Here is a 285,784-nt window from a genome sequence, read left to right on the forward strand (position 1 = left end):
TAAGGTTTTATTTATTTAGTCATTAGAGACAGAGAAAGAGGCAGAGACACAGGCAGAGGGAGAAGCAGGCTCCAGCAGGGAGCCTGACGCAGGACTCGATCCCAGGTCTCCAGGATCACACCCTGTGCCCAAGGTGGTGCTAAACCGCTGAGCCACCCGGGCGTCCCTTCCCTATTATTTCTGATTATAAGTGTTTTCGAAGCCTACTTACGAAGAGAGTCTAAGCTGCTAATCACATGTGGCTGCTTCACATGGGCTCCAGGCACATGGACTGTCGTGGGACGCCCCTTCCCAGGCCCAAGCACGGTGGGCCTTGCCCGTTCCCAAGATCCCGAGCCACCTCCCGCAGGCCGTGGGCAGGGCCCGAGAGGAGAGCGGCCTCACAGAGCAGGTGTCTCGGGGCAGCCCTGCTGCCGTCCGGGGTGGCTGCCCTGTGCACTGTCGGGGTTCAGCAGCACCCACCGAGCCCCCGCAGGGTCCCCTCCCTCTAGTGCAACAACTGAGACCTGCTCCAGACAGGACAGGAGGTCCCCCGCGGGGTCAGCCGAGAGCCTCTGTGCATGAGGCCACAGGACCCAGCCCAAGCTGCACGAATGTCTTTTCAAAACAGACACGCTCTGTTCTGACACTTCTGTTCAAGCTCTGGCGCGGGGGCCTGGTGGCAGCGACGGGGACAGCCCTTCCTCGGGGGGCAGGGGTCGCCTTCCACAGCAAGGAAGACAAGGTGCCGGAAAGCTGCTTTCTTGAGAGCCCCTCACTGTTCTTGGAGACGGATTGAAGGTCCGTTCCCTTTGCAAGAAGTCTAGGGGTGGTGGAAGGGGAGGAGGGCGGGGGTGGGGGTGACTGGGTGACGGGCACGGAGGGGGGCACTTGACAGGATGAGCACTGGGGGTTATTCTGTATGTTGGCAAATTGAACACCAATAAAAAATAAATTTATTATTAAAAAAAAGAAGAAGAAGAAGAAGTCACTCGGAAGGGCGGCCCACATGCCAGGAATTGTCGCAGGTGAGGCCTTCTCTCGGTGGCCCTTTCCGGGTGTCTCCAGGACAGCCGGGCCTAGGCCTTCCCGGAGCTGGGACCCCGGGGCGAGCCAAGGCCTGGGCCCCCGCGTGGCCTCGTTGAGGGGTGACCCACAGGGTGCTCGCCGCTCAGCTGCGCTTCGGGGCCGCCTCCTCTCCCAAGGGCCGGTGAAGTCGCATTGACGGCCTCCGTGCTCTTCCAGCTGAACGTAGTGTTAATGACAGCTGTGACCCGACCCGAAGCGCTGTGAGAACAGCTGCCAGACAAACTCCGCGTCTGCCCCAAAGTGACTTCTCCCCAGAAGGCCAGAGGCTGTTTGTGTTGCCACGAACGTGTAGCTCTGCTGTGGTCCACCTGGGCCTCGGGCTCTTTTACATTCGGCTCCTATCTGTAGGTATTGCTTCAAAGCTGAGGAACTCGACCTTCCCTCGGGGAAAGAAAAGAATCTGCCATATGGGCATGAAGGGGGTGAGGACCGTTTAGGGCAGATTCAGTGTCGGGATTTCGCTCCACTCAACGGGCCCTCCTCTGGCTCTACATCCCACTCATCCCCCTTTCCCCAGGAAGCAGTTCCATGCTTAGTAATAAGGAAGACAAAGCAATACGTGTGTGAGATATTTTTTTCAAGAAGCTCCTTTCTTTAAGTCAGTCGGAGAAGGACAAACATTATATGGTCTCATTCATTTGGGGAATATAAAAAATAGTGAAAGAGAATAAAGGGGAAAGAAGAAAAAATGAGTGGGAAATATCAGAAAGGGAGACAGAGCATGAGAGACTCCTAACTCTGGGAAACGAACTAGGGGTGGTGGAAGGGGAGGAGGGCGGGGGGTGGGGGTGACTGGGTGACGGGCACTGAGGGGGGCACTTGACGGGATGAGCACTGGGTGTTATGCTATATGTTGGCAAATTGAACACCAATAAAAAATAAATTTATATAAAAAAACTAAAATGCACATATTTAAAAAAAAAGAAGCTCCTTTCTTAAAAAAAAAAAAAACTACTGAGCTTATTCCATTAAATTCATTTGAAGATGCCTCTGATGCTTTTTCTCATACACCTTTTTTTTTCTCATTAAACTCATATCATGTTTACCTTTTATTTCCCACGTTTTTCCTAGATCATGGTCGGGTGTCGGGAAGCTGACATCGCTGGCAATTCTCCTATTTTACGGGCAGGGCAACTATTAAAAAGCCTGGGTCGACGGCATAGTTCTAACAGATCTCAGCTCTCCAGACGTCTTCTCCCAGGGTACTTATCACTTGATTTGCACAACTTCTCTGTCACCCTCGGTGCTGCTGTGACATCGTTATGAACCATAGCAGGTGGCTTCTGAGTGGCTCTATTTTCAAAGTGAAGAGCACACATCTGAGGCAAGGATTCAAACATTATTGTTGAGAAGCCAACAAAAGTGTATCCCTGTTAATCTTTAGCTAAAAGAAAGATATAATGCACAATAGATAAAGACCCAAAATACAAAGTACTTTGTCTGCTATCCAATAAGCTGAGTGAACACATGACCATTCAGTTAAAAGATGTGATTACAAAGGGGGAAGGTGGTAAAACCTAAATGTGATTTTTTTTTCCCCATGAAAGCCTTATAAAATCTATTTCAGGAAAATCGGTCTTCGGTGGAAGATTATTGGGAAGCCCAGAACAAAAAAGTAGGTCGAAACTGTCCTAATTTATAGGCTGCTGGATGGGCTCTGGCTTCTGCGAGGGAGGTTGTTGGCCCGTTAGGAACTGCAGAGCTGTAACGCGTCCGCACAATCCGCGGAGAGCTGAGAAGTGGGAAATTAAGCAGAGGCTCGAAGCAGCTGGGATCCGGTCGGGGCCAGCACAGCGCTGTCCGAGGCTCGGGGAGCAGGCGAAGAGAAGACGAAGACCTCAGCAGCTCCTCCCTTCAGCCCCACTGCAGGTACGATGATTGCAGCCCGGAAGAAAGGTGCTCACAGCATCACCTTGTCTATCCAGTGAGTGGAAGAACAGATGCTCTTATATTTTTATTGTTATCATTGTTCTCCCCAGAGGATGGCAACTCGCCACAGAGCCGTAACAGAGACAGGAGGGCTTTAAACACCAGGTCCCGGCCACCAAAATGGGGAAGTCGCTGAGCCACCACGTCCGTCGTCTGTCTCCACATAAGGTCACTGGGAAATCGCGACGTTGGTGCAGAATACAGAGGCCCTTCCCTCCCGAGCCCTTGTTCTCAGGGCCCTGAGTCAGGGATGCGAGGAGGCGCTGGGTGAGAGCCGGACAAACACGCCTGTCCGAAGGCCAGAGAAGCTCGAGGGAAAGAACACACGCGTCTTTGGAGCCTTGTGGGAGTGACTCAGAGAATATAAACCAGAAGACCCCGCAGGACGATTTAGGAAACACAGACGAGACCCCTGCTAAGAAACAAAATGGAATACCAACAAAAGAGGTAAAAATAAAAATAATTGAAAAATAATTACCGGGTGTCAGGCTATACGTTGGCAAATTGAACTCCAATAAAAAATAAAATAAAATAAAATAAAATAAAATAAAATAAAATAAAATAAAAATAAAATAAAATAAAATAAAAATAAAAATGAAATAAAATAAAAATAAAAATAAATTAAATTAAATAAATAAATAAATAAATAAATAAATAAATAAATAGAAAATGGTAGGGTGTGTGGTAGGTGTATGTCACTTCCTGCTTGTCTTACCGACTGGACTAAGGGGTCCTGTGCTTTCCAGGGTCCAGCGTCTCCTGGCCAGGCCCCCCTCCCCAAAGGAGCATACTGTTGAGCGTAAACCCCGTGGAAGGTGGAGAGAGGAACCGCAGAGGAAGAGCAAGGGTCTGCATTTGAGTGGCACTTGTTTCCTGATTTGAAAAAGGGGTCCCACTTTTCCATGATGAACTGAGCCCTAAAACTTGTGTAGCCGGCCTTGCCCAGCGCCCCGGCAGGCTGCAGATCCAGCCCCTAGATGGGGAGCTGAGGTCAAGGAGTTCCGGGAGACGAGCTGTTCATCCAGAAAGCCGGAAAGGACGCCCTGGGCTTCGTGGCTCTCCCGGAGCCTGAGTCTTGAATTGTGCCAAGGAAGACCGGACTCCTACAAAGACATGGACGTGACCAAACTGCCAAGACCCCGGTAAAATCCCGGTAGTGTTTTCAGAGGCTCCCCCTGCCCCCAAAGGATACTTGCTTCAGAGTCCTAAGTCTCTCAAGCCCATACAGTCTCTTTGCCACTTAAACAGCTTTGAGTTGGGCTCCTGCAACTCTGGAAGGAAAGAGCCCAGAGCCATATGCGGTGCTGAGGCTGGCGGCCGAGGGGAAGGGGACTCCCCTCCTGCCCCCTCATGGTGCTTCAGTTCCCATCACCCCCCAGAATGGTGCCCGTGACATCAGGCCAGCCTGACACCTGCAGTCCCATCCCACATGGATGGAAGACCAAAGTCCCCAGACAGTGGTGAGAACAGGCCTGTCAGGGGGCCAAGTCTGATGAGAAGGTAAAGCTGAACAGCTGATTAACTGGGCATTAAAAGGCAAAAGGAGTTTCTGGACTGTCCTTCTTGTAATAGTATTCTAGGAAGGGGAAATCCGCTCCTAAGGAAGGGCTCACTCTGAATCTCATCAATAACTCACAACTTGTGGCAATAGTTTCAAGGCAATTGTGGGAGGAATAGAAAATGGTAAGTCTAATAAATAAATAAATAAATAAATAAATAAATAAATAAATAATAAAAAATTAAAAATTAAAAAAAAAGAAAATAGTAAGTCCAGAGGATGAAAATTACGACTGTTTTGCCTGCAGGAGGTAGACAGAGGGCTTTACAGTCTGGGTTACAGTTTGCCTTGGGATCTAGACCGTATATGGGCATCATTGCTGAAAATAAATCCAAAGGGAAAATCTATTCTTATTTGACCCCAGGGCACCTTTTCACTTGATAGCAAAGGCAGCCGCTGCAGAGAGTCTGTGGTGTGTCACTAATGCCACGATCCTTCGTTAAAGCCAACACATGCCGCGCCCGGTCCTGTGCGAAGCGCCCTTGCACACTTGATCCACATACTCTCTGCGTCTCGGCGGGATGAATTATATTACTCTTCCTATTTCACGGAAATTGAGGCTCAGAGAAGTTAGAGGTCTCGCACAATATCTCAGGGAAAACTATCAAGTCCGGGACTCATCCAGGTACGTGTGGCTCAACAGTCCCCATGGCGTGAACACAATTTCTCACAAGCCTGAGAGGTCTGGGATGCTCACAGCTTCTAGAGGAAAACTTTATATCTTAACTTTTTGAATTTTATTTATTTATGCATGAGAAACACACAGAGAGAGGCAGAGACACAGGCAGAGGGAGAAGCAGGCTCCGTGCAGGGAGCCCGACGCGGGACTCGATCCCGGGTCTCCAGGATCAGGCCCTGGGCTGAAGGCAGATGCTCAACCAATGAGCTACCCAAGTGTCCCAATATCTTAATTTTTTAAGATTTTTTTCAAAGTAATTTCTACACCCACTATGGGGCTTGAACTCACAACCTCAAGATCAAGAGTCACATGCTGCACCAACCCAACCAGCCAGGTGCCCTTAGAGAAAAACTATTTTTTTTAAGATTTTATTTATTTATTCATGAGAGAGAGAGACAGAAGCAGAGACCCAGACAGAGGGAGAAGCAGGCTCCATGCAGGGAGCCTGACACGGGACTCGATTCCAGGACTGGGGGTCACGCCCTGGGCCCAAGGTGGCGCTAAACCGCTGAGTCCCCGGGGCCCCTGGAGACAACCTTTAACTGAAGGCGGGGACAGTAGTAGGTGCTGCAGACCAGCCCTACCTGGACGCCGCTAGCACCTTTATTTATTTTTATTTTTTTTAGTTTTTAATTCCAGTGCAGTTAACATACAGTGTTCTACTACTTTTAGGAATACAGTGCAGGGATTCAGCAACTCCACAAATTACTGCCGGGTTTTTAATCCCTGTGCCTTTCCCCTCAATTTATAAATGGAGAAAATAGAACTCTGCGCTTGATCACAGGCCGGCACGAGGGGGGAAAGTTAAACTTTATCATTTTATTGCAAGAAATTTGTTCTGGAAAAATAGTTTCCATGAGAATCCAAACCACATACCGGATATAAAATTTGGCCGTGTGTGTGTGAGTGTGAGCGTGAGCGCGCACCAAGGTGTCGTACGCCTGCCACGACACCCGAAGGGAAACCCTGCACATCTGCAAACGCCCGAGAGCAAATCCCTGACCACGATGGGCTGCGGCCCCGTCCAGGGTCCACGACGTGCACAGGCCTCACGCCACTGACCACAGCGCTTTCCCCGGGCTTCTTCCACTCACGCAGGATTTCCAGGAAGCACCTGTGGCATTTCCACTTGGGTCCCACCTGGAGCCCTGCAGGACAAAGCCCGGGAGGCCGTGGGGTGCAGGGGCCCAGCCCGGCTACCTTGGCGGCCCTTCCTGGGGCGGCCCGCGCGGGCCCATGTGGGCGCTAGAGGGCCTCGTTGCCCCTCGGATGCTTCCCCCGACGCTGGCTTGAGCGCATCCCGGCTTTGTCCTCCCCTGAAGACGTCCTTTGCTGCACGGGGTGTGATGCCCTGGGCGACGCGCAACCTCAGCGGCCCGGTCGGGGTAAGGACCGTCCCAGGGCTCCTCTGTGCCGAGGACGCTAGCACGAGGCCACCCAAGTCCCAGCACAGCCTCGGGTGCAGCGCGCTGGTGCCGGCCACGTGCTGCAGCAGCTCCCAGACCGGGTTGTCCCGTGTAACTGAGGTGTTAGCACCTGTTGAAACTGCCCCCCTGTCCCTCCCACCGGCCTCCCATAACCGCCCTGTGGTGACCCTCATGGACTGGAATCAGGCGGTATTTGTCCTTCTGCGATGGGCTCCCTGCACGTAGTGTGACGTCCCCCAGGCATGCCACGCTGTCCCCACCGGCAAGATCTCCTCTTGCTTCTGTAGGGCCGGGTACGTAGCGTCCCACTGTGCGCGCACCCCATCTTCTCCGTCCGCCCGTGGACGGCATCAGGTTGTTCCCACGTCTTGGCCACTGGGAACAAAGCTGCAAGACCAACGCCATGGACACGGGGGTGCAGCCGTTACCCCGAGATGCTGACTTTGACTCCTAGGGGCATATGCCCAGAAGTGGGATCGCTGGGTCATAGAGTACGCTATTTTTAATTTTTTGAGGAAGTTCTGTACCGTTTTCCTTTCTATTTAAGGACATTTGATTTAAGGACATCGTTAGGCTGCTCTCTGACCACCTGTATCAATGTCTTCCTCTTTACCGTGTCATCTGCAACATTAGGAGCTAAAGGGGAAATGGGGCGCAGAAGGATAGTTTAAGCGAGTTCTTTATTGAAATACTATATATATGCAGAAAAGCACATAAGTCATAACTACGTGATCTGATGGTTTTTATTTATTTATTTATTATTATTTTTTTTTAAGATTTTATTTATTCATGAGAGACATAGAGAGAGAGAGGCAGAGACACAGGCAGAGGGAGAAGCAGGCTCCATGCAGGGAAGCAGGCTCCATGCAGGGAACCCGACATGGGACTCGATCCCGGGTCCCCAGGATCACACCCCGGTCTGCAGGAGGCACCAAACCGCTGCGCCACTGGGGCCGCCCGATCTGATGGTTTTTAAATCATAAGCACGTGATCTGACGGTTTTTCACAAAGTGAACCCAGAGAGCCCTGAATTCACGAGAAAGAACAGGGCGTGCCTACCCGAAGTCCCTCTTGTCCTCCCTTCAGGTCACCACCCACCAATGTCAACCACCGTTTCGACTTCTCACTTTTGTCCCCGTTCTGTATGGATAGAAAAGTCTAACAAACACTTTTCACGTCTGGCTTCCCTTGGCCAACGGGACGTGTGCAGGCTCACCCCCACCACTGCAGGGGTTGCCCGCTATCCGTTCTCGCGGCCATGCACTACCCCATTGTACGATGCACCCGAATCTGTTTACCCTTTCCACCTGCAATGGACAAGTGAGTTGTTTCCAGTCTAAAATATTATAAGCAGGGGCGTCTGGGGGGCTCAGCGGTGGAGTGTCTGCCTTGGGCCCAGGGCGTGACCCTGGGGTCCCAGGATCGAGTCCCACGTCGGGCTCCCTGCAGGTAGCCTGCTTCTCCCTCTGCCTGTGTCTCTGCCTCTCTCTGTGTGTCTCTCGTGAATAAATACGTAAAATCTTCAAAATATATTTATCAATAATATTCATAAAAAATATTTGACTGTATGGAAGATACGGCTATATGATAGATCCTGGGAGGTTGAGATACCGGCATGCTTGTCTGCAAGAGCAAAGGTCTTAGAACATAGTGCATAAGATTCATGAATTTAAAGATCATTAATATGCTTCCTCTCTCAAATGCATTTATGCATTAATCAGCAGCCCGGGCCCACTCTGGAAACTCCAGACTCTCAGCCCCCATGACCCACCCAACTGGTCCATATTGCTCTCTACCAAGTGTCTCAGACTAACCTAACCAAAGCCACTCTTTTCTGTCCACATCCACAGACTCTCAACAGCCCACAGCTAATTAGATGAGCTAATTAAAGTGGCCACAGTTCTGATGCCAGCACCTACCATCTCTCTACTCCACTATGCAATAGTCTTTGACCTCGGCCACTGGCCCTGATTCTGCCCTTGCCCCTTCGCCTTCCTTTCTTACAGTAGGAATCGGAGCAGAGTCACGGGCCATACAGCGTAACGGGGTGGGTGGTCCGGTGTTGCATACTAAGAAATGTATATTTTGTCCCCCTCACAGCTCCTGGCACAGAGTTCCTAAAAGCCTCGTAATTTCCTAAGCTATGAGGGTGTTATATTAATGTGGTGACTTTGGGGAACCTAAGGATGGGGCCTGGTCGCCAGAGAACCCACCCGTGAGACCAGAGGGTTGGAGATTCCAGCCTCACCCTCAACCTGCTGGGAGGGAAGGGGACCCCGAGACTGAGGTCGGTTGCCAAAGGCCAGTGATTTGATCGATCATGCCTGTGCCAGGAAGCCTCCATGGAGACCCACAAGGACAGGGTTCTGAGAGCTTCCGGAGAGCACGTGGAGATGTGCCCGGAGAGGGCGTGGGAGCTCCTGCAACATCCTCACCCCGTGTCCTCTTGCTCTGGCTGTTCATCTGCATCCTCTACAGCATCCTCCTCATAGACTGTCAGTGTCAGTAAATGATTCTGTGAGTCGTGTGGGCCACTCTGGAAGGTCAGCCAAACCCGACGAGGAGGTTGTGGGGCCCTCTGATCCACAGCCCGTCCGCCTCCAGCACAGGTGCTGAGCTGGACTCATGGTTGGCTCCTGAGGGCGTGGGACCAGAGGGAGGCATCCTGCCGGGACCGAGCCCTTAACCTGTGGCCCGGACACCATGTCCAGGCCAGAATCCGGTAGCGGCTCGGTGCATGGAACAAACACACACTGGAGGTTCACGCTGCTGAGAGCCACCCGGGGCCTCCCATTCCCACTCCAAGTCAAAGCCAACATCTTCCCAAATGTCATCTAGACCCCAACACAATGTCCTCTGCACCTCGTATTTGTCCTTGCTTCTGACCACTCTCCCCTGTGGCCACTCAGTGTCCTCACTCTGCCCAGCGGCCTCCTTGCTGTTCCTCTAACAGTCTGACTTGGATGTATCGTTCCAACGCCTTAAAATAGTCTTTCCTCCAAATATTGGCATGACTTTCCCTTTCAATTCCATCAACCCTTTATTAAAATGTCTTTTTGAAAGGTTTTCCTTTGTCACTGTGTTAAAAACTGCATCTGTACTCCTCCTCTATATTTTACGGGGTTTTGTTTGTTTTTACCTATCTTGTTGGGGTTTTCCATGAACTTTTTTTTTTTTTTTTTTTTTTAGTAGAAAGTACCCTCCACACATGTCAGTAATTTTGTCTACTTTGCTCACTTCATACTAAGCTAAGAAGTTTATCCTTGGGACCCCTGGGTGGCTCAGTGGTTTAACACCTGTCTTTGGCCCAGGGCATGATCCTGGAGTCCCGGGATCGAGTCCCACATCGGGCTCCTTGCATGGAGCCTGCTTCTCCCTCCTCCTGTGTCTCTGCCTCTCTCCCTCTCTCTCTCTCTCTCTATCACATATAAATAAATAAATCTTTAAAAAAAAAAAAAAAGAAAGTTTATCCTTGCACTAAACTAGGGGTTAGGGACATAGCTGCCACATAATATTCATATGTATACATAGGAAGACTCCCTTTCGGAAAAATATTCCTATTTTCCAACCGCTGTAAGAAGTAATATATTATATTTTGTTTATTCCATCATAAACTCAACATGTCCCAAACCAGACTCATTATCTTATCTGTCTTCTGGGCTTTGGGTTTGGGTTTGGCTGGTGGTGGGGTACCGGCAGACCCCCGCACGGGAACCTGGGAGCCATTCCACCACCATCACGCTCACCTGCTTCATTTTAAATGTGTGTTTGCATTATTTCCCATCGTCTCTGACTCTAGCTCAGTCTGAGCCGGAGCCTGATCTGTCTCTTGCACACTCAACGCCTGGCACCATATCTGCCATGTGGTAGGAGTTTCATAAATCTTCGCTAAATAAATGTCACTGAGTACATCCTAGGCTCTTCCCTTCCCCTCATCTCTACTTTCCGAGAGTCTTCAAGCCCCTGGTTCTAGTCCTAGATGTTTCTCTAACGCGCAGCCCTTCCCTCTCCATCCAGCAATCTTGTCCAGAACTTGCTCATTCTTCACATTAATTCTTGCACTAACCCACCAACTGGATGCCGCCCGCGTACCTACTCTGCTCCTGTCTGTCCTCCTGCACATCTGTCCACGCATCTGCTGGTGACCCTATAAGGCTGCCCCGTAGCCTACAGCACGGTCTGACTTCCTTTGCGAGCTCTGAAGCCCACGTCTCCCCCAGCAGCCCCCATGTCTGCGAGGAGGCCAGAGCCCTCAGGGTCCCCGCCTCAGCAGGCCGTCCCCTGCTCCGTGCCCCTACCTGCGGGCTGGCGCTAACCTGCAGCATCCCGCCCACCTGTCCGTGCCTACCTGGCTAACTCCTGCTCATTTGCCGCTGTGCCAGGGTGGCCCCGTCCATGGGGCTGGAACTCTGTCCATCTTCCCTCCGCTCCTGTCCCCTGACGCCTGTGACCGTATTCAAGACGGAGCCTTCACAGAAGTGATTCCCTCAAAGTGAAATCATCAGGGGGTGTCCTAACCCAGCGCGATGCCCGCTGTCACCGCGGGAAGGGATTTTGGGGCCCAGACGCACACAAAGTGAAGAGCACACGAAGGAAGAGGACGAAGATGCCCTACGTGCCAAGGACAGAGGCCCCATCCTGGTCCCCAGCCAGCCTCCAGGACTAAGTCACCCCGTCTGTGGGGCCTTGTGGGGAGCCCTAGCAAACCGACATGCACACGCCTGTCCCTTCCACACGCCTTCTGCAATAGGGGAAACCTGCTGTGCATACTGTGTCACAATCCGCTTTTTCATGCAATCATAAGTGAACATCTTCCATGTCAGGCGTTACCCGAATATTCTACAGGCTTTTCTTTAAAGGAGCCACGCCTTGTTTTTTGGGGAAACATTTTAAAACACACTTGACTGCCATTTGGAAAAGTGTCATTGGGAAAAGTGTTCCTTTGGGGGCTTCATGCACATCAACCCACTTCCCCAATTTCACTCTTTGAGTTAAGAAGGAAGAGAGAGAGAGAGAGAAAAGAGAGAGAATCAGACCCTTTTTGGAGAATTAATGATTTCCCATCTTCATGGGAAGCACAAGCATGTAAATTCTTCAGATGCCGCAGGCCGTAAGGGTTCTATTTTAAAATAGAAATTTTCTTTCTTTCTGGAAAGAAAAGGAATGATCCAGGGAGTAGCTTGGAATTCACTTGCAAATAAAAATTGTATAAGCTGAGATACACGCGGTTTATTACGTGAATGACGCATCCGAGCGCGTTTGTTGTTTTACGTTTGGATTTGTTTTCTAAATGAGAATGAAAACATCTTATAGACAATTTTTGTCCCGTGTAGGGCTTCATTTATGAAAGACGTTACTATATTGAAGTGGGTAGGAACTCGAGCTTTGGCGGCCGCTGGACCTCCGTGCAAATCTCGGCTCCTTTAACTGACAAACCGTGATGCCTGGACCACCCACAGCTCTGCCTCTCTAAGTCGTTCTCCACGTTGGATCATCCATGACACATCCAGGCTGTGATACTGCTCTAAGGTGTCGTGGGGAAGAAGAAATGAAATATGAATTACTTAGTGTGGTGCCTGACACATAGTAGATATGAGCTAAGACGCATGCTTTTTTTTTAAGGATACAATTACATGACCCTACGGATAAGCAAGTGGTACACAGTATGCAATAATACATATCACGCACGTAATTACTACATGATTATAACCCCTATAATTACAACAAATATTTATCAGGCATCATTCGTCTATGCATAAATAAACCCTTTTTTATTACGTTTTTTTTTTTAAGATTTTTATTTATTTATTTATCCATGAGAGACCCAGAGAGAGGCAGAGACACAGGCGGAGGGAGAAGCAGGCTCCATGCAGGGAGCTGGATGCGGGACTCGATCCCAGGACCCCAGGGTCACGCCCTGAGCTGAAAGCAGACACTCAACTGCTGAGCCCCCAGGTGTCCCAGGTTTTTTATTTTAAGTCCAGTGTAGTTACCATATAGCGTTATGTTATGGAGACTCAACAGTTCTGTCCATTAGTCAGGGCTCCTCGTGGTGAGCGTGCTCTGTAACCCCCATCAACCGTCCCACCCGTCCTGCCCCCCACCTGCCTTCTGGTAGCCCTCAGGTTGTTTTCTATACTTAAGAGTCTGTTGCGTGGTTTCTCTCTCTCTCTCTCTGTGCATTTCTTTTTTTCCTTTGTTCATTTGTTTTCTCTTTTAAATTCTAAATATGAGTGAAATCATATGGTATTTTTCACTGGCTGATTTATCTTGCTCAGCATCATCCTCACTAGCTCCGTTCACGTTGTTGTGAATGACAAGATTTCATGGCTCAATAATGTTCCACGGTATACACGTATCACTTCTTTGTCCACACAACTTTTTTATAAGGAAATATTATATCCTGAATATAAGATTTGTATTTAAAGCATGATGACTGGGATGCCCGGGGGCTCAGCGGGTGAGCGTCTGCCTTCGGATCACGGTGTGACCCCGGGGTCCTGGGGTCCTGGGATCGAGTCCCCCATTGGGCTCCCTGCATGGAGCCTGCTTCTCCCTCTGCCTGGGTCTCTGCCTCTGTGTGTGTGTCTCTCATGAAGAAAGAAAGGAAGAAAGAAAGAAAGAAAGAAAGAAAGAAAGAAAGAAAGAAAGAAAGAAAGAAAGAAAGAAAGGAAGAAAATCTCTAAAAAAATAAAATAAAGCATGATGACTTAGGTAGTATTTTGTCCTACTCTTCACCGGGTGACTGGAGGAAAGACCATGGCCTAAAAAAACTAAGTTTGTAAAAAGTAAGCTATAGTTTGAGCACAGAGATTAACTTATTCCTTATTGTCACCACAAAAACATGGGAATGACTATTTTAAAACTTTTCATTTGTACACAAAAGATACCTTTTTATTAAAAAAAAAAAAAGGATACCTTTTTATGAACAAGTAGTTTAGTTCTTCAGATTCATGTACCCCGTCTGTAAATGTTACAGAGTTCTGGAAAGTAAATATAGACAGAGGGGTAGAGAGTTACAAAGGTTGACGTTTCTTGGACCTGAGGCCGCGGGAACTGAATCACCATAAAAAACTGAGCAGAAGTCGGCCATCCATGGAGATGAGGGGATCTATTCTCCGTGTGCAATGGGCATTTCCTCACAGTTACACAAAGTCACTTATTTCTGTATAATTTGGGAGAGAAACAGTTTTAAGCAAAGATACTCTCCCCTCATAAAAGTTTAGTGTTTGAAGAATCAGAATGGTTTTAATGCACCATTTTAATGTAAACCAGCCACATTTTCTAGCTCATTTGAACTTCCCTTAGGGAGAAAAAGAAAAAAAAAAATCACATATCACATTTTCTTTTTTTTTTTTTTTTTAATTTTTTTTATTTATGATAGGCACACAGTGAGAGAGAGAGAGGCAGAGAGACAGGCAGAGGGAGAAGCAGGCTCCATGCACCGGGAGCCCGACGTGGGATTCGATCCCGGGTCTCCAGTATCGCGCCCTGGGCCAAAGGCAGGCGCCAACCCGCTGTGCCACCCGGGGATCCCATATCACATTTTCTTAGCTCAAGAGATCAAATCATCTTTGTTGCTTATTTATTTATTTATTTAGTTAGTTAGTTAGTTAGTTGATTTTTTAAATTTAACTTTGATCTCCTTTCTCAAGTTCACTCGATGGCCTTTCAGGACTCTGCCCCTTTCGTCTGCCTCTCACCAAACCATCTTTGATTATTCGGTCACGTGCCCGCATCTCTGCCAGAATCCCCCAACCCACCTGCTGATGTGCCCGGTGGGCCCTGAGACTTCTAAGACGTACCTTCCACGGATCGCCAAAGGCCAGGGCCTCGAGCCAAGGCAGCTTTTCCCCTAGAATCATACTGAACGAGACCATTGAACCAGAATTGACCAGCTAAATGGTTTCCTATGTTCTCTCCTCCTAGAAGGTGATTTAGGGAACAATATGGCAAAGTGGTATTTTCTTTTTTTTTTTTCTTTGAACAATAGAAAAGTTTATGCTTTCAAATTAAAAAACTAAACATGTATTGCAAACATTAGATAATGCCAAAATTACAGAAAACAAAACATTCAGATTAACCCTATGGCATTCACATTACACCAGAATTTTGCCTGCAACAAGTGAATTTTATCCCAAAAAGTAGTTAAGTCCATGCTCGCTGAGAACATCAGTCCTACATCCCATGAATGAGGATGAACTACACAGTGCATGGCCAGCAAACATATACATTAACCATTCTTAACTGCCCTTTTCCAAAGCTATGAGGGGTAGGACGGATGAAAGGTGGACACGTGCACAATAGGCACAATTCTCCAATTATAAAAACTCATCCACGTGACTTTTACTATGTCTTGGGCAAGAGCTAAGATTCTATCTGTGAGAACCCACCTGTGAAAATAACAAAAATCAACAGGAAATGATTTAATATAAAATATACAAATTTCTCAGTATGAGGACTTCCACAGGACAGGGAGAAGGGGACAAGAACTAAAATTTTTCCTTTTCTTAAAAAGGAACACGCCCCTTATGTTGTCTTTGCTACTCAACACTCACAAAAACAAATCTGTAGAAAACTATGAACACCAGAAAAGGACCAGAGAGGATGTTACGATACAAACTTTGTGGTATTTTCTTTTAATGGTAAGGAAAGAAAAGTCCTTGAAGGAGACAGGCTTGGATTGTTGAGAGATTACTTCGGGCCTCGCTCCATCCCTCGCTCCCTGCCTACCCACATCACTGCAGCAAGCAGCTACAAGAGTCCGACAGGGCCAAAACACACGGACTAGGTGGAACCACGGTGCTTCCTGACACGGACACTCAGCCTTCAGATGACGCAAGGCGGCGGTACCAGTTAGTCATGCACAAGCAGGAGCGGCCCATGACTAGCTTTATTTGCTTGGATTCCAAGGGTCACCACCCACACTGGACCAAGCCTATGATAGCAGTGATAACTCTTGTTGCTTTACTCATCGGTGTAGCAACCGCCAGGTCCAGCAGGAGCAAGGATGAAGTAAACAGCCGTCGTGGTCCTCACTAACTCACCCCCGACAAACAGGAGGGCGCCCCCAAAACAACATGGAAACCCGGTGCCAAGTGTGCCGCATAGAAGGGGGCTCCTAACTCAGATGATGGAGGAGGAGGTTTTAGCAAAGTCCTCCTGGAAAAGACGATGCCGGAACCGAATCTTCCACTCGAAATCGGGGAGATCAAAATATTTTTACACGCTTAGAAAAACCCTGTGTCTCAAGCAGATCACCTCCCAAGCCAACCTCCACAAACACCCTCAACTCCCACTGGAAAATGGGCCCCAGAGCTGTGATTTCTTTATGGAATTAAGTTTTGTCCAGTTTCTTTTCCTTCTTCTTCTCATGGGAATGAAACCATAAATCCTGTTCACAAAATAGGTATTTCTCGACTTTTAAAACTTTGGTTCGGAAAACATCCATTTCCTGCTCCGTTAAATAAGGTTCTGGCAGATGCTGGTTCTCACCCTTCTGCCAAAGCCATTATACACGTGGGCTGTGGTGTTTGGAGAGACTTTAAATAGGAGTGTTGAATCCCAACGGGTGTGTCCTGATGTGATAATTGCTTTTGGGACAGGTTATTGTGCACGGTTTCCAGTTCAGGGCGTTCAGCTTAAAATACATTTTGTCTATCGTGCAAATCACTTGGAAAAAAACCCTTGGTGAACTGCCTATAAAATTCCTAGCACAGGCTAAGTCATATCCTCAAGCATTTCGTTTTTCCATTGGACCCAACTTTAGAGACTTTAATTAAAGGCAAATTTATTACTTTCATTCTAAGGGTGGAGATTGGGTGACATTAGCCTAAAATGAGTCATGCACAGTCGCAGGAAGGGTCAGATGCAGAATCTTTTTGGTAGATGTTAGCTTGGGTGTCGAGTCCTTAAAAGTTACTGCTGCTTACATTTCCTCCCTGTAAGATCTTTTTCCACGTTTGTGATACAAGGCGACAGATCTGCAGAAGTGAATGCAGAAAAGAAAACACAATTAAGATGGGTGTCGGGCTCTTCCAGCCATCGGGTTTAGTCAAACAGTCCATTTTACATCCAAATGCATCTTTGATTTTTTTATCCTTCTGAGCACAGAGCTAAGCTGTCCTTCAAGATGGTGTATTGAGGCCCATAAGCCCAGCCGACCCCTGGTCTCTCTAAGTACATTCTAGGATTGTACTGATACTAATGAGCTGCTTTTGTGCAAATATGCTGCTCTATTAATGTATTTTCAATTTATCGTCTCTATGAGTCAATGTGTCAAGAAATACACTGTCAACCTGAGCAAGAGTCCGATGGGAACACCTTCGTTGAGCGTTGAGAATGCTCTTCTTGGCAAATGTTCATTGATGAAGACGGTTAATTAAAAATAAGCTCGTCGGCCAATATCTTTGTAGGAGGGTTGCCCAACGATCAAACAGAATCCCTGATAACTCCAGTCCTTGCCAAGGCCCAGCAGCAGAGAAGCTCCCCAAGGCAAGGAAACAGTCTCCCTAGGTGCCTACAAGTGTGGTCCCTCCTCTTAGCAGCTGCTTCATCCACCCGCCGCGTGGGCGCCTGCGCCTACACTACATCCAGCTGCAGCTTTCTGGCCTCTGAAGGGGGCCAGCTGCGGGGGTCGGGCGCTAGCAAGTCCACATTGCAGCCTGCTTTCCTCCTTTGGTTATCAGGCACCCTCCCGAGGGCCGGGCCCTGCGCTACCCCCCAGGAGTAGAGAAGCGAACGCAATGGACACAATCTCACGGAGCTCACAGTCTCGTGGGGAGAGACATTTCACAAATTGTGGGAACGTACAGAGGGCTGTGAGAGCACGCGGGGAAGGAATCCAAACCAGACGGCAAAATTAGGAAAGGGGGCACCTACCAATCTAAGAACCGCTTTCCAAACGTGGCTACACATTGAAATCACCTGGAGAGCTTTGAAAAAGTACCTTTCCCTGGGTTTCAACCCCAGAGATTCTGATTGGACCGGTGTAGGGTGAAGACTGGGAATCAAGATTCCTTTAAAGCTCCCTGGGTAATTCTAACGCACATCAGGGAACACAGGTCTGAGGATAGGTGAGGGCGGGTCCAGGGAAGATTGTCCTGGCAGAGGACAGCACGTGCAGAGGCTGAGGTCTGGGGAGCTTGGTGCCCGCTGGCAGCAAAGCGTGCGGGGTGTAAGGGGGAGGCTGAGGATGACTATGATGAAGTAAGCTGCCTCCGGAGCACATGAGGCCCTGGGAAGTCGCAGATTCTGCGCTTTTTAGTAAGAGCAACGGGAGAGCAGCATCCGGCTTCAGACGAGGAGGGGCCTTTGCAGACCTGCGTCAGCGAGAGCCACATCTCTGACGGCCGGGCCAACTGTGGGGTGACATCAGGGTGTTGACGCGAGGCTCTGCATATATTGAAGTTGCACGGAGCCGCAGAAAGAGCGAGATGCTAGAGCAGGAACGGGGACGGTCGTGCTCCCCCCGCCGACCCTGGCCTTCGGTGAGTCACAGAGACCACCTCCCTCCGACTGCAGTGACATCTGTCTCCTATCGCCCCGATCTAACTTCTGCTTCGCATGTCCCACTCTCCCTCCTCCGCAGACTGTACCCCACAAGCAGGCGGGAGGGCAAGGGAGGTGCCTCCCTGCTTTCCCAAGGTGGGAGCCTGCGGAGTCCTGAGGGCTGGTGATGAACGCTGAGCACCTTCGGCAGGGGCAGAGCAGGGAGGGAGAGGCCTCACCCCAAGTCTCTGTGACCCGCAGCCCCATCCACGTGGCCCCTATAGGAGCCTGCCCTGGCCTCCGGGTGCGAGCAAGCTTGCCCACAGCAGCAGCACCACGTGTGGGGAATGAGCCGTTCCTTCCTGCCCCAACAAGGGGCAAATCACGATGAAATACGCTCCTTTCCCTCCCACCCAGATTCCCTCTACGACCAAGCCTTCTGCGCGGTTCTTTTCCAGCCGCAAAGTGAGTGTCTTAATACCCCGGGAGGGAGGTGGACAACTCCAAACAGCGTAGGAGTTTGGCTTTCAAAGCAATTAAAATGGAAATCCACAATGTCTTTGGTAAAAATTAAGCTGGAGATCACTGTACTCTGGCGCAGGTGCACCTGACGGCTCCAGGGTAACAAGCTCTGAAAATTCAGTGTTGGTGAGACAGGGAGGCGTTTCGTCCTCTAAACCAGGAGCGGAATCCAGGCCAGTTACTCGGCTCCCCATGGCTGTTTTCTCCCCGCCGTAACACAGGGATAACAAGAATAAAATCTACCCCATAGAGTTTGAAGTTTGATTAAGTTTGAATAAGATGATTATATAAAAAGCATTTAGGGGATTCCTGGGTGGCGCAGCGGTTTGGCGCCTGCATTTGGCCCAGGGCGTGATCTTGGAGACCCGGGATCGAATCCCACGTGGGGCTCCCGGTGCATGGAGCCTGCTTCTTCCTCTGCCTGTGTCTCTGCCTCTCTCTCTCTCTCTCTCTCTCTCTCTCTCTGTGACTATCATAAATAAATAAAATCTTAAAAAAAAAATAAAAAGCATTTAGTACAGGAGCACCTGGGTCGGCCAGTCAGTTGGGCGCCCAACTCTTGATTCTGGCTCAGGTCCTGATCTCGGGGTTGGGAGATGGAGCCCAGGGTCGAGTTCCACACTCAGCTCTGAGTCTGCTTGAGACTCTCCCTCCGTCTTCCCGCGTCCCTCCCCCTTCATGCTCTCCCTCCTCTCTCCTCAAAAAAAAAAAAAAAAAAAGTACAAAACTTATTATGCAATTAGTGCTCAATAAATGCTACTGATTATTATTGCTATTAGACAATAGACCTGCACACTTCTCCATCATTTTGCCCCGCTCGTGCAGTGCCTTTCACTTTCAAAGTGGAGAGTGGCAACGAATCTAGAGAAAAGACTCTAAATAGAGGTCATTACTTGGCCTTAATTTGCTTGATGGAGCTGGGAGGTGGGGAACCGATGGGGGTGGGAACCAGCCCTGCCCGGCACCGCTAGATGGTGCTCACATACAACAACCCGCCCTCAATGCTTTCCATATAAATTTCACAATAAAAAATGTGTCTGAGGGCTGGCAGGCGCCAGGGCATTGCTTTCTAAATGTTGCCTATTATTCTCCTTCTGACACAAGGGCTCAACAGTGCTGCTTACCAGGCACCACCCTGAGAAAAAGGCCGGGATTGTATTCCAGCGGCTTTATTTTAGATACAAGATAACTTAAATAGTTGTCTTTTGATATCATAATGAGGGACACACAGTCAACAGAAGACGCCCACATTTTCTTGCTAAATGTGAAGGGGAACGAGTTGTTGCTATAAAAGAGTGACTCCACAGGAGCAGAGATCAGGGAAAGTCGCAGGGTTGTCACCTCCGATAGGGAGAATCACATGCCCGCCCTCCCGGGAGTAAATGTCCCCACAGAATAGAACTTAACAATGACCGCGGTGGATTTTCCCTGCCTGGTTTCAAAAGTAAATTCTCCCCTTTTCTCGAGTTTTTGTACCAGAGATACCCACCTTCACCCACAGACGGAGGCCACGAAGGCAAGTTCAGGCTTGTCGCCATGAAAGGGTCATTCAAGGACCCCGGGTGGTTGCCACATAGCCTCGGTGACGAAAGCCTGCCGTCCTGGCTCCCTGGGAACCACAGGTGGGAGGCGTTTGGGGCAATCCGGGTCCCAGCCAACAGAGGACTCAGCTTTCCCCAGGCGCACGCCCACCTTCCTTTCCCAAGCGAAAAATTGTCTCTTCACCACCATCATCAACAGGTTTCAAGGTGTTCGCAAGTCCCTCACTCGCACTTCTTCCAAACGATGAGGCGAGGAGCCGTTTGCCGAAAGGAAAATACCGAGTTATTTTCTGTTCTCACAGCCAAAGGTGACTCCAAAGGAGCCTTCCTTTAATTTCCTGTTTTAATTTCCATTTGGGCGAATGAACGTCCCTTGGAAACCGCATCATTGGGGACTCCAGGTACAAAGGAGAAAGGCTGGGAGGAAGGCTGGCCTGTGCAACCCGGCGTGCACCCGACCCGTCTCGGGGCTTGGACCCTCTCACAGACCATTGCGCATGTGATTCCTCGTGTCGGTCTCCACGCCCATGCAGTTGGAAGACACGCAGGCAGTTGGGATCACTCCCTATCAATGCATAGGATCCAACTTGCCCGCCATCGAGAGTTGTTAGTGGTACAGCTGGGCTCAAACCCAAGTCTTCTGCAACATGGCTTTGGTTTGCACTGTTGTGCATCAGGTACCGATTCTCAATAGCTCCCGCCCGGTTGGTATTTATCAGCTGCCTCCAGCTCCTCATGGGTACATGCGGTCTCTGTCCGACTACATTTTAAGTTTAAAGATAATGACTATGTCTAACAAACCCGATGTTCCCACAAAGCTTTAAATATGAAATAAATAATGATGGGTTAGGTCTTTATTCTGTGAAGAATAAGAGTAAATAAAGATAATAAATAAAGAGTAAAATAATAAATAATAAAATAAATAAAATAAATATTAAATAATTTATTAAATAATTAAAGAGTAAATAAAGGTATTCTACTTCTATACCCTAAAATCTAAATAAAATTGAATGCTTAGATTACCCTTTGGTAAAAAAAAAAAAAAAAAAAAAAGATTACCCTTTGGTAGAGGGAAAAACACATCCGGATTGAAAAATAGACAATTTTTTCAAATTCATTTTAAATGGAAAAAGTATGACAATTCAGGGCAGACTCATTTCCTAGTCTATATCCATTGTGGGCTTAGGTTATAATTTTGATGACAGCAAAGAGACTGGGGTGTTCATCTGTTTTCCTTTGCTAAATGACATGATTCGGGTACAAGTAAAATTGTGTTTCTGTGGGTTCGCCTCCATATTTACTCTCTGCCTGACTCCCATTTTCCAGTGTTTCATAGTCTAGAGAGGAAGTGTGGTCTAGTGGTCAGAAAAACAGTTTAGGAGACTAGAGTCGTGGTTTCTATTCCGGTCTTGCTTCCTGACTCATCAAAAGTTCTCAGGAGAGTCACTGAAGCATTATGAGCCTCAGTTTATCCACTTTTTTCCAACATTGTAGAGATGTTGCTCAGAAATAATCAGATCATCTAACAATGTGAAATAAGAAATTTGGCTCTAAAAATAAATAATACTGTCTAAATACAAAGTTTCATTAAACTGGTAATAATGGACAGAAGAAATGACAGAAGAAAAATAGGATTCTTTTTAAAAAAAAAAAAAGATTTTTTTTAGTTATTCATGAGAGAGACAGAGAGAGAAGTCCCCCAATGTGGGACTCGATCCCAGGACCCTGGGATCACGCCCTGAGCCAAAGAGATGCTCAACCACTGAGCCACCCAGGCGCCCCTGAAAAATAGGATTCTATATTTTATTTTATCAACTGAAAGGAGGCATCAAAGACTCCTCTGGTAAGTGTTGGTTTAGGTGGCTATGGGTCACCAGCAGAGCTAGTATCTGGAAAACAGTTTATGATGGGAAGTAAATCAAAGAACCAAGCATCTAGGGGAGAAGACTGTCAGGAACCACAGGGTTTTGCCCCTGGTCTCCAGAAGGAAAAAGTAACTGAACAGAAGCGCTCAGTTATCATTTGGGGATCACGCTCTTAGGCAAAGCAATAAACCTTCTGGGAGTTTCCATCTGGTCAGGCTACAAATTCAAGAGCTACCTGAGATCCTGGTTTCTCTCCATGTTATCCAACTTCAAGAAGAAAGGATAACAGTAGATGTTATAGCTTGTTAGGTTAAAAAGGGGAGAAGGGCAAACTCTGAAAAAAATTAAAGCCACTCAACTATTTACACACAGAGAATCGTTTTTATTCCTTTACATGGTCTATTGGCTGGTTGATTGGCCCTGGCATTCTTAGCTACTAAGCCACCCAAGAAAACAGAACAAGGTTGTCCTCAGAACCTCACTGTTGGCTCAGTGATTGGTGTCATTGAATTAGAGATTGTTGTCACCTTCATAAAATAGAGCCTGATAAATCAATACTTTACTATAATTCTAACACTACAATTAATAATAATAATAGGGGTTTTTTAAAAGATTTTATTTATTTATTCATGAAAGACACAGAGAGAGAGGCAGAGACACAGGCAGAGGGAGAAGCAGGCTCCTCAAAAGGAGCCCAATGCCAGCCAGTTCCTCCCAGAGGAATAATAGTTATTATTATTATTATTATTATTATTATTATTATTATTAGAATCACAATTATTCATTAAGCATATAATAATTGCCAGGCACAATGCTCAGTATATTCTATACATGACCTCGTTTAACTCTTCCCAAATCCAATAAGGTGAGAATTGGTATTCTCATTGTACAAATGAAGAAACTTAGAAATAATTTGCCTAAGCCCACAGAGTAAGGAATGAAACCCAAAGCATCTGACTCCAAGGTCATGAGCTTGCCCACTTAGGTGGCTGCCTTCCTCTGACAGGTCAAAAAGGAGCTTGTTCTGAGTGGTGTTAGGGGAGAAGCAAAGGGCTTGACACTCAATACATCTTATTTTCCCAGAAGTAGAGAATCAGAGAGGACTGTTTCTAAGGCCTGTAGGGATTTGTTAAGTTTCGTTTTCTTTTGGGGGACACCATTTGGCCAAGCGTTTCTCCCTGCTTGAAAAGCAAAGGGGTAGAGCCAACTCCTGTTTGCATGTTTGCTGGTTAAACACAACAAAGTCTTCCTGGGCGGCGGGTGGAGGGGGATAAAGAAAATAACAATCCAGGATATCAAGATTCTCAGGATACAGATTGGAAGAGAAACAGAAAACATTCAGAACCAGTGCACCTGTCCCTCAGGTGTAGCCCATCGTCCCACAGACCATGAAGCAGGACCTGCTGAGGATTAGCCACAACAACACATCCCTGCGGGAAAGAATCAGAAGAAATAGCACATTGATCTAAGTAAAGATCCAAAACGTAATAATCCAATCAGTGTGGATGGCACAGCCCAGCCTTGTGTGGACTTGACACAAGCAGGAGCATGTGACTGGAAAAAATCCCTAATTAGGAGAGCTGGTCAGAAAATTAAAGGGCCAGGAAGGTATGAATATTTTTATCTTTATTTCCAATTTAGGATACAAACTTTGAGAGAGGATAGAGAACGTGAGAAGGGAACTTTGATTGAATGTTCATATAGTTTAGAATCCCAGCTAGCACACGTTTGAAACTAAAAGGGGAAGACATTAATTATTAATACCCCAGGAACATCAGATAAACTCGGACTGTCACAGGCAAACTGGGACAAATGGTCACTCTAAACTTTGGGGAAATTTGTCGGTGCAAGAATAAAATTTTAGTAGAGAAATTTCGGTAATGGCAAAATACGTGTGTGTGTGTGTATGTGTGTGTGTGTGTGTGTACATATGTATAATATGTAAAGACGAGAACAAAGAAGGTAGTGTAATGAGGATATGCTGAAGAAATAGGTTACTCCTGGCATGGATCATAAAACTGGCACATTGACAAGTTATGGAAGTGAGAAGAGACTTCAATTACCTAGAAAGGTTGGAAACTTGCATCTGAAAATCAGGTCATCTGATAAATGTCTGGATTTAACTTGCCGAGCTTACAATTCCGCTTCTCAGTAAAGGAAGTGACAAAGCACCTGCTACTTCGGATGCGACTCTTCTTAATACTGAGAGACTTCTCAGGATATGAGATCTAGCACTTGTTCATATTTGGGTCCTGCTACCAATTGCAACCGTTTCCGAGGAAAGAGAGGTAGGATCCCCTCAGACTGAGATGGTTCAAGAGGGAGAAAAGCCCATAGACATGAAAATCATACAAGAGTCACAAGCGATCTCTGCACAATGAAGGACGCTCTACCAGAAAGGCCTGTCAAAAAAGAGCCAGAGATGCCAAAACCGAGGGAAGGTGTAAACAAGTGTAAAAGTCAAAGGAGACTTGATTTGGAGCAAGATAGGAGACATTCGTGGGCACATCCACCCCTTCGAACCCCTGTCACACTGGATGAGCACAGTAGATGAAATAATTAAAAAAAATAATAATCTACTTTATTCCTTTAATTTCCATATTCTTCAAGCCATGGCAGGTTATTCATTTATTTCTACCGAAGAATTCTCACTCTGAAATCTCTCTCTCATGCCTGCACATGCACAGAACATACTTTCAAGGAGAATTAAATTTGTAGTTCGTCGGTAGGGGTAAATTAGAGAAGAGATAAAAAGCAGCTGAAAATAGCAGTGGTATTTTATAGAATTCGAAGTAAGCAGAAATAGGGTTTCACGTATGGAAATTCTACCCATAAAAGCAAATGGAAGGGAAATAATATACAAGAGATAAAGCGAGTATGGAATATTTAATTAGAAAATTTCCAGAAGGTGTGTTCTCCCGATTTAGAGATTGCCATGTGGTCATCCACATTCTAGGTCCTGGGGGTCCAGTGTCTTCCTGCTGCCTCCCGGCACCGTGCACGTAGTCGAACTCGGTAAGCATGTGCCCGACAGACGAAGTCAGGAATAATATTAGATCAACATCTGTTAATACGGCACATCCACATGTGTAGTACAGCCCTCGAGGAACACACCGCTTTACAGCAACCGAGGAAATTGGGAATAAGAACATACACTTCTCATTAAGTCAACGATATTTCTTCAAAAATCAACTTACCTATCCATAAAATGGGGATCCAAATGTATTCTGTAAATATAAAATAATAAAGTAAAACATAAAATAGGCAAAGCATACAAATTTCTGGTAAATTGGTTATCTTACGCGGAACAAAACCCAGGTCCTAATGGTGGCCCTGAGAGGTGGGATCGGGTCTCCCTCGTGTCTCCGTCCACACCTCCTTCTACTCTTCCTCACTCTCTCCACTCTAGCCACAGCAATAAGAGGGTCTTTATCCTTGCTGTTGTCTGTTCTACCTGGAATGCTGCCCCGCCCCCCACCATTATCTGCATAACTATTACCTCCTTTCTTCAAGTCTTGGCCCAAATTCACCTTCTCAGTGATACCTCCTCTGGAAACCCCATTCATCGTTGCAACACCCTCCTAATCGTTGCATTCTCCACCTTGGTCTGGGGTCCCCCACGCAGAGCCTGAACAAAGGCTTACATGCAGGGCTATATTTGAAAATGTGATCCCAGGACGCAGAAAAGGAGGACCAGGGGAGTGAAAAAGGCAAGGGGGATGGGACCATTAAGGATTTGCAATCTTTTAAAAAACTATTTCCATTCATTCATTCATTTTAAGTAGGCTCCACACCCAGCGTGGAGCCCAACGTGGAGCTTGAACTCATGACCGTGAGACCGAGACCTGAGCTGACAACAAGAGTCAGGTACTTAACCAACTGAGCCACCAGGGCGCCCCCAGGATGTGCAACCTAGCTGACCGTCTCCATGAGACGACTGATCCTTCCAGACATCTTCTGAGGATATTTAGGAATATTTATAGCGTATCAGAACTATACTCATAAGGAACAAAAACAAGAAGCATTTATTGCCCCCCCTCCCCCAGCCTTGTGCCCACAGAGTGCTCCGGGCTCAGCAACACAGAAGCACCCATGCTGCTCTGTGCAAAAGCTGGCCAGAGTGCGCTAGGCCTGGTCTCGGTGGCCGCGGGTGGAGTCCTGGGGAGAGCTGTGAGCACTTGAAGGCGTGGGGAAAGGAGCCCCATCACCCCCCCCTACTCTAGTCCTCCACTGCTCCTCCAGGGTCTGAAATTGGTTTACATCTTCTTTGTCTCTCTCTTTGCTACTGTGTGAGCTCCACGAGGTCGGGAATGACCACGGGTTTAGTTCGCTGCTGTGCCCCCAGCCCCCAGGGTGCTGTCTAGCACAGACTGAGCTCTCAGTGTATGGTTGACGAATGAGCGTGTGCGTAAAGGAGCCCAAGGATTCATTTTTGAAACACTGTGGAGAACTCCATCTTGGTAAGATTTTACGAACAGAAACTCACGGATGTTTGTTATCACGCATTATTGATATTGATACGACGTGATAGTTTTTGTCCTATCACCCTCAAAATGTATCCGGAAATAATTCTTCATTTTCACATGTCACAACCAAACACTGGCCATAATTGCTTGCAAAAAAGACAGTAGATAAAATAATCACCATCTTTCAAGAGAGGGGCACGTGATTTTTTCATGTTGGCTCAGGTCCTGATCTCAGGGTGAGGAGACCCCCAGGTCAGCTCTGTTCTCGGTGTGGAGCCTGCTTAAGAGTCTCTCTCCTGCTCACTCACTCACTCACTTTCTCTATCTCTCTCCCTCTGTCAAAAAAAGAATTTTTCAAGAGAAAAGAGAAATATTTTTAGCATTTTCACTTCTCTACTTTTCTATCCAACTTCATCCAAACCATATGCCATTTGGAGATGGCCAAAGTCGGCCACAAAACCTATTTCCCTTGCCCAACACTTCATTGTTTCCAGCAAATACAGCACTCAGTCTTAATTGGCTTCACTTACATTTAAAATATATGTGTTTAATATGTATTTATATATAAGCATTTTTATTTTTATAGACACAGACACAAATTTCATGTCTTATTTTCTCTTTTACTTTACAAATGAGTATCTCTTGCTTCCCTTTCTTATTCCTACACCAGCTCTTATGTCGGAACCCCTTCCTCCATGTGCAACATATTTCAAAGATGACCTGAAATATGCTCAGTTAAATAACCCCATGGGCATTCAGTAATTCAGACACTGACCTCTTTGTGTTATTGCAAATAAAGATACTACTGTCTCTGAGAAAATCCAAATTTGCTAGAGACAAATCATTCTAACTCAAAAAAAATTCTTTAAGTGGCATAACCTACTGGTGTTTTGAATGACTGTAGACTGATAACTATTTAAAAGACTTCTGCGTGGCTGCGTGGCCACCCTGATCACTTCTTTACACTCACATTAACACAACGCCCTGCTTTGTGTGATTGAATTTTCTAGACCCCACTAAGCATTCCAGTAGGTTTTCACTATGTTTGTCTTAAGGTGAAACAGGCAATCCTCATTGTTCACAGATCCCATGTTCAAAATTCATCTACTAGATAAAAATTATTTGTAACCCCAAAATCAATAAATGTCAAGAGCCTCTTACAGTCATTCAGAGACATGTACAAAGCAGACAAAAATTTCAGTGACTTAACACTCATGTTCCCAGCTAAGGTCTAAGGAGGCGACACTGTCTTCTCATTTCAGTTCTAAGATTACAAACAAGTGTCCTTTCCGAGGTTTATTGGGTGCCACATTTTTCACATATTTGTTCTTATTGTTGGTGATTTCATTGTTCAAATGGCCCGAGCACAGTGTTAATGTGCCATCTGGGGTTCCTCAGCACCAGAAGGGTGTGATGGGCCTAATGGAGAGGATACTGTGCTAGACAAGCTTCATTCAGGCGTGAGCTAAAGTCACATGAGCCCAAGCGTAACGAATCAACAATATATATTAAATACGCTGTCTTGAAACAGAAACGCATAAAACAAGCTATGTATTGATCTTTCAACCAAGTGTTGTGACCAGAGGCTTACAGGCACCTAACCCTGTATTTCCTCTAGGAACAATGGTTCAATATTCACTAACTTGGTGTTTGATGACATTATGGAATGTAACTTCACAAATGATGAGGATCAACTGTGCAAGATGTTCCACAAGCACCAAATGGGGATGTCCTTGCTACCGTGAATGTATCCGTCCTGTGTCCCGTCCCCACAGCCCTCACCTCGACCTGGGAAAGGCCGCCCAGACAATGCTGGCAACCCTGAGGTCTGTTATCAGATTGTGGATAAGCAGGTGAGCAAGAGGAACAGGTACATTCGGGCCCCTGGAACTGCTCTCAACCAGTGATGTCTGGGAACATCTGACAGGCAACCCTCCGTTGGGGTAACTCAGAGGCATGTTCTATGCTGCTTCTCAGAGTTCTCTGGAGGAACCAGGCTCGGTGCCTGGAGGTCGCTGAGTCGATGCTGCAATGTTTGGTGGTGCCATGCCCTCCCTTCTCACTTACCTGCAACCATCGTCCAGATAAACCACATGCACTCAAGTTTTTGTCTCATGGTCTGCTCCAGAGGAACCCAAACCAAGATGTGCACTGATCCCAAAGCCGTCACGAGCATCTCAATTGAGGTGACATAACAGCAAAGTCACCACCACTACAATGATACAATACCAAGGAGGGTATTCACATGACTGACAAACATACACAATGCCCATGACACAAAGGGGTCCTTACCACAGGGTTCCGAAACCCCATTCTCAGGACTGTTCAGAAGCCAGTCCCTTCGTGATCGCCTGCAGCTGCGGGAGAATCTATGCCAAGAGGGACCCCGACAGCACCCTGCCACGTGACGTGTGCTCAGAGTTGGTTGTTCAGTGAGTGAACGTACAGTAGACTTTTAACATCATCTTATAAGTAATGCAAACCCTGTGGGGTTTTGAGAATGTAACAGCGCTACAAATCCTGTCGCAGAGAAATTAATCTGACATTGGCACAGAGGATGGGGAGGAGGAGAAATAAACTCAAGTGTTCAGTTAAATCAGAGGATGAGGCATATATATATATATATATATATATATATATATATATATATATATATAGAGAGAGAGAGAGAGAGAGAGAGAGAGGGAGGGAGGGAGATATTTTAATCTAAGTATATTTAAAAATAAGAGATCAAGCCCCAAATGGAAAGCAAGAGGAGAGGGGAAGAAAGGAGAGAGAGAGAGCAAGAGGGAGAGCCTGAGTCCCGCCAAGAGCCCAGCAGACGTCCACCCCCACCAACAACGTGTCACCCTCAGACCCCCACGCGGAAGGAACCTACAGAACAAAGGCTCAGCGAGAGCCGCAAGGTCGAGGCGCGGGGACTGCGGAGGGCGCCCAGAGCAGCCGACAGCATCCTGTGCGAGGGGCAAACCGCGGCAGGAAGCAGCCTCGTCTCTATGCTTTCCTAAGATATTTATACACTCCTCTGTGGCCAGCAGACATAGCGGCTGTAACTTGGATGAAATTTTAATTATACGGGATTTTCATGATTTAAGTAGCTGTGGGTGAAGAGGGGAGGCCAATGAGAGGGGAGCAAAGTCAACCAAGTACAGCTGCCGGTCCCCCCCAGCCCGTCGACAGAGCCAGCGTTCCGGAGGAGGGGCCCGGGGCCCACTTTCGAAGGCGGGAGAGAGCCACAGAATCCAGCCACTGGCTCTGGGCACCGGCTCCGTCGCTACTCCGTCTCGCCACAACATGTCAACGAGTTTACGGGTCTGGAGTTGATCATCTTGCCATAAACAGGACTTGAGGATAACTGGCATCTCCACACTCGCTGTCCTTTTCCTTCCAACGTCTCTTCCTTGTCTCCACTTCGCTTATATTCTTCTGGACCAGCCCGTCCCCATTCCTGCCCACCGTCATGAGACCCCTCGGCTCTGCCCAGAACATGCTCCTCATTACCCTGAAAACAGTGAGAAGAAGGCGGCTACGCTCGTTAGCCTCAACGTGTAGCCACAGAAAAGGGACCTCGGTGGGATTTGTACCCGACATTTCCGTTACGGGCACACAACTGGCCCGGCTTGGAACGAGGTCGGCGCTTGCTCCAGTGGGTCTTACCAATAAGCCTATTTCTTGTTACTATTATCGCATGACCCTGCCGGGCAGACCTACACCACCAGACAGCTCTGGAATTTAGGGGCTGCGTCAGCCACACCATAATAGAGTGTGTCTTGCACTCATCCAGCCACTTACTGAGAACTAACGACTGCACTCGATCCCTTGACGGTCACAGTGATGAACGTGAGGTTTGAACCCCGAGTTGTGAATACTTTGGCGAGAAGCAAGATGCGTGCTCAGACTGCACTAGAAGGCAGCAGGGCACCCCGACAGATGGGGGGCCCTCCCAGCCAGGAGCAGGGCAGCGGGGGCGTGAGGGGGCGCGGCCCGAGTCACCGTGGGGGGACGATGACTGCTGGGCTGCGTGGGCTGAGGCCGGGAGCTGGAAGAGCTGCTTCCAAGGTTTCAAGCCCAGTGACTAGGACTCCCATTTATGGAGAAAGGAAGTCGCCCACTCTCTCCCTGGTTCCTGGCAGCGCACCTTCCTCTCTGCCGCCCACTGCCAAGGGTGCTCCTCCAGAGCCCTTCCTGGCCCCCCTTCAAGGCTTCTGGACAGAGAGCTCCTGCTCCCTAACGGGGTGACATCAGCAGGGTCGTGCACCCTCCTTCTCGCTGGTCTCTCTGTTCTTGGACTTCCGGGCTTCATGCACTTTTAGGACAGACTCCTCAATTTTTCGCCAGCCCACTGAGTGTGATTGTTTTTTCTAAGCTCATATTCTTTTCTCTTTTTATAGTGGTCACCCACGACAGGACCTCAGTTCAAATCAGGTCAAGTAAAGAAGGGGACTTACTGGTTCCTGAAACTGAAAAGCTTGAAGGTGTGAATGGCTCTAAGCACAACTGGATCCAAGGATCTCCACTGCGTGCCCCCCCCACCCCCCACCTCTCTCACACACACACACACACACAATCGTTCTGCTGCTCTTCCTGCTGGCTTCTCTCCTAGGCACACTCCATGGTAGGACGGCCTCCAGCACCTCTGTAGCCTCCAAGTTCAGCGGCTTTGGTGGAAGGCCTAGCTCCCAAGGGGTTGCAGCACAAGGGCTGGCATTTAGTTCACTAGATCCAGCTTGGTCAGGGACCACTCTAACCCAGTCACTACGACCCGAGGGATGGACGTTCTGATTGGCCAGGCCCCAGGTGGCAGGAGGCCGGGGTGAGGCTCCCCTAGTCTCATGAACTAAGAGCTGGAAAGGGGGTCCTGAAAAAGAAGTGCTAATGGGAATCACATAATCGTGGTTACAGACAAGGGCAGTGGGTGCGGGTTACAGACAAGGGCAGAGGGTGCTGGCTGGGGAAAAAGACCCCTTTTTGGGGGGTTGCCAGGCTGCGTTTGCATCTATTCACACCCTAAGTGTGCAGGGATACCTTTACTTTAGATTCCTGGACCCCCTCCTAGATACTTTCTCCTAAACACCTCACTTCTGTTTCAAACTCCATACATTCAGAGGTGAATGTTTCTCCTCCTGTGCTTCCTTTTTTTTAAATAAATTTATTTTTTATTGGTGTTCAATTTGCCAACATACAGAATAACACCCAGGGCTCATCCCATCAAGTGCCCCCCTCAGTGCCCGTCACCCAGTCACCCCCACCCCCCGCACACCCCCCCTTCCCAGTTCATTTCCCAGAGTTAGGAGTCTCTCGTGTTCTGTCTCCCTTTCTGATATTTCCCACTCATTTTCTCTCCTTTCCCCTTTATTCCCTTTCACTATTTTTTATATTCCCCAAATGAATGAGACCATATGATGTTTGTCCTTCTCCGATTGACTTATTTCACTCAGCATAATCCCCTCCGGTTCCATCCTGTGCTTCCTATTTACCTATGGTGCCACCATATTCTAAGGCACCGGCAATCTTGGCCTTAGAGTCATTTTTCATTCTTCCCTCTGCTACACTGGACTCCCTTCCCCAGAACACACATACCCACATATACAGACACGCACATACACGCACAAACACACACATATGCACATCCAAATCCTCTGGTTCCTTCTATGCTTCATCTTTCACGTCAGCCATCTCACTCCACGTGGTAGGTTGTAAAAGCAGCCACATCTTTCACTCCTCTCCATCCACACCCGCTCTAATGGGATTCTGCACCTCTCCTCTCAACAGCTAGAGTTTATTTCCCCACTCAGTGAATCTGAGTTGGACTTACACCTTCTTTGGCCAATCTGGCTGGTGTTTGTGACTTTGCTTGTGCCTTGGTCCTCCGTTTTCACCATAAGACCACGCTCAAGTGTGCCCATGGAGCAAAGACAAACCACGCCCGATAAGCCCAGCCTGGGCCAGCAAGGCACTAGATGACCTCAGATGCTCGAGAGCCAAAAGCAAAAAAATTGCCAGGCTGAGCACCGTCCAGCTTGATGACCCACGGAATCATGAGCTAAATAAATGGTTGTTATTTTTAAGGCACTAAATTCTGAGTTTCTGTGTTACACAGCAAACACCCATTCACCTTCCTTCCTAATGACACTAACTTAATTCATACTTTCCATCTCCATCTTACCTAGTTGGTGAGTTGTTTGAGGTGGTCTTGGAATAATTAGTAATAATTATAGAAATCGTTAAATGTTAGAAAATACTTAGTGCTTATTCTGTGCTAGACATTAACCTGAACACTTATGTGTAACAACTCATTAAAAGTTTCACAGCGGTCAACTCCATCACTGTCCAGATACAGGGATACCAGAGTACCTGTGGGGGAGAATCACTAGGAAAGATTACTCGTCCTGGAAACAAGAGCCAAACGATTAGGGATGTTTGTCATCCAGGAGCCATTGTGGGCTTCTACAGCCAGTTTCTTCCACTATATACCATCTCTGTGAGCGTGAAATCCCGTCAACGAATGAGATCTTCTTTCTAGATAACCACACTAAACTCTCCATCCTCTTAAGGATACATGAGTTCCATATAAATCAGCGGGAATTGCTCATGCATCTCTGAGGACCAAGCTGATATCTATTGATTAAAGAACCTACTCAAATAAAAATATTACAGTACTCGTGGTACTATGCTAATTAGTATTAGTACTAATTCAGCACTGTGTCGTCTTGCAATGGTTATCAAAGCTACTGTGTCTGACAAATTTAATCAAGAAAATTATCCACTATTTAGAGAGAGTAGTACTAAATAACAAAATAACAAAGATTACCCCGGCCTCCCATCAGTTAATCTGTCATTGTCTCCAAAGTAACCCAATCTCTAAAATGAGTCCTATGATGGTTCTTCCATGGGAAGTTCTCCACTGTAAAGAAATCCCCACAGTAGTGGTAGAAGGGATAGGGAAGTGGGAGAAACATTTTAGCAAAAATATGGAATTTTTTAAAAGTAAATTAAGAATTATATTTGAGGGCTACTTGAGAATCTTACACATCTTCACACTAGGCTTTTTTGGGTTAGTTCAATATTTCTAGTAGCTATTTTGTTTGTTACTGTTTATTCCATTTGTTCCAAGTATAGAGGAGAAGGAAGGGCTGCTTCCCTGTGTTAACAGGTGGGGTTGAAAGGAAAAATTTTATAGTCACTCATGAAAATGAGTCCAGTTAAGAATTTTAGTTTTGTGGAAATAACACCTCAAGATAGAGGTCAACCCTAACAAGATCATAAAATAGGAAGAAGAAGCAAAATGAGTCTGGCCCTGACTCCCTGAACAAAAGAGCTCACTGTGCTGTGGCTTTATTAGTACATTGGTGGGCATTCTGTGCCCTGGAAAACATCATTTCAACTTTGTTCTTGGAGCCTGAGTCACTTTAGTCTTCGTTGCTGCTGAAATACACACAAGCATTCCATAAACATATGGGAGCCCCGAGAAAAGAGAAATGAGGAAAAGACAACCTGATTTGGGGGGGTATAGGATGAAACGTGAAATGGTCTAATATAACAAAACCATCAAATATATGCCACTCAACCTGCCATGTATTTAATTATTAAGTATCCTATTAAGATGCTCTTATATAGGTTGCAAATAAATTGTCAGTTCATTTCCTACTATGACTAAGTGCAAAATGCAAGAGGTGAAAAACTTTCATAATAGATAAAGCATTAAAAATGACAAAAAGAAAACCCTCCTACATCAGGTAAGAAAAAAAAGATGATGGCAATGTTATGTTCCAGTCACTTCCCAGAAAAACTGAAAAAATGTTGTAAACAGACAACTTCTATTTTGTTTTACTCTAGAATACCTTCAAAGAACATTCCAGGGGGAAAAATGTAATCCTGCTTGCCACTCGTTATATACATCATAATGCTGAGTAGTCTTATTTTCTCGAAATGCAACCCTAAGGTGATTTTTAACCCTCTCTCAGTCTTTCTTAAAGACAAACCTGAATTGAATTTCACTTTTTAATTGGGGCACCTGGTGGCTCAGTGTTTGAGCGTCTGTCATCAGCTTAGGGTGTGACCCCGGGGTCCTGGGATCGAGTCCCACATCGGGCTCCCTGCGGGGAGCCTGCTTCTCCCTCTGCCTGTGTCTCTGCCTCTCTCTGTGTCTCTCATGAATAAATAAATAAAATCTTTAAAAAAAGAAACCTCTTTAGTCTTCCAGCACAGCAAATGTACACAGAGGAATCTGATGAGGCATATTGAACACTCGCCCCCACTTGCACTCTTGTGATTTCCCCTTTGGAACAGTACCACTCTATAATCACTTATTAACCAAAATAATAGCTGATGAATAGGCTAGTCTTGTACAGCTGTTGAGACGAAGTCATAATTTCAAAATTCTAATGCTCCCTACATTCTCAATTTTATTTATGGGTCAGGAATTTTTTTAAGGTTTATTTATTTAAGAGATCGAGAGAGAGAGAGAGAGAGAGAGAGAGAGAGAGAATATGGTGGGGAGTAGCAGAAGGGAGAGGGAGAGAAAAGATCATAGGAGATTCCAGGCTGAGCACAGAGCCCAGTGCGGGGCTTGATTTTATGACCCTTAGATCATGACCTGAGCTGAAATCAAGGATTGGTCGTTTAACCAACTGAGCCACCCATGCATCTCCTTGGGTCAGGAAATTCTATGCACGTTGAGTTTCCCAAGTTTGGTGACCATCTTTATGGCCATGACTTTGAACTCTTTATCAGGTAAATTAATTATCTCCATTTCATTAAGGTCTTTTGATGAGGTTTTGTCTTGCTCTTTCATTTGGAGCATTTGCCTCTGTGTTCTCATTTTGTTTGACTCTGTGTTTTCACGCGTTATGTAAAACAGCTACCTCTCCCAGCCTTGAAGGAGTAGTCTTATGTAGGAGATGAAATGTATCATTGAACCCCCTGCCCTAGCTTTTGTGGTCTCTCAAACCTTTGTGATTGTCTAAGTAACCTGATCTATTCTTTAAAAAAAAAAAAATGTTATTTATTTATTCATTAGAGACACAGAGGGAGGCAGAGACACAGGCAGAGGGAGAAGCAGGCTCCCTGTGGGGAATCTGATGCAGGACTCGATCCCAGGACCCCAGGGCCACAACCAGAGCTGAAGGCAGATGTTCAACCGCTGAGCCACACAGTTGTCCCTACCTGATCTATCCCTGATAGGTCCTAATCATCAGCTATGTGCCAGCGACTCTCAGTGTTCCAGAGGAAGTGACCTCAGTCAGCACTGGATTTCAGGCTGCCTGGAAGCCAGATCCTCACACAGAAGCAGATTTTAATGTATATAAATACATAGAGTCCCGTAGACCCATAATTATAGACCCTGCTGACCTCCAGACCAGGAGACATAGAGGCATCCCCTGAATGACGGTTGCAAGAGTCCAGGCTTCAGATGAGTATGTAGGTTCCTCTCTGGCAGGTACCAGTGAGCTGTGCTGAGGCCAAGGGAGGACACAAGGATGGTGTCTCCCTGCACAAGTTCCCTGAAAACACCTCTGTAGCCTCTGAGTGTGTGGCTTTCCTGAAGCCTATCCCTCAGGTTGAGGCTTCAGGATAAGAAAATCAACCTTTCTTACAGGCAGACTGGGGACGTGTTTCAGGCTGCTCTCTGTGAAGGGCCTTGGGTATAGCAGCCTCCCCAGAACTCTCTTTTCTATTGCTATGGTCCTGTGGGGTCCAAGAACACAAGCCCTCTGGCCGCCAGAGCAAGGTGATCAAGAGGCTTCCCCTGTGTGTCCTGTGCTCCCCTGCCAGCTTTAGCGAGATTGTGGAACAGTGTTGAGAGAGGGGAACATCTTCGACATTGGCGAGGCCAGGGAAGAGCTGTGGGATCAGAGGATGGAGGCCATGTCTATGAGCACCTGCCTGCTGTAGCCAGGAGGACAGAGAATGCTCTCACAGCACCTCGGTCCCCAAAGACAGTCCCAGCTGGCCCCTGCCTCTCTGGCAGATGCTCTAAGATTAGCAAATGAGTCTCCTTCAGATATGATCCAGTCACCTCTCAAATTGCTGCCTTTGTACCAGGTCCTGGGACCAGTGAGTCTATGTACGATCCCCTCAAAAGGAGGAGATCAGATCCACACAGGCCCCCAAGCATAAGACTCTTGATTCCCAAAGCCAGATGTTTTAAGGGCTTTGTCTTAGGGCTTCAACTCTAAGTAGCAGGTATTATATCCCTATTTTATAGATTAAAAAACCAAGATTCTGAAAGGTTGAAGTATCTACACAGCTGGTGAGGGGACCCCATCTTAGGTCTATCTGATTCCAAAACTTATGGTCTTAACCACTGTCTTATTCTAGAAAACTGAAAATGAGAACTAAACTTGAGCCAAAAGCTCATGCTATCACCTGAGTCAAGGATTTGCTAGCCAATAAGCAGCTAAACCCCCAACATTCTGCAGATTAATACACTTAGGCATTATTTTTGCTCATGAAAATTCTGAAGTGGATGTTTCTAATCAACAAGAACTCTCCTTTGAGTGGTAATTCTGGGGACCTGTGCCCCTTCTCTCTTGTGGTTCCACTGTCTTCTCCCTGCAAAGTTGCTCTTGAAAGAGTTTGGAGATTTTACGGCTCCAGCCTGGGGGCACTCACCTCACTCTCATTCTATTGGCTAGAACCCGGTCACCTGACTGTACCTCGCTGCTAAGGATGACCCTGTGCTTAGCAAGAAAATCACTCTTTTGGCAGAGAGCTGCAAAATCACAGTGTTGAGAGGTTTTAAAGAAATAATGAGTACTTCGCTTAGGTCATTCAAATCAATCGATTTTTACTTATTTCTCCTCGTACTTAAGTATGAAATTCTTGAAAACATTAGCATATATCTAAAGAGGAAATCACTAGGAATCATTTCCCATGTCGGTTTAAGTGAGGCGATGACTATTGAATAGTGAATCCCACAGACAAAGAGGAGAGTTATAGGCTGAGTTGGCCATTGGCAAAATCAAAAGTGAATAAAGATTTTGGATTTTCCATTAGATGAATCAACCTGTAATTAAGAATTAGTAAGGAGTAAAAACACAATCCACATGCAAATGATATTAAATGCACTCCACATTTTAATTTTGATGAGTTAAACTTTTATCCTAACAACCTTCACTGCCATTACCAAGGCCTTCCATGTCTGTCCACAGGCACATTATTTCTCCTACAATTCACCCGTACCCACAACAGCCCCTCTTGCTATTCCTCAAACACCAGTCATGCTCTCAGTTCAGGGTCTTTGCTCTGGGAAACAGGAAGAACTTTTCTCAGTGTAATTCATGGACAAAGGTAGCTGCACCTATAATGGTCATGTAGTTGAAAAGTGCTATTCATGCAGTGGAGCTGATTTATAAATCTGATCTGCAAAAAGGAGAAATCCAAAATACTGTCCAAGACCAAGCGGTAGACTTGGAGAGTCGTAGGCCGTTACATGGCCCTAAAACTGAAGCTCCACAGATGGATGAAAGGAGTTTGTGCTTAGAGAAAACAGAACTATTCTCTAATAATCCTCCCAATATGGAAAGAATATTTTAAGGGAACTACCAAAGCTGAGACTCACTTATTTTTATCTTCATCCCATCTCACCCTAACAAGGACATAAAGCAAAACCACTAACTTAGGATAGATTTTGGTGAAGTCTGAAAAGCTTTGGAGGATTATTCATGAGTAAAAATAGAAAAATAATGAGAAAGCCTCAGCTCTGTTAACACACCATGCTTGGTGACATGAGCTGAAATCAGTCGGCATCATCCTAAAAATGCAAAATTTTCTGGAAGCCACATTTCCATTTCAGATGATCTCTCAGAAAACTCCCTACTGCTCACCTCCTGAAGAAGGTTACTTTGGACCAAGTATTTGTGTCCATTCAAAATTTGTATGTTGACACTTAACTACCAGTGAGTGCAAAGTACTTGGAGGCAATCATGTCATAAGGATGGGTCATCATGAATGGGATTCGTGCACTCATAACAAGAGACATGAGAGAGGTGGTCTCTCTTTCCATCACGTGAGGACACGACTGGCCGTCTCAGAAACAGAGCCCTCTCAGGAATCAGATGGGCTGGCACCTTGATCTTGGACTTTCTAGCTTTCAGAACTGCGAGAAATAAATGTGGTTTAAGCCACTCAGTCTATGGTATTTTGTATAACTGCCTGCACATACTAAGACAGAGGCTAAAGCCACTGTCACAATGCTGAGAGGAGAGTCCCAGTTCCTCAAATGGGTATTTCCTTAGCACTGAAGAAATTGCACCTCTCACCTTATCTATATTCACAAACTAGGCTCTTTGGGGTGAAGACAAAGGTGTAGCAGAAATAAGGTCAAAGTATTCTTCAAAATCTCAGTACTGGAGCACCTGGGTGGCTCAGGTGGTAAAGCATCTGACTTTTAATTTAAACTTGGAATGTGATCTCAGGGTTCTAGGACTGACCCTGTATGGGGCTCCGCACTTAGCGTGGAGTCTGCTTAAGATTCTCTCTCTCCCTCTGCCTCTTCCTCTCCGCCTGTTCATCCTCTCTCTCTTTCAAATTAAATAATCTTTAAAAAAAAAAAACTCAGTACCCCCATTTAAGAGAAGAGCAATCCAGGCAGCCTGGGTGGCTCAGCGGTTTAGCATTGCCTTCAGCCCAGGGCCTGATCCTGGAGACCGGGGATTGAGTCCCACGTCAGGCTCCCTGCATGGAGCCTGCTTCTCCCTCTGCCTGTGTCTCTGCCTCTCTTTCTCTCCTCTCTGCATTTCTCATGAAAATAAATAAATAAAAAAAATTAAAAATAAAAAACAAATTAAATCTTTAAAAAGAAAGAGAGAGAAGAGCAATCCAAACTGAGAAACAAAATTATAAAGCTTTTCCCCAATTGCTTACACCCATTACTCAAGTATAAATTCACTTGTTACATATTTCCTCCTTTTAATGTCTTGGCAGGATAGAAATATGTAATTAATTTCAAAGACCCAATGAGCCATGTAATATGGGAAAGATTACAGGTAATACCAAGATTTTTTTTTCAGCAACTATTTCAAACATAGGTGGAAAATTATGTCAATTTTGTTGACTTCATACACAAAGACACAAAAGTATAGCTGACCTTTGAACCACATGGTTTTGAACAGTGTGGGTTCACTTATACACAGATTATTTTTTTATAAATACTGTGCCACTTTACAGATTATTTTTTATAAATACTGTACTATAAATACTGTACTACTGTATTTTCTCTTCTTTATAATTTTCTTATAACAATTTCTTTTCTCTAGCTTACTTTATTGTAAGACTACAGTATTAAACACATACAACATGTCCGAAATGTGTTAATCAACTATTTGCTATCAGTAGGCTATTAGTAGTTAAATTTGGGGGAATTCAAAAGTTATACACAGATTTTCAACTTTTAAGGAAGTTGGTATCCCTTACCTCCATGCTGCTCAAGGACCATCCATAATCCCAATTCTAGTCACCTCTTGTTATTTATTTATCTTTTCCACCAGGATTAACTACAACAGCATAAAGGAAACAAAATGAAGGCAACTCAAGTTTTAAATAATACGGAGCATGGTTCAGTAAGTCATAGTAAAAAAGAATGATCATAATAGCCAACAACTTTGGAGAATTTATTTTGTGCCAGGCTTTGTGCTATGCAACTAGATGTATTATCCTGGTCAGTCTTCACAGGAATCCCCATTTCACACATGATAAATTTTCATATACGACAAACCTCTTAACAAAGAGGTAAAATAATTTATCTGAGATCACAGAACTAATGCACAGAAGTATGGACTTAAACTCAGGACTCAGCACCCTTGTATTTAAGCACTACAATATGCTGCCCCGAGGTCAGGTAAGATCCCCTCTCAAAGGGTATTTATTCCTCTAGGAGAGGTAGATGTGTAAACCAAAGTAACCACAGAACCTTGTACTAAGTACAGTTACAGAGCTACAGTATCTGGGAAAGCTTCACAAATAAAGAGATTTGTGCTCTAAATCTTACAGATCACATTATAGACAAGAAAGGAAAGAATAAATGGGGGTAAGAGAAGAAAAAGTGTGTGCAAGGGCCCTGAGTAAGATTTGGAAGCATGAGATGGCTTGGCAGGTACGAGGAGTGACAAGTGGCACTTACTGGACCTCTCCACGGGGGCATGACGGATGGCAAGATTGAAGACTGAGACCTAATGTCAAGAGCCCTGCCTACTGGTTGACAGGCTTGGGTAACCCACAGAAGGACCTGGAAGAAACGTCCATTTTAGAAAGAAGCATTTCAGAGCACTGGGAGAACAGCTCAGAAGAAGCAAAGTGGAGACGCAGAATCAAGGAGGAAGTTAGGGCACAGCCCAGGCAAGAGATGACAAAGTCTCAAATAAAGACAGAGAAATGGACAGGAGATGTTAAGGTCAGAAGATATTTAGTAAGTAAAATCAGTCAGACATGATGAATGATCATGTGCATGAGGAAGTGTCTAGATCGACTTCCAAGTTTTGGCCTCAGATGGCTGAATCAACGGTTGTACCACCTGTCTCAATAGTGAGGATTCAAGAAGGCATATGAAGGCAATTTGTCGAGTTCAAATGCATGTAGGACATTGAGGAATAGGTGCTAAGGAGGGTCTGACACCTGGGGAAGTGGTCAGGTGTTTTAGCACTTGCTCTATGCTTTTGTGGAACATACTCGCCAAAGTACAACCACACCTGATCTAAGGAAATGAAGCTGAAGTACAGCTAAAAACCCTGACTGTCAAGTATAAAACAAACCTAAGAAGACTCTAGAAGGTGGAGAGGAGAAGGGAAAACTGACTAATGGCCTTAGGACTTGAGGACACCCTGGTGTTGAGTTCCTTGGGTTTTCCTTCTGCTTCACATCCCACACAGGAGAAGCCAGACACTCAAAAGCCACAGACATCAAAAGAAAAAAAAATATATTGGAAGGACTGTGAAATAGACAAGCTAGCAAGATAGAAAAAGTTTAGACAAATCATTCTACCTCAGCCAAACACCACAGAAAAAATACGGCCCCGCACTCCTCCATCAGCAAAGGCCAACAAAGAGCCCAGATTTCCACTCTCACCCATTGCTGAGATGACAAACTTACAAAGATGGAGAACAGATTAGTGGTTTCAGGGGTTAGGAGAGGTGTGGGGAAGAGAGGTGATTACAAAACTGTAGCATGAGGGATCCCCCGGGGGGCTCAGCAGGTTAGCACCTGCCTTCGGCCCAGGGCGTGACCCCAGGGTCCCGGGATCGAGTTCCCATCGGGCTCCCTGCAGGGAGCCTGCTCCCCCCTCTGCCTGTGTCTCTCATGAATAAACAAATAAAATCTTTTAAAAGAAAAGTGCCACCAGATTATATTTGGTTTTAGTAATTCTTCTTTCACTGGTGCTTCACTATAGGGATGTCTGAGTTTATCAAAACTTAACAGCACTTCAACAAAACAATAAACTACACCTACAGATTCTATCCAGAAGGAGCTAGAGTTCTCATTTTCCACAATGGGCGGCTCAGTCAGTTGCACATCTGATTCTTGACTTCAGCGTGGGTCATGATCTCAGGGCCTAGGATCAAGCCCCACATCCAGCTCCATGCTCAGTGTGGAGCCTGTTTGTATTTCTTCCTCTGCTTCTCCCCACACCTCTCTCAAATAAATAAATGAATAAAATCTTATGTTGGCAAATTGAACACCAATAAAAAATAAATTTATTAAAAAAATCTTTACAAATAAATTAATTAAATTGTATCTTCCTTAAAAAAAAGAATATTTCTTCCTTTGAGTCCTGAAAAAATAAATAAATAAATAAAAATAATAAATAAATAAATAAATAAATAAATAAATAAATAAATAAAAGTCCTTTCCTAACACTTAATCCAAAATAAGGGAGGATCCCTTTAGCCTCTTCTCTCTCAGCTGTGGTACATTATGGGAAAAAAAATACAGGAGAGCAACAGTCAAGTCAAGCAGGACTGCACAGAAGTTTGCATACATTATGCTAAAGAAAAAATACAGATAATCGCAAATGAGCAGCAATGTTCTATATGCTCCAGACGTGTGATGCTCGTTGTATTAAATGATGGAACATCAAGTGCCAGACCAGAACTTATGACACAGCACAATGTCACATGTTTGAGCGAAGCATATGTTACCATCATTTTAAGACTAGAGGCAGGGATCCCTGGGTGGCGCAGTGGTTTGGCGCTTGCCTTTGGCCCAGGGCGCGATCCTGGAGACCCGGGATCGAATCCCACATCAGGCTCCCGGTGCATGGAGCCTGCTTCTCCCTCTGCCTATGTCTCTGCCTCTCTCTCTCTCTCTCTGTGACTATCATAAATAAATAAAAATTTAAAAAAAAGACTAGAGGCATCAGAAAGTCACTATCTAGGTCTTTTCTTCTTTGATTCCATGAGTCACCCCTATGTCCAGCCTGGAAGGAGTCAACAGTTAGGGGCCACCTCAGTAGTGCTGGCAAACAGTAGTGAACTAAAGCATTAGCGATGGAAAATGAAGGGGGGATATAAGAGATGTTGATGGTGACTTAGACATTGAGATGAAGGGGAAAATAAGAATAGTGCACAGGGTTCTAGCTTGGTGGACTGGGTGTCATTGAAGGAGATAAGAAAAACAAGAGGCAGAGACAGGAGTAAATAGAATAAGTCCGTTTGGGGTCACATTTAGCTTCAAGAGTCTGGATATACAGATGTGGAGCTAGAAGAGAGGCCTGTGGCAGAGGAGTCAACCTGGGGTTCCTGGCGTACTACCAGTAAGCCGTAAACGTGGGTGTGGCCCCCAGGAAGGATGCCCAGTGGGCAGAGAGGAAGGCAAAGACCAAAGGCAGCGCCCTGAGGAAGGCCGGAGCATGCGGCGGCCAGGAGAGGTGCCTGGAAAGGCAACTCAGACAGAGCAAGTGGGGAGGCGGGAGGAAGTGGGGGGAGAGTGGGGTCATGGAAGCCCAGCGAGGAGACAGGGACGTGGCTGGGTGCCCCGTGGATCCGGCGCATGGATGGGGGGGACGCTGCAGCAGGCCGCACGGGCTCGGTGGCACAGGAGGAAGGGCAGCCGCGAAGGTAGAGCGAGCGCTCTGTGAGTCGGAGCATCAAAGCAGGTGCCCGGCCGTTGGCGTCACCCGGACACTGTGTGTCAGCAGTCACGGTCCCTGAGCCTGCCCCACGCCTGCTGAGTCAGGACCTCGGGGCTGGAGGCCCAGGGATCTCCCCTTTGACAAGCAGCTGGGTGGTTCTGGGGCCACCAAAGCTTGGGGTGCGCAGATCTGGAGGCAGGAGGGAATCGCTGGGGGAGGCAGAAGGCGATGGCCGGGGGAGGTGGCACCAAGCCCTGGAAGAAGCAGGAAGCAGATGGTGATGCCCTGAGGTCCGGCTGGAGAAGCAGCGAAGACGCACCCGGGCCCGAACCCCGACCGTCAGGCAGGGCAGGGATGACACGATGCTTCTGCTACGCCGGGCCTGCTTCTGAGGCGTCGGCCTTCGCCTCCTCCAGGAACCCCTTTCATTTACTAACACCTTCAGGCTTTAGGGTTTTCGTTTCATGTGAAAGTTAGGGAGGCCCAACGCCGACTGACAGGCCACGTCGGCCAGGTCCTGGGCTACTGGCAACCCGCGAGCCGGGCTCCCGCGTGGACGGGTGTCCCATGAGGTGTCCGTTTCCACACCGGGTCTCCCCGTGCTTGGGCCACCTGAGCTCAGGGCACGGCCCAGGGGGTCAGGAGGAGCAGGTCCCTCCCAGGCCAGAAGCGACGGGAAGGGGATGTCTGGGGCGTTTTCCAGACGACGTAAGAAGATGCCTGCCCAGTGGCTTCAGCAAAAAACAATCTTTTACCTTCTGGGGTGATTCAAAATGTCAAATACAGAAAAAATTAAAAGGGGGGAAAAAGAGGTTTGTCTGGTAGGAAAAAAAAGGTGGAGGAGGCCGCTGGGTATGACAGCCTCCGCTGGTTATGTTTACTTGGTTTTTCCTCTGGTCAAGCTGGTCTGCAAGGACCTGACGCAGGCAAGAGACGGTGGCAAAACAAGTCGGGGAAGACGACAGGGAGAGTCAAAGATTCTTGACTTTCATTAACCCCAAGTTTTACTTTCTTTTCTTTAAAAACATGGTGCTAAATCTTTGTGATCATAACCCTGGGTCGACAGCCTTTAATGAGGAAGTCCAGACACTGGGAAACCAAAAATAAATAGAACTATGGACCAAATCACATTCTCCTTTGAAAGTTGCTGATGAAAACCCAAGGGAACACCATTAACATCCCAGGAAACGTAGGCAATTAATTTCCTTTCTAGGGGCTTTTAGAGCGTCTACCAGAACTGAGTGGAGAGCAAACATAGGCCACGTCAAGACCTTCGCCGGGTCTCCAGTTAGTCTCCCCAGAGTCCTGTCTGGTAGGACCTTCTGTTTACTACCAGCTTGGATGGGGCATGAGAGGTGAGGAAGAGCCCCTGTTCCCAGCACAAATCCACGCCTGTCCCCTGCCAGCTCACACGGACTTTCTCCTTTCCCATCCCACTTCAGGGAAAGAGAAGTCACATGTGGGAACCGCAAGGTGACCACCATCGTTGTGGTGGTTCTTAATGCTACCAAACAGCCTTACATATCTACAGTCGTCAAGACATTTATTCTACTGTAAAAAAAGTTGAAATAGACATTTATTAAAATAAGTGGTCTATAAAAAAAATTTTTTTAATAACACGAAGAAATACAGATGCTAATAAGCATCCGTCCCGACTGCTGAGGCCAAGAAGCAACACAGACTATAAAATAACCCTGAGAGCTAACCTCTGAGAGCAAGGCAGTGCAACTGCTCCAGCAGGACACAGCTGTGTAGGCTCAGACCAAGACTAAGACCGAAGAAGATGCCCCCTCACCTGCCTCGGTCCTCAGCGGATGGTGAAGGTCACTGCGAGGAGGACAAGCAGAGCCAAAGTCAGGGCCCTGGGGCTCGTCAGTGAAGCAAAACCCCTTGTAGGAATCTGCTGGCATTCCCGCCAGCCCCCAAATGAAATTCTAATCACGTGCACCCACACTAAACCAACTAAGAGCTCCTCAAATGGTGATCACTAAAGTCAGTCATCAAGTTGGAAGGGAAAGAGCAAAGGAGCCAAGAATACACAACGAGGAAAGGACAGTTTCTTCAATAAATGGAAAATTGGACAGCCACGAGCAAAAGTTAGAGACTGGTCCATTATCTTATTCCATACACAAAAATTAACTCAAAATAGATTAAATACTTGAACATGAAACCTAAAGCCATTAAGCTCCTAGAAGAAAACAGAGGCAATCGCTCCTGGACGTAGGCCTTGGCAAATCGGTTTTTGAATCTGACACCATGAGCCCAAGTAACATAAGCAAAAATAAGCAAGCCGGACTACATCAAACTAAAACGCTTCTACGGAGCAAAAGAAACCATCAAAAAAAAATGAAAAGGCAGCCTTCTGGATTGGAGAAAATATTTGCAAGCCATGTATCTGATATGGAGCTAATATTCAAAATATCTTAAAAACTCCTATAATTCAATAGCAATATATAGGTATAGGAGATAGATTTGTATGTCCCACAAAAAAAGGGGGCAGAAGATGTGAAGAGACACTTTTCCAAAGCGTGCAGCTGGCCAACGGACACATGAAAAGTGCTCACATCACTGATCAGAGAAATGCAAATCAAAACCACAATGAGGCATTACCTCACACCTGTCAGAATGGCTGAAATCAAAGACACGAGAAACAACAAATGTTGGGGTGAAGATGTGAGTAAAACGGAACCCTTTTGTGCTGCTAGTGGGAACCCAAACTGTGGAAACACGTCCACTGTGGAAAAAATGTATGGAGGTTCCTCAAAAAATTAAAAATAGAGCTACCGTGTGATCCAGTAACTCAACTTCTGTAATATTTATCCACCTCTGGGTATTTATCCAAAGAAAAGAAAAACACTAACTCAAAAAGATATATGAACCCCCACAGTCATTGCAGCATTTACAATTTGCCAAGATATGGAAGCAACGTAAGTGTCCATCAATGGGCAAATGGATTAAAAAAAATGTGATATGTATACACACACACACACACACACACACACACACACACACACACAATGGAATATTATTCAGCCATAAAAAGGAATGCAATCTTGCCATTTTGACACACAGAGGAACCCCAAAGACATTATACTAAGTGAAATAATTCAGATAAAGAAAGATGAATACTATATAGTCTCTCTTATAGATTAAATTTAAAAAAAAAAAAAAAAAAAAAGACAAGCCCATGGATACAGAGGACAGATTGGTGGTTGCCAGAGGCCAGTGGTGGAGGGTGAGAGAAATGGGTAGAATGGTTTGGTTTTTATTTTGAATAAATTGAATAAAAATGCCTTCTTTTCTTTTCTTTTTTTTTTTTTTCCTAAGATTTTATTTATTCACTCATGAAAGACACAGAGAGAGGCAGAGACCCAGGCAGAGAGAGAAGCAGACTCCATGCAGGGAGCCCGACGTGGGACTCGATCCCGGGTCTCTAGGATCATGCCCTGGGCCCAAGGCGGCGCTAAACCACTGAGCCACCGAGGCTGCCCTTCTTTTCATTTTTTTGTTGCCCTTGCATAGTTAAACACTTTTATTTTTAAATAAAACATGAATTGGCTATTTTATATAAAATACAAATTACATAATACAAAACATATTTGGCCACACATATATATTTATCTATACATATAATAAAATATGAGAGACTGAATATACAAACTGACAATAGCCAGGCCACAGGCAAATATAGAACTTGGGGGGGCCTGGGGGGCTCAGTCAGTTAATCATTCAACTCTCGGTTTTGACTCAGGTCGTGATCTTACAGGGGTAGGATCCAGCCCCACGCTGGGCTCATGCCCTGTGCAGAGTCTGCTTCAGATTCTTTCTGCCTCTTTCTCCTTCTGCCCCTCTGTGCTCTCTCTCTAAAATAAATATGTAAAAAATTTAAAATAAATTAAAAGAAATAATATAAATTTATTTATACTAAAAGAAATAAATAAAATCTTTTTCAAAAAAGATACAACTTGGTCTCACAAGCTGCAGCAACCTGCCCACAAAACCTACCCCCTTACCTGCAATAATCAGCCTAGGAAGCCAGACAGGAGGTGCAAGGAGAAAAATCCGTTTCTCAGAAATGACGTGTCCAGGCTTACCCACATCTCACTCACCCCACACAGGCGAACACCCAAACACCCAGCCTCAGTCCGGCCTCTAGCGACCACCCAGGGGCAAACTAACTGACACTCACAGTTTGCATTTTCAATTTCAAAAGAGGTTTTAAGAAAATACTTTCCAAGAAAATGGTTGCAAGAGGCTCAAGTACAAATACTCTCATTTATATTTCATCGTCATTCAAGATGAATAAGGCCAGGATAGAGTTTCCTTTCCATGCAGGTTCCAACCCCTGGGTTTCACCACCACAAGCTGGTCTACCGGGGTGACAGCCCCCATGCCCCTGGGTGGCTCTCTGAGCAGGTCCCGCTCCTGTCCGCTGGCTGGATGCACACTGGGGACCCCTGGCCACTTCCCATCTACACGAAATGTGGACAGCGTTGCTTTTTAACCCGGCAATGAATCATATTGCAAAGTTGCTTGTTTTTTCCCTTAAAATTCTCTCAAGATAAATTTATTGTGAAAATATAAGTCAAAATATTAAAAGTTTTCCTTTACCTCTTAATGCATAGCAATAGAATTTGGAATGTTGGGGGAAGGAAAAAAAGCCCAGGGTTTCACAGGGAATATCTGTCATGCTCGGGAAACATCAAAGCACCTTAGCATGTGTTTCATGAATTCACATCAACAGAATTTGTATTTTAAAGTCATATTTGATGACATGTAGGCTACCCAAGAGATGAGAGGATCTAAGAGCTTTGGGTGGAAGAAGGAGAATTTCTATAATCTCATTTGACAAGCTACACTTAAATAAACCCGATTATTATTCCCCTTTGTGTGTCACTTTTACTGGTTAATATTTAATGGCCAAGGAACAGAATCTAGACCTAAATTCATGCTAAGCTTCTTTCTTACTGGATGCATGTCATATCTGTTCATGTTGCATTCATTTTGTACATTCTAGAAAAATATATACTTAAAAGTATGAAATTACTGAACGAACTAAGGCAGCTACATGTGTCACACTTAACATTGCTCCAGCTTTCAAAAACATGAAGCAACCATGAAAATTTCTATAGGATAAATATTGATTGGCCAAGTGCATATTTTATTCTTTATGTTCTAAAAGGAAACATTCCCTGTAAGTAAAGAACCCATACCTGCAGAAACGTTATCATTTTGGTATCTTTTGAATTAAACTTCCTTCAGAACGAAACACAGCTTACAAACTCGCGAAGGCCTCTCCCTACACTTCGTTCTCCAAAAGCAAAGGCAAAGAGTCAAGGAGGTAGATATACATTTTTTTTCCAGCTTTCATTAAAAATTAGAAAGTTCTAAAAATAAATAAAAATAAATTTTAAAAAATTAGAAAGTTCTGCCTTAAAGTCTGATGTCCTGAGCATATTCCTCCTTTCAAAGCATTAGGAACTGTGGGAACAGAGCAGTATGCTCTAGGCTTTCTCTCACAGCCCAGGAAGAGCTCCACTTAGGGGCTGGAGAGCCAGCCACGCAGCGCAGGGCTGGTTAACTATCACCATGCAGGGATAATTCCTCTCAAACCAGAGGAGAGTTTTTCATGACCAAGAGGAACGGTAGGTCTTATGTGTCAGTGACAAGGCTAGCGAACCCAGTTATTCGATCAAACTCTAGTCGAGGTGAAGGAATTTTGTAGATGTGTCTAACACTGAGTCAGTTAACATTCAAGAGAGCAGATTACCCTTGATAATGGGAGGGGCCCCCACCCAATCTATTGGAAGGGCAAAACTGAGGTTTCTTGGTAGAAGGTGTCTTGCAACCACGTGCAGATTACAATTCCAGCTCCTGACCAAGGGTTTCAGGACAGCTCTTCTTGACGGCCTGTCCGAGGGATGTCAGACTTGCCAGCCCTCCCAGTCACTGGTTCGTCCACTGACCGTTAGACCAGTTGACTAGTCTAGAATGGTATCAATCTAAGCTCATCTGTAAATAAAGGACCTCATTATATCCTAAATTTTAGTCAGTTGCCAAACCCCAAAAACTCTGGTTTTGTAAACTTTAAAGCACCTAATAGCAGGCCTCTACAATGATTTGCTGCTATGTCCTTAAATGTCACATAGATGGGAGTTAGTGAGAACATACTCTATGTACAACTGGTTTGTGCCGATTCCTGTCAAGTTGAGAAGACACTTGAAATCAGCACTTACACCAGTTGGGTTTCCATTGTTGTTAAATGGCTGCAGCCTCTCAGGGGGAAAGGAGCACACGTGGGAGACGCCTTCTGGAATGCTACCCTGACCAAACTCTTCTAAAATAAGTATGCTCTAGGGCTCCCGAGTGGCCCAGTCAGCTAAGTCTCTCTGCCTCGGCTCAGGTCATGATCCCAAGGTCCTGGGATTGAGCCCCACACCAAAGTCTGCTTCTCCCTCACCCTCTGCCCCTCTCCCTACTTGTCCCACTCACGCTGGCTCTCCCTCAAATGAATAAGTAAGATCTTAAAATATAATAATAATTAGTGTGCCATGATGGATGCTAAAGCGAAGCTGGAATTGCTGTCAGCCCATTTCCTTGCAGCTGTTCTAATAATTCTATCTCACCTGCCTTATTTCAGTAGCTTTCTGGAGGATATATATATATATATATAACTAAGAAAGAATCTGTGTTCCAAATTTTTCACACAAACTGTCACTGATGAGTCCTACCAGTTCTCTCCCCACCACAAGACTACAAATTTTATTCCTGTTACATTCCTCTTCTGCCAAAATAGGTCCCTCTGGCTGGGTGGTTTTATTTTGTTGCATCATAAGTGGGTTTAATATAAGCTTGTCCAAAAAAGAGACAGCAGTGACAGTTAAATTAAAAGTGGCACCAATTAATGTATTTAAGGAACACCATATGCAAACAGACAACAGATGAGGAGAGAAACTTTATACATGGAAAGCTCATCAAGCTGCAGCAATAATCAATTTTTTTAAAGATTTTATTTATTTAAATGAGAGATAGAGAGAGCATGAGCAAGAGGGTGGGTGGAGGGAGAGGGAGAAGCAGACTCTGCTGAGGAGGCGACTGGACTCAGGGCTCCATCCCAGCACCCCAAGGTCATGACCTGAGCTAAAAGCAGACACTTAACTAACTGAGCCACTCAGATGCCCCAATAATCAATTTTTTAGAAGGGCTGTGTCCCCATCACACTATTAGTGAAAACCTCAAAGATGAAAGAGCATAAAGTAGGGCCATGCTTCCTGCCATTTGAGTTCCCATGGGAGGTTGCAGCCTGGGAAACAGTGGCACGGGGGTAAAATAATCAGGAAACAGACTGGCTCACACCCTGTCAGTTCCCCATCTACCGCAGGACTCTGGGTCCATGTAGGAGATAAAGACTCTCAAGCTACCAGGCCCCTCTGATTATTGTAGCCACGGAAAGATCACTTGCCTCTGCCCTCTAGACACTGCCAGAGACATGACCAAAATGTCACCAGACTGTTTCCTCTTTTCTATCACTCTCCCTCTGTCATGCCATACTGTGCCCATTCCTGCTCTTAAGGAAGAACCTGACATCTGTCATTCCCAAAAATTAGTGTGTGACTCAGAGCTCTTGGAGTTTTGACGAGTTTATACTTCTCCAGCCATGGAATTTGTTCCTTATTGAAGAGATTTCTGGCATCAGTGGCAGGCTGAGATGGGGGAGGCAGAGAAGCCAACAGAGCTTTAGCAATTTTATGAAGCTAGGAAGACAAAATGGGATTTTAGTCTATCAAAGTGGCCTTAAGAGGCCAAGATACCAAAAAGAAACTTTCCTAATATAGAGTATCTATGAAAACTCTACAGCCACCACCTTACAAAAAAGAAATCCCAAGATAGGGGATAAAATAATATGCCACTATGATCACTTCTGTTCAAAGGACTGAAGGTTTTAACCAGTACAATAAAGCAACACAAACACACAAAAAAAAACTAAAACAAAACACTCCAAAAGCCAGGAATAAATCTGATGAAGACTTGTTAGATATCTACAATGAACATTACAAATTTGAGAGAAATCTTTAGAACTGTGCCATGCTTATAGATTGGAGACTTGATATTTTAAAGTTATCAATTATTCCAAAATAAATCTATATCCTAGCAGAGATTTTTGTGGAAATTGAAACCTGATTTAAAATGTATGTGAAAATGCAAAGATCCAAAAATAGCCAAGACAAGCTAGAAGAACAAACTCGATGTCTTACATGAGCAGGTATCACCACACATCATAAAGCTATAACAATTAAGAGAGTGTGGTATTAGTGAAGAAACTGTTACTTGTTTTTTACAAGGGTGACACTTCAGTCTAGTGCGTAAAGAATGGATTTTTTTTAAAAAATTGCACTGGAGCAATTGGAAATCTGTATGTAAAGACAAAGAAATCTTAAATCCCTACCTCACACCATACATAACAATGAACTCCAGGTGGATTTTAGCTGTAAAAGTAGGTAGTAGAAAATGAAATAAAGATTCCAGGGGCAGGGATGGGAGATAGTATCTTCATGTTTTGGGGGGATGCAAAAAATAAATTAAGAAGACACACAGCAATAACCATAAATAAAATGAGGAAATTTGACTAAGTTTAAAAGAATTTCAGTTTGTCAAAAGACACCATGAAGAAAGTGAAAAGGCAGGGACATCTGGGTGGCTCAGTTGAGCATCTGCCTTCGGCTCAGGTCATGAACCCAGGGTCCTTGGATCGAGCCCCATGTCGAGCTCCCTGCGCAGTGGGGAGTTTGTTTCTCCCTCTCTCTCTACCGTTCCCTCTGCTTATTCTCTCTCTCCTTCTCTCTCAAATAAATAAATAAAATGTTTATAAAAAAAAGAAAGTGAAAAGGCAAACAATAGGCAGGGACTTGGGATGCAACTACCCAACAAAAGACTCATATCCAAAATATATAAAAACTCTAGCAAGCCAACAGGATAAAAAAGACCATCCAATAGAAAAATAGGCAATAGACTTGAACAAAGAGGTCTGCAAGAAGAACATCCAAATAGCCATGAAACATGAAAAGGTGCTCATCATTAGTAATCAGGAAAATGCAAATTAAAACCGCAAGAAGTGCCATTATGTACTCACTAGAACACCAACTAATGAGAATATTAAGCAACGGGGTTCCCCCACAGAGTGCTGTCAGTGACATCAATTAGTGCGGTGAACTGAAAATCATTCTGCTGTGTCCACTAAAGCTGGACTTTGTTTCCCCTATGACCAACAACTCTACCCCTAAGTAGATCCCCGAAGGAGACTGAGGGCATATGTTCACTAAAGGACGTGCCCGGGAATGTTCACGGAGCCCTCGGCACAGTAGCCGGAAACTAGAAAGAGTTCGAACGTCCATCAACAGAACATGGATAGTGAAGATGAACAAACCAGCTACCTGTAAAAACACGAATGAATCTCAGAGAATGAAAGAAATCAGACACTAAAGAGTTACCTACTGGATCATTTCATCAATATCAAGTTCAAAAACTTGTAAAATCAACAATCCATGATCAAAGTTAGGACATTGGCTCCTTTTGAGGGGAGGAGGAAACTTCCTGGAAAGTGTCCAGAGAGGAGGGTTTCCAAGTTGCCTATAATGTTCTCTACCTTGGCCTGGATGGCCTTTATAATTTCTGTTCATCTTGTAAAAATTAACAATAATTTTCTCTATTTTTGTTACACTTTATTATTATTTTTTCTTTCTTTCTTTTTAAGTAGGCCCCTGGCCAGCATGGAGCTCACCTGCAGCTCGAAGTCACAATCATGAGATCAAGACCTGAGCTGAAATCAAGAGTCAGAAACTTAACCGACTGAGCTACTCAAAAGCGCCCAATTTTTGTGACACTTTAATAAAAGGTATACTTTCAATGTACCAAAAATGTACATTTACTATTGTATAAAAGCAACAGGAAATAGGAGGTAGCAGAGGACAGTTATTTCTTCAAAAATATATAAGGGGGCACCTGGTGGCTCAGTTGGTCAAAATCCAACTTTTGATTTTGACTCAGGTCATGATCTCAGGGTCATGAGAACAAGCCCTGTTGGGGCTCTGTGCTGGGCATGGAGCCTGCTTGGGATTCTTTGTCTCCCTCTCCCTTTCCCTCTTCCTCTCCCTCTTCCTCCCCGTACCCCTCTCTAAAGTGTGTGTGTGTGTGTGTGTGTGTGTGTATGCTCGCGTGTGTGACTGTAAGTGGTTGAATTTGCCTGAGATTTAAATTGGGAGCCTTAGAAGACCAGAAGATCATACAGAAGCTCAAGGGACTTCCAAAAACATCATACAACCTCTTTGCACATTGAAAATGATCTTTTGGTTCTTTATGTCTCACTTCCTTCTTTCCATTCAGTTCTCTAAATGCCCTAAGGAAATCTACATAATAAACAAATTGAGCTGTTTGTTCCCGGCCCATTGACATCATGTCAAGGCTTGAGCAAGAAGAGTTAAGACCTTAAACCCCATCCTTCCTCACCATGTCAGTGCCACCCAAAGCACCACAATAGCCCAGAAATGGAAACGAGCATCTTGACCATTTCTCTGAGGAACCCCACAAAGGCTCATTGTGGTATTGCAGAGGGCAGGGCTTCCAGGGCAAAAATCCCTCAACAGGAAGGATTTGGCCTCGCCCTGGCTGTTCCGACACAGCTCCCGTAGGCTGCACTACAGAAATGAGTTCTGCCTCTGGATAAATAATGGTCAGAGGCGCAAGCAAAGAAGGAAATAGGTAATAGTATAGCAGGGAAAACACCATTGAATTTAAATTCTGGCTGTTTCTAACCAGTTATTTAGTGCTAGCTCACAGAACCTATCAGCACACAATGTCTCTGCAAAATAAATATATGCCTGGGTAGTCATGAATCCCCTTCGCAGTGGGAACATTCTCTGATACTCCGGCAAATCCTTTAAAGTAATTCAAGTGGGGGTGGAAAAAAGACCCTGTCTTGATACCACGGGCTCTGAAGCAGAACCATGGCCTGGTGCCCTCGGTGGATGGCACATGGGATGCTGTGCTGCCCAGCTGGAGCACGGGCCGCAAGCTGCCCAGCAGCCTTGTTCATTCATTCCCCTCCAGGGAACTTGCGTTTTGGGAACCTAGGATTATATTCCCTCTGCCACAGCTCAACCAGGAGACCACGCTGTTCAAGCTTGTGACTTCTGGTTTTTTTTTCTCACATATCAATGAATATATAATAGTGCACAGTCACAGACAGAATTCTTAAATAGAGCCAAAAACCAGCATGATTCCTTTAATCTAACTGGTCAGACGGTCATAAACAAGATGGAAATGTCTACTTCAATTTTCTTAAATGTTTGGACAGGATGTGATTTCTAACCAGAAGCATTTTAAATTGTTCTGGGCAAAATTTAAAACCTGTGTCCAGTTACCAAGCTCTAGAAATTGAAATCTCCCTATTTACTTCTCATTCTATGGATGCATTAGAGAACCTCCAACTTTAATTGCTCTGAGCATGCTGTGGCCAATATGATTAGAAGTTCCCAGGTACTCAGGCCCAGATATAGAACACCTCCTCTCCCATACTCAGGTTCATAAACCAGCACCATCAACAACATCCTTGAACTTCTCGAAATAGCCCTAGGGCAGACTGCATAGTTATTGAGAACTTTCTAGATGCCAAATACTGTTCTAAGCTCAGGAAATAAATGATGCCCCAAAATAGACAAAACGATTATGGAAATAACACTCTAGGACTATCTTAAAAAGTATGAGATAACCAAAGCTTCTCTATGAGATTTAACTACATGAAAGTCTTTCGAATGTTTTCAGTTTAAAAAAGATCTCATTGGGACGCCCGGGGGCCTCAGCAGTTGAGCGCCTGCCTTCCCTTCGGCCCAGGGCGTGATCCCGGATCTGGGGATCAAGTCCCACATCGGGCTTCCTGCAAGGAGCCTGCTTCTTCCTCTGCCTGTGTCTCTGCCTCTCTCTCTCTCTCTCTCTCTCTCTCTCTCTCTCTCTGGCTCTCATGAATAAATAAATAAGATCTTAAAAAAATAAAAAAGATCTCATTAATTTCGTATACAAAGGGGACAGCACTTGATCATTCCAAGGCTCTAAATTACTATTACTATTTAAGGTTGGTTCTATGTGTTAATGGTGACTGCTATAGAACAATTTGAAGGATCCCAATGAAAAAGCTCAATTTACAGCAGGAAAGCAATCCTATATAAAGTATAAGCACTCTTAGTTTGGCTGTTAAGCAAGGATAACTGAGACTTAGAAATTCTAATATTTTCCTGGAGAAGACAAGAAGAGATGTAAATGAAAGCCCAAGTCTATATCACCTCGACAGGTGGGCAAACCATGGGAGATAGGGATGCCAGTAAGAAATATGTGACAATTTGGAAATCTAAGTCATTTGGAAAAGCTGAGTTCAGAAGATAGTTTGATTGATGCAGGAGAGGAATCCCATGGATCTTTGATTTGAGTTGAGTTTGTAGGAAAATATTTAGTTCCCAGAAATTTTTGTTCACAGACTCTAGAGGGGTCGAGAGAGAGAGAGAGAGAGAGAGAGAGAGAGAGTCAGTTTGATCACAGACTCATGAATAGTCAGCTAAACTGGCAAAAAAAAAAAAAAAGCAGCGTAAGGCTGGGTGGAGAGGCCCAGCGAGGGATACGGGGACAGAGTGTGAGGGCTCAGGGACTGAACCATCAGTGTGGAGTGATGACTCATTCCCTTGTGTGGGCAATAAACCCTCGCAAGGGAATTCCAAAAATGTTCTATTATTTGAACAAATACAATGCCCACTTTGAGAATGGATGCATTTATTGTTATGATTGTTTAAAACCAATCCTAGGACTCAAGCCATATATTTCTCTAACCATAAACAACAAAAGAAAAAACAACTCTAAGGACAGCTGTTCCTTTGTACAGATAGAACACCACACTTTGATTTAGACAGAAAGCCTTGCTTTGGAGATGTAGGACCACTTCCAAGGCTGAGTACCTTAAAGTCAGCCACCATTTAAGAGGAAGAGGGGTTTTGATTTTTGAGAAAGACAATGCAAGATCCAACAATAAACAATTCTGTGTAAATAACAGGTAAGCTTTGAATAGCAGGGGGTCTTCAAAGCTAACAGTGGTGGCAGCTTGATGATCAAAGATCCGCGAGAAATGCTCCCCAAGAAAGTCCTTGTTGCCTCCGTGACACTGACATATCCATTTTTCCACTCGAAGCATCACTGTAGTGAAATAAGGATTGGCGAAGATGAGAGTTTTGAACAATGCCTTATATTATAGAACTCTAAGTGCAACTTTGTGTGGTTGGTTATAGGGTCTAATTAATGCGTGCATTTTTAAAGCTATAATGTTTCCCTGCAGGCATATCATTTGTAGTTGGTCAAATAAGTTGTTTTGTCATTTATGTGAAAAATTGAGGATCAACACAATTCCCTCTCGTACCAGTATTTCAAAGTACAAATCACTTCAGATAATCATCCCTTTCCTGTAATGGAGAAATAGTGTCTGTGCACAGTGGTGAACACTCATTTGAGCCCTAAATGAAAAAAAAAAAAAAAAGAAATAAAGAAAGACATTTAAAGTTAAACTTTATTATTTTTAGTCAATTTTAGGAGTCTATTAAATAATATGATCTTGTCATTCTCCCCAACTTACTCTTCTGTGTGATGATTTGATAAATGTCACATCAGTGAGTAACGTAACGACACTGAACTATATTTAACGTGACAGATGGAAGAAGCTGTCAGGTTTGGGATGTGAAGTCAGGTAATCCTTTAGCTCCTGCTTCTGTGAATACCTAGAGATCATGCAGTTCTCCTGAGACCATGAAATTGGGAAGAAAGTTTCATGAATATGGGGATTTTGATTTGTACTACCAAATAGAATTCAGGTTTTTGTTTGTCTTATGTGCAGTGCATGTGTGTTTTTGTTTGGTGCCTAATAGAATTAAAAATAGAAAAAAAAATATACCAAATCACCCTTTCACTTAAATCCCATTTGTTAAATAGGAAAAGGGTAATGAATTCAGAAGGTTATTTTTGAACGAAGCTGACGTCAGCATCTAACCTGCTTGAGCCATCATATATGCTGAGAAGTGAAAAGATAAGCAAGACATAATGCCTATGATAAAAAGTATGTTTGGTTTGGTTTGGTTTGGTTTGGTTTGGTTTGGTTTGGTTTGGTTTGATAGGTTTGTTTCTTATAGAAAATGAAGAAAACTCACTCCCTGACGTTGGGCCCCCTGGGTCTGTGAGCATATGGGTAAGTTCACCAGTGAGATGAGGTCCCCACCTGTCCTCAGAGGTGCTGGAAAACGCAGAGCACTCGGGCACCTGATTCAGGATATTACACCAGGAGCTTCACTTCCTCGTGCCTTCCTGCTGAGGTGCGCTCTGCGAGGAATTAATTTTCCCTGGGCAATAAATATAAAGCTCAAGAGATGACTGCAGCCAATGAAAGATTTATCTACCACTTTTATCTTTTTTTAATTCCAAAGCAGGGTGGGAGGACAGACTCGATTATCAGAGATCTCTGCTTTCTCTAAATATATTGAAAACAAAAATAAAAGGCAAGAAACATGCCCTGAAATTGAACTTTCAGAAAATATTGTCACAAAAGCATATAATACAGCTGCTGCTCCTAACGGACTGGGAAGTTAATGGCATCATTGGCACAAGTTAGGGGCATTTAAAAATCCTTTCTTGGGAGACGGAACATGAAGACTCCTAACTCTGGGAAACGAACTAAGGATGGTGGAAGGGGAGGAGGGCGGGGGGTGGGGGTGACTGGGTGACGGGCACTGAGGCGGCACTTGATGGGATGAGCACTGGGTGTTATTCTGTATGTTGGCAAATTGAACACCAATAAAAAATAAATTTATTATTTAAAAAATAAAAATAAAAATACTTTCTTGACAAAGTTGGTCAACCTGAAGCTTATTCTTTTTCTTTCTCTATAGCATAATATTTCTAAACACAATGTTATAAGATTTTCCAAAAGGAATCATCCCAGGGTATGTAAAAGGGTTCTTGTTAAGCATTTTGAAATTAAATGGTAAAACTTTTTATAAAAGAAGAAAGAAAAACTGTTCAGTAGGTCTTACTGGGAAACACTGAGCACTCTTTTCCTATGAACATCTTGGAGTCATTACCCTTAATTCCATTTAGATAACAATTAGTCATGGTTCATGGCTAAGTGACCGGTAGATATTTTCCTAGACGGTTTTTATGCTTTGTCAGGAGCATCATGAGTTGTCCTTGCCATATTGAATGTTCATTTAAATGTAAGAAAAGGGACCGAAGTCGGTAAAGGAGAAAGCAGAGGCTAAGCTGCACATATTTTAAACAGATTCCAGTCATCCAGGGAAACCAGTCACAGAACAGGTTACGTAGGCTGCCCAGACCAAGCATTTTCCAGAAGATAATCTCAACTGATATTGGAAGCTTTGAGTTCTCAAATATTTCCTTCAGGGGATTGAATAATAGAAATGGTTCTTCACGCTGGCATGGCTTTAATTATAAGCATTATAAACAGCTGCCATTGTGAATTTCTGGTTGGAGACACAAAATAAATACGAATTTAACGTCTTAAACCAGCAAGCTTTCATCAAGAAGAGCACTTTCCATTACATCAAAACATACAGAATGTCTGGATAAATTTTTTTTTCCATCAGATGAGAATAGTTGCCTTTATCAAGTAACAGCAAGGAATGTTCTCTAACTAGTTACTTGTCCTTTTGACACTGAGCAACAGCGTACTAGTCTAGATTAACTACCGGCCAGTCCAAGAATAGAAGCTGAAATGAGTCAACTAATTGCCCGGGAAGGAGATGCCGGATTTCAGAGGTGCCATTTCTCTCTCACCAGGGCCTTGAGGCTCATTTTTTTCTGCAAAAGTCATTATAAGGTATAACCAATCTCTTCCTGGAATAGTTCAGCTGTGTTTTTCCCCTGCTAATCTAAAAAGAGTAGAAATTTTCTTTCATCTCAATGTCTTCAGTTGGAATTATAGACTCAGTCTAACTGAAAACCAGAACGGATGCATGGTTTAAGACATGTTACTACAGTACTTTGTCCAGCCATAAATGAAAATCAGGCTTACATTCCCCAAGTTCACTTCACTTTCCTACTCTTACACCCCAAAGAGACAATACATTTGATAGTGATGTGAAGCCAATTAGCACATTTCTGTTTCCAACCTCTGCCCCACCAAACCACAGTATAAGAATACATTGATCTCACATTGTGCTTCTTTTTTTGTTCAGGACAGTGTGCCCACTGGTGTACGGTGATAGCTGTGGGAGTGGTAATAGTAATAGCAGTAGTCATAGTAGTAGTACTGAACGTTAATTGGAAAGATTAATTAGAAATATCAATTAAAGAAGCTGTGGTCTATGTGTACAATGGGATATTCCTCAGCCATAAGAAATGACAAATACCCACCATTTGCTTCGACGTGGATAGGAACTGGAGGGCATCATGCTGAGTGAAATAAGTCAATCGGAGAAGGACAAACATTATATGGTCTCATTCATTTGGGAAATATAAAAAATAGTGAAAGGGAATAAAGGGGAAAGGAGAGAAAATGAATGGGAAATATCAGAAAGGGAGACGGAACATGAGAGACTCCCAACTCTGGGAAACGAACTAGGGGTGGTGGAAAGGGAGGTGGGCGGGGGGTGGGGGTGACTGGGTGATGGGCACTGAGGGGGGCACTTGATGGGATGAGCACTGGGTGTTATTCTGTATGTTGACAAATTGGACACCAATAAAAAAATAAATTAAAAAAAAAGAAATATCAATTAATGTCTGCTTCCTGGAGGCCAGGCTATGTACCTCCACTATATTACCTGTTGAAACCTCGCCACCCTACAAGGTAGGTATTATTATGATGTTTATTTTTCCAAAGAGGAAACTGAGAAATGGGAAGCTAATGAACTTGTTTGAAGTCACACAGCCAGTAAGTGATGGAATACTAAGATTGGACTCCAAGTAGGCCAACACCAGAGCAACCCACCTGAACAGTTTTCACATACTACTTTGAGCAAATTGGTAAATGAAGAAAAAGAGGAACCTACAAAAATGCCATTCCTGAGGTCCCCCTTATTATTAGTGATGTTCTTTGGGTTTCCGGGATGCCGACATTAACAAAATCTTGTTCATACCAACACTTAGAAATGTATTAGAGTTTCACATACACTTTAGAAAGCTTAGAATTCATTTCCCAAAAGGCCTACCTTAAAATTTGTATGCAAAATTATTGTAATGAATACATTTGCATTAAGGTGGGTACTCCAGCTGGAGGAAGGAAAGACGACACTCCACTCACATACCTCTCCAGAAAAGCTACATAGAAATCTCACAATAAATCAGTGAAATCAATGAGTGTGGCCACAGAACAGGGATTATACCATCAGGTTCTTCACACTGTCATGATCTGCGTAGATGACATGTGCAAAATGGCGGATGCTCTGACATTTCCACCAACAAAGCAGCCTTGTAAAGAGTTTACGTGGAATAGTTTGCCTGGAAGTTGCATAGTATCAAGTGGCTCGATCCTTTCAAACTATCTTACCATCATTGTCTTGGCAGTTGACTCCCATCCCACCCCAGATGGTTAGCCATGGTAATCCCATTCCTCGTGCTGTAAGTGGCTCAGAGGGAGCATCCAATCTGAGGCAAAAGGTGAAATGCATCCATCCAAAGGTGAAAAACCTTTGGGGAAAAGTTTTCCTTTCTTCCTTACAAGACAGATGCCCTGTAGGCTTTAATACCTGGAATTACGGCTCTGTGGTCAATACATGGTGAAGGTAAATAAAGGCAAATAAAACTGCCAGAAAGCAAAGCTATAGCCCTGAGATGACAGAGGAAGAACTGTCCTACCTATCAAACTCTTGAGTGAGGTGAGAAAGTACCTTACATTTACTTATATTTAAATCAATTCGAGTAGGAGATTGCTATTACTTAAAACCTAAGATGTCTTAACAATTTCATTTAACATTTAAAATCTCAGGAATTCTTACATTATCACAGGAGGCATTCAGAACTGTGCCTATCTATGTAGAAATTAGTATCTGCAAACAACTCATAAACCAGCCAAATGCACTTTTATAAATATCATTTGGAGAAGTGTTTATGAGGAATGCCTGAGATGAATGAGGACCAAAAATAAAAAGATCCTTTTTCTCCCTGTCTTTTGCACATCTAAGTACAGAGGAGAGAATCAAAGAAAGCTAAGAGAATTTCTCCTAAAGGTCACGATACAGTGTGAATAAGACAGAAGCTCCTTAATAGCTCTAAAACAGAGCTTACAGCACTGTTTTCAAAGTACGTGCATATGCATCATATTCCTCTGCTATTGATATTCACCACTAGCCTGGAACTCAAGGTAGGCCCTGCATTAACTTCCTTGAACAAATGCAGAAACCATAATTTAGAGAGATCGTGTGACTGCCCTTATCACAGACATATCTGTGACTCGGACACAGGTCCCCTGACTTACATCTCAAGGTTTCATCTGTTGTCCGCAGCATCTGTGGATTAGAAATCAAAATAGCAGAGCAGAAAGGGTATGACCTATAAACTCTAGCTCTGCTCCTAGCTAACATTTTACTTTAGGCAAACTGCCTGTGCCTGGTACATATTAGATGCTCATAGGTGACTCACATTACTTTTATTTTTCCAATAGCCATCCATACCCTCTCCATCGTAAGGATGCACAGACTCACAATCAAATATCAGAGAGGGATTAGTAAATAAATATAGGTCCTGTTGAAGTTAGACAAGGACCTTTTACCATGTTTAGTTAAACTCAAGTGTTTCTGATTTTAAACCATCTTACCTTTAGCCCTTGGGACCATAAATGACACTCACATGATTAAGCATATTTATATAATAGCTTTTATTAGTGTAGAAATTGCCTTGTTGTGAAATGTACTTATCAACAAAAAGCCAGGGAGCAAAACTCTTCCTAATGAAAAGTTATCTTGCTCAGTTGTTACTAATCCAGAAACAAGTCCAAGGTTTATAGGCAAATCCTAAGCTTTTCCACAGAGTATAGACCTGGCAAAGCTGAGGTGGTCCCAGGCTGCCTTGTTTTTGGTATAAAGACTGAGAGGGGCACAAGAATGGCCCCAAAGATCTTGGATGAAGCCAGCTCTCCTTCACCCTGGTCTTTGAATGGACCTAAACCCTTCGGGTGGCTCAGTTGAGGCCACATTCAGTATCAAACTGATTGGGGTTGAGTTGACTATAGTCTTGCCTCACGTGAGCAGAATAAGCCCATCTAGAAAAGCACACAGAAAAACTGGAAAGAGTGACCACCACTATAATGGACTCTCACTTCATTTTCCTCTCCCTTGAAAATTTGGCTTAAAACTTTGAGAGTAAGAATTTCTCTTGTTACAAACTTCTTTCCATGATAAATCAGTGATAACAATGAGAATAAAAACTCAATGGTTTACTTAGAATGACCCATCATCTCAGTTTGCCCGAGGCAGTACTGGTTTACTGTTGTTCTGGCAAAATTAATAGTCTGTCTCTTTCTCCAAAGGGTCTAAAAGTTGAGCAATAAATTATGTGGTCCCTCAAGATTAAGTGCTTAGGAAATGAGTAACTGTTCATTGGTCTAAATATTTACTGGTAGAGTTATGCTCAAATTATCGTATGTTAGAACCACAATTTTCTAAGAAAAAAAAAAACAGAAAACTTACTAAATCAGTAGCCTTAATTTTGGATATGATTCTTAGTCAATGAGGTTTTATCAGAAAGCAGACTTAGTCAAGTAAGACACACAGCTTTGTGATAATTACTGTCTTGCTCCTCAGAGGACTATTTCAATATTTCTATGTTGTTAGACATGAGCTAGATAGCAAATTTACCAAAACATTCAACCTTAGAAAAAGTGGGGCATTATTAAACCACCGGTTTTAATTTGTGGATTGAAATAAAAGAGTGCTGCAAGATTCAGTAGAATGTTGAATAGCAGTGATGAAAGCAGGCACCCTTTTCTTATTCCCATTTTCACCACTATTATTCAATATGACACTAGAAGTCCTGTATTACTGAGATAAAATTAAAGAAAACCTAAATAAATGAAAAAATAGGAAGACAATATTATTAAGATGCCAATATACCCCAGTGCAATCTACAGATAAATGCAACCCCTATTAAAACTCCAATGACCGGGATCCCTGGGTGGCGCAGCGGTTTGGCGCCTGCCTTTGGCCCAGGGCGCGATCCTGGAGACCTGGGATCGAATCCCACGTCGGGCTCCCGGTGCATGGAGCCTGCTTCTCTCTCTGCCTGTGTCTCTGCCTCTCTCTCTCTCTCTCTCTCTCTCTCTCTGTGTGTGTGACTATCATGGATAAATAAATAAAATTTAAAAAAAAAAAAAAACTCCAATGACCTTTGGAGAGATGGAAAGGTATCCTCAAATCTGTATGGAATTGCAAGTGACTCTGAATAACCAAAACAATACTGAAAAAGGAAAAAAAAAAAAGAATTGGAAGACTCACAGTTCCTGATTTCAAAACTAACTCCCAAAGCAAAAGTAAATAAAACAGTGTATTACTGGCATAAAGATAAACATACAGATCAATGGAATAGAACTGATAGTCCAGAAATAAATCCAAACATTTATAACCAATTGTTTTTTTTTTACAAGGGTACCAAGATTATTCAATGGGAGAAGAACTGTCTCTTCCAACAAATGGCTCTGGAAAAAAATGTATAAATACAGACAAAAGAAAAAAGTTGGATCCCTACCTCACTCCATAGTCAAAAATTAACTCAAAGTGGATCAATGACTTGAACATACAAGCTAAAAATAAAAGACCATTGGACAAAAACATAGGCATTGGTTTTCATGACCTTTAATTTTCACAATAGATTCTTATATTTGGCACCAAAAAATGAGCAACAAAAGAAAAAAATAGATAAAATGGACTTCATAGACATTAGAACATTTTGTGCATTAAAGAAAATTATCAAGAAAGTCAAAAGACAACTACAGAAAGGTAGAAAATATTTACAAATCATATATCTGATAAATGTTTAGAATCCAGAATCCATACCAACTGTTACAACTCAACAACAAAAAGAACAGAACAAATCCATTAAAAACTGGGTGAAGAATTTGAATAGATCTTTCTCCAAACAAGGTGTACAAATAGCAACAAGCACATTAATGTATTCTCAACATCGTTGGTGATTCGAAAAATCCAAATCAAAGGTAGCCTCTAATGGTTTGAGCACAGAAAGCAGGTGAACCCACAGCACAGTAACAAAAGATCCTATCAAGAAAAATTAATGGAATGACTAATTGCCAAAAAGATACTGGGTGACGGGCACTGAGGGAGGCACTTGACGGGATGAGCACTGGGTGTTATACTATATTGTGGCAAATTGAGCTCCAATAAAAAAATATACAAAAAAAAAAGAATGTATTTAACTTCAACCACAAGAAGATTAAAGAGGTTCCTCCTGCACCAGGAAGGATCTGCAGATCTTTTTCAGTGTTCTTGAAGGTGTGGGGTGTGATTGGAGAGAAGGAAGGAAAGAAGGGAGGGAGGGAAGGACGGAGGAAGAGAAGTAAGAGAGAAAGACAGAGGAAATACAAATCACCACCACATGAGACACTAGCTCACATCTGCTAGGATGGTTATAATCAAAGGAAAAGTGATCGTGGCCGGCAGGGACGTGGAGAGATCCGCTCATACGGCGCCGGTGGTAGTAACGTATCGTGCTGCAGCCGCTGTGAGAAACAGTTGGTGGTTCTTCGGCAAGTTAAACACAAAATCACCGTATGACCCAGCAATTCCACTCCTAGCCACGGACCCACAAGAACTGAAAACAGATTCAAATAAAGACTTGCTCATGGACGTTCACGGCGGCACCATTCGCAGCAGCCCAAATGTGAAATGATCAAAATGCCCTTAAAGGGACAAATGGATAAACAAACGGGGTGTATCCTTAGGGCAGCCGGCGATGGGGTCACGAGGAGGAGTGAAGTGCGCATCCGGGCCCGGCGTTGATGACTCTTGTGAACATCACGCCACGGAAACCAGCCGGGCACACAAGGTCACATGCGGTGCGAATCCATTTATAAGAAATACCCAGAGAGGTCACTCTGTAGAGACAGAAAGGGACGGGCGGTTGCCCAGGGGCTGAGGGGAGGCAGAAGGGGTGTCACAGTGAGTAGAGCTTTCCCTTTGAGGTGATGCAAATGCTCGGGAACGTGCCAGTGGTGATGCTTGCAGGACACTGAATGCACTAAGTGTGTGAATGTAGTAAAGTGAATGATACACTTTTAAATGCTTAATTATATGGTTTATGACTTTTGCTTCAATTTTGGAAAGCCATTACTTCATCGGTAATAATATTTCCTACCTGGTAGGCCAACGTTCCTCATGCTCATGCTCTTTCATGTCAAATATCAATCACGCCGGCTTTTTCAAAAATTTCTTTCAGGGGCCAAAATTTTAAAACGCGATAAACGTGTCTCTTCTAATGATATTCAGCAACAAACTATCAAAAGAATTGGCCAAAAATAGGTGGCAAATAGGGGCAATCTCCCTGCTGCCATTTTAAGAGGAAAGTTACGTTGACCACACACACGTCGGCGTGAGTGCAAACCCGGAGATCCCTTAGCAGAGCTCAGGATGCCAGGAGTGTGGGTAAGGACTGGCTTGTCTGGGTGAGGCAAAGCAGCAAGACCACCAGCCGCACGCACTCTCAGCGCTGCCAAGAGAATGCTCTTCCCTGTGTCTGGGGAGTCGAAATGTAAGCAACGATTAAGGGGAAAGGCAAAGAGGGAGGGGAGAAAACACAACATGAGGAGGGGGAATGGAAAGAAAAATAAGAACAAGAGGTCTGCACTGGGAACTGGGTGTCCCCCACGGATCCTCGACCACACATTTCTTAATCTCAATCAAATGCCCTTCGATCAAATCCAGTTCAGGAGGTTGGAGCAAAAAGGCTTAACCCATTTTGCTGGAAAAGGGCTCCTTGTAGTTTTGTAGGCAGTAATTTGGCCAGGAAAGCAAATTAGGTGAGCTGGCCGCTGGATCAAAAGGGCAATTCTTTGGAAGCACATCTCCAGTTAAAGGTTTTTCGGATATTGGTGTTTTGGGGGCACCACAGGGCAATTTTCTGGATTTTTATTTGATAAATACACATAAGATAAAAATTTACCAGTTCAAAGTGCATGGTTCAGTGTCCTTTGGTCCATTCACAAGGTGGTACAGCCATGGCCACTGTCAAGTCCCGAACGTCTTCAACACCTGCAAAGAAAACCCTCCACTGCCTAAGTCATCTTACTCCCTCTGCCTCCCCTCAGCCCCTGAGCAACCGCTGACCTCCTTTCTGTCTCTACAGATTGACCTATCCGGGTGTTTCTTATAAATAGATTTACACAATATATGAACTTTCATGCCTGTCTTTGTGTTCAGGGTGCATCATTCCTTTTATGGCTAAATAATATTCCACTGTGTGAATACACCACAATTTGTGATTCCCTTTAAGAACAATTGAGGGGTCCCTGGGTGGCTCAGCGGTATGGTGCCTTCGGCTCAGGGCATGACCCTGGGGTCCCGGGTCGAGTCCCACGTCGGGCTCCCTGAATGGAGCCTGCTCCTCCCTCTGCCTCTCTCTCTCTCTCTCTCTCTCTCTCTCAAGAATAAATGAATAAAATCTTAAAAAAAAAAAAAAAAGAACAATTGAATTTCCACCCTTTGGCTACTGTGCTTAGGGCTGCTATGAACATTTATGTACCACTTTTGTTAGAACATCTGCTTCCAATTTGGGGGAGTATATGCCTAGGAGTAGACTTGCCGGGTCATATGGTAATTCTATGTTTAACTTATTGAGGAGCCACCGCACTGTTTTCCACAGTGGCTGAACCGTCTCACATTCTTACTGGCAATGTATGAGTCATACTTTTTATGTCTTGAAATCTAAAGGTCTATTTTATAGTCAGAAAGGATTTTTCAACCAATATCATTTTAAAATTTTGTCTTCTACCGATTTTACACCATATAAAATAGCAAAAAGAAAAAAATGCATTTAATTGTCCAAGTATATGAGACTATTTAAATCAAGTATAGTATATAAAGGCATAGAAAAGTCATTTCCAATCTCTTATTACCATATTTAGTAATTTTTAAATCCCCACAGAGATAAATGATAGCTTCTCTCACCACTTCCTAAGATCATCTGTCCAAGAAACACTCCTAAATCCTAACAGGAGTTAAGATAAAATACTAGCCTGAGTTAACTATAAGAAATAATCCCGAAGTTGAGATTTGTCAAATTTTTAACAGAACAAAAAATAAATTGAGAAATAAAAATGTTTAATTTTGTAATGTGCTGCTAGAAAGAGGAACGATGTTAAATCCAACCTGGGTAGAAGGACCAGCATGGATAACAGGAAGTGAAAGTAGCCCACCTGTACCGGCCACTCCCCACAGCAGACGCGGCACTAAACGTGGGACGTTTCACCTTCAAGACAACACTTGGAGTGATCTGCTGCTGATATTTCATCCTATAAAGGAGAACACGAAAGCTCAGTGAGGCCAAAACATTTGCTCAAAGGGAAAGTAAGTAGCTGGAGCCTGGGTTTGAGCTCCTTTCATTACACTACACCCAGGATCTCAGCAACTCTGCAGAGCCCCAAGTGCAGTGTGCCCATATTTGGTTTTTCCTGCAGTGTCAGAATGAAAAACCTGATTTCTGGGATCCCTGGGTGGCGCAGCGGTTTGGCGCCTGCCTTTGGCCCAGGGCGCGATCCTGGAGACCCGGGATCGAATCCCACGTCGGGCTCCCGGTGCATGGAGCCTGCTTCTCCCTCTGCCTGTGTCTCTGCCTCTCTCTCTATCTCTCTGTGACTATCGTAAATAAATAAAAATTTAAAAAAAAAAAAAAAAAAAAAGAAAGAAAAACCTGATTTCTTACAGGCACACTGCAGCAAAAAGAGGGAGGTATGGCCCGATGCTGTTCTACTATTTGGGAGATCATGAGTTAGGGTCCTTCATATTACATAATTTATCTTGAGTAATTTTTATAAAACCCAAAGACTATGGTTGTTAATATTCTCTTCAAAGTATTCCTGTTTCAGCTCATTTATACTAGACATACTTTGAGTACCACAAGCATCTCACTTTTCTGTTTAAATTTCCTGTCAGGGGCGCCTGGGTGACTCAGTTGGTTAGATGTCCGCCTTCGTCTTGGTTCGTGGTCCCAGGATCCTGGGATCAAGCCCTGTGTCAGGCTCCCTGCTCCTCAATGAGCCTGCTTCTCCCTCTCCCTCTGTGATTTCTCTGGCTCTCACTCTCTCTCAAATAAATAAATAGAATCTTCAAAAAAAAATGAACTTCCTCTGTTAGCTATCGATTTTTTTTTAAGTTTTTATTTACTTATTCATGAGAGACACAGAGAGAGAGGCAGAGACACAGGCAGAGGGAGAAGCAGGCTCCATGCAGGGAGCCCGACGTGGAAATCGATCCCGGGACCCCAGGATCACACTCTGAGCCAAAGGCAGACGCTCAACCGCTGAGCCACCCGGGCGCCCCTGTCAGCTATAGATCTTAAGAAGTGAGTTTGCATAATGCGATTGTTTTTGCCCTAAATGTATAGAATAACATGACTAATATACACTGAAACTGAGAGGCAGGATGCATAGCCTCAATCAGTGGTCTTCAAAGAGAACACTCGTGCCAGTTTGACAGTGAACAAACAAGTCTGTGTCCACATCACGGACGGATGGAACGTCGTATGTGTTGAATAAGTCTTCTTACATCTAATTTTTAAGTATAACTTAGAGGGCAAAAAATGCATGGTTAGTGTTCCCTTTTACAGAATAACCTATGGCATCTCCTGGAATCCAATAGGCAAACTTTGAAAGTAATTTGGATGAAGATTTGCTCAGAATCCTGACAGTCTCTCCAGTATGAGAAGCCATCAGTGAAGGACTTTGCCGAGAGGGCGCTCAGATGCCACCTCCAGCTAAGGGCTGCTTACATCTTTCACTGAAAAAATAATGGTTAATTCTCACAATAATGGCTCTATTTCCCCAAAATTCCTTATTTCATTCTACTACCTGTACCAGGTGGCCCACACTAGTAGAGTTTTCTTTGGAAAGCTCCAGAAGAAGAAGAAGGTAGAAATGCAGCTTACTTTCTGATTTTTCTAAACAGAAAAAGCATGGGGAAGTCACTTAGGCCCATTCAGAATTTAAAGTGTCTGTAAAAAAAATAATAATATGAATAAATAAATAAAGTGTTTGTAAAGAAATTTAATTCCACCTACATCCTGATGGAGTTGTCACAAATTTGATATTATCTAGAATTAGACGTCAGTTTTCCTTCATTCAGGGAATGAAAATATTGCCACACAAGAGAAGCTAAAAAAAGCTGAGCAGCTTATACAGCTGGAAGTCTTGATGGCCCCAAAGTACCAATAATAATATTTTGTCTCTATGGAGCAGCTTCGGCCAAGAAGCTCCAAGCTAAATGTAGTCGGAGATATCAGCAGCCCCCCTAAATGTTCTCAAGATGCACAGACTAGCATTTCACGTGGCAAAAGCTGAAGGTGGGGACTGGTGTTAAGGCGGATTTGGAGGGAGGACGCCACAGAAGAAGCTGTGACATAGTCAAAGGGTTGACCTCACTCTTCATCGGTGCCCCAGGCCGGTGTCTCAGGCCCCAGAGAAAGAACCTTGTCCTCTCAAGCTCATCTCTTCTCCAAAGTGAGTCCCCCACGCAGAGCAGCCCGACTTAGAGCCATCCTCCCCAACAAGACAGGCGTCGGACAGCGGGCGCTCAGGTCGGCCAACGTCGCACTTCTCCCAAGGGTAAGTGACTTGCCAGGACCCCAGGAATTCCACGGAGGTGAGCCTCCAGGAGGGAGAATCATGGCTAGTGGTGGAGTGGCCCCAGGGGTAGAAAGGACAGAGATCTACGGGATCAGACCTGCGTCCCGGTGTAGGATGTGCCCACATGACACTCATCTCCTTGGGGCAGTTCAATCCTCATAGAGGAAGCAGATAAGGCAGGGCTGCCACGCTGTCTCTGATTTCCAGCTCCTGAAGCCCCGACCGTGAGCCAGGCAGGAGGAGGCCGGCAGCCCCGCCCGCGGGACACACGGGGCAGGGACGGATGTGCCCGGCTGCAGCGGTGAGTCAGGCTGGAGTGGAGCGGCCGGATCTCGGCCCACACCGGCAGGGCCGCGGGGGTGGTGGAGAACACTCTCGCGCAGGCCTCTCACCGCAGCTGCCTCTGTCCCACCTTCTCTGCCAGCCTCGGAGAGGAGATGTGACGGTAGAAAAACATTCCAAAGGCAAAGCTTGTAATTACGCCCTGTTATTACGAAGGAGACCCTGCCACTCTCCGGGCCATTAGCTTTACCCGAACCTTAATTTCCCTTTCAGTTAAGTGTCTTCACTGTGTGAAGGGCACCCGGACTTCTGTCCAGAGTCAAATGACTAATACAGTAATGAGTATATTGGGTAGATTCTCAGGTAATTCTATTTCCACTCCCTGCAAAGAGGAAATGAAAGTTCTTGCTTAAAAAGTCGATCTTATCCAACACACATTAGAAACTGTCCGTGTGTCTAGAGACCTCTCTTCAACATTAGCAAACCTCTTTGCTCCCACGCGTGGTTTTAAACTTAAGCTTAAGAAAAAACTTTCATTATGTGCTGGTTTAAATACAGTCAAAACTTTATGACGGTGGATGAATACGCTTCCCAATTTTTGTTTGTAATAGAAGCCACAGTCAGACATTTGAGGCGTGTGTAACTGGCTAACAACCTCTCCTTCCTGTGGTTCAAATGATCGGAAGTGATTTATCAACTGTCACCCGAGGTAACTCAGCTAAGCGATATTTTATCTCACTCGGTTGACGTGATTTAAAGCTCTTGGCACACTCAAATAAAAAGTATAGTCTTCATCGGCTGTCAATAAGATTCTCACCCAAAAAAGTCCAAAAAAATTAAGTGGAGACATTATTTTTTAAAGATTTTATTTATTTATTTATGAGAGACACACACAGAGAGAGGCAGAGACCCGGGCAGAGGGAGAAGCAGGCTCCCCTCAGGGAGCCCGATGTGGGACTCGATCCCGGGACCCCGGGGCCATGCTCTGAGCCGAAGGCAGACGCTCAACCACTGAGACCCTCGGGCGCCCCTTAAGTGAAGATTTAGATGTATATAACCTTTCAAAAATTTAGACTTCCGTGTATAATGAAGAGTTATCTCAGACATTGGTGGTAAACAACTCAAATCTTTGGGGTACAAGGTAATTGCTGTAGACCAAGGAGAGTTTGACACTAAGCAGGTGATGTTATTTTACTAACCTCAAAAAATCAGGTGCAGCCTATACCTATGAGTAAGCCTATATGTATAGCGCTGTCTATGTTATTATGTGTAACAAAAACATCAATAAAACTGTAAAAACCCTATTGCCTTCTGAGGATCAAGCCCATCTTCCAACAACTGATTAATGAAATAGAAGTCACCACCTTCTTGATCTTGAACCAACTCTACTCCCTCCACAGAAATCCCTCACACAAAGTCAACTAAGGGGTTTTGTGGCAAACCACTAATTAAAGTGAAGTTTGTATCTTACATAACAGAGATTCTCAAATATTTGCTCATTACCTGCCCTACAATTTCACTCCATACCACTGACATTAGCCAAGAAGTATTGTCTTAGCCCCAAAATACAAGAGCATATTTGAATGTCTTTAGAACTAAGTGGATAAAAATCTAGGTGTATTATTTTTTTAAAGATTTATTTATTTATTTGTTCGTGATAGACACACACACACAGAGAGAGAGAGAGAGAGAGAGAGAGAGGCAGAGACACAGGCAGAGGGAGAGCAGGAGCCCGATGCGGGAGTCGATCCAGGGCCTCCAGGATCAAGCCCTGGGCCAAAGGCAAGTGCTAAACCGCTGAACCACCCAGGGATCCCCAATCTAGGTGTATTAAACATCATTAGATGAATAACACTTCATTGCTAAACTTATTTGAAATATAGAACACATAATAAGCTTTCAGATGAGGGCGGCCAAATAGCCAACATCTCCAAGAATTAAGAAAAATATGTCCAAATATTTTACAGATGGGAGAAGGAATTATGACAACAACCATAAAATGTTACACAGGCATTATTTTTTTATTTTTTTTATTTTTATTTATTTATGATAGTCACAGAGAGAGAGAGAGAGAGAGAGAGAGGCAGAGACACAGGCAGAGGGAGAAGCAGGCTCCATGCACCGGGAGCCCAACGTGGGATTCAATCCCGGGTCTCCAGGATTACGCCCTGGGGCAAAGGCAGGTGCTAAACCGCTGCGCCACCCAGGGATCCCGGCATTATTTTTTTAAAGATTTTATTATTTATTAATTTTTGAGAAAGAGTGAGGACAAGCAAGGGGGAGGGGTAGAGGGAGAGGGAGAAGCAGACTCCCCATCGAGCAGGGAGCCCGATGTGGGGCTTGATCCCAGGACCCTCAGATCATGACCTGAGACAAAGGTGGATGCTTCACCGACTGAGCCACCAGGTGGTCCATTACAGGGGCATTAAAAGAATGAACTGGAGTCATGCCGGTTAACAGGAACGTTTTCCAGGAGATGGTAGTGAGGACAAAAGATAAAATGCAGAGATGTCTTCATAGTATTGCCCTAATAATAATAATTACCTGTATGTGTGTTTAAATGTCTGTATGTACATGCACGATGGACAGGTGTCTGTCTGAATACTCATATGCCTTTGTACATAGTTGCAAGGAAAACCGTACTGAAGCCTACATACCAGGTTGCTAGGGCTTTGCACGGGGAAGTGGACCATAGGGCCAATGCAGGTGGAGAAGAAAGGTGGAAAGGAGAAGAATAAAGGAGGCTGGATTTTAAAAGTACGATCCTATTTGTGTGACATTATCTGTATGTGGTAAAGAACTTAAAGAGAGATTTATGTCCGTAGACTTCTAGCGATGGCTTTGAAATATTAAGTAATATTAAAGGTGTCTGGTATGATTCTTTTTGGTTATTTAAAGGAAGTTTTATTTTTTATATAAAATAAACACTTTCCCATAACAAAATATATTTTAAAAATAGAGAGGCAGAAAAGGAAAAGGCAAGACCATCTGTAACTCTAACAACTGATGCAACTATCGTCAACTTCTTGAAGACGTCCTCCTGGTTTTGTTACTAAGGAAAATGTGAGCCTGTGCACTATGCTTTAATTTTCCTCTATCAGGTCAGAACACATCATTAGTAACACCTGGCCAGGTATTCTCTGCCCACAGACCATCCTCCCTTCCCACAGGCGCTGGAAGCCCTGAGCCTCCAGCACAACGTCCGTTAGCTCTAAGCCTGAGTGATCCTCCTGTGGCCTCTCCTGAAGTCCCACCTGCCCCCTCACCACAGCGAGACGGGGCTGGGCTGAACTGCAGCCCCTGACTCAGCCCCCTTCTGTGTCTCTGCCCCGTTCATGCCCCACTCATGCCCCACTCATGCCCCACTCATGCCCCGTTCATGCCCCGTTCATGCCCCGCTCATGCCCCGTTCATGCCCCACTCACACCCCACTCACGCCCCACTCACGCCCCACTCACGCCCCACTCATGCCCCACTCATGCCCCACTCATGCCCCGTTCATGCCCCGTTCATGCCCCGCTCATGCCCCACTCATGCCCCGTTCTTGCCCCACTCATGCCCCGTTCATGCCCCACTCACACCCCACTCACGCCCCACTCACGCCCCACTCACGCCCCACTCATGCCGCACTCATGCCCCGCTTATGCCCCATTCATGCTCCACTCATTTCCCGTTCATGCCCCACTCATGCCCCACTCATGCCCTGTTCATGCCCCACTCATGCCCCACTCATGTCCCGTTCATGCCCCACTCATGCCCCGTTCTTGCCCCACTCATGCCCCACTCATGCCCCACTCATGCCCCGTTCATGCCCCACTCATGCCCCATTCATGCCCTGTTCATGTCCCATTCATGCTCCACTCATGCCCCGTTCATGCCCCTCTCATGCCCCACTCATGCCCCATTCTTGCCCCACTCATGCCCCACTCATGCCCCGTTCTTGCCCCATTCATGCCCCCTCATGCCCCACTCATGCCCCGTTCATGCCCCACTCATGCCCCGTTCATGCCCCGCTCATGCCCCACTCATGCCCCGTTCATGCCCCGTTCATGCCCCTCTCATGCCCCACTCATGCCCCGTTCTTGCCCCACTCATGCTCCACTCATGCCCCGTTCATGCCCCACTCATTCCCCACTCATGCCCTGTTCATGCCCCATTCATGCCCCGTTCATGCCCCACTCATGCCCCGTTCTTGCCCCATTCATGCCCCCTCATGCCCCACTCATGCCCCGTTCATGCCCCACTCATGCCCCGTTCATGCCCCGCTCATGCCCCACTCATGCCCCGTTCATGCCCCGTTCATGCCCCTCTCATGCCCCGCTCATGTCCCGTTCATGCCCCACTCATGCCCCGTTCATGCCCCGTTCTTGCCCCACTCATGCCCCACTCATGCCCCGTTCATGCCCCACTCATGCCCCATTCATGCCCCGCTCATGCCCCATTCATGCTCCACTCATGCCCCGTTCATGCCCCTCTCATGCCCCACTCATGCCCCATTCTTGCCCCACTCATGCCCCGTTCATGCCCCACTCATGCCCCGTTCTTGCCCCATTCATGCCCCCTCATGCCCCGTTCATGCCCCGTTCATGCCCCACTCATGCCCCGTTCATGCCCCGCTCATGCCCCACTCATGCCCCGTTCATGCCCCGTTCATGCCCCTCTCATGCCCCACTCATGCCCCACTCATGCTCCACTCATGCTCCACTCATGCCCCACTCATGCCCCACTCATGCCCTGTTCATGCCCCGTTCATGCCCCACTCACGCCCCACTCATGCTCGTTCATGCCCCACTCATGCCCCACTCATGCCCGGTTCATGCCCCACTCATGCCTCGTTCATGCCCTGTTCATGCCCCACTCACGCCCCACTCATGCCCCGTTCATGCCCCATTCATGCCCCACTCACGCCTCGTTCATGCCCCACTCACGCCCCACTCATGCCCGGTTCATGCCCCACTCACGCCCCACTCACGCCCCACTCATGCCCGGTTCATGCCCCACTCATGCTCCTCTCCAAGAAGCAAGCGCAACTCAGGCCAATGAGCCTGGCCCATTGCGTGTTACTGGAGAAGGCTGTCCCCAGGTTCCCAAGGGAACACGTTGCCCGCAGGACAATCTCCCCCCAGAGCTCCAAACACAGAACTGGAGCAAAACCCTCGCACTCTCAGCATCACCTCAACTTACAAGACACCCTTCCTTTCTCTGGATTCTTTCCCAGAAAGATATGATCGAGGTGATGTGGAGAAGAAGGAACCTTGTGCGTCTAATCTGGTGCACTTGTTATGCCAAACAGTATGGAGGCTCCAGAAAATTGAAAATAGAGCTACCACATGATTCAGCACTCCCACTCCCACTCCCGAGCACATATTTGAAAGACATGAGATCACTGTCGCAAAGACAGGTCTGCATCCCATGCGCAGCATGATTCGCAACAGCCAAGACAGGAAAGCAAGCCAAACGCACACCAACAGATAAATGGATAAATAAAGTGTGCATCTGTCCGTGGAATATTATTCAGCGTCTCAGAAAAGCAGGAAACGCTCCCATTTGCAACCACATGGACGAACCTCATTTCACGTGCGGAGTGAGGGTCAGACACAGAAAGACAAACAGTGCGTGACGTCACTCACACGTGAAATCTAAAACAGCAAGTAAAGTGGCGCTGCCAGGAGTCGGGGAGGAGGGAAAACGTGGACGTACTGGTCAAGGCGTGCAAAGTCTTAGTTACACAAGATGACGAAGTTCCGGAGACAGAGTGCACGACGTGAGGACTTAAAAACACTGTATGGTGAAACGCCAGATACCCACCATGTGCTTCGACGTGGAGGGACCTGGAGGGTGTGATGCTGAGTGAAGTAAGTCGATCGGAGAAGGACAGACATTATATGGCCTCATTCATTTGGGGAATATAAGAAATAGTGGAAGGGAATAAAGGGGAAAGGAGAAAAAATGGGTAGGAAATATCAGAAAGGGAGACAGAACATAAAGACTCCTAACTCTGGGAAACGAACTAGGGGGGGGTGGAAGGGGAGGAGGGCGGGGGGTGGGGGTGACTGGGTGACGGGCACTGAGGGGGGCACTTGACGGGATGAGCACTGGGTGCTATTCTATATGTTGGCAAATTGAACACCAATAAAAAATAAATTTATAAAAATAAAAATAAAAAATAAAGAAAAGACCAAAATAAATAAATAAATAATAAATAAAAACACTGTATTGCGTACCTGGAATTGGCTGAGGGGGTAACTCTTAGGTGTTCTCACTAAGAGATCAAGAAAAAGGAAGTGATGTCAGGGGCTGCGTATATTAATTACCTAGACTGTGGCGATCATCTCACGATGTACACATAGACTACACAACTGTAGGCCTTAAATATATACAATTTTTAATTGTTAATTATTCCTCAATAAAGCTAGGGGTGGGGAGAGACTACACGTCTTTTTTTTCTTTTCTTTCTTTTTTTTCTTTTTTTTTTTTTAAAGACTACACGTCTTATTCCTTCCTTTTTCTGGGCCTTTCCCTCCCTCTTCTCCCCATAACTTCAGGAACAGAAGGGCTGAGCCTCAGACCTCGATGTGCTAATTTGGGCATCTCCTCTCAGCAAAACATGGCTTTCAGGCCTATTGCTTAGTAGCAAGAGCCTATTCTGAATGCCAGAATCTGAGTATTAGTTTTTTTATTTCCCTTGACATTAGCTTTTTAATCGTCAACAAATCCCCCATTAGTTGCCACAGTGGCACAAGCGTGAGGCAGACGGGCACCTCGGTGCCGTCGGGGGTACGACAGCAAATTCAAAGTGCAGGAGAGAAAGAGAAAGCACACTAGTGTTCTCCTGCTATTCCTCCCATTTCACAAAGAAATTACCTCTCCATAGTCATCGGTGGATCCGCTGCCTCCAGACGTCCTCCTGGTTGCCCATCAGCAGAGCCGCTGGTGTTGGCTACATTACACAGTAATGGAAGCAGAGAAGTAACTTCTGCCTTTCAAGAGAGAAAACAGAAAGTGCCCGGCAAGCAGATTTCCTCCGTAAATACAGACCAGTGAGCACAGGTTAAATCTAGAAGCTGTAATCACACTAGATAGGGTCGTTGAATGAAATTTCTGCTTAAGAGGGTGAATTTTTAAAGTCGATGAGTGACGGTAGAGGTAGAACTTAGAAATCTTGGGCCCCAATGTGGGCCAACGGAAAGGTGCCCCGAGGGGTGTCCTGAATAGCAATACAAGGAACTAGGACACAACTTCTTGTTGCCAAAAAGTCCCAAGTGGAGACAGCCAGGCCGATGGCTTCGCTGCTGCCCAGGGACGTGAAGCGCAGAGGGCAGGACCACCGGGGAAGGGGCGACAGCAAGATGAAGGCCTGAGGCTCGACACCAAACCAGAGAGCACAGGGAAGGCCCCCAGCTGGCGAGGCGTCCCGGGCCCACACTCGTGCAGCGAGTGATAGGTCTGTACTGGGGACGCTGAGGACGGGAAGACGTACCCAGGAGTGAGGCTAAGCAGCGGGCACAGACCGGAGAAGCCATGTGGTTGGGCTGAGTACAGAAGACGCGAAAGAGCAGGAGGGCAGGTGCACAGAGCCTGCATCCTCGCGGGTGGACTGACCCTGGTCTAAGCAACCTTCCTGGTATGACCGGACAATGGCTGGCGGGCAGGCGGGCGTTACCCACCGGGGCCAGGGCAGGCCCTGAAGCTGTTGGCCACTGCAGGGAATCACCGGGGAAGGAAGCTTCAGAGTTCCAGAAAAGAACTAGGGAATTCATGGGAGGAACAGAGGAAGCCCTGAGACTCTGCCTTCAGAATGACTTGGAGGGTGCCTGGGTGGCACAGTCCTCTGGGCAACGGACCCTTGGTTTCCACTCTGGTAGTGACTCAGGGTTGTGAGGTCAAGGCCCAGGTCAGGCTCTGTGCTCCGCAGGGAATCTCTCCCTCTCCCTCGGCCCCTCCAGTGTCTCTCTCTCTTTCTCTCTCAAATACATATGCAAATCTTTAAAATTAATTAGTTAATTGATTAATTAAAATGGCTCGGGGTCCTGACACCAGACGCGCCCCTTCTCTGCTACAGCCTCCATCTCCTGCAAGCCTACGGATCGGGGCTAGGAGATCACGCACGCGTTTTAAGGGTGCCTGTGAGTTTTAAAGTTTTTCCTTCTGGGGACTACTATCAAGATCATAGGGCATGGTGTTCCTGCGATACACGGAGCCCGTCATGGCTAAAAAGAAAGTGGGGGTGGGGGGTGGGGGTGTGCAATGCTAGGGCGGCAGGAAAAGTTGCAGTGACTTCATAGGTGCAAAAATTCTGAATTAAATGCCATTTCAATAGGTCTCTATTGAGCCTGGAAAGACACACATTGTAGAAGCAAACAGATGGTACTCAGAAATTCAAAAACAATGAATGTAGTGGCCCTTCTAAAAAAACCAGTTCCTAGCAATCGCTGGTGTCTATCCAACATTCTCAACTGGAAACTATAAACTCACTTTATTTGGGGACATCTAAGGCCTCAGGGCACGGTATGATGAGTCCAATAAGCGCTGATGATCTTCCCTACAAATATTTCCAGAACACATCACCTCCGGGCCATCCCCAGCACCTGTGTTTGCTCACAAGCCGTCCGCAGCTCTCACCTGCGTTGCTGAAACGGCCTCCCAGCCTCGCGGGGCGACTCCCTCCTCCGCCCCATCTCCAGGTGGACGCCACATGTGCTTTTCTGTGAATGCTCCAGGAGCCGCTCTGACCCAGGGAACTGGAAGATGGATATGCTGGGGTTCACCCTTCCTGTCCCGAAGGCCCGTGGGTCCCGTGGTTCCGGTCGGGGGGAGATCAAGTGCTAATGCCCACTGGGGGCGGGCGGGGAAGGGAAAGTGTGCGGAGCTTGTAGAACCCGATCATCCACACGCCTCACATTTGGGCCCAGCCTGGAGGACACGGGGTGGGGTACGGTAGAGCTCCTCCCTGCCCCCTCCATCATGCAGGAGGTTTATTCATTATTTCCTCCCTCCCCCCATCCAGTCATCCATCCATTCAGCGAGCACCAAGTACTGCAGGCACAGTTCTAGAAGCTGGAGATCAAACGCTGAATAAATACTGAAGGGACCGTGAATGCCTTCATCCTTCACGACCCACCACCATGACCCGCGCGAAGCTCAGCAGAGCAAATCCCTAAATGTTTTAAACCCAAGCATGATGGACTCAGAGGGAAAGAATATTGCAAAATTAGCCTGCATTGAAGCCACATGCCTGCAGAATTCTCTCGCGTAGGACCTCACACGGGGCTGGTTTTGCACGCCGACCCTTGCGTTAAGCAACACAAGTTGTCCCCGGTCTGACATAAGGGGCACCAGGCTGGGCGACGCACACAGCCTCCCCCTGACCTAGGGAGCTCGTGGCGTGCCTCCTCGGAGAAACTCCCTCTTCCCCTTGACTAGCTTGTCGACCAACATCAAGCTCCAGGTAAAGGCCTCGTGGACGCCCACGCATGCACCCCAGTCCGGATGCTCGTGCCCCTGCTGGCCTGGAGTGACCTTCCAGCTCTGGGTCACCCTCGGGATTTAACGTCTACTTGGATACAAGCCCGAGGAACATAAAATATCGACAACCAAGCCTTTCCTTCACTTCTCACGCGGAGCTGCTTGCCTCGTTTCCGGGACACGAAGAATAAAGATTGCCTTTTGCCTGCCGAGTAGCGTCTACTGTTGTGAGACAGGTCTTCAAGAGTAAGTAAAAATTATTGTTTTCATAATAAATGCTCGCCTCCAGCTCTCAGACTCCGTGATTCAATGCACAGCGTTGTAGGTGCCCGTGAAGGGACGGCCTCCTACCCCCTCCTTGGGTGAGGAGTTCAATCCCAGGGCCTCCCAGGGCCTCCCAGCGCCGTGACCGCAGCCGTCACCGTGGAGGATCGTCCCGCAGACTCAGCCGGCACATTAGGCCCCTGCAGGGTGGGGCCCGCGGCGAGGCCTCAGTCCTAAGAACACCAATAAAAAATAAATTTATAAAAAAACAAAAAATAAAAGAATCCGTTCCATCCGAAAGGAAGAAATAGAAAGAGAAGCCCTCACGGTCATTGCTGGCTGGGATTAACCTCTTCAGGATCACTCAAAACCATGAAAGCTCAGAAAAGCCAAGCCGTGAATTCTCGAATTCCCATTTGACAATCCTTTGACTGGCGGTTGGTCCAGTGAACGAGCAACTTTAAAATCGAACTGACCAGGCTTTCCTCCGGGCCTTGCCCTCACCAGGTATGTGACCTTGGGCTGGTTTCTTGACTTCTCTGAGCCTTTTTCCTACTCTTTAAAACAGAAATTTAAAAAAAAAAAAAAAAAAGCAAAAACAAGAACAATTCATTGAGTTGCCCTGAGGAGGAAACGAAATAAGTAAACACACCAGAGTAGTGTCCGGAACACAGGAGACCGTCAACAAATATTTCTGACTTTACTTCAAAAATATAAAATCTACCAGGAGGCCATTTTTCTGGGTCTGTGTTTTGTTAGTTATTTAGCATTGTTCATAGAGAATGTTTATAGTAAACACGTACAGGATTATTAGACCCAACGTGTAGAAAATTCTGCTGCCTGGTTTCTATTAACCAGAATTCTCATATATCTTTAGTAGAATTATAATTGTCACTCACAACCCACCCTGCAGTCTACTAAAGTATCTTCTGAGTCATTAAAAACAGATGGAATTATACTTTAATTGGCACTTTTTCAAAATTGCATTCTATTGTGTTATTTATTTAGATACACATTTGCAAGGAAAAGATGACCTTCGCTTCATCTGAAGACAGTGAAATACCCTCCCCTCTGTTTCTTGCGAATTTCTAATTAGCCGAGGATGATTATAACAAGAGTCAATAAATTGTGTCACTCGTTTCCCTACCGACGGTTGAAAAATACGCAAATCTTCAGAGAAAGTTGTTCGGCCAACAGATCGCGGCGGGAAGTAGGTGTGCACACAAAGGGAAGCACTAAGGTGTGAGCACCTCATCCGTCTGTGGCATCTCATTGGCTGGATCCAACAGGAGACCAGACGGCAAGAGTCACAAGTGACCGAGCCCAGTCCATCCAGTGTCTCAAGGCCCAGACACGACGGAGAAGGGAAAAGTGGATTCGGGAGGAGCAGTGAGGTTGGCCTGCTGCACACCTAGCGACGCACTCACTGCCATGGGGGAAGTCTGTCTTTCTTAACTAGCTGCAGTGTGAGAGCTTTAAATCTTCCCTGCCGTGGACAGACGGTAAAAACCACAGTCATACGACGATGGGGCCAAGCCACCCTGCGTACCCCTAGAAATGTGTGTAGTGTATTTAATTCACCCAACAAGTCTTTATTTCACGTCTCCTTGAAAAGAGACACTGACATTTCTGCTCGATTGAGTCGTGTGCGTTCCAGAACACACCCCCCATTCTCAAAACTCTGGCACTAACGTTACAGAGTTTATGGGGAAAGTAGGGCAGAGCAGAGCACGCCAAACCCATAAAGCTTTGTGTTGTTGTTGTTGTCGTCTTAATTTTTTTAATTTTATTTAAATTCAATTTGCCAACATAGAGTGTAACACCCAGTGCTCATCCACAGAGCTTTGTAACGGGAGGGCTCCCAACAACAGCAGTCATTGGCTCCCGGGGGAGGACTGGAGCAGAGGAGACAGGCAGCTCAGGCTGGCCGGAACCGCCCAGAAACACCCTGGAGAAGGCAGGCCGTGGGGGGCTCAGGGGGCAGGTGGTGTGGGCAGCGCTCCGATGGAGAGGCGGCCAGCGAGGTGGGCCCCTGCAACAGCACCGTCCACCCAGACCTCATGTCTCCAAGGAGGGCCCCAGGCCGGGTCTCCAGGGAGGCGCTGCCTTCGAGGTGGGCCCTGCAGCAGCACCGTCCGCCCAGACCAGGGCTCCAGGGACGAGGCCCCGACACAGCCGCTCTCTTTATGCCTCTGCACGCGCGGCCACAGCCTCGTGCTGCTCGGGCAGCAAGACCGCGAAGGCCTTCCCCTGTGTGATGAGGTTATGATTCCATTCCCAGGTCTACTCTGCTTCCTCGCATAGACAAGAAAGTCACGAATGAGACACAATGACCTTGACTGGATGACCCTGGCATGGTCCTCTAGGCTTCCCTAAAAGAAAGCCGCCCCAGGCAAAGCTGACCTGGTACCGGGGCCGCGGGAGCGAAGGGAGAAGGGAAATGAGTGAAGCGGGAGATGGTACCGAGGTGGTTGCAGCTTCACAGACACGGCTGCTCTGGGCCGTGTGGATGTTTCCAGAAGGGCCCCAGGGAGCCACGGTATCTCAGAAGAGATTGCTTCGTTACTGCCTTGAGTTAAGAGACGTCATGAACCTACGAGCTCGCAAGTGGGAAAAGCGATGGCTGAGCGATTCCTTTTATGAGGATTCTCTCGCTTTCTGTGCCTTTCGCGGATGCTGGTTTTCCCTCAGCACTGATGAGGACGGAAGGGCACCTGCCGTCCCCCACGTCAGCAGGGGTGCGTGGGGTCCATGTGGGGCCCTCTTCGCGCCCCGACTGGTGGCAGCCGCCGTGCTCTCTGCCGCTGCTGTGCCCACCCAGCCTTTCCGTCAGGAAGTGGGGCTCCCCGGCCCGGCCCTGGGGACACTAGCAGCACGCTCCCACCCCCTTGCTACCCCTCATCGCTGCGTTGGCACCATGCTTTAGTGAACAGAGCGGATAGTAGGCACCTAACAAATCAAATGCGTAAACCCCCAATGAGGCTACTAGACACGGGTGATGAAGCCTGTTAATGAGGTTACTGTCATCAATCTAATCCCTAAACCAGCCAGTTGCTCTGACACCATCCCATAGACCAGCTTTTCATCTGACTGTGTTTCTCCAAACACAGGTGTACAGCAAAATGGAAACAAGTTTTCACAGAAAACAAAAAAATTGGGGGGGGGGCGGGGTTTCCTATAAGCAAATAATTTTAGGCAGGATAGGGTCATACAAACATGAAAAGGCACCTTCACTGCAGGACTTCCCAAGGCCTGGCATTAATGCTCATTAACACTTACGATGATGTGCACGACGGTTCTCCCTCCGGGAGAGGACGGCAACCTGCAGTGTTCCCTCCTCTCACTTTGTTGTTGTTGCGTTTGCCACTTTGATGGTTAACTTGGAAGGTGTTTTTGGATGAGATTAACGTTCAAATTGGTGAGCTCTGAGTAAAGTGGATCGTCCCCCATGATGTGTGTGGGCTTCAGCCCATCAGCTGAAGGCCTGACTAGAACAAATGACTGGGCTCCTGAGCAAGATGGGATTCTTTAGCAGATGCCTTCACATCCCATCTGCACCACTGGCTTTCCTCAGTCTCCAGCCTTCAGACTGGGACTGAGTCATCTGTTCTCCTGGATCTCAACCCTGCCAGCCCACAGATTTCGGACGTGCCAGCCTCCATAAGTGTGCGAGCCAGTTTCTTCTAATAAATCTCTTTTTCCATGTATATACAACCCATCACTCATATTTCTCCAGAAAACCCTGACTAATAAAGACTTGGTACGTAAGTGAGGCAATAAGCCAGCTCTCTGGCAATAGGTTGACTTCGTTGGACGCTTCCATCATGAAGGGGCGGCATTTTGTTCTTCTTGAAACAGACACTTACTCTGGATAGAGCCTTGCCTTCCCTGCATGGAACGCTTCTTCCAAAACTACCATCCATGAACCCGCAGAACACCTTCTCCACCATCATGGCGTTCCCCACGGCACGGTTTCTGATCAAGGAACCCACTTCAGGGCAAACGGAGTACAACGGTGGGCCCATGCTCAAGGAACGCACCGGCCTTACCATGTTCCCCATCGCCCTGAAACAGCTGGTTCAGTGCAATGGCAAAACGCCCTTCTGAAGACTGAGTTGCAGCGCCAGCTAGGCCGTAGCCCTTTGAGGGACGGGAGCAAGGCTCTCCAGGGGGCTGTCTGTGCTCTAAATCGGTTCCTAACACACACTGCTGTGGTCTCGGAGAGCTAGGATTCACAGGTCCAGGTGGCATCACTCACTCTTACCTCTAGTAACCCACCTACAAAGCTTCCGCTTCCTGCCCCCAGGGCCTTATACTCCAGGCCTGCTGGCCTAGATGTCCTAGTTCCAAAGGGAGGAATGCCTCCACCAGGAGACACAACAATGATTCCACTGATGCAGAAGCTAAGGCTGCTACTTGGCCATTTTGGGCTCCTCATGCCCCCAAAGCAGCAGGCAAAATAGGGAGTCACATTACGGGCTGGAGTTATCATCCTGGCCGCCAAGGGACAATTGGGCTGCTGCTCCCAGTGGAGCTGAGGAAGAGCATCCCTGGGAGACGGGAGGGCCCTCACGGTGGGATTACCGTGACCTGTGATGCAGATCACTGGTAAAGCATAACAACCCAATCCAGGCAGGACTACTCATGGCCCAGACCCTTCAGGAATGAAGGTGTGGATTACCCCACAAGGTTAAAAACAACAACAACAAAACCCGTGAGCAGCTCAGATGGTGATGCTGGCCAGAGGCAAAGGGAATACAGGATAGATGGTGAAAGAAGGGCGCTGCCGGTGCCAACTACTACCACGTGGCCAGTTGCAGGAATGAGGACTGCAATTTGCAGGAGTATTTCCTCATTTTGTTTTGAATGTGTGTGTGTTTGTGTAGGGGTGTGTGCGTGCGTGAAGCAAATACTTTGGTTTCCCCCTCTCTTATCCCCTTTTCATGTAACACAAGATATATTGATTTTGTATCATAGTAAGTGTTGTTGACTTTACATCATCGTATTTAGGCGACAGGGTACCAAGAAGAATGAAGATCATTCCAGGGCTTTGCGGCCTCATCTGGAGAGAGAGTGGGCGGGTATTAGATTGTATACGCGATCTTTGTATCTCGTCTGCAGAATTATGACCTTGTTATTGTCTTAATTTGGTGGTTACGTATGGTTTAAAGCGATGCCTACAGGTGCCATGTTGACAAAGGGCGGATTTGTGACGGTTAGTTTTATTTTCGACTCAGAGGGTGTTTTGGATGACAGTAATATTTAAATCAGTAAATTGTGATGGAAGTAGATTCCCTCCACAACGTGAGTGGGCCTCATCCAATCAGTTGGAGCCCCGAGTAGAACAAGAAGACGAACCAAGAGAGAATTTCCCAGCATAAGGCCTTCAGACCTCACCGGCACACCGGCTCTCCTGGGTCTTGCACCTGCTGGCTCACACTGCAGATTTTGGAGCTGTCGGCCTCCATAACCACGTGAGCTGATTTCTTATAATAAAGCTCTATTTATATACACCCTACCAGTTCTGTTTCTCTGGAGAACCCTGATTAATACAGCCTGAAAAAATCCTTTTCTCATGAAACCACGATTAACATTTTGTGAGACACTGGAGTTCTGAGGAGAACAATCAGTTAGGGAAATGCCACCTTAGACCACGGCCTTCTAGAAGGCCTGCACCTCACCAACGCAGAATATTGGTAAGAAAGGGTCTGAAAAAAGTGAAGAAACTTAGTGCAATTATCACCCTGTGATTAGCAGGCTTTCATAGTAGTGGACTCGTTCACGGGACAATTCTTATTTATTTATGTATTTATTTATTTATTTATTTAAGATTTTATTTATTTATTCCTGAGAGACACAGAGGCAGAGACCCAGGCAGAGGGAGAAGCAGGCTCCCTGCAGGGAGCCCGATGTGGGACTTGATGCCGGGACCCCGGGGTCACTCCCTGGGCCGAGGGCAGCCGCTGCACTGCTGAGCCCCGGGTGCCCCAGAGGACACTTTCTATAGAACTAAGTAGCTGCTAATTCACACACCTCAAGAAAGGAAATTGTCACAAATACAAATATGATCTCAGGAATCACTGGGAGGCCCTTTCCCCTTCCCTGCCGCATACCCGTGTTCCGTGATCCGCGTGCACAGTGTCCCTTGACGTTCCACTCGGGTCCGGTGGCCGCTGTGCGTGGCCGTGGGGTGGGCCCCGCGCTGCTCTCGCTCCACGTGCTCAAAGGCAACTTGCAAGGGAACCTGAAGCCGTTCTCCTGAGCCGTGAGCAGCCAGTTATCTTGTTAGCAGGGCAACACCGTCCCGCCGGGCAACAGCACTAGGGTGGATGTAAAGCCCTTGCTGAGCAGCAGGACAAACGCGGAAGGGACTCGAGGCATTTCCATGACACAAGTGCCATTAACTATTAGGATCTTGAGCAAATAGCTGTTTTTGGCTCCAGCCAGAGGAAATTTCCCTTAGCTACTGAAATGGATCGTCCTAGGCACTGGCGTCCTGCGAATAAAAGAACTATACCCTATACCCACTAAGCTCCATTAATACCCAAGAGGCCTTCCCCGTGGAAGGGGAGAAAAGCCCACCTTGGATTAAGCAACTGTTTTTAAGTAAAAATATATCAGTTCTAGAAAGATCTCTTTTGCTTTTAATTTTAATGAAGATTAATCTTAATCTTGTGGGGGCACCTTGGGGGGCTCCGTTGGTTCAGCGTCTGCCTTTGGCTCAGGTCGTGACCTCAGGGTCCCGGGGTCGAGCCCCGGGTCAGGCTCTGTGCTCAGTGAGGAGCCTGTCTCTGCCCCCCTCTGCCTCCCCCTGCTCTCTCTCCCTCCCTCGCTTGCTCTCGTTCTTTCTAATAAATAAAATCTTTAAAAACCCTCGCACTGTAGAGCGAAGCCCTGTGGAGATTCCCGTCCAGGTCACATGGTCACTCTCCCACTCGACGACGCTTTCTCACCTTCCAGGAGGACGGAAACCTCCCGGCCACCAAGCAGCGTCCAATGTCTCAAACGGAAGGCGCTAAGGAAGCGTCCCCGGGGGATCTGAGATGGTGGCAGCGGTCGGGGCCGCAGGGTCGCCGTGATGCCGGCCCCAGGTGTGCATAGACGTGGCTGCAGCCCAGGGACAGGCCTGCAGGTTGGGTTCCAGCCCCGTGGCCAGGCTTCAGGCAAGTGCACTGGGAAGCAAAGGGGCCGGGGCCTGGGGCCAGGGCCGGGGCACCCTTGGGCTGAGTGGGGGCCGGGTGGCACCCGCAGGTCGGGGCGGCAGGTGATGCTCCTCTAGGACGGCCACCGCCCTGCAGCCCCGGGCGGGGCGACCCAGCATCCCTCAGAGCGCCGTGACACAGCAGGGTGCACGGACCCCTGGCTGCTTCAGGGTCTTATTAATAGGACGGCAACGTATCAGACGGTCACCAGGTGTCCCCACGTGTGAAGTCTACAAACGCGACAGTGGTCCTTGCAGAGGAGTTTAAGGTATTTTTCAAGTATTTTGAGTCTCCAGCGATGAAAGTAACTACATAATGAGAAACGTATTATTTCAATTGAAAGTCTCTTATAGGAAAGTAATCGGTTTAGAAAAATCCTTAAGGCAAATAACTCTATTCTGATAAAAATCACACGTTTTGGAAAGAGCTGGAGGGTGACAGTTCTCGCTGAACAGCCTCTACCCAAGAAACCTTCCAAAGCTTGAGGAGAGGTTATCTACCTGTTGATGTCTACTGGCCTCTGGTTAAAATAATGCAGGAAAAACTAGGCTCAGGAGCAAGACCTCATTCCGTGGAGCAGTCCGACGGGCGACCTTCCCCTGGGACGCCAGCGGCACGGAGCAAAGGCTTGAGGCGACACGGAACACACAGACACAGAATGGCCACCCGCGAGACGTCTGTCCCTGAGAGCAAGGCCATTTCTTGCAGCGCTTGAAAAATGAAGGTGGGATTGCAGGGAAAGAGGGAAAGATAAAGGATTTTTGCCGACTTTTATAACAGATGAGCAATTTGCCACCTGTCACTGAGATGGAGTTTCCTCTATAAGGAACCTACACAGAAACCGCAGCACCTAGAAACATCTTGGGCTCACAATTTTTTTTTACAGATTATTTATTTATTTATTCATAAGACCCAGAGAGAGAGGTAGAGACCCAGGCGGAGGGAGAAGCAGGCTCCACGCAGGGGGCCTGACGCGGGACTCGATCCCAGGACCCCAGGGTCACGCCCTGGGCCAAAGGCAGATGCTCAACCAGTGAGCCATCCAGGAGCCCCTTGGCTCACAATTAATTTGAGTGTACATATGGCCTTTTTGTCTGCAGATATTTTTACATTTTATTTCTTTGCATCTCTGGGGTGACAGGACCCTCCTGTCTGTGCTCTACGGCTGAGAGGCAGGGGGTGACAGGAGAAAACAACGTGCTCCCCACGATCAAGTTCAAGCATCTGCAGGCTGAGGCTGGAACCCACATCCCCCGACCTCTGAGCCTGTCGTTACACATACTGGGGCTTTTTGGCTTTGTTGTTGCTCATTCGGAATTGCTATCTTTCATATTTTCAGTAATTAAAAGAAATCTGAAAATCATCTACCAATCAGCAAGACCATGTCGCTGACTTACGGTGCAGCTAATGCTTAGAAACACATCTGCCACCAGATAAAGATACAAATGCAATTCAGTTCTTGAAAAAGAAGAGGTATTAGACTTAGAGATCATATCTGTACACAACTTTTTTTTTTAAAGGTTTTATTTATTTATTCATGATAGACAGAGGCAGAGACACAGGCAGAGGGAGAAGCAGGCTCCATGCCCGGGAGCCCGATGTGGGACTCGATCCCGGGTCTCCAGGACCGCAGCCCAGGCCAAAAGCAGGCGCTAAACCGCTGCGCCACCCAGGGATCCCGATCACTTCTGTACACAACTTTAAAAGATGCAAAAAATCACTACTTCAAGAGCCCACCTAAAACCCTAGGGAGCCCTGGAACAGAATAAGCCATGTTGCATGCAGACGTGCTTTATTAGGGTCCCCTCAAATACATGAACTTCCATTTCCACGTATCACGAGGTCTTTAGCTTAGGATAATTCTCTACGACACTATTTTCCTAAAAGTGGAGTCAGCCCTGGTCTTCAGGCCAGGGGTGTTCAGTGGGTGCTCTGTGTGCCCCAGGAGCTCCAGGGAGCAGGGCGGCCCCGGGAAGCGTGGCCTCACCCAACTGTGCCCTCGGCCCCGGTCCCCGACCCCATCCGCTCCCGGTCCTCCCGTCCCACCTGGGTCTCTGCCCCTCTCTCTCTCTCTCTCTCTCTCTCTCTGTGTGTGTGTGTGTGTCTCTCAAGAATAAATAAAAATCTTTAAAAGGTAAAGATAAATAGGGTGGAGCCCCAGCTTCCAAGGAGTTTAGAGTCTAGAAGGAACAGCTCAGTGCTGTCTGACTACATTCCAAGCCTGAAGCCTGGAGTCGAGAGCCGTAGATAAGCCCAGACAGTATGCGGAGGGAGGTCAGAGTGAGCGAGATTATTCCAGAAAGCAGAGGAGATGGAATCAGGGAGGTTGGCAGGGAGTCAGGAATAAACCAGGGTTGAGCTGTGGGAAAGCTAGGAAATGAGACTGGGATCCTGACGTGGGAACGTGTCAGACACCGGCCTAATTAGGGGGTTGACCTTACTCTCTGCGTGTTAACCAAGAGCAGTGTCTTCCACGGCCGTGGACCTTTCCAGCCTCGCCCGACACTCGAGGGGAGCGAGAGGAGCGAAACTGAGACGGAGATGGATGCCTGCAGGGCAGCACCGTGCTGGGTTGTAGTGTTGGGGCTCATCTGGGAGGGACAGGGGTGCAGAGTCCGCGTGAGGTGGCTGGGCCGGGGTGGCCGTGGGACCGGAAACACTCAGCAGTGATCTCGTAGAGAGGCTCCCGTGTGATTTCATGAAAACCCCTAAAAGGCACTTAGCGATTCACTCAACACGCACGCTTCTCTCTGTTTCCACCAGCATCCTTGGTGGCACGGACTCCAAATGCCATCGAAATTCTAAGATGTTCCTTTTTTTACATGTTAACATGTCCAAGAATTGGGTGTTTTGCAGTCAATATGTACATTTAATGTGGGAGCGATGCTTTTTTGGGGGGGAGGGGTATGGTTTGTTTTTAAGACGGTCATCCCAAAGTCAATGGTGTCTTAGGATGAAGGAAATGTAAAGATATTCTCCCCCTTTTTATTTATTTTATTTATAAATTTATTTTTTATTGGTGTTCAATTTGCCAATATATAGAATAACACCCAGTGCTCATCCCGTGAAGTGCCCACCTCAGTGCCCATCACCCAGTCACCCCCACCCTTGTTCCCCCCTTTTTTTCCCTTGTTCCCCTTTTTAAATGAGACTGAGGCAAAGGTGGAATCACGGCCCAATCTCTTGTGGGTGAGAAACCTGCCCATCTGTGAATGACACTCTTCTAAGGCATCAGAAATACTGTGTTCCCTTGTAGGGAGCCTGCACGCAAAGGTGCGCAGCCACCCCACTAACCTAGCCAAGCTGTCAGCTGTCTTATGGCCATTTTCCAGGCACTTCATTCAGCGAGTCCAGTTGCCTTGCACTGAGCTTGCAGCCGAGCCCACAGCAGCCAGGAAAACCATCCCCTCCCACATGGGGCTCAAAGACCAAGGACGGAGACAGACAGGTAACAACAATGACCTGGGCAAATACTGAATTGCAAACTACAAAACATCACAACCCAAATCCAAGATGCTGTGATATACGTCAGAGGGTCTAGAAATGGTCTGGGCCACCGGGGAGAGCCTTTTCTTAAGGTGTGATTTTTTAGCTCATCTAAGAGCTCCCATTGAGCAGAGGAAGGTCCTGGGGTGGAACTTGCTGGGTCAGAAGTTATTTCCGGGAAGAAGCAGACTATTCCAGGCAATGGGAAGGGCATGTTCAAAGGCCCTGAGGCCAGAGGGAACTTGCTGTTTCTCAGGTCTACGAAGAAGGTCAAGGAGGTTTGAGGGGGGAGGTTTGCATGAAATAAGACCAGAAAGTCGCGTGGGTCATGGAGATGTGGCTACTTATCCCAAAAGCATAGGGAGGCAGCTACTCTTTTACTTTAAAATGTTGGATGGATGAAAATCTGATGGTGACAGTTGGACACGCAAGTAATTTCTGTTTAATATGAGTGGAAGTTTAAAATCCATGCAGTGTCACACGCTGGAAGGCTCCTTCGTAATAGCTGGGGCTTCTGTCTGCAAACATCCGAGACGTGAGCGCGGGCTGCAGCCAACACACGCTCCGCGTCAACCAACAGGCCGCGCCGCTTGTTCTTCCCAACCGGCTGATCCTCGTAAGCAGCCTGTGGACCCGACTCGACCTCAGATCTACAAAATGACGGGCTGTCCTTCCTCCCCGAAGGGGACTGCAGTGCTCGGGGCAGTCCCAGAGCAGGGGTGCAGGGCAGCACCCCGCCGGGTCCTCCGCCTGACCACCGAGGGGGCTCGATCCATCGGGGCTGGGCTGGGGCAGGGGCACGGGCTGAGCTGCCCACAGGAGCCAGTACTGGGGAAACCACACAGGCCACCGCTTCCTAAGGCCCAAATGACCCCCCGGAGGAGGCCCGAAAGCCCGAAAGAAAGCAGGCCTAGAGGATCAGGGAAACGAATCTGTAACAGAGGCTGGGCAGTTCGGGAGTCTTGTTTTCCAATTAAAAGACCTTAAAATCGGGAAGTTCACCACACAGCACCAGTGGGGGTGTCAATGGGCCCAACTTTTGGAGAACCAGGTTGGCAGCGTGCGTCGAGAGCCTTAAAAAGGTCCATATGGGGCAGCCCGGGGGGCTCAGCGGTTTAGTGCCGCCTGCAGCCCAGGGCAGGACCCCGGGTCATGGGATCGAGTCCCACGTCCGGCTCCCTGGGTGGAGCCTGCTTCTCCCTCTGCCTGGGTCTCTGCCTCTCTCCGTGTCTCATGAATAAATAAATAAAATCCTAAAAAAAAAAAAAAAAAACCCACCTCAGGCAGTGTGGCTCCAAAGTCTGTCCTCTTAACCTCTGTACCCCATGGCCTCCCGTAACTTTCCTGGCCCACTCTTTATCTCATTTCCCCTTTTACAGCCTTACCTCACCCGTGCTTCAAGGCGGGGAAGCGGCGGCCCCAGGTGCCTGGTCTGGACTCTGACTCCTGTCCTTAGTCATCAACCACACTGGCTCCTACGCTCACGCTGCTCTGGCTTCTGAACCACAAAGCCCCCGTAACAAGTCTTTGTCGTCATAATCCTGGTCTTCTCACCGTTTCTGTACCTCTCAGGCGCTCAGATCCTCGCGGCCTGGCCCCTTCCTTCCTCCGCGGGCGCTGAGGCCAAAGCTCGGGGCGGTGGGAGCAGAGAGGTCGGCCTGCCAGCGACTCCCACGAGAGCAAGTCTGGAGGCGCCTGGGGGGCTCCTCGGGGACGCACCGACTCTTGATTTGGGCTCAGGTCATGATCTGGGGGTCCCGGGATCGAGCCCCGTGTCAGGCCCCCCGCTCAGCTGCAATCTGCTTGCGATTCTCTCTCTCCCGCTCCGTCCCTCCCCTGCTCGCTCACACTTTCTCTTGCTCTCTCTCTGTCTCTAAAATAAATAAAATCTATTTAAAAAAAAAAAGTCTGTGTAATGAGCATGAGGGGGAACCTTCCTAATAATGAATCAATCACAACTGCCAACGTGCGGTGACAGCCCGTGTCATGGAGACCCGTCGGGGGGCGGGGGCGGGGGGGATTTTCTGCTCCGTCGAGCTCATTGCTCAGACGAAGGTACATCGTATTACTCTACTGGTTTCCTACGTTCCTGGTTTTGTCCCTGCTTATCGGATCAGTTGCTGAGAGGGGGTTGTCAGCATCCGTAGCGGAGGTGCGGGTTGTCATTCCTCCTTCGCTCCGCTCATTTTTCATTCACGTGGTACAAAGCCGTGTTGTTAGGTGCATGCAACTTAGGGTTGCTTTGTGTTTCTGTCGAACAGCTTATTCATCATTAGGAAATGTCCCTCTTCTCCTCCAGGAGATCTGACCTTAGGATCTACTTGTTTTTATAATAAAAACAGCCACAGCAGCCTTCTGGTGGCTCGTGTCGGAGTGGCGTGCTGTTCTGCATTTTTTTGCATTCAATCTGTCTTTTTATTTAAAGCATGTCTCTTAAAAACAGCGTATATGTTGCTTCTCATCCAGCATGGCAATCTTTGGCTTTTATTTTTTTGAAAAAAAACGTTTATTTGAGAAAGAGAGAGAGAAATCAGGGGCAAGGGAAGAGGGAGAAGCAAACTCTCTGCTGAGCATGGAGCCCAACTCGATCTCACAACCCGGAGATCATGACTTGAGCCCAAATCAAGAGTCAGGTGCTCAGCCGACTGAGCCCCCCCAACGCCCCCCGGGGACCCTGACAATCTCTAGTTTTACTTTATTTTATTTTTCAATATTTTTCAATTTTATTAGTTTCCTGGAAGCGCAAGAACAAATGACCGCAAACCAAGGACTTAGAACAACAGAAATGGGCAGCCCGGGTGGCTCAGTGGTTTAGCACCTGCCTTCGGCCCAGGGCGTGATCCTGGGGTCCTGGGATCGAGTCCCACATCGGGCTCCCTGCATGGAGCCTGCTTCTCCCTCTGCCTGTGTCTCTGCCTCTCTCTCTCCCTGTGTCCCTCATGAATAAATAAATAAAATCTTCAAAAAAAAAAAAAAAAAAGAACAACAGAAATGTATTCTCTCAAAAGTCCAGATGCTGGAAATCCAAAATCGAGGGGTCAGCAGAGCTACCTAATCTTCCTTGGGAGCTTCTAGGGAAGAATCTTCTCTTCCCTCTTCTAAGATCTGATCATTGGTGGCAACTCTTAGCGCTTCTTGACTTACTGTGCCTCTGTCGGCCTCTGCCTCCCACGGCCTCCTTCCCTCTGTGCCTCATCCACCCTGTGGCCAAATCGCCTGTTCTCCAAAGGACGCCAGTCATTGCATGGAAGGTCCACCCTAACCCAGGGTGAACTCCTCTTGATTCTCCCCAGCTTTATTGAGATAAAGTTCATTGTTGATAAAGTCCAGTGCTGTGTCGGTGTGGGGTGTATCGCAGTCACTTAACTTCCATGTGTAGTGAGCTGGTCAGCACAGAAAGGGCAGGTCATACCCATCATCTCATGCAGATGCAAAAAAAAAAAACAAAAAAAGAGGAAAGCGAGGGAGGGAAAGAAAAGTCTTTTCCTTGTGATGCAAATTCTTGGGATTTCCTCTCCTGGGCCTCATCAAAACCTGAGGATACCTGCAAAAACCCTACTTCCCACACCGTATTCACGGATGTGGGGGTTAGGACTTGAACATCTTTTCTGGGGGAAACACCGTTCAGCCCACTTCAGTCCATCCGTGTTTAACACAATTCATGATGGGGCGTCTGGGTGGCTCAGTCAGTAAGCGTCTGTCCGTCTGCCTTTGGCTCAGGTCATGGTCCCAGGGTCCTGGGACGGAGATCCATGTCAGGCTCCCTGCTCGGCGGGGGTCTGCCTCTGCCCTTGCTCGTGCTCTCTCACTGTCTCTCTCAAATAAATAATCTATAAAATCTTAAAAAAAAAAAAAAGACAATTGATATTCCTGGGGGGTGTGAAGGCGGCAGGAGGGCCCGTGGAAGCGGGTGGCGAGAGCCTTCTGGCTGGACCCCGCCCTCAGCACAGCTCTTACAGTTCTGTTTTGGGATTAAGCCATCCGTTAGAATGAGTCAAATCAAACTAAGTGTGTTATTATCAACCCAGAGTGGTTAGAAAGAAAGTTATTGCCTTTCCAGTATTATGCAAAGTGACTTTTGTACATTTTTATATTCCAGAAGGTTCCTGGGTGTGTCCTATGGCTGCTCTACTTCATGGCCTTCGTTTTGTCTTTTTGGCTCTCCCAAGTCTTTCCCAGACCTTTCAACCTCCCCACCCTCCCTCCTCCCTCCAGGGCTGTCCACATAAAGGACCCATCAGCTCAAGCCCCATTCCTTGGGTCAAACACCTACAAAACCATTTTATGAACGCTGACGATCTATAAAATGCAAAGTTTATGATTATTATGGCTCCATCAGCAAAGGGGGAAATAGGAGTAAGTTCCATCGGCTGAGTTGACAAAGAACGGTGGCTGCAATAATCACAAATGGAATGAGGTCAAAGTCTCCAGTGTGGTGCCCAAAACTCCCACGACTGGGCCCGTCTTGTCTTCCCATCTGCCAACCTAACACTCCTCTCCTCGTACCTGCCCAGGTACCCCCGCGGGAAAAGCCCTGCGCTCTCAGACTCACGCTGCTTCATCTTTCGGGATTGCCCTTCCCTTCCTCTTGGTGTGCCCCTGTCTTAGTTACTAAGATATCAAATGTCTTTAGCTCCTCCTCCTGGACCCCATCCTGAAGGTCAAGGATGAGCCCTCCACGCTGCGGCCAGGAGAAATCTGTCCCTTCTCACTTCCTTTGTGTCTCTCTCCAGCACTTCCTCGCTGTCTACCCTCAGCAGGGTCATGCACAAACACCTCGTATGTCCTGTCGGGATTATCAGCCTCCTAAGAACAGAGGCTCCATCCTACTCGTCATCACATTGCCAAATCCCAAGCGCTTTCCCAGGAGACAGATGCTGGGGGCATCAGCTTCGTGTTTCCGACAGCGAGATCCGCCCACGCGCAGAATGTGAGGAGACATCAATCCCACTGTCACCCACAGATCAATAAACACAGAATATACATTTAGGCTTAATTTTGGGGTCAGGTCTCTCAGAGCGAGGAGATACCCCTGAATTATTCTGTCCCTCAACCGCTGGAAATCCTCGTCTCCTCATAAATACTGAAAAAGAGATATTTATCAGAGATAAAGCACCGGATTTGATTCTTGACCATTACCAATTCCAATGTTATCTGGTTCAGAAAGAGGCAATCACACAACAGACGTAATGAGTCCATGACACGGCAAGATGGTTCCAGTTGTCCTAACCTCTACCGTCGTTCCGATGCTGCCCTCGTAGAGCTGGCTTTTTGACTTTTGAGCTACTTAGCAGTGAGACGTAGTTTTACTATCAGGATGGGGACTTCTGCTCACCTGGAAAGTGTGTCAGGAGTTTACGGGCAGCAGTGACTGGTGACTCGGCGAGGGGACAATGGCCACGAGGTCCGCCCTGCGCCAAGCCCTCCTGGGGTCACGGTACGCGCCCACCTGGATCTTTACTGCTTGTGACCTGCTGCTTCTCGCAAGGCTGCTCCTTCTGTAGTGTGGGCACCAGGTCGGTCCTGCTGGGTAGGGCTGGGTGTTGGGAAACGCGGGTAGAACAAGGTTGTCATCGCCTGTACTTACCCTGTCGTCACTGTAATCACCAGACAATGAGGCGAACACAGTGAGAAAGAGATCCCGCGTGACCCTATCCCCCCTGAATTAGACCGACTGCAGGGATTCCGTCAGTTTATCCGACGTGTGCAAACTGGTCCGTGTCTGATGCCGTCGCGGGGACCGTGCTTGCTGCGTGTATTTTGATTCGAGTTTTCGTTTTGAAGCAGGTTAGCAGTAAACATCCGACTCGCCCATCCTCTTCTCTCTGCGCACGTGTTCAGCGTCACGCTGGGTGTGCTCACTATTCAGACGTGCTCTTGCCGGCCCTGTTCCCTCAACCAAACACCGCTGGCCTTCTCGGAACGTGCCCTGTCCCGCTCCTTCCATTGCCCCTTCCTTCACTCCCTGCCCAGAGTGCACATGAGTAGGAATTTTTATTGTAATTTCAAAATCCTCCACTAAAAACATCCGCCTATTTTTTCGCCAGTGGGGGCTCCGCTCCTGATTACGTCTTCACCTTCTTTAGAGCAGCGATTCCACATCATTGGGATTTGACAGAAGTAAAAAAAAAAAAAAATAGATTCCAATTCAGCATGGTCAGTCTGTTTTGCCAAGTAAAAACGTTGAAAAAGAATAACAACCATCTCAACATCACTCATCATCAGGGAAACACAAAGCAAAACCTCAAAGAGGGGCAGCCCAGGGGGCTCAGCGGGTTAGCACCACCTTCAGCCCAGGGCGTGATCCTGGAGACCCGGGATCGAGTCCCACGTCGGGCTCCCTGCATGGAGCCTGCTTCTCCCTCTGCCTGGGTCTCTGCCTCTCTCTCGCTCTCTCTGTGTCTCATGAATAAATAAATAAAATCTTAAAAAAAAAAAAAACCCAAGACCTCAAAGAGGTATCACTTCACAGCTGTCAGAACGGCCGACATCGAGACGGACAAGTGTTGGTGAGGACGTGGAGAAAAGGCGACCGACCCTCATACAACCACTGTTGGTGGGAATGTGACCTGATGCAGCCACTGTGGAAAATAATATAGAGATTCCTCAAAAAAATAAAAATAGAACTACCCTACAATCCAGTGATTCCACTACTGGGTATTTACCCAAAGAAAATGAAAACATTAATTCTAAAGGACATACGCAGCCCCACGTTTATTGCAGCTTTATTTCCAAAAAAACGGCTGTTTTTGCCCATCCTTGGCCCCCTCCCCTCCAGCAAGCAGCAACTTGCTTCCTGTGACGATGAGCGAATGAGTCGCGCACCTATAGATCTGGGTGTCCAAGCACTGGGGCGTCCGGTACCACGCCGGACGTCGGGTCTCTAGGACACAGGGACGAAAGCCACCATCTGTTCCTCAAGGACCTCCCAGTGTGAAGAGGGTCACCCCTAAGAAGACGGCCAGACCCAGCGAAGCCCGTCGGGCTGGAGGCAAACGCCAGGAGCCAGACGGGCTTGCGGAGGATCCCGGGTCAGGAAAGAGAAATGAGAATGAGAGGCCTTCCAGAGAGAAAATATTGGAAAATTTTGGGGGGATTTACACAATTTGAAAAAACCCGAAGTGGAACAGCGTAGCTTCAGAAACACTGGAAAATGTAAGGAAAAAGTTAGGCATTGCTGTAAGAATCCAGGATATGATGCACAGGACATCCAAAATCTACATTAGTCGACTGTTTGTGTTATTGGTAAAGGCCCCCGTCAACAGGAGGCGACTAGCCGTCAAGGTTTGGGGAGATGTTCAGCCGCACGGGGCGTCCGTGTCCCGGGCTCCACGCTGTTCAAGGGGCAGCTCGGGCCGAGGGGCTGACGTCCAGGCCCCAGATCACCCGTCTGCTACGTGGCCCCTGGCTGCTCAAGTGTCGTCCTGCACCAGCAGGACCTGGAACCTGCCAGAAATGTGGAGAAATGCGTCGGGTCCTGGCAAGGCGGCCACATAAAGGACAACTGCATTGTAACAGGACCCCCAGGGCCCCGCGAGGCCTTTGAGGCTCCAGAAGCACTTCCGTCGCCTACCTCCTGGCCATCGAGGCCCCCACCGGCCTGGACACCCGCGGCAGCGAGCCCCTTCCTACCCACTCGGCCCGGGCCACGCGAGGGCCTGTGCCTGTGTCTCCAGGCCGATCGCCACCGTCACCCCCCAGCCCCCAGCCCACAGTCTCGGGACTGCCAGGAGCCACGGGTGTCCCCACGGGTGCCGAGTGGGCCAGGCGGCCAGACTCGGGGCCACAGGGAAGATGGAGACCAGAAGGGACCCGGGTGCCAGCTGGCAGTGTCGTGGGGGCCAGAGGCCACCAGGGACCGGGGAGCCGGGCCCCAGCCCCCCTGCAGCTGGGCGCCCCAGGGGGAGGCCTGAGGCTGGCCATGGGGACATTGCCATGGCAGGGTCACCCATGCCCTGCTTTCGGGATCGCGACTCACAGGGCACCCAGGTGGCAGCGCACAGCCAGTAACTGGAGGCCACTTCCCGGGGCCCTGAGCCCAGCACCGGGGCCGCATGGGGCCTCACGCTGCCAGGACGGCTGCCGAGGCACTGTCGCCTCCTCTGCGGCCCACTGGCCTCTCCAAGCGACTCACACATGCCGTACTCCCGGGAGCAGGGTCGGACACACACTTACAGAAGGGGACATCGGAGGGGGGAGTCCCCGAGGCCTCCGATCCTTTCCCACCAGCTTGGGGTGTGACGCGGTATAGACGGTGAGCAGTGCCCCCCCCCACGTGTGTCCAAATCCCAACACCCAGAACCCGTGACCGTGACCTTACTTGGAGAAAGGGGTCTTTGAGAATCAGGGTCAGGATCCTGAGAGGCGAGCAGGGCGTCTCCCCTCTGGCCCCCGGGGGTCGAGCCTCCAGAACCACGAGGGACTAAACCCTTCAGTTTTAAGCCACCGGCTCTACTGTGATTTGTCCCGACAGCCCCAAAACCGAACTGAAGAGCCTTCCACCTTGGGGGGGCGCCTGGGGATTGAGCTGGTTACGCGGCTGGCCTGTCCCTCACGTCCCCGGACCCCGGCCCTCGCGCCCTCTATCTCTGGTTAATTAACTGATTTAATCTTTTTTTTAAAACAATGTTTCATTTTGTGACTATTCCTCTAAAACCGCGTTGGCATCTAAGACCAATAAAATGTGGGTACCGTAAATCTGTTCGATTTCAGGTGGGGGAAAACCCAGATTTGAACACCCACGTTCAGAGAATTACTAATTTTAAGAACGTACAATCAGAAAATAGGATGCGCAGAGTAGGGCAAGACGTTAGCTACTTTTTTCCTCAAAAGAAAAAAAAACGAAAATGCTTTTTGTGCAAAATATTTTGCAGTCGATAGGTAACATGATTTAGGGACAAAGGTTAGTCGTGTTGTTCCTATAGTGTCTGAATTAGGTTTTCTTTAATGGGCATTAAGCACAAAAGAGAGGAAACGGAGAAGAGCAGGCACAAGAGCTGAGACGCCCGCCGCGAGTCTGTCTTGTAGCCGCAAGCTGTCAGCAAAGCCGGCAACGCCTCCGCTCCGGTTTTTTGGTATAAACACTTTATTTTGAGCCTCTCTTCTCTGTCTCATGCTAATAAGACACTGTGACACCCATGGGCTCGGGCGGCTCGGTCGCTCCCGTCACCCTCTCTCCGGGCCCGTTCAAATCGGTCCCCCGAGGCCCCTGCACCCGGTCATCCCCCCGCGGCGCTGAGCCGCTCCTGTCCCGGGGCCCCACGTCCCCCCAGCGTCCCCCCCGGGGGCAGGAAGGGCGCCCCAGAGCCCGGCCTGTGGCCTCCTGCGGGTCCACTGCGGGACCGCGTGCCCGTGGCTCGGAGTCCGCGTCGCTGAGGCCCCGGCTGCCATCTCCATGTGCCCCGGCTTGCTGTCCCTCGGCCACTGCCTGTCCTGCTGGCCGACCCCAGGTCCTCCAACCCGAGCTCACCGCCCGAGTCCTACCCCACTCCCTGGATGGCCCCGCAGGGCCGGGGCCCCCGACTCTCTGTCCGGCCTCCCATCTCCACGGGGGCCCAGCAGGCGTGCGGCTGGGGTGTCCACGCAAACCCCCGGGTTCCCATCTCCAGACAGGTCCCCTCGTGGGCTGCCGCCGTGACCCCCCTGCCCCTCGCCCCACTCCAGGTCCCTGGCTAGTGCCTCACATGCCCGAGCGCTTCCCGGATCCCCACTTACCGCCTCCACCCTAACTCGGGGCCCAAGTCGCCAGTCTCTGTCCAAGGCCACTGCCCCCCTCCGCCCTGTGCTCAGGTCTCTCTGCTCGGCGTCACAGGGCCGCTTGCTGTCCCCCTGCCAGGAGTCGGCGTTCAGGGCTCTATCGCTGGCACCCGGGACGCTGCTCGGCTCGTTGGTAACGATGAGGAACCGAATAAAGGGTGAGTGAATGAGCACAGAGGCAGGGGCGTGAGGCTGGTGCTGTCGCCTGCACTCAATGAGGAGGAAGGCCGGGCTCCGGTACCCCTGGAGCGTGGGCAGCCCCAGGTCCAAGCGCGTGTCCCGTCGTCTTAGGGACCAGTTAGCACTCTTGATTTCTGCCTCCGAATGATGACTCCCAGACAGATTTTGAAAAATAGCCAAAAACAGGATTTGGGGGGCAGAAAACACAATCAGACTCACCTTCACTGACTATTAGGATGGGGGACCACGCAAATTTAAATATGTGGGATTTGCAGGGAGGAGGCAGGCCAACCCCGGGAAAACACACCCCGTAAACTTGTCCCGCAACCCGCATTGGGACCTGAAAGGGCAGATGCTTGTCGCAGCTAACGCGTTGCTCATCCGCACACTTTATGAGCCTTGGGCCACCTGCCGTGCATGGGCCTGTCAGGACAGGTGGACACACACGCAGCACACCCCGGAACACGGGCCTTAGGGATGCTGAGCAGGGAGTCCTGGGAAAACACGGGGACAAATGCGTCCCCTCCTGCTGGGATGGAGCCTCCAGCAAGCAGCAGCCCTGGCCGGGCCGGCGGCCAAGGCTCCCCGGGATGAGGCCCGGATGGACACCTGCTCTGGCGGCCACCCTGGCACCTGGAGCCAACGGGCTGCTTAGGGTCAGGCCCAGGTCGAATGCCCACCCCCACCCCCCCACCCGCAGCCCCAGCACCAGGAGGGAACTGGAAAAATCCTAACACAAAGGCCAATGAGCCTCAGTCTCAATCCAGAGCCGCTCCCAATCCACCAGCAAAACACTCCTTTGGAGACAAACTGGCAGGATTCTTAGACAGAAGGAGGCAAAAATCCCCGACTCAGGAAAGCCAGGCGCTCTGTGGAGGGGCTGAGCCTTCTAAGACGCGGCTGGAACATTCTTGGGTGGGACGGTTCATCAAAACACAAACAGCTCAGCAGTTCACCTTTACCCAAAACCAGTTCCTCCGCGAGCTGCCCCAGGCACGGCCTCCACTGGGCCAGGGAGGCAGGCGGGTGTCTCCTCACTCGGCCGCAGGGACCACTCCCTGTGTCCCCGTTCCTGGCGATCCGGGCCGCCTGCCTGCTGCCCCACCTCCACCCAACCCGGGGCTGCCTCCATAAGCAACCCCCTAGCTCGGTCCGCCCCCGGCCGTGACCCCGACTCCCACTCCCCCTGGGTGCGGTCAAGCCGACAGGAGCGGGCCAGCGTGGCTGGGAGAACCGGCTTTGGAATCGGGGACATCTAAAATGTAGATCCAAGGAGTCGGTCCTCCCAGGCCAGCCCCACCCTATGTGCAGAGAAATGGGCTGCACCTGGACGCCACTTCCCATGGATCTCCAGGTGCCCAGCACGGGCCCTCCCCAGCCCTCCCCCATGGCCTCAGCCCTCCAGGGCCGCTCCTCCCGGTGAAAGGAGAGCCCCGTGGGGTCCCCAAGCTGCAGCATCCCCCCCGACGTGTGCAGCTGCGCCCCAGCCCACAGGATCCTCCCCACAGGACGCACAGGGCACGGGCATATGCACGTCGGAAAGCTTAGCAGGAAAAAAAAGGACGTAAAAAGAAATCGTCGATATTCTTACACCGATTACACGTCTAACTAATGTTTTGGATACAGAGGGCTAAAAACGGATCATGACGGTTAACCTCTCTGTTCTGGTTTGCCCTTCTAATGAGGTTACTTGTGACAGGCTAAAAAGTGGCCTCCCAGGACCTCTACTCCCTGGAACCGGAGGGCATCGCCTTATATGGCAAAAGGTGAGACTCTGAGGCAGGGACTTCAATTAATGGAGTGGCTGAGCTCTTGGGGAAAGAGGACGGACGTTTGGATGGTTAGGCCTTGCGAGGCAGAGGCATCTGTGACACGTCGTACATACGGGGCGACGTGTGTCTGTGTAACACGACCAGGGGGCAGAGGGCCACGCGCGAGGCGCCTGCTGAGCTGTCCGCCAGTCCGTCCGCTCTGGAGCTCCCAGGGGCCACTGTGGGCAACGGGACCCCATCCCTGACCCATCCCATTGAACCAGGATGGGCGCCCGACCCAACCTGGCCCACGCAGGGGTCCTGCTGTTGAAACATAGACCCAGGAGCAGAAGGGACCTGGTATCTAAGCTCAGGAGCTGTGGATGGGCATTTTGTACTCATGGCCTGGACCAGAGAGACAGAAGAGGACAGAGGACAGAGAGGAAGGGAGGGAAGGGGCAAGAGGGAGAACAGAACTAGTGGTTTAGGGACGGAGAGGGTCCTGACGGTGGCCTTACTAGTCGAAGTCGACCTCTCTTACAGCCAACCAAAGGAATTCACAGATTCACTGGTAACTTGTGTCACAAGTGCTCTGCGACCACAGCCAGTGGGAAGTGGTGATGGAGGTAGCCCGGCCTCGCCGCCCCGACCTCCCGCCGTCCCTTCTCCAAGCCTTGCTTCATCTCCCCGTTTCTGAGAAACCGCCAGCTCCGCAGCTTCCCTCCTGGAGCCCTAGGATCACCCCATCCTTCAGCCTGAACCCCAGGCTCTGAGGGAGGGCTGCGACTCTGCCCTTCGTGGAGTCTGAGAAAAATCAAGGCCGTCCCACCTCGAGTTTAGCATCAGCTCAAGTCCAGCCATCGTAGGCCCCTGGGAATAAGAGCTGAACTTTACGGGAAAAACTGCAGAATGTCCTCGATGTCAACCCCATATCAGAAAGACAACAGAGCCCACGCCCCTGGTAGAAGTTCCCATATTAGAACGAGAACAGGGCTCAATGCCCTTGAAAGCCCCACGTCAGAATGTTAACAGAACTTGAGAAATTCCTCCCCCCCTTCTGAAAATCCTATGGGGGCCATCCTATAAAAAACCCAGCTGTAACCCACCTCGGGGTCCAAGTCCCTGCCCCGCTGTGTCGGGTGCACTTGGACCCAAGCTCGAGCTTGCAAGTAAACCCTCGTGCACTTGCATCGGTGTCGGCTCCTCGGCGGTTTCTCGGATTCGCAACCTCGGGCACAACACCTTTGAGCATCGGACATCAAGAGGCCCTGCCCTGGGGCTCAACAGCTTTTAAGCCCCGCGTGTGCGTTGAGTACCAACCTTGCCCCGTGTTAGCTCTAAGACCTTAGAAACTTGCTTAAGCTTCGTGTTTATGCTTCTACTGGGTTAAAAAAAAAAAAAAAAAAAAAAAAAGGAGGGGGCGTCATTGTAGCAAATTCACAGAATTACTTCAGGGATTAAATGAGATGATATGTATCAAGAATCTAGCGTAGCGGCATCTGGCGTTCAGAAAAATTGCAGTAAATATTAGCTATTGTTAGCGATAGAGCAAATAGGAGACTGTACAAATTCTAAAGCAAATTAACTGGGTTGATGTAATATTCAAACATAAATCGGAAACGCGCTCGTGCAGCCCTTTATGATGCGCTGGCCGGGAGCACTGCTGAATGCTGCAAGCAACCGTGTTCTCTATTTGCGTGCTTATTTGTTTAATGGCTGCTCCATGAAGGAAAGGCTTCTGATTTATTTTATTTTGTTTAAATATACATATATGCTTTATTTAAAGTAGGTTTATACTGGGGCACCTGCAGCTGGGATCAAGAGTCCGACGCTCAACTGACTGAGCCACCCAGGCACCCCCAGCCTCCAACTCCTGATCTCAGCTCAGGTCCTAATCTCAGGGTCGTGAGTTCAGGCCCTGCACTGGGCTCCAAGCTGGGCATGGAGCCCACGTTAAAAAAATAATAATAATTAATTAATTAATTAATTAATTAAAAAGTAGGTTTATAAAGATCTGATTTACACATATCAAGATTTCACCCGTTTTAGGTAGACAGTTCCATGAGTTATGTGATCACAACCACAGTCAAAATGTAAAATATTCCTATTTCCCCAGAAAGTTTCCTTGTGCTACTTTGGAATGATCCTTTAAGCTCCCTCCACCCCCCACCCGCAGGCAAGGGCAGCCGCTGGTCTGATTTCTGTCCTGACAGTAAGAGTTTCATCCATATTGTGCTGTTTATCAGTAGTTTGGCTTGTTTACTGGGAACAGGATTCCGCGGTTCGGCTCTATCACCACTTGTTTATCCATTCATCAGTTCATGGTTATTTGGGTTGTTTCCAGGTTCGGACCATCACAAATAAAGTTGCCATAAACATCTGCATGTGGGTTCTTTTTGTGGACATACCTTTTCCTTTCTCTTGGATAAACACCCAGGAGTGGAACCGTTTGGTGAGTGTGTATTTGAGTTCATAAGTAACTGTCAAGTCATTTTCCAAGGTGATTGCACTATTTTGCACTCCCAACGTGATTAGGGGAGCTCCATTTGCTCTGTAGCCTCCCCAGCACTTAGGCGCTTTTGCCAAATATTTAAATTTTAGCCATTTTAGTGAATGTTTAGTGGTTTAAATGCACATTTCTCTAATAAGTAAAGAAGAGGAGAGTCCTTTCATGTGTTTATTAAACACACAGATTGGAGTTACTTGTATTTCTATTGGTATGTTTTGAAAAGATTCCTATATTCTTGATAAAAGCTCTTTATCAGATATGAATTTTATAAATATTTCTCCCCAATCCATGGCTAGTCTTCTTAATTTTCTTAAGAAGAGCTTTGAGGCACCTGGGTGGTTCAGTGGTTGAGCGTCTGCCTCTGGCTCAGGGCGTGACCCCCGGGGTCCTGGGATCGAGTCCCGCGTCGGGCTCCCTGCAGGGAGACTGCTTCTCCCTCTGCCTGTGTCTCTCATGAATAAATAAATAAAATCTTAAGAAACAAAACAAAACAAAACAAGAGCTTTGGAAGAGCAGAAGTTTTTACCCGTGAAGTTCAATTTATAAATGTTTTTGTATGTGGTTTGTGCTTTCGATGTTGTGTCTAAGAAATCTTTGCCTAACCTACGGTCACAACGGTTTCCTCCTATGTGTTTATCTAGAAGTATTGTAGTTATTACATTGAATCTATGATATATTTTTTATTTAATTTGTACACGTGGCATGAAGTATGGCTCGCAGGTCATTGTTTTGTTCCAGCAAAATTCGCTGAAACTATTATTCCATCTCCATTTAATTACCTTGCCATTTTTGTGAAAAATCAATTGGCCGTATACGTGAGGGGCTATTTCTCATTCTTTATTCCGTGGATGTGGATGTTTCACCTGAAGCACACTGTGGTGACTACGGTAGCTTTCCAGTAAGTCTCGAAATCGGTGAACTCAAAACCGAGTTCTCCAGTTTTGTTCTTTTCCAAGATTGCTTTGGAAAAGCGATCCTCAGTCCTGTGCTCTTTCTTCCTTTTCTTTGATTGGGATTCTGTTCAATCTGTAGACCAGTTTGGGTAGAACTGATATCTTAATAATGCCTTCTGGCCCATTAATCTATCTCACCTCTCCATTTAGGGAAGTCTTCTTTGAACTCCTGATGTTTTATAGTTTTCAACATTTTTTTATTAGCGCCAGCCCTAAGTATCGCATGAATTTTAATACTACTGTCAATGACAGCTTTTAAATTTCAATTGCCAACGTCTCCCTGCTGGTATATTTTAAACACGGTGGAGGACTCTAAGTGCCTTTGCATCCCGTGACCTTGCTAAGCTCACGTATTAGTCCTGGTAGCTTTCTCATAGAATCTCTGAGGCTTCCTAGTTAAAGTATCTCATCATCTGCAAATAAAAAAAATGTTTTTTTCTTGCCAGGGTATGTGGTACCTTTTATTTCTTATACTTGCTTTATTGCATTCGCCAGAGCCCTCGGTACGGCTTTGAATAGGAGCGGTCAGAGAAGACACCTTGCATTGTTTTCAGTCGTGGGGAGATTACGTTTGTTTTGCTCGATACTACACACCCAGCACCTTGCACCACGCCTGGCACACAGTAGGCCCTCAAAAGAGGTTGCTGAATGAATGAAAACAAAGTTAGCTTATCTACATAGAGATTAAAAGGGCATTGGTTTCATTACTATCTTGTCCAACTACTCAATCTATTGAGTCACAAGTAAAATTATGTAACGTGTTGCAGGTTATCATTTTGAAATTAGGAACCTTTTCTTTTTTTTTTTTTTTTTTTTTAGGAACCTTTTCGAGTATAAAAATGTTCCGGTGGGAATATAGGAATTTAGGGACAAGCTATCTAGTTGATGTGACACCGGACTGCGTATTTGTCCGATGAATTAAAACTTTAATTAATCAAATTAATAGACTCAATTAAAATGCAGTAACAATAGAACTATTGTTTGTCTGCCTCTTCTCTGGGATACTCAAGTCTGAGAAGTGACAAAACTTGATTTCCACATATTATCAAAATGCTAAGGGTGTCCAGTTAGTACTAACTGCATAATGGAAAGGATTAATATCCTTCCCAACTTGGAGATTAGACATAAAACACTTTTAGAAAACTCAATTCAAAACATATCACTTGGTGTCTGTTACTGTCCTGGGAGTGGAGGTGAGAAATAGGAAGTGAAAGCAGATTGTAGTATTTTAAATAGTTCCTAACCTTAGGAAATTACATATTTTGTGGTAGGTATCAGACATATATTAGAAATTGAGACTAAAGCAGCTTTACATCTGATTGCCAAAATAAATAGAAGAAAAAAATATCAAAGGGAGCTAGAATTAGAATCTTTCTGAAACACATGCTATGTTAAAAGGGTTTTTTTTTTTTAAAAATAGACTTTAGACCATGGATAGCTTAGCAAGAATAAAAATTTAAGCTTTATTACATATTTTTAATTACATGCATTTTACGTTATTCTGGTCATTTTCTAAAAACAAGCAAAAGCAAGGACATCTGGCTGGCTCAGTCAGTACAGCCTGTGACTCTTGATCTTGGGGTTGTGAGTTCGAGCCCCATGTCGGGCAGAGAGATTACTTAAAAACAAGTGGGCAGAGTTTAGAGAAACAGAGGCAAAGAGGTCATGAAAAGTAGCTGTATTTTAATATTGGTTCCATCTGCATTCCATTCCAGACCTAAGGTTTGCAGAGCCAGGATGAATTACCCATACACCTATCCCTCGTGTGTCACCATCACGAGCCAAATACGAGCCAGCGAATCATCACGTGCTCACCCATATAAAGTACGTCGCTTCCAGACTCCGAATCCTGAAAGGTGCTAGTGGTGGTGGTATTTTTGAATGGCACCAGCAGAACCCACCCCAAAGCTTACTCTTGTTTTTTTTAGTCACTTTTAAAACACAAAATAAGTTAATAGTTACCAATACACAATGTCATCAGGTTGCATAATTGGCCTGGCAAGAGGCTCCCCGAAGGTCTTATTCCCTAGCAGTTATACAAGAACAAACAAACAAAAAATTTTAGCAAAACAAAATTTATAAAACGCATCATATATGGATAAGACCTGTATCTGTGTTCTGTCTAAAGCTGTCTCAGATCCTTTCCTCAGAATCAAAGAGGACGAAACAAGAAAAAACCATGCATGACGTGTATGTCTGCTGCCCATGATTGTTTTCTTCTGACTTAATTTTACGTTTTCGACACTTAAAACATGAATGTTTCCAAAGCCAAAATTAGATTGCAAAATACATTCAGAGAATTCCTTCCTCCATCCCCATCTGACCCTGTGCTCTTTCTTTCACCGCAGATAAGCACTTGAAACATTTGTGGACTATACTTCCAGTGTGACTTATTCACAAATACAAGCAAATACATGCATGGATGCACAGCCATATTCATATTTCTCTCCCATTTTTCCCCCTTCCCCCCCCAATGCATACCGTTTCAGTTTGGCACTTTGCTTCTTTTCACTTACCAAAGTATCCTGCAGACCACTCATTAACAGCATGCTAGAAATAGTCCCCATTCCTTTGTGCAGTTCAACATTTGGAGGTATCCGTGTGGTCCCTTTAAAAATATTAAAGAAGTCATGAAGAGTGAGACCCGTTAACTCCTGGCACAATATAAATAGCTAATTCTAGTTTATGTATAGCAAAAGTTCCATTTCTGGACCGTTTACCCACACCACTCACCTCCTACCTCCTATTGGTGGGACACGCTGAGGGTACAACCCCTGGCTTTGATTGCTGGCCCAGGTGAACTGTAACAAGGCTTCGGGCCAGAAGGACACAGGGATGGCAAGAGTCAGGCTTGCAGCTGGGGGGGAGGGGAGGAGAAAACTTTCCTTCCTGCTCTCTGGAAGCTTGGATCGGAGCAGGTATCATGACTTCATTAAACGGAACAATATTAATATGAACTCAATTAAGTAGCCTAGAAATCAGAGGCTTCCCCACGCCGCACCCCCAATGGGCCTTGCAGTAAAATTGTACGAGGCTCCAATGTAGAACCGTAAGGTTGACCTTATAACTAGTCTACTTTGGGGGCTCCCTACTCATTTCGAAACTAGACACCAATATCCAGAACTAATCCTTCCCCTAGAATGATGTTAGGCTGCTTACATGAACTCCATGATAGACCATAAATACGTGTGACCCGTGTAGATAGCTCTACAGAGTCAGTCTTACACAAATCTTTATGACATCTCCTCCCAGCTCCTGTCCGTGGCTACAGTTCCAATCTGCCGCCAGTGGGCACCTCAAGTTAAAGAAATCCGAGTTATAGAATCGGATGATTTTAGACACGACCTTTTATTCTGTTCTTTGCAACAGATATAGGGATAACTTGTCCTTAGCCATTTAAGATCAATTCCTGAAAAAGAAAAAAAAAAGACACACATGTAACTTTTAGTTCTCTTTTTTAATTAGCTTCTTCAAAAATTGGAGTTAATAATTTTAAACATCAAAACAATGGTATATGGCTGGTCATCTGTGAAATTGTTTCTGTGCAAAGTTAACTTTCTCCAAAGCTCTAAAATCAATGCCCACTTGCACTTCTGGTGACATTTTGTAAGTATTTTTAAAAACTTTTTCTTCATATAAACTGCTCTATGCCCATCGTGTTAAATATTGAAAAGTATAAAAGGAAACTAATAATACTATGCAGCTGTAGCTACACACTGTAAATAGCTGGATATATTTTCTTCTGGCATTTTTCCTATATGTGTATATTTTCTCCTTACACTTTCCAGTGTAGAGCCTGTAAACCTTGCAACGTCCTTTGGTCAAAAAAAAAAAACAAAAAACAAAAAACTGTAAATTGACGAGAAAGCTATACCCCCTGAAAGAGAACACTCTGAATCCAATGTAGATGACTCCACGATCTCTTCTTGGGTTCCGTGACACTTAGAAAACTTCATTATCATCCCTTGGTTTTCTGGAGTTATCTTTTCAAACAACTACTAAGTGAAGACAGGAAGTTAAAGAATGGCCAAAACCTCCCTTTGAAATCAATTCTCTGATCGAGTCCTTGACAGAAGAAATAATCAAATGTCCCGTCTTTCCACCTTGCCACAGGGCGACTGAAACTCAGAGGCCTCTCAAATCTAAAAAGTGCTCTTTGCCATAATCAAAGATGACACTGTCAGATCACTCACTTATAAAGTACACTTTTGGGACAGCTCGGGTGGCTCAGTGGTTTAGTGCCCGCCTTCAGCCTGGGGCGTGACCCCAGGGTCCCGGGATCGAATCCCATGTCGGGCTCCCTGCTTGGAGCCTGCTTCTCCCTCGGCCTGTGTCTCTGCCTCTCTCTGTGTCTCTCATGAATAAATAAATAAAATCTTAAAAAAAGAACAAAAGTACACTTGTAGAGTACTCGCAAAGGAAGACGGCCCTTCATGGATTCACCGGGTCTTTCCCACCGTGCCCCCCTGCGCGGGACGGCCTGTGTCTGCAAGGCCCGCAGCAGCGCCAGCAACAGCGTGGCAGGCAGGTCCTCGTCAAGGGAGCAGCCAAAGCAAACCCGGCTTGATGAGCATTGATCGGAGACCTCATCAACCCCACATTCCAGACAAAGGTCAGTGCAATTAGCTTGCGTTGAGTAAAACAAGCCCATGGAAACCTAGGGTAACAGTGGATAAACCATAAGGTGATATTTGCTTTAGAAAAGAACTCCTGCCCCGAGAATGCCTTTAAATAACAAGCTCTACAAGTATATGGCGCAGAGGATTTGGCTCCATTAAAACACACCTTTCAGGAACATGCTATGGAGGAGAGTCCTGCACCCCAGCACTTCCTGTTTTGCTGCAGAATCTTTTAAATAATATTACTGGACACCCCTAACACAATTAATAATTACCAAATTTTCATTTTAATTATAGGGGACGTCACCGGAGGTTACAGCAGAGCCACAGGGTAAATTGTCCTCCTCTTTCTCAAGGCCTCGCGTGGACTGTGTGGAATTTTAAAAGGTCTCTCGGAGGGCACAAAGTATGGGAAGTGTCCAGCACTTGTAAATACGCCGTGGAACGCCCCAGGCCTCCAGCCCGGGACCCAGCTCATTCACAAGGCTGAGTGTGAGGTAGCAGGCCCCTCTCGGGTGCAAAATTACTTTATCGCTTTTGACAAGGAATTGCTTTAATTCATCGTGCAAAGGAAGCTCCGCAAGCCTCGTGTCCTGTAGGGGTGGACGCGCTCCCCCCAAGGTTCCTGGTCTCAAGAGGCCGACGGGTCTCCAGGCCCCAGCCCACCCGCAGGGGCGCTCCCGGGCCCGCAGGTGCCGGCCCCGCCCCGCCCCGCCCCGCCCCGCCCCCGCGGGCTCCTCCTTCCTCCCTCCTGCGTCTGCGAGTGGACCGCAACCCCGCGACCCCCCAGCGCCCTGGGAGCACCCCAGTGACCCCGCAACCCCCCCGGGACTCCTCCCCCACCGGAGCACCCCCCGCAAAGCCCCGGCGCCCCGGGAGCACCCCCGTGACCCCGCGCCCCCCCGGGACTCCTCCCCCACCGGAGCACCCCCCGCAAACCCCCGGCGCCCTGGGAGCACCCCCGTGACCCCGCGACCCCCCGGGACTCCTCCCCCACCGGAGCACCCCCCGCAAACCCCCGGCGCCCTGGGAGCACCCCCGTGACCCCCCGGGACTCCTCCCCCACCGGAGCACCCCCCGCAAACCCCTGGCGCCCCGGGAGCACCCCCGTGACCCCGCGACCCCCCAGGACTCCTCCCCCACCGGAGCACCCCCCGCAAACCCCCGGCGCCCTGGGAGCACCCCCGTGACCCCGCCCCCCCGGGAGCGCCCCCCCGGGACTCCTCCCCCACCGGAGCACCCCCCGCAACCCCCTGGCGCCCCGGGAGCACTCCCGTGACCCCGCGACCCCCCAGGACTCCTCACCCACCGGAGCACCCCCTGCAACCCCCCGGCGCCCCAGGAGCACCCCCGTGACCCCGCCCCCACCCCGGGAGCGCCCCCCCGCGACCCCCCGGGAGCGCCCCCGTGACCCCGCGACCCCCCGGGAGCGCCCCCCGACCCACCCCCGCCCGTCTGTCCCGCCCCGCCCGCCCTCCCCCCCAGGGCCCCGGGGCTCCCGCTCCTCCGCCGCCCGCGCTCACGTCCCTGCCCGGCCGCTCCCGGGCTCCGCGGGGACCCCCACCCCGGGCCCCGCCCCTCCTGCAGCCCGGCCCCCCCGCCAGGCCCACCCCGCGCGCCCCCGGGCTCGGCGGCCGCCCCGCGGCTTGTGCCTGCGCAGCGCCCCCCGCGGCCACCGAGCGCAGGCGGCAGCGGGGGAGGAGGGCGCCGCCCGGCCCCGCCCCGCCCCGCCGCCCGGCCCCGCCCCGCCCCGCTGCCCGGCCCCGCCCCTCCCTCCCAGCTCCGCCCACCCGGCAGCCCGGCCCCGCCCCCCACCCCGGCCCCGCCCCCTCCCAGCCCCGGCCGGCCGGCCCCGCTCCTCCACGCAGGCCCCGCCCCTCCACGCAGGCCCCGCCCACCCGGCCCCGGCCCCGCCCCTCCGCCCGGCCCCGCCCCGCCCTCCCCTCCCGCCCCGCCCCGCCCCCGCCCGGCCGCCGCCGGGTCCGCGCCTCCGCGCCTGGGCGCCCGCCCCTGATTTCCTCCGCACGGCGGCGGCGGCGGCGGCGCCTCGTGCGCGGTATTTATTTATTTCCGGGCCCCGGCGCGCTTATAATGGAGCCGCTGTCCGCGGAGCCCTCCGCCGCCGCCGCCGCCGTCCCTCCTCTTTTTTTTCCCGGCAGATCTTTGTTGTGTGGGAGGCCGGCGGGGATGCGCTCGGGCTCGCGGCGCCGCTGCTAGAGCCGCCGCCCGGACCGCACCGGACCCGACCCGACCCGGACCCGGACCCCGCGACCCGGACCCGGCCCGGACCCCGCGACCCGGACCCGGCCCGGACCCCGCGACCCGGACCCGGACCCGACCCGACCCGACCCGACCCGCCACAGCCCGCGCCGCGGCACATGAGCGTGGGGGCGGCCCACGGCGGGGACTATGGTGAAATTCCCGGCGCTCACGCACTACTGGCCCCTCATCCGCTTCCTGGTGCCCCTGGGCATCACCAACATCGCCATCGACTTCGGGGAGCAGGTGAGCCGCGCCCGCCGCGCCCGCCGCTCCTCGCACCCGTCGCCCCCCCGCACCCATCGCCCTCCCCGTGCGCCCCACCGCCCTCCCATCACCTCTATCAGCCTCCCCGTGCGCCCCATCACCCTCCCATTACCCTTCCCGCACCCATCACCGTCCCCGCACCCATCACCCTCCCATCACCCCAGCACCCCCTGCACCCCAGCACCCCTGCACCCTCCCATCACCCCATCCCTCTCCCATCACCCCATCACCCCCCTGCACCCCATCACCCCCCTGCACCCATCACCCTCCCGGCACCTATCACCCTCCCATCACCCTCCCCGCACCCATCACCCCCCCGCACCCATCACCCCCCTGCACCCCATCACCCCCCCCGCACCCATCACCCTCCTCGCACCTATCACCCTCCTCGCACCTATCACCCTCCCATCACCCCCCCGCACCCATCACCCCCCTGCACCCCAGCACCCCCCTGCACCCCAGCACCCTCCCCGCACCCATCACCCCCTGCACCCCATCACCCTCCCATCACCCCATCAGCCCCCTGCACCCCATCACCCTCCCCGCACCCATCACCCCCCTGCACCCCAGCACCCTCCCATCACCCCAGCACCCTCCCATCACCCCAGCACCCTCCCCGCACCCATCACCCCCCCCCCCGGCCCGCACCCGCGCCCCGCCTGGGCCTGGGACGCCCGGGCGCCGGATGACGGGCGCGGGGAGCACCTGCCGGGAGCCCCTCCCCCCGGGAGCGCGGGGCCGGGCGGGGGCTGGGGCGGGGGCGGGGGCGGGGGCTCGCGCTGCCGCTGCCGGCGCCGACCTGTCCCCTCGCAGCTCCCCTGGAAAGCGGCCGAAGCCGAGGCCCCGGGGCCGCCCCGCAGGAGGGCCTCGGTGGGGCGGGGTTACGTAAGGGGCAGTTATGTAAACCGCGGCCGAGCCCGGCAGTGCGGGCGCCCCCGCCCCGCCCCGCCCCGCCCCGGCCGCCCCGCGCTGCGGGCTGATGGACCGGGACGTCCGCGCTAGCGTGTGTCCAGGTGGACTCCCAGGTACCCCCGACTTCCTTCTGCCCAGTGTGTCCTCACGGGCCAGCGTGGCCCTCTCTGGTTTGGGGCGCTTCCCTCTCTCTCGCTTTCCCGTCTGGACATTTTTGTTTGTTTCTCGTGTTTTCCCCCATTTCTCTCCATGTGGCGTCATTGAAATCCAGCGCCGCGGACGCCAGCGCGGGCACCGCGTTCCGCACTTTGCCTGCGGGAGCGGCCCCCGCGGGGCTCGGGCGGGATGCAGCTGCGGCCAGGCCCGGGGCAGGTCGGGCCACCTGGGCGGCAGGTGCCCACCGCGCGGCCTCGCCCTTACCCCGTAGCCTGCTCCTTTCCTCCAAGTCAGGAGGCTTCTAGGAACATCCGTGGAGAACATGCAGCCCTGTCGTGGCCTTCCAGAAGGCTGTGTGGGACCCCTCCAGGGGCCGGTGTCTGCGGGAACTGCTTCCTCCCGACTCAGAACTTCTGCTGGGCCCCTAATGCTCAGCCCACGTTGTAAGCTACGGTTTACTTCAGATTGTCTTGCCAAGAAGGGTCCAGGAGATGCTACAGTCTCTAGAGACCTTTGTCTGACAGGCCAGCAGATTGCCTTTGCTGAAATACTGTTCTTTCCTGTTGCCACTTGGGCCCTGGCAGCAGCTCACCAGGGTCCCCCAAGGGCCTGTCTGCTGTCTCACCTCCTCTCTACCCAGCTTCCCTTCTGTCATAGTTGACCGGTGACTTCAAGTGTTTCCTATAATCCGAGGAAGGGTTTTAGGACCTGAATTCAGTACACTGGCCTGCACATTTTAGATGAGTCACGTGCTGTGTGTCCACCTGCACCTTGTACTATTTTAAGGCTTCTTTTTTTGGAGCTACCCTCCAAAGGTTGTCAGAAAGCCGGGGCTGCTGACCGGATCACTTCTCCTTGAACTGTTGTAGTGTCTGTGTGTGTATGCGTGCATGTTAGAGAGAGGGAGAGAGAGGGAGGGAGCGCACACTCACGAGTGAGAGAGGGATGGAAAGAGAGAATTATACGGGGTAACTGGTGGAGGTGAGAGTATGCTGTGTTGTGACTAAACGACCTGAAACGTACCGTGCTATTACCTCACACAGGCCTTGATTTAATGCCGGGCTGATGCAACGAGGATTTGATTCTAGTGTAAGGGAAAGGATCTCCTGAGGTCACCGGAGGGAGGGTTGACATAAACGGTTATGCACATGGTTTATCCCAGGGGGTCTAATAATGCAGCTGCATCCTTAAAACATCGCGAACCTGATTATCACAGCAGACAGGAGCTAAGCACGAGAAGAGTTGTCTCTTTGCACAGAAGTTTTATCAACAAGTGTGGTCTGAGGCCCTCATCGCTCACGCGCCAGTGTCTTTATGAGCTTTCGGGCTGCCTGGTGGTAGAGATAGTTTGTCAGAGTTAGGGGTGAAGGGGTGGGGAGAAGAAATTGATAGGTTTCCAAAACCATCTTTTGCCACCTGGTATCACATGATAATGGTTTTCGCAAAACAAGGTTAGAGGGACAGAACTTAACGTTTTCATAACCTGAAGGGAAAGAATTACGGTAGACGAGTGACCTGGTCCCCCGTGGGAGAGAATGCAAGTGCGTTTTACCCCACCTGCCTTACAGCACAACAGAGAGGGGGAAAGTGAACCTGTCTGCAAAAGTAGGACTACTTTAGACCTCAGAAAATGCGCTGCTTTTGACATGGGTTTTTAATCGTGTGTTAGACGGACGGACGCGTGCAGATCTCTACCATTCTTCTCTCAGAGTGGGCAGGTGTATTACAGCTTGCCTTCCGTGAACAATCCTTCATATTTCAGGAATTTACTAATCTTAAAGTAGAGAGGTAACCCAGGAGGTCAAAGCAGCCCTTGGGTCATACACCCTGGAGATGATCAGGAAATGCAAAATTAAAAAATAAAACCGTAAAACATCTCTTTAGCTTTTAAGTCTCTGTCAAGAACAAAAGATAGTAAAAGATGTCTTTTTTTCATGATTATAAACGTCTCAGTTTGTTTCTTTTTTTAAAATTTTTTTGAAGATTTATTTATTTATTCATGAGAAACAGAGAGAGAGAGAGAGAGGCAGAGACACAGGCAGAGGGAGAAGCGGGCTCCCTGCGGGGAGCCCGACATGGGACTCAATCCCCGGACCCCGGGGTCACACCCTGGGCCAAAGAGAGGCAGATGCTCCACCGCTGAGCCTCCCAGGTGCTCCAGTTTGTTGTTTCTGTACAAAATGTGGACAGAACTTTTAAAATGGAAATCCAGCTATATACAGGATTCCCACTGAAATTTCAAGAAACAGCACACATGTGGTTGTGTAAAGGAATTACATATTCATGGATTATCTCAGCGCTGTCAGTGCGTGGGGGAGGGGCGGGGAGGAGCCTGATGGATGGACATTCTGTTGGACATAGATTTCCCTATGACTCTGTGGCTCATCAGGGAGGAAACCCAAATATCGTGGAGTGTTCCAACAAGACAGGCCAAACCTATGATCACATTTTAAATTTTGATGGTGGCAGTAATTTGCCGGGGGTAAGGGAAGGTTGATTCCTTCCTGGGGAAGAAAAGGCTGTATGGAATAGGATAACCTGCTTTTTAATCATAAACGAAACCACCGTAGGAAGCAATGAGAATAGATCCATTATTGCAGAAACTAAAATAATGTTTGTAGAGCCCTGGTAGGTGCATAGGGACACCTTATGATGAAATCTAGAATTATCGTTTTATCTCTATTTCTACAGACTGGAAATCAAAGGTATTAACTGTTTGCATTCACTCGGTGCAGCACGTGGTATCAGCGAGGAGACTGAGAGGTGCGGGCATGTTGGGGGACTCGTCGGGGATCCCGCAGGTGTCACGGGGCGGAGCCCGGGCCCCCCAGAGCTGCTCAGCTCCTGGCCGCTCTGCTCTCTGCCTCCTCCGGCAGGCTCGCCTGCTGAAATCCGCCCGGAAAGTTCTTAGAAATTTAGGAATAAGCTCTCGTTTTTCTGATTCCCAGTCTGGGCTTAAACTTAATTTGAGGTGTCAAATTTTGGATTTTAGGATGTAAGACAATCATAAAAGGGGCTCTCAGCAACAGGGGATCGTGACCAGGAGGTTCACAGAAGAACCAAATTACACAGATAACTCACGCCGATAAATTACAGTGTATCTTATTTTGCCTTGGGTTAAAAGGGAGGGAAAAGATCAGAAGCAGCTGACACTTTGCAATACAATTATTTAGAAATTACTTAGTCTTCTTCGCCAGAGCACTACAGACTGCTGAGACAGATTTCGAACAACGTATTTCTTTAAAGTGGCTGCGGATGTCCGTGTGTCACCGTGGTCAAAGACTGTCGTTTCTGTCTAAAACTAAGCTTGGTGCAAAGTCCCTGAATTCCTTGAAAGCCAAGTTCTCCAAATTATGTAGAATAAGTAGGTGAACTTTGTTTCAGGGTAATGACGCTTAAAGTGTTAAATGCAGCTTCATTATGAAGACTTCAAAGGAGAAGACAAGGTTGAACTTGTTCTCTAAACTTAAGGAGGCATGTGTTCTGTTGGGTAATTCGCTCTGGCACAAAACCCTAACTGTGGGTATTTCCCTCATTGCCCTGAATGCTGCACTGGTTGGGTCGAATGCGATAATTCAAAGAGTCAAAGGTTTTATGTGAGAGTGAAGAGTTTCCTATAAGGATTGTTACAACTGGTAGAGAAAGTTGGGTCGTAGGATGTGCAGAGTCCGTTCTAACTTGGGGAACCTGGCCTGAGGCTATCACAGAAGTGTTTCAAATCGCTAACATGACAAAATGGGAAAAAGGAGAGGCCCAGGAAAAATAGTTTAATAAGTGTCTTTTTTTTTTTTTTTTTTTTTTTTGTCTACTAAGTAGAAAAAATATATCCCCTCACCCACCCCAGACCAGGAGGTACAAGAATTGAAAAGGGTGAGTGTCTGACCTTGGCCAGCGTTGGGAAGGGACCCTATCCGAGGTCCCTAAGTGATGCAAGAGACTCCCCAGGCAGAGCTTGCCTTAAGTAATAATAGAGCTGCCCACCACGTTCCACTTTGCAAAGTACCCAGAGACGGAAATGGCAACCTCACGCCAAGTTTCCAAGCAGTTACTGGGGGGACACTTGCTTCCCTTCAATCTATTCTGTATTAATGGAATTAATGACATTTTTTTGAATCATAAAAATAATACCTGCCAGCTGTTTAAAGTTTGGTGAAGTGTCTAAAATGGAGGAAAAAAGTAAAAATAACTGATTCCATCCTGAAGAAAGAAACTTATTTAACATTTTGGATATCACCTACCCATTTTTTTTTCAATGTAACTGAGATAGGTATGTGTTTTGCAGAACACAGGTTATTTTCCCATATCACTTACAAGTATTTAAGTATGATTTTATTTTATTGTTAGATTTTATTTATTTCTTTGAAAGAGAGAGAGAGAGAGAGAGAGCATGAGTGGGGGGAGGGAGAGGGAGAAGCAGACACCCCGCTGAGTGGGGAGCCTGGTGTGGGGCTGGATCCCAGGGCCCTGAGGTCATGACCCAAGCCAAAGGCAGATGCCTCACCGCCAGAGCCCCCCAGGTGCTCCTAGGTATGATTTTATTATTTTATTTTATTTTATTTATTTTTTTATATTTTATTTTTTTATATTTTATTTTATTATTTTTATTTTATTTTACTTTTTAAAGATTTTATTTATTTATTCATGAGGGACACAGAGAGAGAGGCAGAGACTCAGGCAGAGGGAGAAGCAGGCTCCCTGCAGGGAGCCCGACATGGGACTCGATCCCAGGACCCCAGGGTCACGCCCTGGGCTGAAGGGGGCTAACCCGCTGAGCCCCCCAGGTGCTCCTAGGTATGATTTTAAATAGAAGCATCGTATCCGATTATAGCGGCGTAATTCCCTTTGCTGAATGTTCTCCTCTTGTTCTTTTGTTTGTTCTTTTATTATTTATCGAGTGCCTACTTTTCGTGATGGTATTTATTTTTTATGCCTTTTTATTATCGGAGAGCAGTTGGCATACAGTGCGGCGTTGGTTCCCCACGTCCAGCTTAGTGATCTGACCATCCTCCGCCTTCCCGCGCTCCGCAGGAGAGCGAGTTGCTGCCACGGTGCTATTGACCGTGCCCCACGGTGCCCCCAGTGCTGTGCTTTCTGTCGCAAGACTTATTTGTTCTGTAACTGGAAGTCTGTGCCTCGTAATCCCCTTCAATGGTTTCTTCCCCCATTTGTTTAAATGCCGAGGCTTCTTGTTTCCTGCGATATAAAGTTTCAGTGAGCATCTTTGTGTACAAAGTAGATAATGTGTTTTTCCTGACGGCCTCGGGCTTTATGCCTGGCGTAATTTGGTGCCTATTTCAGTCTCTCATTCATACATGGAAAATGAGGTCACTCTTTTCTGGCAGTCTGTATTTAGTCAAGGACACTGTGACCTCCTTAGTCCAAGTGATCCTCAGCTCTCCAGGGTGCTTGCCAGTTCTCTTTAGATGTTTATCTGCATTGGAAGTGTCTCTCTTTCGATGCACTCAGGTAGGTAGATTTTTTCTGGAGCCACGGAGCTATCGGCCTGCAGCCTGTTCCTCCACTTATTTATTTCTTGACGGGTTTGATGACTGACCTTACGACCGCTTTGTCAGAATGCTTCTTCCCCAGCCTCTCCTTCAAGAGATCGTCAAAGTCTTCATATATGGGGGCAGCATCTAAGTATCTTTCTAGGAATGCATCAGATTCTTGGAAAGCCGTGAGTCCCGAGTCCTCTGGTTTACGGTACGTCTCTCTCCTTTAGTGTGGCAAGTCCGGTGTGTACCGGTGCTCAGCGCTGTGGCTCCCGTGCCCCGGCCCTCCCCGTCCGACTTTGGGCAGGCTGCGTTGGGATGGGAGGCTGAGAGACCCCGCGTGGAAAATCATCCTTTGTGAGTGGGACTTGAAATAAATAAACCTCATTAAACTCATCCCAGAGTGACTTGGGTGATGCCTATATTTAAAAAAGTCAATCTGGTGTTTTTTCTCCATGTGACTCCCTGAGTTGCTGTGGAGATGCGCTAGAAATACGAAGGACTCTGTTTTCTGCGACATTATCTGGACATGAGCTGCCTATCGGATTGCGCATCTTTCTTGATAACTGAAGGTTATCCCCTAAAATGCAAATTGTTGGTTTCTTTTTGTTTTTTTTTAGTCTGAGAATTATTGTTGCTGGAGATGCGTATCACGTATCTGTCCGCCTTATTCAGTAAATACGGTATGCAAAAGGTGCTGTGACATTTCTTGGTGTCTTATAAGTATCTGCTGTGCTGAGAAGCCGGGGATGTCTGCTGACAGGTGATAGTCAAAGTACTTAGAGTTTGGCACCGACCAAGACAATAGAAATAACAAAATAATAACAGATTAGGTAATACAGGATGAGTACTTTTTAATTATTTGCTTTGTTATCTGCCCTGGGCCTAAGACACCAAAGCTTGTTAGAATTCCATGAAACGTGAAGAGTAAATCATTTTGGAGGCCTCCTTTGGGACCAAGCGTATGCACCTCATGACCCCTGCTTTCCTACCTGCACTGATTGTGTTTGAGAGTCGGCGTGGAGCAGTGACCTTTGAACGGGGGAGGCACTGCCGCCTTTGACAGGGCCCTGCCCGCAGGTCGCTTAGGTCCGGGTTAAGAAAACATACACAGGACACTTCTGCCGTCACGGGGCGCACGTGTAATTGCACAGTGCGGTCTGTGACAACATGCGCAGGATGCTCGGAAGTCGCAGTCGGGCGGGTCGGAGCCGCCCTCCGGCTGTGGTTGCCCTGCCTCCTCCGCTGCGAATGCCCTTGTCACCAAAGAGGGACGCGCCCCACCTGCAAAGGTGGACGGAGGGTCACAGAAGAGGCACATGTCTGACTCCTGCATGGCAAGCCATCCACCCTCAGAGCTGCTGGTTTGTTTTGTGTTTGCTATTTCCATGGTTTGGGATCATTCAGCTGCTGTTCCAACCAAATCCCGCTCATGGTTGAGGACAGCTGAGCTTAAAATGACAGAGGACGGTGCCCTTGGTCAGCTAGCGGACCCGTGTGTCACAACGCTCGGCTGCTTCTGTGCGATTGCCCCTTTCTACCAAAAATGTTTTCAGAGTCCACCCTGGGAAGGCAGATGACTTGGTTATTGCTCAGGGCGGTGGGGGTAAGTTCTCCCCCCAATGAGTTACCTGGTTCAGGAAATGCCCCCCGGGGTCCCCGGGACAGATGGACCAGCCTTGTTTCGAGTTAGGGGAGTACATTTTGGTCTAAGTCAGCTCCCAGGTCCTTGCTGGTTTTGCATTTTTTGTGGCATTTGGCGATCTTTAGATGGGCCAGGCTGTCGAAGAGTCTGACACCTTTGGCACCCTCAGAGGACTGCCTTTCTGTAAAGATGTGCTTGGCGGCACAGACGCGGGGCCGCCTCCTGAGTCGAGTGGACATAGCCGTCCCCGGCCTGGGGGTGGCTCCTTGCCCTGGACTGTGGGGAGGCGAGAGGCGCCCATGCGCACCTCCAGGTGCACTTCACCACACGCTTCCTGCGCCCCATTGGCCTGGACAGAGGAGGATCCCTGGCAGAGCAGCTGCAGAGGTGACTGGGAGGGAGCGGCTGAGGCCCCTCAGGACGTTTAGGTGGAATGAAGCGACTGAGGCACGGACCGTCCGCCGGCAGGTGTAATGCTGCTTCCTCCAGGAGGCCGGGGAGCTGAGGTGGGAGGGGGCAGCAGGTGGCCCTGTGGCTGGGCTGTCCTGGGATGTGAGAGTAAAGGTGGCATGTTCTGTGAGCGGCCCCAGGATGGCGGGTGTGGGTCCGGGAGCTCTGAGGTCCCATCGTCCCGTGCCCGCGCCTGTGGCCACTCCAGGTCATGGTCTTAACTAAGCAATCACGAGCCTGCGTCGACAAGCTTCTGGGAATCCCCACTCGGTCTCTTAAACATGTGGCATGACGCCTGGGGAAGTCTCGGAGCCTCTGTCCTTTGCGGTGCCACCGGGCCCCGGGGGCCTGTTGTGCCTTCAGAAGCGGCCGCGCCGCTGGGGCCGCAGCCCGGACCCCGGAGATGTGCGGGCCACGCGCGCCTCGGGCCGGAGGGCAGGGGGTGCAGAGCCTGGCGCGGCCCGTCGCCAGGGAGCGCGGTGTCGGGCTCCTGAGTGCCTCAGTGGTCTGGCAGCCAGGGCGCAGCGGCCGGGACGGGGCGCCACAGTGCCTCGCGGGGACACGGTGACAGCGCCTCTGCACGCGGCTGCAAGGCCGCCTTTGCTCTTCCAGAATTCTTACTTTCTCAACTTAGGCTTAAGGTGCCTTCCTTCCGGGCGGGTCCTGGCAGGCTCGTTTTCCTTCCTTTGTGCAAATGGAAGCGTGGGGCGCCTGGTGGCCCCGAGGTTACGCGGCTGCCTCCGGCCAGGCTCCTGATCCAGGGCTCACCGCTCAGCCTCCCGCCGGTGCCTCGCTCGCTCCAACTGTCTAGTGAGTAAAGCCTCCAAAGTAAAAGAAGGAAACCAAGACCTGGGGTACAGTGACGCGGGGAGGTGTGCAGGCCTCGTGTGTATGGTCCCTGAGCCGTGCCAAGTGCCATGTGCGTGTGACCAGGCGCGGCGGCGGCGCGCAAGTCCATCAGCCCGCAGGACTCGCTGCCCCACGCAGCCCCGCTCTGATGGCCCAGGCGGAGCTCCTTAAGGAATCCTGCAAAATGACACATGCACGTTTGGTCCCAGATCACTGAGTTTCGGGCCACTAATTAGTATCCCATTGTGTAGTACCTGTTACTCTTTCTTCTTGTAGAACATGGCTTGCTGTTGCAGATCGTAGTGGCTTCCAGCCGGGTGGAGACTTCGGCTTCCTGCGTAAAATAACTGTTTTCGTTTTCCTGTCTGGTGTTTTTAATTCTTTTGATGAAATACATCCTTCAATCATACCAACTGCCCATCATTTTGATGTTCGGACCTGATAAAAATTAAAGCCTGATTTAAAAGCTAATATAGAGCAAAACCTGGTACTTACACATACAACGGATCATTCCTCAGCCTTAGAAAGGATGGAATCGTGATGTACAAAGTTTTAATTGACATCAAAAGCCACTGGGAAAGCCTGTGGCTTTTTGAAGAAGATTTCTCCTTTCAAAAGAACAACGCTTATTACTTTTATCCTAGTTATAATCATTTTCATCCTAAAGGGGAGAAAACTAACCAAAAAGAAGAAAGTAAGAATCATGGGCAAACCCACCACCTAGAGGTAACGGCCGTACCTTATTTTGCCATGTGTTCTTCTAACCTCTTTTTTTTTTTTTTGCATGTATTTTAAAACAAAATTTTAACCTCTTTCCATTTTACATCATAGGCAGTTTTCCTTTAAGTACTCATCTAGCTCGCGATGATTAGTAGCCTCCCAGCATTCTCTCGCTGGAGATGCCATAATTTATGTATTCCCTTGTGGTTAGACGTTCAAGGTGGTTCTGTTTCGTTCTGTTATGAATAATGGTTGGGAACGTTTTTATCCAGAGATCTTTGCACACATCTGACTACTTCCTCGGGTTAGTGCTAGAAATACCTGCGCACGAGTGCTCCCTCCTCAGGCTCCCTCCCCGGGCTCCGGCTTCCACGCGGGGCCCGTGTGGCTGTGCCGTGTCCCTGCCTGGACGCCGCTCCACGGTCCGGGGAGCCTGCCGCCGGGGACCTCCGTGCAATCTCTCTCAAAGCTCCTTTAAATGATTTCTTTTACTAAAAGCGTTTTGTTTAATGCTGAGAGATCAGCTCAGGTTTTCATGATGCAACACTTTTAAACTGTGTCAGGACTTCCATGCTTCTCCGTGGGCACATTGTGGACCAGATCCCTGCTCTGCATGGGGTTTCACATCAGCCCAGGGAGGAAGAAGATCCTGTCGGCTTTACTTGCATGTTGGGAAAATACCTGTTCTGACAGCTTTCAAGACAGAGACGAGTGCTCTTTTTTTTTTTTTTTAAAGATTTTATTCGCTTATTCCTGAGAGACAGAGAGAGGCAGAGACCCAGGCAGAGGGAGAAGCAGGCTCCATGCAGGGAGCCCGACGTGGGACTCGATCCCAGGACCCGGGGTCACGCCCTGGGCCAAAGGCAGGCGCTAAACCGCTGAGCCCCCCGGGCCGCATACTTTTTTTTTTTTTAAAGATTTATTATTTATTTGGGAGAGAGCAGGGCCGAGGGAGAGCGAGAGAGAATTTCAAGCAGATTCCCTGCTGAGCAGGGAGCGCGAGGTGGGGCTCCGTCCCACGCTCCTGAGATCTTGAGCCAAAATCAAGAGCAGATGCTTACCCAGTGGCCTGAGCCCCCAGGGGCCCCGAGAAGTGCTCTCCTGATGTATTCAGTGGTGCTCAAGCAGTGTGCTTCCTAGAACTTCCCAGGTGAGCACCTGGGAGAGGAGACAAAGCTCAGCTTTCTGGATGCCAGGCCTCAGGTGCCGCGTGCACCTGGGCGTCCCCTCCCGCTTCAGAAGTGGACACGGGGGAGGAATGGCCGGGCCCTGGGGCGACTGCAGGCAGTGGCGGGGTGCTAGGGAGCTGCGGAGGGCCCTCGGGGGTGCCCTCTCCTCCCGCCGGACCCACCGGCTGCTCCGGGTCTCCCTCGGAGGGGCGCCTGCCGGGGCTCCAAGGCATCCCCCTGCATCTGCACCTGCTGGCCCCGGGCCGAGCAGAGCCAGCGGCCATGCACGCTGTCCAGGAGGCGCCCGCCAAGGTGCTGTGATGAGCCCCCTGGGAGCCGGGTGGTGCCCGCTGCCCCCGCGTATTTGTGCGCCGCCCCGACTGCCTGGCCCGGGGGTCTGCAGGGGACTTGGGGGCCCAGCCGGCTGCAGGTGACCCGGAGACGTGGCTTGGGCGACACGTATGCCAACGGGCCTACTGTTGCCTTTTTTTTTTTTTTTTTTTTTTTTGCCCTACTTTGGGAAAGAAAGACGTTTAATGCTGGATTTTCTCAGTAGTTTGGTTTTGTCTTGATTTTTTTTTTTTTAAGTTGAATTCCTGGGATGTATCTAGGTAACTTGTGCTTTTTGAAATGATAGGTTGCATTTACTTTGAATTGTAGGCTGCGTGTGCCAGAGACGCGGAGGGGAAGGGCCGTGCACCAGTGGGCCCTTCTCTGGTTTAGACTGGGTGGGAGTGGCCTTCCTCAGTTTCCATGACAGTCATGACAGTGACCCAGCAAAGAATTTGCTAAGCAAGAGCACGGTAGGTGCTTCGTGGGCTAGAAGCTGTGACCTGTTTCTCTGGGTGCTCACGGTGCTGGTTCCAGAGTGTTTTTTCCGGTAAACACTGGGGACCATGGAACTCAGGGCAGAGCCTCTTCACCGAGGTGTCCATTCGACGATGCTTCTCGGGCACCTTCTGTGTCCCGGGCACAGTGTTAGTCACTAAGGACAGAGTAAGAAAAAGGATGCACAGCCGTCATCCCCCAGGACAAGCAGGTAGGCAGGCACTTTGTACAGAATGCGCTCCCCTCTGGGATGCTCTCCTCCAGGACCATAGGGGGGAACCTTCACCTTTAAGGGTCAGAGAGGTTTGAGCTGAGACCTGGAGAGAAGCGTGTGTCCCCATCCTGAGAAGCAGAGGGATTCCAGCTGAGGAATGACGGATGCTCCCTGGGATCTGGGCAGTGAACCAGCCCAGAGGGGGCAGCGGCAGGACTCTGGGGCGGCAGGGCGAGCAGACCCCAGACTGGCAAGGTTCCAGTGCTGAGAGCAGTGGGAACTTCCAAGGGCTCCTGGTAGGAGGGGTGCAGCGGGCTTGGATCTGCACATTTCAAAGAGGATTGTGGTTTCAGCAGGGCCGGTGAGTTCGGGGGAGGGGGCGGGGAGACCAACCACAGGGAGACCACGGGAGAGGGGGCCCAGCGGAGGGCTGGGTGGCTGGGAGAGCCTGAGGGGCCGTCTAGACTCGGGAGGGCTTCGCCGCGGACGGCGTGGGGGGGCCGGGGCGGGCAGGTGCCGGTGCCACCACCCTCTGCAAGAGCTGGTCGGGAGTGAAGGGAGCCAGTTCCGTTCTCATCATGCTCAGTGGCTAATGGGTTTAGTAAACTGGGAAACAGCTTGCCTGGGAGCGGATAGCGGGTAATGGGGCCACGGGTGTCCTTGGTGTCTGCAGAGCCCTCTTTCTGGCTCCCTGTCTCCCCCTTCCTCCCTCTCCCTTCTTCTTTCCCTCTGTCTCCGCCCTCCCTGGAACAACTTGGTTATAGTCTTTATACGTGAGAGCTTTTTGCATTTGTACCTGAATGCAAATGCTATGAATATTCATTTTTCCCTCAACATGTAAAAATGCTTTGTTACAATGCAGTCTGGTTCTCAGCCGTTTGCCTTCATGCAATAGCAAAAGCTGGAAAATCCAACCACATTTCTCAATATTTGGCACTGGAATATAAAAGTAAGGACTTTGGGGGAAGGAAATTTATCTGCATCATCATGGTGCTGTGCCGAGGATACGATTACACTTGCGCCAGGTGCCTGGTGACAGCAGAGATGCCATCTGGAATTAAATTTGATGAGGCTCCCTGCTTTGCTCTTTCTGTATATGAAACGTCTGCTGGGTAAACAGTAGGGAGTGGACTAGCCTTAAGGGGTTCCTGTTACGGCTTTATGTCTGCTCATCTGTTCTTTAGTGTTGTCTGGAGCTTACAGGCGGGTTATAATTCATAAAATGCACCTACAATACATTTTGCTGTAGAAATGTTAGAAGTCGTGGTTAGGTTTCCAGGCCATTCCACCCAAGGTCTTTAACCCTTAATGTCATTAACGTGTGTATCTGCAATGAGGAGGAGTCGAAGACCATGCAGTTAGAATAGTAGGAATTGAGAAAAGCAGTGACAGTGAAAAATGTCATTTGTCTGAATTAACTTTAAGAACAGTTGGCTTGACAACAATCAGAAAGGTGATGGCTGGGAGGGCGGAGGTTGGTGGCACCCGCCTAGAGGTCGGGTTAGCCTACAACCCGGGCATGGGAAACACAGCACCACTTGAAGTGTCTGGCGCAGGTGGCACCCGGCCCCACGTGAGCAGTTCACAGGGCATCCCGGTGTCGAGTCACTGCGCTTTACCCGAAGCTAATAAAATATCGGACCTCAATTATCTGTCAGTAAATACAGTAAATAAGAAGGTAAAATAAATGTGTCTTCTTGATGCACGTTAGTCATCAGCTGTGGTGGTGATAGTAACTTGCTCTGTGTTCTAGTGAGTGATAATGTTTTCTTAAGATTTTATGTACTTACTCATGAGACACACAGACCCAGAGGGAGAAGCAGGCTCCCTGCGGGGAGCCCGATGCGGCACTCGAACCCGGGACCCCAGGATCATGCCCTGAGCCAAAGGCAGATGCTCCACCACTGAGCCCCCCAGGTGCCTCCATTAACATCTTCTTGAAAAATAATGCAAAAGCAGCACTTCGTAGTAAGAGACCCATAAGCCATGGGGAAGCTCAGGGTACAGATGAGAATTTGGGGAAATGAAAATAGTTTCTGTAATTGGACCGAATCCATACTGTAAAACGAGTATCTCTAATTATATATTATATCCAGACATTTTTTTTTTTCTTTTTGAAAATCAGTCACATCAAAAAAAAAAAAAAAAAAAGAAAATCAGTCACATCATCTCCAGTGTAAGACAAATGGGGATGCCGGGGATTACACCAAGAGCCGAAGACTTGGACTTAATCCTTTTTTTTTCTTTTTATTTTATTTTATTTTTTTAAAGATTTATTTATTTATGATAGACATAGAAAGAGAGGGAGAGAGAGGCAGAAGCACAGGAGGAGGGAGAAGCAGGCTCCATGCAGGGAGCCCGATGCAGGACTCGATCCCAGGACTCCAGGATCATGCCCTGGGCCAAAGGCAGGCGTCAAACCGCTGAGCCACCCGGGGATCCCCCCCCCTTTTTTTTTTCTTTTTAGTTCAGCAGAAGTGAGTAACCTTATTTCAGGGTGCAACAAAATGAACATTGCCCTTGCCCTGCCTGGTGCACACTTCACTTTCGTAGGGGACTTGATAGTTCATAAAATCTGTGCTCATTAAACGTGGTAGTTGTCTCAGGACGCAGAGGCGCACGGGTCACCCTCCCGGTGAGGAGCACTCACCGTACACTCTGCACTTCCCGTCGCGAGGGCCGACGCTCCGAGGCCCATGTTCTGTGTCACAGTGGGGCCAGGGTGCTACTACGTGTCACGGCGGGGGACGCCGATAGTGGCGTTAGTGGTATTAATAGTGATGAACAGTCCGATTAATAGCAAACAGTATTGCTACTGAGCCTATCTTGGCTCCCTCCGTCTAATATATCGCCGGAGAGCCTGTAGTAGTTTTCTGTGCAAATGGTTTTATTTATTTTAATAGCTTTATGAATTACCTGTATATGGTTAACATTGTCCGAGGGGAAAGTCCTTTGCTTTAGGGATTCTGGGTGGGTTACGTACGTCCCTTACCATGACACGAAACAAGAGAATCCGGTAAAAAGTAGAACTAGAGTGCTTTCCGTCTGCAAAATCCAAATGAAAAGATGGAGAAGGAAACGCACTTGGGATGCACCTGCCGCCCCAGGTTCAGCAAGAAGAAATGTGACCCCCGGCTTAGGCCAGTCCTGAGCAGCTGAGGTTGACAGTGAGTCCAAAGGGGGAAGCGTAGAGGTGAGAGTCGAGTGTTCTTGAAACGCAGCACCGCGCCGTAAACCGAAGGCCCTGTCCTCCTTACCCCACAGCGGTGATGGTGATGTGTGCTTGTTGGTAGTTATTTCCCTTTTGAGCTTATTAAATCATTGATTACTTAGCCGCGGCAGCGTTTTGATAGTTCTGTGTTGTTTGAGGTTTCCCTTCGCAGAGTATAAAATATTTATGGGCTGTTTGAAAGAGGCCAGATTTTCTCTTTTTTAATGGGATGACATTCTGTTTTAGAAAGAAAGAAAAGATTAAAAAAAAAAAAAAAAACCACTTACGGTGTAGAGCCCGGATTTGTCATCAGGCTCGTAGTGGGGCTTTGAAAATAAAGCCGCTGACCGGCTGGCCGGGAACGGGGTACAACTGATCCTGTAGGGACTCCGGGCGCCTGTCGTCTGCCTGTCGGGCAGTTTCCACATCTAAATGTAGAGAAAGCCCTTGGATGCCTGTGCTGTTGTTGCTTTTTCCAGGGGTGGACAGCTCCGGGGCATAAAAGCATTTCCCTCCCTTGCCTCATACCCTTTGAGGTATTTTTGTTTATTTGCTTGGTTTTTGAATTTTTGGTGGGAACAGGGAGAGAGAGGATGAGGGTGAGTCGAGGGAGATAAACCAGTTTTTTTTCCCCCACTGGACCATTAAAATAATTTATGACTGAACCCCTCCTTGTGATATCATTTCCTCCCTAGTGCTTACTCCTGCCTTATCCCTGAATGGCACAGTAATAACACCTGAAGCTTTTCTTTGTGGAACAGAATGTGAAAACTTAAAGGAAATTAAAAACCCTCACTGAAGTTTCACGGGGCCTCATAATGAGCAGCGGGCGCTGGGGGGCATAGGGTCCCGCCTCCTGCTCCCGAGCGGGCACAGCTCTCTCTGCCTCAGGGCTGCCGGAGGGCCCGGTCCGCGTCTACGGGCACCGAGCGGACTCGCCGGCTGCCCCCCGGCCGCGGGCCCCAAGCAGGCCGTGTGCGGGCGGCAGAAGGGAAAGGACGGCCCTGCGCGGGGTGCTTCCCCGAGGCCCCTGGGGCCTGGGTGACCCTCCTGGATGACAGCCCTGTGTCCCCCGGGCAGCGCTGGCCACTTGCCGCTCATCTCCACCGAAGTGTGCCCGCTCCGGGCTGCAGGTGCCTTCGCCCCGGCCGCTCCGGGCCCCCTCCTGCAAGGCCTGGCTCCTCAGTGGCAGCTACGTCGGCGGCCGCCCCCGTCCCCTCCGTGATCTCTGCATTCCGTACTGGCCACAGGAGCTTCACCGTGAGGCCTGTCCCTGGGCCTCCTTGTCCCCCCGCAGTGTGGACAGAAGTGATGCCAAGGAGGACTCCGCTCTTGTGGGGCTCAGGGGTGCCCTGAGGGGCGTGCTGTGCTGGCTCGACCCTCCGAGAGCAGTGCGCCGCCTTGGCTGCAGGGCCGGGCCCCTCGCTTGGGAAGCACCAAACTTGTCTCTCTTCAGGCCAAAGGACGTCTCCTGGAGTGACCTCGACTGCTGCCCTGGCCGGCGGTGGCCGGGAAGTCTGCAGGGCGGTGGTGCCTGTAGCTGGAAGCAGCAAGGCTGGTGGCCGCGGAACTTGACCCACGGACACAATCCTGTCTGGGAAGTCCCTGAGCCGCTTTGCTTCTGGTACAGGGAAAGGGTGGACCAGAGGGAGAAGCGTAAGGCACCGGCGTTTGTACCAAACACCGTCCGCGTGGGAATGTGAACAAGTGGAAAAGGCTCCTCCGTGAATACGGGAATTCGGGGCAATGGAGGCCCTGCAGCCCTGCTCATAAAGCTGCTCAGCTCAGCGGCCTCCCGCAGCGGGGGGGTGGGGGGGGGGTGGGGGGGGGTGGGGGGGGTGGGGGGGGGGTGGGGGGGTGGGCGTGAACCTGGCTCCAGGGCGGTGGTGCGGGTGGGGCGCAGCTCCATCCTCCCCAAGTCCCTGCCTCCTGTGTTCACGGGGAGGAGGAAGGGTTGGCCCCTGACAGGTCACAGCCAGGGGCACCCCCGGGGCGACTCAGGCGGGTGAGCTCCCGGCTCTTGATTTCGGCTCAGGTCACGATCCCGGGGTCGTGATCCCGGGGTCGTGAGATCGGGCCCCACGTGCGGTCCGCGCTGGGCATGCAGCCAGCCTAGGATGCCCTCTCCTGCCCCCCCCCCGGTAAATTAGAAAAATAAATAAATACAATTTTAAAAGAAGAAAAGGAAAGGTGACATGCAGGCCTCTGCCACAGGTGGCCTTGCTCTTCCCCCGGCTGTGAAGGGTCCGGCTGCCGGGACCTGGATGGGCCACCTGGGCCTCTGACTCTGACGGCAGCCCCGGGTGACGGCAGTGGGTCTTTTCTGCTTCTCCCGACGTCGCCCTGTACCGGGGCCCACCTGCGCGGAGCCTGGAGCCTGGAGCCAGGCCTGGGCGGTGGGGCCCCGTGGACCCGCCTCCGACTGTGCTGCTTCCTGCTTGCAGCCTCCTCGGACCTGCTCTGACCTCCCCTGCCCCGCGGTCTCCCTGTGTCTCCCAGGCTGCCATCTGGTGTCCGACCTCCCCCGCCCCTAGGTCACCGCGGGTCCCGGGCCGCTGTCTGGGGTCCGACCTCCGTGTGTGGTCGCCCCGGGAGCTGCACGGGGCCTGACCTCAGGAGGCCCCTGCGCTGCCGAGGATCCTGCTGTGGGGACCCCCGTGCCGGCCAGAGGGGGCTCTGGGCTCTGGGCTCCTGGGGAGCGGCCACCGGTCTGGCTTGCTCCGGCCGCTGCAGATGCCCCCAGGCCGCGGGGAGACCTGGCCGTGCTGGGGAGGAGCCGCAGGGGGACCAGGCGGAGCCAAGGGTGCAGCACACAGGAGGGGCGCGGGTGGGCTGGCCCTCGGGCATCTGCACATGTTCCGTTTGCGTGTCCAGAACATTCTCCTCCAGGTGCCACTGCGGAGGGAGGGAGGGAAGGAGGGAGCCTGCTGACTCGGTCCTGGCTCCCGAGCACTGAGCGAGGAGGAGACCCCTCGGTGCTTCTCCCCTGCTTGGCCTGGACCCAGGACCCCCGCTCCCCCGCCCTGCCCCGCGGCTCAAGTGCAGCCCAAGGGCGCTGAGCGCTCAGGCTGCGCCAAGAGCAGGTCTCTCCCACCAAGAGCGGGTCTCTCCCGGCAGCTGGGCAGCAGCCCTGGGGACTGACTGTGGGGGGGGGTGGCTAGCAGGTGGGAGGGGGAGGAGGGACTGGAGGGCAGGTGGAGTGAGGGGCTAGAGGGCAGGTGGGGAGTGAGGCTGGCAGGTGGGAGGGGGAGGGGTGGGCAGGTGGGAGGGGGAGGGGTGGGCAGGTGGGAGGGGGAGGGGCAGGACCGCCCCGAGGCCCTCGGCCAGATCACCCTGCCGCTCTAGGCTCAGGAGCCCTCTCTGCCTTAAGCAAGGGTCCCTCTCCTCACAAGGAGCCATTTCCCAGGGGCCACACTAGGGGGTCATGGGGTCATGGTGCTGGAGTCAGTCTATGGAGCCCTTTACCATCTTCTGGGGGCAGCAACTGCTCCAGGTTTACTCTCCCTTTGTAGCCCACTCACCCGTTAATTTTTCTTAAAACTACCTCCTTGGAACTGAGAACTGGCACCCAGCTCTGGAATCCTAGGAGTCTGGGCGAACCAAATTACCGCGCACCTGTCCAGGCTACAGCGTGGACCCACCTGGTCGTCCTTAGGTGGAGCCGAGTCAGCCGGTCACAAAAGGGCGAACAATACAGGCTGCACTCATGACGTCCCTAGAGGAGTCACCTTCATAGAGACAGGAAAACCCAGTGGTGGTCGGGGACTGAGGCCAGCCGAGAGTTAGGGGTTGGTGTTTGATGGGGACAGGGCTTCAGTCCTGCAAGGTGAGAAAGGTGGTGGGGACGGGTGGTGGTGATGGTCGCAGCACAGCGTGGATGTGCTTTAATGTTGCTGAGCTGTACACTGCAAAAATCGTTAAAATGCTACATTTTATACAATGCAGCTTTTACCCCAATGGAAAAAATTTTGAAAAAGAAATATCACATAATTTTATGCTTTAACTGTTTTCGCTTGGATCCCTTGTTCGTCCAGATGCAAGAGGCCTGCTATTTTCCTTAGTTTTTTTATTTTATTTTATTTTAAACAAAACTTTGTACGTTAGCGCTTCATCCCTCTAAACATTTTGTTTGCCCCATTCTACCTAATGACTGTAAAACCAGTGGTGACAACTCGTATCCTTCAGCATATCCGTCATATACGTTTTCCCACAAAACTTGTAGAGAAGTTCCCAATGCGTGCTAGACGGTAAAGAAAAAAACTCACGATTAAGGTATTAGCCTGCCCAGTTATGAAACCCAAAGGCATGTGAATTTGGGACGGCTGGAAGTTCTTTTTCTGAGGCTCCTGTCTTGCCTTCGTTGTGCCTTGTCAGGGAGGTCCTTGGAGTCAGCTTTCAGGATGCACCTTGGCTGACTTTTTTTTTCCCCTAAAGATATTATTTCTGAGTTATTTCTGTAACCAATGTGGAACTCAGACCCCCAAGCCTGAGGTCAGGAGGTGCACACTGCACCGCCTGAGCCAGCGGAGGCCCCACACCTTGGCTGTCTTCAGGCGACGTCAGAATAGCATTTCCTTTGGGACCGGCTCTGATGAGGCTGCCGGGTCATCAGTAGAAAACTGGGAGGAGCCCTTTAAACTGAGAAGTCAGAATTTTGCAGGAAACTTGAAAAGTTAGTGCTTACTAAATCACATTAATGTGTCATTTCTAGAAAGCAGCACATTCTTCGGCATCTACTTTGGCTTGAACGTGGCCACGAAAGCAACGGTTAGAGTGACTGTCATGTTAGAATCAGCAATACTCTGTCGTATATTTGAAAGTTAATAAAAGCATAAAAGAAAAAAAAAAAAGAAAGTTGCTAGGAGAGTAGACCTTTAAAGTTCTCATCACAAGAATTTGTAACTGGGCGCGCTGATGGATGTGACCTAGACTTGCTGTGATCATTTCACCATAAATGCATCCATCACATTAACGCTGTACGCCTAAAACTGATAGAATGTTCTATGTCAGTTATATGTCAGTTATACCTTAATTTACAAAAAAAAAAAGTAGGAGCAAACTTTTGGGGTACTGGGAGCCTGACGTGGGAATCGATCCCGGGTCTCCAGGATCGCGCCCTGGGCCAAAGGCAGGCGCCAAACCACTGCGCCACCCAGGGATCCCCTCAATTTAAGATTTTAAAAAGGAAAATAGAAGATACGATACACAAGAAAAAAAAAGATTTATTTAAAAAGAAAAAAAAATAACCCTCAAATCAAGAAAATGCACAGCTCAATTTTCCTTACGAATAGAATATTAGATTCCGAATTTAATATGGTAAAAACCCAGTTAGAAAAATCGGAATTTGGTTGCGGCCTGAATCCAGAAAAGAATAGCCCACATTTGTGATTAGTTTGTGCTTGACCCTCACGTCCTTCTTCGGGAATTATGGCAGAGAACAACCTCCTCTGTGGTTCTGTCGTAGGACAAGATAGAAAACGATGGGTCCGTACACCCTGCTGGAATGACCTGACGTTCCTTCTTAAAAGCTTTAAACCGTGTGTCTTGGTTATGGAAAGAGGAAAAAATAAATTATCCTCAAATGCTGGGGAACTTCCTTGCTGTAGCCAGGTGCTGCACTTTGCGAGAATAAGAGCTTTGGGATCTTCTTGTGGGAACCAGTTTCTAGAGTGTGGCTGGAATGCAAGCGGGGTGTTACCTCCCATCGCGTAGGACGGGAGCCGGAATAGGGCGGTTGGCAGCTTCCCATCAATTCTCTTGCTTATTCTCAGGTTTGGTGACATTGGGGGGGGGGGGGGGAAGGCGCGGCTAAGGGTCTTGGACAAGGCCAGCCTGGACATGACGACGTGAGATCACAGAAAAGGGGCAGGTATGGGTCATTTCTCTGCTTCAGGGGGTGATTGGTCGCAGGGTGACTGGTGTTCCGTCCTCAAGGTCCTCTCCGCGTCAGAATAGACCCCGGGCCCCGCAGACATCCACCGTGTGCATGGGGGGCCCTATTTATGGTGCAAATTAGAATATTGAGAATAAAATGCTGCATGGCCAGTACCGCTGGTGCTTTCATTCTGTTGTCCAGTGTCCTGTTTCTTCTAGGAAAGTGAAAATCCGGGCCTTGGCACTTTCTCTAGTCTGGATTTCAGCCTGAAGGTAATAGGAGTTTCTACCCAGTCTGGAGAATAGAACCAAACAAAAGCTCTTTTATATGCTAAAGATTAAAAAAAAAAAAAAAAGGAATCTCTGGTTGTTATTCTTAACTAATATAAAACTCTAGGAATTCAGGTTACGGAATACGCCGGCGGGCGGTGCTCTAAGAGGAGCGAGCCGGCGCCACAGCTGCGGTGTGCACACGTGTGCGTGTGCGTGTGCGTGTGCGTGCACAAGTTTTGATGCATCTACGGTAGCATCCTTTTTACCTGCCCTTGCTACTCTCTGTGAAGGGTTAGAATGAAAAAGCATCATCTTTCCTTTAACCAGAAATGAAAAGTGAGTCGGTGTGTTCCGCAGTTGAGCACTTAGGCTGAAACCCTGAGTGGGGAATGGAGACCTGCTGCTGCGGTTGCTACGGCAACCCCAAGGCTACACCCCAAGCTTCACTTTCAAGACCTTTGCCCTCTGGTAAACCAACTGGGCGCTAGACTCAGTTTGCTCCAGAAGCCGAAGTGGAGGTACCTTGGCATAGCTAGGTCAGGCTCGCTAGAAGGATCTTCGCTCAGGTGTGTATGATTAGTCACTGCTCCTAGAGACCCTCCTTTTGCCTCCGGTGTTCTCCGTCCTGACGTGGGTAGTGATTCTGTCCCGCGGCCAGCATCTGCACGGGCCTTAGGGGGCCGGGAAGGGTTTGGCTGGATTTTTGCCCGGGCACACCTGCAGTTTGTATACACTGGCAGAAAAATTCACACCGTGCGCTGTTTTGTCATGTTCGTTAGGTGACTTATTGAAAAAACAAAAGTGTTTCTAAACTGTCCTTTATCAGAAAGTGTGCGGAGTGCCATCTGCCAAGTAACATAATCCCCCTGGAATTCAGCAGACAGGCCCTGGGGGACCAGTTGTTTGTGCTGGAGCCTCTCTTCCCTCCTTCTCTCCTGTGGCCTCAGGCTGGGGAGGGTGCTCCAGTGACTGTGGCTCCACCTGCAGCCTTGCACCAGGGAGGGTGCCCGCTGCTGGGGAGGGTGCTCCAGTGGCTGCAGCTCCTGCCTGCAGGCTTGCACCAGGGAGGGTGCTCCCAGCTGTCTGGATCACGGGATCCCCGGAGCCTGATTCTGGTGGGAGACAGGGCGAGTGGTTAAGCAGAAAGACACACAGGAAAAGTAACTCTCAGCCAGCAGAGCATGTGCCGGAATCTTGCAAGCCCAAAATGCAGGTTTCCACCGTAGAGGGTTTCTGGATCTCCCCAGGACTTGCCGTTAAGTGACGGACAGTAAGCCGCGGGAGATGCCCGCTGGTAGAGAGCAGACTCCGCTGCTCCGAGGGCTCCAGGGCCTGATTGCTACCGTGGTTTTCAATGTCAGGAGTCCTGGAATCGCGACGCATTTCGACGCGTGCTGAGCTGGCCGCGAACACGGACTGTCGGGCTTTTCTAAGGCTTCCTTTTCCGGTGGCACAGACTCACCCGGGTTATTCTGATGATTAAGCAGAGGCGCACAGTCGTCTCTTTTAACGTTAGTCTCTCCATCTGAACAGAATTAAAAGTACATCTCTGGAAGCATCTTAAAATTTAAGCAACTCTGTACAAATCCAGAATTATATCTGTGTTTTAAAACCCTTGTAAAGGGGATCCCTGGGTGGCGCAGCGGTTTGGCGCCTGCCTTTGGCCCAGGGCGCGATCCTGGAGACGCGGGATCGAATCCCACATCGGGCTCCCGGTGCATGGAGCCTGCTTCTTCCTCCGCCTGTGTCTCTGCCTCTCTCTCTCTCTCTGTGACTATCATAAATAAATAAAAATTTAAAATAAATAAATAAATAAATAAAACCCTTGTAAAAATATCACCACAAAAAATTAAAATTAGTTGTAATAGCAGCACAAGTGATGATTAGTAGTATTTGATTCATTAATGTTGGTGAAGTAAATAGGCTTTTCTTTCCTGCCTTGGCTGACTTATTTGAGAACAGTGCTCTTCTTTGTCTTAATGATAGTAAAATAACAAACAGGTTGTCTAACCCTGATTTGCTCCAGCTAACTGCTCTGAATCCTTTATAGGCATTAACTCCTTCATCTGCTACTTAACACGGGGAAACCGCTAACGTTATGGTTCTCTCTCTCCAAATGAGGAAACGAAGGCACAGGGAGGGTAAGTGCCTTGCCCAAGACCACACAATAGACCTTTACTTTTTTTTGAGACTCTCAAGAAATCCCCTAGCAAATGAAGCAGTGAAAATGAGTTTTCCCTGAACAGAGTCATCCTCTGCACCCTGAGCTCACTTGCCTTTGCTGCAAGTAGCAATAGTAACCGTCATGGTCCTCGCTGTGCACGGAGGCCGCTCCTCTAGGCCATGCGTAAACCCAGCACATTAGAGAGACGCTTTTCCCTGTGGGGAGGCTCCTGTCCTCTCCATTTTACAGGTGGGGAAACTGCAGTTGCAGATGGCAGATGGCTTGTCCGGGGACAGACAGCAGTGCTGACAGGCCAACGGGAGAGCTCGTGTTCTTTGCCACGGCATTGGGCACTTTGGCCTCGCACTTACAAATTTTATATAAAAATCACTTTCAAGTTGCTTATGAGATGCTGATGAATTTCGTAGAAGGGAAGCCACGTTCTGAACTTAGGCCGGGTCGGGTCTACGTCAGCAGGCTCGTGCCGGTGCTGGCCGGGCTCGTCCCTTCCTGCTGCCCCCTCTTAGGAGGGGTGTTGAAAAAAATACCTGAAAAGAGTTTTGATTTGAGACTGAAGCTTAGAGGTTGTCAGGGCCTGCAGAGCCCCTAGTAGTGGCGGAAGGAATGGCCCACCAGTGCGTATAGATAGGCACCAGGTCATTTTCCTCTTGCCCAATGTGATGAGCGGGGCAAGGCCTCAGGTCAGCTGGGCTTGCCCCCCTGAGGTCTAACACAGGCCAATCCACAGGGTATTATCTGGGATGCTTTGAAAAGAGCCTTTGAACCCTGATTGCTAATGTAATGCCCTTTCTTACTCCTACAGCCCTAGGGCTCAGTCCTGAACCCTATATACAGCCGGACAGGGAAGGAAGGAGCAAGAATCTTGCTTCAGCCTCCCTTGCTACGGGTGCTACAAAGACTGGCTGGCTCCACAGGTTAAGCTCCCGATTTCAGCTCAGGGCAAGGTCTTGGGATGGTGAGATCAAGCCCCAGTGGGGCTCAACGCAGGGTCTGGAGCCTGCTTAGAATTATCTCTCTCTGCTCCTTCCCCCTCGTTCTCTCCTTCACAAAAAAAAAAAAAAAAAAAAAAAATTCTAACAGCCCAACAAGCTGTCCAGGTTGGAAGGTAAGAGCTTGGTTGGACCTGCCTGTGTGAAGAGCTAACGCCTTTGTCCATGAATGAACCCCCTTCTAGACCTGAGCTACTTCAGAGAGCCCAGGGTTCGGAGTATCAGGACAGAGGCCTCATTTTTACCGAGCACGTCACACCAGCTCTTCTCGGGTAGAACTTCCAACATAGATGACTCCGCTGGGAGTTAAGAGTGGAACGAGCACTTAGCTGCCCGGGGACCTGTGAAGATACAATCTGTCACGAGCCCCAGCCGGAGGGGGAAGAGCACCGCGGACCTCAGGCTCTTCTGCTGCCCCAGGACCCATCAGACCCAGAAACCCCAGTGCAGGTTGATGGAGCCTCCGGTCAAGTTGGCCAGGCTGGGGGCTCCCCAGGCAGCGGCGCGATCGCCTCCAGGTTGGCAGCGTTAAGACCCCGGAAATGGTCTCTGGCTTCTTACCGGTTCAGCGGTATATTTTGTCCCCCGGAAGGCAGGCTGGGATTTCTCCTTTCACAGAGTCAGTAGATGTTGGTGTGTCTTCAGGATCCTGGTAGCCATATTCTTTCCAAATTCTTCATTGCTCTCCAGGTAGAACCTAGATCCTTATCCCCATTTTAAAGTTAGGAACCCAAAACACGAGTAGTAATTAAAATTCACTTTAGCCTTTGTCGGAATCTTACTGCCTCCTGATCCTCTTGCGTGACTGTTTTTCGTTTTGTTTTTGTTTAAGTAGCCAGGGCTTGAACTCACAACCCTGAGGTCAAGATCTGAGCTGAGGTCAAGCGACGGACGCCTCTTATACCAATTTAGAGTAAATCTATTAGAATTTATTTTTAATTCTCCTACTATGTTTTCTGGATAGCTCAGACACTTCCACAAATCTTATTGACTTCATATAATCTATTTAACGTTTTCCCGTGTGTACCTACCTCTAGAACCATTAGATAGCGATTTGATAGTTGGGTTTTATTATTGAATTTTTGGGGAAAGGATATGCTTATTTATAGTCTAGAAATATTTTTGCTTCATTGCAGCTATTTTGGGGACCTTATAAAAAAGCACAATAATGGGGGAAAAAAAGCACAATAATGGAAATAATATTTATTTACATGTGGAAAGCTGTCAGAATTTCCACTGAGGCAATAAATTTTTGTCTGTGGCAGCAGCCTTTTAAATGACTTTTAAATAGTTTTTCTGACATTTTTAGTTTTTTAATAATGTTCCATTTTGGAAAGGGAACTGCTTAAAGACTGACCTCTTAATATAATTTCCAGACCAGAAAATATCAATATTTGGAGGTTCTTGATCTAAAACTTGCTTTTCTTGGAAGGGGGCTGTCAGAAATTTTCACTGTAATATTGAGTAGAGCTGTGCCCTGTTGGTATTATGAGCTGTTGGGAAATTCTGGCAGAGAATTGAATGCTTTGCTGGACAAGGATTTTTTTTTCCCCCTCAAAATTTAGGGTAAGTTTTTAAAAGCAAAATATCTTCTATAAATGCTTAAGCTTTATTCCTTAAATTTTATTCTTCATCCTTATCTTTCCTAAGAATTTAATTTGTTGATGAAAAAGATTAATATGGGAAATAGCCTATGGTTTGCTCACCACTTTCCCTCAATTAGCAAGATTCATAGTCTAGTTGAGAAAAAGAGACTGTTCTCAATTCTGTGAATACCTTAGTTTGAGTTTCCCAAAATCTGTTGTAAGTGCAGATTGGACCCTGTGATCCAGTACTTTGGGGCAATGTTGGGTTGACTACATACGGATGGTTTCCTGTCGTGTAGGATTTCTTGGAGGAGGGTGGTAGGCAGGACTTTTGACCGAGGGTCCCTCTGCACGTGGGAGTCATGGCTGTAAATATTGTGGCAGCACCTGGGGGCCTCGGCGGTGGAGCATCTGCCTCCGGCCCAGGGCGTGACCCCAGGGTCCTGGGATCGGGTCCCACGTCGGGCTCCTGGGATCGGGTCCCATGTCGGGCTCCCTGCATGGAGCCTGCTTCTCCCTCTGCCAGCATCTCTGCCTCTCTCTCTCTTTTTCTCAGTGTCTCATGAATGAATACATAAATTCTTTAAAAAAATACCGTGGCAGCATTCTGCATGGGAAAGGGGGATCCTGGAAATGTTAGAGGCACACCTTTAACATACAGCACACTACCTGCGCCCGCAGCAAATGAGCTGAATTACAGAGCAAAGCGAGGAGATGTGACAAGCAAGAAAAGTTTTTTTTTTTTTAAACATTTAGTGACTTAGGAGAGGCAAAAATAATAATAATGAAGCTAGCTAATGGGGACATTGTTTCCCTTGCATCCCACTCTGCCTACTCTTCCGGAGGCTGGTTTGTCCTTGGGGCAGTTTGCTGTCCCTCAAGAGAGCAAAACAAATCAGGAAGTTTGCATTTCCAGATAAGAATGGAGAAGGCGGGGTCAGGAATTGGTAAGGGGAGCCTGGAGGTCGGGGTTATCCTTGGGCTCTCAGTGTCGGCCCTGTGCCCCCAACCCCGGGGGCCCAGAGCCTGGCTCAGTGGCTTCCAGGCCTAAAAGTCCTTAGGAAGGGGTTCTCTCAACCCGCAGCTTGTAAATTTTGTACACACTTGAGCTGAAAGGATATTGCTTTTAAATGTACCATCAGTAATACTATTAAATAGTGTATCTTAGTGTGAAAAACTGCACGGGATGTTGCCTTATAGGACTTTAAAAACAATTTTACATGTTCGGATTTGTCACTTTACGTGCGGTGCAGCATTCGGAATAGCCCAAGTTATAGCCTCGATATTCTACTTATATCACAAAACAGTTACTTTGCCTTAAAGCGTTGTCCTTTGAAAGAAAGAAAAAAAGAATAAATGGAAGCATCTCTCTGTTAAAGGCATAAAAGAGATCCAACATGAGATGCCCACAGAGTGGCCAAGTGACCCAGTTTGCGCACGACTGTGGCGTTTCTAGGGATCGGGGACGTTGGGTGCTAAGGCAGCTGGGCCGAGGGCAGAGCGGGGCTGCTGGTGCCTCCCGCGAGCGAGGCCGGGCCGCGGTGAACCAAGCGCGCCGTTGCACGCGGGGCCAGCTGCAGGGGCTGGGAGGGCCTGGGGACACGGGCCTGCAGCCCCGGAAGCCTCAGTGGCCTCTGCCCCAGGTTCTGGATCTGGATCTAGATGGATCTGCATATCAGCAGCACCAAATTATTCGTAGGTTGAGCAGCATTGCCTTCCCCTCCCCAAGGTCGTAGACGCCCCCCACACCCACTCACGCTCACTCACACTCCCCAGCCCACAACATTTGAATACCCGGAGCCCGTGGGGCTGGGCGTCCGCTTTCCCATGCGCTTTCCCTGCTTTGCGCTGCACCCCCCCACCCGGGGATAGTGTGTCACCAGGCTGGGCCCGGCGGGTTCTGGGCCTTTGCAGGGCAGCCCCGGCACGGAGCTGCTGCCCGCCTGTGTGCTTCGGAAAAGCCCGCTCGGCCGTCACCCTTCGGGCTGTCCGGGCACTTAGAGTGTCACCCAGCGAGGACCGCCCCAGCCCCCACCACGTCCCTGCGGCCGACCTACAGATAAAGCCTAGTTGGGCCCCTTTGCAGCCGCTGCAGAGCCGGGGCAGGGATCAAGCGTGGACGGTTGCCTGCTTTCTGTCACCGAGGCTACGACTGCAGGATCGTTTCAGAGGCAAAGGTGACGATCTCCTGGAGTCATTCAATCAGGGGCGACCCCGTGAACCTGCATGAAGATGCGTCCCTCCTCCGTGGAGCTCAGGCCCTGTGCCCGGGGGGAAGCGGCCTCCGTGGGTCTCGGCCGCCGCCTGAGCAAGGGGACATGGACTCACTCGATGGGCGCCGGGCGCCTCGGTAGGGAGGGTCCCGCGGAGACAGGTCCAGCCCGGGGGGCCAGGCGTGCTCGGGGCGGGGGGGGCAGCACCTGGGACGGTTACTTCTAGAAACCTGAGCAAGCTCGAGGAGGGCGACTGGAGGACCTCGGGGAGCTGTGCCCCGAATAAGCCCTGCTGGGGAGGCACAGAGCGTAGTGGCTGAAAGCGCTGGCGACCTGGGGCGCGGGGCTCCGTCAGGGCAGCCTCGGATCTCGATCCCGGCCCAGGCGACACGGAGCCCCGCAGGCCTTGTTGCGGGCGTGGAGCCTGCTTTACCTTCTCTCCCTCTCCCCCTGCCCGCCCCCACCCCCAGTCTGTCCATCTCCTAGAAAAAAATACCGAAGAATTAACCTGAGTTCATGTGCGAACTTTGCCACTTACTAAGGATGTGACCCTGGTTAGTCCCTCAGCCACCCAGCCTGTCTGGGCTCTAAAGGGCTGACACGTAACAGTGAATGTTCGACTACATAACACAGCATTGGTGCTCAGACCCTGATGCTAAGTAAATTCTTCTGGATTCTGTCATTTCTCTTTATAATGTGCAATGAGTCATCGATTAACTGAAGCTTTAGTAAAGGACCGTGCTTTTTTTCTTTTAAAGATCTTATTTATTTATTCATGAGAGACACAGAGAGAGGCAGAGACCCAGGCAGAGGGAGAAGCAGGCTCCCTGCAGGGAGCCTGATGCGGGACTCGATCCCAGGATCCCGGGCCCACGCCCTGGGCCACGGCAGATGCTCACCCACTGAGCCCCCCAGGCGCCCCACAACCATGCTTTTGATACTGTTTCTTCTGCATGATTGTCCTACAAGGAATCCCCTTGGGTAACTCAGACCTCAAGGGTAGGTGCGCTTGCCCTGGGCCAGTCATTTGCTAGCTTGTTCTTTTACCTCTGATTTGGATACGGTGCCAGGGATGCACCTTGTCTGATGAACTGATATTTTCCCATAGTGTGGCTAGAGTTTAGGCTATGAAATAATTTCCCTATAAACAAGTAAACTTCCCTATAATGAGATCCTTATGAGAGGGCGCAGTACTGGGGTGGATTTTACTTTATGGTATGACCCAAAGAACTATAAGGAAAAGACAAGCTTGTTTCTCGTGGTAGGATACCCTTCGGCGGTGTGTGAGCCAGCCTGTCGTGGACAGCTTTAGGCCTCATTGGGTCGTAAGATCACCGTGACTGCTTGTTCTAAGTAGCATAAAACAGGTAGAAGTTCTTAAAGGAAGGGGTTGCAGACATGCCTAGAAACGAGGGGACGCGTTTTGTAGTTTGCCTGTAGTCGATGTGCTTTATCCTAGCTAGAATGGCCCCACGGGCTCTGATCTGAAGTCTGCCAAGTGCTGCTCTTTATCCAAACAAATAACAGCTCCTTCATCCGCCTGGAGAGGTTTGGAAACTGTCGGCAACCCAATAACCGTTTCAGACTATGGCATTATCTCTTGAAGGCCTCTGTCCAAGCCTCCAGTACAATAAAAAGATAATCTGAGGGGAGGAGAACCCTGATGGCTCACTCAGCGCCGAGTGATCAGCTCTCAGTGAGCAGGATCCCCAAGAAAAGTTAAGTCCTGGAACCAGAGAAGCTCTGGTATAAGGAAAGTTGAAACAAAGGTCAGAGAATCTACGGGCTGCGCCCCATAGGACCCTTAAATGGGGAGGCCTGGGACGTGGCGTGGGCTACAAAGGGGAAATGAGAGTACCTTGGCCGACGGCTAGGCTGGACGAGCCCTGCCTAGCATGCGGGTGTGTGTACGGTGCTGCATTTGTATTGAGAAGGCAGTGGGGACAGTGGCTGAGGACACCAGCTCTAGGGCGAGCCGGACACGTGCCAGGATCGCCGGCTTCCTTGGCTGCCCTGACACTTTGCTCATCCGAATAATATACCAGGCTCGTAGGGTCGTTGGAGAATTTAGGGACGTAGAGCCTAGAATACTCTCTGGCACATGGTGAAATATTAGCTGTTGTGGTTGCTAAAAGATGTTAGAATCCTGCCCACAGGAAGGAGAAGGCACGGGTGGGCGCTGCTCACGGCCCAGCAAACGTTGCTGACGTCTCGGCCGCGTAGCTTAGCCAGGGTTTCGCTCTTGTCGGCGCCACAGACCGTGTCAACGGGGGCCGCGCTCCACGCAGGGCCAGGGCTCTAGGCGCCTTGATTATAATAGTTGCGCCATGTTCTGGGGCCTTGGAGTTCTTCACTGGTTTCCAGCATCAGATGGCAGGTAAGGAAAGCAAAGGTTTGTTTGCTCAGGAGATCTTAGGAATCACTCCTTCTCCCACATCCCATTGGCCTCCTTCCACGTTCACTACTTCGCTTGCATTTCATGGGCTAGAACTGGCCACGGGGCCCCGCCTAACCACAGGCGGCTGGGAAGTGTAGTTCAGCCGCATGTGCCCAGCAAGCAGGGAACGTGGGGTATTGGTCCGAGCATGGATAAACCAGGAGCAAATGGGTGATTTTGACTTTGGTTTATAGTTTCCCTGTGAAACATAAGCATTTTTTAAATTTAATCTTAATAAGTGGTGGAGAAATCTCTCTTGAGCAACGCTCAAATTCTAATGTTCACACAGAACTTCAACGTCATTTCTGAATAAGACAATAATAAAAGCTAACACTTTGGGGCCTACCAAAATACTAAGCACTTTGTGCTTTTTTCATGCTAATTAATAAGATGAAATTATTTGGTTCAATCCCCTCATAGCCCTTATGAGATAAGTACCAGAATTGTCCACATTTGATGGGTAAAAAAAAAATTGAATTTCAGAGAAGCTGTTCATCCAAACGAAAACAAAAATACGTATGAGTTGATGAACAATCACAAGATTAACAATTCACAAAATCGGTGGTTTGTCTTCCTGTGGCCCTTTAATCTGGACAGGATTTGAGAGTGAATTTATAGTCAACAACTCTTGTTTTTTACTTAGGGAGACCAAATCCAGACACACAGCAGAGCAGACTTAATCCGCTCAGCCGCATACAGCACACATCAATTTGTCATGATCTAAGTGGCTCGTCGAGAAAAAGGGATACACATGAGCACGGAAAAACACACATTGGTGTGTACTTTATCCTTTGGTTTACTTTATTTGCTTAGCTAAACATGCCGTGTTTATTATCAGGTTAACCGTGCGTGCAGGGGGTTAGTCTAGAAAAGTAGCTTTAGTGTCTTAACACCTGAATATCTGTTTAGATATTTTTTGAAAAATCAGTTAGACCCCTTATTTGTTGGGTCTGCAGCTAACATTTTAATTATAGAGGTTAAATAACCTGATGTCACTGGTGTATGCGCTTTAATCTTTTAAGTATAGCATCGTAGGAAAAAAGATAAAAGCACAATTCCGTGAGCCCTTGTGGGTGGACAGTGTAAAGAGTGATATTCGAGTGCGGTGCTTGTTTCCTTACGAGATCCTGCATGGCTAGTTAAAAATGAGTCAGCTCATTGCCATTTTTACCAATTCCATAGATTTTCAGCTTTCTGTGTGGAACTAAGATATGTTTGTAAAAGCATTGAAAAGTCGAGATTTAAACAGATGTCAGATGGGAGCAGCAGATGTGCAATAGTACAAAGGGTTTTGATAGGCCATGGAATAGCGGGGTAATTAGAATGTCTGTACGCCGGCGTATCTACTTCAGCATTTTTTGGCGAAGCTACAAGACAGTTGGGCCTTTGCCCAGTTGCTTGTGGCCTCATCTGCCTTTTGAAAAGACTCAGTATGGCAGCCAAATGAGGAAAGCACCTACTCCTGAATATTTGGCTCAGTGGCTGTTAGTGTGTTGTTGTTTTTGTCATTGCTGCCTTATTTGGATTTTATAAAAACATGAGAAATTAGGCTAACCATCAATCTATCCATTACTAACAGGTGATATTCCTACACTTTTCATCTCTAGACCTCAGAGTATTCTCTGCTGTGCAAAACTACAGCGTTCCTTATCACATCTGTTCTTCAAAGTAATTTTCATTGAATCGAGAATGACATTGCTCACCTCGCAGGGTGTGTGACCTCAGCCATGGGTCACTGAGTTGAATTTACAGGCTAGGCTCAGATGAGGAGCTGGGCAGAAAATGAAAGCATCCAGAGCCGCCTTCCCAGGTGTAGTACTAGTGATTTAGTAGGGACTTAGGACTTGGGACCTCATGCTGGGGGACCCTTTAGTGACATATCGGGATCCAGGAGTGTCAGCAGTCCCTCGTATCAGTTGATGACATGTCCTCACAGACTGCAGGACTTTTCATTGCATTTATTAGCTGGCGTTGTGTGGAAACGACTGCTTATTTTTATAATAAACAGCACAACATGGTGGTTCTTACTCCATGAGTTTATGTCAAGAGTATTTTTGGTTCTCTGGCACATTGGGCTGTTGTGTTTTAGGTTACACAGCCACGGACACACTTTGTCATTCCCTTCCTAACTCAGATGAAGTCCAGTTTTAACATAATAAGAAACCACTTCTTATTATGGGCACTCTTGGACAAGTCACCCACTCATGACTGCCCCTCAGGGCTTCGAATCCACGTTGGGTCTGGATTGCTGAAAAAAACCATCTCCAGGCCGAGTCTACCCGGTTCTGATTCTCTCCCCAGCCCAATAAGGAATCTGGGGGGAAAAAAATCAATTTCCCATCACTTTTTAATTTTTTCCTATTTATATTTCATCAGAACCTATTTTTCCTCTCTCTTTTAAGCAAGGATGGTTCTGCTGAAAATAGATTGTCTCAGCCTGGTAACCAAGATGTGCCTTCCTTCCCTCAAGGCTGCCTGCAGCTTCAGCAGGCTCTTCGTCGGTATGGAATATTCTCACTACCACCCACTTGTTCAGTGGGTCTCTGCTGCCTGTTTATCTGGGCGACAGCACCACAGGAAGAAAGGAAAGTTTAAATGTGGAAATGACCTCTTATGCGTCAGAGGCTATGAACTTGAAAGTCATCTGTTAGTTTTGGTCTTTCCTTGGCTTGAAAATAAATCACTTTTTCTCTCTCAGCCCTTCAGTTACGGAGCCATTTGCAGGAGGATCTTGCACTCTTAACTCCATGCTATGGTTGCTTTCTTGCCGTGTAACGTTGGGACCTGTTCGGTTCCGCAGCACATTGTTCACCCTGTAAACAGCACCTCTCTTCTTCTTCTTCGAATTATTTTTATTTTTTAGTCATTGCTGTTGTTATTCCTGATATTTGGGAGACAGGCACGCTGAACATTTGAATGAATCACAATTCAAAGTATTTAGGGCCAATGAAATAAATCAACTAACATTATTGTCTTATAACGTAAGTGTAAATTAGTACAGATTCAGCTTTCTGATCACCCAGGTGACTGTTCATTAGCACTAGTCTCTCCAGTTGATATTTTGCCCTTTGCGACAAATGTAGTCAATGTCAGAAGCGTAGTTGAAAGTTTGATTTCATTTAGTGTCATAAAATTTCATAATAGTGTACTTTAATATTACCAAGCCCAGATAACCTCAAATTAATACAGTATCAGTGGTATTTAATGGCAGGTACTTAAGGCCTGAGAAGAGGGCAAAAGTGGTTTTCATGGATTTCTTGGATGTTGCAGATATGTGGTCATGAAATTTCTGTTGTTTATTTTTTAATTTCTGTTTATTAGCAGAGTTTTCACTATTGTGGTTAGCATTGCTTCTGAATACACGCTGTATATCATGAAAAAAGTGGAGGGCCACTACCGTTTTACATACAGTAAAAAGATTATATAACAGAGTTAAATTAGTAGCAGAGCAGATGGGCCCATTGTAGGGTCATTATGTGATTCTGCTGGTGCTATTTCTGACGTGTGAAATATTCATTCTCTTCAGATGGCTGGGAACAACAGCCTCCCCCAAAGAAGTGTCTAATGCAGCACTGTCCACCACAAGTGTAACATGAGCCACATATGAAATTTAAAATTATCTAGTAGCCTCATATAAAGGGTGAAAAATGTAAATAGGTGAAAATAATTTTTGTGTATTTTACTTAACTTATATCTCAAATGCTATCATTTTGACATGTAATTGAAATAAAATGATCACTGAGAGATTTTTTTTGTTTTTTTGCACTAAGTCTTTGAAATGTGTGTATTTCACACATACGTTACATCTCAGTTCAGCCTGGCCCCATACCAAGTGCTCAGTAGCCTCATGGCCGGTGGTCATTGCACGGGGCAGCCCAGGTCTGGGGTTTTCATACTGAGTCTACTAATGGTTTTGGTTGTCGCTTCAGGTAGGAGACAGAAAGGGATCGTGTGAAATGTCTGTTCATTTGCAGAAAATGAAAGTCAGTTCGTGAGGAGGAAAATGTTGACAAGAAGTTCTGGAAAATGTAACTTTATTTCTGAATTGTTTGTTTGTACAGGTCAAATGCTGCTCCATCGCAGAGCTGACTTTGTTTTGATGGAAAAAAACAAACAAAACCCCACTGATCTAATGTTAGTCATTTCCTAAAGGAAATTAAAATGTAGCGTCATAGAGCCTTAATGTAAAGGATTCCTTTTTTGTACTCATTTATCTGGGCCTGCTGTTGCCATAGCTACACGGATGCCATACCGGAGAATTAAAAACACCAGTTCTAGTCTCAACAACGGTCTCTTTAGTTATCACATTACTTTATAGCTAGCAGCTGTTTTTATTGTATTGGGCCGCTTTCCCCCTGAACATGTGGAATTCCTGTTTAATGAATGTGTGTGTTTTCATTTGGAATGGTCAGTGGGAAAATGACACAGTAATACCGAAGGCTTGAAAGACCTCACTTATAGCAACTATAAGCCCTAATTACCAGAAACGATTAGTGTTAACTCATAACCGGAACCAGTCACAGAGTCATTTCATGTGTGGTGATTTTCCACCCTCCGCGCTCCCTCTGCAATTGGCTGTTTTGTGCCATTCCGTTTTCAGAGTATAAGAGCTGTTACTGTAACTCTGAAGGAGGTGATAACATGCTCTATTTGTGGCCAATTTAAGGAGGTGTTGCCAACCAGATGGCCCTCATTCCAAAGGAGCCGTGACCTTTGAGTTTATTAGTGTTGATTGGAGATGGAGGTTTTGCCGGATTATTATCCTCAAGGGATTTGTAATAGAGACATATGCTCCAAATTAATTTGGAATGTCTCTACCAACCCATAAATCCACTGTCCCCTTGATGCCGACTCTCATAATGTCTTTGAATGCTTTTGACGTTTAACAACTTAGATGTTTTGTAGGGTAGCAACTGACGAAGATGCTCTCATTAACCAAATTGTAGCTAGCCCTCTTCTCAACCCAGACGCCAACCCTGACCTTCCCGAAGGGTCCTTGCCTCCCTTGCCTTTAGCAAGAATCCTGCTATGCCAGTTTAGAGAGAGTCCCCCACCCTTGATAGCTAATCATGCTGGAAATCTCTCAAGATCCTCGTTCCCCACCCTTGATACCGATAAGTGCCTGCCCTGCCTCTAGTGAGAACCTCCCCACCCTTGAGGTCGTGCACAGACCCTCCGTGGGCTCCTTGGCGGTGAAGCTCCACTGGTCCTTGCTGCACTCGGAGCTGGGCCTGCTCTCTCTACCCCATTGCATAGTTCCAAGTAAAGTCTTCCTTATTGTTTCAACAAGTGTCAGAATAACTTTCTTCCTTGACAAGACAATCACCAAGTTGCCTAGAAAGCCCGTGTGTTAAACATTAGGATAATTTTCTTTTGTAATCATACATAGTAAATTATTATTATCATTATTATTATATTATTATTATTATTATTTCATCCCAAAGAAATATAGCAGCCTGTGCTATTATATTATTATTATAGCTTATTATTATTATTATTATTATTATTATTATTATTATTTCATCCCAAAGAAACACTACTTCAAGCAGGGCAAGTAAAATCTGTGGTTGGAATTGAAGTTCACTCTTATTTAGAAAGTTTGTTCCATATTACTATTATGTTAGGCAGACGTTTTATCATACTTGTAACCAAAGTGTGAAAACTGGCCCAGAACTTTACAGAAAGCTTATTCCCAAAATACTGGCTCTCCTAAGTCTTAACCGTTTCTATAGAAGTAGGGTGTTCTTAGCCCAAAATATGTGGGCGGGTAGGTTTTTAGAGATTAGGTTTAATTAATTTCATTTGTTTTAACCCACCTGCAGGAAGTTAATGAGAGTTTGCATGGACAGTGGCTCTCTCTGTGGCAGACATAAGCATTGCTGGAACGAAGGTGACCGTGAGTCACCCTGTACCCTTGGAATAGCTGCTGCGTCGGGGAGGACCTGCTTGTGTAGTGCTGGGCCCTGGGAGAGCGTGGCCCACGAGGGAGCCCGGACCCACAGGCGAGGCTTTCCCGGCAGCATCGCAGCAAAGCGGCGCCATCTGAGGGGTGGACGCGTGGACTCGTGTCGGTCTGTTTCCTGCCAGAACGTCTTTCTTTATGTTGAGTCACACGTTTTGCAAAAGAGAAAGTGGGATGCCATGTGGTTTTGGTGTTTCTCTGAAGGTAACTGAGGGCTCGCCCAGGGACTGCCCTTGCAGAGCTCGTGAGGGCCTTCGGGACGCCCGACAAGGGGCCCCGACAAGGGCCGCCCATGCCGACCACCCGTCAGCAGTTTCCTGGCCAGAGTTGAGCTTGTAGTAAAACCACTTTCAATCTATATGTTAAACCTCAGTGAACTTGTTTTTAGCATAAGGTACTTCGGTGATTCTCAAAAATTAGCTTTTTTCGAAAGAATCTCTGCAGAAGCCATTCAGTCTGAGCTCTGCTAAGGCCTTTGCCGCACGGCCTCTGCCAGCCGTCCCTCGCGCGCTTATTCCACCTTGTCGTGGACCAGGACGACAGCATGTCAGGGAGCTTCCTAGTTCTTGTGCAGGAAGGCAGGGCACGGTCCCTCCGTTCCTGTTAGGGGACGGGCAGCTGTGACCCCGGCGTCGGCATCGCGGAAGCCAGTTTGCCCAGATGCAGCTGCCTGCGCGAACCGCGAGTGTGATCCTGTTTCTGCCTCGTTAAACTAGAAAAGGCCCAAGGAGGGATGATACACGGTGGTGGGAGGGCTGACCCGCTCCCTGTGGCTCTGCGGGAGAGCATAACGGCTTAAATGTGGAAAACGAGCAAAACCCGGCTTCGGGGTGAGACGAAGCAGGCGAGGAGAAGAAAGCTAAAGATGTCATCGCGATGTGTAACGCAGGACTCCTGGTCATCGCAGCCAGCTAACTGAATGGGCTGCAAAATGTGCCTCGCTGTTGGTTTCTTTAAATCGCATTCTTACACCCACTTTTAAATTTTGAAGTTTGCTACGATTATAACAACCTGCATTCTTTGCGATAGAGCGCGGGTGACACCTGAGTCCAGGTAAAGCCGTCCATGCCGGCCTCAGGTGCGTAGCCGCGGCTGCTACCCGGGACTGAGGCTGTAGACCAGATGCCCCGAGGAAAGAAGCAACCTTTGGATTCATCGCATCGTGACTGAACACAGAGCCGGGGCAGGGGTCATGCTTCCTGTGTGGGATAAGTGCAGTGCAGGGTAGAGGAGGGGGGAAGAGGGGGGCCGGCTGGACGCTCTCCGGTAAATGCACGGCGTGTACGGGAGGAGGTTTGTTCATCGCCACACATCCATCGCGTCTCACGCAGTTCGGAAAGATCTGTGTGCTCCCCCACGTCATGTGGGCTCTTTGTCTTTTCTTTCATTGCTCTCTTGCTCTTCTTATTTTTATCCTCGCATTTCACCCATTCTCCCTCGTACTTAACAGTTTCCATCGTTCCTTCCCTTGCGTCTTTGCGTCACATGCAGAATTCCACCACCGTCAACCAGCATCGTGCAGAGTCAGACAGCCTCTGACACATGGAACACAGGCTGCCAAAACGCACCACAGAGAGCCAAGCACAAGCCGTAAGCCTTGATTCATCATTTCTACCCCACAGCGTCCAATCCTAGATTCTTACACGATACATCCTTTCCATCTGCCTATTTGGCAAAAACAACAGAAAAATGAGAGCCCATGTCTAAAGGATCTAAAGGAATTGAAGCATTTTATCCGGTGAAATATTTGAATTTAGAAAATATCATGCCACAGAATCATCCAAGCGGATTTTATATTTTTTAGTTAAAAAAAAAATGTATCGAACAGAAACGCACGGCCAAGACCCAGAGCATCAGGTAAGAGCACGTGTTCCCAGCCCGTGATCTTTTTTCTTTCTTCACGTCCCAAGTGAGTGTTTTTCTTTGCCCTGTGGGAGAGTCTGTTTTGCCATCACATTGCATCCTGGCCAAAGCGCGTGGCTTGTAGTGTTGACTGCCCTGCCTCTTGGTTGGATGAATTTTTGAGAAGCTTTTCTTGGTGCCAGACCAGCCTATTACAGAGGCTTCACTGAGAAGCAGTCAGGTGTACTTAACACTCATGTTCCGAGAAAGACGGCAAACATGCTTGGACCTCGTGAAAATATTGACACATAAATTATAAAATGTTCTGTGAGAGAATAGATCCAGAGAGAGGAGTTGTCAGCGAGACTTTTCCATCCTTTGTAGGATGGTCATGATTTAGTCTCGCTTCTAAATGTGACAGTTTTCCCATCTGAGCCGTTTCTTCCTCTCCTGCTGGGCCCTGCTCCTTTCTTAAGCTCCACATTCCTCCCTGGTGCTAAAGCAAATCACTGGGAGTGAAAGCATCGTGAGAAAAAGAAATCACCAGTGCATCTATTCAGAGCTTGGAAGAAATTAAACTTAGACCCGTTTAAAGCAGCTCTGAGGCATGTGCCTGGCTCCCTTGGTAGAGCCCGTGACTCCTGATCTTGGGGTTGTGAGTGCGCGCTCCACATTGGCTGTAGAGATCACTTTAGAAATCTTAAAAGAAAGTTAAAGTAGCTCCTTTCTCTCTTCTCTTAGGGTTTCTAAACCAGCCCTCTTTTATCTTGCATATAAGGTTATTTGTCGAACATAAGGCATTCAGGTGTGACAGATGCAGAAGTAGAACGTCCTCTCTTAACCAAGACGGTCATCCCTCGGGGCACCTGCCTGGCCCAGTCAGTATAGACCATGGTGATCTCCAGGCCCCGGGTTCAAGCCCCACCTTGGGTGTAGAGCTTGCTTTTGTTTGTTTATTTGTTTTTAAAGACGATCACCTCTTTTCTTAAACTGCTTCAGGTCAACAAAGTAAAATGCTTTTAGATTGGGAAAGGAAAGAAATTCGGAGTCATGCCGAATCTCCACGTTGGAATTACAGGAGGGGACGTTTTGTAGGTCGGGAATACCTTCTCACCGGCTTAGCTTCGGTGCTTTGTTCAAACTGATTTGCCAAAAATACCTAAAACTGGAAACCACGACTGAAGGGCCTCGTGAATGGGACACGCAAACAGGAAGCTGTAGGGACCAGAACTTCATGATAACCCATCCGCCTTCAGCAGCAGCTGGCTCCCTAGCCGAGCGCTCCGTCTTTACCTGTAGGAACCTGAGCAAGCTGGTTTGCAAACATTCAGGGCTCTTTCCGACTTGTGTTTAGCAGTATTTGGCCTCTGCACTTGGGGTCTCTGGGCTTTTTGACACTCTCCTCACTACTATCTACCGTATAGCCCCTGTCTCTGTGTGACCACTTGGCATTCCTTTTACCATCTGGAAATGGCCAAGCGGTGGTTATTATCTTACAAATAGAGAATATTGCCTGGTAGAAGCTAGTAAGTACTTTGTCATCCGTGAGAAATGGCTTAAGACACATGAAACAAAGAACTGGCACGTCCAGGGGAATGCAGAACCTGTGGGGCTCCCTGAAAGTCACTTGGATTTAGAGTCAGGGCCAGTCGAGATCTCTCATAGCTTTATAGTGACCTGTGGGAGGAAGTCCATGGCAAATGACAAGAACGACTGTGAATGAGAAAGTTCAAGGCTGTGGCTGTGTTCTTAGACATACGCGTACGCATCCGCGTGCGTACATACAGATTACAGGCTGGGCACCTGTGAACTAGTGGATTTAAGGGGCAAAGATCCCAGCACAATGGGCATCAATTTTTAAATTCTCACACGTGGCACAACCCCGGAGACTTGTAATCTCTCTTGAACACATTAGCCCAGAGGTCATGCTCAGCTCAGTAGGAATCATTAGGTAGAGGATATTGAAAATGAAACAAAATGTTCCCGTACTTTTCTGGAAAGCCACAGAACTAGAACGTTGAGGGTAGTTTGTCTACACAGAAGTACAGAGTGTCCAGAAAGGGCCGGGACAGATGAGATGCTGGTGTGGAAGAGCGTACTTCAAAGCCAAGACTCTTCAAACTAGAAAGGCCAACACTCTGTGAAACACCCCAGCTCTGTTTTTACACATGGGCGAGTAAAACTGGCCTTGTTCAGTAGACGTTGCATTCTGAAATTTGGACTTCCCTCTGTGAAATTTGAAGGAAGTGATACTTTACGTAGAGAAGAGAGGGAGTGAGGGAAAGAAAGAACTGGATGGGCAGCTATTAGCGAACTTAATGACCCCGGGGAGTATTGTGGGTTGAAGGTTGAATGTATGAGCTGCTCAGAGAAATTCTTAGATGGATAAATCCAAGGTATATCCTCAAGTCTTAGGCAAGGAATGCTGTAAAATGTACCTTGGTGTTGAGGGTTTTTTGTTTTTTATTTTATTTTATTTTTTTTAATTTTTTTTTTTTTTATTTATGATAGTCACACACAGAGAGAGAGAAAGAGAGAGAGAGAGAGAGAGAGGCAGAGACACAGGCAGAGGGAGAAGCAGGCTCCATGCAGGGAGCCCGACGTGGGATTCGATCCCGGGTCTCCAGGATCGCGCCCTGGGCCAAAGGCAGGCGCTAAACCGCTGCACCACCCAGGGTTCCCTGTTTTTTATTTTAAAGGATCTGACTTAATCCATCCACCCTGGGATCCATTTATTTACATTTTTATTTTTATTTATTTTTTTATTTACATTTTTAGATACCTGACATTTGTCAGAAGCTAGGCTAGTACGTTGACTAAACACACACACACGCCACACATGCATTCTTTTGCCCTCATATCATTTGTGATCTAGCGGAGCAGGCAAACAAATAAATAATTTTATAAAGCTCTATGTGCATGAAATCGTTGTCATGCAAGGACTCCCAATTGTCGATGGAAACAACACTGAAAAGGGAGCAATTGCTTCTGATGTGAGAGGAAGGAATCCCAGCTCAAGAACCTTAGTACCCGGGCTTCACCTTGAGGGCTCAGTGGGACTGGGGTAAGGGGGGAAGTGGCAGGGTGGAGAGCCTGCCCTGAGGAATCAGTCCAAGCAAAGTAGAGGGGAAGTGTGATGCTCGGGCTGGTGAGTGGTTGGGGAGAGCTGGAACGTGGGGAGCAGAGAAAGACGGTGGGAGAAGGTGCTGGAAAGGAATGTGGCACAGATGCCCACAAATAGGAGTTTGGACTTACGTTGTAGGCAATGGGAGTCCTTAATGGGTGTTGAAAACAGAAGGAGCAGGATATTGTCCATGTTTTAAGAAGATGACCGTGGAGTAGGGTGGAGACGCAGTTGGGGAGCAAGGAGAGTAGACAGGGAGTCGATGGGCTGTGGCAGATACGGATGGAGCAAGTACCAGGGACCCCCAGGGTCCACGGGGGGGATCTGGGCGTTGGTGGTCATCTGTCCTGCGTGAACACAGGACCTCTTCACGTTGGGAGTTTCCACGATGACTTGGAGCTTTGTGGTCACCTTAATCCTATACAAAACAGAGGCAATTATTACGCATTTTAATTGAATCGAATTGTTTTAAGGAGCTTTGTGGTCACCTTAATCCTATACAAAATGGAGGCAATTATTATGCATTTTAATTGAATCGAATTATTACGCATTTTAATTGAATTGAATTGTTTATATTTGGGCCAAAATAACTCTTTAATAACCACATGAACTTAACACTTTAAAAAAAGAATCCAGGGCTCCCTTGCATGGAGCCTGCTTCTCCCTCTGCCTGTGTCTCTGCCTCTATCTCTTATGAGTGAATGAATGAATGAATAAATGAATAAATAAATATAAATAAATAAATAAATAAATAAATACAAAAAGTGAGAGAGAATCCAGGTGTTAGTTGGCTTCACTAATCTGCACAATATTTTTGCCAAAATTCATTTTCCCCAAGTATATGTGGTCCTATTTTTATCAACATCTTGTCACGTGCTAAAGACCTTGATAGGCACTGAAAAGTGGATCATGCTAATAACTATATAAACATGACAAATATGATTACACCGAATCAGAATAAACCCCAGCCCCTTGCATGTCTGTCCGTAGCACTCCATTCTGGCCGCCCTATATCCGTGTGGGTTATACTGCGTGTGTCAAAACAGAGGTTTCCCCATCTAGATTGTCAGCTGCTTGAGGGCAGGGACTATATTCATCTTTTGATTGTCACCCGTGTTAAAGAAAAAATTAGTCTGAGACTTAGTAGAATGTCAAGGAAGACTTTATTCAGGTCTGTTGTGTTGATGACCAAGACTGTTACGGAGAAAGATCAAGCTTGACTCGAAATACAGCGCAGACAAGTGGTGCTTTATCACCAGTGAGCAGAGGGAGGGGTCAGTGTACAGAAGTGAAGAAGGGAAGCATCAGGGGTGGGGCCTTCATGCTAAACCCGCCTACCAGCAGCGTCTTGCTCAGGGGGGCCCAGAGCCTAGACATCCAAGGTCGAGGATGAGGAACTGAACGGATAGTGAGGGAGATCACATATCAAGGGTGAAGGAGTCTCTCTAGAATGACTTGCTGCAAGTGGGCTAGACAGGACAAAACCCAGACCCAAGGTCAACGAGGCCTCATCCAGAAGGGGCCCGAAGCTGCCTGACTAATGTTGAGTCAAGGGGAGTCTCGTTCAACACCTTAAAACTGGGAAACACGCAGTGTTATGTGTGTGTGTGGCGGGAAAATCTGTAAATGTTTCCTTGCAGTTTGATTCCAAGCCAAGAAGCATCACCGGAGATTTTGGGGAACAGTCTAGGGGCCTCTTGGAGAAGGAGGTGTCTGGTGCATGACATCAATGTGGACTTCCTGGGGCTTTTTCTGTTGGGTTTAATTTTTTTTTTTAAAGCAAATATTCTTAACAGGAAAAAACTACCTTCAGGATCGAATGATTGAAGGTACCTAGTCAAGGATTTTTTTGGAGGGAAATATACATAGAAAGAGAATGGACTATGGTGGTGCCATGAATTGAAGTAGGAAAAAAAAGTGATTTTCTACATTCAGACTTAGAAAGAGTTTCTAATGGGCCCCAGTGGCGCCGCATACTTCTCCTGTCTGTCTGCAGACCTTCAAGAATGAAGGATGGAAGAAAAACTTGACTAAGATCGATAACACGGAGCACAGACTCCGTGAAAAAGCAATGGTGTCATCCAGCCCCAGGGCCTGGCCGCCTCGGCTGATTTCATTGTTTTACTTGAAAATGGGATCATCCCAGAGATTTTGTTTTGCTGAAAACAGGAACGTAGAGAAAGTGGTAAGAGTTCGTCTTTTGAGCGAGAGCCTGGGACTACAAAGGAAAGGAGTTGCCTCTGAAATAGAAATATATGCACCTACTAAGAAACTGAAAATTCCGTGGGCTGAAAATCAGGGCTTCCTGCTGTTCTGTTGTCTCCTCACACAGGTTTGATCCTGGCTTGCGTCTGGCAAGTCCGGCGCGTAACAAGCCGAATGCTGTTAAGCGGCTAGGTTGGAAGGCTCACGCTCTCCGGCACCGTAAAGGGCCCCACCCTGGGGTTTAGGAGCGAGCCCCGGGGGTGCCCACGGGCGCTGAGACGGGCTGGTGGCCGGTGGCGGCGGGGGAGGCCTGCTGCCTGGGCCGCCAGAGTTCTTTGTCCCTTCTCGGTCTCTGGCCTGTATGACTGGGCAGCTGTGCCTCTTTCTTCCGAGTGGGGACACGGAGTGTCTGAGCTTCTTCGTTGGCAGAACCGAGGCTTTGCAAAGCCAAGTAACCGCTCTGTTCCCAAAGTGCAGTGTGGGGACGCCGTGGGCCCGGGCGCTGCGGGGGCCGTGCCCGAGGGGTCGGACGGAGCGGTACTCGCAGGAACGTGATTTACCTTCTGCGTTTAGTCCATTTATTTCCCACCTACCTTCTTCACCCTGTAGTCCCCCCTTGAATTCATAATTCTCTGTAAAAGGACATTTTGTCTCTACGGAAATGATAGAGTTGAATCTGGAATATTATGAGCGCACGATGGCATCCCGCAGTCCAGGGGGAGAGGAGAGGAGGTAAAAGTGACCTTGACAGTGATTCACAAGGTTTGATCTCATACTAAATCTTTTTTTTTTTTCCCTTTTGGCTGACTTTTTAATTTAGAGACAAAAAGTTTACTGGGATAGTAAGTCAGGGAGCGAAGGACGAGCAGTGGCTTCCAAGGGCACGGGAGGCAGGAGCCGACACGCACTTGTCTTTCTAGTTCCTCAGTGTTGCAAGCGATTCCCGAAACCTGAAAATGCCGGACTCCACGGTCAGGCACCGAATCGACGCTTAATGCGGTTGGTCTTGTTACTTGGGTCCTTGGAACTCAAAGTCAGTGCAAGGTGATCCCGACCTGGCTTGTCCCTGCAATCAGGCACCAACATGCCACCGCAATTCAGCTTTACGTTAGAAGCCTTAGGGACGTGCGTGCTTCCCCAGTAGTGACACTGCACCCTGCCCGCGGTCCACGAGTGCATCCGTGTCTGCCCTGCCCCGGGCAGGGTTCGCAGCTGCCGGCGGGGCCCCGCCAAGAAGTCAGCCCGGCAGGCAGCAGAGCCGCGGGGGGGTGAACGCAGACTGTGGCCGCAGTCGGGCTGGCATCCAGCAGCCAACTTCCTGTTTAGGCTCCTTTGTGAGCAAAAGCTTGCTTTCAGGTCTTCATTCTGTTTTGGCTTAAGGAGCCCAGTGCCCACTCTGGGGTCACGTTGAGACCAGGCTGACTCCTGGTGACTCATCCACCCTCTTTCCTGTGGGTCCAGAGTTTTCTTTGGAGACTTTTCATCCAAGCGGCCCCTGGCCTCAGCCCGGGGAGTCTGGAAAACTCAAGGGTGATGAGGCTTGAGCATTTGCAGGATGCACTTACTTGTACGCGTCATCACTCTAGAAAAGCATCGTTCACGCCCTGAACAGTTTGTTTCAAGGAGAAACAGAAAACCACGGAGGGCGGGGGGAGCGGATCCCCCCGTGCACACCTCCTGCCAAAGCACTTTAACCCTCCCGCTGCCGTGTGCCGCCGCCCCGGACTGCAGGCTTACGGTGGGGGGGGGGGGGGGGGCGCGGTGACTGCGTTTTAGAGATTCGTCCTCCACAACAGGGGACCCTGGCGCAGGTTGTACGTGTGTGAAGCTGCACATACAGAAGCTGAAGATACGTTACTGGTCCTCCCTTTCTCGCAACTGGTTCGGGTTAAGGACAAATAGGAAACGGTGCCCAAGAAACATTAGAGCCTCGACCCTCAGGACCTCGGTGTTGACTCAGTGACAGGAGCGAACCTGCCAGTCCTGAAGGCGGCGGTGGAGCTGTACGGCCGGGGGAGATACTTCGCTGCTGGGCCAGTGAAGGGGGCACAGGAAACCCTCCACCACACAGGATCAAAAAACAAAAGATGAGGTTTTTTTTAAAGTAGAACCGTATTTTCGGAATTCCTGACCACCGGTACTGTGCAGGCCGCTTATCTGAAATGACACGGGCTTCCGAAAGCGAAGCACCAGCGCCTCATGCCGCGTCTCGTCCTCTGTCACCCCGTTGAGGATCAGCCCGGGGGCTCCCGTCTCCGCACATTTCCCCGACGGGTCCCCAGCGGCAGCGGTGAGAGGAGAGCCCTGCGCCTCGGACGCTGCTGTCGGGGAGTGTTCCCTTGGGCTCCAAGATAACCATTAAGTGGTAATTATTAGAATTGTGACCAGTGTTCCATTTAAAACATTGAAGTTTCTTATTTTAACCCTGTCCAAACAGTAAACCTATGTAATGGGTTTTTTCCCCTAACCCAAATATCGTTTACAAATGGGATATTTAGAGGGTTTTTATGTTTTTTTTTTTGAGGGGGGATGGTAAAAGGGAAGAGGGGCTACATGGGGATTAAGTCTCTTTACCTGATTGATGTTTTTATTTTACTCGGCAACTCTTGAATTAGGCAGCTCGTACTTAGCGTTTTCAAAGCAAATATGTGGAAGAGTTGAAAATTATGGTCATACAAGTTGTCTACTTGTACACGTTTTATACTTTTATACGTTTGTTTGCCTTAACTCCCTACCCAGACTGAACACGTCAGAAATCGCCTGATAAGGCCCCGTGCATCTTCCTAAAACCCCTAGCTCAGCGCTAAAAGAAATGCGTAGACGCGCAGACTGTTGGGGCCAGCAGACCATCCACACGATACCTGGTTAGGCCGAGGGCCCGGGTGACCTAGGTGGACACACCTATCCAGTGGCAGTGTCACCTAACTTCGTGTGGGAAGAGGAAGGGGGTATTTTTGCACCTGCAAAGTTGTCAGCACATCCAGGTTTGATGACCTCCATCAACGTGAGCTACTATCTGCTGCAGAGAAGAAACGTGTGGATTAAGCCTGTAGACAAGATAATTAAGAAAGGTTGAGCAGATTCCATGCAAACTGGGCACTTCAGAATAAATGCCTAAAACAAGAAATGCTAAACTCACTTTCGAAAGCGTTAAACCTTCACAGTCTGCTTCAGACTGTGGTACAAGTAGATGAAGAGTCACGCAAGCAGAGGACTCAGGGGCCATCCAAGGCACACAGGGTGACCTGGCGGCCTCGCCAGGATCCCAAAGCCTAATGTGCCGAGGAAGGAACTAGATCCTAAAAAAGCCCTGCTGACGGGGAGCCTGGGTGGCTCAGTCGGTTAAGTGTCCAGCTCTTGGTGTCAGCTCTGGTCACGATCTCAGGGTCCGGGGATCAGCGCTGTGTCAGGCTCCACACTCAATGGCGAGTCTGCTTGAGGTTCTCTCTCCTTCTTCCTCTGCCCCTTTCCGCCGCCTCTCTCTCTCTCTTAAATAAGTAAATATACGTACAATAAATATATATTACATAGAGAGGGAGAGCGCGCGTGCATGCCTGCCTACTGACTCCCCATCTACCGTTCCTCATACTACCACCTTGTTTGAACTGTCGGTGAGCGTCGATCAGGAGTCTTGATTCTCCTGTTCTAGAAATACCATAGTCTTCATTTCCTCGCCTGTGTGTGCTCACCTGGCAAGAGTATATCTTACTTAGGAAAGTCAACAGTGCAACATGCACCTCAAAAACAGATTCTATAGCTAAAAACATATGGGAAACTCTCTGATACTATTTTCCTGTGGGTGATTTATAGCACACGTTGGCATTTAACGTCTTTGAGAAGCTGTGTCCCTGGAACAAAAAAAAAAAAAAAAAGAGTTTGGCTTTGAATCCTTGAGGAATTTGCCTAGTATAGCACCTGTTAACATCTGGGGGAAACCACGTTCCTAAGGGCATATTCGGAAACACTGCGTGAGTTCCTCAGTTTCCAAGCTAGGGAATTTCAGGGCAAGTGTTGGTAATCACCAGGTTAGGAATTAGGGAGAGAGTTTTCAAGGGGAGTCAGAAAATTTAAAGACTTGAAGAGGGATCCCTGGGTGGCGCAGCGGTTTGGCGCCGGCCTTTGGCCCAGGGCGCGATCCTGGAGACCCCGGATCGAATCCCACATCAGGCTCCCGGTGCATGGAGCCTGCTTCTCCCTCTGCCTGTGTCTCTGCCCCTCTCTCTCTCTCTCTCTCTGTGACTATCATAAAAAAAAAAAAAAAAGACTTGAAGAAAAGAACGCTGGGGCCCCCCGGGTGCCTTTGAGCATCTGCCTTTGGCTCAGGTCATGGTCCTGGGGTCCTGGGATCAAGTCCTGCAACGGGTCCCTGCGGGGAGCCTGCTTCTCCCTCTGCCTGTGTCTCTGCCTCTCTCTCTCTCTCTCTCTCTCTCTCGTAAACAAAATCTTACAAGAAAAAAAAAGGAAAGTGCATTTAATAAGGTCCTATACAAAGGTAGGAAGTAAATGAGACAACATGGTTTTTTTAAAAAAGGCTTTTAGTTAGTGATTCTGTTAAATCATTGAAGATATGTACAGCAAATTATACTCAAAAGGCACAGATATTAATTTCTTTGTAAAAATACCACATCACAGAATGACAGAGCTTCTTCAGCTGCAGCCCACCTTGACACTCGAAAAGGAAAATATGTCCAACAGGATTTTATCAAAGGCTCCAAGGAACGGAGCACTAATAAGATGTCACATTGCAAAAGGAATAACTAACAAGCCCCACAGTCTCTGGCCTCATCTCAGGATATTTGCTTTTATGTATTTGTGCCCCAGCCTGCTTTGCGACATCCCTTGTACGGTTCTCACTGGAAAAGGGGGAAGGTTTGCTTAAGGAATCCAGCATTTTCCTTCTTGGTTTTTTTCATGTCTCATTAATCAGTTTTGTATGATCTTGACTTATTTTCACTTAAAGGGAATTTAGGAACCAGAAAGCGGTTAAGTGTTAAGGGAATTTTTTCTACTTTAGAAGATCTGCATCTGTTTTTTGGATTTTTTTTTTCTTCCAAATACAGAAAAGTCGGCCTGTTCAGATAGCGAACAGCGACGTTGAGTAGCTCCTGATTGGGTTTTGGTGTCACCAAAGACCGATTCTTTTCCTACCCTCTGGTTGCCACCTGCATTTTGAGATCTGGCGGCAGGAGCTCCAAGTCGGCGGCCAGACTTCATGTTGCCGTGAGCACGCCACGGGGAACATGGAAAAGGTTTCCGTGCACAAGCATGAGAAATCCAGCTTCGGAAAAGAGCAGCTGCTTGCAGGGTGTGTGATGAGTGAGGCCCAGTGGATATGCCTGGGGCCGGACCGGAGTCCGGGCGCACAACAGTGTCGCTCAGCCAGGAGCACAGAGCACACTTTGTCTCCAGTTCCACTGCCTCAGAAAACGTACAGCAAAGAAAACACGGGGCCCCGCTCGTAAGGCACAAAAGGAATCCTGTCTCCTCCCTGTTGCCTCACCTTATGCCGAAGCAAATGCGATGTATTTCTTCGAAGTCCTAGGACAGTGTGGTGCTGAGGGCAACCCCAGGCCCCTTCCGAGAAAAGGAGACTGGTCCGTTCCAGACGGCGGTGTCCGAGGCGTACGGCCACGTCTGTGAAAGAAAGGAAGGAAGGAAGGAGGGAGGGAGGGAGGGAGGGAGGAGGGAGGGAGGGAGGGAGGGAGGGAGGAAGGAAGGAAGGAAGGAAGGAAGGAAGGAAGGAAGGAAGGGTCTGCTATGGGACTTGCAGCGAGCTCTGTCACTTGTGTCTTATGTTCGTCCTTCCGTACGGTGCCCTGAGAGTGGTCTGCTCCGGGGTCCGCTCCGGGGTCTGCTTTCAGCCTCAGCTCGCTTAGGTCACAGCAGGTAGCGAGCCCCGGGACTGCATCGTCCAACCCATCAGTAAGCAAAAGGGTTTTCTGTGGAAGGAGAACTATTGAGTAATTCAAGTGGGAAACGGGAGTGAGAGCAAAGGTGTTGGTGGAAGCTTCTGGAGGCCCCGAAGCCCGCGCGGTCCCTGGGAGGGCGTCTGGCCCTGCGGATCGGCTCCCCCTGTTCTGCCGCAGCAAGGTCGCAGCCGGGGTCGGGGCAGGGCCCGCGGGGAGGGCCGTCCGCCTTTCCAGGGCTCTATTGGGGGTGAGAATGGGCGCTGCTGCCCCCCAACAGGCTGGTCTTCCCGGCACCCCTCCGGGCGGCGCTTTCCTTCCTAAAACTGTTGAGGACTTTCCAGAGACCAGGACAAGGAGACAAGGAGCCTGCAGTCGCATCAGCTGCCGCCGCTGACCCTGAAACCAGTTTCATTGACAACCTAGATGCAGGTTCCATCCCCAGGGAGACAGCTGCAGGATGGGGGTGCTCAAGGCAGACAAGAAACCTCTGATTTCTTGCACCAAAATAAATGTCGGCTCCCATCCTCCACTCCAGCCACCGATGCCGTGCGTCCTGGACTCTGCACCTCTTCCCTGGGGCTGCGACAAGCCATGGTTTCCGGTGCTGTCCCCACCGCCATCAGCCCATGACGCGCGTTCCCAGCCAGACCAGTCGTTCACGAGCTCGCAGACATGGGCTCCCGCACCCGCGTCCGCACTACCAGCCTCAGCCCACCCGCCTGGGACCATGTGACCTTGGCTAGCCTTTGGGCCCGCCGCCCGCAGCCCCCCTCTGGGCCCCAGAGCCTTCCTCCCGTCCTCCCCAGCCCACGGCTTGGTGTCCGCGTGGCTCAAGTGTGTGCTCAGCACCACCTTTACCACCTCCACCTGCTCCGTGGGGTCACCTGAGCCTCCGTGAGGGTGGCGCCCCCATGCAGCCTCCTGGGTCCGCCCGTGGCTCCAGGCGCATAACGATGAGCAGCCAATAACCAGGAGACTTAATCCCAGACAGGCCAGTCCACGCAGCACCTGCTGGCAGGGATGCCCAGGGTGCAGGCGTCGGGAGGCCCCAGCGAGGGGCGGGGCGGGCTTTCTACCCACGGGGGTGTCCCTGAGAGGCCTGTGGCCAGTAACGCCAGCGCCGCCGTGCCCCCGCCGTGCTCCTGCCGTGCCCCTGCCGTGCCCCTGCCGTGCCCCTGCCGTGCCCCTGCCGTGCACAGACCGTCAGGGGAACATGCACGTGGAGCCGTAAGACGTTCGGTCGCTTGCTCTCTAATAAATCAGTCTTGAGAGGGAGTGAGGGAGGGAGGCAGAAAGGGGGCGTGAAAGCTGGGGGCCCCGGCGACAGCACAGGGTCTTGGCGTAGGAGCCACTTTGGAACTTCACCGAATCTGTATCTCTGCATCTTTCACGAAGATCACAAAGCAGCTACGACCGCCCTTCCTGCCGCCCGCTGCTCCTGCCAACTGAGCGTGGTGAGGGCTCTGGCAGCCTGGGTCAGCACGGTCATTTCTAGAAGACCGGGCTCATCCGCCCGACCAGGGGGAGGCCACGTGAGGGGCCGTGTGGGTGGGACCCGGTGGATCACGGAGCTGATTGTTGGCCTCAGTCCGTCCATAGGCTGTGGCTATTCTAAAAAGCAAATTCCAGAAGATATTTAGACCTGGCTTAGGTCTTTAGGACCAGTTTTCTTTCTTTTTTTTTTTTTTTTTTTAAGATTTTTATTTATTCATGAGAGCCATACAGAGAGAGGCAGAGACACAGAAGGAGGGAGAAGCAGGCTCCATGCAGGGAGCCCGACGCGGGACTCGATCCCGGGACCCCGGGGTCACGCCCTGGGCCAAAGGCAGGTGCTAAACCACTGAGCCCCCCAGGGATCCCATAGGACCAGTTTTCATCTGCCCTGAACCAAAGCTGCATCCTGAGGGCCCTGGAGCCCCGGGAGGACCCAGATATGCCAGGTCCTCTGGTCCAGGGCAGGGCAGGCACCCGGACCAGTCTTGCCAGCGCTCTCGTTTGGGAGCAGAGCAGGTTGGTGATTTGCCTCTTTTGCTCTCAGGCACTTGTATGCACATGATCTCAGTGAATCCCTCAGATCCTCTCTACGGGAGACAGATTTGGGTGACATTCCTATTTTACTAGAAGACACTCGAGAGGTGCAGTCCTGAGCCCAAAGGAACGGCACTGCCCCGTCTCCGTGGTGGCCCAGCTGCTTTCCAGCTCGCCGCTGCATCGGTTCCGCGACTGGCGGCTGTAGGACCTTGGGTAAATTATTTGGCCCTATGAGCCTTGGTCTCCCCATCTCCCACAGGAGCCAGGACTCCCTACCTGGCTGGATTTTCAGGAGGATTAACTGAAATGTCGTAACTCAAATGCCAGCACAGACCCCGGTCCCCAGAGCTGGAGGTTCACGCGACTCTGCTCATCGGTACGGCGGTGAATACGAAAATAATCTCGAATTTCTACCCAAGAGTTCCTTTAAAATACACTTTACAAAAAGGAAGAAAAAGAAAAGGCCAGTGGAAAAGGATTCAAGTCTCATTCCAGATGTATTTTAAGGCTCTATTCCTTTTCAAAAATTTCAGCCAATGTCAACAAATACTTAGTTTGTCTAATCTTTTTGTGGTTTGTGTAGAAGGTGGATCGAGTGTTTTGCAGAGTTGGGACTTCCTGTTTTTCCCCGATCAGTTGTTTTTCTCTTAATTCTTCAATTTTTGCATCAGCCGAAAAAACATGTAGTGTGGTCCTATGGGATTAGTCTTAAGTCTCCTTTGTGTTTGAGAGGATTAGAAATTAGGTGATATCCTAGTTTATGTCCTATTTTATCTAAGTAATGTAGACTCATCTTCACATAAAAGGGAGTAGCTGTAAATTAACCTTTTTCTTCTTCTGTGGAAACGGTCTTTTAGAGAGACCAAGGAGAAAATCTTAGTGCGTCTTAACTTGCGAGGAACCGTCATATTCTATCCTGAGCAATCGAGAGGTATCATAAAGCTTACTTTAAAACAGGTTAAAATATATGGACCCAGTAATTTCACACAATGAGAAGAACCCATTACTGTTCAAAGCCATTGTTTTCATACTTGCACAATTTTTTAAATCTGCACTTTGCCATTTGGAAACTTAACGAATCACCTTGGAAGAGGCCCTTTTGCTCCCAGTAAAATAGGAAGAAATACTTATTTTGGTTTATTCCTTGACATTAAGGGGAGGTTATCAAGCCAAAATACTGAACACCTCAAAAAATGTCTAGAAAAAGAGCTTATTAGCTTTTTCATCACAGCCATTATGGAATCACAATAGGAGTTGAGAGCAGTTTACCTGGAGGTTCAATGCGTTGTGAGAATATTAGATTTACTTTTTGGAGAATGGTTTAAGGGGCACCTTAATCGGGTGGCTCCGCGGGTTGAGCGTCTGCCTTCGGCTCAGGTCATGATCTCAGGGTCCTGGGATCGAGTCCTGCGCTGGGCCCCTGTTCAGCGGGGAGCCTGCACCTCCCTTTCCCCCTGCTCCTCCTCTCTCACTACTTCTCTCTCTCTCAAACAAATAAATAAGGAATCTTTATTAAAAAAAAAAAAAAAAAAAACAAGAATGCACGGAACAACAATTCTTAGCTTCTTACAGAAACGCTGTTTGACGCCAGCCAGCGAGTTTGCTGGACTCACGCCCAGAGTCCAAGCTTCATCTTTTTTCTCTTTTTACACAGTCGCTTGGGGCACACTCCAAAACCCCTTTGTTCGTCAAGGCCCCTTTCGGACGCACTTGGGTCAGTTAGGACCCCTCGGCCGTGCGGCTGCGCGTGTTCCAGCCACGGTCCCGTGTTTCTCTCCTGCAGCCCCTCCTCTCCTCCCCTCGCCGCTTTTCTCATCTCCAGCGCTCGGAGTCTGTCCTCCTCCTGCTGCGCAAAGGTGCCGGGATCCTTGCTCTTCGTCGCCGAGTAACCCCAATTCCAAGGTGTTTGCAGGACACAAAGACGGGGTACCTGTAGTGCGTGTGCGAGGCGGCCCTGGGTGTGCGGCCACGCTGGCCCCGAAGGCCTCCGGGTCTGTGGGCCCGCGGCTCGGGTGCCAGCGTGGAGCCGGCCGGCGCCCCCTCCTCGCCCCCTCCTCTCCCCCTCCTCGCCAGGTGCGTCCGAGTGAATGGAATCGTTCTGCGGGTGAGTGGACGGCGAAGCTGAGCCCGGGCCCGGGCCCACACGCGACCTGCCCCTCGGGCTACGGGCTTCCCGAGGAAGGAGCCCTTGGTCGCGGAGGATGGGCACGAGGGGCAGGCAGAGCTGGCCTCTCGGGGGGCTGAGGGCCCGGGAGGACGTCCCAACGGGCCCCCCCGAGGGCGCCCAGGGCCTACGCAGTGTGTGGGACACAGCAAGCCGCCTCTGCCCCTGCCCCCAGGCTCCGGTCGCCCTGCGCTACGAGTCAGGGCGCAGGTGCTGGAGTAAAAGCGAGTAGGTCATGGCTTCAACAGGCCGCGGCAGGAGGGAGCGTTGAACTCAAGACTCCTCTTTTCTCGCGTCTCAAGTCTAGATCTGAGACTTGGGCGAGTTGCCTTCTCTCTAGGAACCGCTAATACCTGGTGAGGCAAGCGCCCCTCACCAGCCCCCTTTATCCCATTTTCTTGGCTAAACCTCCCGTATGAAGCCGAGCATCATTTTACCCACGTCCAAATGAAAACCCAAATCACTGGAATTTTTACCGGAAGGCGGTTAACCTCACCGATGAGCTCTGAAAGACCTCAGATGGGCTTGCGACCTTGTCTTTTCGTCAAGAGACATAGTTTGTTCTCCCTTTATTCGGGTCTAAGTAGATGAACTTCCAGAAAATTCTTTGCTTTTCTTGCTTTAGGAACTACACTCCTTGTTGAGTTTATTCCCAAGAGTCATATGGTTTTTTCTCTTCTATAATAAGACAGAGGCAGTTTATTCTTTTTTTTTTTTTTTTTTTTTTGCAGTTTGTTATTCTCACATTGGTCTGATAAGCTTATGAGTCCAATAAGACAAAGACTGTGTCATCAGAAACAAAGGCAGGAAACAGGCTTTCCTTTTTTTTCCCTCAACTGTACTTTTAAGTAATATAGAGTAAGGAGTTTGATTCTTGTACCCGTTTATGTTCATATTTTCCCAAGTGATGGTTTAAAACCACAACTTCATTTCGGCTGCTAGGGTTTAGTGCTTGTGCTCTGGTCCTTCGGAATCTCAACTCCGAGTGGAACTCCCAGAGGACGTTCAACGCTTGGACGGCCCCTCCGGGGTCCGGGGTCGTGGGTCTTGGGGTCGTGGGTCTTGGGGTCGCTCTGTTCTTGGTTTGAACCTGGACAGTTGCAGTGGCCTTTGATGGTCAGAAAGAGGAACAGAAACTCAGGGAAAACCCCAAGCCCGCCATACGTGGAGGATTCCGTACATTTAAGCCACAGACAGAGCCGAGCGCAGGGGGGAACCCATGGGCCTTTCTGGAGTCAGGTGCTGCCAGACTTACCAATCTTTCCCTTTGGGATCATTAGGGCCTTGACTGAGGCTGTCCTGCTCTAGCGGACGCCTCTCCCAGGCTGACACGGGTCTCCCTGGAAGCTCCCGGAGCTGCTTGTCCTCCAGGCCTCTTTGCCCAGACTGCAGGGTCGAGGCTGACCGGGCCTGTTCTCGGCCCCCTGCAGCGGCATCGCTCGAAGCCAGGAGCCTGCGCTTTGCTGCTTTCCAAGAGAAAAGCCTCGGGGAAGTTAAGTCAGCTCGCAGGCCCCGGCGGCCCCCGAAGACCCAGCCACGGGGTCTCTGAGCCTCGGGCTCCTTGTCTACACGGTGGGCACTTTCAGCCCTTACCCTGCTGTCACAGTGTCATGAGATAAAACCAATAGGGGGATGCGTGAAGGCGCGTCCAGGGCTATGACCTGTTCTTCACTCGACCCGTGTTGCCCAAATGAATCAGGATGCAACACCCTCAGGGCCAGAAGGCCAAGCGGAGGGGGCACACGGGCCCGTCCATCCCCCTCGTGCGTGTGGGTGAAGGGCTGAGAAGACAACTGCTCGGGCTACTCTGATAGCCAAAGGTGCAAAACCTCAATTATCGGGAAGCTGAATTTTTAGAACGAGGCTCAGCATGTGCAGTTACGCTCTCGTGCATTAGCTGCCTGAGGTATGACTCGTAAGGATGTGTTTGTCGTTCTCTGTTTAGAAATTTTCAAAATACTGTGATTTTATCCACATTATTCTATTTATTAATTTATTGCATTAGGTGAAAAATATCAAACGTAAAGCACGGTTATAGTTGCAAAGACAGTAAATTCGGGGTCGTACGTACTTTTCTTTAATCCCCGCTGCTATTTGCTGTGTGACAGCGATGCCCCCGTCCTCTCTTGTTTGCTGTTCTAAGCCGTTTACTCAGTGAGACGAAACTCCTGCACGTAAAATACCACAAGTCAGGCCAATAGTTTCGCCGTTGCCATGGGAGCCGGGAGGTAACGGCAGCTCTGCTTGCCCATGGGACGTGAGCGTCGAGGCAGCCGATTGTGGGCCTTCGTCTCCAGTGTGCACGCGTGTGCGTGGGTGGCCACCGGCCTGCGTCCACGGGCCGCACGGACTGCTCTGTTCGGTCCTTAGGTGTTTTATATTTTTGTTTAAATTCAGTGTCGTCGACGTACAGTGTGTCCCGGTTTCAAGAGGGGAGGTCAGTGATCCATCAGGCGCGTGTGACGCCCGGTGCTGAGGACCAGCTTTCAGTATCTCACTCGCCTCCTAAAGACAGTCCGATCGATCAGGAGCCCAGAGGCTCAATGGTCCAGGGATCTTGGCATCTGCCCCTCCGTAGGCACAGAGTCGTCACCCAGCCTTACGCAGAATCCAGGCAGTCCCACAGCCGAGAAGCATGTGGCGCCGTGAACGGGCTCAAGAGACCGGGGTGGGGCCTTACGTGTGTGTAAGAGGAGCCGTGACATCCCGGCCGAGTCTGCAGAGGGCGGCGGGAGCCTCTTGCCGTTTCTAGCACCGAGGCGACGTCTGAGCTTGGCGATGCGCACGGTGCCCCGCAGGTGGGCGCCCTCTGCCCTTGGCCCTGCAGGGTGGGTGCTCTCTGCCCTCAGCCCCGGGGTGGGCGCCCTGTGCCCTCGGCCCTTCAGGGTGGGCGCCCTGTGCCTTCAGCCCCACAGGTGGGCGTCCTGTGCCCTGTCCTGCACGGTGGGCGCCCTGTGCCCTGTCTTGCAGGGTGGGCGCCCTGTGCGCCTGACCCGTGGGTGGGTGCCTGTGCCCTCGGCCCCATGGGTGGGTGCCCTGTGCCCTCAGCCGTGGCGCGGCCCAGGTAAGACGGTGACCGTGGCCTCACCGTTCACCCTCCGTGTGTCCACTCGGAGCACTTGCCCCACGTTACTGTTGAAAAGTCAATCTTTACCTCAGGGTCTTTGGAATTTTTCCCAAGAATAGCTTTTATCCAAAAGTTCTCTCTACTCTGACCAGCTAATCCTGCTTCAAATCAGCACTGGGTCCAAGTGCAGCAACATCTCATTCCATGTGAAAAGAGGGCGGGGGTCAGCATTGTGCTCCCGCTCCGGGTCACCTGCACAGGGTGCGAGAGGGTGTCCACCTGCAGGGCCGAGGGCACAGGGCGCCTGCATTCTGCTCCTGCTCCAGGTCACCTGCACAGGTGACCAGCCTCCCCATGAGCCCGTGTCCCTGCCAGGAGGTGGGGAATGCCAGTACCTCGCCCAGAGAGTGCGGGGGACGAGACAGCCTTGGAGCAGCGTCTGCCGCAAAGCGGGCCCTTGGAGTTGGCTGGGGGCAGCCTTGTCACTGGAGTGCTCCCTGGCCCTACAAGGCCTGAATGCAGAGGCTTCCTGTTCATCCCGTTAGTACAAATGCATTTGAACCTGGGCTAGAGTGGAAGGCAACGGGTGACGTTCCTGAATGTTGCAGCAGAGCCCAAGAAGAATGGGGCTTCTGAGCTGCCCGGGGGCCCGCAGACAGGTTCAGGTTCTAGAACCGTCGAGGGCACAGACTATCAGCAGGTGCCTCAGCTTGTAGGCGGGCGGGCAGTGTGCATGCCCGCGGGTGATCGTATGGCCGGTGCACAGAAAGGCTTTGCAGGTCCCAGAGGTCATCTGCTCCAGCATGCTGCTCACGGAGTTATGGGTTGATTTTTTTTTTCAATATAAAAGTATTTTAAACACAGCCCTGAAGTGGAGTGGTTGTGACCTTGACGTATTAATCAAGGAACAGCATCATTTGGGGACCATATAAAAACATTTGGGAATTTCACTAATAGTAAAGATGTGGGGTCAAGTTGGGGAACGAGTGGTTGAACGGCACACGAAGCCTTGGTCCCCTGAAGCAGTCTGGAGTCCACGGGAACATTTCTTCCTTGTCGAGCCTCCACAGTCTTGGATCAAAGGGAAGCTGGTGAAGAAGCTCCGTGTTTATTTATTTTTATTTATTTATTTTTAAAGATTTCATTTATTTATTCATGAGACACACACAGACAGAGAGAGAGAGAGAGAGAGAGAGGCAGAGACACAGGCAGAGAGAGGCAGGCTCCAAGCAGGGAGCCCGATGCAGGACTCGATCCCGGGTCTCTAGGATCAAGCCCTGGGCCAAAGGCGGCTAAACTGCTGAGCCCCCCAGGGATCCCCCTTATCCGTGTTTAAATGAAGGAGCAAGATGATTTGCAGAGGGTCCTCCAACACTGCAGTGTATCTTCTAATGAACTAACATACTTCCATCTAAGAGGCCAAAAAGTAAAATGTTTTTTTTATTTCCCCTGAAATTAAAAAAAAAAGAAAAAAAAGCAACAGGAGGAAACTGTTGGCCATGCTTGGCACCTGTTTTGTAGTTTGTCTCTATTCTTTATGGAAACTTCTGGGGATCCCTGGGTGGCTCGTCAGTTTAGTGCTGCCTTCAGCCCAGGGCGTGATCCTGGAGACCCGGGTTCGAGTCCCACGTCGGGCTCCCTGCATGGAGCCTGCTTCTCCCTCTGCCTGTGTCTCTGCCTCTCTCTCTCTCTCTCTCTCTGTCTATCATAAATAAATAAATGTTAAAAAAAAAAAAAAAACTGTCCTGCAGGTGTGGGAAGTGGCAGAAGCAGCCGCGTCCTATTTTGGGCTGGCCCCGGCTGCCTCTGTGTTTTCAGGAAGCCCAGACCGTGGACGGCACCGCGGAGCCTTGCCTCTGGCCGCTGGCGAGCCCGGACCAGGCTTCATTCCTCTGCTGCCCCCTTAAACCGCAACCTCGTGTGTGGGTGTCGAGTTCTTGGCTGCAGTGCCGGCCAAACAGGGCGAGGGTGTCTCGTTTAGAGCAGTATAGATCCTGAGAAAATAAAACATGGCTGGAAAACTACCGGGAAGACAAATGATCTAATTTAACCCAAACCGCTTTTTAAAATACAAACAGAACAATAACAGTGGAAACTTACAGGAACCCGGACCTCTTGAGGCGGGAAATCCAGGGGTGCCGATGACCCATGTCGTCGAAAAAAGCTACTTACCCCCCCCCCAGGCGGCCCGGCCTACATGGCCACCCCGGAGTTCCCTCTGCTTTCACCAACGTGGATTCTCTTGAGGACCCTGGATTTGGGGGAGATTTTTAAACTGTACCTTGCGACAATAGTGAGTTTGCTTCGTGTTCTTAAAGGTTTAGCAGGATCGCTGAGGCTGGAGGCAGAGGAGCCTGGTCTTTTATCAAAAAGATGCATCTCGCCAGACAGACTTACTGCTCAGCCTGGTGTCCTGTTCGTTTTTCTAACCCAGGATGAGGCATTAAAGGAAGTGTCCGTCTTGCTAAAATTAAAAAAAGAAACAGGACTTGGAGCATCTCGTATACTAGCCTCTCGGTATGTCGGGGAAACCGCCGGTTCCCAACTCCACACCTTACTGTGCAGACTCTGAAAAGCTGTTTCTTTGTGAGCAACGCGGTCATGTCCTTACCAATTGCCATGAGTGCCAGTTGCCGTGTCAGGTTCTGGTGGCCCTTGACGCCTCTGGGTGGTGTGGCCTTCCGTCCCGATGCCTCTTTGTCCCCCGTCTTTCAGAATCTGGAGGTTACTGCCCGCGGCAGCGCACCAGCTCTCTCTGCGCTCCTCGGACTCTGAATTTCCGATTTCCTTCGCGTGGCAGCTAACTTCTGTTAGAGGATTGGACCCTATAGGGGAACAGCCCGTCCTACATCCCAGGTGACCTCCACAAGAAGGGAGCCAGGACAAAAGTCTTTGCTTAAGCTCTACACTTAAGAAGCTCCTTAGGAGGCCCGATGCCACATCCTCTAGGTCCGTGTTTCTAGGTCAGCAGCCAGTGCTCGTCCGGTGCCGACGGGCGCCCAGGAAGGCACAACAGAGGTAACGACCAAGGGATCCCTGGGTGGCGCAGCGGTTTGGCGCCTGCCTTTGGCCCAGGGATCGAGTCCCCCGTCGGGCTCCCTGCATGGAGCCTGCTTCTCCCTCTGCCTGTGTCTCTGCCTCTCTCTCTCTCTCTCTCTGTGTCTATCATGAATAAATAAATAAACTCTTAAAAAAAAAAAAAAGGAAGTAACGACCAAGTCCTCGCCCATCTCTTGAGAACGCATACAGCGCTCCTGCCATCAATTTGCATGCTTATTTTAAATACATAGGTCCTACCAAAGATCGTTTTCTTTACCCAGACACCCAAACCTGCAGCCGGAGGGTTCTGTTTGTGAACGACCGTACGTAAGCTGTGTGTGCAAGAACACCCGTGTCTGTTCGTGGATCGCGTATCAACCGCGTGGGAGGTGTGCTGAACAAATGTGGGAGAACTGGCGGCGAGGAAGCCCGATCCCTGCCTCGGGGGTCTAGGGAGACGCGGCCAAGTGAAAGCAAGCACGGTACACCGTGGTGGGTGCAGGCATGGGGTCCGCGGTCCACGCAGGCGGCTGCAGAGCACAGGGCGGGCAATGGGCTCCAGGGACGGCTCCCAGCAAGTGTGATCCCTCGGCTGATGGGGGTTTACCAGGTGATGGGTGGGACCAGGTAAAGGTGATTCTGTGCAGAGAGAAAAGCTTAAGCTGAGGACCCTGCGGTGAGAGAGAGCATGGTGTATCCCGGAACTGCAGTGCATTTAGGCTTCCGCACACGGTGCAGGAAGCGCCAAGCAAGGTCAGGTCGTGAAAGGCCTTTTACTGGTTCACTCATGGCCCAGATATTTCTTCAATGCCGACTGACCACGCGCCGGACGCGGCTGCAGACGTTACACAAGGCCGTGGAGATCCTGATCTGTGCGCGGGGTGCAGCCCCGAGGCATGTTGGGTGCACTTGGAGGAATTTGGATTTTTGCGATCTGACCACAATGGGGAGGACCCGGGGAGGGCTTGGGAACCGGGAGGCCGTCAGTGACCCGACCCAAGGCATGGCAGCAGCGGGGCCAGAGTCCGGAGGGACTGGGGAGTATGGGCGGGGCCCAGAAAGGTGCGAGCCACGGTCAGAGGCGTCGGGAGCTCACCCCGTCTCCTGGGCAGGGACTCTGGGCACGGACGGGCTGGAGCCCCAGGGGAGGCGGCTCTGCAGGAGCCCAGGTATCTCTACTGGTGACCCCAGGCTTGGGAGTGTGGGTGTGAGGGGCCCCTGGGCCGTTCAGGGCAGACGTGGCTTGGGAGGGGAGAGCAGCGTGCAGAGGGCCCTCCGAGAATTCAGGCCGACAGGCAGTACCTGCGGTTTGTGTGGGCGGCCGGGCGCCTGGGCGAGAGTGGGGACAGGAGCGGCATCGGCAGGGCCCGGCCACCAGCTCCCACACGTGAGGGGCACAGCTGGAGCAGAAGAGGCGCCTCGGTCCTGCAGACACCGAGGGGAGACTCGTTAGAAGGGGGAGGAGGCGACAGGGTCGGGAAGGTGGGAGCAGAGAGTGTCCACTGGCTTCAGCCAGAAGAGCGTCGGGGAGGGGGGGGAGAAGCCGGGCCGGCGATTGACCGCTTGTGATGTGACCACGCGACGGCCGCGGTTCTGGCGTCCAGGTGAGGCCCGGCGCTTGCTCGCGCGGCTGCTGTCCTCACGGGCTCAGGAGCACTGGGGAGGTGAAGAGCAATGGAGCACCCGGTGGGGGGTGAAGAGCAGGCGAGGGGGCGACGCTGTATAGAGATTTCCTGCCAAAGGCAGGCGAGAAAGCAGGGGCACTAGGCGCCCCGAGGACTCAAGAAGTTCCTTTCAGGCTGGAAGACACCTGTGCGTCTGCAAGTGCTGCTGGGGAGGAGCCAGGCGCGTAGCCAGGCTCAGAGCAGCCCGGGAGCTTGGGCTCCTGTCCAGGTCAGAGGGTCCGAAATGCAGAGCCCGGGTCGATACCCCTGCGGTCACTGGGCAGACTGGCCTTTTCCATGTGACAGGACCCAGGTGGTGGGGAAGGAAGGCCTTGGGCAGGTGTGTTTTGTTGAGGTTTGATTTAGAGAGAGAAGCAACAAGAAGTTCTATTTTAAAAATTTTTTTTAGATTTTCATTTATTTGTTTACTTGAGAGAGAACACACGAGCGGGGGAGGAGCAGAGGGAAAGGGAGAAGCAGGCTCTGTGCTGAGCTCGGAGCCCAACCTGGGGCTCGATCCCAGGACCCTGAGATCATGACCTGAGCGGAAATCCCGAGTCGAATGCTTACCTGCCGAGCACTGAGGCGCCCCGACAAATTTCGTTTCTGATGGATTCCACTGCCCTGCAGAGAGAGGAGACGGAAAACAGAGGATGACGGAGCAGCCAGCAGCCGGGTGGGGGGGCCGTGGGGCGGTGGGGTGGCGGCCAGCTGTCCCTGCTGTGCTTCTGGCTCCAGCCGCTCTGGGAGCCCCAGCAGAGCCCCTAAATACAGAGGACGGGGAGGGGGACATCGCTGGATGAACCTGAGGTCCGGGATTTGCACACGAGGAGTTGTGGGTATTGACATGCGTGTGCTCCAGGGGACAGTGTGGAGGGACAGACGGGAGGAGCTGGAGAGCAGTCGAAGGAGGGACAAGCCCACGAGGCTCCAGGAGCCCGAATGGGAGGAACGGGGCCCCACAGCGGCCTGACGGGCGGGGACTGCCCTCGGGCTCCGTCCCCCCCCCCTCCAGGGGATGCTTGCCGTCACGCGGCCACCAAATGCCTGCGGGGGGGCGGGGAGGGAACCCTTGGCCTGAGAATCTCAGTCTGCAGTATGGGGATGTTTCTGGTTCATCTTATAGGGTTTAAGGAGCTAAGACTGTTCATATCAGGGGGATCACATGTGGGATTTGTTAGCCATTTCCCTGGGGGTTGTTTAGGGTTTTGGTTCTTACTTTTTAATATCCTGTAGTTTGATGACTTTCTGGGAGGAAAACACACAGGCCGCAGCACACTGTGAGCCTGGCAGCCTCTCGGGGATACTGAGGCAGGGGGATCCACTCATGCCTCCTGGGCCCAGACCCAGTTTTGAGTCCGACGTGCCCTGTTGCTGAGCGGCCCCAGCGGCATGTTGGTGGGAGGTGTGGGGCGGCCCGACCGCGGCGTCTGCGAGCAGCACGGTGGTGGGACAAGGGCAGCCTTGCACTTAGCCGCTTGGAAGCCGCCTGGGCCTCGCCCACACCTGAAGTGCCTTCGCTGTGGGACGTTCACGAACGTGGAGACACTCACTTTCCGCAGCAGGCAAAGCTCTGGAGTCCTGGCAGGATTCTGACTGGAAGCCGAATGCTTTCCAAGGACGGTGCGGACGCTGCTGTAGCGAGACCCCGAGCCCGGGGTGCTCCCCCCCAGGAGACCGCGGTGCTCCCTGTTACTGGCCGTGCTGCCCGCCGCCTTCCCGGAGCGCCCAATGGCACCGGCCAGCTTCGTGCTGTGCCCCGGGGAGCCGCCGCCTCCCGAGTGGGTCTCTTTTATCTCTCGGGTGCTGCGGGGCTGCCTCCCGACCCCCCTCTCTGCATCCTGCCCGGGCTCCCCGTCGGTCTCCTGCCTGTAAGCGCTGCCCTTGCGCTGACGGCCTCCAACCGCGTGTCTGCAGCCCGCACCCTCCCCTGGACTGCAGACCCTCCGAGCCAGCCGTCCTACCCGATCCCGATGGGGGGCACCCAGGTGGGGCACTTGCTTTTCCTCCCCAACCTGTCCTCCCTCTCCCAGTCCCTTCGTCTCACGAAACAGCTGCACCAATTGACCAGTGACTCAAACCCAAAAAACTGAACTCAAACTCAGCTTTGATTTCTCCCTGTCCTCATGCCCTCATGGGGTCCCTCACCACATCAGTTTTGTCTCCAAAAAGCTCTCAAGCCGGCCCCCTCCTCCTCATCTCCTGCGCATCCTGGCCCGAGCCGTCCCCTCTCTTACCTGGATCACCACCAGCCCTCGACTCCCGGCTGCCGCCCTTCCCTCTCCCCCGGCCAGCAGGAGCCTCAGTCCCACCTGCTCAGCCCCTCTCCCACGTGCTCCTCACCGTGACCTGGAACCATCTTACGTCGCCTACCTCCCAGACCCCGTTGTCCCCACCGCCTGCCAGGCTTACTGGCCTCTACCCGGCCTTAGCCGCCCCCAGGGCCTCAGCTCTCCCCCAGCTCTTCCGCCAGCTCTGTCCCCAGCTGGTTCCTTCTTGTTCTTGGGGCCTCAGCTCCACCAGGACCTCGGTTGTCTCCTCCTTAGACGGATTTCCTCTCCCGTCCATCTGAATAAGCTTCTCCAGGGGGTCCTGGTTCATTCGCGTATTTTGTTTCCTCGGTACCTGTCACAGGGAGTGTTTGTGTCGCTTGTGAACCTTTCACACGGCTACCAGTGTATGCTCCCCTCCCGCCGCGTGTCTGGGGAGCTATCGTGGATCCGACCAAGTTCTGTGTGCCCTGGAGGCTACGCTCAAACGGAGACAGACAGACAGACAGTAAGACAAATAAAGAGCAAATATAGGGTCAGGTAATGAACGTGCTGTGAAGGGAAACAGAGCAAGCGCGTTGACACAGCTGAGACAAACAGGCACTGGAGGATCCGGAAGGATGAGCTACTGGAAAGAAAGCATCACAAATAATGGGCAAAAATAATAATAATAATAATAATAATAATGGGCCATCGGTGCTTTGTTCAAATCGGCCTTGAGGAAATAAAGTATTTCTTTAGAAAACGAATTGTCAGCCGTGGCCCGAGGCACACGCCCTGAGGGTTTGGAAAGTTACCTGCACCAGTGAAACCATCAACTAGGGTAGAATTCCCTGCGGATCGGGTCAGAATGGCCGAGTGCAAAAGTATGGGGAGAAACTCCATGGGACGATTGATGGGCTGCATGTGACTTCTTCCTGGGGGATCAAGAGGAAATCAGAAATGAAGAAGTAGAGAAATTGAGGGAAATACTGGGTATAAAAGAGAATAATGGAAAGGCTAATAATACTAATATGGCACATGCCCTCAATGGCAAAGCTCCTCTTTTCTTGCATTTTAATGTTTCTTGAAACCAGAATGTTTTTCATTCACTGGATACGCGCAATGTGGTCATTATAAGCGTCGAATCAGTGGTGTATCTGACGACCAATCCTCTTACAAACAAAATGCGATTATTTTAAGTTCATAGAAATTAATATGAGCATTAAAGTTCCCGGTAGAAAATACTTCATTTAACAACTATTTGAGTGTTTATGGTGTGCTGAGGCGGTAGGTGTAGACTGGTAAACAGGATAGACAAAAACCCTTGCTTTCAGGCGCCTGCTCTAGGCCAGTCGCGGCTTGAGGCCCCGCATACTTACATCCAATCTAAGATCAATTGGGTTATTTAAGGGGCACCTGGGGGCTCAGTGGTTGAGCGTCCACCTTGGGCCCAGGTCGTGACCCCGGGGTCCCGGGATCGAGTCCCGCGTCGGGCTCCCTGCATGGAGCCTGCTGCTCCCTCCGCCTGTGTCTCTCCCTCTCTGTGTGTCTCAGGAGTAAATAAGTAAAATCTTTTTAAAAATCAGGTTATTTCAGCGAGAATAAGCACGTTGGCCAACAGCACTCAGCAGTTAAGTGATAGAAGCAGCTCAGGTCTGCGTGGCTCTAAACCCTGCGTGCTTCCCCCAAATTACCATGATTGTGGAGCTAAGTGGACTGTTCACACTCAGTCTTGCTGCCAGAGCCGCCGTTCCCCGCATCCCCCCTCTCCCGCCTCAGCCCTGGGTTAGGACTCCGTCAGGGAACTGCTGGTGGAAGTAGGAAGCGCCGCAGCGAGTGCCCCAGCCAGGGCTGAGGTCTTTTTAGCCAAGAGTAACGTTCTGCCAACAAGATCCAGAAAAGGTCTAATCCTACGTTATTGAGGTGCCCTCCTGTCTGCTTTTTAAACCTGCGCTAAATAATATACATCCCTTAGATTTCAACAGACCTGTTGGCAATAAAAAATAAATAACCAATCAGCAGCCAGATTTTGGGGTTGGGACAGGAAGGCAAGAGAATAAGCTCTGCACTGGCCTCAGTGTCTGCGAGAGACACACTGGAAGCTGTGCTAAGTTGGGGTCCCCGGAGCTGAACTGCGCGGGGGAATCCTGGGGCACGTGGTGCAGGGAAGGCCGACGGGTGCGGGGGGAGCTGAGCGAGGAGCTGGTGTCCACAGGCCGCAAGCGCCCACCTGAGCCCACGGGGAGCTCTGGGGCCTGGGTCGCAGCAGAGCAGCCCGGCCCCGGGGAGCAGATCCTCTACATCCCTCTGTCCGCCAGCCCTTGGCTGGGGCCTTGGGGTCAGGGGTCCCCTAACGAGCCCGAAGTGCCTGGGGACAGCTTCCCCTGAGGAGGCAGGTGTGCACCGACCGGCACTCAGCGGGGAAAAGGCCTGGGAGGGACACTCGCAGCCCAAGTCCAAATACGTTACTTTGGAACATGATCAAGTGAGAGATTTTGACACAAAACAGGACAGTCTGCTTAGATGTGTCTGCTGAACACGGGATTTATTAACAAGGAGCTTTTTTTTTTCCTTTTTAAAAAGATTTTGTTTATTTATTCCCAAGAGACAGAGAGAGAGAGAGGCAGAGACACAAGCAGAGGGAGAAGCAGGCTCCATGCAGGCAGCCCGATGCAGGACTCCGGGGTCATGCCCTGGGCCCAAGGCAGGTGCTCCACCGCTGAGCTCCCCAGGCGTCCAATCAAGGAGCTTCTTGATTCTTATTTTGCTTTAGGGTATTACAGTATTAGATCAGCTGGGCTAGAGGGAAAATGTTTTTCTGAGGAAGGCGTCAGGGCAGGTACGCTCCTCCGCAAAGGCTGCAATACCTTCTTATGGAAATTTTTAAGGTATTAATTGGACAAAAAGGAAAGAGGATTAAACATATAATCAGAAACAATGGTCAAAAACTAGCTTATATAATACCAACTTTGTCAGAAGAATGATACCAAATTCCTACAGCTGTTAGATATTTTTTCTTTTACATTTTCATAAGACCATTTCACATGTCAATATTTTACTATAAATACCTTTTTTCTAACAGTGATTTGCATAGGACGTTCAACTATGTAATGATGGATACGCTGTTATTATATATTTGTCAGAGCACCTAGATGTACAACCCAAGAGGGATTGCGAACCGTGAGCTTTGAGCAATAAAGATGCATCACTGTAGGCTCATTGACTGAAAATGTACCCCCGGGGCACCTGGGAGGCTCGGTGGGCTAAGCATCTGCTTTCAGCTCAGGTTGAGGTCCAGGGTCCTGGGATCGAGTCCCACGTCAGCCTCCCTTCTCCATGGAGCGCCTGCCTCTGCTCCTCTCTCTCTGTCTCCCATGAATAAATAAATAAAATCTTTAAAAAAAAAAAACGTGGACCACTGGGGCAGGGGTTATCGATAGTGGGATAGTGGGGCCGGGGGAGTCCAGCAGTTGCTCCATTCTGCTCCATTGCGTGGCTCTAAAAACTGGAGTCTTGTTTTACGCCGCTCTCAGCCTGTCGGTACTAATCCCAATGCTGCGGGGTGCTCACGTGGGCCGGTGAGCCTCCCAGGGACATCCCCCCTTTCAGAATTGATGTTACTACTGGGCTGACCCTTGTGGCTCTTACTATGATTGCAAGACGCCCTGCAGCAACAGCCGTCAGGAAACTTGGAAAAAATAAAGGTTCATTACTTATAAGACCTGGAAGTGGCACCGTACACCTGGGGTTACAGCAGTGAGGTGGGGGGGGGGCTGAGAGCACACGCGCACAGGCCGGAGAGCCTGCTCGGGGGTCAAGGGTGGGGACCCAGAGTTTCGCAGGCTTACTCTTTATTGGTGAGTTTAGGACATAAGAGCAGGAATTTAAAACATGGGGAAGAGAAATGACAAGTGGCCCAAATGGCCAGTTATGATGATACCAGCCAAGGGCTCCAAAACCAAGGAGGTCCGGCGGCGGCGGGGGAGGTAGCCCGGCCCTTCCTGTAGTCGCGGGCCTGGCCGTGGTTCATTCAGGATCGTTGTCTTGAAAGTCGATGCCGCCCTCGGGTGTCACCTGGGCCGCGCCTGCCCCGTGCCTACGGCACGTCTGCCTCTGAAGGTCTGTGACTACACAGAAAGCCGATTCTCCTCCTTAATCGGCTTCCGGTTCCTAAGGAACAGCTGACGTCCTGTGACATCAGAAAAAAAAAAAAATCCCCTCCACCCAGACATCCATTCCCACCCTCTGTGCTGTAATCTGTCGAGCAATCAGAATATTCCGCGGCCACAACCTCCTGAGCAGGCATCGTCCGCAAACAGTGTATTTGGTTTAAAGGGTTTCTTTTCATACTTGTTTGCACGGAGCTGAGGAACACCTTTCAAGTTAAAATACAGCAAGAACTGGGTAAACAGCACCCGCTATATAATGTATTCCTCCAGCACTTTGCTCATAGAACCCGCTCTGCCGTGAAGGGGCCACGTAACGCACACGGGCCGTGGCGGCGTGGGGCGCACTCGTCCCCGTGCACACATGCCCCTTCCTTAAAGAAAACGGGAAGCCGTCACCCACCCCGTGCAAGGCGGCGGACCCGAATGCCCGTTGCTGTTACATAAACTCAGCCCACGAGTAGAATTAACATGTTTTGCTTTTAACCAAAACTTCCTACGATGACTTTGGTCTGAACATAAAATGCCTGTCGCGTTTTTCCTCTACTACCTGAGCCCCAGCGGGCAGGTGTCTCCCCTACAAGGAGCTGTTTGCACCCGAAGCTAATATGGGTGAAAATGAAAGCTAATGCCCTTTATCAAATCAGAGTGAGCGTCACCCTATACGCTGCTTAGCGCCTCCGTAGAAACCGACCCGCTGGGGCTTCCTTGGGGGTGTGAGTCCCCCGAGGTGCACCCACACTTCTGATGCTGTTTGTGGGTTGTCTCTCCCCCGCAGGCCTTGAACCGGGGCATCGCTGCTGTCAAGGAGGATGCAGTGGAGATGCTGGCCAGCTACGGGCTGGCGTACTCGCTGATGAAGTTCTTCACGGGTCCCATGAGCGACTTTAAGAACGTGGGCCTGGTGTTCGTGAACAGCAAGCGGGACAGGACCAAGGCCGTCCTGTGCATGGTGGTGGCCGGCGCCGTCGCTGCCGTCTTCCACACCCTCATCGGTAAGGCTGCTGAGCATTTGGGAGGCGCCAGCCCGCGTCCTCCCTGTTCCTTTCCATCCGCTCCAACGTGTCTCTTGTAATAAGGGGTTTCTTCCGTGATTATCGAGACATTTGTCATGAACACTCCAAGGGATGAAGGGACAGGGTTTGTGCCCCTTAGCGCAAGAAGAGGGAATGTGTTTTCCCCGGGAAGCCCTAGTTTTAATTCTTTGACTCCCAAGCCTGTGGCAGAGAGGATGTGATCTCAGGAAGGTCGACAGGGTGGCCCGGGCACCCTACAGACGCGCATTCCTGCACACGCTCCGTCTTAAAAACCAAGATAGCCTGGTGGTGATCAGGGTTAGTGCTTATCCACTGAATCAATGACAGGTGGCTTTATGTGATCAAATTAACTTACTTCAGGGGCTCACTAGTCTGTTTTATTCAAAGACCAGACTAAACCCTGGGGCAAAACATGATTTCCATGGAAAAATAAGAAAGCTGTATCACACCTGCGGTGACTAGCGTAGAGTTTCTCCAGGACTTTGGAAAAGGACTTCCTCTGGAGCTTCAGCCCTGCTCCTCCCAAACATCAACGGGGTGAGACCGTTTGGTTTTCCCTTTGAATGTGACACCGACTTTGGTGCTGAGAACACTGTGAGGCCATGAGAGGTTGCCGCTCACGGGCCAGGTTTTCAGTCCACCTAATGAAAACATGCCGTGTTTTCGTCATCGTTGAATAAGACTTTGGGACTAAGAGTTAATTACGAGCCATCAGTAATCACGGAAGAGAAGAGCTGAGTATTCTGGGTCATTGAAACTGGTGTGAGGAACCCGTGGCCACTGAGATAAAAATTATCATTTTTCAAGTTAAATCTAAAATTTCCCTTTTTTTTTTTAAGATTTTATTTATTTATTCATGAGAGACACAGAGAGAGAAAGAGGCAGAGACACAGGCAGAGGGAGAAGCAGGCTCCATGCAGGGAGCCCAACGTGGGACTCGATCCTGGGACCCCAGGATCACGCCCTGGGCCAAAGGAAGGCGCCAAACCACTGAGCCACCCAGGCATCCCCTAAAATTTCCCATTTTAAAAGAGAACGATAAAATCTTCAATTGGAGTCAGGATGGTTCTGTAGCCCAGATAGACTTAGCAGTTGTCTGGAGTTGACGCTGGCAGTTCTGTTGGACTCACAGACTTGGAGGTCTAGGAGATCCACCGACCCAGAAGTTCGTGTCTGTTCTGTGTCCACCAGAGCCTCGCTCTAGACGCCCAAGTCGCAGGAGCCTTGGGAGTATTTCTAGCTTTGGGTTCTTGCTCTTTGTTGGGCAGCCGCCAGTAATTGTCTCATTTTAGCCAAATTGTGGCCACCACTGTTATCATGGGCTCATCTGTGAGACACCACTTTTTTTAATTGCAGGGCACAGGGTTTGCCACCAACTAGACCTTAATTTAGGCCAGTGGTCAGGATGTAGGTGTTCTCCAACTCCCCCCGTTAATTAATCTATAAAAGAGGAAACCTTGCTGACCATGTATTTGGTTGAGTCCAAGGTCATCGCACCGCACGAAGCCAGCATTGCCCGACCACCTAACTCACGCAGGTGGAGAAGCCACTGCTGTGGCCGTTGCATGTCTCTGCACAGCTCATTCTCGACAGTGAGCTGCAAGGCCTCTCCCGTGTCCAAAGCCGCTTGGGCAGACAGCGCAGCTCAGGCGAGCCAGCTCCGCTGCTCCTACAGGGAGGAGCTGAAGCAGCTGCTAGAATGCATCCGTCTGCCCGTCTTCCCTTCTCAGTCCATTCTGATATGGTCAGGGGTGCTAGGAAGCTTCAGCATAGTCTCAAAATGGGTCGCCACGTAACAAACCACCCCAGGACTCAGTGACCCAAAGCACAGCCTTTATTCTTGCTCACCAGACGGGCCAGCGAGTGGCCCTTTGGGCTCAGTGTGCTCACGCCTCTGTGGTCAGCTGAGAGCCAGGAGGCAGCTCGTGGTGGGCTCACGGGGCGGCCGTCAGCCAGCAGTGGGCTGGTCCAGATGGCCTGTGCTGGGACGGCGGGGCTCTCCTCCGCCAGCCTGAGCTTGTGTGGACCACACAGCTCTGCCCATACCCCAAGTGAGAAGATAGAGGCCCACAAGGCCTTCTGAGGCCGAGAATTGGAAGTGGCCACCATCACTGCTATTGCACAGGTTCAAGGGGGCGGGGAAATAGACTCCAGCTTTTCCCCGGAGGAACTACAAAGTCATCCTGCAGAGAAGGGATGTTAGGAGGAGAGAAGAAGCAGGGACATCTTGTAATCCGTCTACCCTGGTCCCCTCTTTGGGGGATGATGGCTTCATGCATCCATCCAGTCAGTACGTGTTGAACACCTACTGTGTGGCCAGCAGTGGCCTAGGTCCTGGGAATGCACATATGAATAGGCATATTCTCCAGAGAGACGCAAGATAATCACGCAGCAAATTATTCCAAATCCCATCCACCAGGACTTGACAGCAGTGAGATCAAGCTTGTGTTCTTGTGTTAAAATCTCACATTTACGGTACTTTCTTACTGCAGGGGTTTACACCATCTCTCCAAGGCCGGGGCAGCGTCGTACTCCCCACCCCCGGGTCTTCCAGATCAATGTTGCACGGTGCAGGCTGCGCAGGGGTGTGTCCTGTGTCCCCGCCCCAGCCCGTAACCGGCCCCGTCACGGCTGGGTTAGCTGGCACCGCGCCTGGTGCGTAGAAGCCATTCAGCCATACGTGTGGAAGCGATTTAAGTATCGGCCATACAAGCGCACACACTTTGAAATGATTCATTAGAAGCGCAGGGGTCAGGTTACCTGCCTCTGGAAAGCCCAGGGAACGGAACCTAGTGGCATAATCAGTTGTACTTGTGGGACTTTACGTTTAAGCATGGGAACTTGGGGATTTGAATGAGAATAGGGCTTCTCGAATTGGCTCTTGGAAATACCCACAGTATCCTGTTACCAGGGTGGGAGGAGGGCTGTCTCCTCAATTCCCATGAGAAAATAGGTGTGTAGACTTGTCTTGATTAATGATATTTTGTGGCATTTTGCAACAAGCCCTAGGAGCCACTGGTTGAACAAGTCTGAGAACCACTGATTCTGGAAAGAGTCCGTCGCCCTGATGGGCCCGGGGCAGGAGAGCTAGGGACTTGAGTGGCCCTTCTGGTTTCTTCTTGTTTGGGGGGGGGGGGGTCGAAAGCTGTCAGACCCTAAAAGGTCAGGTCTGTGTCCTCCCGTCACCACCTCGGCATGAGATCTGTTTACGTCTGTTCAAAAGCCTCGCTTAATTTTTCTTTTTAATGCTCTGCTCTTCGGAAGGAATATAAGGGTCGAGGTAGGGCAGTTGATAGGAGCCGATGGCCACTGAATGTTAGGGCAGCCAGCCTGCTAACTGTGGACTCCATGCAGAGCGTTCCCAACAGATCGCCCCAGCCAACAGCGCGGGCCAGGAGCAGCTCAAGGGCAACGCGGCGGGGAGGGGGCATCGGGCGAGAAACAGCTGCTGGGATTTTACGTTCCCAGCTCGCAGGGCAGGAACAACAACCTTCGGGGTCATGATCACAGTCCTCTCTGCGTAGGGGAGGAGCAGGGGGAGGAGGAAGTGGCCGAGAGAGAATAAGAGGCCAAAAGAAGCCAAGGCAGCCCTGGGCCGGTCAGTCCCAGAGTCCCCTGGAGCCTGGAGGCAGGAGAGGCCAGAAGCAGCCAGGGCTGAAGAAAGCAAAGGGGTGGGGGTGGGGGGCCCGGAGGCCTGGCCGGCTGAGCCCGCCCCCCAGCCTGCCTTCAGACCACCCTTCATTGCCTGGCGCACAGTCGCTGTGTCCCCATTAGGACACTCTGGAGAGTAGGTGCCTGTAGGTCCATCTGCAGGAGAGGAGCTGACACTCATCTCTGCCCCCCGCCCCCGGGCCACAGGCGACCACAGGCCCTGCTCTCTGCTGCTCAGACTCCCAGGTCCCAGAAGCCATCGTGTGACCGTGCATTGTCCCAACCATGCACGGGGACGGGAGGGCTAGGACCGTGCAACCGCATCGGCTCCCCCTCCAGAGGCTGGACAGTCAAGTCCATCGGGCCTCCCTCCGGGCCTCTGTAGTTTGCTGGCGACCTGGAGCCGTCCTGGGGCCGAGGCATCAGCCCATCTCTGCCTTCACGTCCCCGTGGCCTCCTGCCTGTGTGCGTGCACTTCTGTGTCCAAATCTCCTTTCTCAGGACCGCAGTCATATTGGGGGGCCCACGCCATTCTGAATGCCTGCATCTTACCTGGCTACGTCTGCAGTGACCTGTCACTAGGAAGGTCACAGTCTGCAGCCCCTGGGACGGGCCCGACCTCTGAACTCCGAGGGAACGAGGCCCTCTGGGTCCGGCCTTCCCCGGGGTCGGAGTCCCATCAGGCTCCCCCTGTGGCCCTGTGTGTGCGCTCTACCCTTTACCCTGCAATTTCAGCCCAGGAGCTATTCCTGGCTGCCCGGCTCCTGCCCCGGCTCTCCCAGCTCGGCTGCCTCAACCTGCCAGCTGCCTCCGTCCACCAGGGTGGGGCCGGCTTGGGGCCAGGCTTGGGCTGGGCTTAGGGCCGGGCCAGGCTGCTCCTGGCAGGTCCCAGCCCAGTGGCTGGTTCCCGGCTCAAGGGAACGAACGTGCACATAAACGGCGGCAGCGACGCACTCTGAGCCCAAGCCCCCGAGGTCCAGCACCCCGGGGAAGCCGTCCCTGTGGTTGGACCGTCCTGGCCTGGCATTTCCGCGCATCTGCACACCCCTCTCTGCGTGTGCGTCCCACCCGGGGGAAGGCTCCCCCTGCCCTGCGCTGAGCAGCCCAGGGTCAGACCCAGCCTTCTCTCCGCCCCTCTCCTCTAACCTGTGTGCCTCCGGGTCCCAGTGGGGACCTCACAGCACTCCCCTTCCCTCCTTGTCCCCCCTTCCCGGGTCTTTGCTCTTTCTGCCCTGTGACTCCGTCCCTCCCGGTTCTTTTCTTGCTGCTTCGGTAGCTCTACTGGCCCCAGCCTGCTCCACACCTGACATGTTCCCCCACCTGGTGGCTCTCCTTAGGTTTTCACCTCTGCCCCTCCTGGAGGGCCCCCCCACCCCGTCCCACCTCGCTCTCGGGCTGTCTCACCCATGCCAGCCCCTGCCCCTTGGAATCACCCACTTGTACCTCTTCCCCCTCTGGGATTCCCATATGTGCATCTGAATATCCTTGATATCATCCCAAAGACCTGACTTCATTCAAACTTCCTGTGGTGCAAGACTAATCCCCCAAAAGAGTGGAGGCTTATTTCTTTACCATCAGTTTCTTCTTCTTATCAGTTCATACAATTATAAACCATTTCCCAAACTTTGAAGTGGAGGGAGGGATCCTATGATTCACATAAAATGGGACTCACTGCATCCTATCTCCTTTATGAATTCAAAGCAGCTTCTGTAGTTGTCCACCCATTAGCGTCCATATTTATGAAAAAATGAACACCGCAGGCGCACTGCTATTAAAGCACTGTGTAAAACGCTGAGAAGCATGAAAGTCACTATTTTCTGATGTCGTCTAAACATCTGTCAGTGAAGTAAAAATATCTTAATAGTGTGTTTCGGCTAACACACCGCAAACACCTTTCTCTCTCCCTTTCTATCTATTCAGTCGATTCAGATTATTTCAGCCTGTTTCAGCTCAGTGCCCACACGCTCCTCCCTAAAGGTGAAACAAAAAATAGCAAGCCGCCAAAAGCTAGCTTTACATTTTTTCCTGAAAAGCCATATTAATTAACAGGGGCGCCGGGGTGGTGTAGTCACTTAAGCATCTGACTCTTGATTGTGGCTCAGATCGTGACCTCAGGGTTGTGAGATCCCCCCCCCCCCTCAGGCTCTGAGCTCAGCAGGGAGTCTGCTTAGGGTTCTCTCTCTCCCTCTCCGCCCACCCCCCTAGAAAAAAGGTAAAAGAAAAAGCATATTAACCTCTGGGAATTTCTTAGTCAATAAGTAACCCTCCGTGTAAACATTCAGCTTCCAAAGGATCCCTCAAGCATCCTTTCGTGATCTCAAAATAATGGATGCGTCCACAATGCATAGTAATAGGAGATTATGTTGATGTTAAGTAAACCTCCAAAAAGGAATTCATCGCAGCCATTAAAACGTGAAAGATGTCCTTGGAAATCATGGAAAGCTGTTCGTGGTTGACGAAAGCATATATATATACACAGTGTGACCCCATTTTTATGTTAAAACACGTGCGTACCCCACATGCCCACGAGAGAACTGGACAGTTAAACCCAGGCTGTTAACCATGATCCCCTCTAGATAGAGGGGTGAGATTGTAGATGTTTTTTTTTTTTTTTCCTATTTGCTCATTGACATTTTCTAATTTTCTACAAAAAAAAAAAAAAAAAAAAAAACTATGTTTAACATTGTTTTTGTACTTTTGAGATGAAAAACTTAAAAGGTAACCGCTTCTAAATATCGCCATGTTATGTTTTTGGGCCCTTTGCAGCTTATAGTGACTTAGGCTACTACATTATCAATAAACTGCACCATGTGGATGAGTCGGTGGGGAGCAAAACGAGAAGGGCCTTCCTGTATCTTGCTGCCTTCCCTTTTATGGATGCAATGGTGAGTAATCGGGGCACTTGAAAAAATTGTGGTGTGTAGGACATAAGATTGGCCACGTGAGCATCTGTGCACGTACAGTGCAGCGGCGTGGAGGGTCTTCCCTCACCGGGAGTCTCGTGACACTGACACTCGTCCCCGTCCCCTCGCCCCGGCACCACTGCCCTACGGTCCGAGTCTGCGAATCCGACCATTCCAGGGATCTCCCGTAAGCGGGACGGGACGGCGTCTGTCTTTCTGTGGCCGTCCATTAGCCTCCCGTAGTATCTTCAGGGTTCCTCGAGCTGCAGCCAAAGCCAGGATGTCTTAAGGCCGCGCCGTAGTCCCCCATCTGTATAGGCCGCAGTGGACACCGGGTGACTTCCGCCTTTTGGCCTTTCTGGTGACGCCTGTTACCGACATGAGCATACAAATCCCGCCTTGAGTCTCCCGTCCTAACCCTTTGGGTGGATAGCCGGAAGTAGAATTGCTGGATTACAGAGTAATTCTATGTTTAGTGTCGGAGGGACCCTCAGACTGAGCTCCGCGGCAGCTGTGCCACGTCCCTGCCCGCACCAGCGCCGCGGAGGAGCCCAGCTGCCAGCGGCGTCAGGACAATCCTCCGTGGTCGCCGCAAGTTCTGGTGGGAAGCAAGAGAGCCTATTTGAAAATTTTCCTTACATATGAAGTTGTTTTCTGCTACATTCAGGATCAAGGGCTCAGGACAGCTTTCCGATAAACTCACCGTTTGTGTGGCTTAAGCACCCAAAGCTTTTTAGAATAAGAATCTCTTGAAAATATTGGTAGGATTTCGTTATGTTAATAACCAGCTTTAGTGCGTTACTAAGGGCGGCTCGCGTCCAGAGCTTAGATGCTTTGTCATGATACTAGAGGGTTCTCAGAGAAGGCTGTTTCCTATTCCTCTGGGTCACAGTCCTAAGGAGGCTTAGCAAACTCTACGTACATGGATTTCCAGTAATGTGCAACGCTGGGAAGTAACCGCCTTCTTTGGGCTCCATTTCAAATTACCTGAGGAAGGAGACTTAAAAATAAGTTAATCTGCACAGTTTTTCATGCACACGCACCCTCGAATCTTACGTACTGTGGACACGTGAGGTAAGCGGGCGTCTACACCGAGGTGAGACCGCCGACGTGCGTCCCTGGAGGAAGGAGACCCTTGGCCTTAGCGGGGTAACACTGCCTGTAGGTGGCGTAGGGACGTGGCCTCCCTGGATCGGACTCTTTCCGCCAGTCTGCATGGGGGTCGTAAACCCTCAGTTTTGACCCAAAGGCTCGGATGCTCAGTTGGGGTCACGTCGGGTCGCGGTGCTCTTGGCCATTGGAGCACTGGTGCCCGGGCTTCCTTACTCTTCACCAAGTAAGAAATTTACTCTGTATTTACTCTGGTAGCTGACACGTACCCTAAAATGGGAAAGAAAAAAGGCAAAGGGCTGGATTTCTTAGAACCGGGTTCCCCAGGGGGCCCCACGCCCGCCTACGGGGCAGCACAGGGCTTTGAACCAGGAAGCTGAATGAGGCAACCTCTCACGCCCTCAAAGAGTGAAAGCCCAACTTCCTAGAGGGTCCTGACCTTGCTGTAACGCCCACCCCCGTCCTTGGGGACTCCGCAAACACACGGAAGACTGTGGTGACCTGGCGAATTCAGGGACTGAGGGTGGACCGTAAGCCCCACGTGCCCTAACTCCCTTCTGCCCTATTAGTTTGCCGTGTAACTCGGTGTAACACTCAGTGTGACCTTCACCTTCCTGATTCATTTACCGGCCGCCCCGAAGACCCAGCAGTAAGAGAGTGTTAATAAAAAAACAAAATAATGAACCTCTCTGAGGAGCCAGGTCGCCTCCCCAGGCACAGGCACCTGCCGCCTACACCTGCCGCGGCCCTGAGACCTCGGGGGGGGGGGGGGGCGGGGGGAGAGGATATTTGAAAACCACAAGGCTTATCACCCCGATGGCTTCGGTCAACAGGCGCAGCCCACGAGCCACTGTTTGCAAATGTTATCGGCAGTTTGCCTTTCTTCCCCGCCTGGCAGCTCGCGGCCTGTGGGCTGCGGGACGGGGTAGCCGTGCAGCTGCCCTAGGAGGTCTGGACACAGACGTCCCCACGGTGTCGGGTGCGGCGGCCTCCAGCACGGTCCTCCCACGGACCCTGGCCCAGCCGCGACACCCCCAGGTGCGCCGTCTGCTCCCCTTGGAGCACCTTCCCGGGCCTTCCCTCAGCTCAGATCCTGTCCCAGCTTGGAGAGAAGGAGACAGTTGATGAGAACCCGTAATGCCTGTGGTAGCTCAGAGCCCTTGCCAGTCCCAGGCCCCCGGGGCGGGCGTGCTCCCTCCATCCCTGGTCTGCGCCTCGCGTTCCAGCAGGAAGGCTGACGCACACGCCGCTCTGCATACCGTTGGTACTAAATAAATACCTGCAGCCACTGAGTCCACTTAAAGTTCTAGCCAGGACCTACCCACCAGCCCAAGTCAGAGTCCGTGACCCCGCGGAAGGTCCCGGGGGGTAGAAGGTCTCTCTCAGGAACGCCCAGTAAATCACAACGACCGGAAGCCCTCCAGTGCCCACGGCATCTCACGCCAAACTCTTTTCTTTCCGGAAGGCATGGACCCATGCTGGCATTCTCCTAAAACACAAATACAGCTTCCTGGTGGGATGTGCCTCGATCTCCGATGTCATAGCTCAGGTGAGTGTGGGCCGTGCGCCGGTCGGAGCTCCTCGGGCCTCAGCCCACCCCTGCCTCCCTGACACGCGCGCCCTGTGCCAGACGCGGGCGCCAGGAAAGGTTCGTTACACGAGTGAGAAAATGAGGCTTCTTGCAGTGGACCCGGGTCCAAGCCTGCGAGGAGGAGGTGGTGAGAATTCAGACGCAGCCTCGGAGGTTTTGGCTTTTCCTCTTACAAGCTCGCCCATGGGATGACGGCCGGGTCCCGGCTGGTGCGGGCTTGGTGGTCATGGGGTCGCGGGGCACCTGGCCGGGTGCACACTTGGGCCTCTGTGCCGCCCAACAATGCGCGGTCTGCCCCGCGGCTCCAGGGAGGGCCCTTAGGAATTACCCTTACGTGTTGTATCTCGTGTAGACGCCACACGGGGCTGCCGTTTAACCCGTCATTACCCCGTGTTTTAAGAGAGCCGGGAAGCTGGACGCTGCCCGGAAGCAGGCCTGCGTCACACTTCCTTCCGAGCCCAGGTCCCCGGGGTCTGGCACCAGCCCTGGCTTTCCACGCTCCTTCCTTCTCCTTCCTTCCTCCTGCCACCGAGGACGCTGCGTGAAAACTTTCAGCGGAAAATCAGATGTAATCCCTGCAACCCATAAATCAGCCGTAGCTCCCGCAATCAGGGGTTCCGGAGGGCCGTGTCCTCGCCGAGGGGGAGGGAGTGGCGGGCTGATGTTTAAGCACCTTTTCCACTTCTCCGTTCCATCTTAGGGGCATTTCCACGCGCCTCTGCCGGTTTCCCCCAATTGCACGTGCCCGTCCTTTAGCCGCCTTTCTGAGATCACCCGCTGTCGGGCCGTCGGCACCTCCCTAAAGGCCAGCAAGTACATTTCCAAACAAATTGCAGTCACTCCACGGGTCACCATTCGAAGTACTTCAGGTTAATTCCCGTGAACCCTGCGTGTCCGTGTTTGGGGGGACACGCGGGCCTGAGGCCGGCTGATGATACAGCCCTGGGAATTTTATCTGTGAGTCACTAGAGATTTTTATCCCGATCTTACTTTCATTCGTCCTCCGAGAGATGAACTAACTGCCTTATTCACTCAAGTTCCTTAATGTGACATTAAGGAGACGCCTCTCGGTTGCAGCATCGGCATCAGCGACTCTGCGCATTTATAGAGGTTTTCTAAAGGGCAAACACGCAGAAAAACTCCGCTTTGCCTAAGATAAATACGGCGAGCGTCTAAGGGTCGAAGAGGAAACCATATCCGTGAAAACTGCTTTGCCGGGACGCCCACGGCCCTCGTCCTTCCCAGAGCTGGTCCCGGCCGGCGCCTGCCGAGCGCGGTGATCGCACCTGGCTGGTGGGAGGGGTGGGGGCCAGACCCGGAGCCCAGAGCCGTCTGGCCTCGGCTATTCCTGGTGAAGGAGCTATTTTAAGCCTTGCAGTTGGAAAGTTTGGGGGAATAAATGCAATTTTTGTTCCTAAGTCTTCTGTTACCCCTGCCCCCCACCCCTCCCAGCTTTTCCCGTTACCTGACGCATTTGTTAATTGCTGCATCGGGAGTAAGTAGGTCTCGAGCCTAGTCCTGAAACCCCGCGCGGCAGAGGGAGGCGGCCGGCACGCGGCCCCGGTAGAATGGAGATGGTTTTCTGTTTTTTTTTTTTAAAGATTTTATTTATTTATTCATGAGAGACAGAGAGACAGATCCAGGCAGAGGAAGAAGCAGGCTCCACGCAGGGAGCCCGACGTGGGACTCGATCCCGGGACTCCAGGCTCAGGGCCTGGGCTGAAGGCAGGCACTGCGCCACCCAGGCTGCCCTGAAGATGGTTTTCAGTGCCTTGAATTTCAGTGGCAAGTCCCATTTTTTGAAGTTTTACTAGGCTGGGACGCCTGGGTGGCTCAGTCGGTTCAGTGTCCGAGTCTTGGTTTCTGCCCAGGTCGTGATCTCAGGGTCCTGGGATCGAGCCCCGCCTTGGGCTCCACGGGCGGAGGCAGCTTCTCCGTCCCCCTCTGCCCCCGGCCCTGCTCCGGCTGTGCCTGCGCTTGCTCTCCACCCCCTCCCATAAGTAAATATATAAAATCTTTTTAAAAAGTTTTACTAAGCTAATTGATCTCTGGCCGCAGTACGAGAAGCCTGTCCTGGCCCGGTCCCCCGCGCTGCGCTTTCTGTGCCACCACCACTGCCAGCAGCGCTATGTCCCAACCTGGTGCCAAACAGCTTACGAAAAATATTGCTGTTTCTGGTTTATTTCGCAATCAGCTGGTCAGCATTTGCTCAGTGGCAGCATGAGAATTCTCCCGGCGCTGTTGGGCCTTCCCGGGACCTCCTGCCCTACGAGGGCCCCAGGATGGGACGCGTGATCCCGGGCCAGCAGTCCTGCCGCGCATCCCCTTGCCCCTGCCCCGTGCCCCCAGCCCTCTGGCGGGATCCCACCCCTGAGCCCCGCGCTGCACCGTTCTCCCCCGCGGGCGGCACACGTGCCCGTCACCCGCCCAGCGGACTCCAGGCGCCGAGTCAGTGGGTCCCTACCCTCCTCGCTCTGCCTGGTCACCGGCTCCCTTCCCACCTCTGTGGGGAAGTCGAAGCAGCTGGATTCTTCAAGTCCTGGCGGCCAAACCCCCAGCCTGCCCTCGTCCCTGTGTCACCGCCGTTTCTCCCCGTCCCTTCCCCGGGGTGCAGGACCACCTCTTGCGCCCATGCGTGGGTTCTGTGCCTCCTCGGGAGCCGTGGTCCCCCCCGAGTCCTTTCTCCAGACATGTAGACGCGCTCCAGGATCTGCTGCTTCGACAGCGAGCGCAGGAAGCTGCCTGCTCCCTGTACCTGGCGGCTACGGTTCTCCTCCCCGGGCTTCCCACTCCTCGCTGTCCCCATGTCTCTGCTTCTGTTTCACGGACTCCAGGTCGACCCCCCCCAGGTTCACGCTAACAGTTGTCACCAATGACCTTTGTGCCCCATAATCCCCCGGACAGTTTCCTCCAGTCCCTGGACATCGGGTCACCGTGTCACTGCTCGCTCCTGTGCAAGGTGCTCCGGGCCTGGTGCCGGCACCACGTCGGCTCTGCCGATGGGAAAGGTGCCCGGTCCTCGGTCCTCGAGAGCCACCCTCTCTGCGCCCTGCTCCCGTGGGAGGACCTGCCCTGCCCCAGGTCCCCACCGCCCCACAGGGTGGATAGGACTCCCACGTTCCTATCATAAGCTCGAATTCCTATCTTCTCTGTCCCACGTTTTCCAGTTTTGAGCAAATCAGTGGTGCTGTCATCTGGTCAGAAACCTGAGGACCATCCTCTTCATCACCGAGGCTTTTCGATTTTAGTCCCAGGTGGTTCTCTTATCTGCCCTCTTGTCCCCATGGCTGCCGTCCTCGCCTGGTCGGAAGGACGCTGCTCCCACCTGAGGCCTCCTGACTTGGCTCTGCCTCTGCTCTGGAACTCCTCCCTCCCTCCCGTCCTCCTCCCTCCCGTCCTCCTCCCTCCCGTCCTCCTCCCTCCCTCCCTCCTTCCTCCCTCCCTCCCTCCCTCCCCCCTCCGTCCCCCCTCCCTCCCTCCCCACTCACCCCTGTGATCTCTTCTCTCTGAAATTCTGGCACGTTGCTTAGAAGCCGCTGCACAAACGGCTTCCCTGGATTCCCGAGGTGAGGCCTCCAAACCCTGCCCAGGACGGACAAGGTGCTGAGGACCCTGGGCCCTGCTTCCTCCCCAGCCTGCGCCCTCTGGAGCCCCTGCTCTCTGCGCTGCAGGCCCCACTATGGCCCAGGCCCCTCCCACTGGGGCCCTTGGCCTCGGCCCCTGTGCCCAGGAGGAGATGTTTGGCCTCCGTCCCTCCCGGCCACCTCCTGCCAAGGCTGGGGGGGGGGGCTCAGCTCAAATGTCATCCGGGGGATGCCCAAGGCCTGACTGTCGCCAAGCGTACGTGGACGCCAGTGGGGAAGCTTTGCCGAGGGCACCCGTGTGGGAACCAAAGGGGGGAGCTCTGCACCGTGGCCTCTCCAGCACCTCAGGTGCCGCGGGGGCTGCTTGGCTCGCTCGCCCGCACCGAGGGGGCGTCTGGCACCCCGGGGGCCCCGGAGGAAACCAAGACGAGCCTGTGAAGACACTGAGCCATCCTGGGAGGAACGCGGAGTCCTGAGGACCGAGCCCCCGCCTCGTCCAGGAAGGCCGGGGGGTGCAGGCCTGCCGAGCAGGACCTCGGAGGGGGATGTGGCCCACAGGAGAAGCGGGGACGCGGGCAAGGAGGGGGAGGTGGGGGGCTCCGGGGACGGGGGCGCCCAGGCCGGCGGCTCCACATTGGGGCATCCTCGGGGCATCCTCTGGCCTGTGTCCTCTGGCCCCATGGGGACTGTGTGCAGCCCGGCACGTCCACATGGCAAGACAGTGCCCCTGTCGCCCACGCCCTGAGGCCCGGTGCAGATGGGCCTCGCACACTGGGTGTGCAGACGACGGGCTGCAGACGGGCCACTGCCAGTATCCGGTCCTCCCGCCGCGGTCACGGGCGTCTCCATCACCAGCTCCTCTGGGTCCACACCCGCCACAGGCCCCCCCGCGGGTCACTGGCCCGGGTCCACCTTCGTCTCCGACTTCGTGTCTCCCGGTGTCTGGTCCCGCGGTGATGGGCTCCCGGGCTCCCCGGCGACTCCGGATCTCAGGCCCAAGGCCAAGCCCCATGTTAGGTGTGGAGATTGCTGCTCCGTGGAGATCTTGGAAGAAGAGAAGAGTCACCGTAGCTCAGGAATAGCGTCCCCCTCCCGTTCCTCACCTTCCGCACCTCGTCTGCTCAGCCGCCTCCTGACTGTGGGTTCCCCGGACGCCTCTGCACGGAGCCTGGGCTGCTGCTCTGACTTTTGCAGACGGGAAAGTTAAACACATTGTTAGGTTTGCTTTGGAGACTCTACAGCCAGTGGAGAGCTACATTATTATTTCTATCCCTCCTCAGTGTTTTTCTGACCTGTTGCACTTTTGTAAGTTCGTATTTTAAGTTTCAATTCAGTTTTGTAACTATCACCATTGGTGCCTTTTGCAGCATTTTTCCGTGAATTCCGTCTTACAGACATGACTGTTTTCCTGTATCCGTCACCTATCACCGTTACGTTTTCCTTGTGGCCCAAGGGCCTCCGATGTGGGTTACTCGCGCGTGCCAGGCCCTGGGCTCAGGAGGGCAAACCTCTGACATCTTTTGGGAATCTGGGGGACCAAAGTCCCGGATACTTTTTTGCTATGACCGTGACCTGTTGCCTTAAAGGAGCCCTAGAGGGCCCGTGGCACAGTGACGGTGCGCTCTTCCCCTGCAGAGAGGACGCCCGGGCCCGAGCTCTGTGCGGGCAGTGTCCAGCCCGGCCCGGCTGTCTTCTCCTCCTGGGTGTCCCTGTCCCGTCGGGGGCACGCCCGTTGCCTGCTTGCACTTCTCCCCGCTGACTCGTTCCTGCTTTTTCACCTCCAGGTCGTGTTTGTAGCCATCTTACTGCACAGTCACCTGGAATGCAGAGAACCGCTGCTCATCCCGATCCTCTCCCTGTACATGGGCGCCCTCGTGCGCTGTACCACCCTGTGCCTGGGCTACTACAAGAACATCCATGACATCATCCCCGACAGGAGCGGCCCGGAGCTGGGGGTACGTCCTTGGAACTCGCCCCGGCCTGTGCACACGTCCCCGACCCAGTGTCCAGCGCTGGGTCGTGTCCAGAGGCAGAGGCAGGTGGAGAGTTAATGGCCTCAGGAGATGGAGGAGGCCTCGGGTTCCCGTGCAGGTTCCTTCCCTGTCGGGGACAGAGGCACAGTGGGTCAGGTCAGGCTGAAGAGTAGATACGGCACTTTTGGTTCTTAACGTCTGTGGCCAAAAGTGAGTCATCCCACGTATAAATCAAGTATTTTGCAGCCCACGGTACCTTTAAACCCACTTTGGGTCACACTTTCCATACTGGCCAGACGCAGTCGCTCCTTCGGGCACCTTCTGGGGGGAGCAGAGCATGGGGGCCCCGTGGGGAGCACAGAGGAATTTAAAATACGGTCTCTACCCTCAGGCAGCTTGTTACAGCCCACCTGGTAGACGGGACCAACACAGGAGCAGTGGTCAGACATGCATGTGCGGGGGGAGTACGGGAGCCCGTGGAGCTCGGGGTGGGGGGGACAGTGGGGAGACGGAGAGGCCCCAAAGGAGGCAGAGCTTGGCCCGAGCCTCCCAAGGGGAGTCAGCGTCCAGCCGGGTGCGATCGGCCCGAGCGGCGCGGGCACTTTCTCACCATGAGTGCAAACGGTGTCTGCCTCACGTACGTGCTGCTCGTCTCTGCCCTTGGCACCCGGCATCCCTGGGCTCCGGCTCCTCGAGCTGTGAGGCTGATGGGCACGAAGCCCGGGGGGTCAGCACGGCACCCCACCCCCCCTCGGACCACACGTTGCCCTCGGCAGGTCAGACCGCTGACCCCCATCCGAGGTCTGTCCGGTTGTCTCTGTCACTACGGCAACCACGTCAGATGGGTCTTGAGGGCGACCGTCCGTCTCTGGGGGCTCAGAGGTGGCTGGCGTGATGCCACCGTGTGACTCCACCCCCGAGGAACCGAAACCAGAGCTAAATCCTACAAGCCAGTTAACGATTGCACAGCCCTTTGCTTTGTAGGATTCTTAATCACTTCCCTTGACCCTGCTTTTCTTTGTGTGCTGCTGAGCATTCACGTGACTTCTCCAGCCCTGAGGACAAGGCCGTTGCTCGTGGATCTGTACGGTGCCCGGATCATTAGGTGTCTGTGACCTGAGCGGAGATAAAAATAAATTATAATAACATTTTGCTTGTGAGAGGCTCCTCTTCCTGACCCGGCTTCCAGCCGGTCGGTTGGCGACTTGAACACCCATTTGCAGCCGGTCTCCCAGGTCGTGGAGTTGGGCTCTGCCTGGGGGAGCCGCCGTGTCCGGAGAACGGAGGTCTGGCCCCCCCAGGCCTCACCTGTGTTTTGGTTCCCCGGTAGCTTGCCCGCTGCCCGAGTTGCCTTCTAACAAGACTGTACGTCTCATTTTTAAGGTCAGGTTGGCTCCGCTGCAGAGGCTTTTCCTTATATTATTTTTAAGTGCAATGAACTGGCTCCTTATTGACCTCAAAAGGAAGAGGCTTTTTGGCTCTGAATTGTTTTTTTCTGCTCTGCTTCTAGAGTTTAGTGAGTTTTATGTGCATGTCTTGACGCAGGGAGATGCGACCATACGGAAGATGCTGAGCTTCTGGTGGCCTTTGGCTCTCATCTTGGCTACACAGAGAATCAGTAGGCCCATCGTCAACCTCTTCGTTTCCCGGGATCTTGGCGGCAGCTCCGCGGCTACGGAGGTAGGGCGGGTTCTGGTGAAGAGTGGGGTGGGGAGGCCTCCGGTTCCTCCGCGGCGTCAAGCCGTGTGACCCGTTGCCACTGAGAAAGAAGCCACGAGGCCTTGACCGTGCGCGTGTCTGAGGCTGGAGGGAGACGCCTCCTCCGTTCTTCCGCCGACCAGATGAGGAACCCGGGCAGGGGCCCAGGGTCCGGGCTGCGAAGCCGGTGAGGACCAGGGCTGGGAGTGAGTGCAGATGCTTACGCGGCCGCCCCGTGGCCTGTCTCCCCATGGAGCCCGCGTGACGCCGCCTCGCCGTAGAGGTAGAGAGCGAGGACGCCGCCGCAGCCGAAGTGACAGGGCCCAGCCGAGGGCGCGTGCCTCCCTCTGTCCCGGCCACGCGCCCCTGCTCCTGCCCAGCCTTCCCCTTTGCCAGCCTGCCCTCCCCTAGACGAGGATCCCCATTATTTACTCGCTCACGACTCAAGAGATTTATCTGGAAACTGGCAGCTGCTCCAAAGAAAGAGTTGGATCGGTTTTTCCATCTTCCATCCTGAATAGAGTGACTTCATTTGTTTCCCCCTCCGCTGCCCTCCGGAGATCTGATGCTGTCCCTGGAACTGCTGATCCTTCGGGAAGGCTGGTGGCTGCTCCTTAGGGCCTCTGCTCGCACGTGGCCCTTAGCGCGGCGAGCAGTCTGCAGCCTGGGCCTCCTGCCGGTCGCCGCGTGCTGGGAAGCCGCTCGTGTGCCCACAGCAGGATGCTCCCCACCCCCCCACCCCCCCCGCAGTCTCTTTCCGGGGTTTGCGTTTTGGATCATGTCTTGGGTGGCTCTGCTCACCCGGCAGCGTTTAGGCGACCGCATCAGCGTAAGTTGCTCAGAAGAAACTACGTGAGCCTCCTCCCTTGTGTGCTGGAACCCCGGCTTCCCCTTTCAAGAAAGCAAGGTACATGCTCTCGAGCCATTTCTAGGACCACAGTGGCCTCGAGGACAGCAGGCAGGGTGCAGGACAGACGTGTGCTGACCAGCTACGCCGTGTCCCCCGTTTGTGCCTGTTTCATCGACTCTGGCAAAGCTGCACGACGGATCTTCTTCGCACGGTTGTGCTGGAGGAACCGCCGGGCAGGCTGCGGAGGGCCGCCCCTCCCGGTCCCCAGGCTGGCCTGCAGCTGGCCGGGGCCGTCACCCGGCGGCACGATCGCTGCGGTGGCCGTGCCGGAGGCCACTCCCTGCCACGTGGCGGGAGCAGCTCCTGGGGACGCCGACGCTAACTGCCGGCTCTTCCTCTTGCAGGCGGTGGCGATCTTGACGGCCACGTACCCCGTGGGCCACATGCCGTACGGCTGGTTGACGGAGATCCGTGCTGTCTACCCTGCTTTTGACAAGGTGAGAACCCGTACGCTGTCGCGTCTCAAACACCCTCTTTAAAATCAGCTTCTGGCTCACAAGTGTCTCCACTCTGAGGTTTCCCGGTTCCACCTCCCTGTGAGCTTCCTGCGCAGGGAGCGGAATCCGACCTAGCCGAGCAATATTTTCCTCCAAAGGTAACGGACGTGGCTAAGCCTACCTTGATGCCGATTCTCTAACGCCCTCCGAACCACATTCACTTTTGGGTTTATTCCTATTGAGAAATCTTTTTTTTTTTTTTTTGGTTTTTTTTGTTTGTTTGTTTGTTTTGTTGTTTTTTGTTTTTTGTTTTTTTTTTTTTTGCAAAGGGAAGATATACTCTCAAATGTTATTACCCTGGTTATTGTTCCTGTGTGTGTTTTTTGTTTTTTTTTTTTTTTAATTAAACGAATGCTTTGCTGCCCTCACAGCAGATGCAAAGGTACAGACGGGATTGTGCTCTTGAGCTCCTAAGCTTCTGGATGGGTCTACCCCATGGACCCTGAAGCTGTGTGGTCCAGCTCGGTCTGGACGCCGCAGACCTGGTCCAGCTGCAAGCTCTGTCCTCCGGCAGCTGCTGGCCGAGCCTCGGCAGGCACCTAACCCTTCAGACCCGTAGCCTGCGGCTCGCTGGGGACTGTCCTACCAGTCACTGAATTAATGGTGATTTCATTAAAGCCTAATTACTTGAGCCTGTAGACCCTCATAGACGACACACCCTCCCCCAGAGGTAGTATACAGGTTTTTTTTAAAGATTTAATAACTTAGAGAGAGAGAGCGAGCAGCGACATGGGGAGGGAGAGAAACTCAAGCTGACTCTGTGCTCATCCTGGAGCCCGCTCAGTGCTCGATCCCGGGACCCTGAGAGCGTGACCTGAGCGGAAACCAAGAGTCAGACGCTGAACCGACTGTGCCACCCGCAGCCCCTGTACAATGACGTGAAAATGAAAAATGAAAAACGGGGAAGCGCCCGGGAGGCTCGGTCACGTACGCGTCATCCTCCCGCTCAGGTCATGACCCCAGGGTCCCCGTCGGGCTTGAGTGGCTTGCAGGACACTTGTCTCCTTGCAGTCCTTCTTTGAGCGAGTTTAATCCAATCTATTGACAGAAATCGCTATTTTGGTTTTAAGGAATGTACGTATGGAAGTGAATCCTAGAAAACCAAAATGATTATAAGTTTTCTTGCTAGAAAAAAAAAAAAAACTTTTCTTGCTCAATTTCTAGCTCTTGGAGAACCATGTTGTACAATAGAACTTGAGGAGCACAGCAGGGACCCAAGTGTTAGGACCTCCTGGCTGGGAAGTCAAATCTAGAGTTTTCCTGGCTCCCTCGAAACAACAGTAGAACACTCTACAGTTTCCCTGGAGCATCCAAGAAAACCTTGGGTTTATGCGGGGTCGCAGAGGTTACGTGCTGTGACGGACCCCTTTAAGGAGCCTACCTCTCGCCAGCCACTGGAGCGACTCGGAACCCTCTGGAGCCTCCCTCATTGTTTCCAGGCATTCCAGGGAGCTCCTCCAAGCCGTTCGCGTGAATGCCGACTATTCACCCAAATCTGAGACCCCTCTGTGTGGACTTGCAGAATTTGCTGCATTGACAGTTGCAGTCCTTAGTCTCATTGTGGTTCCCGAATAGGAGAGTTAGCATTTCTTGCATAGCTTCTGGTGGCCGCTGCTGAGTACCGACTGGGAGCGCTATCGTTGGCACGGAGTCTCCGATGTTCGGTCGCCGTCCCCGCGAGGGTGTGACCCTATGCAGATCGGGCAAACGCAAGGGGACGAGGTGCCGGCCCCATGGCCGTGCTAGCGGATTCCAGCCACGCCGGGAGAAACCGTTGCGTTGTCAGAGTGGAAGCCCCCGACGGCACCGCGGCCCCCCACCCGCCAGGCGGGAGTGCTGGGAGGTTGCCTGACTCCCCGGGGTGCCCACCCGGCACCTCTTGCAGATCCTGCGGTAGGAAGGACAGAGACGGGCCCCACGGGGACTCGCACTTGGCTGGCACCTGCCCCTCTTCCCCTCCTGTCACTGTCCCCTGCCCCTCTTCCCGCACTCGCCTGTGAACAGCGGCTGTGGCAGCAAAATCTGTTATTCAGGAAACAGATCTGCTTTAGAGGCTGGAATTAAGGAAACACAGCCTCAGCCTGAGTTTGTGCTGGCGGCATCTCAGGGAAGGGATTTGCAAGGTCGCCACGGCCTCCAAAGTGAAGGAGCCGTCAAAAGCTGTTTCCGAGTGGAGTGGAGCCTGCAGTCGCTCCGCTCGGGTGACTTCCACTCAGGTGGACGCCAGCCAGGTGCTCGGGGGCCGCCTTCGGGCCCGGTGGGATCCGTCCGGGGGCAGGGGGCTCTTCGTCCACTGGTTTTTCAAGGTGGGGCCAGGCCCTGGTGAGATCGGGTGAGGGGCAGCACGGCAGGCGCTGGGATGGTCTCGGGGCCTCGGGATGTGCAGGAGGACGTTGGCACTGTCTGCACAATTTGCTTAAAATTAAGTTTAACGGGGCGCCCGGGGGGCTCAGCAGCGGAGTGCCTGCCTCGGGCCCAGGGTGTGACCCTGGGGTCCCGGGATCGAGTCCCAAGTCGGGCTCCCTGCGTGGAGCCTGCTTCCCCTCTGCCTGTGTCTGCCCCTCTCTCTCTCTGTGTCTCTCAGGAATAAATAGAATCTAAGTGTAACACAGATTGCACCCTCTCCAGTCAAGAACGATTGTGCTGACTTGTGGAGTGAAAGGGGAGGGCGAGGCGCACAGTCCTTAGTCTCAGAGAGCCAGTGGTCACCTCACGGCCTCCACGTGTGCCCCGCGGGCACGTGCACCCCCAGAGGGCCCCAGGGCCCCCCAGGATGGCGGGAGGCGGGGCCCCCGGGGCGCTTGGGAGTACGGTCAGCTGGCCCGTGAGGAACGGATGGGCCGTGCCAGGGATGGGCCCTGAAGACGGGGTTTTGAGAATCAGGAGCCCCAAGGAGAACGGGGGGAGCAACAGTGCAGAAACCTGAGAACCCCAGGTGTGCCCGGAAGAGCAGGTCTTGTCTGGGACAGGAGTGGAGGAGTCTGGTCGGGGCCGAGGATGCCACTCAGCTTGTCGCCGCTGCGGGAGGCCCGGGCCGCGGGGCCCTTTCACGTCCGCGCGCCTCCAGAGCTTCCTCTGGCCCACGGTCACCTCCAGGGACCCGGCGGCTGCCTGAGACGGACAGAGGGACAGCCGTCTGCCCAGCCGCCGGGCGACCTGTGTCCTTCGGGCGCATCACAGGGCACTGAGGATGCTTTCCACACGGCCGCGGGGTCAGCCAAGGGTAACCTCCGCCCTCCTCTTTCCCCCAGAACAACCCCAGCAATAAGCTGGTGAGCGCGAGCAGCACGGTGACCGCCGCCCACATCAAGAAGTTCACGTTTGTGTGCATGGCCTTGTCGCTCACGGTAAGGAGACGCCGCCCCCCGCCCGCGCCCCGTGTTTCTGGAAGGGGAGGGGCCATCCTCAGGGACACGTGTCGTACTCCACACTGCGATGGCCTGTGGGTTCCACGCACAACCTCTTCAGAACATTTTTGTCCCAGAATAGGAACAGTAGCTCCTTAAGACGGTCACTGAGTCGGGGAACGAAGGGTGGACGCCGGCAATTCCGGGGACTTGTCACTCGCCGGGGAAAGGCCGCCCTTGCCTTTCCCTGTAGTAACACGCCTGTCGTCCTGAGTAACTGTGGACCCGTTTAAGCATCAGGGTCGAGTGTAGAAACCCCAGCCCCGCCTCAGTAGCCGCAGGGGAGGCCCCTTTCCTGACCGCACTGCGCGGCTGCTGTGTCCTGTCTCCCCGGCACGCGGCACGTGTGGGTCCGGCCCCCGCACGTCCCGGCCCTGTGCCACCCCCCGCATCCAGCCGCAGGCCACCGCGCCACGCGCGTCCTCCCCGCCAGCCCCCACGGTGCTCCAGCGTGGGACGTAGGGAACAAGCACATAGGCGCTCAGGAAGCCAAAGCGCGGGGGCATGTGTGCATAGGGAGAGCACGTACGACGCGGCTTGCATGTGCATCTGTGCCCTTGAGCTCTGAAGGTGGAGATGAGCAGGAGGTAAACAGAAATGCGGATTTCTTGAAAGATTGTATTTATGAGGCACCCGGGAGGCTCTGCGGAGGAGCGTCTGCCTTGGGCCCAGGGCGTGACCCCAGGGTCCTGGGATCGAGTCCCACGTCGGGCTCCCTGCATGGAGCCGCTTCTCCCTCTGCCTGGGTCTCTGCCTCTCTCGGGGTCTCATGAATAAATAAATACGATCTTTGAAAAAAGATGGTATTTATTTATCTAGAGCACATTCAAGCAGGGGAAGGAGCAAGGAGGGGAGGGGGAGAGACACAGAGAGGATCCCACGCGGACCCCCTGCTGAGCACGGAGTCTGACAGCCCAGGATCGGGATCGGGATCGGGGATCGGGGATCCATCTCATGACCCGAGGTCGCGCCCTGAGTGGAAATCAGCAGGCCGACACCCAGTCCGCTGAGCGACCCCACTGCCCTGAGATGTGGGTCTTTTGAACTCTGTTCAGTCTTCCTGATGGCTGTCGTGGCTCCGCATTTCCTATTAAGTCCTGTAGAAATTCTCCGTTTATAAAGCGCAAGGACGTTGCAGAAATGCCTGGGCTGCGCGGCTCTAGCCCCCCGCCCTGTCCTCACAAGCGTTTGGCCTGCTGCGCCCGGCCGTGGTCCTTCAGATCAAGCCCCGCACACGTTTTAAACCCTCAGTGGGTGTTTTCCCAAAGCCCGCAGCGGGACCTTTGATCCGCGGATCCCACACCTGAACAGACTGTGACAAGGGCAGCTCGAGACGAGTAGCCGTCTGGTCGCGCATCACAACCCCACGTCCTCAGCCGCCCCTTCGCCCCAACCTGCCTCCGTCGTGGGAGCGGGGACGGGTGTCGGGAACGTGTCTCAGCACCACGTCACCGAGGAGGAATTCCTGATAGTGTGTGTGTGTGTGTGTGGGGACAGGTTACCCGGGGCAACCCCGCTCCCCTCCGTGTGTTATTTCTCTACGGCGTGCAAGTTTTTCCATAGTTCCCTAAAATATTAGGAAAACATTGAGCAACCTTGAAACGGTTTAAAAGAGGATTTTAGGAAAAGCAGAGAAGGTTTCTATTCCAGGAACAGATCTCAGCCTTTGGAGACCATGTGAAGCGATTGCAAGTCCAAAGTTGAGTTGGACCCGACGCCAGGGCCTGCAGCTTGGAGCTCAGCCCTTGCTGGAAGCTGGAAGCCCTCGGGTGTCACTGGCTCTGCGGTCCAGGGTCTGCCCAGTGGAGTCGGACGGAGGACAGGGGCGGCCCAGGCGTGAGGCCGACCCCATGGGTGCCCGGGCGCTGACCTGTGCCTGAGACCAGAGCCGCCGCCTTCGTGGGCGTGACGATGCTTGAGAAGAGTGGTCCATGTCCCACGGACAGGCTTTATTTATTTCATTATCCTAATCCCGTTGTCCTTCCTGTAACTAGAAGTGTATCAGGGGAGGTTTGCACCAGACAAATGGAGGCACAGAGTCTTCGTTGGGGAGAGACTGGAGTCGAGGGAGGCAGAACTCTTAATTTCTCTCTTTTTTTTTTTTTAAAGATTTTATGAATTTATTCCTGGGAGACCCAGAGAGAGGCAGAGACACAGGCAGAGGGAGAAGCAGGTCCCTGCAGGGAGCCCGATGCGGGACTCGATCCCGGGACCCCAGGGTCACGCCCTGGGCTGAAGGCAGATGCTCAGCGCTGAGACCCCCTGGGGGCCCCAAACCTTTAATTTCTTAGGAAGGGGGAAAGGACTCGGGATCGGTGACTCACCTGAGCACCTGTCATAGAACAAGCCGGAAGCCAGGGCTTCCAGGCCCACCCTCCAGGCCCGTTAGTCCAAAGTGTGCTGCTCCCGGCAAGGAAGAAGGGCTGCCCTGCCCTGAGCCCCGGGAGCTGGGCGCCCTGCTTGCAACGGCACTTTCCTGAACACTAAAAACATGAATTTGAGTTTGCAGCTAATGAAGTACGTTATCCTCATACACATTATCCTTACGCTTCAGTCAGTTGGTCCAACATCTTGGCTACGGGAAGTACCCTTAAAACACACGGAAAAGGAACTCCTGGGGGCTCAGTGGTTGAGCGTCTGCCTTGGGCCCAGGACGTGACCCCAGGGTCCAGGGATCGAGTCCCGCGTCAGGCTCCCTGCAGGGAGCTGCCTCTCCCTCTGCCTGGGTCCCAGCCTCTCTGGGTCTCTCATGAATGAATACATAAAATCTTTAAAAATATGCAGTTTAAGATGTGGAAGAAGGGCTTCAGGGCTGGGATGCACCGGAGAGCGTGCTGCGGTGGCCCCGAGCGGGCCCCGGGCCGTCCCAGCCCCAAGGGGTCCCAGCCCCAGGGGCAGGGCTGCCAGGCTGAGCTGGGGCTGCCGTCCCAACAAACGGCCAGTCCTGCCCGAACCTCCCTCTGGAGCCCCGGGTGCCCCCGCTGTGTGACGGGCCGCAAGGCGGTGATGATTACCGAGGGCCGCTCCCCCAGCAGACCCCGGGGCGGGGGTGCCGGGCTCGCCGGCAGGAGGCGGGAGCAGCACCCCTCCTCTCGCAGGAAAGCGCTGCTACGGTCGAGGTGCAGAGCCTCAGCCTCCCGTCAGCCCGTCAGTTCACCACGACGCGGGCCTGGATTCGAGCCTTGGAGGCAGACGGAACCACCAGCCAGGGCAGGACGTGTCTTATCAACGGTCCTTCTGATGAGGAAGAAGTGTCCCTAGAAGATAAGGGACCTGCCGCTCTGGGTGCTGGGCCAGGCTGGTGTGGCCAAGGGACTGGCTCGCTCAGTTCACCAAACTGCCGATCTACTCCAAGCATTTGTTTTGTAGACTATTTCTAAAGTTCATAGAAATAAGATTAAACGGGGCGATCGTTTTTTTTTTTTTAGAGGAAATTTATTTTTTTTTTATTCATTTATGACAGTCACAGAGAGAGAGAGAGACAGAGACACAGGCAGAGGGAGAAACAGGCTCCATGCACCAGGAGCCCGACGTGGGATTCCATCCCGGGTCTCCAGGATCGTGCCCTGGGCCAAAGGCAGGCGCCAAACCGCTGCGCCACCCAGGGATCCCTAAACGGGGCGATCTTAACGTCGGTGGATGTTAGTCGACCCATTTCCATTTTGACTCCACTGTAGCACTTTAAGGACACGCGGTATTTCCTTAAGCTCTTTTCTGCTCCGGTTTTGGGGAGCCGGTGCCAAGAGGGCGGCCGCTCTGCTGCGAGGCACTTGGAGAAGGATCCCTGCAAAGCACAGGCTTGGCTGCTCCTGAGGCCTCCCAACCCCCTTCTTGCAAAATGGAAACGGGCATCTGTCCAGACGGGTCTTGGCAGGCAGGGCCAGCAGGGCACTTTTGTGCAGTGAACAACGTCCGCAGTCATACCCGGCGCCCCTTGAACCCGGAGAAAGTCGGGAGGGGAGATGGGGGTGCAGGTCAGAAGGAGGAGGTCGGGGAAGGGACAGAGGTTGGGGGTCAGGGCGGACGGAGCAGAGGCAGCGGTGGGGACCGGGCAGAGGGAGGCTGCGAGGGCCCGCAGACCCCCGCCCGTCCTTCCAGCACCGGTTGTTGTGAGCTTGGGAACGGTCACAAAGACAAGTTTTTAAGAAATCAGTGAATTTGAAAAGCTGTTAGTTGCCACATAGGCCATTCGACAGGTTGATTTCTGGAGAACTGGCCTAGAGGACGGAGGGGGAGCCTCAGCAGGCCCTGCACAGTCGGCTCGCCCGCCCCAGGTGCACGTTCTGCCCGCGTCGTGGGACCAGCAACCCCGGGCTTCCCTCCTGTCCCGCCAGTGGGGGCTGCTTGGGGGCGGGGGGAGTGTGTGTCTGCCTGTGTGTCTGTCCGTGTCCGTGTCCATGTCCGTGTGTGTGTGAGTGTGTCGCCGTCACCCAGAGCAGCGACAGAGGCTTCCCAGCAGAGTGCCAGCGCCCTGCGCCGCCTCACAGGACAGCGTCCCCAGGGCATCCGAGGCCAGTGGCTGTGACCACTGAAGCATCAGGTCCTGTAAAATCTTAAAATAGGCTTTTACTGTGGCTCCTCCTGGGCTTCGCTTCTCGACGTCAATGGTGGTGAAGAGGTGAAGAGGGAGAGTGCGACTCGCCCCCAGCCCTGTGTCGTCCGTCCCGGCTCTGCTGGCCTGAGCCGTGTCCACCAAGAATGGCCCTACCAAGGTCCCACGACTGCGGCCTGACGGGGCATCGGGGCGCAGGCCGGCGCGGGCCGCGTGTCTGCTGGAAGCCAGGAGGGGCCTGGCGCCTGCACACGGGGCCCCCACCCTCCGGGTGCCTGCCTGCTTCCGGCAGCCCTGCAAACTCACACGGGGCTTCCGAGAGAGAGAGCCCTCCTCTAGTCACTTAGGGCCACGTGGGTGGATTCCCCAAATGTAACTATTCCACTTGTTTTCTTTTTTAAGAAATACTTACTTATTTGAGAGAGACAGAGAACACGAGGAGGGGCGGTGGGGTGGGAAGCAGACCCCACACCGAGCAGGAAGCCCGACGTGGGGCTCAGTCAGGACCTGAGCCGAAGGCAGATGCTCAACCGATGGAGCCCCCCAGGCGCCCATCCTTGTTTTCTTTTTAAACATCCTTTTTCAAAAAAAATAAATAAATAAACATCCTTTTTCTTTCTTTTCTCCGCTGTTTCCGTAGACCTCTCTATGCTTTTATTTCCAGATTCTCCATGTAAGATCCTGAGTAGAGGGTTTTCTTAGGAATATTTTTCATGGATACACGACTGTCCCCAGATTTATGTGATTAATTATGTATTTACTGGCATACAATTTTGGGGTTTTTTTTTGGGGGGGGGGTGTTGACATCACAGCATCCAGCAGAAGCAGCGCTGCTGGATTTAGGTTAATTTGCTTTTTGGCTTTGTTCTGCTTTCCGCTAACTGAATAACCTGGGGCCTCTGGACCAGCCCTTACAGAACCCACCATCGCGAACACTGAAGAGCCAACACACCTTCCCAGTTTTCAGAGCACAAATTCAGTCGCTAGTATTTTATCCAGTTGTGTTTATTTCCCCAAATTGTCTCAGAAGCTTGACACTTCGACTCCTCTCTCCTTAGACCTTATAGACGGTACCTGATTTGGCACAAAATTATGAAAATTACTTCGTTTCCCTCCACCGTGTCAGTACACACCTGTGGTCTACAGAGAGCCCCGCGGGGAGGACAGCACACCCCTCGCCCCGCCCCGGGGCTGAGCGGGGCCGACTGGCCGCGGATCCTGCACCTGCCAAGTGCTCCCGGCCGACCCCACATCCCAGGTGCGGTTCTGGGCGCCCCCGAGGCTTTTCTGGCACCACAGCAGGTTTATGGGAATGAGATGACAGTGTGAGCTGTTGCTCCAGCAATGGCCCAGTAACCCGGTGGAGATTATTCATAGACTTCCAGAGACGCTGTATTTTAGGACCCTCTGTGGCTCCTTTTATGGTGGTTTCTATTTAGTCTCGGCGTAAAGACAGAACCAGCGCGGCCACCTGGCCGTGTGCAGGCCTGAGATGTTGCTCGATCACACGCATAGTCTGACCCTCCTGACCACGGCTGGCGATAAGACGTGTGGGCAGAACAAGGCAGACGGCCATGCTCCCGGGTTTTCCGACATTAGCCCGTGCGCACACTCCCGGCGTGGGCTCTGGACGTGAGCCTGCCTCTGGCGGCCCCAAGGTCTTGGTGTCCCCTGCACGTACACTGAGGGATACGCAGGGAGTCAGCAAGGCCCATGGCCAGGGTCTCCGCAGCCTCCAGGAACAGCACGTAGACCTACACACGTCAAGCAGCTCGGGAAAGAGCCCGTCAGGGACACAAGACCCTAATTGGAAGGTTAAATGGTCGTTTTATGTGCTTAAGGACGCCAGAGACCGTTGGACCCAGGAACAAAACAGAGCGATGAAGGACCACTCAGGCCACGCAGAGGCATTCACGGCCTCACCTCCCGCCCTGCCCAGGCGTCCGCTGCCCCCGAGCGTGGACGTGGAAAGCGATCCGGAAAGGAAAGTGGCTCTTAGCTAACGATGGACGGCCGTGGCTCAGAACACTCGGTGTTTTCCCTGAAAGGATTTACGACTGCGTTTCCAGCTCTAGCTCCGACCCCGTGACGAACACGGGGGGATCGGGCCACAGGCTGTTCTCCGTGTCCCCTCATAGGTGCCCTCCGAGCCCAGGGCAGCCCTCAAAGAACTAACTGCCGTACGATGCTGGGAAAGAGCACACGTGGCAGATTCGGGCGCCTGGAGAAGCTGCTCAGCATCAGCCAGGTGCCAGATGGCCCTCAGGGGCCTGCCTTTAATCCTGCGAGAGGCAGCTCTTAACCCATGCGGCCTGAGGAGCGAACTGGCCCTCACCAAACAAAATAAGACATTTCCAGAAAACCATGGTGTACTGGCCAGAGCCAGCCGTCTCGGAGGCAGGGCTGCAGGCCGCACCGATGGCCCCGGGGCCCCGGGAGAGGGGCTTACCTCAAGCTTGAGCTCGGAGCCACAGAACGTGGGGTTTATGGATGTGACCCTGAGGTCCCGGGGCCTGGAGTCCCATCCTGGCTCCTCTGTGCCCCGACTGGGTGGCTCTGGGAAGGTCGTCCTGAACTAAGCCTCAGCGTCCCTGGCTGCCAGACGGGCATGATGGAAATACCCACCTACAGGACCTTTCAAAGAGGTTTTTATTTTTTATCTTCTTATTTATGAGAGACACAGGCAGAGGGTGAAGCAGGGATCGTGACCCGAGCCGAAGGCAGACGCTCAACCGACTGAGCCACCCAGGTGCCCCCCGCCCTTTTTAAGATTCTTAAAGATTTATTGAAGGCCTTTCGAAAGTAAAGCCGCTTAGCACGTTGGCAGGCATGCTGTCGGCTGAGAACGGCGGCTCTCGTAGCAGGAAGCCCCAGACACGGGGGCTTCCAGGTGGAGGTAGATGCCCGTGCACGTAAGCCAATGCCTCTTGGTGCCTTGGATGCCAGTGGACATACGTATGAATTTTTTTGATTTTAAAAATATATCCTTCCAAATTCCTATGGGATTTTTTGGAGCTGTTTTGAAAAAAATCAGCACTTTGATAGATTTATCCGTACCTTGCATAGGAGACCTGACGCGTACCCAAGGCTATAACGGAGCACCGGTTTCCCCCCTGAGGCCTGGGAGTGCCTTGCGATGCCCGTTGCTGCGTCCTGTCTGCAACCTCGGCGCCCGCGGCAGACGCGGCTCACCCCAGCCCCGCCGTCTCGCTAACTCAGAATGTCCTCGCCCACATGAGCAGCGGGCGCAGAAGGAGAATCACGTCGTCAGGCTTCCGGCCCAGGAGTGCAGTACATCTGGAGACTCCAACCAAATATTAGAAATGATAGTACGGAAAGACTTTAAGCCACACACGTGCGCACCGCAGACATTCCCTGGAGCCTGAGCTTTAGAGGAAGCTTGAGGCTGGTGCTGAAGGGCACGGCCACCAGGGAAAGAGCACACGTACTGATCCAGGCTCTCCCGCCACGGAGGCCTGCGCCCTGCTGCGTGCCAGGCGCGAGGCTGCCACGGTGCATGGACACCCCGAGCCGCTCTGCTTGGGTTTGTCATCCCCTGGAGCAGACAGGCAGGACACGGACACCGGTGTCTGGCAGTGTGGGAGGTCCGTGGCCACCGCCTCGGGGCCGTGGAAGTGTTCTCTCCGACAGTCCTGGAGGCCTGGGGCGGGAAGCCAGGCGACAGGGCTGCGACAGGGGCGTTGGCAGGGTGTGCCGCCCCCCTGCGGCTTCGGAGACGGTGCCCATCCAAGCGAGGTGCAGCTCCCGGCGGCCACAGCGGTCGCTGGCCCTGGCTCTGCACATCCCGCCTCCTCCCGGGCCCCAGCCTCCTGAGATAAGCCTCGTGCACGGGCATTACCGTGCAGTCCGCCAGAGACGGGGCTCGAGCACTCTAGAAGTCGGGCGTGGGGCTGCAGCAGCGGACGCCCCTGCCAGCCGTGCCTCCTGGGCCCAGAGTCCGGGGGCAATAGGTGCCGTCAAGGGGTGGAGGCATCTGGCGTTGGCAGCGCGTGACTCCTAAAGCTGCAGGGCCTGGGCCCTGAGGCTCCCTGCAGCGGGGTAGGAAAGCCAGAGGCTGCAGCATCGGAGGGGGAGCGGTCAGGTGATTTCTCATGACACACGGAGATAATCCTGAAATGCTTTTTGCCACTGTTCACAGTAGATAAGGCCCCGGGAAGCCCAAATCCCAAGGACAAGGACCCGGAACTCCGCCTCGCTGTCTCCCCAGCCGCCGTCCCCTTGGGAAGACAGGTGGCCCAGGCCGTCGGTGTCTATGGTGTCCCAAAGCCCGGCAGCTCCCCGGTTCTGGCCGCCTGCGCTCGGGGTGTGAGGTGCTGCTGCAGAACCAGCAGCATCGCAGGGAAGGAGACCAGCCTGCCCCAAAGCTGCCAACGCCTCCACACCCCGCAGTGCTGCTTGCAGCTTCGGGGCCCCCCTCAGGAGCCTGTTGGCATCCGGGTTCAGGATGAACCACTTCTGTCGACGCAGAGGGCCTCAGGTGCCCGGCCGCCCCACTTGTCCCCACCTGCCGCTCCCCGGAGCAGCACGCAGAGCGTCAGCCGACGCGTCCAGAATCCCTCCTCCGTCCGGAGGCCCTCAGCTGTGCTAGAAAGCTGCGGGATCCCAGTAGGACAACAGGAAAGCCACCGTCCCAGAAGACCGCGTCCAGTCGGCCCCGTTTTCGGAGCTGGAAGTTGGGGACATGGGATGACCCAACCTCACCTTCCTGCTGCGGCTCCCGCCCCCGGGCTGTCACCCGGCCATCGGGGCAGCGGACACTACGGGCCTTATTCCGGGCCCGGTACCATGCGGACCCGGGGCTCCCGCAGGAAGGGCCTGTGAGAGGCTTTGTTCTGCTCGGCACCCGCCCCCGCGCCCAGACTGCCCGCTCATTGTTCGCGGCCTCCGGGAGCAGAAAATGACCCCCTTGTGCACGGAGAGAACAAAAAGGACCAAAGGTGAATAAACTCCATTGGAAACCGGTCGCTTGGCGCGACCCGGACCCGCGGCTGCAGGAGTGGCGCTTCCCCGGGGCTCCCTTCCCCGCTGGGTCGCGGCGGCCGTTCTCCGAGGAGGGCCCCCCGCGTCCTCGCAGCTCCCTGGGGGACGAAGACCCATGAGGCTGCTCAGTCCCCGAGAGCCCAGCCTGAGCGCGCCTGATAAAATGACGATATCGGAAGATCTTTTATTCGCAGTAAAACGCACTTAACATAACACTTAGCGCCCTAACCGCCGTTCAGGTTCAACATTTTAAAGATCCTCGAGTGTGCAACCGCCTTTCAAGTTAGAAACGTTAGGATCAGTCGCTGCCCCTGCTGCGCCCGGTGCCCGGTGCCCACTGATCGCTTGCAGGGCCCCAGTCCTCGCCCCACGCTTCTCCGCCTGCGCGGTGTCCCCAGACCCTGCCCTTTCACTGTGACCTCAGGGAAACCTTAGGCTAAGCCGAGGCTCAGCGGGGAGGTCTCTAAATGCTTTTTTAAATTATATATATATATATATTTTTTTTTAATTGGTGTCCAACTTGCCAACATACAGAATAACACCCAGTGCTCATCCCGTCAAGTGCCCCCCTCAGTGCCCGTCACCCATTCACCCCCACCCCCGCCCTCCTCCCCTTCCACCACCCCTAGTTCGTTTCCCAGACTTAGGAGTCTTTAGGTTCTGTCTCCCTTTCTGATATTTCTCATCCATTGGGACAGAGGGACGGCGAGGGAAACCTTCCGGGCAGGGAGCCGCCTCTGCGGGCTGGGTGCACGGCGCCCCCTGCTGCTGGAGCGCGATGCTGCCGCCTTCTGCAGAGTCCAGGCGTCGCCCCAAGAGGCATGGGGTGCTCGGTGGGGGTACGGGGCCCTGGGTGCTCCTGTGGGCATACTAGGCCCTGGGTGCTGCTGTCGGCCTACTGGGTCCTGGGTGCTCAGTGGGCATACTGGGCCTGGGTGCTGCTATGGGCACACTGGGCCTGGGTGCTCTGGTGGATGTACTGGGGCCACTGAAAATCTCAGGCAAGATAGGCCTGTGCCACCTGGCAGGGTCCGGCTTTTCCTGCTAGCACCCCTCCACCCCAAACAAGTCTAGTCAGCGTGTCTGCAGAACGGACCGACGCGGGCTGCAGCTTCCCAGGACAGCCAAGCACACGGCCCAGAGCCAAGCTCCTTACCACCCCTTCGTACACAGTATTATTGAGGGTCAACCCAGTGGTGAATTAAGGCCAATTAAAAGGATATTGTACCCTTCTAAGTAAAATCTCCACATCAGAAGAAAGCTCAGGGCTGGCAGTTTAACTAAAAACACCTGCATGCATCTTACGTTTTGTACTGGCAGGGATAAGAACCTCTGACTTCCTACTAATCCTGAGTGTTGGGGTAATGAAGACAGCTTTGGGAGCTCCTCAAAAGCAAGGTCAACAGTCTCTGGAAATGAAGTCAAACGCAGACGTCCTGGCAGTGTTTCTTTGTGGAACTGGCTCCTCTCGGGACGCGCGGACCTGGCTGCCCCACCGTGGCTGGGTCCGCATGTTCTCTGAGTTCAGATGCTGATAGAAACAGCTGGCTTCTTCAAATCCCGTTCCCAGGCCTCGTCCCAGGGGTGGGGCCTGACGCCGCGGGTGATGAAGGGAGGCTGGGAGAGAACGCCCCTGCTGTGGGTCTAGTCCCATGGACTCAGCCACTAACATCTTAGACCTAGGAGATGTTTCTGGAAGGCTCGGGGCTTCCGTCGTCCTTCGCACGTGCCGTAATCCTGCTCGAGGATTCTAATGTGCGGCAGGGCTTTGTCATAGCTTAGGTCTTCGTTACACAGATTTGGAAACGAAGGATAAATGCTGCCCCCGACAGAGCGGCTACGTCCACGTGAAGCCTGCTTACCAGGCCGATGCCTGTAAGGAGCCAGAGGGTCGTCAGAAACCAGGACCGTGGCATCTGTACCGCCTGGGACCTTCACGTTCTGCTTGTGATGAAAGGCCGGTGGCCCCGTGGGGTGGTCAGCTGAAGAGAGCCTAATACCAAAAGCCGGCGATCGTGCAGGGAGAAGGTTTGTCCGGAGACGTCTGTGCTCCGCTAGAGATGAAAGGATCTTGAAACACAAGTATTTCCAAGTTCAGAATAGGAATTTCAGAGTCCGTGGGAAGAAGGATCACAGACTGTCAAATAAAAGAGGACGGGGTCGTGGGGAGTGTCTTCGGGGGGAGGAAGCCGACGCGGGCGACGTGCGCTCGTCCCATCTTGTCAAGAGTCCATGCTGATGCTGCCGGCGTGACTTATCGGCTGCCGTGTCGGCCTGCGTTCCCCACCGTGGGCTTGCGTTCCCCCTTTCCTGTCTCTAGGAGGAGGTTGCTGTTGTTCCACCTCCCTGGGTCCTTACCCAATACGTAAACCCTCTGGCATGCTACGCGGGCAATTGTCCCTATTTATATCAGTGTGGACTCGTGGGTAGCTCCTTCTGTACTCCGGGCCGTAACTCAATGCTGTATCATTCTGTGCTCAGACTCTTCCAGCCTCAGCTATTGGGAGCCTTGTGCTGAGCTCCTGTGTCCCCTGGCACAGTCTCCAAGCCGATCACCTGGTTTATGTCCTGCCCTGGTCTTAGGATAAGCCGCTTCTCTAAGAAGCCCTGCCTGGTTCCTTTTATTAGAGAATAAACAGGAAAACCCAGATCTGGGCATCGAATGGGTTGTTCCATTTTGCTGGCTGCTTCCTAATGAGATAATGTCGACAGCAAGCTCTGCAGGGGAAAAGTAAATAAATAAAAAAAAAAAAAAAAAAAAAAACCCAACCCCTGCTCCAAGGAGAACAAATAGTGTTCATTGTCAGTTTATTAGGTTTGTGTTCTGGTTGGAAAAGTCAATGTCATTAGGCTCTGCAAGTATTTGAGGAACACGGCACGTCGTGGTCAGCTGGGAGGGCACGTTCTGAGGGAAGCCTCCTCCGGCGACCCATCGGAATGACACTTTTCCTGAGATGTTCTTTGTTAGGTTCACTTCTGAAGCTTCTCGTTTTCTGAAACAGGCTGGTCAAATGTGATCTGATGATTGCTTTTTAGGGGAAGTTGACCAGCAGACAGGTACTGAGCTGCTCAGCAACACCACACCTACTTCCAGGTTGCACATCTTCCCTGCTGGGCAACGTAGGAAGTAGCCAGTTTTTGAGGAACTTGCTGGAAGACAAGGGGCATTTTCACACTGGAAGCATGGCCAAGACAAAGGGCATACTTAGAAATTTGGGGAGAAAAGAAAGGGAGCCTGGAGATAGGTCGTGTTCCTTCCCTTTGAATGGCTACTTGGGACTGCTGACACCCAGCCCAGACTGGCGGCCTTCAGCTACCTCGCTCTGGAAGACCCAGTCTAGACTCCAGGTGTGCGTGTGTGTGATTGAAAGCTCCGAAGAGGCACCTCGGTGCATGCAGCTTGGCAGGGACGTCGAAGGTGCACGTGGCACAGACGGAGAGCCGAGGCTCAGTGGGTCCCAGTGAAATACTGTGGAACTTTAGGAATGGAGTATCAAGCCACCCTCCTGGGGGCCCTGTGAGAGACCCGCCAGATCACAGCGTCTTGTTTGCAGGGGACCGGGACGGTGGCCACCCATCCAGGTTAACATCCGTGTAAACGTCTCGTGTCACGTGGGCGTGCTCACTGCTGCTGCGTCCTCAGATTGGACTCCCCCCTTCAAAGGTTTACGGAGAGTCTGGTCCAAGGCGGTAAAAGGCTCCCAGGTGAACATTATCCACATGGAGAAGCGAGAGGGAGGAGTTGCCTGGCCTGGCCACGATGCTTGCCTGCCCCGTCCTGTCTCATGCAGTTACACCCTCCTTTGTCCTTGGCCTGTTGAAACGTCAAGGCTACTTTACAGTGACTTCCAGATCTCAGGGATCGCAGCGTGCGGCGTGATCCCGCCTTCAGATAACTGCTGGCTATAGAATAAAGACGGCGTACCAGGGCGTCTCCGGGTCTTAGGAGAACATGCCCTGGGTATGTCCCACCAGCCAGGAAAACCCAGGATGGCGTCCCCCCACAGGTCCTAGGACACAGAGCAGGTCCAGACTTGGGGCGATGCTCGCTTATCTTCACCTCTACAGCTTGACTGCGATGGAAAATATTTGGGAGGAGAGATGATCCATCTGTTCATCAGGGAAGTGCATTGTGTCCCTCCCAGTCTCGCGCTCGCTGTCCTCCTGAAGTTATAATTACGTGGAGTTGCCGCCCTGCCCCGACCCTCCCCCAGCCGTGGGCGGGAACCTCCCCATTTCAGGCTGGCAGCTCCGCGATGGGAAAGATGACGGGGCCGCGTGTCCAGGCCGCCGGTGATAAAGCTCTGCACTCTGGGTTGCTACATCTAAGGAAGCATTTTCCCTTCACGTCAAAAATGGGGTGTGACTGCTGGCATCAGGCAGGAGGGTTAAATGATTGTACATCCGTCATTTTTGAAAAGCAACGGAATATTCTTTCCAGATGCTGAAGAATGTATGATAGAATAAAAGCTCCATTACCTTTATAAGGGGAAACGTATTTATAATAGATCTTCTGAGACAGCTGAGAAAATATTTCAGCGCAACATAGTTAATGGGACCAGCCTAATTCCATGAAACTTAATTTACCCAGAGCCTAGAGGATGTTCTATTCTAAAATTTCAGCGTTCTGTTTTTACATGATTGTGATTCATACTGTAACTTATTCACTTTCATTTTAAAGAAGAATCACTTGTACCTTAAGAAAAGGAGAGAAAGGAGCCCCTGGGGGCTCAGTCGGTGAAGCGTCTGCCTTCGGCTCCGGCCATGATCCCGGGGTCCTGGGGGTCCTGGGGGTCCTGGGATCAGCCCCCGTCAGGCTTCCTGTGCAGCGGGACTGTGCTTCTCCCTCTCTCTTTCCCTCTGCCCCTCCCCACTGCTCCTTGTCGCTCTGAAATAACTAATATAGAAAGAAAGGAAGGAAAGAAAGAAATATTTGATGGAATTGGCAGGTGTTGAGCATTCTCTTCCAAAGTTGTATTACGTTTTTTAATTCGGAGTTTGTTGAGCAGCTACACACGCACAAAGCCGAGGATTGTGGCCAACAGCCCTTCCCCTAGCCTGTGCGCCCCCCCCCCCCCACTCCCGAACTCCCAGACCCCCCGCCCCCCGCAGCTCTCTCCATGGATTCCGACTAGGGCAACCTCTGACGGCCGAGCTCTGATTCCCTTCTTTTCTTTTCTCTCTTTTTTTTTAAAGATTATATTTATTCATTCATGAGAGACGCAGAGAGAGGCAGAGACACAGGCAGAGGGAGAAGCAGGCTCCATGCAGGGAGCCCCATGCGGGACTCGATCCCGGGACCCCAGGTCACAACCTGAACCCCCAGGCTCTTTTCTTGAAAAAATTATAGGTCTTCGTGGACTTCATCTTTGTCCTGCTTATAATTTTTCTTGGCTTTCTGTGTACTTGCCCTTCATTGAAGAAATGCCGGCAGCACCAGTGCAAACCCGCCGACCCAGGGGCCTTCCCGGTGCTCATGGGACCTGTGCTGACCCCACCCCAGAGACCCTTCCCCTCAGGACTTTTCCTTGAGATCCATCCTGTATCTTTTTCTTCGTCTGTGACTCCCTTGCTCTGGCAGAGGTAGCGCGGAGGCTTCTTGAAAGGTGTGTGTAGGCAGGAAATCCTCTGAGGCCTTGAGCGTCTGAAGACGTCCTCCTTCCAACACGTGAGATGGACGGTTTGCTCTGGCCCTAGGATGGGCGTCTCTGCTCCTGACCTGCTCCGAGTCTCTGCCCGCAGCAGGGAGCTCCCAGGCCCGGCTCTCTGCCCCCAGCCCCGTGGGCGCCCGCTCAGGGTCCTCCTCCTCCTTCCTCCGCTCCGCTCCGTCCGCCTGAGGGAGCCCAGGGTGGTCTTAAGGCCGCGCCTTTCAGCTTTCAGGTTTTCACTGTTCTCTCTTTCTGGAACTCGCATTATTCGAATGTGGGGCCTCTAGATTGCTCCTTTATTTTTTAAGCCCATTCGCATGTGCTTCCCGTGTTGCTGTCCTGCTCCCTCATTGTCGTAGATTTCTTCAACTTTATCTTGCTGTCATTCTGTGCACTTTTTATTTCTGATTTAATCTTAATTTTCAGAAGTGCTTTCTTGTTCTTTGAATGCCTTTTTAAAATAACATTTCCATTTGGTCCTTGTTTCCTGGATGCAGGATCTTCTATCGCTCCGAGAGCGTCAGTGGGTCCCCCCCACCCCGTGTGCGCACGCCGGTCCGTCTCTGCTTCTCCGCTTTGTGTCTGTTTCCTCCCAGTTTTTCCCCTTTGTTTTAGCCTCTTCAGCTCAGAGGCCTTCCTCAAAGGCTGACCTGCTCGTCCTCATCTTAATGGGCGGGCATCAGGAGCCGACTGGTGGTGGCTGGTCAGGCGCAGGGGGTGGTGCTCACCAGGAGCCTCCGGCCTGGGAACCCCGGGAGCCGCACAGAGGAAGACGCACAGAGGAAGACGACAGGGCCTTCCCTCCTCCCTGCCCTCCTCCCTTCCCTGCATGCCCGGCTTCTGGTGCCCTCGCCGCCCCTCTTACATTGTCCAGAGGTGAAGTTCCAGGGCCGCCCGTCCAGGAGCCACGGTCAGCAGCTGCGCACAGGTTGCTTGCTGTCTGCACTTCCCACCAGCCTGCTGTCGGCCCTGCCCTCGCCCCACGTCCAGAAGGGCCTGTGGCCACACTTCCTGCCGGGGTCGGGGAGGGAAGGGCTGGAGCAGCTCGCTGCCCGCCGCCACCCGTCAGGTAAACACGATCCGCTGCGTCAGCTGCTCCTTGCCCATCTGCTGCCCGGCAGTGCGCAGCGCGCGGCACTTCCCTTGCTCCCGTAACTAGGCCTCGACAAGCCCCGAACAGCCGCTAATTTCAGCATCATTGTTGCTGGTTCCGGGAGGGGCGCACGTGCAGCGGGCCCCTGCGCCTGCTCATCACTGCAGGTGCTTCCCGGCCATTGCTCACTCTTTGGTTCAAGCCGTAAAACTCCCAGGACGGAGCGTGGTCGCCTGCGCTCACAGCTGCTCACGGCCTGTAGGACCCTCCGTGAGAGCTCACTGGGCCCCGCCAGCCCACGGCCCGCTCGTGCGCCCCCCTCTGCAGGAGGGTCCCCGGCGCAGGCCCAGAGGCGAGGACGGAGCAGGACGGGGGCACTGTGAGGACTGGTGGGCAGGCTCGCCTCCTCCCTGGCCCCCCGGGGGCGTCTCCAGACACCTGCCTGGCGTCCTGACTGTCCCTTCTGCCCCCAGCTCTGCTTCGTGATGTTCTGGACTCCCGACGTTTCCGAGAAAATCCTAATAGACATCATTGGAGTGGACTTCGCCTTTGCAGAACTGTGTGTGGTTCCCCTGCGCATCTTCTCCTTCTTCCCGGTTCCAGGTAAAGACAGAGAAGGGAAGAGAAGGTGTTGCCACCCTCAGGCCCGACTCGGTCTTCTGTCCTTAGGACGGTTTGCGATCATGTCCCCCCAGAACCATAAAATCTCATGGTGGATTGAAGAGGTGCCCCCGTTACCCAGTGGGTGGCGAGTTCCAGAAGCAAATGGGACAGCAGCCACGCTGTGTCTTCAAGGACTGAGGCTGCAGACACGGGAGAAAGGAAGCACACCGGGGGGACAACGTGAGGGGTTCTGGGGGCCGCGGGGCTGCCCGTGCCCTGGTGGAGGCCAGGCCACACACAGCAGTGCAGGGCTTAAGATTCTTCGAGCTCTATGCTCCAAAGTCGGCTTTATGACACGGTATTTAAAAAGTAACGTAAAAAATAGAAGGCAGGCAGGCTGGTAAACCCTGCAGATGTACAAAAGCAGCTGGAGTGAAGACCCCGGGCGCAGGGCCGAGGCCAGGCGGCCAATGGCCAGAGAGGAAAACCTCCGTAGCCAAAAATAAGCCCATCTGAAAATTCCCAACCTGATCGGGTAGGCGGAGGCTTACCGCCCGGCGGTGACCCGGTGCTTTATTAACGGGAAGCGCAGGCTGCGGGACGGGGGTCAGCAGGAGCTGCCCTTCCCGCAACAGGTGCATCACACGCGTTTGTACACGTGTGTGATGCTCAGGTAAGCGCGTGTCACTCCCGCTGTTCCTGGAAGTAACTCGCCCAACTGGCAGCCGTGGCTGCCTCTGGAAGCGGGACGAGGGCCTGGGCGGGGACTGTATTCCCTTCCTCACCTTTTAAATTCCGTACCAAGTGGGTATCATTACTTATTCAGAAATTTACTGCCCGGGGCGCCTGGCTGGCTCGGACGGAAGGGCATGCCACTCTTGATCTCGGGCTTGTGAGTTCGAGTCCCATGGTGGGTGTAGAGATTACTTGAAAATAGAATCTTTCTATTGCCCAAATAATCCACTAAATCATTCCACCGGGAAGGCAGGATTGACAAAGCCCAAGTTGAGAAGTAGCCTTGGAGGAGGCCCGGACCTGTGGTGCCATCCTTGAGCTGGACCACAAGCACCCCTGCTCTTAGACGCCTTCCTGGGGCCGGGGCCTCTCAGGTTGTGGGAGGAGTGGGAGGGCGTGGCCGTGGGGTGGAGTCTGGTCCTTGCCAGGGGGTCCCTGCGGGAGCCAGGCCGTGGAAGGTGACCCCTAGAGGAGGCTGCATCCCCTGGAGATTGACACGTGCTGCTCCTTCCCAGACCCAACCCGGCCCCGGACAACTCCAGCTGCAACTGGACTGGTTTCTTCCTTTGGTTTGGGTTGGGTTTCTTTCTTTTTCTTCTTTTTTTTTAAGGATTCTATTTATTTGAGAGAGAGAACGTGATTGGGGGAGGGAGAAGAAGCAGAGTCCCCGCTGAGCAGGGAGCCCGATGTGGGGGTCCTGGGATCGTGCCCTGAGCCGCCCAGGCGCCCCTGGACTGGTTTTTAATCTCTCAACTCACTTCTGTGTCATGACGAGGGCTTCCAGCCAGCCGTCAGGCCCCTGTTGCCTTTACAACCTCGGGTTGAGGCCAAGCCGACGAGCATTGCAGTGTGCGCCCTACCCTCAGCCTCAGCCAGGCCCAAGGCCTCCACCTGGGGCAGGCAGGGCAGCCCATTAGATGAGGAACACAGGACAGTCTCCCTCCAAACGTACCCTGGACACGAGTGAACACTTCCACCCCTCCAAGGTCTGCCTGGCGCTGCCCACCCTGGACAGAGGACCAGGCCACAGCCTCCAACTGCCCCTTGCAGTTTCAGACCAAACTTAAACGTCCTCCCGCTGGGGCCTGTGCTTCCCACGCTGCCCGTCCCGACAGCCCTCTGTGCCCAGGCCGGGCGCCCCAACCCTGCACTTCGCTAGCATGGATGGGGGACAGTGCAGGAGGGCACTGCAGACCAAGACGGGGAGGGCACTTGAGGGAAGGGGAAGAGGAGATGGCCAGGGTGCCCCTGCCTTCCCTCTCCCCGCTCCCCCACCCTCCAGAAGATGGGGCCTCTGGTCCAGCTTCCCTCCTCACCCGCAGTCAAACCGGATGGCCGGCAAGTTGTCACTGTTCAGTGTTTTCTCTTCTAGAGGAGAGACATCAGAGCATGAGGCAGGGCTGGGGGAGCGTCCCAGGGGCCGGCAGGCCCAGCGAAGACGGATGGGGGCAGTGACAGTGGAGAGCGGCAGCTGCCAGCAGGCCTCTGTCTGGATGCTGAGGGCTGCAATGAGGCGGGAGCCCAGGTCGGGCCGGGGCTACCCGGGGCCCAGAAGCAGGGTCAGGAAGCCTGGCAGGAGGTGCGGCGGCCAGCCCAGGGCAGCAGCAGCCAGGCCTGTGTCCTCACCCAGCACCCCACGGCCTCGGGTGTGCTGGTGAGGCAGGGGGAGAGGCCGAGGACCAGGAGATGCAGGGTGTCGCTGATGAGTCCTTTGTGTCCCTCAGTCACCGTGAGGGCCCATCTCACCGGGTGGCTGATGACCCTGAAGAAGACCTTCGTCCTGGCCCCCAGCTCCGTGCTGCGGATCATCGTCCTCATCACCAGCCTCGTGGTCCTGCCCTACCTGGGGTATGCTGTCGGGGGCTTGGGGCTGTGGGTCCTTCTGCCACTGAAGTACGTCCCCCAAGTGTGTCTACAGTTAGAAGTGCAGACTGAGCCCTCCTTTCTCTGCTCAGCAGCATTCTAGAAGGGTACTTTCAGGGTCAGGCCTGCTCACCGTTCACCGAGCACCTGCTGCGGGCGGCAGGGCGGGAAGGGCCAAACACCAGGGAGCAAGGGGGGTGACCCCGCCCTCAGAGCCCACCTCTGCCCCGAGTGGAGGGCGGGGAGGGCGGGGGCCCAGGCACAGCCCTGGGAGGGCAGTGGGGGCGGCTCACCCCGCAGCCCCAGGTCCCGCCAGGTGGGGGCTCCTGTCCCCCCCAGGCCTCACCAGGGCTCTCCTGCAAGCTCCCTCCCCGCCTGCGCCCTGCCTGCATCTCTGCCCGTCTGTGCCTCGGTGTGGCTGACACACGCGGCCCTTGTGTTCTCCTCCACAGCGTGCACGGGGCCACCCTGGGCGTGGGCTCCCTCCTGGCAGGCTTCGTGGGAGAGTCCACCATGGTCGCCATAGCTGCATGCTATGTCTATCGGAAACAGGTGAGCCTGGCCCCAGACCTGCATACCTGCCCAGGCGGGGATGCCACCCCGGGGAGCGGGGGACCTGAGTGGCTCCCCAAGGGCCCCGGGGGAGGCGGCCGAGGCGGTGGCGCCTCTCGTTCATGCCCCACTGCAGCCGGGTGCACCCTGCTCATGGGAACCCCAGGGACCCTCTAGGCCAGAGCACCTGGGCCCCAGGTCAGGGCAGTAATAAGGGGACCTGGTGTTGCACTAATCTGTGGAGTAGTATGGCCTGGGAGCGATGGCCAAGGATGCAGCCCCGCGGCCTAGTCCCGCCTGGCCTTCAGGGGCAGCTGTATGGCCCGGGGGCCATGGCCGGCCAAGGACACAGCCCTGTGGCCTGGTACTGCCTTGTGGCAACCTCAAGTTATAGACACTGAATAATGATTTAACGATGCCAGGATGTGCTCAAAGCGTGCTCCCCGTTGAAGGCATCCGTCCTCTGAGTCCTTATCTGCTCAGACTTTACTGCTGAGGAGGGACCAATCCAGAAAATGTGGGGGGTCAGGATGCCCTCTCCCCTCGGCAGAGCGCCTCCTGTCCTCAGCCTCCGGCCCCAGGCCCCTCCAGGAAGTCTTCCCAGCTGCCCACCTCGCGCCGCACCCACCTACACACTGGGCACTCTGCACCCTGAGCACGAAGCTCAGTTATCCTGCAGGGTCGCCTGCCTGTTCAGGGGTTTAGTCCTAAGACCACAACTAGGGAGCAGGACGGACTGGGTGGGGGTGGAGACGGGAGGGGCCGAGGATGGGTGCCCGGGCTCACCTGTGTGGTCCCCCAGCCCGGCAGCAGGGGCAAGGGCTGAACTTGGAAGATGCTTGGACCCAACCAAGGTCGGGGTTTTGCTTGCATGTGGGATTAAAGGAAAGAGGGGCGGGGCCCAGAAGTGTTTATAATTACGGAAAGGTTCACTGGGGCGGATGAGAGGGGAGAGAAGGCGGATGGCTGGGGCAGGGGCCGGGCATGGCAGGAGGTGAGGACCGAGTCCTTGTAGCTGACGCCAAGGAGTGGAGGGGCGGGGGGGGGGGGGGGGGGGTGCCGAGTCCTACAAGGCCAGGACGGGCAGGCGGGGAGCAGGGGGAGACCGGGGCGGCCTGGAGGGGAGGCGGGTGGCGGGAGGGGGGAGGGAGGGGGGAGGGGCTGCGGGGGGGAGGGAGGGGGAGGGGCTGCGGGGGGGAGGGGGAGGGCTGCGGAGGGGGGAGGGGAGGGGCTGCGGGGGGAGGGGGAGGGGCTGCGGGGGGGGAGGGGCTGCGGGGGGGGAGGGAGGGGGAGGGGCTGCGGGGGAGGGGGCGGGGCGGGGGCCGCGGGGAGCCTGCGCCCTGCAGCTGCGGGGGGGATGCGGGATGCGGCCCGCAGCGGCCGCCAGGTCCGCCCCCCCCCCCCCCCCCGGGCGCCGGCCCCTCCCTGCTCCGGGCCGGCCCCACTCAGGAGCCCTCTTGGGTCTAGAAGAAGAAGATGGAGAGCGAGCCGGCGGCGGAGGGCGAGGACTCGGCCATGACGGACATCCCGCCGGCGGAGGAGGGCGCGGACGTGGTGGAGATGCGGGGGGACAACGACTGAGGGGCCGCGGGCGCGGGCGGGGGCAGCGCGGCCACGTGCCCCCCGCCCCCCCCCACCCGCCCCGGCCCGACCCCGCCCCCGACAATCTGCGCTCGCTCGGGCCCAAGGACGGCGGCCGCGCCCCCCCCCGCCCCGCCCCGCGCGTCCCTCCGAGGACCCCCCCCCCCCCCCGTGCCCCCGGGACCGCGCCCCCCGCAGCGCCCCCGCCCCCCCCCCCCCCGCGCGAACGCGGACGGACGCCCGGACGGACGCACGGACTCACGGACGGACGCACGGACGCCCCGCGGGGCGGGCTGCAGAGCCCCGGGGTGCTGGGGTCGGGCGGGGGTCCCCGGGAGGGCCCGAGCCCCGCTTAGTCCTAAGGGAAGGAGGCGCCGGGCCTCGCCCGCCCCAGCCCAGGCCCCCGCGGCGACACACTTTGTCGGCGACACGGCAGGGTCGCGGGGACACCCCGGGTGACACATTTGAAATCCACGTAGTGCAGTCTATTTTTCTAAGTTTTGGAAAGCGGGTTTTTTTCTTTACAAAAATTATGGACACAGTTCACTAAATTCTTGATTTAGTCAAAATTCCTAGACGGAAAGAACCTAAACACAAAAATATTTTAAAGATATAAATATATACTGTATATGTTATGTAATTTATTTTAGGCTATAATACATTTCCTATTTTCGCATTTTCAATAAAATGTCTCTAATACAATACGGTTGATGGCTTGTGTGCTCCCCAGACCTGCAGTTGAGACGTGTTGTATCAATGAACATTGTATGTTACTTACAGCAGTTTTGGAGTCTGTCGTTTGTATATAAATGTAAGGATCCGTACGCGACAACACAACTATTTTTCGTGATGGGTAAGGGTAGGAATGGGGCCAGCCGGCCTAGACAGCAGTGGGAATGCAAACATACCCTGGCAGGGCCAAAGAAGGAAAGAAAACAGACAAGCCTTGTGTGTTCATTGTTCTCAGTACGTGTAACCATATTGTTCCTCGTTAAAAAGCAAAACAAAACAACGTGAGCGCATAAAGCCGGTCACGAACATCACAGGGCCGTGTCCACATCTCCGGACAAGTGACCTTGGGTGTGCCCACCGTGGGGACAGACTTCTCGGCTTCCTCGGAGAGACTTCCTCCGTATCACGAGTGCTGGAAACTAAGACGCGGAGCTCGCAGGCGGTGCAGGGGCAGATCTGACAAGACGGGGGGAAAAACGTCTAATTGTATCAGCTTTTTAAAAGTACATGACTAGAAAATTAAACAGTATTTTTTAACGTGTGTGACTATCTCATGCTTGCGGGGCTGGAGCTCAGAGATCAAATTGTGAAAGCCACTTCCTCTCTCTGTAAAGTCGGGGAGAGAGCAGCTAGAGACGCCTCATGATGCAACTAGAGCATGGGCCTCAGGGACCCGTCCGGGGTGAACATCACGGGCGGTGAATATGTGGCTGCCATCTCAGGGGACACGGGAAGCCACCCACACCCAGACACGATGATGACAGACATTGTAGAGGTCGTGTCCGAAACCTTCCACCCGGAAGCACGTCGACCCCCCGCGCTTCCTTCACTTGGGCTTAACCGTGGCCTGTCTGCATCCGCCCTAACCCACTTTCAGGGGTGGGAGCGACACCCCTTTCACATTCCCCACCAAAGATTTCCCTCGCAGGTTTCTTCTTAACTGCAAGTCGCTCAGCTGACAGACAGGATGAGAAGGGCGTGCTGCCTACGAGAGGGTCAAGGACCATGACAAGCCCAGCGTGACTTTAGAGGGCGGAGGACTGCCTTGGGGGCAGCTCAAAGCAGGCTTTCCACCCTGAGGGTGTTCCCAGGCCGGAGCAGCTGCTTCTGTGGCCTCTCTGCTTTTTTGAGGGTCATGCGCCAGGTCGTTCTAAACGTGCAGGTGCCGTCTGCTCTGTTCCACTTGGAGCGTGGTGGCACCAGGCATCAGATGCCCAAGACGTGAGCAGAAGGAACCAGGCGAGGCTTGCTCCAGGGAAGTCGGGAGAGGGTTGGACCTGTTGGTCGTGAGGCTCAGGGCGTGCTGTGAGGTTTGGACGTTGGCCTCTCTGGGACTCTGGAAGGCCGTTGGTGTACGTCGGGCGGCAGCCGGGCATGGCCTCGAGCTGCCTCTGTTGGGTCTGTCTTCTTCCAGAAGTCGTCTCGTTCTGCGTTTTGTTTCCTGTGTCAGCCCTGGCAGGTGGCTTGGCTTTGGAAATGGCCACGGATGGTTGATACCCTTAGAAAGAGCAGCTTTCAGGGCCGCTTAGGCGGTACCAGGTGGGGCCAAGGAAGGCTTCGGTAGGGTAGCAAACGCACGTTCTCAAAAACTCTTAGAGTCCAACCGATAAATGACTTCTGGGAGGTGCGGAGGGCAGGGGCCCAGGAGGAGGGACGCCCGGGGAGGGAGGGGCTCCACCGAAGCCCAGCTCCATCAGGCTGAAAGTTCTCCAGACCCCATGGCACTTCCCAACCGGGGTCCGGCTCCGTGGTCCTCACAAGCAGCCTTTTCTGGTTCTCTCTCAGGGTTGGGATAGTCATTACATCTCCCAAATACGACGGAAGTTCTTCAATGATAGCTTAGAGTTAAGAAGTAAATTTTTTAAAAATACAACTCAACAGCTCCCTACCCTCATTGTTCCCAATTTGGGGTGTTTTCTTACAGGAAAGGAGGAGGAGGAGAGTAAGGGTTTTTTGTTTGTTTGTTTCTGGTGTTCTTAGTTTCTAGAAACAAAACAATTTAAAGACTCAGTAGTTCTCTGACCAGCTGTATTTTTTTTTCCTTTATTCAGACTGAAGTGGGAGAGCCCAAGAGGTTGTGGTTGCAAGAGAAATAGTATTTATAATCTTGCAATTAAATTACAAGACCTTGAGAAGTATTTAAAAAATCTTTCTACCTCAGCCAGTCTCTAAGAGGCCAGTGCCCAGGACAGCACATGCTGTCATGTTCCAACCAGCCACGGCTTCTGGCCTCCTGTTTTGCAAGTGAGCTGACCCCTAAACAGAGGATGAAGGTTTCAAAGTGAGGCACAGCCCAGTACAAGGGGCCTTTCATGTTCTAAGTCCCGCCCCTCCTTGGGGTCACCCAGCTTGCGATGGGCAGGGCTTCGGAAGGTGGGGACAACTGTGTCCCACCTGCAGCCAATTCCCTGAAACCCACTGGCCCCCGCCTCCCTTAGACAGCCACCCTCACCCAGGTCTGTCATAAAAAGCCCGCGAATCATAGAAAAGCATGCTTTCTGAGCAACGTGTTTAGTAAACATTCGAGATGCTTCTCTGGTTATTTTGAGTCTCTATTTCTGTCATCTGAAGCAGCAAAACATCACATGATTCATCAGCTGATCTAACCACACATCAGACAGGATGTAGAGGCAATCTGAAGACAAACGTACAAAGAGGCCCTGTTGCCTGCCCTTTTAAGGGCAAAACATCTAAAATTAACTACGCTAATGTTCAAAGTGAGATAAATGTTATTATGTAATGAAAATAACCCAAACCTCACTCAGAGGTCAGAAGAGGTGTGTGTGTAGCTTACTCTCTGATCTCAGCAGGGAAAAGCAGTGGAGAGGAGATGCTCTGAGTGGACTCTCTCCTCTAAGCAGGACACCAGAGCTCGGCCTCCAGCTGGCAGGGTGTTGGCCAAGTCCAGGTGACTCAGAAAGATTTTTTCCCTCTGCTTCATGGAGCATCAACCAGGGTCCTAAAGTCTGCACAAGTCACGGGCTTTTATAGCCGGGAGGCTGCTACACACGGGTCTTACCCGGTGCCTCTAAGTGAGGTCATGGAACGTGAGTGCACTTGGCCAACAAGACTTAGCGCAGCCGGGCGTGCACACGGAAACACACGAGACCTAGGAGTGCTTTTTGTGTCCGCAAGTGTACGTGGATTCCGTAGGTTAAAGAACGCTAGAGCCAGGCTGGCCGGCCTGGCCTCGGGGAAGTTAGTGGCCTGTGGAGGTCGGGGGGCACCGGGAGGTCCAGCGGCAGCCGCTCCCCAGCCCTGTGCCGGGGACGAGAGGCGGTGCCTTTGGAGTCGGGCCCCACTGTGGCCAGTGGACTCTGGTTCCCCGAAGCGTGGGGCTGTGAACGCCCCCACAGGTTCCCCACAGCTTGGAGGAACCTGCCGTAAAGGTGAAGTCCCGACCAGCCCGGTGGAACAAAGGAGTAGGGTACGTGCCAGCACCCGTCCCGGCCGTAGGGAGGGCCGGTCACCACAGAGCAGTCCCCGGGGGCCCCGTCCACAAACACGCTCCCTGCAGCCTTGATCCGCTTGGTTTGCTTCGTGAGGCTTTGAGAGCACAGACACCCAAAGCCGGAATGCCCGCGGAGCTGGCCGTGGAGCTCCAGAAATCCTGACCGAGCCTCCCCCGGGACCGCGGGCCGCGGCCCGGCCTGTGCTCCTGGTTTAGGAGAGCTTAGCCGCCGCGGGTGTGGCGCACAACGGCCCACATGTCTCACAGTGTCCCCGCCTCACGCTCGTCACCTGCGCAGCGAGAGGCTTCGGCCGCTACCGCCGAGGCCCCTCCAGGGCCGGCACCCTGTGTACAGTCCCGGATCTAGAACACGCTTCAGGATCCTGCAAGTGGAAAGACGGAATCACCGCAGTCTTCCCCTTAGACGTGAACATTAGCAGCAATCCGGGATCCTTTTTAACAAAATGAAGTCTACTGGGAGTCATTCCACGTGTGCGTGCTTGTCAGTGTACCAGCCTTTCGGTTTCATGTCAAAACTGTGGGTTTGGGGATCCCTGGGGCGCTCAGTGGCTGAGCGTCTGCCTTCGGCTCAGGGTGTGACCCCGGGGTCCTGGGATCGAGTCCCACATCGGGTTCCCTGCAGGGAGCCTGCTTCTCCCTCGGCCTGGGTCTCTGCCTCTCCCTCTCTGTCTCTCCGAATAAATAAATAACATCTTTAAAAAAAAAAAAAAAAAAACCTGTGGGTTTATGCAGGGAGCCTGATGTGGGACTTGATTCCAGGACCCCAGATCTCGACCTGAGCTGAAGGGAGACAGCCGCTGAGCCACCCAGACGCCCCTAAAACTGTGGGTTTCATTGAAATGAATCACATTCAAACATTGGTGCGGCCTTTGATTAGAACGGACTGTGGAGGTCAGTATAAAATACATATTGCACTTCAACACGTGCTGTGTATGTCTAATAGAGGTAACCTTTGCATCATTAAGGTGCAGGATGTCACATATGCCTCCATTTTTGGTTGTTTGGTGGGGCTGCAATTTCCACGTGTTGTCAAGTAGTTTTCACGCTCTAATTTTACCTGAAGTAAAGCTTCAAGTTGGCATACGTTTGAGATTGCTCTTAGTTTCTTGATTTTCTATTACTTCTATATATTCACATATAGAAACAATAGTTTCTATATTATCTTATGTTAAATATATTTAACACTATTTTATATTAAAATATAAAAATATTTATATTTCTATTATCTAGCATGTATGCTCTATTTATACACCCCAAATTACGTGGTTTCCTGACTCTAACTACATTTCTCTTTTCTGTCAAACACAGAGGAGGCATTAAAACCTTCCCTTTGCCTTGGTAGCTAAAACCTCTGACCACTGGGATAGTTCTCTACACTCCCTTATTTAAATAGGACCTAACGCTTCAACTTGTACTCCGTGTGAAAAGGAGTTTCTCCTTCCCATCGTATTGACAGCACTTCTCTGCGCTCCGCTCCTCCTCGGCCCTGCTCGAAGGGGGACGCCCAACCTAGCCGGGCGTGGGCAAGCAAGACGGCCAGGACCCGAGCGCCCTCCTGCCCGCACCCGAGGGACTCCTGTTCCTCTCGATCACTGTGTGAAACGCCGTGTCTTGAGCTCAGAGCCACGGCGCTCACTGTGAACCCCCGTGGGAGGGTCTGCAGAGGAAGGGCTCCGTTACGCACCTGCACTGAGGAGGCTGGAGGAGCCCCAGGCTGGACGCGCGCTGAGGCTACGCGTCCCCCACACGCTCTGCTCCCTGTCTTCGGGTTAAAGCCCGGATCTCACGCCTCTATCCTGCTTCCCTGGAACTTCCTCTAACCCCACCATGCTTTAGAGCCAAGGTGGCGGGGACCTTTCTCGCCATCCGTGGCACTCGGGCTTGGCCCGTCTTCCTGCCTGGCTCAAAAGTCAGCATGTGGCATGGCGCTGGCCCGGGCATCCTCCAGCTTCCCCACGGGGAGCAGCACTGTGCAAGATGCAAGTCTGCACCCCTCCCGGGCTTTCTCCTGACATACCAGATGAGTCACAGTATCGTCCACCCAAAAGCCTACTCCATGACACTCCTCTCCTGCACCAGCAGGGTCCCACTAGCCCCTAGCAGTTGTCCTTCCAGTCACACTCTCACGTCTGTCCCTCCTCTGCATCCTCTTTAGTCCCACTGGCTTAGCTCAGGTGCTCCTGGTCACCTAGGGCCGGATGCTACAGGAGCCTTCTCCAGGCTCATGTGTCCCCTTGGACTACAAATGTAAATGACGACACCTAGGATTGCAGTGCACAACCCGTGCAACCATTCCCAGCGGCCTGCCCACCTCTCCTTACCTCCGCTCGATGTCATACATTGCAGAGGACTTTTAGTGTTCATACTTGTCTTCTTCAATTAGGATAGTTGAGAGCTTTTAATCCAGGGGCTGTTAAAATAAACCATGAGACAGTTCATGGTTTTGAAGCACCTGCCCCTAATCTCTTTGCCTGTCTGTAAATTATCCCAAACCACCCACACCCACATGTTTGGAGCAAAATTCCAAAAGGTTTACCCTTGTGACAGGTAGTTTGGATGTAGCCACAGACATGATCTACTGGGCTTTTAGCTTAATGTCATGAAGAAAACTACTCTCTTCCAAATTATCCTTTTCAACACTCTTAAAAGCAACACTTGAGTCGGGGGGGGGGGTTGTGGGGAGTTCGCTTTGCTTGTTTCTTCAATTCACCCGCCATGAGCTCCAGGCTCATCTGGACCACGCAAGCCAATAAATACTGTGCTGATTTCACAGGTCAATACACTGGCTTTGCACAAAAAGAAAAACAAAAGCACAAAACTCAAAACACAGGAGCTGTGACTCTTACCCCGTCTTGGCTGCTGATTAGCTCTGAGGGCTGGCGACTCTCCAAGCGCACCTGCCCACCTGCTTTCAGCAAACGCGAACTACCACAGCTTGTACCACACAGAACCGTGGCCGATTGGTCTTCAGTTCAAATACCCTTGAGTCCGGAGACCAAAACAGAATGAACGAGTTAGTATCCTCTGATTTCTGCAGAAAGCTGCCTTGCTGTAGAGGCCGGCAGCCCAGGAAGGCCTCTGTGGCCAGCTCGCTGCCCCCCAGCCCCAGACTCATGAGGACACATGCTCACAGGCTCCTGCATCAGGTCAGCAGCAGTTTCCCGTGTCCCAGCCGGCGGCACGCCCCACCTCAGCTGTTCTGCTTTCCCCCCACTGCTGCTGTGCTTCCAGCCACCTCCCCCCACCCCCCGCACCCTACAGCTGTGATTGTCAGAGCTGCTGGATTCCACCTTCTTTGGAAAAGAGTAAACCTGGCCCCCACTCCCCGGGCCGCTCCCACCTAGGTCGGGAATCCAGGTCTGCATGCCCCCAGACAACGTAATCTGGGCCTGTCTCCAGTTCCAGTTACACAGGGGACACCCAGGGCAGTTTCCCAGCCCAGACCAGTCCCCCCCAACCTCTCACAGGGGTCCCAGAGGAGCCTAGGCCCTTAGGCATCTTCCTCCCTGCACCTTTCTCACCACCCTCTCCCTGCCTCCTCCAGACTTCCGGCCAGGTGAGTTCAGTATCACCACCCAGAAGCTTCCTCCATGCCCCATCCCTCCCTGGATCAAGTCAGGAGCAGCTCTCTCTTCCAGTAACTCTCACGTCTGTCCCTCTTCTGCATCCTTAGTCCCTCTGGCTTAGCTCAGGGGCTCCTGGTCACCTAGGACAGGATGCTGCAGGAGCCTTCAGGCTCATGTGTCCCCTGGACTGTGAAGTGAATGACACCTCCTGGAGTTTTGCAGTGCACAACATGCCCAACCATTCCTGGCAGGCTACCCACCCCCCCACACTACCTCCTTGCTTTTCCAACCTGGCCCTTCCTCTCACTCTAGGCATTGGGTTGCCACAAGGAGGACCTCACACTTACGTGGGTGGCAACCAGGCTGAGCTTAGGCTACACATAGTAAATAGGGCCCTAGCAGAAAGGTGGATGCTGACACCCCGTGAGAAGAAGCATCCCAGGGTGGGGACTCCTGAAGGTGCTCAGCCTCCTGCTCCAGCTGTCTTCATGCCTGGCCCACTCCAGAACCTGTCCCCTCTTTCATCCTCACCTACCAAGAGGGCATAAAAGAACAAAGAGTACTTATCATTTGTAGGCATGATTTCTTTGCAGAGCAAAGCTGAGCCCTTCTCCTTCTGAGGGTTCTGTGCACATGTGTGCATTGGGGGCACTGGGGGGGGTGCCTCGACCCCTTCATCCCTAGGACTCCTCAGGAGACTCTGCTCCCTGCTCCAGCTCCGGGACCGTCAGCGATGGCTCATAGCTTTGCCACTTACCCAAGGGGGCTTCCAACTTCTCAGCGGGAATCACTTTGGCTGCATAAGATGATGGTAAGCTTTTTTAAAATTTACTTATTTTAGAGAGAGCACACGTACAAGACAGAGCTGGAGTGGGGGGAGGGCAGAGGGAGAAGGAGAGGGAGAACCTTAAGCAGACTCGACACAGGGCTCCATCTCCCAATCCTGAGATCACGACCTGAGCGGCAATCAAGAGTCAGACGCTCCGCCAACTGAGCCACCTGGGTGCCCCATGAGCTTTCTTCATTATCCAAGGGTGCTCAGCGAAGTCATGGAGCCCAGAGGTGAGGCCCCCCCAGGGCAGGGGAAGTGCTCCTGGTGCTTGCCTCTTGAACAATGGAAGACAAAATCACTGTGTGACCCGGTCCACGGAGGCACGGATTCAGCTCACCTGTTGCAGACGCATGTGAGGTGTGTGAGAGCTGGGGACAGCTAGAGAGGACCTGGGAGGGCTGGGCGGGGACGGTCGGGAGGGACCGGGACAGAAAGGCTGGGCCAGCTCCTCCTCGCAGCTGGGTTTGGAACCGTGCCGCCCAGAGCAGCACTCTTGGAGAAAGCGACGGCATTCACACCTTCCTCCCTGGAACGCTAACCCAGGACACCTGCGCAGCGGCCGCCTCCCCGAGGCCGTGTTACCTCCAAGTCGCTTCTTGATGGTGAAGTTGGTCAAGCCCTCCATGAACTAACATTACCTAAGCCAGTTGTCACTTGCCATCAGAAGAGCTCAGCACGGATGTGTGGGCACCCCTCTGCGGCCTCCCCTTCTCCACGTGCCCCCTAAATCTCTGTGAAATACAGAAACGTGAACCAAAGGTACCCTCACAGATGACAGTCTAGTTAGACAGACAGACGGCCAAAGGACGAGAGCTCCCAGAAAATGGCCTGTGAACAGCTTCTACAAACAGAAGCAGGTTCAGTCTCAGTACAGGGACGCAAACCGATGTCCAACTACCGACCAGCAGAGACCAACAGCCATGGTGGAGCTCGGCCAGCAGGGGCCTAAGGAGGTGGCCCCTGGTCCCCTGGAGATGCCGACCCGTGGCACCTCTTCAGCGGACACTTCGGCAACATGCCTCACGCACAGCCTCAACCAGGGAGATTAAGGTCATGGGTGAACGTGAACAGGCAAAGCAGGAAAGAAATCCGATGACTGATCAATATCTAGGAAAAATGTCTACCGCTTCCAGGATCGGAGCCAATTATACCTAGACGTCTGGGGCGCCGGGTGGCTGAGTCACCAAGTGTCTGCCTTCGCCTCAGGTCATGATCCGGGATCCTGGACGGAGCCGCCGTTGGGCTCCCTGCTCTGCAGGGCGTCTGTCTCCCTCTCCCCCACCCTCCCCCTGCTCATGATCTCTCTCTCTCAAATCTAAAAACAAAACAAAACCCAAAAACTATGTCTCCCTCTCGTTCCAATATTTTTCTTGCTGAATCGTCAAAGTTAAAAGTTAAATCATACCTACTATCAGTCCTACGGCTCAGGTATGTCCTGGTGAGCCTGAAAATTCTTGCAACATTTTTGGAGGGTGGTTTGGAAATATGTTTTAAGAGCTTTACACATGTTGAATCTAGAAAGGCCTGAAACGATTCACCACCAGAATGCTTATTACAGCACTACGTCTGATCTCAAAGATTGAAAATATCCAGTGGCGTTAACTATATGCTTTCGAAAGATGTTTTTAAAGCCTTAATAGCGTACAGTATTCCTCGTGAGCTGGCACAGTTAGACATTCTCATCTTCAAGGACAGGAAGTTGAGCATGACAATGAGAATTCTGGACAAACAGATCTTGTTATTGAAAAAAAAAAGAAAATCCTTATGTTCTTTTAGCCCCCCCCCCCCCCCCCGCTCCTCCTCCACAATCTCTTCTCCTCATTCAACCCAAGAGACAAGCATGTAGGCCTTGCCACTCCTCGGGTCTTTGTTTGCTCAGGAGGGCTGTGCCACCTGAAGCAAACTCGTCTGCTCCTTTCCCCATTCCTAGGACTGACGTCAAGGTCATCCTCGGGGTGGGGACCCCAGACGCTGAGAGGGTGGAGGTCAAGGTGGTGCCCGGGGACGCCGTCCTTTCCAGCATCTTTGGAGTCGACCTCCTTCATGGCCTTGCTCACTCCCTTCAGGGTGCTGCCCCGCCGGCTCCCAGGGACCATCTCCAGGAAGGTCCCAGAGAGGAGCGGTACTTTGCGAGCTGCACACGCTCTTCCTGGAGGACCCAGCCACCCCACTCCTGGGACAGTCCCCGTGACCCCATAGCGTCCCCGGGGCTGGCCCTATGCCTGTCTAGCTTGTCCAGGTCATCTCTACACCCATCTGACGTGGTGCTGGCCCTTGGGAGGCGCGGTGCACCCATCGCGTGTGGAGGCACAGGCTCCTCTGACCCACGGAGCCATAGCCGGGTGCCCTGAAATACGTGTCCTTGAAAAACAAACGTGAGGTCTTCACCCGTGACCTTTCCCCTGCTGAGCAGCCTTCTGCTCAGCTGCCCTCCAGGTGGAGGAAATACCAGCAACGCACAGAGTTCAGCCTATTGAGGAAGGATTCCCTGAAAGAAAACCCTCCTTTTCAAGTTTCTCATGTTCGGTCAAGCTTTCAACTCACTGGACGGCCAAGCCTCCCGAGCCGCATGACTTGCTTGATTTCTCTCTTGTGGGCATCTCCTCAGTAGCCTTCATAGTGCTCGGGATGTAGGATTTACAGGGAACAGTTTCCATCCTGGGGCCCGGTGGACGCTGCGACGTGGGATCAGGGATTCACACAGGAGAGGAGAAGGCCGAGGGAGAGGCTCAGAAATGAAACCCTTAAAAGCCCATGGACGGGGCATCCCTGCGGGGCTCAGCGCTTTAGTGCCCACCTTCGGCCCAGGGCGTGACCCTGGGGTCCCGGGATCGAGTCCCACGTCAGGCTTCCTGCACGGAGCCTGCTTCTCCCTCTGCCTGTGTCTCTGACTCTCTCTGTGTCTCTCATGAATAAATAAATAAAATATTTTAAAAAAAAGCCCATGGCCAATTGGTGACGCTCACATGATAAAGAGTCACAGCTCTGCACCGGCCCCCTCTATGAGGAAAGTCGGACCTCTCAGCCCAGCAGACAGAGGGGCCTGGGCAGCGGCGAGGCCGTGGGCTTCAGTGTGGGAACCGGCCATTCTGGGGGGAAGCTTTCACATGCCAGACCTCGCAGCTGAGGCGGTGAGCAGCTAGGGCCAACCTCGGTGGGGTGGGGGCAGAGGCCAGACACTTCTCCTGGCCTGTGGCTGACCATGAACCTGTCACCGGGGTGAGTTGGCACAACCTCTCCTCAGTGGTTGTGCAGGTGCATATTCCTTGCGACCTCCTGAAGGCTGGGGAACGAGCGTTCCTGGAGTGAAACCCTCAGTTTGCTCCTCCCAGGTGGGTGGCAGCTCTGGTCCCACATTAGCCTTGAGACGCAATGGAACTGGCTGTCGTGGACCCCGAGCAGAAGCTCACCTTAATGTCAGCTCTCCGCTGGCCTCTCAGGAGCGCTCGGCAGTGCAGGTGACGGGCAGGACCTCCGGCGCAGGGCGGGGGCTGCCCCGATCGGGCCCGTGGCCCGCAGTCCTGCCGCTTCAGAGCATTTCTTACGGAGCCACCTAGACAGGGCCGTGTGTGCACATCTCACCGTCCTCACCCTGCTTGTGCCGTGAGACGACCAAGCGTCTACGTGGTGACCCGGCGCTCGGCTCCCACGGACCTCCTGTCCACGTGTTGGGAGGGGGCCGCGGTGACCGGAGCCACGGCGGTGGGGTGGGCCGGGCAGCCTGCGTGGGAAGGGTGTTGGTGTGTTCAGGCCCCACGAGCAGGGCGTAGGTGTCCTCGCACACGGCGCACGCTCAGCGGGCCGCCCCAGGGACCCCGGCCCTGCCTTGGGGCCCTCGTGCCGCACACGGTGGCGTGGAATTCCTGCTCACGCTGGAGACAAAGCGAGTGTGTGAGTCACAACCTGAGCTGTTGGTTCACGCCTCTGAGCAACTCCTTTGACTTTTTCCCTAGATCTTTAGCGATTAAGGAGTTTTTTTCGAAGCCCAAGTACAACCACATTTTGAAGCCAGAAGACTGTCTGTCTGAACCGTGCACCATCCTACAGCTGGACACGAGAACCGTGCAGATCGCTGACCTGAGGGTGAGAGCTCCGGAGGCTAAGTGGGCGGCGCACGTGCCAGACTCTGTGCGAATAAACAGATTGAGGAACGTTGCCTTTGATTTTCCGAGTCTTGTCTTTTTTATGCTCTGATTTTGTATTTTTACATTATTTTTTCATGGACCTCTTTAACATCATCAGTCATTTTTATATTTATGTTTAATATTTTCAGCATCTTGAGATTCTAATAAATTATATCTAGTTTCTTCAAGGATTTCAAGTTAAAAATTTTTTTTCTAAGTTGTGCTGCCGTGGATGACAAAATTCTTAATTCTTACTCTTACATTCCCCCTGTTGCCACGAGGTGGCGCGTGTGCATTCAGGAGCGGCTCATTTTCAGGGTGTGCTCGGAGGTGCAGAGCTTGGGAGCGGGTCCCTGGAACCCCCTGGAGCTCAGCCGGGAGCTAAGCCGTTGGCTCTGCACTTAGTTTCGCAGTATAGAGAGGCCCGGTTCTTTATGCCAAGAATTGAGAAGAAATAGGATTCCACTCAAATATGGGGCCAGAAAATGAGGCAAGTGAGGCCCACGTTGCTTGAAACCTTTTCTGATTATCTGCCGCATGTGAATTTGTGCTGCCAGCTTTAGTGGTTCTTTCCCGAGGAGCAGGTTTGCTGTGTTTGGCTACACTAGCAAGTTGCATCCACAGTTATTGGACTAGACGTGGGCCCGGCAGTGCAGCGGCATCTGAGCGGGGCTGGCGGGGGACAGCTGCTAGTTCCTGCCCGGAGCCCTCCCGCCTGCTGTCACGCACTCACGGCAGCCGCGTCCCTTCCTTATCGTTGCCTGAGCAGACCACGAGCGGCGAGCTGCACTTTGAGATCAGGAAGGCCGGCGCGCTGCATGGATTCACCGCCTGGTTCAGTGTCTGGTTCCAGAGCCTGCAGGAGGACGAGCCGCAGCTGGTGCTGAGCACAGGCCTGGGAGGAGCAGGTGCAGGTCCCCTGCCGTGAGGCCGTCGGGGAAGTAGCGGCGTGTGCGGGCGGTGGGCGGGGGACCGGGACCGTGCCCCACCCGCCCCTGCCCTGGGCTGCCCTGCCTGCCCTCTGACCCCTGCATGAACGGGCGGAGCTCACTTTGCCTGCCTCAGTGGCCCTGGACACTGCTTCAGCTTCCCATGGTCTAATACAAGCACAACCCATGGAATTTTAGGGGCTTTTAACTCCCCAAGACTTTCTTGAAGAAGGTCAGTGTTTCTTGAGACAATTTTTTTTTAAAGATTTTATTTGAGGGAGAGAGTGGGCGAGAGAGCACATGAGCAGAGGGTGGGGGAGGGAGAGGCAGACGCCCCGCTGAGCAGGGAGCCCAATGCGGAACTCGATCCCAGGCCCCGGGGTCATCCCTGAGCCAAGGCAGACGCTCCCCGGACGGAGCCCCCAGCCGCCCCCGGGACACTTCTGTGCAGTAGCATCTTGACGCTGCTCGCTGCTCGGGTGAGCCGGGCGCTGCAGTCTGCCTCGGAGCTGGACCCAGCAGCCCGGCAGCGCTGCCTTCCTGGGGCCTCCATGGGCCTGCACAGTAGGTGCCCGGGCCGGGGCGGGCAGCCGCGCTGCTCGGGTCAACACTGGCCGCAGTGGGAGTCCTCGGGGCCTCGCGTCCGTCCGCACCACAGGAGCCAGGCTGTTGGCCAGAGCGTCCGTGGAGGTGTCGGGGCCAGGCCTCTGGCCGCCCTTCGCAGTCCCAGCACACAGATGCGAGCTGTCACCAGTCGAGGGCGGGAACTCAGGCCCCTGGGGTCGTGGGCCTGCACACGGTGGGGTGGGGCAGGCAGGTGCCGAGCCCGAGCAGCGCTCTGAGACGCGGGGACAGGGGCCCTCACGGCGGCTGGGGCCAGAGGGACGTGAGGGCTGAGCATGACCCCGAGGCCGTGGAGCCGTGTCCTCAGGGCCTGCAGAACCCGGAGAGCGTGGAACGTGACCGTTTGTCCCAGATGTCGCACTTGCCACACCCCCTCCAGCCCGACTCCCGGGGCAGTGACCTTCCTGCGCTGCGGAAACTAGAACTCGGCGTTGGCAGCCTAGGGACTGGGTAGGGACGCAGTAGACGCCCCATGCCAGGGTGCGGGGGCCTGGGAGCGCCTAGAGCCGCGTGCTCGCTGGGCTGTGGCCCAGTCCCTGGCGCCCACAGAGGCCTCGCCGTGGGCCTGGTGTGTCTGCCCCGCGGGGGAGCCTGGGGGTCCCCCCCACAGAGGTGACGCGTGCCCCGTGTCTTGCAGAACCACCCACTGGAGGCAGGTGCTGTTTATGATGGACGAGCCCGTGTCCGTGCTCTCGGGAGATGTGGTCACAGGCTCGGTTGTGCTGCAGAGAAACCCTGTGTGGAGGAGGCACATGTCCGTGGCGCTCAGCTGGTCCGTCACTTCCACACAAGACCCCACATCGCAGAAAGTAAGGCTCGTGCCGCAGGGCGGGTGGGCGCTGGTGCTGGGAGACGGGCGTGGCGGTCGCAGTGCCACGGCCTCAGCCTCGCGCGCCTGCGCTGCTTTCTCATCCTCCTCGCGGGCAGTTGGTGCTGTTATTGGTAGAACAGGAAACGGGGGCAGGAAGGTGAGTCTGAGGGCAGGGGCCCAGCCAGGGCCACCCTTCCCGTGTCCAGGAGGCCCCGGTGGAGAGCGGGCCGGGCCGCTGTTCCCACACCTGGTGCAGGACGGCAGAGGGGACGCGACGGTTCTCCTCTGGTCTCCTACCTGCTTTGTGCTAATTTTATGTCAAAGTCTTAATGTTGGTCATTAAGAAACTTCTCTGCCTGAAGCTCTTGGGTGCGATCCTGAGTCGTCATCAGGAGGTGCTGCGTGTGAGTCACACTCAAGCGGTTTATTATGACTGATTTGCTTGGTCTGTTTCCAGGTGGGAGAGAAGGTCTTTCCCATCTGGAGATGACGGTCGAAGTTGTGGGAAGCAGGTGCTGCAGGAACGAGCCCGGGCGGAGACGCGCTTGGATGTGAGCCCGCGTTCCTGTGGCCCGCGAGCTCCCCTGCCCGGCGGCGGGACACCCGTGTGTGCGCGCTCCCTTCCTCGGGCCTCCACAGGCGCCGCGTGGGGCTCCGCAGGGACACCTCACCCCTGTCACTGCCCGTGTCTGTGCTCTAGAAGTAGGCTGTGTCCCCAGGTGTCCACAGTCTGGCTCGTGGCTGAGTCGGTGGCACCGTGTCCCTAAGCTAGGTCTAGATCTCAACTCGCAGGGCGCACGCGCATCACCTTGTACTCCTGTGAAAGTGGCTGTTCACGCATCATGTGTCATGGTGTCCTTGCTGCCCGGGCCCCTCCCTGTCGTGTGGAGGTGGGCGCCCCGAAGCCGTGCAGGGCCTGGAGGCGGCGACGCATGTGACGGGACTCTGCATGGATAGTACAGTCGTAGAGATGTCTTCCACGTAAATTATGTGTTGGCGCAGAGCACATACTCAATAAATATTTTTAAAGAAATGAGTGTTGGCGTGTTTCCGTGTGCGTGTGCTGTGTCGGCAAGCGCGGGGTCCTACCGCGTGTGCTGCTTTGTAGCCTTTCTCCCCTGGTGTGAAGGAACGTCCCTGCCTGTAGGTCCAGGTCTACGTCTTTTGGTGTGTACTGCTTTGACTTTTAGTTGACTTTACATTGCAGAATGAACGGTATGTCCCCACCGCGTGAGTGACGGGCGTGCAGGTGCGCATCTCCTGGAACAAGCACTCGACCGAGACGGTCAGCCGCGAGCAGCCGCCCCAAGTGCCCGGCACGCAGTGCCTCCAAGGGTGGTGCCCCCGGTGACTCGCAGCTTCCTGGGGCCGGTGGGGCACACAGGCCGCTTCTGGAGCCCGAAGCTTGTGCCGCCCACACTCCTGGGCTGAGGCTCCCGGCGGGGGGCCGTTAGGAGCAGGTGTTTGGGAGGTGCTTAGGCCTCAAGGGGGGCCCCCGGGATGGACTCGCGCCCTTCCAGGGGAGAGCCCCGCAGAAGGCTGGGCCGGGCTCCAGGTCCCAGGGGGGAGGCCGCCAGGCTGGGGGACGTCCAGCCCCCGGGCCGTTGAAGCCGCCGGGCCGGTGCCATCCAGGCCCTGTCCCTCGCTGTGGGCGTCGCTCAGCTCATGGGCACCTGTGAGCCCCAACCCCGTGTTGCCGCGGGTTCCCGCCACGTCCTGCCCCACTGGTGGTCAGCGGGTGGCCAGCGGGTGGCCTCCCGGCCCGGCCCTGGCAGGTGCAGCGGGTAGTGCGTGTGGGCCCGTGCGTTCCCCTTGGGTGCACAGCCGCCGTGGGGCTCCCGGGAGCCAGGGTCCTCAGCGCCGGCGTCCTTGGCGGGGCCCGGCTCGAAGCCCTTCATAGGCTTGTTCTGCGAACACCTGCTCCGTGGCTTAGTCTTCTCTCTATTTTGATAAACAGAAGTTCCTAAGTTTTATTTTGTCCGATTCAACATTATTTTCCTTAAGGATACACTTGCTGCGTCCGGTGGAAGGAATCTGCTCTCCGTTTCCGGCTCCGTCGGTCGCCCTGGCGCACAGCTCAGCGCCCCCGGCCTCGGTTTCTCCCGGGCCATCAGGGTGGGCTCGGGATTCGCATCCCCGGGGGTGGCTGCTCCGGTGGTGGAGTTGCAGCTTCTTTCCTCTCCTGCTGCGCGCCCCCTTGCTCTCTCCTCCAGAGCTGCTGTGGCGGCAACAGCATGTTTTGATTTATTTTCAGTATCTCCCGGGTCCAAGTATTTTCTAATTCCCATTATGAGTTCTCCTGCTGTCCCAGGGCTATTTAGAAATTGTGGCTTAATTTCCAAAGGTGGAATTTTCTAGGTATTTTTTCTTATTAATCTCTAGCTGAAAGTCACTGTGCTCAGAGGACGACCTGAGTGATCTCACTCCCCTGAGGTCACAAGGACTTGAATGTGCGTCATGCTGTCGGATGACGTGGAGGCCACCATGTCGCCAGGATCGGCTCGGGCAGCCATGCTCAGCCCCGATGCTTTGGCTGCTTGCGCCTCCTCGTCCCCTCAGGCAGCCGCCACGGGAGGGAGCAGGCCTCCGAGGACACGGCTGCACCGCGGCGACCTCATTTGACCCACGTCCTTCAGGCCCCAATCTGCAATGCAGTCACACTGCGGGGCCCTGCTGTGACCCCTGACATCCCCGTGCTGGGATGGAACCCCCACTGCGGAGCGGGCCTCTGGGGATGTCAGGGGCTCCTGAATGATGGGGGGGGTGAGGCTGCAGGGCATGTTGGGGGCACCTGAATGATGGGGGGGCGGCAGGGGATATCGGGGACCCCTGAATGATGGGGGGCTACAGGGGATGTCAGGGGCACCTGTGGGGGTGCCTGGCACTCCTGTGGCACAGCCCCACCCCGCGCTGCTCACAGGGCCACGAGCTTGCCAGCCCCCATCCCAGCACCCCTTGGAGGCCTGGCAGCTGGCCTGTGCTTGGGGTGGGGTAGCTTTAGGGGTATCTGCTCACTGGGGCTGCCCCCGCTATGGGGGAGAGGAGGGAGCAGCCCCCTGAGCAGCCCCAGGCTGGCCCCCTGGCCCGACCCCGCACCCTCTGCACCCTGGAGCTGACCCTGTGGTGGACCTGGAGGCTCAGGCAAGGTCATCGTTGCAACAGGAAGACCTCGACTGACCTGCATCTGCCTGGTTTTTTACAAAACGTTTTGTGCCCATGTGCGGCGGCGCCCAGGGCCCAGACTGGGTGGGGGCGACTTGTGGGCGTGCAGCGCGGCCTGCTGCCTCTGCTGCGGCATCAGGGCCCTCGAGGGTAGGCTCCAGCCTCCGGCCTCTGGCCTCCAACCTCTGGCCTCCGGCCTCCGGCCACCGCAGCCGGCCAGCCTGGGTTCTGAGCGGTTCCCAGCCTTCCCCCCTGAGGCCAACACGGGGTCCGGCACGTGGCAGGTGTTGCGGGAGCGGGAGACCGAGGGGAAATGAGGCCGGTGTGTCCCAGGGAGCCTGTGGGGGGCCGGGGGAGGGGTGTGGCGCCTGGGCCAGGCCCGCTGCCCCGCAGCCTCCCGGCCCTGTCCCCGCTGCTGCGCCCCGAGAGGCCTGCAGGTGCCCCTGCCCCGGGCACACCCCGGGCCACCGTCCCAGCAGCGGGGAGGGCGGCGAGCAGACGGCGGGAGGGAGCCAAGGCTCGGCCAGGGTGCTCCGGGCGCCTGGGTGCTGGGCTGCCCCGGTCCGTCTGCTCGCCGCCCCTGGCCCCTGGGGAGCCGAAGCTCAGCACCTCGGCCTTGCGATGGCCCCGCGTGGAGAGAAGCCCCCTGGGATGGCTGCTGCGTCCCGGCCCCAGCTGGTCTCCCTGGCCGCTCTGCTTCCACAGGAAATACGGAAAGTAGCAAGTGGAGCCTGGGGCCTGGCCTGGACTGAGCTAGGGGTGGGGGGCCGCCGGCGGGGCGAGTCCCCCCTGGAGCCCTGCCCCGGGCGCTGGTGGCAGCCGGAGGCACCGGCATAGGGCTCTATAGATAGTTTATGCATTTGCTTGGAGTTTACACTAACCTATATTTAAGGTATATGATAATTTAGGTTGACTTAGTGGGATAGAAATTTTTTCTTTAGAAATTGTCCATACAGTATTCGTGCAGGAAATAGTGACCTGACACAAGACACCTGTCCTCAACTTCGCACCGTGGTGAGAGGTAACCAGGATAAACTGCACTTTACTGTGAAAACCGACACCCACTTCCATCCTGCCAGGGTCTTGCATCATTTGCCTCATTGTCAAGGGGATTTTACCTTCCCTGCTCACATCACAAGGATGTGGCAAGGATCAGGTATATGAACTGTGTTGGGATCTGTAAGAGACACACTCCAGCCAGCCAGCCATCTGTCCATCCATCCGTCTATTTGTCTGTTTATTGCCTTTATTGAGCTTTCATTCACACTCACACATGCAGATGCTCACAGAGCCCCGAAATCACAGTGTCCCTCTTTTACAGACTAATAAATGGAACTTGAAGAGGTTAAGAGGTTTCCCCAAGGTCATGCAGCTGCCAGGCAGGTGCTGGCGTGACCATGTGTTGTGACAAGCACTGTATGGTGACTTCGGGTGTGTTAAAAGAAGGCCCCTTGTGGGTTGGGAAGGGGCAGGGATGGGCAGGCTTCTTCACTGCCCTGCAGCTTTCTCCCTAATGCATGGACCTCATTTGAGGTGTTCTGCTCCACTGCACACAGCCCAGAGGGCCGTGAATAATGCGGGAGGAGCTGGGACCTCTGGGGGAAGCAAAGGGTCGGCTTTTGGGGGAGACGGGCCATATCAGCTGGGAGTACTGTTAAGTGAGGCCTGGGAAATGAGTCCCACTTTTAAAATGTCATTTCATTAACTCATCCTGGAAGCAAATGCATTCTCTGCCGTGCGAAGAGCTCCACGTGGACTCAGAGCAAAGCAAATGGTGGTGATGCTGGTGATAATGACCATTGACATTTATTGCTATTTTGGGCCAGACTTTATGCAGCATCCCAAAATAGGTATTAGTGCCACTTTTACAAAAAAGAAATGGGCTACATATTATAAAATACATAAAAGTGTAGGTTGAGTGGGGAGCCCTATCAGGAATAAATGCGTTTGTTTTTAATGTGCCAGAACATAATTAATATTAAATGTCGTGTAAACTAACTAGGAAAACGTGGCTGTAGCCGGCCACAATCTACTCTTTTCCATCCAAGAGCAACAGCTCACCTCTGAAATTCATCAAAGTTCAGTTTGAACACAGAAGAGAGAAACTGGAGGCAAGCATAACTTCAATATTTTCAGCATTACTTTTTGTTAATTTGACATTTCATGTTGCCCTTTTTATATTTTGGGGAGCTGTGTTTCCTGAAATATTCTCCCTTAAGAAGTACCGTCTTGTCAGGGTTCTCCTGAGAAGCAGAACCAATAGGATTTATGTGCGCTACCCACGTCATCTCTCTCGATCTACAGCGTGTCTATCTTTATCCTTCATCACTATCTGTATATGTGGATCGTGCCTCTCTCCCGCAGGCTGGAGACCTAGGAGACGTCATGTTGCAGCTTGAGTCCGAAGGTCAAGGTCGTCTGCCATCAGAATCCCCTTTCTCAGGGAGGTCAGTCTCATCTCTACTAAGACCTTCAACCGACTGCATGAGGCTCATCACACTGGAAAGCCTCATCTGCTTTACTCAAAGTCTAATGATCTAAATGTTAATCACACCTAGAACATACCTTCACAGAGAAATCTAGAACAATGTTTGACTAAATAGGCCTAGCAAAGTTGGCACAAAAGTAACCATCACAAGTGTCATTCATTTAAAAATATATATATATTTGGTTTTTAAAATATTCTTGAACAAAAAGGATCCTGCATCTAGTCAAACATTTAGAGCTAACTTCTACTCTGCAGGTAGAAGGTCTAGTGAAACAGCAGTCCACAGACGCCAGGTCCCAACTGGGGAATTCTGGGGGATGGATACACCGCTCAGTCACTTATGGCAGTGACAGCACAGATCCTGCCTCCACTCAGAGAGGGTGGGCTGAGAGAGAGGTCTAGGAGGCACAGGAACAAAATACAGCGTGTGCACCACGTTTGAGTCCTGATGGGAATAAAACCGTCAAGGGACCCCTGGGTGGCTTAGTAGTTGAGCGTCTGCCTTTGGCTGAGCACATGATCCCAGGGTCCTGGGATCGAGTCCCACATCAGGTTCCCCGCAGGAAGACTGCCTCTTCCTCTGCCTATGTCTCTGCTTCCCTCTCAGTATCTCTCATGAATAAATAAACTAAAAAAAAAAAAAAAAAAAAAAAACTGTGGAAGAACATTTTCTTTTTCAGAAATGGCAAGTTTAAATTTGAAATAGGCACAAACTGACGTTAAGAAATCATGGTGAGGGGATCCCTGGGTGGCGCAGCGGTTTAGCCTTTGGCCCAGGGCACGATCCTGGAGTCCTGCGTCGGGCTCCCAGCATGGAGCCTGTTTCTCCCTCCTCCTGTGTCTCTGCCTCTTTCTCTATGTCTATCATAAATAAATAAATAAATAAATAAATCTTAAAAAAAAATCATGGTGAATTTTCATAGGTGTGAAAATGCCACAAGTAAGAAAATGTCTTTTCTTTTAAAAGATTTTATTGAGAGACAGCCAGAGTGAGTGAGCGAGCAAGAGAGAGCATGGGGAAGGGCATGGAGAAGGACAAGCAGACTCCCTGCTGAGGGCAGAGTCTGACCTCAATCCCAAGACCCTGAGACCATGACCTGAGCTGAAACCAAGAGTCAGACAATCACCCAGGAGCCCCGGAAAATGCCTTTTTTATTTGAAATGTAACTGATGGTTTTCCAGGTGAAATGATGCGTTTAGGTTTTTCTTTGAAGTTACTCCAGCAAAAAGAAAACTGAAGATCAGTGAAACAAGTACGGCAAAATGCTAATGATTGCCAAAGCTGGGTGACATGTATGAAGTCCACTGCTCTATTCTGTGTATGTGTAGATGTTTTCATCAATAAAAGTACACAATAAATAAACCTATTAAATATTAAGAATTTGCATGTTTACATATATAAATATAAATAAGCCTATTAAAACATTATGCTGATTTTCCATATAAAAAATCTTACATAACAATTTGAATTTGTGTTGGTAAAACTGTATTGTTGAAATTCTTTTCCGCATCTTCCAAGTGCACCTTATACTTCCTCTGTAGATAGAAGTCGTCCGCTTCCTCGGTGGTCTCGTCAACAAGCCAGCTGTTCCTTCTGCATCCCCACCTGCTCTAGGACAGAGGTCTCCGCAGGGCAGAATTTCAGTGATGCACCTACCACCTCCAACACTAATACTTGTTGAATGAATAATTGTTTTTCTTGCCAGAAAATACTCTGAGTCGTGAATAGTCATTTCATAAGTTTGAACGATGCTTCCATTCAACCATGGAATGATGAGCCAGTGCAACTTTTCAGTAAAAATGCATGAACATAGCATTAGTCCGGCATCTTTTCAGGATTTCTTCCTTCTAGTCCGTACATTTTACAGGCCTGGTAATGTAGCACGATCACACATTACGGTGACCGGCAGATCACAGAAGACTCACATTAGGTCGTCGCAAGAGCATATTCATGAAACTCCGCAGAAAATACCCGAAACGACCTGCACTTCCCTCAAGTACCACCTGACGCGGGCAGCTCAGTGGAGGGAGCGCCCGGGGCCGGCCGGGCCACTCCTGGGGACACGCGTCGGCTACGGGACGGTCACCGTCTGCGACGCCCAAGTCAACGTCTGATGGAAACTGGCTTCTGAGCAAACAGGAAACGGGCTTCGAAGAACAAAATTCCTCACTGGCTGCTTCCGGGCCCCGCAGCCCACACAGATGGATCTTAGTGACCTAGGGCAGGTCACAGTGTTCAGGCCTCCGCGGCGAGGCGCCACCTGGATCCGTGAGGGGTAAGATAAGGTCCCCGAGCTGGGCTCTCCGCTTCCCAGGCAGGGCTGCAGGATTCACAGGAAAGCGTTGACCTTGCAAGATAAAGCGGTTATTTTACCAGCAAACCGGGTTTCTCCAGGAGCAGCAGCGGGCGGGAAACTCTTTTATATGGAAGGGGGTGGGCGGGGCTGTATGGAAGGAAAGCCCATTGGAGGGCGGAGGCGGCTTCTCGCTGGCTGCGTGTGGCGGCGGCTTCTCATTGGCTGCAGGGGATGGCGGCGGCTTCTCATTGGCTGAGCGTGGCGGCGGCCCGCCCGGAAGTCTCGGCGCTTCCTGCTGCCCTGGGCCGGGCGAGGCCTCCTTTCCCCCTGAGGCTGTCCCGACGGCAGTTCCCGCGAGGTCTCCTCTGCTCGGTTCCGGTTCCGGGGCAGCAGCAGGGGAGGCGCCGGAGGCCCCGTGGAGCCCTGGCTTCCGGCCGGGCGGCGGAGCTGCTCGGAGGCCTCGCCGCGGGGGCGGCGTGAGGGAGCACGCGGCCTCCCCTCGAGCTTGGCGGGTGGCGGCACCTGGGCCCCGAGCGCGTGGCGCGCCCGTCCCGCGGCTCCGTCTGCCTCCGGCCTCCTGGACGACCCCCTGTGCCCGCCCGTGGCCTCGGCCCGGCCCTGCCCCCCGCGTGGCCCCGCGTGACCCGGACGTGGCGGTGCCGACCGCGCCTGCAGGTAGGCCGAAGCCGCCGCGACCTCCACGCTCCTCGGCGCCGGGGCGCCCCGGGGGTCGAGCCGTGGCTCTGCGTCGTGCTCCGCGTCCCTGTGGGGCGGCGCGTGTCCTCGCTGCGAAACACGGGCCTGGAGTCGGGCCCGTCGGGGGAGCCCTGGCCTCGGCCTCGGGGACGCAGGGGTGAGCCCCCCCCCCCCCCGCCGTGCAGGCGCGCCCCGCCCGCGGCTCCCTGCGCCCCGCCCGGCCAGGCCGCAGCTTGTCCCCGTGCCTGCGCCGCCGCCGCCGGAGCCTCCCGGGGCTGGAGGCCGCGTGCCCGGCACCGACCACGCCGGGGCCGCTTGCGGGGGGCCGGGGCCAGCCTGAGCCGCCGGAGGGGCCCCTCCCCGCGTGCGCCTGCCCGGGGCCGCGTGACCGGCCACCGCAGACCTGGGCCGACGCCGCGGACGCGGACCCCCGAGGAGCCCCTCGGCCGCCCCGGGCCCCCGCGGTGTGGCGGTGCCGCAGCGGCGCCCTCGGTGTCCCCGCGGCCGCCCCGGCCTCTCCCCGCTCCCGGAGGGGCGCGCCCGGCCCGTCCTCCCGGCCCGTCCCCGTCCCCGTCCTCGGGACCCGGAGCTCTCGGGAGCACACGCGGGCGTGTCCGTGCCGGGTCCGCGCTGGTCCCCGGCGGGCGCCCCCCCCCCCCCCCGTACCCGACGCCCCCGACCCCCGCGGGCCGCCTCGACTTTCCTTCCATTCCTGTCCTCCGGGGCCGGTTTCCCTCCAGCGCAGGTCCCACGTGCTGCGGGTGTTGGGGTTCGGGTGTGGGGGTCGCGGCCGCCTGTTGCGGACAGGCCCTGCGGGTCTCCTCTGCCGCCGGCAGGGCTTGGAGCGCGAGGGCGGCCCCGAGGGCTCGGCGGCTTGTGCGGGGGCGTCGCTCCGGTTACCGGGACGCGGAACCAGCGCAGACGCCGTCTTCGGCCGCGCAAGTCGGGGCCCCCTCGGGGTGCAGCTGGGGCACGAGAGCGGCGGCATCGGGACCCACTGCGCCTGCTGCGGAGGCGCCCCCCCCCCCCCCCCGGCTCCGTGGTTCTGGGCCCCACGTGCTCCGCGGACGCCGAGGGCTCCGCTCCTCCGTCCTGCCGAGGCCCCGCGGAGGCCTCCGCCCGGTCCTGTGCTCCGCGGAGCGGCCGCGGCCGTGTCGGTTCTGCCCCCGCCCTGCGAGCCTCGTGGGAGCCCCCGGAACAGCCTGGGAGCCTGGACCCGAGACTGCCCTGGGGGATGAGGCGTCCTTCAGGATGTGCACAAGGTTTGGCCCGTGCAGAGGGGGCGTAAGTAATTGTTCTGTTGGAACAGGGAAGCCCCAAGGTTAGCGCTTCTCGGAGATGCTCTGTCCTTGGTTCAGCGCGTGCGGCGGGTCCTGGGGAGGCCCGCGGCGGTGCCTGGCTTCGTGCCCGGCGGCGGTGCTGCCGGAAGGTGGAGCCTCCGCCCACAGTTCACTGCTTTCTCCTGGCCCCACGCGGCTCTCTCGTGTCCTTACCCCCACCCCAGGATCGTGTTTATTTCCTAGACAAAGTCACTGGTATCTTTGTTTCTCCGGTTCCTGCCAAGCGTTCGGAGCCGGGCTCTTCATGCCCACAGCGTGTGATCAGGATTTTTCGCCCTGGAAAACTCCTTTTGGAGTTGTTGTGTTGTTTTCTTTTCTTTTTTCTTTTTCTTTTTCTTTTTCTTTTCTTTTCTTTTCTTTTGTTTTCTTTTCTTTTCTTTTCTTTTCTTTTCTTTTCTTTCTTTTCTTTTCTTCACTTCACTTCTTTTTTTTCTTTTTTTTTCTTCTTTCTTTCTTTTTTTTTTTAAAGATCTGAAGCATTAAAAATGTAGTTATTTCAGCTTGAGAGTGGGGAGAGATCACAGATTGACTTTTAAGTTACTCTGAGAAAAGTGATGATTTGTCTCAATAGATAAATAAGCCCTGACCACACAAATAAAGCTGCAGTGATCTATCATGCCACCCCTTCTTTCCTCAAGAACAGACCTAGCCTCTTCTGTGGCCACTCACCCAGTGGTGATGCATGTTCCTCCTGAACTGTCTGTGGAAGTTTTGTACTTCTGGTTTGGGAGGTGAAGATCTGTTACATTTGAGCCACCCAGAACCTGGATTCCTTGCTAAGGTACCAGCAATATATCTTACTTACTTACTTATTTATTTAAATATTTAATTTATTTATTCATGAGAAAGAGAGAGGCAGAGACACAGGCAGAGGGAGAAGCAGGCTCCATGCAGGGAGCCCGACGTGGGACTCGATCCCGGGTCTCCAGGATCAGGCCCTGGGCTGAAGGCGCCGCTCCACCGCTGAGCCACCAGGCTACCCAAGATATCATATTTAGATAGAAAATTTCAGAGAAAGAAAATGTTCAAGTGCCCGAAGGTAGTAAAAGTGAAATATGGTATGCTAATATTGCTAATATTTCCATATACACAAAAGATATTTTTCCTTTGTATGTTTGTTTCCTTTCTTGTGTTTGATGGCTTACGGTATGATTTACACATACACCCCTCCCCCTGAGTCTCACACCTCCTGAAACAGATAGGACACGTGCAGCATCACCCTTGTGGGAAGAGGTGGCTGCTCTTTGACTAGCAGGTGGCTGTCAGGGATGGACATCAAGGGTTTCTGAGTCTGCCCTGTGTGACTCTCACCCACATGGCACTTTGGTTATAGAATTGTCTGAAAAATGGAAGGAATAGATACAGAATACTTTATCCAACCAGAAAATTGACTTGATAATTAAAGATAAATTCAACAAGACTTGTATATGTGCTGCCGAAGGGAGCACAAATTCAACAAGATTTGAAATGAAGTGTTTTTTGAAAATTTCTGAGGCCCCGATTCTGCTATTATCATAACCACTGACAGGAGATAGATTTGGAAAATGTCATACCGTACCCGAAGAAGCAAGTCTCCTTCAGAAAACAGTTCTAGATTGACCTGTGGAGAGGCATGCTCACTTCCTCCTGGATTCATGGGTCGGTCAGCTGGGCAGCCTGCAATGCTGTCCTTTAGGGTGGCTGAGGAAGAGAAAATGTCATTGAAAGCAAATGTTTAATGTTCCTGTTTGGCTTAGCTCTTTTTTTGGTATATTTTTTTTATTGGAGTTTGATTTGCCAACATATAGCATAACATCCAGTGCTCATCCCATCAAGTGCCCCCCCCTCAGCGCCCATCACTCAGTCACCCCGTCCCCCCGCCCACCTCCCCTTCCACTACCCCTGTCCGCTTCCCAGAGTTAGGAGTCTCTCATGTTTCATCACCCTATCTGATATTTCCCACTCATTTTCTCCTCTTTCCCCTATAATCCCTTTCACTATTTTTTATATTCTCCGTATGAGTGGAACCATATGATGATTGTCCTCTGATTGACTTACTTCACTCAGCATAATACCCTCCAGTTCCGTCCACGTTGAAGCAGATGGTGGGTATTCATCCTTCTAATGGCTGAGGAATATCCCATTGTATACATAGACCACATCTCCTTTATCCATTCATCTGTCGACGGACACCGAGGCTCCTTCCACAGTTTGGCTATTGTGGACATTGCTGCTATAAACATCGGGGTGCAGGTGTCCCGGCATTTCACTGCATCTGTATCTTTGGGGTAAATCCCCAGCAGTGCAATTGGTGGGTCGTAGGGCAGTTCTATTCTTAACTCTTTGAGGAACCTCCACACAGTTTTCCAGAGAGGCTGCACCAGTTCACATTCCCACCAACAGTGCAAGAGGGTTCCCCTTTCTCCACATCCTCTCCAACATTTGTTTCCTATCTTGTTGATTTTCCCCATGCTCACGGGTGTGAGGTGGGATCTCATTGTGGTTTTGATTTGTATTTTCCTGATGGCAAGTGATGTGGAGCATTTTCTCATGTGCTTGTTGGCCATGTGTGTGTCTTTGGTGAAATTTCTGTTCATGTCTCCTGCCCATTTCATGATTGGATTGTTTGTTTCTTGGGTGTTGAGTTTAATAAGTTCTTCATAGATCTTGGATATGAGCCCTTTGTCTGATTATGTCACTTGCAAATATCTTCTCCCATTCTGTAGATTGTCTTTTGGTTTTGTTGCCTATTTCTTTTGCTGTGCAGAAGCTTTTTATATTGGTTAAGTTCCAATAATTCATTTTTGCTTTTGTTTCCTTTGCAACAAGATACATTCATAGATGTATCTTGCAAGAAGTTGCTGTGGCCAAGTTCAAAAAGGGTGTTGCCTGTGTTCTCCTCTAGGATTTTTTTTTTTTTTTGGTTTTTTTTTTTTTTTTTTTTTTATTTATGATAGTCACAGAGAGAGAGAAAGAGAGGCAGAGACACAGGCAGAGGGAGAAGCAGGCTCCATGCACCGGGAGCCCAACGTGGGATTCGATCCCGGGTCTCCAGGATCGCGCCCTGGGCCAAAGGCAGGCGCCAAACCGCTGCGCCACCCAGGGATCCCTCCTCTAGTATTTTGATGGGATCGTGTCTCACATTTAGATCTTTTATCCATTTTGAGTTTATCTTTGTGTCTGGTGTAAGAGAATGGTCTAGTTTCATTATTCTGCGTGTGGATGTCCAATTTTCCCAGCACCATTTATTGAAGAGACTGTCCTTCTTCCAGTGGATAGTCTTTCCTGTTTTGTCGAATATTAGTTGACCATAGAGTTGAGGGTCCACTTCTGGGTTCTCTATTCTGTTCCATTGATCTGTGTGTCTGTTTTTGTGCCAGTACCACACTGTCTTGATGACCACAGCTTTGTAGTACAACCTGAAATCTGGCATTGTGATGCCCCCGACTCTGGTTTTCTTTTTCAATATTCCCCTGGCTATTCGGGGTCTTTTCTGATTCCACATAAATCTTAAAATAATTTGTTCTAACTCTCTGAAGAAAGTCCATGGCATTTTGATAGGGATTGCATTGAACCTGAAAATTGCCATGGATAGCATAGACATTTTCATCATATTAATTTTTCCAATCCATGAACATGGAATATTTTTCCATCTCTTGGTGTCTTCCTCAATTTCTTTAAGTGTTCTGTAGTTTTTAGGGTATAGATCCTTTACCTCTTTGGTTAGGTTTATTCCTAGGTATCTTACGCTTTTGGGTGCAATTGTAATTGGGGTTGACTCCTTAATTTCTGTTTCTTCAGTCTCATTCTTAGTGTATAGAAATGCCACTGATTTCCGGGCATTGATTTTGTATCCTGCCACACTGCCAAATTGCTGTATGAGTTCTGGCAATCTTGGGGTGGAGTCTTTTGGGTTTTCTATGTACAGTATCATGTCATCTGCAAAGAGGGAGAGTCTGACGACATCTTTGCCAATTTGAATGCCTTTTATTCCTTTTTGTTACCTGATTGTTGAGGCTAGGACTTCTAGTACTATGTCGAATAGCAGTGGTGAGAGTGGACATCTCTGTCGTGTTCCTGATCTTAGGGGAAAGGCTCCCAGTGTTTCCCCATTGAGAATGATATTTGCTGTGGGCTTTTCGTAGATGGTTTTTAAGATGCTGAGGAATGTTCCCTCTATCCCTACACTCTGAAGAGTTTCGATCAGGAATGGATGCTGTATTTTGTCAAATACTTTCTCTGCATCTATTGAGAGGATCACATGGCTCTTGTTTTTTCTCGTTGATATGGTCTATCATGTTGATTGTTTTACGAGTGTTGAGCCAACCTTGCATCCTGGGGATAAATCCCACTTGGTCATGGTGAATTATCTTCTTAATGTACTACGAGAGGACTCAGGCCCCCAGCTCTGCTCAGACCAGGGCCGGGACCAACTGAGGATCAAGGTGTTCTCCACGAAAGCAGTTCACAGCACACAACTGGTAGACGGCTGCTCTCCAGGGCAGCCCAGGGCCCATGTGTGCCCCTTCGCTTGGGCCATCTTGGGCAGGGGGTCAGAGTGAGGGCAAGGGTCTGAGGTCTCTACCACTGTCAGTGGCCTGCAGCACAGCTCAGTGGGTGGGGACAGGCCCGAACTAGCGACACGTGGGCAGGCTGCTTGGAGACAATGGCAGAGGCAAGCAGAGGACCTATTCAGGGTCTTCGAGGGCTGACAGGCCTGCAAAGGACCCCTGCCTCCCTCCCCGCAAAGGATCCCAGCCCCTGTGGGATTCACGTAGCCCAGAATTAACCATTTTAAACTGAGAAACCACCACCTCTCTCTCCATCCAAGATACTGTCCACACCCCCAAAAGGAAAGCCGGTGCCCATTTAGCAGCCCTCCCCGATGCCCTGACCCCATCCCCTAGGGTCACAGTGGACCCCTGCATGGACAGTCCACAGCACTGCTGTACGAGACTCCACAGGTGCTGCTGCTTTGCAGTTACCCCTGCAGCTGGGTAATTTCATAGTTCTCAGTGTATTTTCAAGGTTGACTAGACCCATTTCATCTTTGAGTTTCTTTTCGAGCAGCTGTAACCGTCTGTCCCGTGTTGTTCAGGCCCAGAGTCTTCCTTGGGCCATCTTCCTGTGAGGCTGCTTACTAGCTATGGAGGGGATGTGCTCAGCTGCATCACCCAGTTTACTGCGTACAGGTCCCAAGCACAGGAATGGGTTAGGACTAGCTCTCAGCAATGACACAGTGGATTAGCAGGTAGGACACGGAAGAGTAGACTGTGCCCGTTACATGGTAAGGAAGTTTAGGAGAACAAGTGCTCCGGGAGATGATAAGAAATAGCCCAGTTCATAGCTTCAGAAAAATGAGCCCTTTGTTCTGAGCCAAAGCTCTGGAAGGTGGAGGAACATTTAATTTATCACAAAGGAAGGAAAGAAGTTAGACCATCCACTAGGACCTCTCCCCTGCACCTGCCATTCTGTGAGCCTGGTGGGAAGCCCGTGCTCGTCTCCTTCCACAGAGAACAGAGCCCAGGGTCCGTATGACAGGCTGGGCAGAGAGACACACCTGCGGTCTGGGTCACCTATTGTACCTGAGCTGAGCGTGGGGCCTTCTTCCTGTGTCCAGGACCCAAACACTGCGGTGCCGCTTCTCCCTCACAGGTCAACGCTTAGAGCTTGTGGGCAAGCTCCTCTCGTAACTTGATCTGGAGCCATGCGGCCGCTTACCTGCAAAGCAGCTCTTCACCTTCGGGTAGCCCACGACCAGCCTGAGGATGCAGAGCTTGTCAAGCCGGGCTGCACGTCCTCGGGGAAGGGCAGCAAGGTGGTCAGTTTGCTCAGCTCTGGATTCCGACGGTCCCGGTGCTGCTTTGAAGGGTTTCATTTGACTCCTCTGGAGGCTGTGGCTCAGGACTTGGCAGGGAGAGAGCAGCAATCATTCTCTACCTCCCTCTGTACCTTCACCCGAGTCACCTGCAGGGCCCCCAGGCCATGCCGGACGCCATCTGGTCCCAGGTCCTGGTGCTTGGAGGCAGGGACCCTTGTCCTTCGGGTTCGGGTTCTGTCCTCACTGCCCTCCTGGCCGGTGGGCCCTATTCATACTGTGCACATGCGAGACCTGGTGGCCCTCAAGGCACTAGGGGCCCAGGACTGGCCATCCCCTCCCAACTTTCTGGTAGCCTGACATGTTTGCAACCATTTTTAAAAAATATTTTATTTACTTATTCATGAGAGACACAGAGGCAGAGACACAGGGAGAGGGAGAAGCAAGCTCCCTGCGGGGAGCCCAATGTGGGACTCGATCCCAGGATCCCGGGGTCACGCCCAGGGCTGAAGGCAAGTGCCCAGCTGCTGAGCCACCCAGAGGCCCCGACATCCATACATAAATTTTAAATAAGTAAATCTCCATACCACAATTAACACCGAAAAGGCTGAAACTCCATTTAAGAAATTATAGTTAAGAATTGAGCCTACACACACACAAACACACACACACACATTAACATACATCTACATGTATACTCTCTTTCTTTCTCTGCATGCACACACCCATGCACACCCCAGACCAATGTACATCATAATTACATTGTTAAAAACCAGGGATGGGGAGAGCCGAAGGAATAAAGACCCATTTCATACAGACAAATAAAGACAGAATAAATGACTTCTTGTCAGAAAAAATGCAAACCAAAACACAACAGGGTGATATCTTTAATGTTCCAAAAGAAGGAAGCTGTTAACCCAGAATCTCGTATCTGGAGAAATGATCCTTCAAAATGAGGGCAAATTAAAGAAATTTTCAGACAAAAATTCAAAGATTGTATCTCCAGATTTGAGCTACAAAAATATTAAAGAAATTTCTTCAAGCTGAAGAAAAATGGCACTAGGGAGAAATGTGGGTCTCCACGAATGAATGAACAATGTTGTAGACAATAAAAAATGTAATGATTTCACTTAAATGGTAATTGTGTAAATAAAAACAGTATTGCATCATGGGGTTTGCAACATATGTAGAAGTAGAATTTGTGAAAACAATAGCACAAAGGATGGGAAGTGGAATTACATTGTTGTGAGGTGCTTATGTCGTCCATGAAGTAGTACAATATTATTTGAAAGTAGACAGTAATAAGTTAAGATGTGCACTTTATGCCTTATGGCAACCACTGAAAAAATAAAACAGAAGTACAGCTAATCTGTACTTATTAGAGGAGAAACATGAGATACTAAAGAAGAGTGAAATCCAAAGGAAGTAAGGAAAAGAGGAAAAATAACAAAGAACATAAGGAACAAAGAGAAAACAGCAAGATGGCAGACTTAACCCTATTGATAGTGACAAAAATGTAAACAGAGGATATCAGACTGACCTGATACATGGTGTCTGGAAGAAACCCAGTTAAAAGGTAAAGACACAGATTAAAGTGAAAAGATTGAAAAAAGACATACTATGTACACATTAGACATAGGAAATCTGGAGGTGCTGACAAAGAAGACTCACCAAAGAGAAAGATATTTTCATAATATTAAAAAGGTCATACCAATCATATATGCATTTAATAACAGAGTTTCAAATATGTGAAGCAAGAACTGACGTAACTGCCAGGAGAGACAGGCGAATCCATTAACTGGAGTTGGGGTCTTCTGCGCTATTCTCTCAGTAACTAATAGGACAGATTGCTAGAAAATCAAGGACATACAAGACATGAGCACTATCCTCTAACTTGGTATGATTGACACTTATAAAACAGTACCCAACGACTGCAGAGTATAGATTCTTTTCATGCACATGCAAAAATTCACCACGGGAGACCATAAAACAAGTCTTAGTACATTTAAATAGATTCAAATCATTTAATCATTTATCATAGAGTATATTCTCAGACCATAATGATATTTATGAATCAATAATTAAAGCATATCTGAAAAATCCTCAAATATATGAAAATCAATACATTTTAAAATAACTCATGGGCCAAAGAAGAAATCACAGGGAAAATAAAAACATTTCTAAGTGGTAATGAAAGACAACATGCCAAAATTTGTGGGGTACAGTTAAAGGATTGTGTAGAAGGAAGATTATAATCTTATATAAGTAAAGGAGGAAGTTTTACAGTCAATGATCTGAGTTGCCTCCTTAAGAAGCTAGAAACACAAGAGTAAACTAAGCCCAAAGCATGTAGAAGGAAAGGAAATAATCAAGTTAAAGCAGAACAATAAAACAGAAAATGGAGGAGCTAAATGAACCAAAAACTGAAAATATCAACGAAATTGTTAATCATCCAGCTAATCAGTTCCCGCCAAAAAGAAAATGCACATTACCAACAGCAAGGAAAAAAGGGAGATAGTTCTAGATCCTACAGACATTGAGAGGAGAAAATCTTTGACCCTGCAATATGCAAAGATGCCTTAGATGGGACACCAAAATCACTAACCGTAGCAGAAAAAGATTGATGAACTGGACTTCACCAAAATTAAAAAACCGAAAAGGCAGGCCACAGAATGGGAAACAATACCTGCAGTACATGTAGCTGAGAAAGGAATTGTATCCAGAATACCTGAAGGACTTTCACTAACCAATTAGAAGTGGGCAAATAATTTGAATAGATACCTCATTAAAGAGAATATGCGGGGATCCCTGGGTGGCTCAGCGGTTTAGCACCTGCCTTTGGCCCAGGGCGCAATCCTGGAGTTCTGGGATCGAGTCCCGCGTCGGGCTCTCGGCATGGAGCCTGCTTCTCCCTCCTCCTGTGTCTCTGCCTCTCTCTCTCTCTCTTCTATGTCTATCATAAATAAATAAATCAATCTTTAAAAAAAGAAAATATGCTAATGACCAAAAAGCATGTAAGATCATAGGCACCATCATAATTCATCAGAAAAATGCAAATTAAAGTAAATTACTTGTATACATATATTAAAATGGCCAAAATTCAGAAGATTGACACCCAAGTGTTGGAGGGGATTTAGAGTAACTGAAATTGCCATTAGTGGAAAACTTTGTTTCTTTTCTTTTTTTTTTAACTTTCAACATGACCTAGTAATTCCATTCCTATCTACCCACTGGAGTGAAATGAAAACATGTGTCTGCAGGGGACTATTTATAGCACTTTATTCATAATGGCCCCAAATGGGACAAGCCAGCCAAGCGGGTGAGGAGGGGCTCAATAGCTCAACCCCCACCTCCACCCTGTAAGGCTCCTTGGAGCCTGCTAACCGGGGGACCCTATCCCACGAGGTCTGCCCTGGTCTTCTCCAGCCGGATCCCAGCCCCTTTGAACAAGCCACAGAGAGGGGCCGGGTCTCTGTTGGGCAGCCCCCTCACCACCCAGCTTTGGTGACTCGGCCCGAACCCGGAGGATAACAGAAGTCTCCACCTCTTAGGTTGCCTGGGGATCAATGACAACACAGATGCCATGGTGCAGAACCTGTGCCATCCTCGTGTGGTTTGCTGACAACGTTAGTTTGTGTGTCCCATCACTGTATTATGTGGAAATGTGGTCGATTTCATTTTACATTTAAAAAAATTAGGGCACTGGAGGATGTAACTAAGTTCAAAGGACTTTGGGTAGATTCGTTTGTTAAATCTTCACAAACTGCTTTGAAACAGAGCCCTGAGGAGGTTTGTAGGGCAGGATGATGCCACCAACACCTGGATTTGAATCAGCAGAACAAAATGGGCAAATTGGTATATGCTGATGTTTTTTACCCTTGAAAAAAAAAAAGAAATACAATTTTCAGTACATGTAACACTCTTAGGGACCCCTCGCCCCATTTTAAACATCTTTTTCAATTAACCAGTGATGACTGGTTTCCATGCCCTGGAAAAATAACTTCTGATGAGCTGGTTCTGGGATACCTATGCCCCTACCAGGAAGTTTTATGATATATACATATATATCATAAAAATTTACCATAAAAACATGGTAAAATACACACACCATAAATGTTACCATTTTAACCATTCAGTGGCATTAAGTATACTCTGGATGCTGTATAACCATCGCTGCTATCTGGTTCCAGAACTTTTCCATCAGGCCAGGGAAACCCTTCACCTGGTAGCAGTCGCCTCCCCTCTCCCACTCCCTTGCAACTACCCATCTACTTTCTGGATTAGCTATTCTGGACATTTCACACATGGTGTCATGGGCCATTTGCCATTTTGTACATGGCCTTGATCGCGGCATTTTATGCAGAATTAGGATCGGTACTTCTGGAGGCTTTGGAAATTTCTCACAAACCTGCCTCCAGGTGCTGGGAAGGAACCCTGCGCCCCTGGAGGCTGCTCCGGGTCTCTGCGTCCCTGGGGAAGCGCTCTGAAGCCTGTGGAGGCCAGCCGGGCTCTGTGGGTCTCCCGGGCTCTGCGGGTTAGGGACACCTCCCGGCAGGGTGTACCCCACTCCTCGGTGGTTAGGGACACTCCCGGCAGGGTGTACCCCAGCTCTTAGGTGGTTATGGGACACCGACCGGCAGGATGTACCCCGCTCTTCGGTGGCTGCTGGTGGAGCCAGAGCACCCAAGCGGGGGCCTGTGCGAGTGCGTGTTCGTGTGAGTGTGCGTGTGCCCAGGAGCTGCTCCCCCATTTGTGCCCGCTGTGTGTGTGATGGTCCAGGTGCCTCAAGCTCCTGAAGAGTAGGCTTCGCACCCCTCGGGTATGGGGATGACATAGGAGTGCTTTTATTTTAACTGATCATAGAATGAAAATAATCAAGGGCACTTAAAAAACACCGGTAATACGATACATTAGGGACCGACTGTACATTCTCCAGGAGGCGTGATAGGCATCTCTGTGTTTTCCTTTGCACGTCAGACCCCTTCCTTGAATTTAATGAAGTTGATTCGAGGAGTGGAGGCAGAAACACGGAGCCCAGTCCTGAGAGCAGCTTACCCCCAAGTGTTTGCAGACGTCAGAAGAGCACCCGGCCAACTGTGAACTGCAGTCGGAGGGGTCTAGGGCCCCGGCTGAAGGTGGAGGAAGGGAAGCGTTTCCTGCCCATCCCCCCAGCAGCGCCTTTGCAGTCCCTCCACATCCATAGCTGGAGACCCCCCTGACAAGTAAGAGAGTCATGGTGGTGCCACAGAGACCGCGCTTCTTCCTGGGTTCCTCTCCCTCTTCCTTCTCTTCCCGGGTGATGCAGAGGCCATTTCCAACAAAATCTGGGAATACATTTCATAGCCTGGGACTTAAGGGCCAGTGCTGCAGGTTCAGGGATCCATGCGCCACAGCCTCTTTATCTCTAATGTAATGGGGGCTGAAAAAGTGGTCTCTAAGTCTTTTACAATCTTTTCTCAAAAAAAGACTTTTAAGACTTCTGCTAATTCAGTGGCATCTTTATTCCTAGAACCACTTGAGTTTCAATGGTATTGCCTAATTTCCCTGTCCATGCTGTCCTCTAGTGTTTTTTCTCTGCATTTAAAAAACAGATGATGTGGATAATGTGAGTATTAAACTGGACCCTTTGGACTTTACAACAAGGAAAACTTGGTAATAATTAATTGGATAAAGGGTATAGGCTTATACCGTATAGGCTTCCTAAAAGAACCAGGGTGTGTGTTTCATTGTATGATTGGACATGCTCTGCTCACTGTTAGCAAGGGCACTGGGTCTTGGTGCCTAGCACCTGTGGGGAGGAGCCAACATTGTTAGCGTGCTGGCTAGCGTGATGGCTGAGGCCATCAGTGAGGCAGTGCACAACTGACGCATTTCGTTTCAGTCCTGCAGATTGGACAGCAGGAAGTTGCCAGCTGGAAAGTCTCCTGAGATTTAAGAGTGCAGAGGACCAGGGCCACTTACAATTCAGCAATTGTCTACCTTCTTGAATTGCAAAAGCTGAATTATTTGGCCCATGGCAGCGTTAGGGATGGGATCATCAAACTGTGGTATTCCGGAAGCCGGGATGTGATAGGCTGGAGGATCGGGGGATCCTGCCCCCCAAACCACTCTTGGTATGCCTGCTGCTGCTGAAGGCCTCTGTGCCTCTGGCTCTACCATAAATCTGGGTGGGATGGTGGCCTGGGGACTGAGAAGTGTCCTCGGACTGGTTGGGGCCACCTGGCCATCCCAGTTCTTTGTTCCCACTGCTTTGGAGGCAGAGAGAAGGCTGGGCCAGAAGCCACTGACTAAAGGGATAGGACCAATAGTCATGGCAGGACTCAGGAAATCAATCAATTGGCATCAAAATAGTGTTTGGGACAGTGTCAGCGAAGGGTGCCCTGGCGCAGGAGCCTCTTACTGTTCAGTCCCCAGGCCACCTCCAGGATAGTTACCTCCACCCTCAGAATGCTGTCCCCAGGCAATAACCCTTTTAGTAGGGCCACAGAGAACAGAAGGGAGCAGAAGCCAAGTCTTCCGTGCAGGGGGAACCCAGCCAGACAAGCTGTCCATTGAGCAGGACGTCACTTTCTCCCTATCCAGAGGGGCGTGATGTGTTATTCAGACCACTGGTGACTGGATTTACATTTCCTTTTCTGAAAGAGAGTTTTTATTCTGATTGCTCTATTTTCCCTACTTGATTAGGTTAGATGTCTGGGTAACTGTTAAATCCATGGTTGCAAGATCATGAAACTGAACATTTTCACCTTCCATGATGCATGTACAGCACCTCCAGGTTTTCATCTTGTTGCAGTATGATCTACTTGGATCCAGTCCTGAGCCATCTTCCAAAGGAAGATGAGTTTTTTGTGATTGAAAGAAGGATTGTTGCATTATGAGAAGTGCAGTCTTTGGAATAATTAGTTAGGGAAAGGGTGTGTGTACATGTATATGCAAATCTGCATGCGTACTCGGGAACCGAGGGGTGGACTGTGGTTGAATATGTAATGTTTTTTGCTTGCTCTGTTGTATTAATTGTCAGTGGCTGTTGTAACAAATTTCTTGGTGGCTTAAAACAACACAGATGTGTTCTCTTAGAGTTCTGTAAGGAGTCAGAGGTTTAATACAGGTTTCACCAGGCTAGACTTAAGGTGGTTAGCAGGGCTGTATTTCTTTCTGGAGGCTCCAGGGGAGAAGCTGTTTCCTATTCATTCAGCTTGTTGGCAGGATTCAACAAGTTGTCGGACTGAGGTCCCATCTCCTTGCTGATTATGAGCTGAGGGCCATTCCCTTCTTCTTTTCTTCTTTTTCTTCTTCTTCCTTCTTCCTTCTTCTTCCTTCTTCTTTATTCTTCTTTCTTCTTCCTTCCTCCTCCTCCTTCTTTCTCCCTCCTCCTCCTTCTTCCTTCTTTCTTCCTCCCCCTTTTTCTTTCTTCTTCTTCTTCTTCTTCTCCTTTCTCTCTTCTTCTTCTTCTTCTTCTTCTTCTTCTTCTTTTCTTCTCCTTCCTCCTTCTTCCTTCTTCATCTATTTATTTGTTAGAATAAGTAGGAAGGGCAGATGGAGAGGAAGAGAGAATCCAAAGCAGACTCTGTGTTGAGTGTGGAGCCTAATGCGGAGTTTGACCTCATGACCCTGAGATCATGACCTGAGCCAAAGCCAAGAGTCAGATGCTCAACTGACTGTGCCACCCAGGTGCCCCCATTCCCAGCTCCAGAGGCCACTCACATGTCTTGATTTGTGACACCTTCCTCTATTTTCAGTGCCAGCAATGGTGAGTCCAGTGCTTCTCACAGACTCTTCTGCTTTCCTTCTCTATGGACTCATCTCATTAGATTGGAGCCACTTGAGTAATTCCAGATAATTTCCCTATTTCAAGGTCAACTGATAAGGTAACCTTAATTCTATCTGTAACCTTAATTATTTTTTGCATGTAGCAGAATATATAAACAGATGCTGGGGATTAGGTGGCCATCTTTGAGGTGCCATCATTCCACCTGCCACAGTTACATGCTCAGGAGGGGGGGACTTGTGGAGCGTAGAATCTGCATATGATCAGTTTTACCTGATTCTGCTAAATAATTTTCCAAAGTGGTTGTACTCACCAAACACTATTCTGTTTTGTTGATCTATTTGTTTAATCATATGCTCATATCATACTGTCTGAGTTTCTGTAGTTTTTAATTAGTAAGTCTTAATATCTGGTAATGTAAATCTTCTTTCTTATTCTTCTTTGATATTGTATTTGCTATTTTAGTCTTGCATTTCCATATAAATTTTTGAATTAACTTGACTTCCACAATACCTGCTGGAATTTTGAATGGGATTGTTAGATTCTATAGATAATTTGGGGGAAGAATTCACATTTTATAATAGAGTCTTTTGTTTTTAAAAGATTTTATTTATTTATTCATGAGAGACACAGAGAGAGGAAGAGGCATAGACACAGGCAGAGGGAGAAGCAGGCTCTATGCAGGGAGCCTGATGTGGGACTTGATCCCGGGTCTCCAGGAGCACACCCTGGGCTGAAGGTGGCATTTAACCACTGAGCCACCCGGGCTGCCCCTATAATAGAGTCTTCTAATCCATGGATAAGGCATATCTGTCTTTATTTTGGTCTTCTTTATGTCTCTTAATAATGTTTTACAATCATCTATCCATTTATTTATTTGTTTTAGAGAGAGGGTGCGGATGGAGGGAGGGGCAGAGGGAGAGTGAGAGTGAGAATCTTAAGCAGACTCTGTGCTGAGCAGGGAACCTGACATGGGGCTTCATCTCACAACCCTGAGATCAATGACCTGAGTCAAAATCAAGAGTTGGACACTTAACTGACTGAGCCACCTAGGCACTCCAAACACTTAGGTTTTTATTTTTGCATATACTTTATTAGATCTTTTCCTAAGTGTTTGGTATTTTTGAAGCAATTATAAATGGTGTCATTTAATAATTAGTTTTCCAATTGTTGCTGTTGTTTAGAAATATAAAATTGTGTCCAATAACTCTGATTATTAATCATAGTAGTTTCTCATAGACTTCTATGGATTTTTTTAGTGTTCATATGATGTAATCAATAACTAATGACATCTTTACTCCTTTCCAGTCTCATTACTTTTCTCTTTCTTGTCTTATTGAGTCTGGGTGGCATCTCCAGCCCATCATTGAATGGGGATGGTGTGAGCAGCCATTTTTATTTTGCTCCAAACCTCAAGGAGAAGGATTTTTTAGACTTCACCATCAAGCATGATGTTTGGTTTGAGTGTTTTGAAGACACATCAACAGGTTAAGGAAATTTACTTCTATTCATAGTTTTTTCTTTGTATCATGAATGGATTTTTAATTTTATACAGTAATGTTTCTTCCTCCACTGACATGATCATATGTTCTATAGATATGGTTACTTAAGTAGATTTTTGAATGCTAAATCAATCTTGCTTTTCTAGAATAAGTCTGTTTGATCGCACTGTACTACCCTTTAATACTGTTTGGTACTTTGATAGCATTTTATATCGTATAGTTTTGTAATGTTTTCTTTAGTGATTATAGATTTGACTTTCATTTCCCTTTTATTTAATGCCTCTGTGAAGCTTTTGTATCAAGGTTTGCTAGCTTCAGATATTGAATTGGAAATGTTCTCTCCTTCCCTTTCTCTGGATAAATGGATATAAGTTTGTGTTATTTTGACGCATGGCAAAGTTACCCAGCCTGGAGTTTTTGGTTAGAAAGTGACCCAGGAGGGGTGCTTCCAGCCTGATTCAATGTCCATCAGTCGATTCAGTGTCCAACTGGTGATTTTGGCTCAGGTCATGATCTTGGGGTCCTGAGATCGAGTCCCGAGTCTAGCCCCACACTCAGTAGGGAATCTGCTTGAAAATTCTCTCCCTCTGCCTCTGCCTACCCCCTATTTGTGGATACAATCTCTGTTTCTCAAATAAATAAATAAATCTTAAAAAAAAAGAAATAATAACCCAGGCGGGAGGGATGCAGGACCTGCTTGTCATGGAGCCAAGGAATATGATAGGAAGAGGCATCTGAAGGAAACAAAGACGGAACATACAGCACTTTAGCTATGTGGCTCCAGTGGACATGAAAAGGGCATAGTGTCTGAGTCTCAAGGTCTGAAGAATTTTCAAAACCTGTGCCCACAGTTGGCTGACTTTCCCCTGATATGAACCAGCATCAACTCCCAAACTATAAACTCCCTCATTTGCTCTTTTGTTGTCCTTGTTATATTAAGAGTTTAAATAAAAATGCTTTACACACAAAAACAAATAAACGAGGGGCCTGAATCCCAAGACTTCAGTGAGTCTGACTTCCTGCTGCTTCCCCTCAGAGTGCCTGCTGTTTCAGGGCTGAGAAATTGGGCAGAATGGGGCTGATCGGAAGCAAATGATAAGCAGTGAGTTCTAGCACCTGGGGAGACAGGAGTCTGGAGTTCTGCAGAGAAGTGAGCCTCATACTCTCTGTTTTCTGCCCACAACAACATTTATCTAGAAATTGGTACTGAGGTATACAATAAGGTATAATAAGGTATATAATAAATAATACATGATGATGAAGATAGATGATAGATAGATAGATAGATGATAGATAGATAATAGATAGATAGTCTCTTTCTATAACATCCAATAACAATGATCCCAGTCTTGGCTTCTACAAATGAACCAGAGCTCCATGATTCCAGGGCCATGTTAGGAAAATTACAAGGTGAAGCCTGGAGCATCTTGTGCCAAAAAAGCAAGGAGGGGCTCACAGAGTGGAGGCATGTTACAGGGATACAGGAGCCATCCTGGAGGGCCTCCTGTTGGTCAAGTCTGAGATGGTTTGAATGTCAAGAGAAACAGTGAGAGAACGGACTAACTCAGTAAAATAGGAAATCATATTACAGATATAGATACATAAGTGATTACATCGAAAATTCTATGATGAAGGGGGTATTTATATAGTTGGAAAGTGTTTCCCTACAAAATGCTTAGTAATTTGAAAGGAGAAAGAGTATCATCACGGTGGAGACTGTGGGAGATCCCAGCTTCAGTGCGTGATTGTCAGTAGTACAAGGAGAACTTGTGTGCCTCCTACAAGGACATAGGCACAGCATTACCTCAAGATGTTTTGCCAAAGACACACGACTTTAATCTATGCATGAGGACATGTCAGATGATCCAGATGAGGGGCCTTCCATGTTCTGCAAACAGCTGGCTGTGGTGTTGGAAAGTACGCAGGGACTGGAGAGGAGACACGGAGTACCTTTTACTCTGCAGGGTGTTATTATAGATGAGACTTGAGTACAAGCCAGAAGGCCAGGTATCAGCTCTACATCCGTGACAGCTCCCTCATTTTCAAGGATGCACTGCATTTGTGTGTGGGGAAAAGTCCTTGTTTGTAGGAAATACATGCCAAAATCTTCAGGGGTGATGTGGTGTCAGTTTTGCAACTTTCTCACAAATGTATGTCTAGATTTTCTCTCAGTTTGTGATTATTTCAAAATTATAAGAAACAAATTGAATTTATAGCTTTCCCACTAAGAAAACTCCAGGCCTGGCTGGCTTTCATTTGGTAAATTCTATCAAAAACCTAAGGAATAATTTAATTCAATATTATAGAAAATCTTTTAGAAAATAGAGGCAGGAATACTTCTGAGATCATCTCATGGACCCAGGATACCAGTGATGCCAAACCAGACAAGGATATTAATAAGAAAAGAAAATTGCAAACCAGTGTCCCCCCATGAACAGAAAAGTCCTCAACAAAATATTGGCAAATTGATGGAGCAACCCATAGAAAGAATAATACACCACCATTTCCTTGTTGTGTGACCTTGGGCATTTTACTTGGCTGCTCTGAACCTCATGGCCCTCACACACCCTTCCGAGGATAGTGCCTCGAACATTCGTTCTAATGATTTCCCCATCTTTTTCACCGCAGTAGGCCAGAGCCAGTATGAGGACCCCAGCCCCGGGGCACAGTCACTGGGTCGAGGAGCAGACCCGCTGCCTCTGCGGGGCCCATCAGTTTCTCTCTTCCTGGAACTCAGGTCTTGAGCGGTGACCAAAGGCAGCCACAAGAGGACATGGAGGTGGCACCCACTGTTCCCACAGCAGCCGGGACTCCGTCTTCCCAGGTGTCTGTCTCTCCCTTTGGCACAATGAGGAATGACTTCACCTCTCAGTATATCCCCATTGCTTTGGTGGTTAGAGTGAATTTCTCTTGCTTGTAAGCAGCGCTTCTCACTGTGGGAGAGGAGAGGATGTGCCTGCACATGGGTGAGGGGGTGGAACTTGAGGGAAGGGCGAGGAGGGCTGAGTCCCCGACAGCAGGTCAGACGGTCAGCCCTGAGGGGAGTGACCTCAGGGTGGGTAGTGAAGAGAGCAATATTTACATGAACATAGCTGAAACTTGCCTGCTTGATGAAAGATTAAGAGTTGGACTCATTTTAACAAAAGATTTTATTTATGCATGAGAGACGCAGAGAGTGGCAGAAACACAGGCAGAGGGTGAAGCAGGCTCCCTACGGGGAGCCCAATGTGGGACTCGATCCCAGGATCCCAGGATCACACCATCAGCCAAAGGCAGACCAGACGCTCAACCACTGAGCCACCCAGGTGCCCCCAACTCAGTTTTTGACTTTGGAGTGCTGGCAGCCTCCGAGCCTCACCTTCCTCTTTCCTTTTGTCCCATGTCTGGGTGAGTTGGTGAGAAAGCTAAATGCTCCCTCCTTTGGCAGGTGGGAGATTCAAACAGAGAGTCCCTGAGCCAGTGTTGCACTGGGGATTTGTGGTGATTTCCTAAATGCCATAATATATGTAATTCATTCTGAATGTCCTAGTCCTCAAATGTCCAGTTCCCAGAGGGAGAAGAAGGAAAAATAAAGGGGGCTGGAATAAAACCCTGTCTCTTAATTTCCCCGGCGGCTTCTTTAGCCAGTAGGTTTGCAACAATGGCAGTCTACCTCCCTGCTTGTACCTCCAAGATCAGAAGCAGCAATCACAATATAAATCCCTGATACTTGTCGGGAAAGATCCATATTGTCTACATTAGCCCCCCAAAATCACATTCATGACATGTCAGGGACGCAGACATGGATGTCTGCCATGTGGCCGAAGATGAGGATTGAGTGGCCACCACATGCTGAGAGTGGAGAGAAACCACAGTGTGCTGCCCAGTCTTTCCCCTGAAGGCTGCAAGCCTTTGAAAAGACCCCAGAATAAGTACAATTTTTGTCTAGAATGGGAGATGTTTTCCTGGAGCTGCCTGCTTTGCCACCTTCTCTAACATCATTCTAAGACCATTCACAGTTACTGTAATCCTTGCCTTTCTGAAAATTTGTTCCAGAGGTGCCTGGGTAGACTCCCATCAGCTAAGGGTCTGACTCTTGATTTCAGCTCAGGTCATGGCCTCGGGGTCGTTAGAGTGAGCCCCGCATGGAGTTTGCTTGGGATTCTCTCTCTCTCTCTCTCTCTCTCTTTTAAGATTCATTTATTTTTTATTTTTATTTTTTTATAATAAATTTATTTTTTATTGGTGTTCAATTTGCCAACATGCAGAATAACACCCAGTGCTCATCCCATCAAGTGCCCCCCTCAGTGCCCGTCACCCATTCACCCCCACCCCCCGCCCTCCTCCCCTTCCACCACCCCTAGTTCATTTCCCAGAGTTAGGAGTCTTTATGTTCTGTCTCCCTTTCTGATATCTCCCACACATTTCCTCTCCCTTCCCTTATATTCCCTTTCACTATTATTTATATTCCCCAAATGAATGAGAACATATAATGTTTGTCCTTCTCTGATTGACTTACTTCACTCAGCATAATACCCTCCAGTTCCATCCACGTTGAAGCAAAGGGTGGGTATTTGTCATTTCTAATGGCTGAGTAATATTCCATTGTATACATAAACCACATCTTCTTTATCCATCATCTTTCGATGGACACCGAGGCTCCTTCTAGTTTGGCTCTTGTGGACATTGCTGCTAGAAACATCGGGGTGCAGGTGTCCCAGAGTTTCATTGCATCTGTATCTTTGGGGTAAATCCTCAACAGTGCAATTGCTGGGTCGTAGGGCAGATCTAATTTTAACCCTTTGAGGAACCTCCACACAGTTTTCCAGAGTGGCTGCACCAGTTCACATTCCCACCAACAGTGTAAGAGGGTTCCCTTTTCTCCACATCCTCTCCAGCATTTGTGGTTTCCTGCCTTGTGTGAGGTGATACAGTCAACAAAACTAAAAGACAACCTACAGAATGGGAGAAGATATTTGCAAATGACCTATCAGATAAAGGGCTAGTTTCCAAGATCTATAAAGAACTTATTAAACTCAACACCAAAGAAACAAACAATCCAATCATGAAATGGGCAAAAGACACGAACAGAAATCTCACAGAGGAAGACATAGACATGGCCAACATGCACATGAGAAAATGCTCCGCATCACTTGCCATCAGGGAAATGCAAATTAAGATTCATTTATTTATTTGTGATAGAAACGGAGAGAGAAAGAGAGAGGCAGAGACACAGGAGGAGGGAGAAGCAGGAGGAGGGAGCCCGGCGTGGGACTTGATCCCGGGACTCCAGGATCGCGCCCTGGGCCAAAGGCAGGCACCAAACCGCTGAGCCACCCAGGGATCCCCAGGATTTTCTCTCTTGATCTCCTTCTGCCCCTCCCACCCTGCTTGTACTCTCTTTCAAAAAAAAATGTGTTCCATCTGTTCTTTGTTTTCCAGCATTTCCAATTTGGAGATTACTGGACATTGGTTCTAAACTGACACTAATTTCAGGAGACCTAAAATGTCACTGTGGTCCACAAGTCAGCACGGGGGCTTAGGGAGACCAGGTGAGCAAGGCAGTTTGGTGCCAGGGCATCTCCGAGCGCACCTGGTATGTTTCCAGAGCGATCTTGTGTAACGGAATTACATTTATTGAATTCACATACTCAGTAACTGGCCGAACCGCGTTGCTTCCCTGGCTGCTGGAATAGCGCTATACCGGTGGGAAGGAAGAGGGGTAGAATTCACTAGAACTCTTTCTACTTAGGAAAATAGTAAACCAACAGAAATTCCACATTCTGGAAGAGATTAATGCCACCATGAAGGACTTGAAAGGACTTGGAAAATTGGGGGGTGGGTGGTGAATCTCTCTTAGGTTATTCAATTCACATATCTGGCCTGTGCAGAAAACAGAAGGATCTTGTAAAATGATGGTAAATTCTAGTAAGCTTAACTAGATGGTATCTCCAATTGTAAGTGTTGTTCCAGATGTGGTTTTATTGCTGAGCAAATTAACACATCCCCCATACCTGGGTATGCAGCTTTTGATCTGGAAAATGCCTTTACCACACCTTGACATCTATTAGTAAAGACCAACAGAATATTTTTCCTTTAGCTGGCGAGACCAGAAGTACACGTTCCCTGTCCTACCTCAGAGGTATATCTGCTCTCTAACTATGTATCATAATTTGGTCCACAGGGATCTTGATTGCCTTTCCCTTCCACAGGACACCACATGGGTCCTGATGGCATTATATTGATTGACCTAGTGAGTAAGAAGTAGCAAATACTCCAGAGTTATTGGCAACACATTGGCATGTCAGAGGGTGAGAACTAAATATGATAAATTCAAAGGCCTTTCTCCTCAGTGAAATTTCAGAGGTCCCTTGGCACCAGGCATGTCAAGATATTCCTTCTAAAGGGCAAAAAAGAGGCAGAATGCCTAGTGGGCCTCCTTGGATTTTGGAGACAACATATTCCTCATTTGGGTCCATTTACTGAGTGACCTTGAAAAGCTGCTAGTTTTGGGTGGGACTCAAAATGAGAGAAGGCTCTGCAATAGGTCCAGGCTGTCATGCAAGCTGCTCTGCTACTTGGGCTGTATGATGCAGCAGATCCAGTAGTTCTCAAAGCAGCAGTGGTAGGTAGAGGCCTTCTGGATGTGAGTCACAATGTGGACACCTAGTATTTGTGAGGAAAGTCCTATTATCCTCCAAAAACCCTATCATCTCTCTTTGGGGAACAGCTTTTGGCTTGCTACTGGGCCTTGGTAGAGACTGAATGCTACCATGGGCCACCAAGTTACTATGCAGCCTAAGCTTCCAGTATTAAGCTAGACATCGTCTGACCAATAAAGCCATAGGGTCGGGCATGCACTGCAGTATTCCATTGTTGAATGGAAGCGGTCCATACAAGATTAGGCTTGTACATGCCCTGAAGGCACAAGGAAATTACACGAAGACATAACCCAAAAACCCACGGACCTCACTCCTGCTACATTACCTTCTCTCTCCTAGCCTGCATCTGTGGCCTCCTAGGGATGTCTGCACTATTAGTTGACTAGGAAAGTGAAAGCTCAAGCCTGGTTTACAGATAATATGCACGCACCATTCAAAAGTGGACAAATGTGGCACCACAGTCCCTTTCTGGGACATCCATGAAGGACAGTGGTGAAAGGAAATCTTCTGAGTGGGAACAATCAGGTGCAGCTAATTGTTCATTTTGCTTTGGAAGAAGTAGTCAGAAGTATGGGTATATACAAGGTTTTGGGCTGTGGCCAACGGTTTAGCTGGATGGTTAGCAATTTGGAAGGAATATGATTAGAAAATTGGTGACAAAGAGGTGTGGGGAGGAGAAATGTGGATAGACCTTTGAGTGTTCAGTAAACATGAAGATATTTTTGGGAGCTACTGTACTGGGTGGGATCATTTATCTCAATTAGCAAGGGGAAATTGGGCTGCTACTACACAGTGGAAGTAAGGCCAAGGGTGTCTGAAATACAAGCGAGCCTTTAGGATGACTTTTACTACTACCAGTTTCTGTGATTAAAGCTGATGGAAAACTACACTGATCCAATTCAGGCAGGAGTATTAATGATCCCCACACTTCAGAAATGAAGATTTGTGTAATCCATCTGTCTAAGAACTCCACCTAAGCCCCACACATTATTAAAAAGCTCAAAATGGATATCAAGCATATGTATACTGTAAAACTATAAAACTCTTAGAAGATAAAATAGGAGGAATTCCTTGTGCCCTGGGTCTTGGTAAAGAGTTCTTAAACATGACAAAAAATGGGGCAGCTGGGCGGCTCAGTTAGCGAAGCCTTGGACTTTGGCCCAGGTCATGATCTCAGGGTCTTGGGATTGAGCCCTGTGTGAGGCTCTGTGCTGAGCTGGGAGTCTGCTTGAGGATTCTCTCTCTCCCTTTGCAAACCCCCCCCCCCATCTCTCTCAAATAAATAAATCTTTAAAAACAAAACAAATGAAAAATCCCAGGGCACCAAAAGCATGATCTGTAATAGGAAAAATTGGACTTCATAAAAATTAAAATCATTTTTTCTCTGAAAGATTCTGTTAAAAAGATAAAAAGACAAGCTACATCCTGAGAGAGAATATTTACATGCTATATTATTTGACAAAGGAGTCCTATCTAGATTATGTGAAGAAGCCTGAGAACTCAATGTTTAAAAAACAATCTAATTATAAAATGGACACCCAAAAAGAAAGACACAAAGAGAAATTTCACTGAATAAGATATACAAATGACAGATAAGCACATGAAAAGATGTTCAACGTCACTACCCTTTAGTAAAGTATTGAGACCATGATAAGGTATCACTACACAGCTATCAAAATAGCTAAAATATAAGATAATGGCATATGCAAGTTACCTCAAACTGGATTAAAGACCTAAATATAAGATCCCAAACTCCAAAATTCCTAGCAGGAAACACAGGGGAAAGCTTCGTAACATTGGATTTGGCAGTGATTTCTGGGACGTGACACCAAAAGCATAGGCAATAATAGCAAAGACAAATGGGACTACATCAAACTTTAAAACACTCATGCATCAAAGGGCACAATGGACAGAGTGAAAAAAGTCTATAGAATGGGAGAAAAGATTTGTAAATCATTAAAGTGATAAGGGATTAATAATATAAGGAATATGTAGACAACTCCTACAACTCAACAGGAAAAAATCAAGTAAGTTGGTTTAAAAATGATCCAACAATATGAACAGACCTTTCTCCAAAGAAGATATACAAATGACCAACAAGTTTACAAAAAGATGCTCAACATCACTAATCATTAGAGAAATGCAAATCAAAACCACAGTTAAATATCACTCCACACCCATTAGGAAGAGTACTATCAAAAGATCAGAAAACAACAAGTGTTGACAAGGATGTGGAAAAATGAGAAGCTCTGGAAAACCACTATGGGAAACCGTGTGGCAGTTCCTCAAAAAAAGCAAAAGTAGAACTACCATGTAATTTATCAATTTCATTTCTGGGTATAATCCAAAAGAATTGAAAGCAGGTCTTGAGATATTTCCACACCCCTGTTCATAGCAGCATTATTCACAAAAGGTGAACACAAGGGGATCCCTGAGTGGCTCAGCAGTTTAGCGCCTGCCTTTGGCCCAGGGCGCGATCCTGGAGTCCCAGGATCGAGTCTCGCGTCGGGCTCCTGGCATGGAGCCTGCTTCTCCCTCTGCCTGTGGCTCAGCCTCTCTCTCTCTCTATGTCTTTCATGAATAAACAAATAAAATCTTTTTTTTAAAAAAAAGGTAAACACAAGAAATCCATGAATGGATGGAAGAAGTGTGGTACATACAGAGTGTGTATATACATCTACTGGCATGTCATTCAACCTTAAACGGCAATCCTGTCACACACTACAGAATGGACATTAAGCCTAGTACTATGAACCAGTCACAGTATGACAAATACTATATGATTCCAGTTAATGAGGTATCTTAAGTAGCCAAATTCATAGCAATAGAAAGAATGGTGGTTACCAGATGTTGGGATTAAGGGGAGAAGGAGGGCATTGGTTAATGGGCATAGAATTTCAGATTTGAAAGATGGAAAAGTTCTGGAGATCCATTGCACAACAACATGAATATACTTAACACCTCTGAGCTATATGCTTATAAACAGTGAAGATGGTAGATTTTACATTATTTGTAGTGTACCACAATTTTTAAGAAGATAACCACATACTAAATATTGGGGAGGATGTACAGCAACTGGATTGCTCCTACACTGTGGTAGGGTTGTAAATGTCCCAGCCACTCTGGAAAACAGTTTCGCAGTTACTTTAAACATTGAATATACCTGTATCACACAGTACATCAGTTGTGCTTCTGGGCATTTGTTTCGGAGAAATGGAAACTTATGTTTACACAAAGATTCGTATACAGTTGTTCAGAGTAATGCAAAACTGTTGTCTGTTTGTGGTAGCCATACTGCAAAACAACTATAGAGTTTGTCAGTAGGCAAACGTTAAATGAACTGTGGGCCACTGATATCAGGAATTTTATTCCACAGTGAAAAGAATTTAGCTACTGATGCCTGCACAACGTGGATGGATCCAGAGACTAATGCTCAGTGATAAAAACCAAATCCCAGAAGATTATATGCTGTATAATTACATGATATTTATATAGCAATCTAGAAATAGCAAAAATAAAGTGATGGAAAACAGATATGTGGTGGTGGGGTGAATGTGAGTATGAAGAAGTAGCAAGAGGGAACATTTATGTAGATGGAATAGGTTTTTTTGTAAAGATTTTTATTTTTATTTATTCATGAGAGGCACACAGAGAGAGGCAGAGACACAGGCAGGGGGAGAAGCAGGCTCCTGCGGGGAGCCCGATGTGGGGCTCGATCCCAGAACCCTGGGGTCACACCCTGAGCTGAAGGCAGACACTCAACCACTGAGCCACTCAGGCATCTCTGGGTGGAATAGTTTTGTATCTTGAGGGAGGTAGCGGTTACATGAACCTACACATGAGCCAAATACTGTACATATACATTGCATCATCATCAAATTGTTCTATATCGTACCCTATTGTGAAAGATATAATAATCATTAGGGGAAACTTGGTGAAGGGTTAATATGACTTTTCTGCCCTGATAACCTCCTGTGAATCTATAATTATTTCAAAAAGAAACATTTATTTATTTATTTATTTTTTTTTTTTTTTTTTTTTTTTTTATGATAGTCACAGAGAGAGAGAGAGAGAGAGAGGCAGAGACACAGGCGGAGGGAGAAGCAGGCTCCATGCACCGGGAGCCTGACGTGGGATTCGATCCCAGGTCTCCAGGATCGCGCCCTGGGCCAAAGGCAGGCGCCAAACCGCTGTGCCACCCAGGGATCCCAAAAAGAAACATTTAAATAAAAGAGATTTTTTCCTGTATTTAAAGTTGTGTACATTATATCACTGACCCTGTATTGAGAATTAAAATAAAAACTGGATTGATTTGGTCACTGAACAAGACAAAGCAATATGCTTGTTTTATATGGAAATTTCAGAAACCTGAAATTCAACTCTGAATAGTCACCACCCCAGCCTCAGGGATGCTGCACTGTGGCCAGTGTCCGCATAGTTTGGTCCGCTGAGAGAACTGAACGTCTGATTAGCATCCCATCATTACTCTGGAACCCTGAGGAATAATTTACAACTAGGCCAACCTGGGAGCCGTCTGTTACATCAGAAGGTAATTGTGCACTTGTGACTGACACTCTTAATGACCCTAACAGGAGACACCCGGCACCACCGAGTCCCGCTCAGGCTCCTGTGTACATGCTGTACATGCCGGGCTGAGTCCCTGTACACAAGGCCAATTCCATTTTGGATAACAAAGCAGTTAGTGCCCAGGGGGGAGATGAAGTCACACGGCCCCTTCCCCATAACCCTGACATCCTGCCATTGCTCTTCAGCACGGCCCATGAGCGTTGTCCTCCTGCCCTGGAGCCACAGAGACGGGCTTTGGTAAGGATGCTGCTGTGACTGGGGTCTCAGGGCTGCAAAGGAGATACTAAGTCCTTTCCTGAACTCTGCTACTCATTTTATTCTCTTCTTTTCAAATCTAAACTTGATCTTCTATCTCTTAAAATTTCCCCTTTATTTCTTCTTTGTATTAATTTTTTATGGTATGATAAGCATTTTGGTTTTGCTATACCACTTTATAAAAAAGATTTTATCTATTTACTCATGAGAGACAGAGAGAGGGAGGCAGAGGGACAGGCAGGCTCCCCATGGAGCAGGGTCCCCGATGCAGGACTCAATCCAGGGACTTGGGGATCACGACCTGAGCTGAAGGCAGATGCTCAAACGCTGAGCCACCCAGGTGCCCCTACTATATCACTTTTTAAAAATTGTTCTATTATCTTCTTTTGCTGTTATATTAGTTAATTCCCCACTCATTAAATTCTTAAATTTCTCCTTTGGCTTTCCTGGCTATCTCCATCTTTCTTCTTTAATTGCATGTATTAAAAAAAACTCTACGTTTAATTGAGATAACATTATTAGTGCACATGGTCTTACGTATACTTGATGATAGATTGACATATACCATGTACTGATTGCGTAGCCTAGTCTTTGCCTTTCCTCCGTATTCCTTCCTGGTCCTTCACACTTTGGAGCTCATCCAACTTACTACTTCTATTCCCATTTCTTGCTTTCTTTTATTGGTTGCACTTTCTCTTCAGCTTTTATGCACTTTTTGTTGTTTTGTTGTTTTTAAGGATTTATTTATTTATTTGAGAGAGAGAGAGTGTGAGCAAGTGTGGGGTGTGAGAGGGGCAGGGGGAGAAGGAAAGAGAGTCTTAAGTAGACTCTGCTTTGAGTGTGGAGCAGGACCCGGCTCCAACTCAGGACCCATGAGGTTATGATCTGAGCCAAAACCAAGAGTTGGACACTTAACCAACTGCACCACCCAGGTGCCCTGTATGCACTTGTTTTTAAGCCGTTTTTAAAGATACTCTACAGTCTTTTATTTCTTTTAATTATGTACCTAATCGTTTTCCCCCAGGTTAGTATTTTATGTAATTTTTCTCATTATTCCATTTATCTGCTTCTGCAACCCTGTCACTCTCCCTTTCTGTTAATAATCACGGTATTTCTGCTGTTTCCAAGATCTTCACTACCATACCCTATTTCCAGAAGTACATTTGTTGTCCTTTTGCATTTCTTCCCCTTTTCCTTTGTTTCTCTTATAGTCAATATTCCTTCTTCTAGCCTGAGTACAATGCACATATCCAAATACATTCTGCATACCAGAATTTGCGGTTATGTTTGTGGCAAAGAACTCCTCCTCCCTAGGGCTTGTTAGCACACTCACTTTATGTCTTAATTTTAGAGACATAAAAATCTTTTAATATTTTTATTTACACTTGGGCTTTTAAAAAATTCAAGAAAAATATATTGGGTCTAATCTCTTGAAGATAATTATTCTATAAAATATTTAATAGATTTGTTTCTACAATTAGGTGTTCAGTGCATATGAAAATGATATTTTATGTGACATGATATCAGAAATATCTCAGGTCATACTTAGAAAAGAACCTACAGTACGGTTGTAAACCATACTTCTTTACTTGATCACATGTATCGGGACTAAAAAACTGTGTTGATTGACTGCTGGGAACTCTAATTTGTTTCATAAGGTGCTCCTGGCACCAAACCCATCATATCTTAATGATGTAGCTTCATACTGATTTACCTTGATACTTCATGGAAAAATTCTTTACATTCTTTTCTTCCTTTAAAATTGCTTTGATTATTTTTGACATTGTGAGTATCATAGACATTTGTACAGGTGAAAAAATCATCTTGAGAATCAGACCTGGATTCTATAATACTTATGCATCATTGTGGAAACATGGACGTTATTTGCATATTATATCTTTGAGGCTTTGAACATGAAAAATTATATGCTTTTTCTCTTACTGCTTTCACATGTCTTTTGTTTTTATTTATACTTACTTGATATTTTTATACTGTTTAGGTAGTATCTCAACCTTAAACTTTATTTTATAGAAGGAGTTTGTTTCTGGTATATAAATGCAAATGGTTATAGTATAGTGATATTTTTATCCATTTACCTTGTAAAATTCTTATTTGTAATTTTTAAATTCTAGATTCTTTGCAGTTTATACTTAGAAAATGATACCGTCTAATGAGAAAATTGTGGGGTTTCTTTCCTTTCCAAAATGTGTACTAGTCATTTTCTTGCCTTAGCTTGTAGATCATCTCCTCTGGTACAAAAAATGGTGAGTCAACCTGGTATTTTCCCGTTCAAAGAGAGGTTGCAGTATTTAGTCATTTTGCAGGATGATCACAGGCCCAGATAATAATTATTTTCCTAAGTTAAGCATGTACCATTTTGTTCTTGGTTTCCTACCATTTGTTTTAATTTTGAATGCACTTTGAATTTTATCAAGGAATTTTGATACAAGTATTGAGGTAGTCATAGTTTAAGTTGTGAATATAGTTAATTTTATTGACTTATTTGATTTTTTTTTACTAATTTATTTTTTTAATTTAAATTCAATTTCCTGACATATAGTATATCATTAGTTTCAGATGGAGTTTTCAATAATTCATCAGTTGTGTATAACACCCAGTGCTCATTCCATCACGGGTATCCTTAATGCCCATCACCCAGTTACCCCTTCACCACCCACCTCCAGCAACCCTCGGTTTGTTTCCCAGACATGAGTCTCTCATGGTTTGTCTTCCTCTCTAATTTTTCCCCATTCAGTTTCCCCTTCTTCCCATACAGTCCCTTGCACTATTTCTTATTTCTTATATTTGGCATGTGAGTGAAACCATATGATAATTTTACTTTTTCCTGCCCATTTTGAGGATTTTTTTTTTTAAAACTAATTGCTATGATTGAAAATTCCAGGATAATACCGAAGGGAAGCAGTGAAAGCAGGCATCTTTGTCTTGTGCTTGATCTTAGGAGGGGAGCTTTCAGTCTTTCAGGCACCATTTAGTATGGTGCTACTTTTGGGGTTTTCATATATGCCCTTTCTCATGTTGAGGAAGTTACCCTCTATTCCTAGAATATTGAGTTTTTTTTTTTTTTATCATGAAAGGATGCTTTTTTTCCTCCCAAATGCACTGAAATGATGGTATGGATTTTCCCCTTATTCCATTAATGTGCTGTATTACAGTATTTGATTTTATATGTTGAACCACCATTGCATTCCTAGGATAAATTTCACTTGATCATAGTATGTCCTCCTTTTAATATGATACTGGATTTAGTTTGCTAGTATTTTGTTGGGGAATTATGCATTTATGTTCATAAGGGATTTTGTTCCCCCCCTTTTATTTTCCTTGTGATGCCTTTGTCTGGCTATGATATCAGTATAATGCTGACTTCATGGAATATGTTAGGCACTGTTCCCTCCTATTCTTTGGAAGAATTTGAGAGGCATTAGGATAAATTTTTTATTGGAAATTCACTAGTTAAGCCACGTGATCCTGAGCTCTTTTGAAGGGAAAGGTTCTTGACTACTAATTTAAGCTCTATATTTGTTTAGGGCTGTTTAGATTTATTTTCTATGTTTTCTTTTTTTAAAGATTTTATTTATTTATGATAGACATAGGGAGAGAGAGAGGCAGAGACACAGGCAGAGGGAGAGGCAGGCTCCATGCCGGAAGCCTGACGTGGGACTCGATCCTGGGACTCCAGGATGGCACCCTGGGCCAAAGGCAGGCGCCAAACTGCTGAGCCACCCAGGAATCCATATTTTCTATATTTTCTTGAGTAGGTTTGGTAAATTTTATGTTTTTAGGAATTTGTCAATTTCATCTAAGTTATCTAGTTTGCTGATATAAAACTTCATAATATTCTTACATAATATTTTTTTTCTGTAATATTGTTAGTCATGTGCCCACTTTTCTGATTTTAGTGCTTTGAATCTTCTTTTTTTCTTAATCCATCTAAGATTAGTCAATTTTGTCAATCTTTGAAAGGAACAAACATTTTGTTTTATAGAATTTATTGTATTCTTACTCTCTGTTTTGTTTCTCTGTCCTAATCTTTATTATCATTTTCCTTCTGCTACTTAGGGTAAATTTGCTCCTCTTTTTCTAGTGTCTTTATATATAAAACGATATTATTGTGTTGTGTTCTATCTTCCTTTTAAATATGAACATTTACAGTGATAAATTTCAAATTTTAAGCAAAATAAACAATATATTATAAAACAACCAATAGGCCAAAGATAAAATTCAGAAAATGCTCAGAGTTAGAACTGATAAATGAATTCATCAACATGACACATGAAAAGATGCTCAATGTCACTGATCATCAGGGAAATTCATATCAAAACTACGAGACAGGGATCCCTGGGTGGCGCAGCGGTTTGGCGCCTGCCTTTGGCCCAGGGCGCGATCCTGGAGACCCAGGATCGAGTCCCACGTCGGGCTCCCAGTGCATGGAGCCTGCTTCTCCCTCTGCCTGTGTCTCTGCCTCTCTCTCTCTCTCTCTTACTGTGTCCCTATCATAAGTAAATAAAAATTAAAAAAAAAAAACTACGAGACATTATCTCACATCTGTCTGAATGTCTAAAATCAAGAACACAAGAAACAATAGGTGAGGATGTGAAGATAAGGGGAACCTCTTGTATTTTGGTGAGAATACAAACCTGTGGAGCCAGTTGTGTTCCCTCAAAAAGTTAAAAATGAAACTGCCTACGATCAAGCAATTGCACTACTAGGTATTTGCCCAAAGGATACAAAAATACTGATTCAAAGGGACACAATGCACCCTGATGCTTCCAGCAGCATTGTTTATAACAGCCCAAGTGTTCATTGACTCATGAATGGATAAAGAAGTGGCATATATATTCACATTCATATTCATATTTATGTATTTCTCAGTTATAGAAAAAGAATGAAATCTTGCCAGTTGCAATGCCCTGGATGGAGCTAGAGAGTATTATGCTAAGTGAGATAAGTCAGAGAAAGACAAATACCATACAATTTCACTCATATGTGGAATTTAAGAAACAAAACAAACAAGCTAAAGGGAAAAAAGGGAGAGAGGTAGGTAAATCAAGAAACAAACTCTTAACTATAGAGAACAAAGTGATGGTTATCAGAGGTGGGTGAGGAGGATGGGTAAAATACAGAATAAATATTAGGGAGTGCACTTGTCATGTTGTGCACTGGATGATGTATGGAAGTGTTGGGTTACTGTGTTGTATACCTGAAACTAATACTACACTCTATATTAACTAACTGGAATTTAAATAAAAACTTAATAAATAAATTGAACAACACATTTCTTTTTAAAAAATTTTATTTTAGAGAAAGCATGAGCTTTTACTTTTATTAATTGGCACAGAACATATGATACTCTGTCTTCATAAAAATTGAATTCTGTTCCTTGACAGTTCTGTTCTTTAAGAACCTGGATGATCCCTCGTATAGCTACGTAGTTGTCAATTCTGCAGGAAGACTCCCTGAAACTTGATAGCTTAGCCCTCAGTCTCAATTACCTTTACTATTTATATTCATAATTAAATTATTTGTCTATAGGATGTACTGGACTTGGTTTGAAGATCTAAGAGAGACTGAAAGACAATGATTTCCAGTGACATAATTTGGGGGATTTTCTTTATCTTTCAAACTTGTATTGGTTTCATGGGGAATTCTTTGTTATTTACATTATATATGTACACATGTTTAATTTTTCCTCATAAGAAGAAGCCTGTAGATATGATTCTTGCCCACTTAACTTTGGCTAATGCTCTGACGCTCATATTCAGAGGGATTCCAAATATAATTACATCTTTTGGAATTAGAGTGGAGATGGGCGATACTGGATGTAAAACAGTGCTCTATATTCAGAGAGTTACCCGGAGCATTTCTCTGTGCACAACCGCCCTCCAGAGTACATTTCAGGCAGTGACTATTACTCCAAGTAGTCATAAATGGGCCTGGCTCAAATACAAAATCCCTGCATTCCTTCAACCCTCCTTACTTTTCTTCTGGATGATCAACATGGCCATCTATTCTGTGGTCCTTTTACGAACTGTGGCCAACAGGAATATCACCGATGATAGACTTGGGTATCAGATTGCTTATTGTAAAAGCAGTGCACATGATGGCCAGATATCATCAATATTTCTAAGTACGGTATTCCTTCGAGATTTGTCCTTTCTCTCTCTGATGACATGTAGTAGCATCTACATGGTGAATATCCTTTACAGACATCACAGAGCAGCTCAGAATGTTCGCAGTACCATCCAGTCTTCACGCTCTCCTGAAAACAAGGCTACTCACGTCATTCTCATACTGGTGAGCTGCTTTGTTTTCTTTTACTGGACCAACACCTTTCTTACTGTTTATTTAGTTTATACAAGTAAGAAAAAGGAGCAACTGGAGAAATTTAATAACTTTTTTTCATCATGTTACCCAACTATCTGTTCTTTCTTTCTAATTAAAAATGAAAATAGAATAAATTTCATGAAACCCCCAAAAAGATTTTTCTCTTCTTAAAGAAAATTCATTGATCATAGAACACTCTTTAGCATTCTTCTGCACCACAGGAGTCATTTGTATGAATATAGATTAACATGCTTATCGATGACATGAGTTACATTTATCGTCCCCATTGAACTGAGTTAACAATCCAAAGAACTGTAATTAAATTATTGTTTTCAAATGTTTACAAATTATTGTTTAAAATGTTTAAAAAACATTTTAAAGATTAAATGTAAGGTTTAGATTATGATACCATGTATATAAGTTTTAAACTTTATAAAATAGCAACAGGTATGTAATGTAGAATGTTTTATAATATTGGAAACATTATCATACAATTATAGAAATCAATAAACCTACAAAAGGGTAGTGGTTACTTTTTTTGTGTAAGGTAACCTTAGCTCTAAGCAAAGTGATGAAATGTGTGTGCTTATTAAATTGTGCTCTATACTTTGTGTGTCAGAAATATGTCATATTTAATTTTAAAAGTAGAATTATTAATATTCTCATATAAATTCAGAAATGTGTTCAAATTTGCAATAATTTTTTACCTACATTTAAGATGAAGAAGAAACACTAAGAAATATACAAGATCTCAAAACACCAGAAATATTATTGTCCTGAGAACTGTTGAACATATAGATGACTTGAGGTTTGAATTGAAGAGTGAAAGAAGAAGGGGGCAGGGGCACCTGGGTGACTCAGTTGGTGAAGCATCTGCCTTCGGCTCAGGACATGAACGCAGGGTCCTGGGACTGAGCCCTGCATGGAAAGCCTGTGTGCTCAGTGGAAAGCCTGCTTCTCCCTCTCCCTCTGCCTCCCACTCTGTCCACTTGTGCTCCCTGTTTCAAGTAAACAAATAAAATCTTAAAAAAAAAAAAGAAAGAAGGGGGCAAAAAGGCCAACACCCAAGAACTAGGTATCTCCCACACCAGAGAAAGTAAGGCAGCTTGTCACAATTACAGCTTATTACAAAGGGCTGCATGCTCAGCTTATGGCGTAGTAGGATAATGCAGGTCAGATGGTTCTGGTATGTAAGGAAATAAGGTATAGATTCAGGTTTGGGCTTAGGGTCAAAGTCTGGGGTTAGGGGTTTGGGGTCGGGGTCAGGGTCAGAGTTAAGTTTAAACATAACTGGCTCTCTTCCTCTCCTCCATCTGCCTGGGCCCCCAGGGTGGACAGGACTTGCCCAGGGTCACATGTGAGTCCAGACTTGAGCTGAAGCATTGGTTTTCTGCCCTTTGGTCCTCTAATAGAGGCTCTAATAGAAGAATGAAGTGTTTACCTGGTCACTTACTGTTTCAAATCCAACCCAACCCCAGTCAAGGCTTGTGGAGGGTGTCAGAGGTTATGTATTGTTCTTTCCACTGCCCCACCTGGGAAGAGTGCTCCTGGCCCCATTCTGCCCGGGCGGCTCCAGGGACCAGCACAGCCCTGACCGGTGAGGGCACTCGGGGGACACGCATGGATTCATACAGGACTGTGTGCACGGGCCCAGCCGGCCCCATGTGCACCCTTCTCGCAGGCTGGTGTGGCCTTCCTGGCACCCTTCACTTGGATGCACCGCA

General features: G+C 50.4%; 3 protein-coding genes and 2 long non-coding RNA genes across 9 annotated transcripts; 3 read left to right on the plus strand and 2 right to left on the minus strand.

Moving 5' to 3' along the window:
* Positions 1-107,768: 107,768 nt before the first annotated feature.
* LOC140598699 (uncharacterized) lies at positions 107,769-111,664 on the minus strand. The gene is made up of 2 exons (XR_012001323.1): positions 109,067-111,664; positions 107,769-108,941 (listed from the first exon to the last, which is right to left on the minus strand). It is a non-coding gene; the product is annotated as an uncharacterized lncRNA (long non-coding RNA).
* A 1,325-nt stretch (positions 111,665-112,989) lies between these two features.
* ANKH (ANKH inorganic pyrophosphate transport regulator) lies at positions 112,990-226,298 on the plus strand. Of its 4 annotated transcripts, none has more exons than XM_072757223.1 (12): positions 112,990-113,457; positions 182,885-183,101; positions 189,561-189,679; positions 192,273-192,356; positions 197,767-197,937; positions 199,501-199,635; positions 200,908-201,000; positions 204,312-204,407; positions 221,235-221,364; positions 223,824-223,947; positions 224,415-224,514; positions 225,982-226,298. In XM_072757223.1, the coding sequence occupies exons 1-12, from the start codon at positions 113,362-113,364 to the stop codon at positions 226,093-226,095; spliced, it is 1,479 nt and encodes a 492-aa protein (XP_072613324.1). In that variant the 5' UTR covers positions 112,990-113,361; the 3' UTR covers positions 226,096-226,298. The 4 variants fall into 4 exon arrangements, with proteins under 4 accessions (XP_072613324.1, XP_072613325.1, XP_072613326.1 ...); XM_072757224.1 differs by having other exon boundaries at positions 225,985-226,298; XM_072757225.1 differs by lacking the exon at positions 112,990-113,457 and adding an exon at positions 114,372-114,503.
* Positions 226,299-226,715: 417 nt separating this feature from the next.
* Positions 226,716-233,438, minus strand: LOC112925067 (uncharacterized). The gene is made up of 3 exons (XR_003236013.2): positions 233,146-233,438; positions 232,621-232,709; positions 226,716-228,665 (listed from the first exon to the last, which is right to left on the minus strand). It is a non-coding gene; the product is annotated as an uncharacterized lncRNA (long non-coding RNA).
* Positions 233,439-239,109: 5,671 nt separating this feature from the next.
* LOC140598700 (protein arginine N-methyltransferase 2-like) lies at positions 239,110-242,218 on the plus strand. Of its 2 annotated transcripts, none has more exons than XR_012001324.1 (3): positions 239,110-239,729; positions 241,012-241,183; positions 241,643-242,218. XR_012001324.1 is itself a non-coding variant. In XM_072757227.1 (3 exons), exons 1-3 carry the CDS (start codon positions 240,727-240,729, stop codon positions 241,673-241,675), a joined length of 303 nt encoding a protein of 100 aa, XP_072613328.1. In that variant the 5' UTR covers positions 239,591-240,726; the 3' UTR covers positions 241,676-241,824. The 2 variants fall into 2 exon arrangements, 1 of the variants encoding a protein (XP_072613328.1); XM_072757227.1 differs by having other exon boundaries at positions 239,591-240,824; positions 241,643-241,824.
* Positions 242,219-283,244: 41,026 nt separating this feature from the next.
* Positions 283,245-284,364, plus strand: LOC140598479 (vomeronasal type-1 receptor 1-like). Its single transcript, XM_072755129.1, has one exon. It carries the CDS (start codon positions 283,314-283,316, stop codon positions 284,229-284,231), a length of 918 nt encoding a protein of 305 aa, XP_072611230.1. The 5' UTR covers positions 283,245-283,313; the 3' UTR covers positions 284,232-284,364.
* The last annotated feature ends 1,420 nt before the right edge of the window (positions 284,365-285,784 follow it).

This window comes from Vulpes vulpes, chromosome 4, assembly GCF_048418805.1.
Source record: "Vulpes vulpes isolate BD-2025 chromosome 4, VulVul3, whole genome shotgun sequence".
In the NCBI taxonomy this organism is placed as follows: domain Eukaryota; kingdom Metazoa; phylum Chordata; class Mammalia; order Carnivora; family Canidae; genus Vulpes; species Vulpes vulpes.

What these genes read in the sequence shown, in the direction of transcription:
- ANKH (XM_072757223.1), top strand. Translation starts at nt 113,362, where the DNA reads ATGGTGAAATTCCCGGCGCTCACGCACTACTGGCCCCTCATCCGCTTC. An exon ending in TCTCCGATGTCATAGCTCAG is followed by an intron (nt 192,357 to 197,766) that starts GTGAGTGTGGGC and finishes TTTCACCTCCAG; the next exon opens with GTCGTGTTTGTAGCCATCTT. An exon ending in CTCCTTCTTCCCGGTTCCAG is followed by an intron (nt 221,365 to 223,823) that starts GTAAAGACAGAG and finishes TGTGTCCCTCAG; the next exon opens with TCACCGTGAGGGCCCATCTC.
- LOC140598700 (XM_072757227.1), top strand. Translation starts at nt 240,727, where the DNA reads ATGTCGCACTTGCCACACCCCCTCCAGCCCGACTCCCGGGGCAGTGAC. An exon ending in GTTGGCAGCCTAGGGACTGG is followed by an intron (nt 240,825 to 241,011) that starts GTAGGGACGCAG and finishes CGTGTCTTGCAG; the next exon opens with AACCACCCACTGGAGGCAGG. An exon ending in AAGACCCCACATCGCAGAAA is followed by an intron (nt 241,184 to 241,642) that starts GTAAGGCTCGTG and finishes GTCTGTTTCCAG; the next exon opens with GTGGGAGAGAAGGTCTTTCC.
- LOC140598479 (XM_072755129.1), top strand. Translation starts at nt 283,314, where the DNA reads ATGATTTCCAGTGACATAATTTGGGGGATTTTCTTTATCTTTCAAACT.